Source organism: Leguminivora glycinivorella, chromosome 19 (genome assembly GCF_023078275.1).
Source record: "Leguminivora glycinivorella isolate SPB_JAAS2020 chromosome 19, LegGlyc_1.1, whole genome shotgun sequence".
NCBI classification, from domain to species: domain Eukaryota; kingdom Metazoa; phylum Arthropoda; class Insecta; order Lepidoptera; family Tortricidae; genus Leguminivora; species Leguminivora glycinivorella.
The window spans coordinates 9,861,323-10,141,462 of record NC_062989.1 but is presented as its reverse complement, the minus strand read 5'-3'; the positions used below and the strand labels follow the sequence as shown (position 1 = coordinate 10,141,462).

The 280,140-nt window shown below is 38.2% G+C and overlaps 13 protein-coding genes, 2 long non-coding RNA genes and 1 other non-coding gene across 29 annotated transcripts; 7 read left to right on the top strand and 9 right to left on the bottom strand.

Annotated features, from left to right (window-relative positions):
- Window positions 1–3,727: 3,727 nt before the first annotated feature.
- On the bottom strand, window positions 3,728–16,483 carry LOC125236232 (luciferin 4-monooxygenase-like). Its single transcript, XM_048142923.1, has 11 exons — window positions 16,339–16,483; window positions 14,468–14,674; window positions 13,433–13,625; window positions 11,188–11,325; window positions 10,236–10,386; window positions 9,388–9,522; window positions 8,821–8,952; window positions 7,863–7,943; window positions 7,198–7,341; window positions 6,109–6,274; window positions 3,728–5,183 (listed from the first exon to the last, which is right to left on the bottom strand). Exons 2-11 carry the CDS (start codon window positions 14,493–14,495, stop codon window positions 4,954–4,956), a joined length of 1,398 nt encoding a protein of 465 aa, XP_047998880.1. The 5' UTR covers window positions 14,496–14,674; window positions 16,339–16,483; the 3' UTR covers window positions 3,728–4,953.
- An 18,076-nt stretch (window positions 16,484–34,559) lies between these two features.
- On the bottom strand, window positions 34,560–43,485 carry LOC125236230 (serine/arginine repetitive matrix protein 2-like). 9 transcript variants are annotated; one of them, XM_048142913.1, is made up of 12 exons: window positions 43,262–43,485; window positions 41,456–42,359; window positions 41,312–41,384; window positions 41,146–41,229; window positions 40,101–41,037; window positions 39,697–39,776; window positions 39,365–39,420; window positions 39,065–39,183; window positions 38,656–38,708; window positions 37,727–38,472; window positions 36,852–37,111; window positions 34,560–34,725 (listed from the first exon to the last, which is right to left on the bottom strand). In XM_048142913.1, the coding sequence occupies exons 2-12, from the start codon at window positions 42,015–42,017 to the stop codon at window positions 34,597–34,599; spliced, it is 3,099 nt and encodes a 1,032-aa protein (XP_047998870.1). In that variant the 5' UTR covers window positions 42,018–42,359; window positions 43,262–43,485; the 3' UTR covers window positions 34,560–34,596. The 9 variants fall into 9 exon arrangements, with proteins under 9 accessions (XP_047998870.1, XP_047998869.1, XP_047998871.1 ...); XM_048142912.1 differs by having other exon boundaries at window positions 41,456–42,341; XM_048142914.1 differs by lacking the exons at window positions 34,560–34,725; window positions 37,727–38,472; window positions 38,656–38,708 and having other exon boundaries at window positions 36,913–37,111; window positions 41,456–42,341.
- Window positions 43,486–46,307: 2,822 nt separating this feature from the next.
- On the top strand, window positions 46,308–46,884 carry LOC125236236. Its single transcript, XR_007178188.1, has 3 exons — window positions 46,308–46,567; window positions 46,653–46,720; window positions 46,804–46,884. It is a non-coding gene; the product is annotated as an uncharacterized LOC125236236 (long non-coding RNA).
- A 206-nt stretch (window positions 46,885–47,090) lies between these two features.
- On the bottom strand, window positions 47,091–47,921 carry LOC125236237. The gene is made up of 3 exons (XR_007178189.1): window positions 47,408–47,921; window positions 47,255–47,322; window positions 47,091–47,171 (listed from the first exon to the last, which is right to left on the bottom strand). It is a non-coding gene; the product is annotated as an uncharacterized LOC125236237 (long non-coding RNA).
- A 3,151-nt stretch (window positions 47,922–51,072) lies between these two features.
- LOC125236231 (glucose dehydrogenase [FAD, quinone]-like) lies at window positions 51,073–80,145 on the top strand. Of its 2 annotated transcripts, none has more exons than XM_048142921.1 (12): window positions 51,073–51,187; window positions 63,154–63,204; window positions 67,462–67,704; window positions 72,715–72,886; window positions 73,354–73,553; window positions 74,447–74,574; window positions 75,048–75,225; window positions 75,593–75,850; window positions 76,489–76,637; window positions 77,136–77,301; window positions 78,273–78,459; window positions 79,880–80,145. In XM_048142921.1, the coding sequence occupies exons 2-12, from the start codon at window positions 63,184–63,186 to the stop codon at window positions 80,110–80,112; spliced, it is 1,935 nt and encodes a 644-aa protein (XP_047998878.1). In that variant the 5' UTR covers window positions 51,073–51,187; window positions 63,154–63,183; the 3' UTR covers window positions 80,113–80,145. The 2 variants fall into 2 exon arrangements, with proteins under 2 accessions (XP_047998878.1, XP_047998879.1); XM_048142922.1 differs by lacking the exon at window positions 51,073–51,187 and adding an exon at window positions 56,426–56,469.
- A 2,164-nt stretch (window positions 80,146–82,309) lies between these two features.
- LOC125236613 (myosin regulatory light chain sqh) lies at window positions 82,310–91,685 on the bottom strand. Of its 3 annotated transcripts, none has more exons than XM_048143478.1 (4): window positions 91,537–91,685; window positions 85,434–85,632; window positions 84,867–85,005; window positions 82,310–84,023 (listed from the first exon to the last, which is right to left on the bottom strand). In XM_048143478.1, exons 2-4 carry the CDS (start codon window positions 85,621–85,623, stop codon window positions 83,828–83,830), a joined length of 525 nt encoding a protein of 174 aa, XP_047999435.1. In that variant the 5' UTR covers window positions 85,624–85,632; window positions 91,537–91,685; the 3' UTR covers window positions 82,310–83,827. The 3 variants fall into 3 exon arrangements, with proteins under 3 accessions (XP_047999435.1, XP_047999437.1, XP_047999436.1); XM_048143480.1 differs by lacking the exon at window positions 91,537–91,685 and adding an exon at window positions 91,339–91,475; XM_048143479.1 differs by lacking the exon at window positions 91,537–91,685 and adding an exon at window positions 91,214–91,349.
- A 162-nt stretch (window positions 91,686–91,847) lies between these two features.
- LOC125236474 (dnaJ homolog subfamily C member 30, mitochondrial-like) lies at window positions 91,848–95,058 on the top strand. Of its 2 annotated transcripts, none has more exons than XM_048143289.1 (5): window positions 91,848–91,965; window positions 92,058–92,234; window positions 92,330–92,417; window positions 93,725–93,878; window positions 94,318–95,058. In XM_048143289.1, the coding sequence occupies exons 2-5, from the start codon at window positions 92,058–92,060 to the stop codon at window positions 94,565–94,567; spliced, it is 669 nt and encodes a 222-aa protein (XP_047999246.1). In that variant the 5' UTR covers window positions 91,848–91,965; the 3' UTR covers window positions 94,568–95,058. The 2 variants fall into 2 exon arrangements, with proteins under 2 accessions (XP_047999246.1, XP_047999247.1); XM_048143290.1 differs by having other exon boundaries at window positions 91,890–91,952.
- Trnaa-agc lies at window positions 92,527–92,601 on the bottom strand. Its single transcript has one exon. It is a non-coding gene; the product is annotated as a tRNA-Ala (tRNA).
- A 279-nt stretch (window positions 95,059–95,337) lies between the features above and the next one.
- Window positions 95,338–97,953, bottom strand: LOC125236475 (vacuolar protein sorting-associated protein 37B). Its single transcript, XM_048143292.1, has 3 exons — window positions 97,645–97,953; window positions 96,767–96,938; window positions 95,338–96,393 (listed from the first exon to the last, which is right to left on the bottom strand). The coding sequence occupies exons 1-3, from the start codon at window positions 97,762–97,764 to the stop codon at window positions 96,026–96,028; spliced, it is 660 nt and encodes a 219-aa protein (XP_047999249.1). The 5' UTR covers window positions 97,765–97,953; the 3' UTR covers window positions 95,338–96,025.
- A 316-nt stretch (window positions 97,954–98,269) lies between these two features.
- Window positions 98,270–101,258, top strand: LOC125236473 (N-acetylglucosaminyl-phosphatidylinositol de-N-acetylase). The gene is made up of 4 exons (XM_048143288.1): window positions 98,270–98,780; window positions 99,065–99,355; window positions 99,968–100,061; window positions 100,871–101,258. Exons 1-4 carry the CDS (start codon window positions 98,465–98,467, stop codon window positions 101,043–101,045), a joined length of 876 nt encoding a protein of 291 aa, XP_047999245.1. The 5' UTR covers window positions 98,270–98,464; the 3' UTR covers window positions 101,046–101,258.
- A 9,020-nt stretch (window positions 101,259–110,278) lies between these two features.
- On the bottom strand, window positions 110,279–148,479 carry LOC125236606 (phosphatidylinositol transfer protein alpha isoform). Its single transcript, XM_048143468.1, is given in 9 exon segments — window positions 110,279–110,615; window positions 111,968–112,026; window positions 113,556–113,677; window positions 113,680–113,785; window positions 124,766–124,843; window positions 127,089–127,240; window positions 144,988–145,099; window positions 145,514–145,544; window positions 148,302–148,479. Coding segments are annotated over 9 exon segments (816 nt in total). The 5' UTR covers window positions 148,319–148,479; the 3' UTR covers window positions 110,279–110,476.
- A 268-nt stretch (window positions 148,480–148,747) lies between these two features.
- Window positions 148,748–151,151, top strand: LOC125236669 (protein unc-119 homolog). The gene is made up of 3 exons (XM_048143564.1): window positions 148,748–149,277; window positions 149,597–149,769; window positions 150,896–151,151. Exons 1-3 carry the CDS (start codon window positions 148,925–148,927, stop codon window positions 151,012–151,014), a joined length of 645 nt encoding a protein of 214 aa, XP_047999521.1. The 5' UTR covers window positions 148,748–148,924; the 3' UTR covers window positions 151,015–151,151.
- A 4,072-nt stretch (window positions 151,152–155,223) lies between these two features.
- Window positions 155,224–157,342, top strand: LOC125236446 (ribonuclease H1-like). The gene is made up of 2 exons (XM_048143255.1): window positions 155,224–155,701; window positions 156,320–157,342. The coding sequence occupies exons 1-2, from the start codon at window positions 155,371–155,373 to the stop codon at window positions 156,505–156,507; spliced, it is 519 nt and encodes a 172-aa protein (XP_047999212.1). The 5' UTR covers window positions 155,224–155,370; the 3' UTR covers window positions 156,508–157,342.
- A 2,278-nt stretch (window positions 157,343–159,620) lies between these two features.
- LOC125236690 lies at window positions 159,621–174,403 on the bottom strand. The gene is made up of 7 exons (XM_048143603.1): window positions 174,266–174,403; window positions 167,258–167,401; window positions 162,838–162,909; window positions 162,314–162,401; window positions 161,788–161,929; window positions 160,627–161,082; window positions 159,621–159,734 (listed from the first exon to the last, which is right to left on the bottom strand). The coding sequence occupies exons 1-6, from the start codon at window positions 174,298–174,300 to the stop codon at window positions 160,637–160,639; spliced, it is 927 nt and encodes a 308-aa protein (XP_047999560.1). The 5' UTR covers window positions 174,301–174,403; the 3' UTR covers window positions 159,621–159,734; window positions 160,627–160,636.
- A 5,345-nt stretch (window positions 174,404–179,748) lies between these two features.
- On the top strand, window positions 179,749–195,834 carry LOC125236422 (apyrase-like). Its single transcript, XM_048143217.1, has 11 exons — window positions 179,749–179,972; window positions 180,693–180,915; window positions 184,361–184,558; window positions 185,356–185,486; window positions 188,955–189,102; window positions 190,956–191,082; window positions 191,675–191,832; window positions 192,805–192,886; window positions 194,029–194,187; window positions 195,031–195,173; window positions 195,688–195,834. Exons 1-11 carry the CDS (start codon window positions 179,857–179,859, stop codon window positions 195,811–195,813), a joined length of 1,611 nt encoding a protein of 536 aa, XP_047999174.1. The 5' UTR covers window positions 179,749–179,856; the 3' UTR covers window positions 195,814–195,834.
- Window positions 195,835–196,196: 362 nt separating this feature from the next.
- Window positions 196,197–226,396, bottom strand: LOC125236620 (apyrase-like). 2 transcript variants are annotated; one of them, XM_048143486.1, is made up of 11 exons: window positions 226,244–226,396; window positions 215,234–215,456; window positions 206,651–206,848; window positions 205,648–205,778; window positions 201,172–201,322; window positions 199,840–199,966; window positions 198,951–199,102; window positions 198,593–198,674; window positions 198,154–198,291; window positions 197,501–197,637; window positions 196,197–197,063 (listed from the first exon to the last, which is right to left on the bottom strand). In XM_048143486.1, exons 1-11 carry the CDS (start codon window positions 226,360–226,362, stop codon window positions 196,938–196,940), a joined length of 1,584 nt encoding a protein of 527 aa, XP_047999443.1. In that variant the 5' UTR covers window positions 226,363–226,396; the 3' UTR covers window positions 196,197–196,937. The 2 variants fall into 2 exon arrangements, with proteins under 2 accessions (XP_047999443.1, XP_047999445.1); XM_048143488.1 differs by having other exon boundaries at window positions 196,197–196,393.
- Window positions 226,397–280,140: the final 53,744 nt, after the last annotated feature.

The window sequence follows — 280,140 nt, the reverse complement described above, 5'->3', positions numbered from 1 at the left end:
AGAACATAGGCTACTTTTTATTTCGAAAAAAAGGGATGAAGGGGTTGAAAAAGAGGTTGAAAGTTTGTATGGGATTTCTTAATTTTAAAAGATAAAACCATGAAACTTTATATTTTAGCACTTGATAAGAAATCATTAAACATCTTGATAAGGTCGAACGCGATTAATTAACATTATTTTTACCTTTTTTCTTTTTTTTTTGTGTGTCGTGCGGTGGGAAATAAACATTAACTAAAAGCGGGTAGATTATATTTATTATGCGAAAGTAACTCTGTCTGTCTGTCTGTTACGCTTTCCCGCTTAAACCACGCAACCGATTTTGATGAAATTTGGAACAGACAATCTTTAGACCCTGAGACAGAACATAGGCTACTTTTTATTTCGAAAAAAAGGGATGAAGGGGTTGAAAAAGAGGTTGAAAGTTTGTATGGGATTTCTTAATTTTAAAAGATAAAACCATGAAACTTTATATTTTAGCACTTGATAAGAAATCATTAAACATCTTGATAAGGTCGAACGCGATTAATTAACATTATTTTTACCTTTTTTCTTTTTTTTTTGTGTGTCGTGCGGTGGGAAATAAACATTAACTAAAAGCGGGTAGATTATATTTATTTGTCTACCCCGAACATTTATATATATTAATACTATTATTAATACTATTAATTAATACTATTAATACTATTAATACTATTAATATTAATATTAATTAATACTAATATTATAAATGCGAAAGTAACTCTGTCTGTCTGTCTGTTACGCTTTCCCGCTTAAACCACGCAACCGATTTTGATGAAATTTGGAACAGACAATCTTTAGACCCTGAGACAGAACATAGGCTACTTTTTATTTCGAAAAAAAGGGATGAAGGGGTTGAAAAAGAGGTTGAAAGTTTGTATGGGATTTCTTAATTTTAAAAGATAAAACCATGAAACTTTATATTTTAGCACTTGATAAGAAATCATTAAACATCTTGATAAGGTCGAACGCGATTAATTAACATTATTTTTACCTTTTTTCTTTTTTTTTGTGTGTCGTGCGGTGGGAAATAAACATTAACTAAAAGCGGGTAGATTATATTTATTTGTCTACCCCGAACATTTATATATATTAATATCGGGTAGTTTTGTGTTGTTTACATCTCCGGTGACATTTTACTGGGACGTCAGTCTTCCGCGACCACGGCCAGTGCAACCTGGCCGAAACGTTGGGAAAAAAGGTAAAAATAATGTTAATTAATCGCGTTCAGCCTGTATGTGACTTTAAATATGTGTACAAAGCGCGAGAACTTAAAGTGTTATCTTGATAAGGGTCCCCCCACATATAGCGTCTCGCGAGCGTCGCGTCGGGCCAACTGTATGGAAAAAGTCGTCGCGTCGACGCGACGTCGACGCGGCGTCGGACTTTGCCCATACAGTTGGCCCGACGCGACGCTCGCGAGACGCTAGATGTGGGGGGACCCTAAGGGATAGGGATAGGGATAGGGATAGGCGATAGGGATAGCGATAGCGTTAGCGATAGCGATAGCGATAGGGATACGGATACGGATAATATGGGTATCGTTAGAGGGATACGGATAATCGGTCGGCGGTCTCTTACAATCAATGTGCTCTAAGACGATCGTTGTTTGCTTGCTTGAAGATTACGTTTGCGATTGGTTTGCGATAAGTATAATCAAAATGTAAAAAATTGTAAGGGATAATAGAAAAAAGTACTTTTTACCCACCGATCATAGTGTCGAAATACGGGCTATTACGGATGTTTATAAAGGTTTCCCCAGCGTATATAGAAATACCTACGCTGTGGTCGATGTGTAATATTTCTACAATCATTGCAAGCAAAAGTATTATGTGCAATCGAAATAATCGCAGATAAATATACCTACAGAGAAACCTACGGATCCAAATGAAAATCTTAATGAATACTTTTATTACGCGGGCGAAGCCGCGGGTAAAAGCTAGTAAATAATAATCCCTGAAAAACCAACATACTATGGTCGCGCAAATTAGCGAATTCACCGAGAGATGGCGCTATACACAATAATGCTCATTAGTATCTAGACTTGTCTTCTAGTCAAGTCGTTAGAGTTATGTAAAAACATGAGATTATTTTAACTGGGGAGTTTGAAAGTTTGTACGGAACCCTCGGTGGGCGAGTCCGACTCGCACTTGACCGGTTTTTGTACTATTGGAAAGGGTTATAAAATAGTGCACTTAGCGAGGTATGTCGACTCTGTATCTCGGTAACTAAAAATGATAAAAATATGATTCCAAGACTAGTCGATGGGGAATTCTTTCCTATTTAAGAATATTTATCCAAATGAAAACTGGTAATATGCAGCTTAGAGCGGTTCTAGTGATAGGACGGCAGCATATGCATGCCTTTCAGATTTGAAGAGTTCCCTCGATTTCTCCAAGATCCCATCATCAGAACAAGGTTCTGATAAAAATGGGACCAATTTGTATGTTACATTCAATAAAAAAAAATTCAAAAACATACAGACGAATTGAGAACCACTTTGCTTGAGATTTGGGGCGGCGGTTAAAAATGTGGGTACTCATGTTTTTGGTCTTAGTACTTAAATAACAGATTGGAAACGCAGTTGATTAAACCATTAGAACTCTTACACCGTCATGTAGTCGTCTGAACGTTAGTTTCTCGAATAAATAAATAAATAAATAATACCAAATTTCTTATTCTAAAAAAAACAAGGTATAATTTTAAAAATTCAAGTACGAAGGTAAATTACTATTTTTAGAGGGTACCTAAATAGGTAGGTGAATAAGTATTCAAACAACCATACTATAAAACATTGTATTATTATTTATTCTCTTTATTATTTCTATTTATTGCTCACATACATTAATTTTAGTACCTATAGATTTAACAAACATAAACCACAATTGAGATGACTGACATCTAAAACAATTTGTTGTTCATAATTATTAAGCATTTTTGTAGAAAAAACTTGTATTACTTAACAACTTAATATGATCTTGCATCATAAGTTTCAACGTCTCAACTTGTACTTTGCGTAGAGTCCAGTTCATAATATGTGTACATTATTTCACCTTATTGCAACGAGTTAGGTGAAGAAATGTACACATATTTATGAACTCGACTGTACTTACATGTATCATTCAAAAAATGAAAATCCTTTCTTTCATAACATAACATAATTATAATTCCCTTCCCTCATACAGTTAAATTGTATCTGATAATTCTAGAAATTTTGACTGCCTTATTTTACTATCCGAATTATTATTATTTACAATTTAAATCAGCAACAAAGCCCATATTACATTACTTTATAGCCTAAAATGTACATTTTATAATGAAACACTGTTTAGGTGACAAAAAGTGTCTCCGTCGAATCGTCGTCTCGAACTGAGTACAGTGTAGTAATACTACAATATTTTTTTCCCCTCACTAGCTCGGAAACACGTGTTTTGTCCTTTAATACCAGCGGGTAAAAACGCATTTTATCCACTAGTGGGTAAAGTAATTTGACCTTGAATAAAGTCAAATTAACTACTTTAAAATTGATAAAAGTAGGTGAATCTAGTAATAAAGATGATTTACCACCTGTGGCACTACTGGAAGCAGTGATAAACGCATTTTTTGCGTTGTAGTTTCCTCGCTATAGTGAGGGGAAAAGTTTTGTGTTACACTCGGGTGCAAATGTATTTCACTTCTCGTGTGTTAAAAAACTCGCAAGTTCAGGATTCTAATCTCGAACCACTCGCTTCGCTCGTGGTTCAACTATAGAATCCTTTCACTTGCTCGTTTTTCAATTCCACACTCGGCGTTAAAATACAACTTTACCCCCTTGTATAACAAATAACTATTTCACACCTCATGCTCGACAAAGTCGGATTATATGTCATTAGAACTTCACGGAAAGCATGACATTATATCCCTTGTCAACAACCGTGATATAATGTTGTATGAAAATTCATTATTACTCACGGCGCAATAATGTAATTGCCAAATAATTGCACCTTATTGCTATGACGATAAAGTCTAATTTCGTTAAGCCGTAATGCCCGCGGCGGGCATGACCAACTCGATTTTCAAAAACCGAAGCCGCGACCGACTCGATTTTCATTTGACGCACGATCTTCATTTGTTGAAATGCTGTCAGAAACGAGTTGTGACAAGTTGCGGCGGTATCATTTTATAGCTCCATTTCAAGAATAATAGCGAAAATGTCTAGTGATTGTAATTTGTAATTGTAATTTGGTGTTTTTTCTTGTCTCGCATAAGGTGAGAAAAGTAGAGTATATACCTCGGGAATAAAACTGTTTTTGTCTTGGGCGCTTGAATCCCTCACTGCACTCAGGACAATTCTATAACTAAAACTGGGAGTCCTTCGTTACGTTCAGGATTCAATATCGCGCCCGTGACATAAAACAGTGTTTTATTCCCTTGGTGTATAATCTACTATATTTCACCTGCCATTTAATTTTATTTTTCGCGCATAGTCAAAAAATGCCCAGATATCTTGTGACGCTTATCAGCCTATAATTAACAATTGTATGAGGCAGCAGCTATTGATACTAACGCCACGAACTGATCCTGTACCAATCTAACATTTTAGAATAGGTACGTTAGTTATTATATAGTCTAAATATCTAGGAAACATTTGCAATTTATGGTTCGATAAGTAACCGTTTAGCACACCTCGGACACTGGCGATCAAATATATGAAAGAAGCGCGTTCCTAGCACACATTCTAAGCTCGTGTAGGTGAACGCGTACCATTCTTGTATGAGTGAGATATGACAGGTCGACTGGCGTTTTTGACAGGCAGTAACTGTGAGATAAAGATAATAATCGAGCGGGGAGCGGGAGTGGCCATACTGTACGATAGTACTCTTTATTTAAATACTGTGCCTTTAGAGCACTGTTGGTTTTCTCTTTTGATCTAATTTTCTACCCTTTCTTAATCCATCAGTGTCGCCCTCTCGACAAATATCTGGTGTTGCCCGTAGTGCTAAGCTGCTGGAAAGCGCTGATCAGTTTTCTCGTGTTGCCAGAGCTAGGCCATTCAGAAGATCCAAGTTTCTGGACCTCCAATACGTATTCTAAGACCTTGCCTCTGGCGATTTTGCCGGAGATGGTTCTTGGGAAGTTGTCAACGAAGATGACGCTGCTCACTTGTTTGTAGGAGGACAGTTTACCTGAAAAGTAAATGAATAATTAGGACAATTATGCTGTGGGTAGGTTGATTTTAAGTAGGTACACTTACTCGTAATATGAATTCTTAGTTAAATAGTTGTAAATTATCTTCTTAATTAATCCATTATACACCGTGTTTTTTTTGTTTTCCGTTAAATTCGACACGTTGTTAGGTTCGTTATCAGGAACCACCCTGTATATTACTTTTAGTTAAATTCGCCAAAAAATTTTTTTCATCGTTTTCATACATAATAAATGAATTAATTAGTGTGAGAGACCCTTAACTTATGAATAATATTCAAGTTAGTGTCAAGTGATTGACGGCACACGTCAAAACAAATAACATTAGGAAGTGGTAAAGGCTGTCACACACGTGTTCAGTAATTATTTTTATTTTTTTAATAACTCAGTAACCGTAAGAGTTAAAAGTCGCTAGTTTCTTGGAGAAATTTATTGTATTTGATCTAAAGAACCTTCTCTTAAGTTAACGGAATTCAATAAAAACAGGGTGTAAATCTCGTTTGAATTTTCGAATAGCCACTTAATCACGATATTCTTTAATTAACAAAACATAGGTATGTTATATGTATATTATGATTATGACTGTAATGAATCACATAATCGCAATTATCCAGGTTTTATTTTATGACTGAAGCCAAAATGCCTAACGACCGGATATTGGGATAAATTGTGCTACAATTATCAAGTTTTATAAATGATCGTACTGATCTTTTTTCGAGAAATTAAGAAGGTAATTTGCGTCTAAAATAAAGTTACTAAACTAGGTACTATGAATTAGACTAAACATTATGTCCTTGACGTTGCTTGTTTGTAGTCCTTCGCAAGCCTAGGTGTTAAACTTTCACTAATTTTGGGTCCCAATTTTCGAAAATGGCCATATAGCACTCGAGAAGCTCATATACTAACTTGAAATAAGGTCCTTGATATTCTGTTCTGTGAGAGTGGATCCGGGCCGTCGCATAACGCATCCGATAGCGTGTTTGTTGTCCTCCGGATGCGGCACACCCACCACACACACATCCAGAACATCCGGGTGCTCTTGGATCACATGCTCTAACTCCATGGGGGTGATCTGTGAACAAGTTGTGTGTCAATTGAGTGGATTTGCCAAGTCTTGGGATCAGCTTGGACATAAATGTTGGATGTTATCTTCTACAGGTACATTCTAATCAGATGTTTTGCAAAATTTCGTGAGCAGATTCAATGATCAATTGGAATCGATAATGAATATGTCCAATCTATGGAATTTTATGGCGATTAGTATACCTATTTGGAAATATAACACTTTAAGTTCTCGCGTTTTGTACACATTTCTTAAAGACACACAGGGGTCGAACGCGATCAAATAACATTTTTAGCTTTTATCCAACGTTTCGGCCAGTTAACAATGTTATTTTTCCCCTCACTAGCTCGGAAACACGTGTTTTGTCCTTTAATACCAGCGGGTAAAAACGCATTTTATCCACTAGTGGGTAAAGTAATTTGACCTTGAATAAAGTCAAATTAACTGCTTTAAAATTGATAAAAGTAGGTGAATCTAGTAATAAAGATGATTTTCCACCTGTGGAACTACTGGAAGCAGTGATAAACGCATTTTTTGCGTTGTAGTTTCCTCGCTATAGTGAGGGGAAAAGTTTTGTGTTACACTCGGGTGCAAATGTATTTTACTTCTCGTGTGTTAAAAAACTCGCAAGTTCAGGATTCTATTTTCGAACCACTCGCTTCGCTCGTGGTTCAACTATAGAATCCTTTCACTTGCTCGTTTTTCAATTCCACACTCGGCGTTAAAATACAACTTTGCCCCCTTGTATAACAAATAACTTTATCGCGTTCAACCCGTGTGTGTCTTTAAAAAATATTTGGATATATTATATTCAAAACTATTGAGCCATAGTACTATTAAATGGTCGCAAATTTTAAAGCTGACAAAGACTAGTGTATTTGAAATAACATAAGTAAACTTAAAAACCAAAACGGTAAAAATATTGGACTTACAAAATAGTTCTGATATCTGAATGAGCTGGATATCCTTTCCACGAAGAAGTAGTATCCGTTTTCGTCTCTGTACAGCAGATCGCCAGTCCTCAACCAGCCGTCTGTGAACGCAGCCTCAGTTGCCTCTGGATTCTTGTAATATTCCTACAACACGAGCATGATTTTTTTTTTATACCACGTCGGTGGCAAACAGGTATACGGCCCGCCTGATGGAAAGCGGTCGCCGCAACCTATGGACGCCCGCAACTCAAGGGGTGTCACGTGCGCGTTGCCGACCCATTAGAAACTTGTACACTCCTTTTTTGAATTGATATTAGAATTTAATAGTTTAATCTACTTCTTCATTGTGGTATCCTGGTACTTTGCAGCAGCAGCAGCTCATGAGAGCCGGGAATCCGCTTTGACAACTAATCAAGGATTTGGCATACACTCTAGTTTTACCAAAGCGACTTTGACGTTTCGATCTAACGGGTAAAATATTCTTAGTGGTCCGGTTTTCCTCAAGATGTGTTCCTTAAACAACCTTTGCACCTGATTTGTACCTTGCGAGGACTACTTAACTGACAAACGGGAATCAAACTAAATATCTTTCTTCCCGCCAGATACTCTTAGGTTTTCTAAAATTCCATCATCCTTTATCGAAGTGTAGTAAATATGGTACCTACCGTTAACATTGGGCCCTTTGTCAACAGCTCTCCTACTTTGTTTGGTTCCGTGATATCTTGACCAGTCGTTGTATCTACCAACTGAAAATATAAATACAGATCATTAAGTATTGTGTACACGTTGGCAACTAATTGTAAAATTCGCCCGATGTAAAGTTTCAGTGCATTTACTGCTTTGATTCTGGCCCCGTAGCCGAATGGCATTTCTCCGACGCCAAACGAAAGCATTTACCGCTGCTTAGAGATAGATATCTACTAGATTCTGGTCCATTCGATGGTCAGATAATGTCAATAGATAGGTTCTTTTGGTCCTTAACCCCTGGAACGCCGTTGTCAAAAATTTGCTACTGAATTAATAACTTTCAATCAGTTAATTACAGTTTCAATTGCCTGGGACAGAGCTGGAACAAGGCGCTTGAGGGGTTAAGGGCTGTCTAGTAGAAACAAAAATTAAATAGTATCTATTAATATTTTTAAGATACCCCATAAACTGGAAATTTCTTAATATTATTTTTGATCATTATAAACATGTATTGAACTGTTCAGGAGGCTTACTGAAAGTTTAAGACAGATGTCGAGCCAGTCAAGTAGACCCACTCAGGCGTGCTAAAATGCTGGTTAGCTTCCTCATTAACCTTGAAGGGGTTACGGTTAAGGGGAATACGTACATACATACAAATAATCACGCCTGTATCCCATAAAGGGGTAGGCAGAGCAGATGAATTACTAAGTTTCAGTACCACTCTTAGCAAAAAGGGGTTGAAAGAAATTTAAATTGTGACCACAGCTTGTGACATTGCAGTGACAGGTTGCCAGCCTCTCGCCTACGCCACTATTTAACCCATATCCACAGTCGACTACTACGACACCAACGGGAAGAAAGGGGGTAGTAAAATTCTTAAACCGTCATCACACGGTGGGAGGGAGCTAATGTCAAAATACGTTAAAAATTTCTTACTTTTACAGGTCTGACTGACAGCTGGGTCCCACAAGTGCCTTGAGGTCCGTTCGGAGCCGGGAGCAAGATGGCACCCAAGCACTCTGTCTGTCCCAGCAGGTTCCACACTTGGCCGCCAGGTCGCATTTTTGCCTAAATAAAAAGGACATTATTTACACAGATTGACTAATCGCAACAGTAGGACTAAGCTCAAGAAGACTTGTGTTGCTACTCAGACATACATACATACATATAATCACACCTGCATCCCATAAAAGGGTAGGCAGAGTACATGAACTACTAAGTTTCAGTGCCACTCTTGGCAAAAAGGGGTTGAAAGAAATCCAAATTGTGACATTGCAGTGACAGGTTGCCAGCCTCTCGCCTACGCCACTAGTAAACTGAAGAGAAAACCCGAGGAAAAGATGGATGAACTGTGTGAGATATGATATGAAACGAAACTAAGTAAATGATGAAATGTCTGGAGTTAGAGAGGCATGGAACAGGAAGATAGGCTGGCTGGGATAAGGGCAAGCGAATGATAAACTTAAAATACCTACATTCAAGGACCTTCAGTATTAGACATACCTTCAATTGGTTTAGAACAGTTGGATTAATCGCGAATGCTGTGACGATGAGCGTCTTGAAGCAAGTCAAGTCGCAATATTTCTCGTGTTTCAAGATGCCACTGATCAGTAGCGGGGTTGATATGGCGGCAACGGGCTGGAAAAAAAGAAATTAGAACATTAGTTATTTGTTTTACAAGAGGGCAAAGTCCTTAACCTTAACCGCACGTACCAATATTGATACCCGAGCAAGCGAAAGATTCTAATATTTAACTGCGAGCGTAGCGAGTGGTTCAAAAATTGGAATCTGGTGCGTTGCAAGGGTTTTAAAGGCACGTAGGTTAATCAAACTTTGTTACCTTAATTGTGAAACAAAATGTTTCACCACACCAACACGAACAAAATATTAGGTACCGACTTTAAAAAATCTAATTGATTCAAATCCAGCAATATATTCAATATTTATGATTCCAAATTATTATTTATAGGTTATTCCAGCCAGCTCAAGGCATCAAGTTAAAATTTGTATGAAATTACTTTGCACTCTTGTGGATAAAATGCAATTTTGCTATCCCTTTTCGAATAGCCAAATTGATCTTTACCAGTTGGTGTGCTAAAAAGAACTTTATTACTTTCATATTGGTACACAGGTCTTCTAATATAATAATAATAGGTGGAAGAGAACTTATTTGAGCTCATTTCAGGGAGGAAAACAGCTTTTTCGGAAAATAAATCCTTGCAAATCCCCAAAACCTTGACTACTTCGATAAGTTTGATGGCCAAATGATGATGATTGTAGTTTTATTAAAAATCCGTTAATTTTTCCTCCGTAAATTGTCCCACTTTACTTCTCAATGTCAAACATATTACCTTATATTTGTTAATGATATCGATGATATGATCCACTGTGACGGGCGTCGAAGACTGCAGCTTGATTTGGTTGACACTTATCATGCACAACGTCGCTAAGTATGATGACACCCACTGTACACTTGGCAGGAGCATAAATGGTGCTATTTCTCTGAAAATTACCGACAAAATTTAATGACTAGAAGCAATATAATACAATAAAACGTGTGACTGACTGTTAATCATCATCATCATCATCATCATCATCATCATTTCATGTTCGTGTACGCCACTTATCCCAGTCCTGGGCTAATCCAGAAGTGCCCCGCAGTTTTTCGAATGTCATCCACCCAACGAGCCAACGGATGCCAGGCGCTTCTTATATCCGATAGCGGCCACCATTCGGTCAAATTCCAATTGAGTTTGGAAATGACGTCACCCACGTCCCGCACCTTGGTGCGAAGTCGGATCTGTTAATACCGCTGCCTAACGCCGTGTCTTGCGTGGGCGACGGTCGCGCGACCGTCGCCGTCGCGTCTCATACTTCCATATCGATAAGGTTTGATTTCGTATGCGTCGCATCGCCGTCGCGCGACCATCGCGCGACCGTAGCCCACGCAAACCACGGCGTAAGGCCGGTTATTAAAACATTATGGTGTTTCTGGACCAACATTTTAAATAAATTAATTTGAAAAGGACGATACTACCTACGATGCACTGACTGCACTGAGTACGTAGCCGAATGGCACAAACGCTCACGAAACGAAACGCTCGTAGTTATCTATCTCTATCGCTCTTGCGTATTGGCGCAACAGAGCTAGACTACCGTTCTGCGGCGTTTCGATTTCGTTTCGCGTCGCAGAAATGCCAGTCGGCTACGGCACCTGTACTACACACTTCCAAATTCTTGGAGTTTCAGGGTGTCAAAGAATGACGGTAATCGTTTACCATAAAGCCGTGTCAGGATACCTACTTGTCTTTCATGACCGAGTTGATTTTGACCACGGTGAGGATGTCAGAATGCTTGAAGGCTGCGACCTTAGGGAGTCCCGTGGTGCCGCTGGTTAAGACCAGCCATGCGAATACCTTGCTTGTGTCAAAGGTGGCCGGTCTGAAACATTTCGAAGTGCTACTTAGAGGACGTATGTAAACAATTGTAACTTTGACCTTTAGACATTATTTTGCACAACGTGTCACAGTTCAGGGTACATAGCCAAATGCACAAACGCTTAGGATAACATCGTTATCGTAGTTATCGTTTCCAGACTGCGTTTCGAGCGGCGTCTAGCGTCAACGATAGTAATTTTGGCTAGGCCGGCAGTAGAGGCAGATCAAACTTGATTGCCAAGGATTTTGGTAGCCCTGCCTTTGCATGGATTAAAAAATCGTCATGATTTCATATATATTATTATTTATTTAGACCCTAATGTGTCCCACTGCTGGGCAAAGGCCTCCCCCCTCTTTTTCCACTCATCCCTGTTTGGAGCAACATCTGGCCAATCTTTAAAAAAGGAGTCCAAGTTATCCCGCCATCGCCAACGTGGTCTGCCGGATCCCCGGTTTGACTCGTGGGGCTCCCATTCCATGGTTATCTTAGCCCACAAGTCGAAATGATTTCATAGAAGTTAATAAACTCTAGTGCCATTGAACATTGCGTTAAACATTGGGTGTTGGCCGGAGCAAACCCACTTGTCGAAATCGCCAACGTCTAAAGGTTGACTGGTACAGAATGCCTAGTGGCAGTAAGATCACCTATTGCAATTAAAAATGAAATAAATACACGTCCAATCTAGCCATTTTCAAATTATGTCGCTTTTAATGTGATGCGATAAACAAAATCATGTTGAAAAGGCAAAGTTACTATCATTGTACATAATAATATTATCTAACATTAGATTATAATGTTAGCTGTTACTAGTACTACAAATACAGCAGCAAGTTTTAACATAAAATATATTCATTCAAGTACACATTTTATCGACTTCTAATGTCTCATTTTTAGGGTTCCGTAGTCAACTAGGAACCCTTATAGTTTCGCCATGTCTGTCTGTCCGTCCGTCCGTCCGTCCGTCCGTCCGTCCGTCCGTCCGTCCGTCCGTCCGTCCGTCCGTCCGTCCGTCCGTCCGTCCGTCCGCGGATAATCTCAGTAACCGTTATCACTAGAAAGCTGAAATTTGGTACCAATATGTATATCAATGACGCCAACAAAGTGCAAAAATAAAAAATGGAAAAAAATGTTTTATTAGGGTACCCCCCCTACATGTAAAGTGGGGGCTGATTTTTGTTTTCATTCCAATCCCAACGTGTGATATATCATTGGATAGGTATTTAAAAATGAATAAGGGTTTACTAAGATCGTTTTTTGATAATATTAATATTTTCGGAAATAATCGCTCCTAAAGGAAAAAAAAGTGTGCCCTCTAACTTTTGAACCATATGTTTAAAAAATATGAAAAAAATCACAAAAGTAGAACTTTATAAAGACTTTCTAGGAAAATTGTTTTGAACTTCATAGGTTTAGTAGTTTTTGAGAAAAATACGGAAAACTACGGAACCCTACACTGAGCGTGGCCCGACACGCTCTTGGCCGGTTTTTTAATCAAATAAAATCTTATCATTTTTTTTTTCAGATTATCTGCTTTAATTAATTAACGTAATCAGTAATAATTGTAATTAACAATGTGTTTATACACCTACTTTGGAGCTGTTAACCACGAATAGTAGTCGGTGCTAGCACGAGTATCAGATTTTCTGGTGCCGTAGCCGAATGGCATTTCTGGGACGCGAAACGAAAACGAAACGCCGCGAAAGGTAGGCTGGCTATGTCGCGCCAATACGCTAGAGCGATAAAGATAGATATCTACGAGCGTTTCGTTTCGTGAGCATTTGTGCCATTCGGCTACGCACCCTGGTAAGGCAACGTGGGTACTAAACTTGGTGCACCGACCGCAGGATGAATGTTATTGAACTTATTGAAAAACCAATAGAATCCTAGGCCACTCTAGAATCCTGTCGTATTGACACCGTGCTTTATTTGCTATAGAAGTCAGTTTGACTTTTACTGTGAAAAGTGGCCTAGTATTCAGATTGGTTGACTGTACAGCACAAGTGAGTCCATATCCCGCAGATTTCTACGATACCCACTAGAGAAAACGGGGTTAAACAATTCCTAACCCTTTATCACATATAGCCATTCATTATCAATTTTATCCACCAACCTGAATTCGCTGTCAGGAGTACCATCATCGAACGTCCTTATAAATTTGGCCAAAGATCTGTCGCCATCGCCGAATGTGATAATCCTTGTGTCCAGTCCGAGGTCCTTGATGACCTTCTCATACTCTTCTACGAGTCCCGATTCGAGGAACGCAACTTTTGGTTGCGATATGTCGAAAAGCCTCTTTACTTCATCTGTATGAAATATATGTGAAATTTTAGCATAATGGATATTGATTGTTGTTAATGGATTATTGATCAAATAATACTAATTAACTCGTTCCCGGTTTTCTCATAATATATAAAGCAAGTAAGTATATTCCAGTTAATCCAGCAGTAGCAAAATTTTAAGATAAGTTATATTTACCGATAAGTTATAGCCATGGTCCGTTTTCACATTATCCTATCCGATATCGGAAGTCGGAAGTATTTCAATGGAAAAAATCCAAGATGGCGCCTGTAATGTATAGGTTATCGGTCCTACATCCGATAACGGATCGAATAATGCGAAAACGCACTTACTAGCCTTAGGCTAATGTATGGAAAACAGATAAATTTTGATTTGATTTGGAAGATAATAATCCTTTAATTATAATAATCATTCCTTGTCTGACCATCAAAAATATAAGGTACAGCGGGGCAAATCTCGACTGGGGGATTTGTAACTAATCCATTATTTCCATTATCACACTATGTTGTTGAGTTCTACATGTATCCACTGAACAAACCTACCATATATATAACCGTGGGACACTATTTAATAATCCAATCATTGTAAAACATGGAAAAAATGGACCACTTACATTTGACCCCCAGTCGAGATTTGAACTGCTGTACCTTATCGTCACTACTTTTAAAAAATTTCGTATCTCACGCTGTTCCTCAAAGTTAAAACGCAGTAAGTCTATATGCATTCCATACATACTTACTACAATTTTCTTTTCATTGACAGACGAAGATACAAGTTTTTTTAAAAGTAGTGACGTTATGTATTATAACATAGGTCCTAGATTTTTAAAACTATCTCTAATACTTACCGTATCTATAAGATGGGTCGATTCCCATAATTGGATGTCCATTAAAGTACGAAGCGTAGAAGGGGATGTGAATGTCAAGGTGGTTGATACCCGACACAGCGACCACATCTCCCGGCTTGTAACCGGCATTTTTTAAACATCTCGCCAGTTGTATGGAACGCTTTTCACCGAAGATTTGTTCTCAACTTCGCCAGTGCCTGCGTCGATCTAAAATTAAAACGTGGGCGCTATGACTACATGAACTAAATTTCCTATTTTAGATTACCTATAGGTCTTAAGATGAATATGTCCAATACCAAAGTTATGACGAACATCTCTGGTGATTCGATGCCAACTATAATAGTGGGGAACGAACCACTAGAGATGCACGGGTAGCATGGTCGCGCGATAGACGATAAAATATCCGGCCGTCCCTATCGCACTATTAGTAAGTGCGATAGGGACGGCCAGATGTTTTATCATTTATCGCGCGACCATAATTGCCTGCCTGGTCGACCAATACGTGTATATCTTGGACATGTTCTATCTTTTGACAGAACGCATCAAGAAAAGGATTTCCAGGAGAATCCAGCTCGGTTGGGCGGCATTCAATAAACTTGCAGACATTCTCAAACCCGCTGACATTCCACAATGCCTGAAAACTCGCCTCCTTAATCAATCTGTCCTGCCCACCATGACTTACCATGCCGAGACATGGACGCTCACTAAGAAGGCTGTGCATATGGTACGAGTAGCACAGAGAGCCATGGAGCGCGCCATGCTCGGTATCAAGATGCAAGATCGAGTGAGGAATACCGAGATCCGTCGTCGCACCAAGGTGCAAGACGTGGGTTTCGTTATAACCAAACTAAAGTGGAGTTGGGCGGGACATGTTGCTAGGCAGAGTGATGGCAGGTGGACTAAAATGTTAACGGAGTGGTGGCCGCTTACAAATGTAAGGAATGCCTGGCATCCGTTGGCTCGTTGGGTCGATGACATCCGGAAAATAGCGGGTCACAACTGGATAAGACTAGCCCAGGACCGGGAAAAGTGGCGTACTGTCTAGAAGAGAGGCCTATGCTCAGCAGTGGGCGATAAAAGGATGATATATCATATGATGATTTCCTATTCTACCTCAGAGGCGAAGAACGCATGCGATCAACGAAGGAAAATGACTTAATTACCTACTAAATCAGGGGTAAGCGTTGTATGCTACAAGTACGGAACTACCAGCCTTCCTGCTGCGCACGTGCTGGCAGTCTGTCCAAAATGGTTGCCATTGCCAGCGCGCGTCTTTTGTTTATTTCCACAGATTTTTTCACTTCTGTTTTTGTTTCATTTCAGTTCTGTGTTTATCATTCACATATCGTCACTACTTTAAAAAAACTTGTATCTTCATCTATCAATGAAAATCTCTATAATGTAAAATTTTAAGTTAGTAGTATATAATTATGTATGTAGGGTGGAATATTATACTTAGCCTAAGATCATTTGTAACTTTGAGAAATTGCAATTGAAAAAGAAAATTGTAGATATGAGATGCATATTTTAACTTTCAAAGTAGTGACACTAGTGACGATATGTTGTAAAATATTATTTGTTAATGGCTTGTTGTTTGCATAATTATATTCTTTTCATTTTCCGTATACAAGTTTGTGTGCATACTGTACATCAGCCATTACATATAGAGCCAATTGTATTTTTTCTGCATTCCATTATCGCTTGCGTTCGAAACTGTGTCTATAGCAAAAACCAACCGCGCACTTTAACCCGTAAATACATGACCTTAATAATACATAAGTATGTATATACATCACTATGCATTTAAGGGTTAATCACGGTCTGGCCAAGCAATCTAAAATAACTGATAACTACTGTAAAAGAGCCCTTACCTGCCAAACGAAATCACCTGGTTGGTTGAAGAAATCCAATACCAAATTTCCAAGATGATAGGAGTCAGCTGCCGCTGGTCCATTTGTCGTAGCATTTCCGTATCGTACCGGCATGATTTACCGCTAATCTTAAAACGATAATTTCAATAACTTATAGATAATGCCTTAATTCATTGCATTACACCCGCTTTTATAACATTCCGAAATCAGTGCGAATGCAGTGGTTCGATTTGATAAGATAAAACGGCATAGACAGTATTTTTTTAGGACTTTTTCAATGAATAGATAAATAGATAATTAAAATAATATATATAAATCTCATTGCACGGATTGCAAAGAGACCATCATGATATCTGGCTGGCAATTTTGACAGGTGTAGGTACCAGTGGCGGCTGGTGAAAATTTCTGCTAAGCAACACTGAGCAAAAAGAAGCCTACCTTAACATTAGATACTTTACTAGTAATCAATTTTAGGCAAGCCGGTAGGAATCGTCTTGTATGGACCAGCCGCCGTTGGTAGGTACTTGTGATACCTAATCAATTTATGAAAAATAAGTTTTGGAATGAACCAACCGACAAACAAACGTGACAGGCAATCTTCAAAGCCGACATTAGTTTAACTAATAACATACATATAATTACGCCTGTATCCCATAAAGGGGTAGGCAGAGCACATGAACTACTAAGTTTCAGTGCCACTCTTGGAAAAAAAGGGTTGAAAGAAATCCAAACTGTGACATTGCAGTGACAGGTTGCCAGCCTCTCGCCTACGCCACAATTTAACCCATATCCCACAGTCGACTTCTACGACACCCACGGGAAGAAAGGGGATGGTGAAATTCTTAACTTTAACTAATAAGTAAGTAGTATATTCTTCGTCTGAGTATATTTATATTGTTTTACCCATAATTTATAAAAAATCTAAACTTTCCTCAATATCACCTAACGGACATGTGATTAGATTCATTTTGTTGATGAAAAAAAAATGCTAATCGGTAATACATAGCTTTGGCTAGTCTGCGGTCAAGAGTAAGCCCATTTATAATAATAAAAAAAAAAAAAAAAAAAAAACATACTTTGATCGGTGATTAAGGTATATAATTCGATTTAAGGGCCATTTTTTTAAACTGTCCACCTAACTTTTTTTTAGATTTAGAAATTTTTATATGGTTTCCACTCAGAATCGCGAGCTCTTTCAATTCTAATAGGAGAAAAACAGTGTCCCAAGGTTTTTTTCCCATTCCATTACCATTTTTTCATACATTTTATAGGGCGGTAACGGAATGAAAAAGTTTGAAAAATGTATGGAAATCTTGGGACATTTTTTTCTCCTATCAGGATGGAAAGACCTCGCGATTCTGAGTATAAATCGCGTAAAAAATACCCATGTTACAAAAAAGTGAGGTGGACAGGACAACTTTGAAAAAAAATGGTCCTTAATTAAACATCAGTATTTAGATAAAAATGTGTTATTTGTAGAATTCGAGGACATCGACTGGAAAAATTTGTAGCTTCATTGGATCACTTTGTTTTTTGTCCGTCTGCCAATTCAATATCCGGGATTTTATCTCGGGAACATGTGGTGGCGGTTAGGTGCTTTCAAAAAAACGTGTTTACTTTCGACACTTTCGAGGTAAATAATCTTAATTAATTATTATGTGTATAAAAGGATTACATACATACATACAATCACGCCTGTATCCCATAAAGGGGTAGGCAGAACACAAGAAACTACTAAAGCTTCAGTGCCACTCTTGGCAAATAAGGGGTTGAAAGAAAACGAAACTGTGACATTGCAGTGACAGGTTGCCAGCCTCTCGCCTACGCCACAATTTAACCCATATCCCATAGTCGCCTTCTACGACACCCACGGGAAGAAAGGGGGTGGTGAAATTCTTAACCCGTCACCACACAGGCAAAGGATTAGTATTAAGTTAATACTATTAACTATGAAAGCTAAGTTTATACGGAACCCTCGATGGACGAGTAAGCAAGACTACACCAACATATCAATAATTATAGAAAAGAAAGATATTAACTATCACCAAGAGCTTACAAATAAGATAAGACTATAATAATCAAAAAAATAGAGCGTCCTTCCACGCAGAAGAAGTGAAACTTCGTAATGTGGAATTTATGTTATTTATACCGGGTGCCCGGTAATTTTGGACAACCTTTTAACCACCAAGAGGGCACCTTATACAGGTCCAGAAAGTCGCCTGGTTTTCGAGATTTCCACACTTTTTAAAATTTTAGGTAGTTTTAAAAAGTGTGAAAATTGTGTATATTATGTTGGAATGTTTTCATATGAAGGAGAATTTCAAAATTCGAACTGGCAACACTGCGTTAAACGTACAACGCTGTCCTTGATTGTTAGTTCGACGTCGCATTAGAAGTTTCACTTCAAAAATCGAGATTTTAATTAATACCATTTATTATTTAACTAATGTATCGTATATATTAACGTATCGCCAAGATAAGTTTTCAATTATTTTGATAAGGCCCTGTGCAAGTGTTGAGTAAACATAATTTTCTACGACCATGCACTTAGTTTTTAATAGTTTTCTTGTTTCCTGTATTTTGACGCAAAGGTTTGCACTGTCAGCTCAGCTGCCCAAAGCCTTCCCACGCACGCTCGCAGTATCGTTATAACAATGCATTGCCGTGGTTACAGAGCCAAACAATGCGTTTTCAGTTTTTTCAATACTGCGCGCATGCGCGGAAAGCCGGCGGACGCTGGCTTTGGGGAGTAGACTTTTATGTACGGTTTTAAAGATCTATGCACAACCCTGTAAATGAAGAATAACAGTTCGAGAGTAGAAAAATATAATTTCATCGGAGTTTGACGTTTGACTATATCAGCTAAAATTTTGCTCCGCTAAAATTTATTATTTCTGATGATTAATAAGTCTGAGAGAATTGTGCTCTTATAAAAAGAATATCAGAAGACTTGAACCTACATCATACTAAAATTTTGTGAGATTTAACTGAAACCACTTTTTCCCTATATTTGATGCGGCGTCTTTGTCAAATAATGTGGTATGATAAAAGTACTTTCATCATCCTCCGATTCCAATCATTTAATGAAAAACTATCGGCAACAATACACTCTTTTTTTGGGGCAGTCGTGTTTTACACACGGTGGCTAGCCGAATGGCACAATCGCTCACGAAACGCTCACGAAACGAAGCGCTAGTAGATATCTATCTCTATCGCGCTTGCGTATTGGCGCGACAGAGCCAGCGGCGTATCGCTTTCGTTTGGCGTCGGAGAAATGCCATTCGGCTACGGGGCCTGGACACCAATGTGATTTTATCTAGTAAGTTATCACTGTTATCAGATTTCGATATGATGTATATCATATCATAATGTACAGTATAGACATTACATGTTGTTTTTATACCTTAAGACGATACACGAGGGTTCAATTCTTCATACAAACGCTCTCAACTATTTCCTCCCTGGTTTTTGAAGACAGAGCAATGATTTTTTCTACAGAGATTACTATTATTTTTATCTGTGTCAGACCATTTTGATTTTTTTGATATTCTTATTTTTAAAGCCGCTTCTAAAGACGCTTTGAAATTTCCGGCCTTATTGATTATGGCGCAAAAAAGGTATGGTATTCAAAATTGGTAATAATTAGCCAAAAAAACTAAACGGTTTGACACAGATTACTTCATTGTTATTCAGGTTTTCAAATTTCGTTAAGATTGATTTAGTTTTGAAGGAGGAAACAGTCGAGAGCGGAACCTCGATTTTAAAGATTTTTTCGCAATATCTTTTAACTGAGTTGTTCTGAATGGACATTTTTTTTTCGATAAATATAGTTAAAATAACACTAGTATATTTAACTAAAATTCCCAAATTGAAAGGGGTGCTCTTTTCCAATTTAACATTTTCGCTCCTGTAGCGTCTTTAAACGTCCGCAACATATAGCACGCCTAACGAAGACTGTCCGTCGGCGGAAATAATTCGTGTATAGGCGAATTTTAGCATAGTTGTAGCCTTGTAGGGAATGGTGTTCTAATCCACATACTCAAAGTACTGATGGGTAGGAGAGGAGCTAACGAGTGGAGGAGGGGGGTGTAAAGGTCCCTTTTTTTAGTTTTTCGCAAATAACTCTTAAATTGTGGCACATAGCAAAAAATGTTCTGAAACACAAGTAATCTTCATAAAATTCTCTACAAAAAAGTTTTATACACTTTTTATCTGGGACCAATGGTTCATGAGATATGGAAGGGAAAAGATGGACAATAAAGGAATAAACTCATTTGTTTATGAACAATACGTTTATTCTTATAGAGACGCGGTAGCGTGTCAAGCCAGGTTCAAGTAACAAAAGTAGCAAGCAGCACCGTGTGTAATATTACACGAACCGTTTGGAGCCACATTTGACCCCCTTCTAACTCAAAAACTATTTCACATAAACGTGTTATAATGCAACGTAAAAAGAAACCAACGCGCGTAGTAAAAGTATGAGCTATAAGCGCTCCTCAATAAGCCCGGTACTAGCAGCCCGCCTTAGTGCGTTTTCACATTATCCGATCCGATATCGGATGTCGGAAGGATTTCAAAGGAAAAAATCCAAGACGGCGCCTTAAATGTACGATATATCGGTCCTACTTCCGATATCGGATCGGATAATGTGAAAACGCACTTATCCCCGCGCGCGCGCAGCCCTTTATAAGCCACCGCGCGGCCGGCGCTCGCTCATCCCAGTCGTCCTCAAAACGTCGACGTAAGACTGCCCCACAAGGATGGGGCGTGATCAGATACAGCCCTCACAGCGCCCAGCGCGGAAGGGGCTACTCACACCCCAGCAGGGGTGTTGAACGAAATTACAGCAGCGCTCGCTCAGTTTGTCTCGCGCAGCGATCCGATCACATTGTAGCTGACTTGACGAGCAAAGCATCGCGATCGCCCGGTATTGCTTTGATGGGATAAATAAAATTCCTAACTATCTTCCGTCTCTACTTCGATGGGAGCTCCGTTAGTACATGCTCCCGACCATACACCACAGACACTGGAGTACAGTACAGTACGTTAAATACAAAATATTTGTACGCCTTTTTTTTTTCGGATTCAATAAGTAAAATTTTCCTAAAATAGAGGTAAGTTTAGCACGTGCATTCAATATTCAAGCAGGCGTACAAATATTTTGTATTTAACATACAATTTATTTACCACCTAGTGAATGGGGATGAACTAGAAGAGGCGATGGCATATTAAAGCCAGTGACAACCAACGACCCAGTGACACCTGACTCCTTTCTCAAAACTATATCATGCCAATGCAAGACTAGGTGTGGGGTGCGATGCGGCTGCCGAAAAGCAGGAATTGCCTGCTCCAGTGTCTCTGGTGTATGCTCGGGAGCATGCACTAACGGAGCTCCCATCGAAGTAGAGACGGAAGATAGCAAGGAATTTTATTTATGAATTTATCCCATCAAAGCAATTCCGGGTGGTCGTGATGCTTTGCTCGTCAAGTCAGCTACAATGTGATCGGATCGCTGTGCGAGAAAAACTGAGCGAGCGCTGCTGTAATGTCGTTCAACACCCCTGCTGGGGTGTGAGTAGCCCCTTCCGCGCTGGGCGCTGTGAGGGCTGTATCTGGTCGCGCCCCATCCTTGTGGGGCGGTCTTACGTCGACGTTTTGAGGACGACTGGGATGAGCGAGCGCCGGCCGCGCGGTGGCTTATAAAAGGCTGCGCGCGCGCGGGGGTTAAGTGCGTTTCCCATTATCCTATCCGATCCGATATCGGAATTAGGACCGATATCCCGTACATTTAAGGCGCCGTCTTGGATTTTTGCCTTTGAAATCCTTCCGACATCCGATATCGGATCGGATAATGTGAAAACGCACTAAGGCGGACTGCTAGTACCGGGCTTATTGAGGAGCGCTTATAACTCATACTTTTACTACGCGCGTTGGTTTCTTTTTACGTTGCATTATAACACGTTTATGTGAAATGGTTTTTGAGTTAGAAGGGGGTCAAATGTGGCTCCAAACGGTTCGTGTAATATTCCACACGGTGCTGCTTGCAACTTTTGTTACTTGAACCTGGCTTGACACGCTACCGCGTCTCTATAAGAATAAACGTATTGTTCATAAACAAATGAGTTTATTCCTTTATTGTCCATCTTTTCCCTTCCATATCTCATGAACGATTGGTCCCAGATAAAAAGTGTATAAGACTTTTTTGTAGAGAATTTTATGAAGATTTTTAAGAGTTATTCGCGAAAAACTAAAAAAAGGAACCTTTACACCCCCCTCCACCCGTTAGTTCCTCCCCTACCCATCAGTACTTTGAGTATGTGGATTAGAACACCATTCCCTATAACTATGCCAAAATTCGCCTATACACAAATTATTTCTCCGAAATTTCGACCTGGCATATAATGAACCACTTCTCGCACTAGTGCGTAAAAAAAACACCTGGGTGGCTAGCCGAATGGCACAAACGCTCACGAAACGCTCACGAAACGAAGCGCTAGTAGATATCTATCTCTATCGCGCTTGCGTATTGGCGCGACAGAGCCAGCGGCGTATCGCTTTCGTTTGGCGTCGGAGAAATGCCATTCGGCTACGGGGCCAGATGGTGTTTTTTTTACGCACTAGTGCTACGCGAGAAGTACTGAAAAATCTACGAGACGGGATACACTCCTTTTAACACAGCCGAAAATCAGCATAATGACATAAATATTATAGGAGGATTATTTGATACAAATCGCACTACAATGACGCAAAGTACTGTCTAATTTGGGTATCAGTGCATAGATTATAATCAAGGCTACGTCAATATAATCAGATAGAAAATGGATTCGATTATCATATAAACTGGACTAGTGATGTGCAAGTTGCGGAAACTTTCCAAAAAAATCTTAAATTTCTTGAAAATTTCAGGAAACTTTCACGAAAAATAAAGGGAATTTAAATTTATGAAATTGAAAGTTTCCACCCATACAACTGTCCATACAAAGTATGGAAAGTTTCCGAAGGTTTCCTATGTGAAAATTTCAGAATTTTGGAAACTTTCCGTCGGCACATCAGTAAACTGGACATTTGTAGCTGCAAAAACAAACAGTATTTTAACCCTCCTAAGTTCTTGTGTACAATTTTTAACTCCCGACGCAAAAACGACGGGGTGTTATGTCTATCTGTCTGTTTGTCTGTCTGTCTGGCATCGTAGCTCCCGAACGGAAGAACCGATTTAGATTTTACGCGTCAGTAGAGGGACAGTCATACTTCTGTCCCTTTTCATCTGGCGCGACTGCCCGCCGTCCTTGAAACGGCCAATCACAGCGCGCTTAACACATTCCCCGCCCGCTCCTCGCATCCCAAACACTGGTGACTCGTATCGCGAACAAAATATACAAGACTGCTACTCTATAGGAGGTTCTCTGTGATTATAGTAAACAATATTCCTTGATGTCTGTATTTATCGATGCTTTTTTAATCGTAATTGTATGTGTTGCATTTCATTTTTGAACTACGTTGTATTTATCTTATTATACTATGTACTACGCTGTTTTATAACTACCTACTGTTTTAAGTTAACTTCATATGTATTTTATGAACCTCCAGGTCTGTTTGTATTACTTTCAGTTTTTTGTAGGTACTCTATGTACTACACCTATGTATGATGTATATTACGACTGTTTGTGTTCTAAATAAATAAATAAAAAAAAAAAAAGAGACGGGATACACTCCTTTTAAACACAGCCGAAAATCAGCATAATGACATAAATATTATAGGAGGATTATTTGATAAAAATCGCACTACAATGACGCAAAGTACTGTCTAATTTGGGTATCAGTGCGTAGATTATAATCAAGGCTACGTCAATATAATCAGATAGAAAATGGATTCGATTATCATATAAACTGGCCCCGTAGCCGAATGGCATTTCTCCGGCGCCAAACGAAAACGAAACGTAGTCTGGCTCTGTCGCGCCAATACGCAAGAGCGATAGGGATAGATATCTACTAGCGTTTCGTTTCGTGAGCGTTTCGTGAGCGTTTGTGCCATTCGGCTACGCACCCTGGACATTTGTAGCTGCAAAACAAACAGTATTTTAACCCTCCTAAGTTCTTGTGTACAATTTTTAACTCCCGACGCAAAAACGACGGGGTGTTATGTCTATCTGTCTGTTTGTCTGTCTGTCTGGCATCGTAGCTCCCGAACGGAAGAACCGATTTAGATTTAGTTTATTTTTGCTGAAAGCTGATTTTTTTCCTTATTTTACCACACATCAGTGCGCTGTAGGTATATATGGGTCGATCTCGGATGGTCTACAACGCACAATAGATTCAAGAATCAATAGTTTATTCATGGTAAACACATAATTATCTACATAATTATTACTTCGTATTACATAAATTTTACAATTAATATTAAAAAAATTTATGACGGGTTTACCTCGAAATGATCCCGCCTCAGCATAAATGCAGGGGGCGATTTTTGAATCTCGCATAAGTACGGGATTTTGTCACTAAAATACAGGTTGAAAACGGTGACTTGCTTATTATTTTCAGTGTCAATTTTGTGAATTCGAACGCGTGAGACAAAAATCGGCCCGCAGGGGTCAGCGCTGATCTTCCGGCGAGACCAGATCCTTAAAATGACCACTTTAAGGACCAAAGTTCTGCTTTTACTAATGAAATGCACCCATACGATTGTTTGATCGTGTCACGTGGGCTATTAATTTCGCTCTGCCTGCCATTATGCCGATTTTTCAAATTAAATGTAACCCTACTTATTATTAACCGACTTCAAAAACTGGAGGAGGTTCTCAATTCGACTGAATATTTTTTTTATCAGATGACCGTTCCTTTAACATGCAGACCTTATAATTAAACTACTTAACGATGTTTTTTTGCCAACCAATTCTTAAATGTTGCTAATGAAATTATTATTTCACAGCTCAACTATTTATTTTATTTTTCACCACACCATCTAGTAAAGGCTTTCTTTGCTATTCGAAAACAGATAGCAAAATTGCATTTTATCCACAAGGGGGCAAAGTAATTTCATACATTTTAACTCGATGTCTTAATCTGGCTGCTATTTTACCTATATGATAATCATAAATATTGAATAAATTGATGGATTTGATTTATTTTGATGCTTTATAGTCTATTTTGTTCGTGTTGGTGTGATTTTGATGGGGCAAAGTTTGTTTAACCTTCGTGCCTTGATACCCTCATATCAAGATTCCACTTTTTGAACCACTCGCTACGCTCGCGGTTCAATATTGGAATCGGCTCATGTATCAATATTGGCATGCGGTTAAACAACTCCGTAAAACAAATAACTATTATCTTATACCTTTAAACGAGCAATTCTTGTATATTTATTTATTTATATATATATGTACTAGCTAGAGATGTATTCGTATTCGGCCGAATAATTCGGTTGCTTTGCCGAATATTTACCGAATAAACAAAATAAAAAAATAATGAAGATTTTGGATAATAAGCTCCTATTTTAGTAGCTTTCTAAGGAACTACTAGAAAGAGATAGCCTATGCGTCAAAATACAAATACAAAGTTGGAAAAACCGTAGTTTAAGAGTTGAGAAGAGTTTAGAGTTGTTTTAACTAAGTTTTAGTTAAATTCACTAAATCGTAATAACATATGTAGTTCTAGTAACATATGTAACCATTATCAATCATTTAAAAGTTTTTTCTTAACATCCACTTTCTAAATATGGCGTAACCGAATATTCGGCCGAATGTTCGGTTCGGTAAGAGCTGAACCGAATGTTCGGCCGAATATTCGTATTCGGCAAAGTCCATATTCGGCCCATCTCTAATACTAGCTTTTTCCCGCGGCTTCGCTCGCGTTAGAAAGAGATAAAAAGTAACCTATAATGTCTCTCTCCATCCCTTCAACTATCTCCACTTAAAAAATCTAATAATCGCATCGCATCGTGTCGGTCTAATAATCGCATGCACACAGGTTCAAATCCCGGCCAGAAATAAAGATTGTTTTCTTTTTCAGTTTTTTTTTAGGGTTCCGTACCTCAAAGAGGAAAAACGGAACCCTTATATTTAGGGTTCCGTACCTCAAAGAGGAAAAACGGAACCCTTATAGGATCACTCGCGTGTCTGTCTGTCCCTCTGTCACAGCCGATTTCTCCGAAACTACTGGACCGATTTACTTGAAATTTGGCACACGTATGTAAATCTGTGGCCCAAAGACGGACATGTAATTTAATTAAATGAAATTTAATCCCAGGGGTCACTTTTGGGGGGTAAAATTGAAAATATAAAATCAAAGTTATTAAAACTATATTGTGTTACATATCAAATGAAAGAGCGTTTTATCAGCATCTGAAATATATTTTTTTTATATTTTTTGTTTTGGTAATTTAGAAGTAATTTAAGAAAATAAGCAAAAAATGACCATTCCCCCCCCACTTATCTCCGAAACTACTTAGCGTAAAATTTTCAAAAAAATACACGAGATAGCCCTCTCCCTGTAGATTACAGGAAAACCTATTAGAAATCTACAGTCAAGCGTAAGTCGGACTTAAGAGAAAAAAAACTCAGATTACGAATTTCACTCACTGCCGCTGCAAGTAGTTACTAAACGTCTTAAAATTGTGTAAGAGAGTTGGACAGGTATAAAGAAATTCATTTCTGTCTTTTTCTTTTTAGAACTTGTTCAATTTTTTTTTCATTTGTACAAAATGACTTAAGTTCCTACTAAAAAGGAGGCGCTTAAGACCGTTTATAAATTGACTGATCAAAATTTTATTCAAATCGGTCCAAAAAAGGTGTCTGTTGACGAAAACATAGAATTTGTGCCACCGAAAGCCCAAATCTGAAGTCCATTTTGCTCTATCTCTTATCGTTTCCGAGATATATACGTAAAGTTTTGAAAGTGCGAAACGTTAACTTTGCCATCATAGTCGTTCAGGCGCTCATGAGTTCTTTGTATGGAAAAGTCGAAAACCGACTCGCACTTGACCAATGTTCATAGAACGTTGTGGTTTTTTTTTATTAGCAAAAATGACTTAAGCGCCTTCAGAAGTGCAGGTGCTTAAGGCCGTTTGTAAGTTAAAGTTAGCTGTGATGGCTCAACGAAGAAAGAAGATTTCAATATCCTACTTATACATATTTCATTAATTTAACTATACAGTTTTTATTTATTACTCAAGCCAAGCGTTACGTTAGCTATTGCTATTGAAAGGAAAACTTGTGTATGAACCTTGAAACAAATTATGGGACGCGTCTGACGGACGCGGCTGACGACCGCGACTGATAAGCCGATGGCTTGCGTGGGCGACGGTCGCGCGACGGCGATGCGACGCATACGAAATCAAACCTTATCGATATGGAAGTGGAAGAAGACGATGCGATGAGACGTGACGCAAGACACGGCGTAAGTGTGCACAGTCATGGGGTCTCATCCGGAACATCGTATAATTAATGTCAAATCAAAATCATAGATGGCGCTACGTGCCACGATTAGCCATTATGACCTATTTATTCAATAAATTTAAAGGTCTCAAAGGTATTATTTTAGTCTCATGCATTAAGAATATCATTAATTTAATACACAAATCCACACAAACACGAATTCAATGCAATATTTTTCAAAATTCGAATCTAAAATTTATTACACGACTGAATACAACATCAGCAAACTCGCATTGAACGTTATTGAGTCGTCTAAGTATTATTACCTCTCGTCACTAGATGGAGTGACTGTGCATAACGTACGTGATATAATTAGAATAGCCACTTGAGTGCGGGCTAGTCATACGCTCAAAAAACCAGTGTAAGAGCGCTCTCCGGAACCATGATCTTCTTACGCGTCTGGACGGCACATTTTAGACTGGTTACGTAGCCGTATTCAACTCGTGTGCACTCCGTAACCACATGGTATAGTTAATGAAACTTATGAATGAATGGCGTTGTTGGTAAAACGAAAAGCAATATGTGAAGCCTGGCGTCCACTAAGCGATTCGTCACTAATGCACGCACTTTCATAACAAATTCAGAAGGCGAATTAACCCTTAAGAGGATACGATACCGAAGCATGAATTCAAATTTGAGATTTTTAGGTCTTTATCGCCGTCGCGCTGACGGGGGTGGAACCCACAGAGAGGCCCTGTGTGCGTGCGCGTGGCGCACGCACACAACCGCGTCCGCCGCCGGCGCAAGTAGCTACTCGCGATCGAGCGCTCTCTATATTTCTCTAGTTTCGGACTTCTGCAGGGTTAGCACATGATTGCCGCGAGAGTATGTCGCCGCGAGATAGACTACCCGTCCTTATGTCATTAATACAGTTAGAAGAAGACGCGTCATCTATCTCGCGGCGACATACTCTCGCGGCAATCATGTGCTAGGCCTACTGATGCGACCGAGCGGCACCGCCCCCGACTGCGCGATGGCAATAAACACAAAAATCACAAATTTGAATTCGTGCTTGCCTACCTTATCGTGTTAGTTCTTCATTATTAATAAATCATTTTAATTGTTGAATGTTGATTAGAACTGTTATCTGGGACATTTTTATTTTTGTCAAAGTTGTACGTCCACCCGACTTTTTTTGAATTTGGAAATTTTTATGTGGTTTCCTCTCAGAATCGTGAGCTTTTTCACTCTTAATAGGAAAAAAAAGACTCCCAAGTTTTTTCCCATTCCGTTACCATTTTTAGGGTTCCGTAGTCGACTAGGAACCTTTATAGTTTCGCCATGTCTGTCTGTCCGTCCGTCCGTCCGTCCGTCCGTCCGTCCGTTCGCGGATAATCTCAGTAACCGTAAGCACTAGAAAGCTGAAATTTGGTACTAATATGTATATCAATCACGCCAACAAAGTGCAAAAATAAAAAATGGAAAAAATGTTTTTTGAACCATATGTTTAAATAATAAAAAGTAGAACTTTATAAAGGCTTTCTAGAGCTTGATAGCGGAAAACTCCCTACACTGAGCGTGGCCCGACACGCTCTTGGCCGGTTTTTTTAAATAATAAAATAGAACCGAGCGAAGCTCGGTCGCCCAGGGGCCCATTCCTCAAAACTGAAAGTTACAAGTTACAAGCGGAAGTCTCTTTCCAAGTTGTCATATTAGACATTGACAACCACTTGTAAACTGTAACTTGTAGCTTGGAGAAATGGACCCCTGGGACCCATTTCTCCAAGCTAGCTTTCAGTTTTGAGAAATGGGCCCCTGGGGCCCGTTTCTCGAAAGGTACAAGCCTTGTATTACAAGTGCGCGAACTGTCAAATCGTATGGGTTGTCATGGAAACACACTTGTTAATACAAGTCTTGTACCTTTCGAGAAACGGGCCATTTATTTTATTTTATTTGTGACAATTCACACATGCGCACGAATCGCGTCGTCACGCTACCACATTCGTGTGCCTTTAATTTATCTTCTACCTCACTATAACTCAAAGGAAGAATGCAATTAAAAATTGTCAGGCGATATTTATTACTCACAAGCAAAAAGAGTTCATCTTCGCTCAATTAACCCTTAAATGCATAGATTGATGTAATGCATCATGCATTTTTGACTCTATTGACAGCTTGTCAAAATTCAAATTTGAATAAATCTTTGTCAAGGTCATGCATTTAAGGGTTAAAGCTATCTATGAGGTGCTGCTCATAATTTTGGTAATATTGGTGCACACATCACACAGGGTCAATATTTGTAAGTGTATCAAAGCGCACAGAGTTTCCGTAGACCGTCTTCATGACATGACATATGATCAAAACAAGCAGACTTAAGGCTATTGAGGCGGGGAGTGTGAAATCGCATGCGATTTTAGTTACATTATTGAAGTTTTTTTTTATACCACATGGTGACAAACAAGCATACTGCCCGCCTGATGGTAAGCAGTCGCCGTAACTGTGCCGTAACCCATGGGTGCTTGCCACTCCAGAGTTGTTACTTGCGCGTTGTCGACCCTAACATACAATTCATAACATCACACCAAACAAAACCGCATTGTAATGTAATGAAACTCGCATGCGATTTCTCGCCATGTAAATGGGCCCTTAGAATGAAGATTATGTCTTCGCTATCTTCGCTTCGCCATTGGGTTTAACAATCTTCAGATAGACATCGTAGCACAAGAACCTTGCACCGGGCTCCGCGATCTCCCACAAAATATGGAAGTACCCGTAGCAAAGCGTGTCTTTTAACGCGTGCAGCACTGCGTCAATGTCGATATTTTTAAACGTCGCGTCTGTCTGTAAGAAAAAAGAATGATCAAGAAATTTTATAATTATGTAGTAAGTACCTATTTATGCATTATTTATAAATAAATATGCATTTTCATTATCATTACCGGCAGACGATGACTCGACCCCACAAAAAGCGACATCTAAGATTCAAGGGCAACATCGGTGTGAGAGCTCAAGGGTGTCGAGAGGTGTACCCGCTTTCTAACCAGTGGCTGTCAACTTGTCAAGCCACTGTATCAACTCCCGTCTTAGGCAAATCTTCATTTCTACCCCTGGAGCATATAGCGCTTACGACTTCACTCTGGACTGCCAGCCAAGGCAAGCCAGCGGTAGAGAGTCCGCGGGCAACAGAACTCCCCAGGAGCACTTGGGTACGTGGGGTCGCCACTCCCCAACAGCTACAAAACGCTGTATAGTCGAAGACAAATTAGCAAAGATTTTGACAGCCTTGCCGGTGCAAATGTTACTTTAAACGTCAAACTTATTTCGTGTAGGTAGTCAGCCAAAAAAGTGGTTTACCACTTTTCGACCTTATGAGTTTAAAAAAATAGAGACGAAAAGTGGTAAACCACTTTCTTGGTTGACCGTACTTAAACCCTTGCAGAGGCGGACGGGACTATCAAAAAGTTGCAGCTAATGCCTGACTCTATAGATAGTATGGTTTATGGTCCCTATTAAGAATTAGACACTGTACCAATTCCAAGTACCTACCGGCTTCATAGTGCACTTCTTAGCATTGTACCGTACGCCTAGTGTCCGCAGCACCACCCGCGCGATCATGCTGTGACAGTTCAAGTTCTTTGCTTCGAGACCCTCGACTTTGATCGGCTCCAAGTAGTTGGCTTTGAACCTGAACTGAAAAACAAATAATTGTTAAGAAAAAAAACCGCTTTTGGGAGTTTTGGGGTTCTGGTGAAAGGTATTTGCGAATATTTTGTGACGTAGGTATATGAACATAACGAAGAAAACAAATCTCCTAACATGAGCTATGCGTCGTTGAGGAGTTCCGTTCTGATCACCATCCACTGCACCAAATGTCACTGTTCTAAACGTAAATGCATGCTGTTCTTACATTAATACCAAAGTCACTATAAGTGTGCCGTTTAGATTTGAGTTCTGTTCTGATCATCATCAGCAGTTCCATTGCACCAAATGTTACTGTTCTGAACGTAAATGCATGCTCATGAAATAAAACTAAGGAAACGGATTAAATCGCGTATAATGAATTTACAAATCACCCGACGTTTCGAACACTTAACAGCGTTCGTGATCAACGGGTGACCACGCGGACATGCATGCTGTTCTTATAAAAATACCAAAGTCACTATAAGCGTACCATTCTGATTTTAGGAGTTCTGTTCTGATCATCATCAGTAGTTCCACTGCACCAAATGTCACTGTTCTGAACGTAAATGAATGCTGTTCTTATAAAAACACAGAAATCACCATAATGTATACCTTTAAGATTTGAAGAGTTCTCTCGATTTCTCCAGGATTCCATCATCAGAACTGGGTTCTGGTAAAAAGAAGAAGAAAAACGAAGAAGTACGTACATCCTAGGAAACCAGAGCTTATTTGAAAACCAACCTTAGGATCCCTTATTTCTCTCTTGTTGACGAAGTTGCCTCGTATGAACTTCCTCCCTCGATTGGTGTAGATTGTAATGTTAGCGTAGAACCAAGACTGATCTTCGGCGCAACTAGTCACGTTGTGGATGTGCGCTTCATATGGGCCCTGGACGATGAATAGAATAGAATAGAATAGAGTAGAATAGAATAGAATAGAATAGAATAGAATAGAATAGAATAGAATAGAATAGAATAGAATAGAATAGAATAGAATAGAATAGAATAGAATAGAATAGAATAGAATAGAATAGAATAGAATAGAATAGAATAGAATAGAATAGAATAAAGCATAGTTAACATAGTATTGGCACGCGTTTAGCGACGAATAAAAAAAATATATTTAAAAATTAAAAAAACTGATAATCACATCTTAATTTTAATACGTTGATAACTCTATATTAGAAATTTGGTTGATCTAACTTTTTGCGTTTGTGACAGGACAGGACAGGAGGACAGGACAGGAGGACAGGACAGGACAGGACACAGGACAGGACAGGACAGGACAGGACAGGACAGGACAGGACAGGACAGGACAGGACAGGACAGGACAGGACAGGACAGGACAGGACAGGACAGGACAGGACAGGACAGGACAGGACAGGACAGGACAGATTGCCGCGGGACAGGACAGATTGCTGGACAAATCAGCATTGCAAAATTTATCATTAAACTAAAATATTGTCTCATTGTAAGATAAAATAACACGCCAAACCTATGACAATACAGAATTGTTGTCATAGAAATCAAAACACTATTTTATCAGCATGATCATCGAGAACATCATCATTAGTGTGATAGATTTATAATTGTACCAGTGTACCTATTTGGCTACACATTATATGTAAAAAACGATGTTCACTATTTAACCCTTATCTTGGCATTGTAACACCCGTGATACATTTTTATTCATTATCTATTATTAAAGTGACCCAATTTCACCACCCCCTTCTTCCCGTGAGTGTCGTAGAAGTCGACTGTGGGATATGGGTTAAATTGTGGCGTAGGTGAGAGGCTGGCAACCTGTCACTGCAACGTCACAATTTGGATTTATTTCAACCCCTTTTTGCCAAGAGTGGCACTGAAACTTAGTAGTTCATGTGCTCTGCCTACTCCTTTATGGGATACAGGCGTGATTCTATGTATGTATGTATATATGTATTTTTAAAGTTAAAGGTCCTCATTTCCATTACGTGGCATATACCGGGTGCCCGGTAATTAATGGACAACCTTTTAACCACCAAGAGGGCACCTTATACTGGTCCAGAAAATCGACTTTTAGGTTTAGTAAAAGTCGCCTGGTTTTCGAGATTTTCACACTTTTTAAAATTTTAGGTAGTATTAAAATTTTAAAAATTGTGAAAATCTCGAAAACCAGACGACTTTTACTAAACCTTTTTTTGACCAGTATAAGGTGCCCTCTTGGTAGTTTTAATACTACCTAAAATTTTAAAAAGTGTGAAAATCTCGAAAACCTGGGCGACTTTTCAAGATTTTCACACTTTAAAATTTTAATACTACCTAAAATTTTAAAAAGTGTGAAAATCTCGAAAACCAGGCGACTTTTAGTAAACCTTAGTCGATTTTCTGGACCGGTATAAGGTGCCCTCTTGGTGGTTAAAAGGTTGTCCATTAATTACCGGGCACCCTATATTAATTTTATAATTTAACCAACATAAAACTTTATAGCATGTCTAGTAATAAGAAACACAACAAAACTGCGAAAGCAACGAATGTCATTTAGTACTGAAATGTCTGCATTTATTTCCTAGATACCTAAATAAATATTTGCCCATACTTTATACTTTACTGCAATGATATTTTGCTAGTGCAGAAAGATTTATACAAAACCATAATAGAAAAATCCACACTTTTTACCGAGTTATTGGCATTGTACGAAACTGGAAATCTCTGAGTTTTTTAGCTTTGGTTTTTTTTTTCAAATATTTGAGCTTTGACAATATAAAGGTTAAATACCAAAGGACCTATCACAATAATTTTAGATATCCCTCAGGGGTTTAGATCAATGTTTATATCACGAAACGTGTTATTAATTTCAGAAATTTGAGCCAGTGCCCATCGAAAAGAAAATGTATGCGAAATTCTACAATGGGGACTGTTATGTTTTAACAATATACAGAGTTCACTATTAGTACAAGGTCTTGTGGTAGTGGAAGGGTTACTTGTCAGTTCACCATAATGTATAACTTAGGGTCGGTTGCACTAAACCATCTGTCACCGAGTTTATCGTTCGCATTTTTTTAATATGGGCAGTTCCATAAACTTCTTCTGCCTGACACTGATGTGTCTATTAAGAGTTAACTATGGTTGATGCAACTGGCCCTTAATGATACGACCCGAACAAAATGAGTAACTGTTAGTTTGAAAAAAAGTCATTTATTCATTCTCCGCAAATATTCAGAAGAATTTCAACACTTGCGAGTGAGCAAGCCACGAACAGAGCTGAGGAATCCCCGTTTGATCTTGATACCAGGTACAGTGTGGTCGCTGTAGAACGAAGCACTGGTTCCGTACAATGACGAACTCATCTCTATTGCCTGCAATAGGTATAAGACTTATTAGCGTGTAAGGTGGAGTGTAAAAGCGTTTTCACATTATCCAATCCGATATTGGATCTAGCAAGGATGTCAAAGATATAATTATATTATCGCTTCTATGTCCGACATCTTTCATATCTTGCTTATTAACGGCGCCATCCTTTCTCCCATTCTACCGACGCCTTTTAATTATAAACAAATCAATTATTTTTGGAGTCGGTACCAGCCTGTGTATGGTTGGGTGGGGCAAACAGGCAATAGCAAGGCGACGAACAGGTCTGGTACCGACTACAAAAATAATTGATTTGTTTATAATTTGGATGTTTAGCTTATTGCAATACGATAAGAAATCTGAATTGAAAGGTTTATTATTTTTGGCTTTTTAGTTTCTCCGTGTTTTGTAACGCGCTTTTTTTTGAAGGCGGTTTTATTTTTTGTTAAAAAGTTTATTTTTCATTTTACATTCAATACCGGTCCGGATAATGTGCTAACGCCCTAATAGCCACCTTACAGTAGCGTCTCCCGAGCGCCGGTGTCTAGTCAATTCTGCACTGAGAGAAAAAACAAGTTTACTGTTCGTTCAACAAGTTTCGGTTAAAATAGCGCCGACGTGCTCTTTGCTTCAAACAACAAGTTAGATTTTGTTAAGTGTACAAGTTACTCGGGTATACTCTTAGGTCGACATGTTCGTTTTTCGTCACGTTCCTAAATTGGTCTGATTCTGCTTTCGTCAGCCATTCTTGATTCGTCAATTTAGTCTGCAGTCATTATCGTCTTTGACCATAATGAGTTATTGGCCTTTTTCTTATTTCGACTCAATCGTTTTTCATCTCGTATTTGGTCATATTCTAAGTTGGTACCGACCTAAAACTACGAAAAAACATAGATTTAACAGCGAACATGCCGAAAGAAGATTATGACAAGTAAAGAACGAGGCGAATTAAGATAAAGATGAACTACGACATTGACCGTAGTCGAGAAAGACCATCGACGATCGTGACGAATAAAGAATGGCTGACGAAAGCAGAATCGGACAAATTTAGGAACGTGACGAAAAACGTACGAGACGACCCAAGAGTACTCGTCATTTGAATCAACTATATATTTGAATCAACAAGTCGATTTTATAAAAGTAACATGACACATATTGTTTTAGTTAAACATGTTTGGTAGATTCAATCAAATATCTTTTAACAAGTTTGACTTTGTTGTTCGTACAAATTCGACTTGTACCTACCATCAATATTGTGATTTATTCCGTTTACTAAAATACTTTTGTTTCAAACGCATATTCCCGCAACAAGTCGAACTTGTTAAATTCACAATGCAAATTTCTCTCAGTGTGTGGACGGTACCGAAGTCATCAAATTCTAATTCATCAGCGTTTACTTGATGAACTAGAAAAGGACCACAATCTGCTGTGAAAATTTGTAAAAAGTGTCGATATGTCCGATAATACTACATACTAGTAGTAGGTACTATTATTTATAACGTTTTTGCAGTGATATGAATAGGTAGTGATGATAGGTACGAGACACATTTCCAACTCGACAATGATAGGCGCGTTAATTTAAATTTTGTATTCATCGCCCACTGCTGAGCCTAGGCCTCCCTTCGTTTACGCCACTTATCCCGGTCCTGGGATAATCTCATCCAGAAGTGCCCCGCAATTTTTCGAATGTCGTCCACCCAACGAGCCAACGGATGCCAGCTGAAGCTAAGCCCTTACCCTAAAATCTTATAATTATTTTTTCCCTTTTGAACTATGACACCCACGCTAGCACACTTGTTGGGGACTTCATAATCTTCATATCATAGATCTAATACATTATCATGTAGCTTTTATATTATTCGTGGCTGTACACTGTTTTGGACTAGGTAAATCTTGAAATAGAACATTAAATTTATAGGCAACTCAAATTAGTTTCCATGGTCAGATAAGATTAATCTCACCGATTTTAATTAAAAAAATAGACGAACAGAAGGACTGGCAACAAAAGAGAACAAAAATAAGGATTCCGTTTTTTTCCTTTTGAGGTACGAATACCCTAGTTGATAAGTTTTTAATTTTCTTTACAACTGGTTGATTTCCATTTCTACAGCAAAAAAGCCTATATAATACTCACACCAAGCGAAGTGCTAACATAATATGAGTCAAAAGAACTATCCGGACTCCTGCTAATCTTACTATCAAGCAGAACTCTAGGATGTTTAGTCTGTGACGTCTTAAAGACTAAGCAGGAAATGAGTCTTTTCAGAAACGGTTTCTTTAGAGGCTTGTCTTGCATATCCTCGAACATTTTGAATCTCGAATCGATATTTTTGATACTGTTGCTCAGTGAGCAAATTGAGGGGCCGAGATTTGGCGTTGCTGCTTTTCGATGACCTAGAGGAAGAAAAGAATTGGTAAATAGAAAAGAAATTAAACTTCAATAGGCTGCTGAAAAATAACTGCTCAAATCTATTGTTAACCCTCTATACGATAGACAAGAAAAAAATCGTATAGTCAACCAATTGGAACCCTAGGCCACTCTACAACCATGTCAAAATGACAAGCAGTAAGAGATTTCTTACAATCTGATTTATAACGTCACTATGACTTGCTATGACATAGTTCTACAGTGGCCTGGTTCCAATTGGTAGACTGTACATAACAATCGTAATATGAAAAGAAAAAATATCCGGAATGGCAGATGCTACAAAAGTTACTACATCCATACTAATATTATAAATGGGAAATTGTGTGTGTTTGTTTGTTTGTCCGTCTTTCACGGCAAAACGGAGCGACCAATTGACGTGATTTTTTTAAGTGAAGATAGTTGAAGGGATGGAGAGTGGCATATACTACTTTTTGTCTCTTTCTAACCCCCCACTTCCCTAAAATGGGGGTGGAAGTTTGTATGGAGCATTTCGCAATTTTCGAATTTAACGCGATCGAAGCCGCGGGCAAAAGCTAGTAATAAATACTAGCATATTATTGAAATCGTCACAACTTACTTACATTTAAAAATGGTTTGAATAGAGCATGACCTAATGTTAATGTTGTTTTCCCTCATTTCCTTATCCTTTGAAAGATAATTCTCCGAGTCAGAAGACGAAAATCTAACTCGATGTGTTCTTATCGACATCCTTCTATATTGAATATCTTTCACTGACTCAGTTTTCATAACAGGATTTACTTTAACTCTTTCGTCACTCGGTTTATCATTTTGCTTGGCTATGTAAATTGTCCTCAGAGTATTATGCATGATATGGTAATTGTTGACGTTTATAACTTGCTGGCGGCAATGAAGATTAGTAGAATTTTCAAAATTGGCTGAACTTGAACTATCTGCAGAATTTTTTATGCAAATAGAGCCATCTGCACGGTTTATTTTATTAACTGTATTTACATCCCGAGGCATGGCACATATTGGTTTCTTATGGACATTTTCAGTCTGGGAACCTTTGTCATAATGCTGAGTTTGTTTTTTTGTAGTCGCGTTTGCTATTATATCATTGTAGTAATATTTTGCAAGATACTTATTTTGTTTTGCAATGAGACTGTTATGCGTTCTTCTCTTCAATCGACGTGTTAGAATTATTGAATTTGATCTGCGCAAATTCAAATGATAAATAATTTGAATATTCTTATTCCATGCTACATGGTGCAGGGGTTTCGTTAATATGTCATTATTAATAACATCATATAAAGTGTCTTTGTTCTTATATTTGACGACAGTTTTATTCTTCATATTTCTTCTGTTACTGACAAAAAGTAGGTACATTTAAATTACTAATTCGGCGATAGAGAATAATTTTAAATATGTATCGGTTCTAGGAAAAAGAGATCTTAGAGTGTGGAGAACTCAAGTGGAGGACCATCAATAAAAATATGCTAACAACACAATAAGATTCTTTTTCCTAAAGTATATTACATAAATCAAACACCTATTCATTTCTTTTATTCCGTCTTGACTGTTTTTCGTCGTCAGAGTTGATAGCTAAAAAAAAACAAAAAAATACATATTTTGCTGTAGCATTTATAACAAAACAAAACAACAACTGATATTTTCGATATCGCGATACAAACAACGTATCGCAAACAAAATTGTACAAACGAAACAAAATAATAAACAAGAAAGGTCAAAAGCAGGAATGGGATGAAAAGCAAGAATGGGATTAGAGCAAGCGAAGGATATATCGTCACTACTTTTAAAAAATCTCGTATCTCAAGCTGTTCCTCAAAGTTAAAACGCAGTAAGTCTATATGCATTCCATACATACTTACTACAATTTTCTTTTCATTGACGGACGAAGATACAAGTTTTTTTAAAAGTAGTGACGATATTTAACTTACGTGCGATGGCTTATGTTTTCCGACTCCCTTATCTATTCCGAGAAGTTGTTGAATTTCCCTGTCTCTTGTTATGGGGTTGGGTATTGGGCAGTCGTCTCCTTGGAAGTGTTTTATTTGGGCTAAGACATAAAAACAAATGGGGAACTATTTAGCTTTGTGAAAGAAAAATAATGCTTCTGGAAAATTCAGTGGTAGTACTTGTAAAGAAAATACTAATCGAACATGTATTTACTCTAAAAACGGGCATATAGTGATATTTGAATTGATTGAGCAAGATAAAAAATTAAAAACATTTATTACCTAAATTTTTGGTATCAACTTCGTTGTAATCATCGTTGCTGACTTTGGTTTCACGCCTGAAACGACGTTCGGGGAAATAAACTAAATAAAATAGACTAAAATAACAAGTACAGTCAGCAAAGACCTACGCGAACAAATATCTTACATTATTGAATATTATGATGGAAGATGGGACAAGAATATGTTGAAACTGAAAGCTCGAGAAATCTCAGGACATTAATTTATATGCCATTGTAATTTTACCTAGCCTAAACAGTCATCGGTAACTTTCTAGACACAGAAGGAAAGGTGGATATGCCAGATTTTCTAGTAATATTCTTCCAAGTGCTAACCTGTGAGAGACTTCGATACTGTCCTTTACATTCAATGCATTTCCTTCATCCTCTTCACCGCCTAACGTCAGCTGATCAATCTGTTGAAAGAAAAACTTGCATTTAGAAGTCTACAATTAAACAAGTAAAAATAAAGCGCCTACAAAGAATGATATCGCAAATGTTGATACTAAGTAATCTAATTTAAAATAAACTAGGAAAACCACGACAATATTTTATCTGTATACTCGTAACAAAACGATATCGTTAGAACTTACGATTTTCTAACACACAAAATCATAGATAATCATTTTAGCGGTTGCGATAATAATTAATTTTAGATTCTCACGATTTCCCTTGTTCGGTTTTAGAATAATATATTTGCCTGCTTAAATTATTTATTTTTCCTACCCTTATTTACTTACCCCATCAAACATTAAAGTTTGAGAAAAAGATCGCTTTCTATGCTCGTTTTCTGGCATGTATAAAAAGTTTTCTAACGAAGTTGTATCCGGCTCTCCCAAAGTGGACATAGTGTTATCACCTGCCCGAGGTCCTTGGGACCGGGGCTTGCGGACTGTCAGCTGTGTATTCAGCTTCCCTGAATCTTGCTCCAGCTTGACATTATAATATTCACTATCGCCTTCTATATCAATAGTAATATTAGAAACATTGTGTTTCGTTTGCAGTGGTATTTCTAAATGTGCATTTCTTTTATTAATATGTTCACTGTAAGTTTTGGTAAAATCCTCTATTAAAGCTCTTTTCATTTGTTCAGTTGCATTCAATTCCTCCTGTTTAGGTGGACTATTAGATCGACTACCTCGTGGTGGCGTTTTTTGACCTTTAGGGGACCTGCTCTTGGTTGTTCTGCTCTCGCTCTTAGTTTTAGTACTTGTTCGGACAGTACTTCGACTTTGAGTTTGATTAAGTTTTGACCTGGTTACTTTTCTTGCCGTTTCACGGACAGTTTTTTTAGTGGTTGATGCATTCATGCGACTGTCAGATTTCTTTTCAATTATATTTTTGCTGTTTTTCGCTGGCGAAGGAGATCGACTGCGTCCAGATTTTTTAATTTCTTTTTTATGGTCTTTTGTTTTAATTTGTGCGGGTTTTGTATCACCACTTTTCTCGCTTGGTTCTTCATTTTTAGAATAAACTGATATCACGATAAGAGGGCTATGGTTTTTCTTGAGGGTTGTGCCTGATTCTTCTTTATTGTCATAGATGCTCCTAGTATTATCAATAGTGTTAACACAAGCACATTTCTGCATTACTTTACCACGGCTGGAGTCTTCTCTTCGGCTCGTAGCTGTTGAGTATATCAATTGGAAATCTACTTGCGTCGCTTGGGATTCTTTCCTAAAAATAAAAATGTTTTATTTAAGAATGATGTCTCTTTTTTTAACATATTGTTTAAATAATGAAAAGAATCAATAAATATCAAAATATCACTTTTTTTTTAATTACCCTGTTGCCGAAAGTGCATAAGAACGGGCTCTCATGGGACTTTCTTTTGCTTGTATTTTAACATCACGTTGATTTCTGAGAGACCTGAAATAATAAACTGTGATCAATAAGTATAAATACATAGGTATATTCAATTAATATAAGAATTTTTTTCAACATTTCTTACCTAAATTCTTCATTACAAGCTTCATAACATAGCGGTAGCATGGCACAATTTGCCCCTTGAAATTGCGTAGGAACTAAAACAAAAAACTATTGTAATTTGTGCATAACTTAAATTGGTAATTAAGTTCGATAGCTTTATACTTACTCGGCTTGTCATTAAGCGTAGCATCACACTTTAGGATGCATTTGTCATCTTCCGTGAGTCCTAGACGTCCTGTAATCCTGATTCTACCAGGACGACTGGTATCCACCCCGCTCGTATCATACCTGTCTGGTGATCTTCGCTTTTCCCCAGCAATGACCGATTCGATCGACCGCTTGATGTTTACACTCAATCTATCGGGGGATTTAGCAGTTTCTTTATTTTGAGTCTTATCTGACTGATAAATACTAACCCTTGTCTTTTGATTTGAACGAGTGGGCGATTTTGTTTTCGCTTCATCATTCTTTAAACTATTTCTATCGGGAGATTTTGATATTTGTTTTTGAGACAAGGTTGCTGTTTTATTTATTATTGTTGATTCTGCCTTCGTGCCAGCTATGTAAGTTGATCTAACGGGGGATGTTGTTCCCGATCTATTCGGTGATACATTTTTCGTCTTGTTCATGTTCATATAAGCGCAGCCAGGGCTACATTCTTGGATGGTCTGTAATGGGTTTTCTGTCTCCTTTGTCTTTTCTGATCGCTTTTTCCTGGTTTTATTCATATCTTCAACGTAGCTCTTTAATATGCATTCCGATAATAACTTATTATCGTGTATTTCTTTAAAAATCCCAGCATTTGTAGTATCAACAACAGATACTTTATCCTTTTTCTTTCCGGGTATGACGATATAAAGATTTTTACCAGGAATGGGATGATCAGAATCTGTGGTTTTCTTTTTATGTCGCTTTTGTCTTTCGCGAACGTTTGCGATAGTTTTTGAAGATTTTGGACACACAGTAACTTTAACGAGGGGCCTGTCTGAGGGGTAACTTTTGTATAAGCCACCATACACTGGATAATAGCTTGCTGAGATGTTATTAAACACCTGACAAAAGAGTGTAGACTATTGAGAATATTTGAAGTACGGTGCGATTAAAAAGTATAAAAAGTTAGGTAATCTAATCATTACGATGACATCAGACATAATTATGTTTACAAAGGCAAACGAAAGCATGTCGACTTTCTAATCAAAGCTGATGAAACATTTACCCATTTATTCATAAACGTTCATTAAAGTTATCAAGCCGATAAAGTTCATTTCTCCCTTCCTATCACACCAATACCACACCTCGGACACTGGCGATCAAATATATGAAAGAGACGCGTTCCTAGCACACAGTCTAAGCTCGTGTAGGTGAACGCGTGCTATGCTTGTATGAGTGAAATATGACAGGTCGACCGTTCGCGTTTTTGACATGCGGTAACTGTAAGGTAACCGAGAGGGGGCTGGGCGGCACTTTCAGCGGGGAGCGGGAGTGGCCATACTGTACGATAGTACTCTTTATTATACTGTGCCAATACGTCGGAAAGGGACAAACGAACTTTATCAGCTTTATAACTTTAGTGGACGTTTATGAATAAGGGGGTTAGATTATAAATGAAATACTAAAGAAAACTTGATCAAGTCCACCCGTGTCCAAGCCGGGAATCGAACCAGGGATATTCAGATTACGCAACTAACGTCCTTGATCCATGCGATCAGTTTTTCTTTCGCTTCTAAGTATGACTACATAATAAAATCTGAAAATAAAATGATTTGTTCCTGCCCTACATAATTATATCTGCATTTAGATATTAACCCCCTTATTCAAAAACGTACATTAAAGTTATCAAGCCGATAAAGTTCGTTTGTCCCTTTCCGACGTATTGGTATGATAGAAAGGGACAAAGGAACTTCATCGGCTTAATTAGTTTGTAGTGTAGTTTAGTGACCGTTTATGAATAAAAGGGTAAGTATTTGCTTACCGGTGTATAAGATGTTTCCTTTAAAAAAAGCGTCCCAGAGGATGATATTAGATTAACACTTCGTTTCCTTCGATCTATGTATGAATCCGAAATTGGATAAAGCAAATCCCACGAATCTACAAAATTACAAAATATAAAATAAACATCAACAAAAAACAATTATATCCTATGTAAATCACGGACCTAAAACTCCAGTAGCTTGGTCGAAATTATCCATTTTACATAATTTTATATATTTTCGAGTAAAGTAACATAATAAAAAAAATATAAAAAGTGTTTAGTAAAAAATATATTTAAATTTTGACAACTTTAATGACACCTGTGACATTTGTGACATGTGTTACGGCCTCGATCCATAGACCAACATAGACCAATTCATTAAGGTACAGTAGGCTCAGAAAGACGACCGGTCGGACCACCGATCTGGCCTAGCCGGTAGTGGGTCCTGGGTTCGAATCAGGTAAGGGCATTTGTGTGATGAGCACAGATATTTGTTCCTGAAACATGGATGTTTATGTATATAAGTATATATTTTTCTACATGTTTTCTATGTATACTATCGTTGTATATTATATATTATCGTTGTCTGAGTAGGTACCCACAACACAAGTCTTCTTGAGCTTACCGTGGGACTCAATCAATCTGTGTAAGAATGTCCTATAATATTTATTTATTTATTAAAGCAGTTCTTAGAAAACGCTTCTTAGATTATTATAGATTTTACTTTTCATTTATTATTATTTGCGAACAGAAAATGAAAATTATAAGTGACGTGGACAATATTTATTTGGTTTTCAGCACATTCGCTGTTTAAAGGTCTCAAACGTAGTGATTCAATGCTCTTTGGGTACATTAAATTAAACACTATTTAATACAATCAGGCAAAGGATGTTTCAATCATCCAAGGATTTTTTTGCACAACTAAATTTGACTATTAAGCTATAAAAAAATATTATACGGTAGGTATGAAAAATGCATTTTATTTATGTTTTACAATTATTTCAGTGTGTTTTACATTTATTTTGTAAATTTCACGTAGATAAATCGTTATAATTTGCAATCTGGCAGAAAATCGTGACGGCCATCTCGATTTGCTCTTAACCGCGTTGCCATAGCAACGGGCAGTACAACACCGCCATTCATTAAAGGTTTTGCCTTATGATTTTTTTTCTCTGTGTTTTCCTCTCAAATGTGAAGAAAAATATTGTGTGTAACTCAGGAGAACTCGTGTCTATACTCTCTCCAGCCTGCGGCTGTCGCGAGTTATTACACTCGTTGACAAAATCCCCCTTACCTCCCTTGTTGCACAATATACTATTATAGTCACATTGTGCGACGTGAGATGGAAGTTCAATATTGCGAACGAGAATAACTTAAATCGCGACGGCTGTCGAAGTTATTTAAAGACTCGAGTTTGCAATAGTATTACGACCCGAGTTACACACAGTGTTTTTCATCATACTTTCAACAAAAAAAATGTGTAAAATGATAAAAAAGGTCAAATAATGGTACTAGAAATTTTGTTACTCCCTAGGGAGAACGATTTTTCTATAACTCCCGCTCCGCCTACCGCTGGACATTTACTTTGGGAGTGTGATGAACATTATTAAATAAGAGCGGGTTAATCTAATATTCTTTATGTATGTATGTACCAAGGACCATATAATACCGGGACAGGCAAAGCCCATACAAAAAAAGTAGCCCTGAAATGTATGGAATTTTTAGGCATATAACTAGATGGCGCTACATAAATCATCCTTGGTATGTACTAAGATTAGGAAGAGTTCGGCCAAGTTAAGTCTGCAAATATTTTAATAACCCCGCCACTGCAAGGGTTAAGTAAAAGTCATAATTTCATCAAAGTTTGACGTTTAAAATAACTCTGCACTGCCACTGTGAAAATCGTTGCAAACTTATCGTGGATTAACTATACCTATTAGGGGCAATTTCGACTTGATTTCGATAGGTACTCGTACCACTTTGATTGTCGAAATCTAGTAAATCTAATTACCGTAAAACATGGAAGATGTTTTAGATTACTTGAATCTTGCAGTCATAATTGCATCTCTGAACCTGAAACGAAAACATACATATTAATTAATTCGATTAATATTCCAAGATTAATTTATCAAACAAAATAAATTAATTTAAATAAAATAAATAAATTGTATTTTCCATTTAAAGTCATAGACAATGACGCCTAAAAAAAATTATGCAACCATATGTCATATCAGTGTCATATTATTTCACAACTAAAGTGACAACTATCTCAGAAATTATGAATGATCATTGATAAATTGATAATAGGCGTAATAGGCTTATGATTTCAAATATAAAGTCCCTACTTATTTTGATCTTGTGTTGAAAAATGATGTTTAATAATCAGTAATGCGTACTGTTTTCAAAGCCTATCAAATCTGTTTCCTGTATGCCTACTAAATTATCGTCAACTTGATAATAAAAATAAAAGTCACGCTTCAAAAGCAGTTACCTTTTATGCCTAATTATCAAAAACGATTTACCTAAATTCTAATTCCAAAAAAATCCAGTGATGTCCCCTCCTGTCGCGTCATTCAAAGTAGAGGGTTCAGAGGTCACTGGCATGGTTATCCCAGTATCAAAGAAAACGTATTTCAACACAAATTGGGTGCCAAAACAGGTCCCATTATGCCCTTATGATATGCTGTACCATCCTCCAGATTATAACCCTAAGGCGGCAAGATCTGACCGCCAGGTGTAACGTAGCAGATTTTTTGATAGTCGTAATTAAATATTTTGGATAGATTTAATTTTTGAATGAAACACTTCCTTCTCGTTCATTGCATTATCTGTTGCATTTCAAATGCAAATATTTATGTTTATCTGTTGTAGGGTTGCCATACAACAAGTATTATTCGAAATTGTAGGTATTCTGGCTGTCATTCCAGAAAAACTTTGTATTATTTTGATATAGTTTAGGTATTGATTTTTGGAAAATATAATATTTTAGAAACATGATAACAAATGTTATCGTAGGTTTTATAAGGCTGTTCTGGAATTACATTTGTTGGGTTTTGTTTACTTCAAGGTCTGATACAGAAACTGGAGTAATTTTCATTTAATTAATTAGAGATTTTTATTGTTTATTCGTTTGCCACCCGGCTTTTGTTTTGGGTCCTTTAAATTCGAGATCATTCAGTGCGGCGTTCTTTTTGTAACGAGATCCTCTTGCATAGTGATCGGACGGCCGTATAAGGGCCTGGAGCCCGGCATGCCACGTGCTGCCGTGGCGTTCCATATTTTGTGTGGTGCGTTCTGTCAGTCTGAGTAAGTAGATTTTATTGTGAGCTTTTGATATTTCCATGGCGTGAAACGTGGAGATGTTCTTAACCATAAATTGGTTTATTTCCAGCTGGCAGAAACATGCTAAGGGTGGGAGTGCTCCGTGGAGATCCTCGGTCTGCAGTCTGCAGGTCTTCGGTGAGCTCGCTTACATTTTTTGTTTAGTTTATCACAGTGTGTGAGGGCACTCGACTAATGTGACCAATTTATTTGTTTCATAGGAGTCGGGCAGAATTACAGAAGTAGAATTTAACAAGAACTTTTACAATTTTGATGTGCAAGGAAACTTTCTTTGGCGTTACGTTGGGCGCCAGTGTAACGTGGGTGTATTTACTTTGAACTAGCCGGAGCTTTCCATTCTATTTTATTTACCCCCCATCAAATACACCACCGTTACACTACACCGTTACACCGTTACACCGTTGTATTTGATGGGGGGTAAATAAAATAGAATGGAAAGCTCCGGCTAGTTCAAAGTAAATACACCCACGTTACACTGGCGCCCAACGTAACGCCAAAGAAAGTTTCCTTGCACATCAAAATTGTAAAAGTTCTTGTTAAATTCTACTTCTGTAATTCTGCCCGACTCCTATGAAACAAATAAATTGGTCACATTAGTCGAGTGCCCTCACACACTGTGATAAACTAAACAAAAAATGTAAGCGAGCTCACCGAAGACCTGCAGACTGCAGACCGAGGATCTCCACGGAGCACTCCCACCCTTAGCATGTTTCTGCCAGCTGGAAATAAACCAATTTATGGTTAAGAACATCTCCACGTTTCACGCCATGGAAATATCAAAAGCTCACAATAAAATCTACTTACTCAGACTGACAGAACGCACCACACAAAATATGGAACGCCACGGCAGCACGTGGCATGCCGGGCTCCAGGCCCTTATACGGCCGTCCGATCACTATGCAAGAGGATCTCGTTACAAAAAGAACGCCGCACTGAATGATCTCGAATTTAAAGGACCCAAAACAAAAGCCGGGTGGCAAACGAATAAACAATAAAAATCTCTAATTAATTAAATGAAAATTACTCCAGTTTCTGTATCAGACCTTGAAGTAAACAAAACCCAACAAATGTCATTCCAGAACAGCCTTATAAAACCTACGATAACATTTGTTATCATGTTTCTAAAATATTATATTTTCCAAAAATCAATACCTAAACTATATCAAAATAATACAAAGTTTTTCTGGAATGACAGCCAGAATACCTACAATTTCGAATAATACTTGTTGTATGGCAACCCTACAACAGATAAACATAAATATTTGCATTTGAAATGCAACAGATAATGCAATGAACGAGAAGGAAGTGTTTCATTCAAAAATTAAATCTATCCAAAATATTTAATTACGACTATCAAAAAATCTGCTACGTTACACAGGAACCTAAGATTATAAGGAGGAATATATGGGACCAGGTATGACTTGATTCTTCTAAATTAAATACTCAAGTAGCTTCTGGAAGTAGAGCAGGAAAATGAACCTTAGTCCAAGGTTCTAGATCAGGCAGCCTCAGAAGACCTAAGAAGCGTTGGCTGGACGTCAAAACAGCGGACATTCAAGAGAACAATCTCACTCCTTTACGGCTCAGCCACGACATTGGTCAAAGCGCGACAGCGGTGAGCGGCGGCCATACATTGGAGCGAGACACAGCGATGGGACTTTTCATTTGCACGTATGGCTGCCGCTCACCGCTGTCGCGCTTAGACCAATGTCGTGGCTGGGCTGTTAGGATGCCGAAGACCGGGCAAAGTGGAGAAGAGCGGGAAAGCGGACCCTGGCGCCAGGCCGGGAAAACGCTAGGTTGAAGAAGAAGAAGAGTGGTCAAATGAACAGACGGGTCGCTTGATGGTAAAAGATTACAGCCTTGGACACCTGCAATTCCAAAGAAGTTGAAATTTCTGTGCCTTCATGATGGTAGGAAGTAGGAACGCTCATTTCTTCATGTTATCTGTTCTTCATGTTATACACCACACGACACGACAGTTCATTTTGTGTATTATCTTATTTTTCTTAACCTGCAACTTTAGCAAAGTTTCAAAGAGCGTTGTTCTTAATTTAGCTCTTTTAGATCCTCCTTTTCTACCTGTGCTATGATTTTCTTCCAAAGATTTCGCCGGGTTCAGCCGTCAACTGGGGGCCCTTATAATCGCAATATCTGTCTTTCTTTTCGTCACGGTGACGCCGTGATAGTTACTGCTAGAAATCAAAAGCTAAAATTAATATTTTACTTCTAGGAATTTCACAAGGGCATACCTTCAACAACACATTTTACTCTTGGAAGACCGAAGTGGAAGATTGCCGATGTTCCTACTAAGCAGTATGTTAGATCACAAGGTACGTATTTGGTTTGTTCTGACGCGCTATTGCAAATCTACATTCATACAGGCGGGAATAGTACCTAGTCAACCAATTAGAACCTAGGCCACTCTAGAACCCTGTGGTATTGACACCGTGCTTTATTTGCTATAGAAGTCAGTTTCACTTTTACTGTGAAAGGGTTCTACAGTGGCCTAGGATTCAGATTGGGTGACCGATTGATATTCCGAAAAAAAATACGCCGATTTTCGGTACGCCGACAACGATTCGCCGACACTTTTTTTGGCCGAATAACGATTGGAAGAATCTCATTTCGCATAATATTCGTTGGTAAACGGAGTCAATAAGCAGAAAATTGATACGCCGATTTACTTTTCGTCGAATAATCATTTAGTAATTGTAAAAATTGGCCGACAAAAAATTGGACGAAACACTATAGGTCGAGTGATCATTTGATTTTTTTTTAGGTGAGTTGGCTGAAACTTGCGTACAAACTGTTCTGCGGATTCTAAAATCTACTCGTAGTTGTTAGAACGTTTATTAAGAGTAACTCACATTTATTTCAACTATTTTACTTATATTAATCAACATGTTCTGATTCTAATGATTAATTTTAGTAAATTATGTATTGTTGTTTTCAACTCATCAAATTTTTACACATTTGAAAAGCGTGATAAGCAGTATGTGTAACATTGTAGCCTAATTATTTCCACCTTAAGCGTTGATAGTATTAACTTAACACTTGACTCTCTCACAACGCTCAGGATTTAATTTACGCCCTCGCTGTAAATATGTAATTTTGCTCCGTTTTAACTGTAGCACAATCTACTATATATTTTTTTTGTAGAAACAAATATTTAATATATCTACCTACGAAATATGCCCTTGAACAGAAAAGGCTCACTTTCATCCCTCATAGCAGGGAAGAAAAGTACCCTTTTCGAATGGGTGAGGTGAAAAACTAATTCCTGTCTACATGTTTGAGGACCGTTCTGTCCGATCCGTACTTGATTTTAAATAATATGTGTTAGGTACAGCAGGGCAATTACGACTGGGGGACAATTTTCATCTACTCGATTTATTTACATGTTTCACATTATTTGCCCTATTAAATAGTGCCTGTCCATTATTATAATCACCATAATTATGGAAGTTTTCAGTGGATATATTATGGAGGTCAAGTTAATAGTTTAAAACATGACACTGGGTCAGTTTAAAATTGCCCCCAGTCGCAATTGTCCCGCTGTACCTTACAAAATTAGAGAATTCAAAATGTGATACCGTGGATGAAATTCCTAAAATATTATATTTATTTATTTTTCTACAGTCAACAAAAGTGCACTTTATTCGAAGATATTTTAACGATGTACAAAATGCGAAATGTTATTCGACTAAACGTGGCCTAGACGAAAATATTAATTTGCTAAATGAAAAATGTCCAATAATAGCTCGGCAAATTTGCACAGAAGCGAACTGAACTGTATGCGAACCTTCAGATTGGTTGACTGTACATTACGTTACAAGTGCGAAAAAGATGAAATTCGAAACGAGTAGTTATACATGTAAACACGACCGAAAGGAGCATTACCTATAGAACGACACAAGGTACGAATTCCCTCTACGCACGCAGGTTTTTCAGTACATCCATACTAATGTTATAAATGGGAAAGTGTGTGTGTCTGTTTGTTCGTCCATCTTTTAAGTGGAGATAGTTGAAGGGACGAAGAGTGACATAAGCTACTTTTTGCATCTTTCTAACCCTCCACTTCCCTAAAACGGGGAGGGGAGTGGAAGTTTGTATGGAGCATTCTGGAATTTTCCAATTTAACGCGAGCGAAGCCGCAGGCAAAAGCTAGTAAGTAATAAATGGCCGCGTGAAGTATCGAGTGCGTATCGACCTGACAAGAAATGTAATGTACTAATTTACAAACTAGTGCGGCAAAAAAACTACGTGTGTATTTTTTTTGTATTTTTGTGACTCTAATAAAAAACGGCATACTTCTGTACCAGCGTCGGTTACTTTTACAATATTGTCCACAGAAGTAACAATTTTACAATATCTGTTTGACCTATTTTGTTTATTTCAGTGAAAAATGATAATCCTCACACCCGGATCTACAACGTGCTGGAATGGGCGGTACTACTCAACGAAGGGAAAGCTCTTTGTGAATAAATCTACCAGAATATACATTTATATACCTAATAATAGAATCCTCTGAATACCTGAATACACTGGAATGTCTTGTCAAAAATCAAGCAGCGCCTCTTGGTGAGTTTTAACCACAGATCTCATTTACCTCTATACACACAATCAATCAAACAAAGGCATCTACTTAGCGTGCCTGAATTTAAACAAAGCGTCTGGATAGTCCTTACTTTCTTGCATTATTTTTTATAGCCTAATACAAATGCCTCGTTATATTTAACGTGATATTTAATTGCAACATCACAAAAAATATGACCACTCAAGGGCCAGAAACATATTTCCTAAACGGACAGTCTACGGCAGCAACTCGCCTGTAGGACTTTAATTGTTGAGCCATTTGGAGGCCACCATAATTTTTATAGTTAACTTATTTAACTAACTAACTAATTATTTAACTAATTTAACTTAACTAATTTAACTCGCGGCCGCCGGCGGAGTGAGCCGCCCCTGCGTTGAGTCACATCAGTGCACATCAGTTTAAAAAATCGGTCCGATCCTACATAGCTAAAAATAATAACATAAGTTAGTGATATCTATTTAATTTAATAATATCTAGTTATTGTCTGAAGATTTATTTATATATCTTTGCTGACGTTTTCACTTTTCACCTCGTACCTATTACTCTATTATCTACTATCTATTTTTATTAATTTCTTTCATGCATGTGGTGTTTACGTTTACGCCTAGCGATGATAATTATGTTGTTATATTTATGTTGATCACAGTGTAAACAGTTGTTGGTAAACCAATAAATATAAAATAAAAATAAAATATAGTAATAACTTTGTGACCGACTCAAATATGTCCGCAGTTTTACATTTCGTTGTGAATTTCACGCTTAATAATGGATTTTATACTATTAACTTTATGGTATTTGTTAAAACATCCAAGGCGCGAACTGTTAAACCCAATAAACTGAAACGTTTTTCATTAGAAGTTCAATTTCTTGATAGACATTTTGAGTAACTCCAAAGATCACTCACTGTCGGCAAAGACATATGTAACTCTCCGTACAGACAGATAAAGTCTAACAAAAAAAACGTACCTCAAAACCATAAAGAAAAAGGTACGGTGGCCTAGATGGCGTTACACCTTTGGGGGACGCTCGGCTAGATGGCGCTAATATTAATATTTGACATTTTAACACATATCAAGCTAAGAATATGGGCTAAATTATCAAAACTGAGTGTCAAAAGTTGTTAGCCTGTGTCTAGAGATGGCAGTTTATGCACTGTGGTTACACATTTTACTTTAACAGTAACTCTATAATACTCGATCCTCTTTGCTGTCGGTCAAAAAGTCGAGTCGCCTAAATGAAAAAAACACACAATTTATTATTACCTTGAGTTTGAGAAATAAATTTCCTTGTTATAATTGCTATTTTAACCCCCGATGCAAAAACGACGGGATGTTATGAGTTTGACGCGTCTGACTATCTGTGTATGTGTCTGTCAGTGGCATCGTAGCTTTCAAACGGATCAACCGATTTAGAATTAGTTTTTTTTTGTTTAAAAGCTGAATTAGTCGAGCGTGTTCTTAGTCATGTTTGAGGGCATTTTCAGAAATTGGGACCCAAAATTAGTGACAGTTGTTAACAAACATTAACCCGATGTTAGTTTTGTGACGACAATAAAATTAAGAACAAAATTTGTCTAAAAACCCACTTTTTTCATGTTCTAAATGTAGATTATTGCTTATAGTTTGTAATTATCACAAAATGCAATAATATTTTTATTGAAATTACCTGTTATAATATTTTTATAATATTTTTATTGAAATTACCTGCTTAATTGTCGTCACAAAACTGACATCGGGTTAATTTTTGTTACCTAACAACTTTCATTAATTTGGGGTCCCAATTTTTGAAAATGCCCTTGATGAAAATCGAATCGATCGGTCGGTCGGGGTTTTTTTTAATTTAAATTTTGTATCGTGGTTATATATAGAATATGAGTAAGTTAAGGTTTATTTCTCTACAATTTATTGGTTAATGGCAAATGTCACGCACAGTACAGTAAAGATAGAATACTGAGCAGTAGAAATTGTACCAGTAAGAGTAGAAGTGCTCTCACCAAGCCACTAATTTCAGTGAGTGTGGCAAGTGTTCACCACACTAACTGGTAAGCTCTCTTGATTATTAGAAAACGGATAGCAAAATTGCATTTTATCCACAAGAGTGCAAAGTAATTTCATTTCGGGATCGGACCCCGGCTCGCGCCAATGAGTTTTTCGGAATTTATAGTGCGAAATGTCATTTGATATTTCGAGGGTTTACTGGTGAAACCCGATAAATCGAGATAATTTGTCCTTGAAATAAAAACATTGTGGAATTTACACATAGTTCGAATTTCAAAAACCAGTTTGCTCAACTTATCGGGTATCTGGTGATAAACCATTGATTTGCCAGTCGCTTTTCGGTGAAGGAAAACATCGTGAGGAAACCGGACTAATTCCAATAAGGTCTAGTTTACCCTTCGGGTTGGAAGTTTAGATGGCAGTCGCTTTCGTAAAAACTGGTGCCTACGCCAAATCTTGGGATTAGTTGTCAAAGCGGACCCCAGGCTCCCATGAGCCGTGGCAAATGCAGGAATAACGCAAGGAGGATGATGAGTGCAAAGTAAGTTCATACAAATTTTAACTAGATGTCTTGAGCTGGCTGGCAGAAGTAACGTTTAAATGAAGATTTTGAATCATAAGTATTTAATAAATAGATGGATTTGATTTATTTAGAATTTTTAAAGTTAGTATATTATTTGTGTTGTTGTTGTGAAAAATTTTGTGTTTCACTCGGTGGCAAAGTTTGTTCAACCTCATGCCTTTAAGACGATACGATACAGGTCAATTCTCCATACAAACGCTCTCGACTATTTCCTCCCTGGTTTTTGAAGATAGAGCAATGATTTTTAACACGCTTTTATTTCAACACAGATTACTATTATTTTTATCTGCGTCGGACCGTTTTGATTTTTTTGCTACTTTTATTTTATAAGACGCTATAAAAAATTTCTAATAAACGGCCTTTTTCATCAAAAAAAGGTGTGATACTCAAGATCGGTAACAATTAGCCAAAAAATCTAACGGTCTGACACAGATTATTTCATTGTTATTCAGATTCTCAAATTTCGTTCAACCACAACTTCGCCCCCTTGTAAAACAAATCAGTAACAATCAATAACCAACCGCATTATTCGAGTATTTCTTATTTTTTGCCATTTTTTTTATTTTGATTTTTTTAGGGAATTTTAGGTCAATTGTACTCAGAATCACCAGTACTTTCAATCTCACTGGGAGACAAAAAGTGTCCCAGAATTTCCATACATTTTTGTTACTTTCCTTTTTTGTTGCCCATGTAACATGTACGGAAAATGGTAACAAAATAAGAAAAAATCAATTGGGACAATTTTTTTAACTACTAGTATTGAAAAGCTAGTGATTCTGAGTAGAAATACCATAATTTTATAAATATCACATAAAAGTGGCGAAAAAAAACAGAAACGCTCATGTCCACAGTTTAATGAAAATATTTGTGTACCTAACTTACCACTTAAGTTTTTATTTTATTATAAATAAATTGGATAATAAATTAAATAATAATAAGTGTAGGACACCCTTAAGAATAACATTATTAAAGTTAGTGTCCACGGCACATGTAGGTAATAAAAATAATAAATAAATTAAATAATACAAGGAAGTGATAAAGGTCATTCTACAACTATTAAATAATTATATTTATTTTTAGAAAAAAATTATAACAGTAAGAGTTACGACAGTTATTTCTTAGATAAATTATTTGTAATTGACATAAAGAACCTTCCCTTCAAGTTAACGGAAATTAATAAAAACAGGGTGGCTAGCCGAATGGCACAATCGCTCACGAAACGCTCACGAAACGAAGCGCTAGTAGATATCTATCTCTATCGCGCTTGCGTATTGACGCGACAGAGCCAGCGGCGTATCGCTTTCGTTTGGCGTCGGAGAAATGCCATTCGGCTACGGGGCCAGGGTACGTCAAATGCACAAACGCTCACGATAATAATCTCTTTCGTAGCTATCTCGTTCCTTGCGTGTTGGCGCGACAGAGCCAGGCTGCATTTCTATCGGCGTCTGGCGTCGACGAATGCCATTTGGCTACGCCGGCAGGTTTTATAGTCAAGACGTTATATGCGTGTTATAAGTAGTAACATTAATAATAACTGAATAACATTACAGGTGCTGCAGAGAAAAGGAGACCCCTGCCATACAAATTTGTGGGGGTCTCCTTTTCACTACAGCTGATTGTACCAACTAAAGTTCGATGGAACTCCACCTGCCAATCTGAAATATTGCCTATACGCGCCCTACGTGTGGTCTAGTGGTAAAGACGCTAGCCGCGTAAGCTGAAGATCCGGGTTCGATTCCCAGCTCGGCCACCAGTGGGCCTTGCCGTTTTTTCTTTCGTGTACGATATCTATTTCAATTTATAATTGTATATAGTAGTGTGACTGCTTGAAAAAAGAACAAATCAAAAAATATTCAATAAAATAATTTAATTTGTTCCCTAGTTGTACATTTCTTATATCATAAATGTGTCGATTAACTTCAGAACTGGGTAAATCCATTCTGCTATAAAATTATTTTTCAGATCATATTATATTTTTTCAACCTAAAGCAGAATGGATTTACATTTGAAGTTAAGTCATAAATGTTCCACCTACTCTCACCACCGTTAAGGTATCGCCCGTATTTTCACCATGTTATAGTGTTACCCTATTCCTGTAATATTTTTCCTAAATTACCTTTTATCACAATTTGTACAACAAACATTCTGTAAAACACATGCACATTTACCTGTTACAAAATGTAATCTATTCATTAGACTGCATGTTGATAATACTTAATTTTGTTAAACCTTCCGTCCGCTTTGAACGTCTTCAACGCGTTAAATAATACGTTAATTAAGTTATTTCATTTACTTAAACAAGTAGAGCAAATCTGTATAATTACGCAAACGATAATAAAATTAGAGATATGTGCCCCTCGATTTCGCCTAAGATATCGATAACATTAAACTCATCTAAACTTATTGTTTTATGATTCAAATCATTGTAAAAAGTTCTAAAAAGTACATTTTATTCACAAGTGAAGTGCTCGTTTGAAAAAATCCGAAATCAAAAAAGTAGTGACCTAAATTATTCGTGAAAAAGTGCAAGAAAAGTGCATGTAAGCTGACATGGTGATTTATGAAATATCCAATGTGTGATAAACGTTAAAGAATGAATATCTAGATATGGATATTGTAAAGATTGTATTTTACTTTATGGATTACATCGAGTTTTGACAGTTCGGAAAGAAACAGTATATTCTAGGTATTATTTTTTTGCTGAATCAGTTAGACACACGCTGTTTTTTCCTTACGGCCCAGCCACGACATTGGTCTAAGCGCGACAGCGGTGAGCGACAGCCATACGTGCGAATGAAAAGTCCCATCGCCGTATCTCGCTCCAATGTATGGCCGCCGCTCACCGCTGTCGCGCTTAGACCAATGTCGTGGCTGAGCCGTTAGTGTAAGGCCTGAATGCTCGGAGAGGAGGAGCGTTTGGCGGGGCGGGCGAGCGTGCGTCCCCCCTCTATGCAACGTCGACTCAGGACACCTGTATGAGCTTCAATTGTTTGACAATTGACATGCACGTCGCACGCACCGGCCCGCAGCACGCCCAATATAAACACGCACGCCTTACACTAATGCTTCATTGTCCGTTAGCGCTAGCAGTGAACTGGCGCGAGATTACCTCGTCGCGACATAGTCTACCCGAACTTATCATTGCCTAATACAATTAGAAAAAGACGTGTGTCCATGTGTCGCGGTGACATGCTGTCACGCCAATCATGTGCTAACCTTGCATAAGTCGCTTTTCAGACAACAAGATTAGAATGTCATGCTTAATATAATAAAGATTCCAATTTCCATCTTATCCTTAGCTATTACCACAGAATATAATAATAGAACAAGTACAGAAGGCTCACTCCTGTGATATTCACAAATTGCCGCCATTCTAAACTGTTACCTACATTAACGAACGGACCGCACGCGAACAGCCGATATTGAATTCTACTCCGTGATTCTATCGCCGCGCTACAAGTACATGCCGGGGACCGCGAGTTCGCGGCCCATTCAGTGGTGACGATCTTCGCGCGGGTCAATTATAGAATTCAATGTCGGCTGCTCGCGTGCGGTCCGTAGGTAAGAATTTAGAATGGCGGCATTTTGTGAATATCAAAGTAGTGAGCCTTCTGTACTTGTGCTATTATATATTCTGTGCCCAAATGATCAAACCCTATAAAGTTATTTTGCCCAGTGAGCTCCTAACTTTGAATTGAAAATGCAACCTTTTAATACACTATAAATCGAAAGTCATTTTGGAGAAGTGACCTGGGGTCGATATCCTTAAAACCTGAATTTTGCTTACTCGAACTTCGTTATCAAGCGAACACAGCGCCAAAATAATTGTAAGTAAGTAATTTCTCTTTCCATTCAATTGGTTTGTGTAAATTAAACTGTTTTAGGCCGATAATATATATCCATTTTTTTGCTGCGACTGGATAAAAATAAACGATACTTGTTTTTGACTTGTATTTCTACATTCTTTTTTAAAATCCTGGTTATTTTTATATCTTTGACAACCGTTCTGGCGTGCATGTGAAACATACACCGTGTTTCACTTAACACTAAAAACCTGAAAACCGTTTGTTCAGAATCGAGAGTAGAATCGATTGAGCTATATCTTGATGGGGGTAATATTTTTTGTTTTAATTTGTATTATTAGTTATTTTTTACGTGCCCATTCTACTAATTCGTAATACAACATTGTGCAAATCACATTGCTAGAGGTTGTATACCTTTTTCAGTATTTAGGGGTATTAATAATGGCTGGTTACGTGGACGATTATTTTTTCCGCTACGAATTTGACGTTGTGTGTCAGTTTACTTTTAATGTTTATCATAAGTCATAACAAATTGAACTCCAACCAAATTACAACCTTGTCATTTTGAATGTTAGGTTTAAATTTGCTTACTGCGATTACCTGTCCAATTTGAAGTTTACTGTGACAAAGCTTAAGTGCTTTACTGTGACATAGCTGTCTATTGTTAAACCTTATGTCGTTGCAGTAACGTACACAAATAAATAGTTTGAAGGTTTATGATGGTAGCTAGCAATTATTTTATTGAGTGTAGAGTTAAAAGTCGAGTAGAGCTGTACAGAAAATGAAAAATTCAATTTAAAAAAATAATAATCATCAGATTAAAAGATGAACACTCTAGACACGTTTGAAAAAATAAAAATCAGTTGGGGTGTCTGAGGTTTTGAGTGATACCGGAAACACGGTGTATATGGGTTCGAATCCCACAAGAACATACACGGTGAAATAAGGACCGTTCTTTGCAGTAAATTTTAAGGTCATAATAAACAAGATTATTATTATATTTGTATTTTGTCCTGGATATAATAACATTGTAGTTATCCCGCGACAGCGCTGCTATATACGTGATATTTAGAGGAGACGCTATAAAAAAAAGAGAAGAAATGACATGAACTGTCACCATGACGTTTCATATTTTCGCGCGCGCTCGATGCGGAATGAAGCAAATAAATAGCTTTCGAGTTTGTATTAAGTTTTTCTTAGTTTTAATCAGTACAATTATGTCCAAAATGGTATTTATTAAGTGCAAAAATGCTGAAATCTCAAAAAATAGCCTGTTTCATACATTTCGACTGTCATGATGCCGCTCATTTCTATGGAACAGCCAAAAATTTTTTGCGATTTCAGCATTGGTCCCATAATAAAGGTTGTTCATTATGACCTCAAAAGTCACTATGCAAAGTTTGGCCGGACCTTTTTATTCCACCCTGTATACACCGTGTTTCACTTAACACCAAAGAGGATCGAGTATTAAAGAGCGTTACTGTCAAAGCAAAATGTGTAATCACAGTGCATAGACTGCCATCTCTCCACACAGGCTTAAAACTTTTGAAACTCAGTTTTGACAATTTGGCCCATATTCTGAGCTTGATATGTTTTAAAATGACAAGTTTTAATATTAGCGCCATCTAGCTGAGCCTACCCCAAAGGTGTAACGCCATCTAGGTCACCACTGCTTTATCTATATGGTACTGAGGTACGTTTTTTTCTTAGACTTTATCCGTCTAGATGGAGTTATATAGGTCTTTGCTTAACACTAAAAACCTGAAAACCGTTTGTCCAAAATCGAGAGTAGAATCGATTGAGCTATATCTTGATGGGGGTAATATTTTTATTTAAATTAATATTATTAGTTATTTTTTATGTGCCTATTCTATTGTATTCGTAATACAACATTGTCTATGTCGCATTGCTAGAGGTTTTTTACCTTTTTCAGTATTTGGGGGTATTAATACTGGCTGATTACTTGGACGATTATTTTTTCCGCTACGAGTTTGACGTTGTTTGTCAGTTTAATCTTAATGTTTATCATAAGTCATAACAAATTGAACTCGTACTTAATTACAACCTTGTCATTCTGAATATTGGGTTTAAATTTGCTTACTGCGATTACCTGTCCAATTTGAAGTTTACTGTCACAAAGCTTTAAAGTGTTTTACAGTGACATCTTAGCTGTCTATTGGTAAACCTTATGTCGTTGCAGTAACGTACACAAATAAATAGTTTTATGGTTTATGATGGTAGTTAGCAATTATTTTATTGAGTGTAGATCTAAAATTCAAGTAGAGCTGTACAGAAAATTTAAAATTCAATTTAAAAAAAGTAACCATCAGATTAAAAGATGAATACTCTAGATGAGTTTAAAAAAATAAAAATCAGTTGGGGTGTCTGAGGTTTTGAGTGATACCGGAAACACATTGTATTTGTGTGATGCTGATGAGCAGTGAGTACAGATATTTATTGTTTATTCCTGTCGTTAATGTCTTTATGAACATATTTAATATTTGTTGTATATTATATATAAATGAATATACAGTTCTTTTAAAATATTTATATAGCAAATTAATATAAAAACTACATTTAAAATTTATACATCGGCACTCATCACCTGAGCTGTCAATTTAATAAAAAAAAGGATTCTTATAAAATATAACGGTCGACAAAATATTATACTTATGGGTAAGAAATTAGGTGTTTGGGAGTGCAGGCAACTTCGTCCATACAATTAATTTAACTTTTCATGACGTTTACTCTATCGAATCTAAGGCTGGCCTTAGGCAGTCTTAACATCACTCTGAAAGATTATTTTTTTTTGGCAGGAAAACCTTAATCATAATATGCTTTGGCATAAATCGTTCCGCAGATTTTATAATATCGAATCTTATGCTGGCATAATGTTAAAGAGCAAAATAATCTTCTAGATTAAGAGTACTTCCGTAGATTTTTGATTGCATAATATTTAGGCGGTAAAAAGTTGTCCATTTTCTTACTATTTCTGTTTGGATAGCGAGTCATGTGTGTTGGGGATACAAGATACCTAACACTCCTCCTCGCTTCGCTCGTCGTCGTACCTAACGGTGCCTCTGGGACCGTATTTCATTTCCTTTTGCTATCGTTGTTTTGTTCATACAAAGTACCTGAGGATATGACATAGCAAATTTGGTAGGACTTATATTCTACAAAATAATAACCTAACCCTAACCCACTTTTCTGCTAGCAGAAAATAATTCTGCTCTATACGATTGTCATGGTATTTTTTTTTGAATACCACGTCGGTGGCAAACAAGCATACGATCCACCTGATGGAAAACGGTCAACGTAACCTATGGACGACTGCAACTCAAGGGGTGTCACATGCGCGTTACCGACCCATTAGAAGCTTATACACTTCTTTTTGCTGTGTACTTATTATAAAATGATTTGGTACGCGTTCCCTCGCTTGCAACTCGCTCGAAAATAGGATGTGAAATATTTAAATACTACCCGTGGTTTACGGGTCTCAAATACAATGTTTGAATAGAATAAACATTTATTCGTGAACACAGGCAAGACAAATTACACATATTAATAACACGACAGAAAGGAATGAAGTGCCACGAAATGGTATCACCTCAGCATGTTGCTGGTGACTTCCAGCGCTGATCTTCCGATGAGACCAACGTTTCCATAAAGAAACGATTTTATATGTATTTTTAAATTAAAGGAAAAATGGAAAATTCACACCTCCGGCAGGACTCGAACCTGCGACCTTTGGCCTTGCCGGGGCCGTCGCGCTTACCAACTGCGCAATATGTAATATCGCTCGCAGATGTTTCTGCGTGATAAAAAAACAGATTTTATATGTGTTTAAAAAAAACCTACTTCCCAATATTTTTTTTTAGTGGCCTCCGCCATTTAAATACTACTTTAAACGATGAGCTAAGTATAATTATTTAGGTGCTAACATCTATATGACTACAAATATTAAAAATCTTACGCTTTACAATACTAGGTGCCAATTATTATTTTAGTCGCCAAAGTATTATTTAATGTTCCTCAGCAATATTTTTGTCGCTTGAAATTTGCTGCCGTTTTTTCAATAATAATGGTGCTTAGTATTTGAGGCTCATGTATTTTTTTTGTCGCCACAATATTAAAACACAGCCAAATTATATTATTGTATGCCCGACATAACTTCCCGTTTAATATTTTAGTTGCCCGGTTAATTATATGCCTATATAAATTATGTATATAATTATATAGTTGTCTTTTTCGCTCGCTCCGCGCTTTGTTCGCTCCGCGATTCGCGCACATAGTCTGGTGACAACGGTGATAAGGAGTACTCTTAAGTAAAGATTAAAAACCGGCCAAGAGCGTGTCGGGCCACGCTCAGTGTAGGGTTCCGTAGTTTTCCGTATTTTTCTCAAAAACTACTGAACCTATCAAGTTCAAAACAATTTTCCTAGAAAGTCTTTATAAAGTTCTACTTTTGTGATTTTTTTCATATTTTTTAAACATATGGTTCAAAAGTTAGAGGGGGGGGGACGCACTTTTTTTTCCTTTAGGAGCGATTATTTCCGAAAATATACATATTATCAAAAAACGATCTTAGCAAACCCTTATTCATTTTTAAATACCTATCCAACAATATATCACACGTTAGGGTTGGAATGAAAAAAAAAATCAGCCCCCTCTTTACATGTAGGGGGGGTACCCTAATAAAACATTTTTTTCCATTTTTTGTTTTTGCACTTTGTCGGCGTGATTCATATACATATTGGTACCAAATTTCAGCTTTCTAGTGTTAACGGTTACTGAGATTATCCGCGGACGGACGGACGGACGGACGGACGGACGGATGGACGGACGGACGGACGGACGGACGGACGGACAGACAGACATGGCGAAACTATAAGGGTTCCTAGTTGACTACGGAACCCTAAAAAAATAAGTATGATAAAAAACCGGTTTGTTTCCATGTAATTACGACTTCAGCTTAATCCTCTTCAGTTACTGAGTTAGACAAAATGATAAGATCACAGATTAGAAATAATCGTGTAGAGATTGCTTATACCCTACCCTACCCTGTTTTTATTGAATTCCGTTAACTTTAAGGGAAGGTACTTTAGGTCAAATACAATTAATTTCTCTAAGAAACTAGCGTCCTACTCATACGGTTATCAATTTATTAAAAAAAAAATTAATTACTGAACACGTGTGTGGAATCCCTTACCACTTCCTTATGTTATTTGTTTTGACATTTTCCATCAGACACTTGACACTGACTTTAATGTTATGATTAAGGTCCTTGCACACTAATTATTTCATTTATTATGTATGGAAAGGAAAAAATTTTTTTTTCGAATTTAACGTAAAGCGATATAATACAGGGAGGTTCCTGATGATGAACCTAACTGCGTGTCGAATTTAACGGAAAACAATAAAAACACGGTGTATTCTCTTTACCCGTAGGCCGTAAAGAGCTATCTTATATATTCAAAACTAAGTACTTTATCTCGCCGGAAATCATGTCTTATCTCTGCTATTCATTAATATATAAGGAAATACAAAATATATTTTTCATCCATTAGTTGGCGCGGTTGGCGTATCCAGTCACCAGAATGACGATATTATCACCAGAGGTAAGCAAAAAAATACTTTTTCCCCTCACTAGCTCGGAAACACGTGTTTTGTCCTTTAATACCAGCGGGTACAAACGCATTTTATCCACTAGTGGGTAAAGTAATTTGACCTTGAATAAAGTCAAAATAACTGCTTTAAAATTGATAAAAGAAGGTGAATCTAGTAATAAAGATGATTTACCACCTATGGAACTGCAGGAAGCAGTGATAAACGCATTTTTTGGGTTGTAGTTTCCTCGCTATAGTGAGGGGAAAAGTTTTGTGTTACGCCGTGGCTTGCGTGGGCGACGGTCGCGCGATGGTCGCGCGACGGCGATGCGACACATACGAAATCAAACCTTATCGATATGGAAGTATGTATGAGACGCGACGACGACGGTCGCGCGACGGTCGCGCGACCGTCGCCCACGCAAGACACGGCGTTACACTCGGGTGCAAATGTATTTTACTTCTCGTTTGTTAAAAAACGACTTTGCCCCCTTGTATAACAAATAAATATTTCTACTCCCGAACTCTGTTATTCGTCATTTACAGAGTCGTGCACAGATCATTAAAACCCTACATATAAGTCTATTGCCCAAACCAAAGCCATTCCGCGCCGGCACCCCGCGCAGTTACGAAATAGTATTTTATGCAACTGGTGGTTAAAAGAGGTCAAAAAAGGCGAGTGGCGTGGGTAACAATTTGAGGCGAAGCCGAAAATTGTTAATAAAGACGCCACGAGCATTTTTTGACTCAGTTGCATACAATACTTTTTCTACGACCAAGCACTTACTTTGAAAGAAAATTATAAATTCAACAAATACCTACTTTAAGTCATCTTAGTTATCTAGTGGACCACCTACCATTTCGAATATGCAGTTTGAGTGCAAACATGAAAATAAAACTGTCTATGGTATGGTTCTTTGAAGCCTGGCCACTAAGACGAATCGAGCCGAGTTGAATCGAGTTCTCATACATTTGAATGCGATTCGACGCGTCGCCAATGATCGCAGCAGAAAACGAACGAGTCTCGACTCTGCGAATGCCAGGCTTTATCTGACATTCTAAGGTTGGCAACAATGTACCTATTTCATACAATATTTTAATTTTCCATGATGAAGTGATTGGTTTGTTAAGTTGGTAGCAATGTATTTACTGAACTTTAACAGCTATATCGTGCTACTGCTACTAAATGTTTTCAGGGTATAGACTAGATAGACTTGTCCTGACATCTTTTATGTAGGGTTTTAAAGTTCTATGCACGACCTTGTAAGTCACGAATAACAGTACGGGAGTAGAAAAAAATTTAAAACTCAGTGTTTGGCTCTGTAACCATGGCAACGCATTGTTATAATGTTCGTTACTGCGCGCGTGCGCGGGAAGCCGGCGGGGGATGGCTTTGGGCAGCTGACTCGAACGCTGGCAGTGCAAACCTTTGCGTCAAAATACAGGAAACAGTGTGAATTTCACGAAAATTATTCTAGAAAACTATTAAAAACTAATTGCATGGTCGTAGAAAAAGTATTGTATGAAACGGTGCTCCCACACCGTTAATATAACATTTAAGAACCGATGTGGGAGCACCATTAACCCTTAATTTGTCAAGACTTTGCTATGTCACTTATGCCAAATGAAACATGCATAGACTTTTTTAAGAGAAACAAAATAGCATGCTTTATTTTTGTTGATGAATTAAGTTTAACATTTTTGTATTAAGTAAATATTCGACTTGATGAACATTTTTTTCCGGGAGACCAGTGTAAGACCTAATGTTTCTTAAAGATATTTTATGAAGTGGAATAAAAACGCAGAATTGAAGTAGGTATTTGAATATTTCAGTGTCTATTGCAGGGCTACACAAGTTGAAAAACATTTGTGTTACTACTAAGTAAAACGTCCCACAATGTCGCTTACGATGGAGATGAGATTTGCTTGTGTCTTTATATGAATAAACTGACAAAGCGGCTTTATAGCAATCGACAAAGTGGGCGCCCCCATGTGGTGGCGGGTTAAGAATTTCACCACCCCCTTTCTTCCCGTGGGTGTCGTAGGAGGCGACTGTGGGATATGGGGTAAAATGTGGCGTAGGCAAAAGGCTGGCAACCTGTCACTGGCAATGTCACAGTTTCGTTTTCTTTTAACCCCTTATTTGCCAAGAGTGGCACTGTAACTTTAACAGTTTCATGTGCTCTGCTACCCCTTTATGGGAAACAGTCGTGATTGTATGTTGTGTGTTGACAAAGTGTGACGTTTTACTAAACACACTAACATTTAAACACAATTTTAATTCAAATTTTAAGTAACAGAGTGATTTTGATATGCACTAAGGCTTTGAGGCACTTTCCCTCCAAGTTTGAGGGGATGACTCTGTTTTTTCATACTTACTGTATTTTGAAATTATTTGAGGGATCTACTCCCTGTTTTTATTGAATTCCATTAACTTTAAGGGATGGTTCTTTAGATCAAATACAATTAATTTCTCTAAGAAACTAGCGTCTTAACTCTTACGGGTATCAAGTTATTAAAAAAATTAAAATAATTACTGAACACGTGTGTGACTTTACCACTTCCCAATGTTATTTGTTTTGACATGTGCCGTCAAGCACTTGACACTAACTTGAATATTATTCTTAAGGGTCTCTCACACTAACTTATTCATTTATTATGTATGAAAACGATGACAATTTTTTTTTGCGAATTTAACTAAAAGTGATATACAGGCTGGTTCCTGATAACGAACCTAACAACGTGTAGAATTTAACGGAAAACAAAAAAAAACACGGTGTATAGACATCTTAAAAAGTCAAGAGTATTTTTGTGAATTTGTGGCGTGTGCCACATAATGTCAGCTTCAGACATTCTAATGATGACAACATTACAGACTTCTCGATAAATTTTGCATTGGTAACCCAGTCATCTTACTTTCAAAATGTGTATCAAGCTTTCGAATAAAAGGAAATACCTAAACTGAAAACTCGTATTTCATTATAGCATTCTAAACGTTTTCTAAAAAGTATATCATCATCCTCCTTGCGTTATCCCGGCATTTGCCACGGCTCATGGCAGCCTGGGTCCGCTTTGACAACTAATCCCAAGATTTGGCGTAGGCACTAGGTTTACGAAAGCGACCGCCATTTGACCTTCCAACCCAAAGGGTAACTAGACCTTATTGGAATAAGTCCGGTTTCCTCACGATGTTTTCCTTCACCGAAAAGCGACTGGCAAATATCAAATGACATTTCGCACATAAGTTCCGAAAAACTCATTGGTGCGAGCCGTGGTTCGAACCCGCGACCTCCGGATCGAAATTCACACGCTCTTACCGCTAGGCCACCAGCGCTTTTTCTAAAAAATAAAGTAGGTATGCAATTTTATTATACATAGATCGTGTACACATTGGAAGTTATTCAAGGACTAAAAAATGGGTATCTCGATTTTCAGTTTCTTTAAATCGAAGTTGTTTTCATAATTATAAGTAAGAATTTAAAATGTACATGTCTGAAAATTGGCTTCATAATTTATAATATAAACCACTTGACTATTTTTTGGTTTCATATTAAGCTAAAATTGGGTATATTGTAATCTCGCGCGAATCATGTCAATCATGTGCTAGTTCTGCTGTGATAATAAAAATGCAATCTCATTGAGTTTTGTTTTTTTTTAGCATCGGTTAGACAAGCAATAGATAAAAATGTGAAGAAAAGTACAAGGACAATAAACAGGACAACAGTTTTTTTTTTTCGAATATCGATATTTACCTGGTCTACGATACGATTGACCTTGCCTCAGTCAACCTGATGCGCTCTCTAATCTAAAAACAGATAATCGTAAGTAATAAACATTTGAAAAAATTCTCTAGACTAACTCTAAATAATAAAAATCTGTTGGGGTGTCTAAGGTTTTCAGTGGCTGGTGTAACACGTTGTATATCACTTTTAATTAAATTAGCAAAAAAATCTTTTTCATCATTTTCATACATAAGAAATTAATTTATTAGTGTGAGAGACCCTTAAAAATATCATTCAAGTTAGTGTCAAGTGATTGACGTCACATGTCAAAACAAATAACATTAGGAATTGGTAAAGGCTGTCACACACGTGTTCAACTATCTTATTTTTTTAATAACTCGATAGCCGTAAGAGTTAAGACGCTAGAGAAATTAATTGTATTTGATCTGTAAGGTTCTTCCTTTAAAGTTAACGGAATTCAATGAAAACAGGGTGCTTAGTAATAATTATTTATGTTTTTATAAATACATTTTTTTATTCTAAACAGACCTGCCAATGTCCCCTCGACGACTCGCCGTCAGTGCTAGCCGATGCTCCACTCTACGGCGGCGCCATACTTTTTATGGTGCTTCTAGAGAAGTACATCAAAGGCCGGTGTGCCATCAACGACCCATGTCGAAGAGTACACTCCGTGGACAATATCGCTGCTGACTACGATTTTATAGTCGTTGGGGGCGGCTCGGCCGGCGCTATAGTCGCTGGGCGACTAACGGAGAATACTACTTTCAATGTGAGTCCTTTACAATGTTACATTATTTGTTAGTTTTTCAGAGAAGTGAATCACGGGACGGTGTGTATCAACGACCCTTGCCGAAGAGTATCCGTGGATAAAGTTGCAGCTGACTACGACTTTATAGTCGTGAGAGGTGGCTCAGCCGGCGCTATAGTCTCTGGGCGGCTAATAGAGAATACTTACTATTTTCAATGTGAGTCCCTTAAAATGTTTCATTGTCAGTAAGTCTGTTAGAGTAGTACATCAAAAGACGGTATGCCATCAAAATGAACTTGCCGAAAAGTAGTTATTTTTTGGTGGTGACAATAGCATTATGGGGCATAATTTCATGATCTTTATTGGTAGAGTTATGGTAGGTCCCAATTAAAACCTTCTTTTAACTTCAGAAATATGCGGTTAAAATATTTCTGGTTCCTTTTGTTACACCGTGTATATTTCAGGTGTTCCTCTTAATATTCGTTAATAATAATAATTTCCCCATATTTTTGACTCAATCCTCTAAAAGTAAAAAAAACTATGACTGTCAGCTACAAAATCGCGGATAATAAATAAAACAGAGATAGAACTGAGATAAGAACTGATGAGATAACTGGATTAAAGTATGTATTATTAAATAATAAATACTATAGGCAGATCACTATCACTATCAGTCACTACGCCTTATAAAACAAAGTTCCTGTCTCATCTGTCTGCGTGTCTGTTTTTTTTTGTTTTTATGTTCACATATGGTAAAACTAAAAAAATAGTGAATGAATTTCTATACGGTTTTTACCTATAAATACAGTCACTCCTATGAAAGTTTAGGTAGGTATAAGTACATATAATTTGTGAATTGGTTGAAATATATTGATTCTTGCTAAGTAAACAAGAAAAAATCGCGGTGGCTAAGGCCGGCCTTACAGTATTTTTAGATCAATCTGAAAAATTCATAAATCTGAGAAGTTCAGATCATTCATCGACTTTACCTTAGTACTTTGTCAATTGTGTGTTACCTTTGTTATAGGCTTTAGAGATAAGTTATCGTTTTATTTAATTGTTAAAATATTTAACAATTAAATAATTATAATAGGAAGTTTTTTTTGAAAATTAATGATTTAATTTTTATTGTATGTAACCGAGCGAAGGGATAACTTAGGTAGTTTGCATAATTTCAGCACAAGTAAACGCCCATCTTATCTTTGCAATTCGTCTAATGTTTCCTAGAGATGTATCAAAGATTATTTTTTTATCTCATCTACATAACAAATAAATGACTTAATGTAAGGCCGACGGAGATGCGGTCCGCGGAACGTACTCCGCCATTCCGTGTGACGTCACACCTAGAATCGTTCGGCTGGTCTAGACATAGACAAAGTCACAATAGTTATTTGTTATACAAGGGTGCAAAGTTGTATTTTAACGCCGAGTGTGGAATTGAAAAACGAGCAAGCGAAAACTGGTATTAACGGACAAAACACGTGTTTCCGTGCTAGTGATGGGGAAAAGGTTATACGCTCCTAGTTTGACGCGGTGGGAATTAATGCACTTACGCACGATGTTTGGGACTCGTCGTTTCCCCGTGTCGAAAGGGAAACTTGCACCCACTAAAGCCACTTCGACGTTCCACCTTGTTTGGCATTTTACCCCTCTCTTTTCAGTATTTCACCCTCTTAGCCGTTCTTGAGGGCGCACTAGGATCGAGGTCATTTCAGCAAGGCGCCCTCGTTTGTTTAAGCTCCCTGGCGAAAGTATTCTGATGGTTAGTATATACTTTAGTACTGTTGTTTATTCTGTGCTGGCAATGGCAATGAAACTAAACCTATGGAAATGCCTCAGTTAGTTTCATATCTACAAGGTCGAGAAAGATCAAAATGCAAATATTTTGTTCCGCGTCGTTAAGACACAGTTAATACGGGTTTGGTTTGATTTATACAATACTAGCTTTTGCCCGCGGCTTCGCTCGCGTTAGAAAGAGACAATAACCACAAAATTAAAATTTTGAAAAAACCCCCAACCGCGACATAGTAAACCGATTTTCATGAAACATGGCTTAGAACACTCCCGACTAACACAGCTTTCAGACAAAAAAAAACTAAATGTAAATCGGTTCATCCGTTCGGGAGCTACGATGCCACAGAGAGACACACACACACAGACAGACAGACAGACAGACACGTCAAACTTATAACACCTCGTCGTTTTTGCGTCGGAGGTTAAAAACTTGTGAGGTACATGGTCGAATGCATATGGCGACCCTGCGGCACTCCTCCCAAGGCGGAGACGGAATTCGTTGGTGGTTTTAGACGGTAGTCCTACACCGTCATCGCCCCTGGTTCCCCCGGACCGGGTGGCATGCGTAAATACATCTCTCTCTTACTAATGTGCAAGTAATTATCGGAAACTTTAAAAAAATAAATGTCACGAAAGGTCCACAAGAAATAAAGGATATTTAAGACGATACGGTTAGGGATCAATTCTTCATACAAACGCTCTCGACTATTTCCTCCCTGGTTTTTGAAGATAGAGCAATGATTTTTTCAACACAGATTGTTATTATTTTTATCTGTGTCAGACCGTTTTGATTTTTTTGATATTCTGCTTTTTAAAGACTCTAGAGCCAATCAAAAATTTCCAAAAACGGCCTTTTTCATTGTGGCGCAAAAAAAGGTGTGATACTCAAGATTGGTAACAATTAACAAAAAAAGCTAAACGGTCCGACATAGATTATTTCATTGTTATTCAGATTCTCAAATTTCGTTCCGATTTATTAAGTTTTGAAGGAGGAAAGAGTCGAGAGCGGGACCTCGATTTTAAAGATTTTTTTTAAATATTTTTTGACCGAGTTGTTTTTAATAGACAATTTTTTTTTGATAAATCTAGTTAATAATAATAACACTTGTATATTTAACTAAAATTCCCAAGTTGAAAGGGGGGCTCCTTTCCATTTTAGCATTTTCGCTACCGTATCCTCTTTGGGAGTCCGACGAGTAAAACCGGGGATCTGGCAGACCACGGGCCCATTTCTCAAAACCGAAAGTTACAAGTTACAAGCGGAAGTCTCTTTCCAACTTGTCATATTAGACATTGACTACCACTTGTAAATTGTAACGCCGTGTCTTGCGTGGGCGACGGTCGTCGCATCGTATACTTCCATATCGATAAGGTTTGATTTCGTATGCGTCGCATCGCCGTCGCGCGACCGTCGCCCACGCAAGCCACGGCGTAACTTGTAGCTTCGAGAAATGGGCCCCGCGTCGGCGATGGCGGAATAATTTACGAGTAATTTGGACTCTTTTTTGATAGCCTAGCCAGATTTTCCACTCAGGGATGAGTGGAAAAGAAGGAAAAAGCCTTTGCCCAGCAGTCGGACGCAGAAGTCTCTGAATATGTAGGTAATAATTATTAATCACATCTTTATGATCTATCTGGCGTTTCGTTATTATTTATGTATTACCTACCTATATTCTCTGTTATGTTACACACAGTGTTTTTCAGTAAGTACAGATTTTCATAAATACTTGTATACGGAATACCTACTCCGTACAAGTGTCCGGAATAGACCTATGAAAAGTACCTACCTACCTGATATCAGATGCAGATATTGCAGATTGAACAATTAAAAACGAATTCTGATAAACGGACAAAATAATTAGGTATGATAAGATTGAAATGCACTAAAATAATAGGATTAATAAGATATTGTTATAAAAGATATATCTTATGGGGTAAATCCCCGTGACTTACGTTTATTTATCTTCATAGTCCTATTCGTAGGTATTCGATTTTTTTTATAATTTTAATTTGATAATGTCACAATAGTTGTTTTCCCCTCACTACCTCGGAAACACGTGTTTTGTCCTTTAATACCAGCGGGTAAAAACGCATTTTATCCACTAGTGGGTAAAGTAATTTGACCTTGAATAAAGTCAAATTAACTGCTTTAAAATTGATAAAAGCAGGTGAATCTAGTAATAAAGATGATTTACCATCTGTGGAACTACTGGAAGCAGTGATAAACGCATTTTTTGCGTTGTAGTTTCCTCGCTATAGTGAGGGGAAAAGTTTTGTGTTACACTCGGGTGCAAATGTATTTTACTTCTCGTGTGTTAAAAAACTCGCAACAAATAACTATTGTTATACAAGGGGGCAAAGTTGTATTTTAACGCCGAGTGTGGAATTGAAAAACGAGCACTTGAAAGGATTCTATAGTTGAACCACGAGCGAAGCGAGTGGTTCGAGAATAGAATCCTGAACTTGCGAGTTTTTTAACACACGAGAAGTAAAATACATTTGCACCCGAGTGTAACACAAAACTTTTCCCCTCACTATAGCGAGGAAACAAAAAAATGCAAGGCAAAAAAATTCGTTTATCACTGCTTCCAGTAGTTCCACAGGTGGTAAATCATCTTTTTTAAATAAATTAAGGTAAATTTTAAAGCAGTTAATTTGACTTTATTCAAGATCAAATTACCCACTAGTGGATAAAATGGGTTTTTACCCGCTGGTATTAAAGGACAAAACACGTGTTTCCGAGCTAGTGAGGGGAAAAAGACATTAATGCAAATTATCGAAGTTTCTACAGATAAAAAGTCGAAGTAATGTATCTTCAATAAATTATAAAAATCAGAGAACAGTAGAAAACAACTGAATCACGATACACAACATGGACCTGGTGTTTCATTCCATTGAGATACAACTTAGGATACTGAAGGCAACATATACTTGAAGGTAATTTCCCAATAAAATGGTGATAAGAAGGTGAAAATCAGTATGTCTGTATGACATGGAAAAACAAATATTTCCAACCCGGTAGTTTACATTTATAAACCCGGGCTGTAAATATATAATTTACTAAGATTAAGGCTGCCTTATGACACAAATGAACCTACAGCCTATCAAAAAAAGAGTAGAACAGAATAGGGGCTCCACCGTCTATGTTAACCGCTTTGCATGTGGCAACTATTTTGACACTTTTCTTGCCAAGCTGTACTATATTTCTATTGTATTCTAATTATTCTTAATGCTCAGGTACTACTTCTGGAAGCTGGTGGGGAGGCGCCCATCGCCACACAAGTGCCTTCCTTCTACACGTCATTCTGGGGCGATGCTCGCTATGACTGGAAATACCGCACCGTTCCTGATGGATACTGCCTCGACCAGGATGGGAAGGGCTGCATGTGGCCTATAGGGAAAGTTCTTGGTGAGTTTTATTCTAGATGTTCAATTGTTCAGTTACTTCTTTTGGATACTGGTGGCTAAGCCCCTTTATCTTACACCACCTTTTGGGGGCTCCCTATGACTTCTTCTTCTTCTTGGTGAGTTCTTTTGTTTTGTTTCTAAATACTTACCTACTTCTACTGGAGACTTGTGGTTTGCCTTCATCTTGCACCCTTTTGGGGTGTCGCTCGCTATGACTGGAAATACCGCACCGTTCCTGATGGATACTGCCTCCCCGCCTTGCCCGCCTAAGGGCTTGTGGCCCAGGGGGAAGGTTCTTGGTGAGTTTATTGGGATCAATTCCAATTCCAATTTTAATTACGTGTAAAAATTCAAAGTTCAAATCAGTTTTAAGCAAAATACTTATAGGAAATTATTATAGACTCTTACTTCGAAGAAAACACCTTTATCTTACCCCACATATTTCTCATAACCTTATTTTATTGACAGGCGGCACCAGCGTGCTAAACGGCATGATGTACCACCGGGGCCACGCAGCAGATTACGATGACTGGGTGAAGGCCGGAGCCACTGGCTGGTCCTGGGAGGATAACCTGCCATACTTCAACATGAATGAGGGCAACAAGCAGGTTGGCTCACTTGTGAGCGCCGACCACCATTCTGATAAAGGACCGATGCCTATTCAGCAGGTAAGGAACTTAAAATCTTTTATAGTGAATTTGCTGTTTATCTTAATACCTTAACTGAATAAGAAGAGTATCATATTAAGAATGGAAACAGGACTTCAATCTCCTCTAAAATAACCATGGGGTCCCCATAGTTCTGGAAAAGCCTGGCTGAATGAAGTGACATCAACATCCACTAGCTGAGGGATTTCTTCCAACTTATTCGCCACCTGGGTAACAATTGCTTACGGCCCAGCCACGACATTGGTCTAAGCGCGGCAGCGGCGAGCGGCAGCCATACGTGCGAATGAAAAGTCCCATCGCTGTGTCTCGCTTCAATGTATGGCCGCCGCTCGCCGCTGTCGCGCTTAGACCAATGTCGTGGCTGAGCCGTTACCACAGAACTTAATTTAGATAGAAGAAACAAATTCATATATTTGTATAGGGGCCGAGCGTGTCAAATTTTGTACTGAAGTTGATTCTTGCCTGTAATTTTAAATATGTCTCAGGCTCTTGATTGTTCATAATTTTTGTGTTGTTGCAATTGAATATCACGTAACGAGGCATTTTTTATGTTTTGGTTGACTTCAACTTACAAAAATTGACGCCCGAAAGCTGCAAGCTGCGAGTAAAGACGGACAACTCAGTGGATTTCACTGAGTTCATTTGACACGCTAAGTGGATACGTTTGCTTGATCTATGGTATATATGACATCTGTGGCCGTTACGCTTCATAAGCAATCGAAGCTAGCTCTTCCTATCGCCCTTCTGTATTGGCGCGTGAGAGCCAGAAGGCGTTTTGATCGCCACGTAGCGTTAACGATTGTTACTTCAGCTGGGCTAGCTGGTTCGGCTATCAGACTCTCGCTATTCATCAATAACTCTTGCTCAATCTGACTCTAATTTTTTTTTTACAGTTTAGACACCAGCCCCCGTTCACATACGAACTCCTGTCGGCCATCAGTGAAGCAGGTCTGCCGATCATCGCCGATATGAACGATCCCAACACCCCTGAAGGATTCGTCGTGGCACAGACCTTTAATGAGTAAGCTATACTTCCCATACCAGTCTCCGTTCATATACGAACTGCTGTCGGCCATCAGTGAAGCAGATCTGCCGGTTATCGCCGATATGAACGATCCCAACACCCCTGAAGGATTCGTCGTGGCACAGACCTCTAATGAGTAAGCTATACTTCCCATACCAGACTCCGTTCATATACGAACTGCTGTCGGCCATAAGTAAAGCAGGTCTGCCGGTCATCGCCGATATGAACGATCCTAACACCCCTGAAGGATTCGTCGTGGCACAGACGTTTAATGAATAAGAGACACAGTTACTTTTTACAGTCCCGTTTAAATAACTTTTGTCACCCATCAGCGAGGCTAACCTACTGATCATAGCCAAAATGACCCCTAGACCCCTTTGATGAGTAAACTATATCGGGCATGTTATCATATCGTAACTTTTCCAAAACTCCGAGTTATGTTCTTACCGTCTGCATTTTTTACTCATCAGTAACGGACAGAGAGTGACTCCAGCACGCGCCTACTTGAAACCCAACTCACAGCGCCCGAACCTGAGCGTAAAGCTGAACGTCAGGGTGACTAGAGTGCTGTTCGATGGGAAACAAGCTACTGGCGTCGAATATATAGACGAGAATGGCGCTACACAGACCGTCAGGGTGAAGAAGGAGGTAAGCACTATCAGGCTAAAACTGAGCTTCATCATCAGGGTCACTTAGCTTAGGGCCAGTTACATCAAGTAGACATATCAACCTCACGCAGCAGAAGTCTATGGAATTTCCCATACAAAAAGTCTAGCGACCGCTAAATTCGGTGACAGGCAGTTTGGTGCAACCGACCCTTAATAGTGCGTGCTGTTGGACGGCAAGCAAGCCAACAGTGCTGAAAATATCGACGAGGGATACTGGCGTATAAAAGATTACATGTAGAAGATACGTTTTCTCTGTAGCTTACTGCAGTACGCTTACCTGCATATTATTAGAAATCTTCTATGGTACTTATAGCTAGTATTATCATTAAATCTTTCTTAAATTCCAGGTTATCCTCAGCGCAGGTGCCCTTAACACTCCCCACATCCTACTCCACTCCGGTATCGGTCCTCGGGAAACTCTAGAAAAGTTCGACATCCCAGTATTAGCGGATCTACCTGTAGGTCAGAACCTGCGGAACCACTATGGGCTGACGCTGTACTTCACCCTGACGAGTCTGAACAATACCAGGGGCTTGGACTGGAACGCGCTGACTGAGTACCTGCTGGATCTGAAGGGACCCATGACGGGCACGGGGATTACACAGGTAACTTTGCCTATTGGCACTTATCAATTAGTACTTAGTCTAAAATGACTTACTCTACTTACGTGTCACTCCAGATCCTCTCGAGACGCTTAATTACTTCTAGACATCAATTATCAACCAATTCAAAAGTGACACGCTTCATTCGCGTAGGCATTTCTAAGGTGTTTCTTTTGAAGAAAGACACAACAAAACTAATACCGGTCTGGCTCAGTCGGTAGTGACCCTGCCTGCTAAGCCGCGGTCCTGGGTTCGAATCCCGGTAAGGGCATTTATTTGTGTGATGAGCACTGATATTTGTTCCTGAGTCATGGATGTTTTCTATGTATATATGTATGTATTTATCTATTTAAGTATGTATATCGTCGCTTAGCACCCATAGTACAAGCGTTGCTTAGTTTGGGGCTAAGTTGATCTGTGTAAGGTGTCCCCAATATTTATTTATTTATTAAAAAAACACAACATTGATACCTATTCATGCTTAATTATTAGGTACATCATATCGTTTGGGGGCTATGTATGTTACTGCCCATTGTCAGTCCAAGTCTTGAAACCAATGTCCATCATAGGAAACTACGACAAGTTATAATTACTTAATGATTCCATAAGCCTATTTGACATTTGTTTGCTTCAATTCACAGTTGACGGGGATGGCGTACTCCTCGTTAGCAGACCGTAGCCGCAAGCAGCCAGACCTGCAGTTCTTCTTCAACGGTTTCTACGCGGAGAAATCCCTGACTGGTGTCATCAATGAACCAGTACAGGACTCCCCGCAAGGACGCAATATCTCGTAAGTTACATACCATTATAGCACAGCATACGGATAGATACCTACTACCTACTGTTTATAGACTTGGCGTAGGTACTTATGCTTATTTCTCCCGGTTTTTAAGCAAGGTCAGGAAATGAGAACATTAACCGCCGATCTTTTTGGATTCCTGTGATCACACACCTTACACGGATCAAAATAGCCCCAAACTAAGTAAAGCTTGTACTGGTTATAGGCGATAAACATACTTATACATATACATGGAAAATATCCATGACTCAGGAACAAATATCAGTGTTCATCTCGCAAACCGGGATTCGAACGCAGAACCATCTGCTTTAGCAGGCAGCAGGGTCACTACCGACTTGGCCAGGCCGGTCGTCAATCCATATTTATTATATTATAAGTTTAGTTTAGTTCTACATACGGCATTTTATTTCTTCATATGGTTGTAATCATAACTTCATAGTCTCCCAAGGTTTTTGTAGCATGAGCTTCACGTGTTTTTTTTTCTTCCAGTGCCAACGCGGCTCTCCTGCTACCCTACGCAGTGGGACACATCACTCTGAACTCCTCGGATCCCCTGGACCCGCCGCTATTCTACCCTGGCTACTTCGAGGACCCTAGAGACTTGGTCATGCTCAGGGATGGGGCCAATTACCTACAGAGAATTTTCAACACGACGGTAAGTTTCATTGCGTCACTTTGGTGCTAGAGTTTTCTTTTACTAAGTCACAGGTAATAGGTACCTAGATACAACTGTTACTGACAAAGAATACTTGAGTGTATTGAAAATTAATCCTTGGTGGAGATTAGGCTTATATTGAATATAGACAGTGATTTTTGATTTCTGTCGAGCTCCCGATATTACAATTCAGTTACATGTCATCTTCTGTATTGAACTAAAAGTAGGCAATGAAGCATAAACACTTGGATTTTCTTTTCCGATCCTTATATCGTTTCGAGCTCGCCTTAATGGAGTAAAACTTAACTGTATCTAAACGAGGTATAAGATGCATAATTTCGAATTACAGAAATGCTCTGGTAATTTCGAAGGGGAACCTTGATATGATGGAAATAATGGTGATTTTTATGCAACATTCGAAATTAGATGACTTTCGGAATTATCCTAATACACCTTACCCACTTATTTATAAGTAAGTACACACTCATCCACAACACAAGCCTTCTTGAGCTTACCGTGGCCGTGGGACTCGAGTCAATCTGTGTAAGAATATCCTATTATGATTATTTTTTATTAAGCAGAAACGCGTCTGCTAACGATTCTAATTGGTAAGAGCATTGCACGGATTGCAAAAAGGATGCGGGTTCAAGTCCCGCCGGAAGCGTAAATTTTTCCATTTTTTCCTTTAATATAAAAATATCCTATTATGATATTTATTTATCCCCCGTGTGGTGACGGGTTGAGAATTTCACCACCGCCTTTCTTCCCGTGGGTGTCGTAGAAGTCGACTGTGGGATATGGGTTAAATTGTGGCGTAGGTGAGAGGCTGGCAACCTGTCACTGCCAAGAGTGGCACTGAAACTTAGTAGTTCATGTGCTCTGCCTACCACCTTTATGGGATACAGGCGTGATTATATGTATGTATTATATGTGTATAAATATTTATATTTATTATTATTCATCCTCGACAGGTCCTTAAAGAAAAGTTCGGCGCAATACTGGACAGCCGTTATACCTCCAAGTGTACCTCAGAAACGTGGTCGGCCAAATGGGTAGAATGCATGGCGCGTGTGAACACCGACCCGCAGAACCACCAGATGGGAACAGCCGCCATTGGAACTGTGGTCGATACGCAACTCCGAGTCAAACAAGTCACAGGTATCTCATACTTTAAAATAGAGATCATTTTGTTGTCACAGTATCGTTTTCTTTCAACCCCTTATTTGCCAAGAGTGGCACTGAAACTTGAGTAGTTTCATGTGCTCTGCCTACCCCTTCATGGGATACAGGCGTGATTGTATGTATGTTTTTTTTTTGGCCAGACAGTCCCTATAGCTTCAAGGTGCGGTCGGCCAAATGGTTAGAATGTAGGTACTTATTTCGAGGGTGAACACCGACCCGCAGAACCACCAAATGGGAACCGCAGCCATTGGACCTGTGGTCGATGCGTAGTTCCGAGTCAAACAAAACAAGTCACAGCCGTCACAGGTATCTCATACTTTGAAATAGAGATTATTTTTTAGGCTTGATAGTTCCTATAGCTTCAAGGCGTGGTCGGCCAAATGGTTAGAATGTAGGTACTTATGGCGAGGGTGAACACCGACCCGCAGAACCACCAAATGGGAACCGCAGCCATTGGACCTGTGGTCGATACGTAGTTCCGAGTCAAACAAGTCACAGGTATCTCATACTTTGAAATAGAGATTATCTTTTAGGCTTGATAGATCCTATAGCTTCAAGGCGTGGTCGGCCAAATGGGTGGAATGTATGGCGCGTGTGAACACCGACCCGCAGAACCACCAGATGGGAACCGCAGCCATTGGAACTGTGGTCGATAGGCAACTCCGAGTCAAACAAGTCACAGGTACGAGTATCTCATACTTTTGACTAGAGATCATTTTTTAGGCTTGATAGTTCCTATAGCTTCAAGGCGTGGTCGGCCAAATGGGTGGAATGTATGGTGCGTGTGAACACCGACCCGCAGAACCACCAGATGGGAACCGCAGCCATTGGAACTGTGGTCGATACGCAGCTCCGAGTCAAGCAAGTCGCAGGTAAGTTATCTCATGCTTTAACTAGATATGAGTAAATATGAGATTATAAATTCAACGAGCGAATTCAAAATGCGAGCTGAAAAGACTATGAAATTATAAAGCTGCTAAAAGATTGACCCCAAACTCTAATATTGGATTTGAAACGTAGCTTTGGTTCCTTTTGTTTTCCACTGCTACCAAAAATGAGACAATATTTTTCTCAGCAAGGTCTTCATGAGCTCATAATTCGGAGTTGAAATAATAATGAACAATTCCAAAACCAAACACAAAGTTGGGACTGCAACTTCAAATAGAAATTCCCTGTACCTAATCTGAGACTTAGTATTCACTCCTATTTACATCAAATTTATCACCCAGGTCAAAGACATAATGTAACGCCGTATAGACAGCTAAGTCTAAGAAAAAAACGTACCTTAGGACCATATAGGAAAAGGTACGGAGGCCTAGATGGTGTTACGCTCGGCTAGATGGCGCTAATATTAATATTTGACATTTTAACACATATCTTGATCCTCTTTGCCCAGGTCTACGAGTAATCGACGCATCAGTCATGCCGACCCAAGTGACAGGCAACCCGCAAGGCCCTATAATGATGGTGGCCGAACGGGGAACTGCCTTCATCAAGAAAAACTGGGAGCTGAACCAGTGGAAAGCGAAGCCTATTGTGACCCCGACACACCCCATATTTTTGAACAAGGAACTATTTAAGCCTATTGTCGACCATTTTCAAGCGCTAAGTGATAAAGTTAAATTATAAAGAGAACTGATTATATATATTTTGTAAATAACTGCATAACTTTTTTCCGTCTCTTTACAATCCTCTTCAACTCGCTGCGAAGCCCCACATAGACGCCCAGTACGCTCTAGGTAAGGTAGAACTAAACGATGAATGAGGAACTACCTGTGACCCATTTCTCAAAACTGAAAGTTACAAGTTACAAGCGGAAGTCTCTTTTCAACTTGTCATATTAGACATTGACAACCACTTGTAAATTGTAACTTGCACATACATACATACATATAATCACGCCTGTATTCCATAAAGGGGTAGGCATAGAACATGAACTAAGTTACTAAGTTTCAGTGCCACTCTTGGCACAAAAAGCGGTTGAAGGAAATGTAACTTGAAGCTTCGAGAAATGGGCCCCTGTAGCCCATTTCTAAAAGCTACAAATAACAATATTTAGGGCCAGTTGCATCAACCACATTTGACGGACACATCATCGTCACGCAGCAGACTTCAATGGAACTTCCCATACAATAAAATTTGACGAACGCTTTCTTATTTCATATCGACCAAGTCTTGGTTGTAAACAAATGACGTTCTTCCAGAACAAAATTGGGTTTGTGCGTAAATAATTGACCTCATTAAAACGAGATGATGATGAGGCTAATGAGTAACGGAGAACCAATTTTTATATTGGTAAACATGTGCACAAACATTGGTTTATATTTAGAAATTCGAAGGTCCTTGCGATAGATATATTTAGGCACCTGAAATATTATAAATGGGAAAGTGTGTGTGTTTGTTTGCTTGTCCGTCTTGCACAGCAAAACGGAGCAACGAATTGACGTGATTTTTTTAAGTGGAGGTAGTTGAAGGGATGGGGAGTGATATAGCCTATTTATTTTCTCTTTCTAACTCCCCCACCTTCTCTAAAATGGGGGTGGATGTTTGTATAGCGCATTCCGCAATTTTAGACTATCACGAGTGAAGCCGTGGGTATAAGCTAGTATTAAATATACGTATTGAGTAACTTTTACTATGGGAACACGATTAGAGAGCGTTTTTACATTATCCCATCCGATATCTAATTTAGGGAACATGTAAAAGATGGCAATAGCACCATACATAGGATATCAGTCCTATATCCCATATCCCATATCGGATCGAATAATTGTGTTAACGTTGTTATGTCCAAAGCAAAGAGGATCGAGTATTATAGAGAGTTATTGTCGAAGTAAAATGACTTTCTTAGACTTTATCTATCTATACGGAGTTATATAAATGTCTTTGGTCCAAGAAAAAAACGTACGCCAGTACCATACAGAAAAAGGTACGGTGGCCTAGATGGCGTTACCTTTGGGGTACGCTCAGCTAGATGGCGCTAATATTAATATTTGACATTTTTACACAAATCAAAACTAAGTTCAAAAGTTCTAAGCCTGTGTCAAGAGATGTCAGTCTATGCACTGTGATTACACATTTTACTTTGACAGTAACTCTCTATAATACTCGATCCTCTTTGTTATGTCTAAGCCAAGTTTAAGCTAAATGCTATATTTAGTCTCCCTGCTAAATGCCTTTGCAACATTTCCTCCAATTACAAGTTTAGGCACTGGTCCCACCACTAGCTAGTAAAGCGATGAGCTATCGGCTATTTATGCGACAAAAGATAGTCGTTGCCGTGTAAATAAAAGAAAGAGATGTATTATAGCTGAGCGATGAACTATAAAATAGTCAATAGCTCAGCTATAATACATCTGTCACTTTTATTTACACGGGAGCGACTATCTTTTGTCGCACAAATAGCCGATAGCTCATAGTTTGCTAGCTCGCCGTGGGACCAGTGCCTTATAGCGTTATATTACGACCGGTCTGGCTCAGTCGGTAGTGAGCCTGCCTGCTGAGCCGCGGTCCTGGGTTCGAATCCCGGTAAGGGCATTTATTTGTGTGATGAGCACAGATATTTGTTCCTGAGTCATGGATGTTTTCTATGTATATAAGTATGTATTTATCTATTTAAGTATGTATATCGTCGCTTAGCACCCATAGTACAAGCTTTGCTTAGTTTGGGGCGTTAATCTGTGTAAGATGTCCCCAATATTTATTTATTTATTTATTATAGTTTAGCGCGAGTTTTCATACATATGGCAGTAAATGCGTTTCAATAAAACGGTTTCAATTAGGTACTATAATAATGATGTAATCAAATTGTAATAAAACAAAATAATATGGGATAGAGAGTTTATTATGTTAAGATCAAATAAATACATACATGATTACATAATATTTAGATACACGCTGGTTAGACTAACGTTATATTCTCGGAAAATAATTCATAATTTAAACAAAAGTCGTCTTAACTTAAAATATACTTCATTTTCCAGCCAAATTTAATTCTAGGAATGATTTAATACTTTCAACTAATCACTTTCTACAGAAGTTTTAAACTACTTTAAAATCATATAATTGGAAATGATTTAGATTCGGCCAAACTTATATTAATGGTCCAAAACGGAATTATAATTTCAAAGAAATGCATAACTTATAAAATGCAATGTATATCATAAGTACTATATTTTAGCACCGCAGTACCTTTAGAGATTTTATAATCCATATAAACATCAACTTAAAACTTATAATCTAAAACGGTTACTTGTCTTATAACAATTTTTAGTTTGGCAATATATAAAAATCTAAAAAATATACTCGTTAGATGTAAAGTTTGGATTGACAAGTAAACTTGATGCTTAAAAAAAAATCATATTCATTTTGTGCCTAAACTATAGAAGTGCTGACTAAAATATATCTACGAAGTTTATTAAGCAACTTTATATTTATGACAATACTATATCTTTTGGCAGAGATAATCATGTCAGTTAAAACAATTCAGATGTCAACAGAAATCATTACTTCTGAGTATACGGTGGAAACAATGACTGAAGAAATAAATGTTTCTTCGAGAGAAAAAATATTGTCTTCATTATTCAAGGTAATTTTACTGTACAGCTTTAGATGTCAACATCATACTTAGTTTATAAATATAACACATAGAATCAGTTTCATATAAACTCGGTCTTAGTACAGTACATTAAAATATGTCCTTAGTTTTTAAACTATGGTTACCTGTATTACTTGTAAATCCAACCTGGCTAACCATACTTTATAAAGCTAAAAGTAAATAGTTTACAAGTATTATATCTCGGTCATTGAAGTGCTTTTGTTGTTGATAAAAAGGCACTTATAAGTTAACTAAACCACATATAATGATTTATACTTTTTTTAGGCACAATAAAACTTATCGACGAATAAAATTTAAACTTAAGGAATCTGATTTAAAGTACAAATTAGATTGTACTTTCAGGAAATGTAACTTCTCTTCAAATGAACCCTCAAAGCTATGTTATTTGGAATATATTTGGAATTCGAGTCAATCTTCAGGATTTTAGAGAAAACCCCCTGGAAAAGGGTTAACGGGTTAGTCTCTTCATGTAACATGTTACTAACCCATTCAAAATAATTATAGCATATTTTCTTGGAGACTAATGGATCTATTACAGTTAGGACCAGGGGCGCATTTCTCGAATCTACAAGTTACAATTTACAAGCGGTCAAGTCAATGTCTAATATGACAAGTTGGAAAGAGACTTCGCTTGTAACTTGTAACTTTCAGTTTTGAGAAATGGGCCCCAGATATAACACTTGTAAAAAAGTACCTTACAGCTTTATAAAACCACCTTCGTCTCCCTTACTGCTCATCCTTGTCCTTAGCTCCGTGTTTAAGTATACGTGTGAACTCCACATAGTCGAAGAGCCCGTCGCGGATAGGCGCCTCTCGTAGCATCTCATCGACGTCGTCGTCGGTGAAACGGTCGCCCATTGTGGTGAGGAGCTCGCGGAGACGCTCTTCGTTTATGACTCCGTTGTTTTCTTCGTCGAAGCAGCTGGAGAAAGGGTTTGGGTTAGAATTTGGAACGGGTTTTGGTTGAATGCAAAATAGATGCTGAGAAATACAAGTGTTTATGGATTAGCCGGATCTAGACAGAGCGAGGCACCTCGAGACAAATTGCTCGCGCGGCAAACGTGTAGACATGCCTGGTCCATGAAATGCAATATACGTGCCTAATGAGAGAAAGTGTTATTTTCTATAAAGGCTAAACATTTTTTTAATTATTATTATTATAAATGGGCTTACTCTTGGTCACAGACTAGCCAAAGGAAAAGACGTGGGCTACGATGGAGTGAGCTCGCCCAGAATCTTCTTTCTGGCATCTGCCTGTTCACTCTTCATTTGAAGGTTACGGGGCTCAGAAATATAGCCGCCAGTCCACTCCTTGGCTTACATTTGCAAACATCTTTGGATATCAATTTCGTTCACCATACTAAATTGTATTGTCAATCTTACGTCTTTATAATAAATACTTGCCGTGACCCTTATCAGATAGGCCTATAGTTACTTTACATTATGCTACTTCATATATTTGCTAAGAGTGTTTATAATTATAAGTATTCCTTGGGTCTTGGGAATATATAGCCATCAAATAATATATGTATTTAAGGGGACCCTTCTCGCTTAGCGTCTCGCGAGCGTAGCGTCGGGTCAACTGTATGGAATAAGACGCGGCGTCGACGTCGTGCTGACGCGGCGTCAGGCTTTACCATACAATTGGCCCGTGCTTGACCTTGACGCGTACAGCAAATTCATTGCGAGTGCTAAACTGCTCTCGCCTGGCCACGTTCACAACTAGCCAAATATGATAGTGGCCAAACACAACAAATGAACTTACCCGAAGGCATTCTTAATGACATCCTCTGGATCCGTGCCCTGCAGACGTTCACCGAAGAGAGTTAGGAACATAGTGAAGTTAATGGGGCCCGGGGCCTCGTTCATCATGCCTTCCAAGTAGTCCTCTGTCGGGTTCTTACCTGTAGATAAATAATGTAGTTTTACAGCTGAGTGGCTGCATTTCGACTTACAGAAAAGTTATTTTGTATGCTGATTGCTGAACCAGGGGCCCATTTCTTGAAGTTACAAGTTACAAGAGGAAGTCTCTTTCCAACTTGTCAGATTAGACATTGACAACCACTTGTAAATTGTAACTAGTAGCTTCGAGAAATGGGCCCCAGTTCTTATCAAATATTAAACATATCTGGTGCCTAACAAAGCCCAATATTTTTTTAATTATATATTTTTTTTTTTACAAACATTGTTTAGTAAGTAACTATTAGATAATATACTGATGGTTTAAAATTTTGTTGTAATTTTCTTAAAATTCTTAGCTTAACATAAATAAGGTGGGCCGTATACGGGTCAGGTGGGTACATTACATAAACAATTTTTGTATTTGACGTACCAAGAGAAGCGAGCATGTCATGCAGATCATCCTTATCAACAAATCCGTCTCTGTTCTGATCAATCATGTTGAAGGCCTCCTTGAACTCTGCGATCTGCGCCTGGTCGAACATGGCAAACACATTGGAGGTGGCACGCTGGGCGCGCTTCTTGTTCGTGCCACGACGGCCGGCGGTCTTGCGGGACGACATTTTGATAATCTGGTAAATGAAAAAAAATATATAAGGTCCTAATTTATTAGTTGCAGATATTTTAACACATGATACTTTACATTAAAATAATTAACTTTAAATATAAATTAAGAAATCTTTTCATGTAACTTTTTTGATTTCATTTTCCTAACAAAAAAATTAATTATAATTTCGTCTAAAAAAATCATCATGTGCATTATCACATGTCACAATAACACTGTCTGTCATGTCAACAATTGTTCGTTGTAAATGTCGTAAAGGTTCGGCGGGAAAACTGCACATGTCATTGAAGTGGCCAGTTACAGTTAAGTGGTACGTAAAAGAGGTACTAGAATCTGTTCAATGAGTTTTCATTTAATAATCACATAAACAGGGTGTTTTTACGTAGCAAATTTGTTTTTCCGTTTTCTCCAAAAAAACATCGTAAAAGCTATAATGTTTCACGGTTTAATATACTCCAGAGACCGAGTACTATCAGCTGTAAAAATATCTGCATCTAATAAATTAGGACCTTATATATAATATATATTTATTTTGATAATAAATGTTTACATTTTTAGTTATAGGTTAGTTATAGGTATAGGTTGCGGTGAGCTTACACCTATTTGCCACCAACGTGGTATAAAAAAAATAAAAGAAAATCTTGGTAACTAGCTTTTACTAATTCCTAGTCTTTATTTTTAACACGCTTTTATTAGGTCGTCGTGTATGTAACTATGTATGTAATGGAATCTAAGGAAGCTAATTTAACCATCTTCCAGGAGTCGTAGCGTAATGAAAATTGGCAGCTATATGTAGTTCCGATGACAATACAATAATATGGTACTGTTGAGCTGATCTGATGATGGAGTCGGAAGATATGAACTGGAACTACATGATGGAACATCGTATCATAGCCGTTTTTGGGTTTCTTAGAAAAGTCTTGTAATGAACTTTGACTACAATTAGGTTTCAAGGTCTGATGATGAAGCCGAAAGATATGAACTGGAACTACATGATGGAACATCGTATCATAGCTGTTTTTGGGTTTCTTAGAAAAGTCTTGTAATGAACTTTGACTACGATTAGGTTTCAAGGTCTGATGATGGAGCCGGAAGATATGAACTGGAACTACATGATGGAACATCGTATCATAGCTGTTTTTGGGCTTCTTAGAAAAGTCTTGTAATAAACTTTGACTACGATTAGGTTTCAAGGTCTGATGATGGAGCCGGAAGATATGAACTGGAACTACATGATGGAACATCGTATCATAGCTGTTTTTGGGCTTCTTAGAAAAGTCTTGTAATGAGCTTTGACTACGATTAGGTTTCAAGGTCTGATGATGGAGCCGGAAGATATGAACTGGAACTACATGATGGAACATCGTATCCTAGCTGTTTTTGGGCTTCTTAGAAAAGTCTTGTAATGAACTATGACTACGATTAGGTTTCAAGGCCTGATGATGGTGCCGGAAGATAATAAAAGGGGGGGAGGGGGAGCTCGAGGGGGGAAGCATGAAAGAAAGATCAACGTAGTATTTAAAATAATTTGGGTTAGCGTTTTCTTGTGACCTTTCAGAGCAAACAAAGGGGGCTCGGGGGCGAAGCCCCCGCATAAAAGAAAGATCAACGTTGTATTTAAAATAAGTTGGGTTAAGGTTATCTTGTGATCCTCAAGAGTAAAGAAAAGGGGGCTCGGGGGCGAAGCCCCCGCATGAAAGAAAGATCAACGTAGTATTTAGAATAAGTTGAATTAGCGTTTTCTTGTGACCTTTCAGAGCAAACAAAGGGGGCTCGGGGGCGAAGCCCCCGCATAAAAGAAAGATCAACGTTGTATTTAAAATAAGTTTGGTTAAGGTTTTCTTGTGATCCTTAAGAGTAAAGAAAAGGGGGGCTCGGGGGGCGAAGGCCCCCGCATGAAAGAAAGATCAACGTAGTATTTAGAATAAGTTGGGTTAGCGTTTTCTTGTGACCTTTAGGAGCAAACAAAGGGAGGCTCGGGGGGCGAAGCCCCTCGCATGAAAGAAAGATCAACGTAGTATTTAAGATAAGTTGGGTTAGCGTTTTCTTGTGACCTTTAAGAGCAAACAAAGGGGGGCTCGGGGGGCGAAGCCCCCCGCATAAAAGAAAGATAAACGATGTATTTAAAATAAGGTGGGTTAGGGTTTTCTTGTTACCCTTAAGAGTAACGAAAAGGGGGGCTCGGGGGGCGAAGCTCCCGCATAAAAGAAAGATTAACGTGGTATTTAAAATAAGTTGGGTTAGCGTTTTCTTGTGACCTTTAAGAGCAAACAAAGGGGGGCTCGGGGGCGAAGCCCCCGCATGAAAGAAAGATCAACGTAGTATTTAAGATAAGTTGGGTTAGCGTTTTCTTGTGACCTTTAAGAGCAAACAAAGGGGGCTCGGGGGCGAAGCCCCCGCATAAAAGAAAGATAAACGTTGTATTTAAAATAAGTTGGGTTAAGGTTTTTTTGTGATCCTTAAGAGTAAAGAAAAGGGGGGCTCGGGGAGCGAAGCCCCCCGCATGAAAGAAAGATCAACGTTGTATTTAAAATAAGTTTGGTTAAGGTTTTCTTGTGATCCTTAAGAGTAAAGAAAAGGGGGCTCGGGGGCGAAGCCCCCGCATGAAAGAAAGATCAACGTAGTATTTAGAATAAGTCACAAGAAAACGCTAACCCATTAGCGTTTTCTTGTGACCTTCAAGAGCAAACAAAGGGGGGCTCGGGGGGCGAAGCCCCCCGCATGAAAGAAAGATCAACGTAGTAATTAAGACAAGTTGGGTTAGCGTTTTCTTGTGACCTTTAAGAGCAAACAAAGGGGGCTCGAGGGCGAAGCCCCCTGTAAAAGAAAGATAAACGTTGTATTTAAAATAAGTTGGGTTAGGGTTTTCTTGTTACCCTCAAGAGTAACGAAAAGGGGGGCTCGGTGGGCGAAGCCCCCCGCATAAAAGAAAGATTAACGTAGTATTTAAAATAAGTTGGGTTAGCGTTTTCTTGTGACCTTTAAGAGCAAACAAAGGGGGGCTCGGGGGGCGAAGACCCCCGCATAAAAGAAAGATCAACGTTGTATTTAAAATAAGTTGGGTTAGCGTTTTCTTGTGACCTTTAAGAGCAAAGGGGGGCTCGGGGGGCGAAGCCCCCCGCATGAAAGAAAGATCAACGTTGTATTTAAAATAAGTTGGGTTAAGGTTTTCTTGTGATCCTTAAGCGTAAAGAAAAGGGGGGCTTGGGGGGCGAAGCCCCCCGCATGAAAGAAAGATCAACGTAGTATTTAAGATAAGTTGGGTTAGCGTTTTCTTGTGACCTTTAAGAGCAAACAAAGGGGGGCTCGGGGGGCGAAGCCCCCGCATCAAAGAAAGATTAACGTAGTATTTAAAATAAGTTGGGTTAGCGTTTTCTTGTGACCTTTCAGAGCAAACAAAGGGGGGCTCGGGGGGCGAAGCCCCCTCATAAAAGAAAGATCAACGTTGTATTTAAAATATGTTGGGTTAAGGTTTTCTTGTGATCCTTAAGAGTAAAGAAAAGGGGGGGCTCGGGGGCGAAGCCCCCTATGAAAGAAAGATCAACGTAGTATTTAGAATAAGTTGGGTTAGCGTTTTCTTGTGACCTTTAAGAGCAAACAAAGGGCCCCCCCCCCCAGTATTTAAAATAAGTTGGGTTAGCGTTTTCTTGTGACCTTTAAGAGCAAACAAAGGGGGGCTCGGGGGGCGAAGCCCCCCGCATAAAAGAAAGATCAACGTTGTATTTAAAATAAGTTGGGTAATGGTTTTCCTGTGACCCTTAAGAGCAAATAAAGGGGGGCTCGGCAAAAAAGAAATACTTAAATTTTGTTTGAATTAGTTGAAATGTGACAATATTTTCTAATCGAGTCAAACAAAATCCCACTAGCTGAGAGCTTCAAAACAATGTATGGCGAAAGTATGTCTCTCTAATGTCTTCAAAAAGTCCACGATGGCACATGTCTATATTGTCTATCTTTTACGGATAACTTACTAGGTATAAACATTTTTATGATAATACCGTAATAGGAAGGTAGCCGCTAGTTATTATTAAGTAGCAATTAGCAATAAGTACACGTTAAGCCACAAATGGCATGTAAAATCCGCCTACTTGAAATAAATTTATGTATAAATGTTGAAAGTATTTCATTATTAATGACTAAAAAGTATAAAATAAATTAATAGTTTAAAAAACACTATAAAACACGCTTTTATAAATGCACGTAAAAGCCAAAAATAAATTATGGATCGTTCAAGTTGTCTCTATTTGTGAGCTTAAGTTTAAAAACTATGTGCTTTTAATTATAATATTTGATTGTAAAAGCGTGGGGCGCTGGAACAGGAAAGACTTTCTTGTAAACAAATACTAATCCGAACTTCCTGGCGAATGAAGTTGCATAAAAACATATCGTTTACATATGCCGCCTAAGGGTTACCAAAGAGAACCAAAGATATCTCGTCCACGAACAAGAACTCTGCATCCTGTCACTGTAGACACTTTTCCCTTTTGTACTTTGATTACCGGAAAAAAGCGGCGTTCTAAGTGTCGGTGACTGTCGACTCTCCTCGCTACTAGCGCATATTTTGTCTGAGTTCGACAAACTGGTACCTACTTTGAACACTGACTTTTAATTGATTTGACTGTTTAATGTAGAACCTACTAGTCATGCTGCAACTCCAGTTAGCGCGTCAATCTGTGTAACCTCCTTCCCGTAACATAGCATAATTTGATTTATCAGCAAGTTATACAAAAAGTCTTTCCTGTTCCAGCGCCCCACGCTTTTACAATCAAATATTATAATTAAAAGCACATAGTTTTTAAACTTCAGCTCACAATTAGAGACAACTTGAACGATCCATAATTTATTTTTGGCTTTTACGTGCATTTATAAAAGCGTGTTTTATAGTGTTTTTTAAACTATTAATTTATTTCCCAATAATAAGTAGAGTAATTTTTGTGGTCTTCCTTACTGACATAAGTTTATTCTCAGATAATTATGAGAGATGGTTAACAAATATACTGTACAAGAGATACTTTAAAAGTAATTAGGCTAAAAATATTTGTGTAAATTTGGACTTGACAGCTTTTAATATAGTTGTGTATTAAATCATCCATATACTTATTGCTTTGTGTGCAGAAAAGGGTTAGTTTAAAGTACAAGTGATTTTCTAGATAATCTTAGGAATGTTTACAATAACCAGTGTAATAGTAATGTAATCCTGACAGGAGACTCATAATGCCAACATAATAGACTGTATATAGTGATGTCATAACATAATAAATGCATAATTAAAAAAAGAAACCTAATGCCAAATAAACAGGCATTTATTAGGCATTAGGTTTTTTTAAAGGTCATTTAAGTATGTTATTGGCACTATTATTACTGCTGTTGGTTCCAGGAGAGAACATGTCTTTAATAGAAGAAGTAAAATATCTTAGACTAATTAATTAAACAATTACATTTCCTCCGCACCAGCATTGGGTCCACATTACTTAACAATTACACATTAAAAACATAATATTATAACATTAATTGCAATGCACTGGAATATATATTGAAATTTAATTGAATTTGTATTTCCTAGTAGGTACGAATTAGTGATTAAGTACCTGTAAGATACGTGCGACGTGCGACGCAGGACGGGAGATGAGACAATGAGTGTACTGGACAAATACCGCACAACGGTGACGAGTTTATAAATAAAATTTAATGAAGCCCACACCGTGTCACTCACCTATCGTCACCTCAAGTAACGAGAAAGTGACTCATGTAAAGAATATTGCACATACTTCGCGTTCACACCAAAAATGTAGGCCACACAGTGACAAATACGGCCAAAATCAAGGATGACCATACATGGAGGTGTGTTTCAATAGAGCCCATCTGGTCCAATATGACCTTATAAATAAACCTAAATGATGACAACACTTACATGATATGTTAATTACACTTTAATATGGATAAACAGGCGTTTTTAACGGAAATTAAGCAGGAAAACAAAATTTTGGTGAACCAAGCAAAGTGACTAATCACTAAATGTTGCCTTCGTGAAAAAATTGTCATAATGACATACCAAATGAGTATTTTATTATATTTGTAAAGCTTTTTATACACGACCATCCGCTTCAACGCGGACAACGCGGTGGTCCGGGCGGTTAGATATCGCTTTTCGGACCGCGTGTGTTGGTGCCGTTCAGAAACAGAAATTGAGTTTTTTACTTGCGGAAAAATCCACTTTTACGTAATGAAAAACGATAGTTGTCAAAATTAGACTGATAATCAGCTGCAGGAATAAATAAAATTATGACTTCCTATTCAAAATAAAAACAAGTCCTCATAGTCTCCCAAGTACATCTAAATTGTAACTAGTGTTTTTTCTTTTATGTTGTTATACTTTTAAAACATTTCTTAATATAATTCTAATAATATGTTTATATTATCATGTTTTTACAGATGCTTAGAAAAAATAGTACTAGATTAGTCAAACACGTCTTGAGAACGTTGCACACTTCGTCCGTGGCTTATGCTAACCATTATGAAGTCCTAGGAGTCACACCAAGGTCCACACAGACTGATATAAAATCAGCATATTACAAATTGTCCAAATTATATCACCCAGACAAATCCAGTGTAAGTTGGTGAAGGCCATATCTTATCAATTAGTTGTTTCTTAAACTTAAATTATTGATTTCAGTTAATTCAGATTGAATATATATTAATTCCAGGATGATGCATCAGCTAAGAAATTCCGGGCAATAACAGAGGCATATGAAGTATTAGGAAATGTAAAACTGAAGAAAATGTATGACAAGGGTATGTTTCTAAATGTATACAACAAGGCTAAGAAGTATAGCAGTGTGAAAATACTAATTAATAACCTATATTGTATATTTTTAAATTAAAGGAAAAATGGAAAAATTCACACCTCCGGCAGGACTCGAACCTGCAACCTCTGGCCTTGCTGGGGCCATCGCGCTTCCAACTGCGCCACGGAGGCCTGCTGGATGTGTGCGAATTTATCCATGCCTTCCCTCAATTCTCAACCGCCTTAGGGTGGCTTTAATTTAAAAATATGTAATATCACTCGCAGACATTTCTACATGATTAAAAAAAAAATTAACCTATATTGTTATAACTCATTTGCGCTGTGGATAGTCCACTTACTATCTAGGTAGTTAGTCAATGAAAAAATAATAATTATGTACTGAGTAGCTAACAGCTTGGAAAATAAGAGTAGAAATCAATAAAAAGTGGCTACATAATTAGTGTCAACTTTTTACATACATACGTACATTCACGCCTGTATCCCGTAAAGGGGTAAGCAGATCACATGAAACTGGGCATTTTCGCGAGAACAATCACAATTTTTTTTTTCTAAGGTGGGTAAATTTTATGGGTTTCTTACTCAGAATCACGAGCCCTTTCGATCCAGGATAAAAAACAAGAGACAAAAAAATGGTCCTAAAATTTTCTATTATTTTGCATACTTTCCACTTTGATAGTAACAAAGTGGAAAAAATAAATTTGGGACGCTTTTTTCCGCCTAGTAGGATGGAAAGGGCTCGTGATTCTGAGTAGGAAAAACATAAAATTTACCTATTATTTTAGAAAAAAATGCTTTTGAATCTTTTTTCGCGAAAATGCCCAACTACTATAGTCTCAATGCTACTCTTGGCAATTAAAGGGTTTGCAATATAACACTTTAAGTTCTCGCGCTTTGTACACATATTTAAAGTCACACACAGGTCGAACGCGATTAAGTAACATTATTTTTACCTTTTTTCCCAACGTTTCGGCGAACGTTTTGTGTGTCGTGCGGTGGGAAATAAACAATAACTAAAAGCGGGTAGATTATATTTATTTGTCTACCCCGAACATTTATATAGATTAATATCGGGTAGTTTTGTGTTGTTTACATCTCCGGTGACACTTTGCTGGGACGTCAGTCTTCCGCGACCACGGCCAGTGCAACCTGGCCGAAACGTTGGGAAAAAAAGGTAAAAATAATGTTAATTAATCGCGTTCGACCTGTGTGTGACTTTAAATTAAAGGGTTGAAAGAAAACGAAACTCAACTTTTTTAACTTCTCTTTAGACACTTAGGAAACATCCTCTCCTCAGGTCTACTGACACGAGAGAGTCCTCACAGGCATACAGAGTACCGTCCTGAGCCAGAACCAACAGACCCTACCCTCAAGTTCTACAAGTCTCGCGCTTCAAGGCATGTTACTCCGACCATGGATGGGAAAGTGCCAATTTACGACTTTGATTCTTGGTATGTTATGACTTGAATACTTTTAGTAGGTACAAAGTTTTAACCCTTTCGTTTTAATTATTATAGTATTTCTGGAAAATGGCTAAAACTTAGGTACTTAAAAAGGACACTAACAAAAGATTTTTCGTAAATTATCCTGACTGTTACTTTTATAAAAAATTATCGTATGCCACACAAATTAGAACCGTGATGTCAGAAGACAGTATCGTTGCCAGGTTGTTGCACTTTTAGGACCACAGGGGGATCACGTGTACGGTATAGCAGGGGGGTAACGCCGACGGACGTGGCGCAACTCAGCCCATGTGACATCAGACTGTCGAGAGTCTGATCGAGACAGCAGTAGAATTGTGTGTGCAGCAATAGGCAGCTCAGTATATGGGAATCCTTGTGGAAACAGTTACTCATAGTCATCACTTTTCATTGATTATAATTATTTCAGGTCAAAAAACCATTATGGAGATGTCTTCAAAAAATCACAATACGATAAAGAAATATTAAGAAAGAAACGAGAGAAGCAAATGGATGCAGTGCATTCCAACCGTCAAGAAGCAACTATTTATATTATATTTGCACTCACTGGACTTTTCTTTGCTTTGGTGATGCGTGGAAAGTCAGATTATGACGTGGACAGGACGCGCAAACTAGAAAGTACACCAGTTAGCACTGCAGAGAAATCTGAGTCTTCATAGTAAAATTTATAGGGCAGTTTATACGGGTATTGGCTCATGGCACACAGTATGCGATTCACACGGTCATCAGCATCATTCAGAAATTTGATCATCGCTGTAATTCGCGCAAGGTGTTGTTTCACTCAAACTTTGGAACGATTTGTGAATCGAATCTTATGTGCTATCCTATAAAGTAATATGAAATGAAACATGTTCACTCCTTATCTTACATAGGTTTGTTGTAGAAAGAACTGGGCTTTTTTAAAGAATACCCTATTGCATTTGCAATAGAGCCTACTGCATACAACTTCCTGTAACGATGCGGCTGCTCTCCGCAGAAAAATTAATATAGAAACTCATTTTTGCATTCTTCCAGCAAAACATCCCATTTTTAACCCCCGACGGGGTGTTATAAGTTTGACGTGTCTGTCTGTCTGTCTGTTTGTCTGTGTGTGTGTGTCTGTCTGTGGCATCGTAGCTCCCGAACGGATGAACCGATTTCGATTTAGTTTTTTTCATTTGAAAGCTGTGTTAGTCGGGAGTGTTCTTAGCCATGTTTCATGAAAATCGGTCCACTAGGTCGCGGTCGGGGGTTTTTTCAAAATTTTTATTTTGTGGTTAGGTTATGTCGCTTGCCATAAGGACGTTCAAACTGGTACGTACGATATTTGCTTGTATCTTATACAAGGTAGGTACCTTGTATAAAGATACAAGCAAATATCGTCCTTATTGTAACCGACAAAGTGGGGCGTCCATTAAACTTCTATACAAATACATTTTACCTACTTATGTGTAGCATCATTTCTTCGCAATTCCATTGCGGTCTCATTTATTTCATATTACTGAACTCGGTTAAACAATTTGTTAGTTAAATTTTTAGCAATAATTAATAGTTTTTGATTGTTCTTGTTTCAATTTAATGTTAAAAATCTTTGTATATATTGTACATATCTGCAATAACTTTAGATAACATGTGATATGTCATACCACAACGCGTGTAAAAGTTGGCCCGTTGCCATCAATCATGAGAGGAAATAGTTGTAAATGACTAGAAAATAAAATATTTATTTACAGTTGATGATTACTTTTATTGAAAACTTTTTCTAAAGAAAAGAAGCTATAATTTTAACCAAAAATAACTTTCATAATAGTTTTAATTACATACAATAACCTTGTATGATTTTATTGACAGACAAAATTAAAGCTTTAGGCATCTAAACTTATGAACAAGACCTAATTATTTTTGCTATCATTAATGCATAAGATATTTTGTAAAACTACATTATCTCATAGTATCTAAAAGTTCTATTTTTTGAATAAATCACATATTCACTATGTAAGCACCAACATGTAGTGTACTTAAAAAACAGAGTTTAAAATCTTTGTCATAAATTTTACAGCTGTTTATTATGGTAAAGAATTGCCTCTATATCTAAGGACGATATTTTGAAATAGTATTTCATTCAAATGCTTCCGAAATCAGAAATGGTTTCCATACATGCCTGGCATTGGCATGTTGAGAGGTCCCATGGGATATGGCACACTAGGGGCGCTCTGTCCAGGCCCATAATTAGGATACGGTAAGTATGGCTTTGAGAATCCGTTCCCGCAGGAATTTCTGCTTCCAGTTCTGATTAGTTCGGCCATTTTATCTGCTTTGAACTTTCTGAGATGCATTTGCTTGCGGACAGGTTCGAAGGCCTCTAAGAACTGCTCGTAGTCTCCGTCATATTTTTTTCCTGATAGATAGTCCTGTGCTATTTCCTCGGATTTTTCCTCAGATTCGGCAGCACTTGTCTGAAGCAGTGCTTGTGTTGTGTCAAGTGAGATTCCAGCTGATTTTGATTCTAAAACGTAATAAAATGTATATGTGAAAAAAATTTTATCACATAAAATTAAATTGTATCACAACTTTGTAACTAAATAAACAAACACTCATATGGATCAAGATAGAAATGACATTTGGCATAGGTAATTTTTTACAAATATATTTAACAAATTAGTTTGCCATGAATAAATGATTCTTATGGATGGGAATGAGCTATCACTTTTGAATAGAATGGTTCATTACGATACAATTGACACGAGTTACGAATTTCCTTTTCGCACATGTATCATACGACGTTTTTTCAGTACTGATGGCCCTCAAGTTCAACCTGACAACAGATGACCTACTAAAAGCACCATCTCTACTGAACTGGTAGTTAGGAAAAAACTTACTGTACTCTTCTAGCAGTTCCTGTATACGAGTGCAGAGCGCTTCTCCCTCCTCAGAACGCTCCTGCATGGCTGCCTTTAGCTCCTGCAGCTGCGGTTCCATTTTCAAGTTGAACTCCGCTAGGGACCTGTTGCTAGCTATTATCATCTCCTTCTCTGTTTCCCATTCTTTTACCTGAAATTATTTTATTTTAATAGGTATTATAGTATCAGAAAACTTGCTCTACATGCAAGTAATATTGGCAGTTAATCCTTTTATTATGATGGCCAGAGATCGGACGGATTTGTGACATTCTTAGTGACTTAAGTCATTTTAATGACTTTAGTATGATGACACAAAAATCCGATCTCTGATGATGGCAAGTATTTGCCACTACCGATAAAACTGTTTTATATCGAATGTCTAGAACAAAACGCCAAAATGGTTTAAGGCTTAAGGTAAACATAAGTGGAAGAATGTACTATCAGTTGTAAAAGTGCATGGCAAGTTTATCAATGAATTCATTCATAATTTCTCCATGCAATTTTGCAGCTCACTGTACATAATTATTTTCACTGTTTTTAAATTGAAGGAAACAAATTTCTGTTTCACCTGAAAATGTTTTAGTACATTGCCCTAATTCCACCAGCTTTAATAGGATAATCCACAACCAAATCAAACTGAGTAGTTTGAAACATAATGAAGCTCTAATTAACATTAACTTCTTGTAAGAATTAATGTTTTCAAGTCAGCATAAACAAGAATGGCTGACCTTAATTACGAGTTGTGTTGTGAAAGAGACTATTCTCTGTTACTAAGTACCTGCTAGAAACAAACACTGACTCATCATCAAGGAAGTAGCTGTTTGTGTATATGTAGGTTATTAAAAATCCTCACGTACCTGTTTCACATCTTTTAGCACAGAATCAAATTTAGAGTCGTCGTTTAATATTTCTTTTAACTCATCTGAATTGAGATGAGATAGTAAACCCATTGCCGAAGTGTAATCTGGTTGGATCATTTTTGTTTTTTTTAGCTGATCAACAAATAAATACCTTAATCTACACTGTTGTTGAAATTACTGAAACCTTGAGACTTTGATGGTTTAATGCACATAACTAAATAGATAAATATGGAGCTAAACAACAAATCAAAACTGTAGTCACTGTAGATGAAAACGATCTCGTTCTCGTTCCTCCCTTTGTCACTTGACAAATATTGATGAAGTACAGTACAGCTGTCAAAATTTTGTTATCATTTTCTTTCTGTATGTTGGCTACAATGGAAAAAAACCTGACTAATGTTCATCCATAGTAGGATCCGACCGAATTTTACTAGAACCGCTGCTAAACGTTCGTCTGTGTTGTTTCAAAGGGTCCCCCCACATCTAGCGTCTCGCGAGCGTCGCGTCGGGCCAACTGTATGGAAAAAGACGCCGCGTCGACGGCTTTGCCCATACAGTTGGCCCGACGCGACGCTCGCGAGACGCTAGATGTGGGGGGACCCAAAGTGTTGCCACAATGACATTAGCTTCACTGCATCTGTCAAACTGACGTGTAAATATGCGAAAGTCGCGGAACCAATGTAATTTATCATTTATACAAAAATGTGTCGAAAAGTACCATAATAAATGTTCAAATTAGAGTTATCTCAATGATACTCAGTTACATATAGCATACTGTATTTATTTGGAACAAAGTTTTCCAACATTCTAGTCAGAAATGTTCCTGTTGGGCTCAACTTTAGGGTTTGATAGTTTAGACAATTTTTACGTGCAGTTTTTGGCTGAGACTGTATTGTATCTTAGAAGCTTTGCGTTGTATATAAGTTTGTGGGTTTTGGGGTATCTGCTGGTGTGTTGTGTGGTGTATCGGCGGTACGCACGACGGTTACCGACGAGATCACGAGGCGCGCTACGAGCGAAGCGGGTGTTGATTGTAGTAGCACACCCAGATGACGAGTGCATGTTCTTTGGGCCTACGATATTTAGACTGTGCGAGCAAGGCGCAGACGTGTATCTGCTCTGTCTCTCTAATGGTAATCCTTTTTTTGTTATATTGGGGGACACCTTACACAGATCAACCTAGCCCCATACCCTACTTACAGCCATGAAAATATTAATATCCTTGTAGTAATGTATTAGAAATCTTGGATTCAGGTATAGAATCAAATTTAAGACTGATCTGAAAATAATAATCTTGGTTTTATTTTAAATTTATGTCAGATCTAATGTTTTGTTAAAGGTTTACTCCCATAGTTCCGATCACTGGTTATAATAGACTGGTATCTATTAGTATAACTTTTTTAATGTTTTTTTACAGGTAACAATGAGGGCAAGGGCACTATACGGAGTAAAGAGCTATGGCTTGCATGTTCTGAGCTTGGGGTGCTCGATCGGAACATATGCCTCGTCACAGACACACGTCTCCCAGACAACCCGAAGGCTCAATGGCCAGTTACTATCATCGCTAAGCTGATACAGCATCAATTAGAGGCTCTGGACATAGACACACTAGTGTCCTTTGACAGGGGCGGGGTCTCCTCACACCCGAACCATTCGGCAGTATTTTATGCCATAGCTTATATGTTTGTTGAGAAACTTTTGCCTGCCAGTAAGTTTTGTGTATATATTTACTAGTAACATAAACTAAAAAAAAATATTTGCCAAAAAGAGTTACCTACATGTATTTTTTACCTTTGACCACCAGGCCTGTCTCGTGGAGTCAGTCCTATAACTCATGGAGTCAGAACTATACTCTGAATTAGTTACATAGTTTCTTATGACGACCGGTCTGGCCTAGCGCATAGTGACCCTGCCAAGGGCATTTATTTGTGATGAACGCAGATATTTGTTCCTGAGTCATGGATGTTTTCTATGTATATAAGTATTTGTATATTATATTATATATCGTTGCTGAGTACCTGCAACACAAGCCTTCTTGAGCTTACTGTGGGACTCAGTCAATTTATGTAAGAATGTCCTATAATATTTATTTATTTATTTATTATTATTATAGAACAACTTTTAAAGGATTAGGACACCTTTGTTACAATTTTTGACATTTTAGTAGAGCAAGCAGGTGCTTGTGATTTTCTAGGATAATATTTCAAGGGATTAAATATGAAATGGAACTGCAGAAATGTCTATTAAATTTGAGTACATATGTGATAAATTGATCCTTTTTATAATTGATCCTTTTTATAATTGATCTTTTTCTTTTCAGGATGCACAGTATACACATTAGACACTGTAAATATATTAAGAAAATACTGGGGCTTTTTAGATCTTCCACTAAGCTTTATTTTGTCTTCCAAAAGGTAAGCTAATATACATACATACATGCATACATACAATCACGCCTGTATCCCATAAAGGGGTAGGCAGAACACATGAAACTACTAAAGCTTCAGTGCCACTCTTGGCAAATAAGGGGTTGAAAGAAAACGAAACTGTGACATTGCAGTGACAGGTTGCCAGCCTCTCGCCTACGCCACAATTTAACCCATATCCCACAGAATAGAATTTTCAATATAACAATTGAAAATTCTATCTTTATCTATCTACCTCCTTATTCATAAATGTTCACTAAAGTTATCAAGCCGATAAAGTTTGTTTGTCCCTTTCTATCACACCAGTACGTCAGAAAGGGACAAACAAACTTTATCGGCTTGATAACTTTAGTAAATGTTTATGAATTAGGTCAGAACAGTACCACATATCAAACAAAGTAAATAAAAATGGTTATAAGTGGAAATTAAACTTAAAACCTGCATGATAATTTCTAAATAAGTTGTTTTTTACATTTTCGTTTGTTACAAGAAGGTTGACTGGTAGAGAATGCATTGCTTAATGCATGGCATTAAGTTCACCTTTTGTACATTAAGTTGTTCTTTTGTGCAATAAAGTTTAAATTAATAAAAGAATACCATCACAAAATCCTGATTAACTTTTTAACATACTAAGTCCAAAGATCATAAGAATGTAATGCCAACCTAAGATACACTCTAGCTATAATACATGGCGCAACGCACACTCTTCTGAAGTGTGATTCAGCTTAACTTTGTATACTCTTTGTGTCTCAGACTCAGCGAGTGACTCTATTTATACACTTTTACTCATATTCCAGATACTTCCTCCGTTGGACGGAGTCCCGCCGCGTAGTTCGCGCTATGAAGCAACACCGATCCCAGATGGTCTGGTTCCGACACCTGTATGTCATGTTCTCTCGCTATATGATCATCAACACGCTTCGCCGGATCAGCCTGGCCGATATTGAGCTGGAGTTAGAAGTTGATGATTGAAATTTGATGTGCTAACCCTGCTGGGTATAATTTATATGTATACCGCTCAAGACCAAGCAAAGTGGCGTGCTGTTGTATTGCAGGCCAAACTCATTTTGGGTTATCGCGCCAGCCAAGTGAGTAAGGGTACAATTTATGGAGTGATTTTGTTGTTTGTCCATGCTCTGGGGCGGATATCTGCTTTCCATAAGTTTTTTTATTAATGACCAAAGGCAAGAATAGTTATTTGTTATACAAGGGGGCAAAGTTGTATTTTAACGCCGAGTGTGGAATTGAAAAACGAGCAAGTGAAAGGATTCTGTAGTTGAACCACGAGCGAAGCGAGTGGTTCGAGAATAGAATCCTGAACTTGCGAGTTTTTTAACACACGAGAAGTAAAATACATTTGCACCCGAGTGTAACACAAAACTTTTCCCCTCACTGTAGCGAGGAAACTACAACGCAAAAAATGCGTTTATCACTGCTTCCAGTAGTTCCACAGGTGGTTAATCATCTTTATTACTAGATTCACCTACTTTTATCAATTTTAAAGCAGTTAATTTGACTTTGTGCAAGGTCTAATAGCTAGTGACGAATATCTGGGACTATTATCGTTCGCACTACGTCCGGTCGTAGAACTATTTATATGGTAATTTACCTAGATCCGAAGATGACGGAAAGAAATTGGATGACTGAGATCAGATCTAGTGCGTAAATTACCATTTAGATAGTTCTACGGCTACTACGGATCTTATTTTCACGGATTTGGATCGGATTCGGATCGAACTTAGAGCGAAACCGCTCTTACAGGATATTCAGAACTAGGTGTGTCTCTTAACATTTATACCACGTCATCTAGTTGGTATTTTCTATATGAAAAAGATTACAAACTTAGAATGTTTCTTTTATACACAGTAAAAATACTTGGACCGGCCAACCCATTATTTGTGTTATAGATGGCGCTACCAGTAGTACCAGTTCCGCAAATTGCTTCCTCATATTTCTAGATAGTCTTATCAGCTTTTGAAAACTTTTTACACTTTGCTATGAGAGTGAGTTTTACGGAGTCATTGTAAATAAAACTATTAATAAATACAATCTACAGCTTGTATTGCTAAATACTTTAAGCTTGGTCCACAGTCCACACAGGGCGAGGCACCCCGCAAACCAATGGGCTCGCGCGGCAAACGTTCAGTGTAAACGTGCCTCGGTCGAGGCAGCACATACGTTTTGCTCGGCCGCGGCGCGTTTACGTCACACCTCGGACAGTGGCGATCAAATATATGAAAGAAAACGCGTACCTACGCACACAGCCTAAGCACGTGTAGGCGAACGATGCTTGCATGAGTGAGATATGACAGGTCGACTGGTCGCGTTTTTGACAGGCGAGGCAACGGAGAGCGGGTGGGCGGTACGTTCAGCGGGAAGCGAGGAGTGGCCATACTGTACTATAGTACTCTTTATTATACTGTGTCTACGTTGAGTATTTGCCGCGCGAGTAGATTGCTTCGTGGTGTGCCTCGCCCTGTATAGGCCCAGCTAATACGTCGTTTTAAGGTTTGTGGTCAATTGAAGAACCGCCTGTTGTTACGAAGTAATTATTTCTGTTATAATCGTATTCAAAAAAATATGGATGTGTCATATATTCTGCGTGCGTAGCCGAATGCACAAACGCTCACGATAATATCTCTTTCGTAGCTATCTATCTCTATCGCTCTTGCGTATTGGCGACAGAGCCAGACTACCTTTTGCGGCGTTTCGTTTTCGTTTCGCGTCGCAGAAATGCCATTCGGCTACGGGGCCTGAAATCATTAGCTCCGCTATGGAAATCAAGACTAAGTAGTCTTGTGAAATAAACTGTGTAACACATTGTGTTTTTAAATCCTGGTTAACACCTATATAATAATTGGCTGAATAAATATTTAAGTTGGAGTTGCCATATTAAATTGTGAAATAGATTTATTACTGTTAAGATATGTATATAGATAAATAAATTATTGTGTCTTTAGATTTAAGATGATACCTACTCTTTTAATTTGTATTTTTCAAAGTGAATGCAGAGCCTAAGATGGAGTTCGTTCTGTACTATTTTGACCCAAGAAAACTGGCTTTTTAGTAAGCTATTAAACTCAATAATATAATTTCGGAAACAGCTTCCTAAGAGTTAAGCTTACAAACACGCAATAATTTTGTTAATTTTTATATTAATTTTATGTACAATAATTTTATTGCCTACTGCATTTGAAAATTAAAAGATCAAACAATAATATTTGTTTTATTCAAAAATATATATAAGAGAATAGCATTATGTACAGTCGCGTTTAGTTTCATCGACACAATAAACATACTACATACATATAACAATCATACATACAATCACGCCTGTATCCCATAAAGGGGTAGGCAGAGCACATGAAACTATTCAGGTTTCAGCGCCACTCTTGGCAAACAAGGGGTTGAAAGAAAACGAAATACTGTGTAAGTGACATTGCAGTGACAGGTTGCCAGCCCCCTGCCTACGTCACAATTTAACCCATATCCCACAGTCAACTATACTTGTTTATATACCATTAGGTTTACACTATGAGCATTATAAACATGTTTACGCTTTTGTTCGTATAAGGCTCCGCGCACACGGAGGCAACAGTTGCTCGGCGACTTTCGTATTTGTATGAAAAGTTGCGTCGCCTCGTGTGCGCACCTTCATACTAGCCCATAGACCGAGCGACGGAGACAAAACAGTTTTGTCTCCCGTCTGTGGGGGGCCTAACTGAACGCGACTATACCTACCTTTTACCATACAGAACTAACTGAAATAAGTAAACCTACTGATTTTATAATCTATGCTCTACACTAGGAGGTCCTAACTACAATGGAAACAATCCATAACTGGTTAAATTATTTTATTTTCTTGGCCTCAAAATATACATTTTACAACAAATGTTATAATTAATTACATAATACTTACACTTCAATGCGAGAACTCTTCAAAACTTTTAATTTAGCTAAACATTTAAAAATTGACAATTTAGCGCTCTATTACGTACTGAAGTTCCGAGCACCTACTCACAGATAACTAGAAACACTGATGACTCATCCAATTTATTTTCCGTGCTAACTCTAGAAGACAGTATTATATTAACGGTCACGAGAAGCACCCGTCTCTATCTATCAAACGCTGTCGGAAAGAGATGAATATAATATTGAAAATTACGACACGGCCATCCTTACCACACAATGCGACCCTGGATAACTGGAACCACTTACGATAAGCGTAACTAAATCAAAATTGAACATGCATTTCATTGAATTATGCCTAGCACATCAAAGGATGAATACCACTGTTATTTTATATAATAGGCGTTTAAAAAAATAAAAAGATTGTTTCAAGTGTACTTATTTTATTTGGTAACTGCAACAACTAAGTTATAACAATTTGAAAGCAAAGGCTTGAAAATGGGTTGAAATTTTTGGTATATCTAGAGAAAAGTGCGAAATATTCGCGAGTAGCCCGAGTTGGTCCTAACAGTTTCTACCCTATCAAATATTGTCATGGCTTAATAGGGAAGTAAATTTTGTGTTACACATAAAAATCTTCTCTTATCTTGAAGAACAAAATTGTGCTCAACTCCCTTGTACTCGACACATTAAGTACATATTGAATAAAAAAAAAACATTGAAACACAAAAGCTCTATGCGACGCTATAAGCGGGTTGCGATGTCTACTAATAAAAGACTACTCTCAAATATATATCACGCTGTATTTGATGTAAAACTTATACAACACAAGTAAAAAAACTTAATTAAAATAAAGTGCAGTATCAATAAACAAAAGTACTACTTTGGGCGCCCGATTCGAAGGTCTTAGTATCTTTGCAATTAGATTTGTGTCTTGTTTCTTTCTCATGACTTTAGTGAGACAGAGACAAGATGATTTATCTCCCAAAAAACGTATTCTAACCTCAGTACTCGCGACAGCCCCGTAGTTTCAATAATATATATAAGCACGACCACAAAAATGAACGTAACTGAAAATTATACGTTTAAATACAACTGAGTTCATTACCGAAAATATGAAAAATCAAATAAAAAAACAACATAGATCTTATGAATTCTTAAATACATTATTCTTGGCAAATCATTTTTCTATGCATGCACCTGCATAATTAGAAACAACAAGAGAGCTATTTCAATTTATGGAAATAAAGCAGCAAATGAAACTAAATTTAAGTTTATAAAATGTTACCATTAATAGAATCTGGAATGTCACACAAATATTAAAATACTGATTTGTAAACATAACTTACAAATACAAATATACAAGCCATCACAAAGGTGTTGCATTTACAAAGTTCTGAAATAAAATTAAAGTAACAACAACCTGACTTATAACATGCCCACTGCCGCCCCACCCGAATATAAGTTAGTGCGCCGTATACCTTGCAACACCCCATATTATTTAATATCCCACTAATATTTCACTTGAAAGTCATACACACATTTAATTTTAATTTTCTCCCTCGCAAACCCGCACGCCTGCTCTCAAAAAAAAAACAAGTTACCATAGATATTTTTCACATTTTTTTAATTGATGGATGCTGAGGATTCAAATATTTTGGCCTGTGTACTGCGAAAGAAAAAATAAAATCAAAAAATGTGTACAACTCTTGCGCGCTTGTGTCGTCACATAAATTATTGCACAGATTATTTTCTCGTAACGTTAGTGCTGAGACTAAGTGATGCCGAATGACTCAAATAGTGTACATGACATTAAATATACAACTGTCGAACATTATATTTATACAGAGTTTTATATTTTATCATGAGCTCCCTTTACCATCGTTGGTTAACTTTAGAACATGTTGGATATAATCTCTTGAAGCCCACAATAAACACTTGGCAATACCAATTTTCGTTGCGAAGTCCAAAACATCGTCTAGAATTTTATTTTTAATTATTATTAGGTAACGACAACACTACCTGTTAACCACTGACTACATCGACTTATTAGTTATTCATTTAAATAGTTATCTATAACCACATTTCAATGACATTATTTTTCTAATGGTAATCAAACTAATCAAAATGCCGTCGCGTATACTGAGATTGCGAAATGACTTCTAACGAATACTTTAAAAGTAAACAACATTTATATTTAAGTAGATTTTGGATAAAATGTATACAATCTCAGTGGTTCGCGCGGGCAAGGTGAGCGTTCGAAGGAACTCCGACGGGATGTGACGTCAGAAGCCAACGCTTTAGAAAACTTTATTGAAAAGTCGCTTTATTTTGCTTTGAAATAACTAAAGAAGATTCAATCTGAAGAAATATTAAGTACTTACATAAGTTTTCGATTTTAATACTCATGTCATTCAGTTTGTCACTATATTTTTAAGTATTTCATAATATGGAACCAATAAAAAAAACTTGAAATATAGACAGATAGCTCAAGAGAAGTGTAAAATAAGTTTATGTAGAAACAAAACCAAATACCTATACAAATAATTTCCGCATAAAAAATCTCACAACGCAACAGACTTAAATTTCAAGAAAGTTTTCAATAGCGTCATCTTCCGTCGCCAAATTTATTCCGCCGACGGCGCGCACGCGCTCGCGACACGGCCATGCGTACGCTACGGACGCACACCATGCGTACGCATGCGTACCCACAGGTTTACGCACGTATAGCATGCGTGCGAACGGAGATACTCGTATCGCTTGCGTATAGTCAATCCAAAATAGTGTTATTACGTCGACGAAATTATGACGTTTAATAAACCCTTACAGAGACGGGACTATCAAAACGTCGCCGACTCATCTTGGCATGACTCTACGCACAGAGTTACGCGTTAGGCTGTTTTCACATTATCTGATCCGATATCGGAGGTCGGAAGGATTTCAATGGAAAAAAATCCAAGATGACGCCTGTAATGTATGGGATATCGGTCCTACATCCCATATCGGATCCGATAATGTGAAAGCGCACTTACGCACTCACATCATGTGTACGCACCGTGTTACAGCTTGTCAAAAAAAGAGTAGAAATGGAACAATTTTTTTTTATCATAGCAACACTAACTTTTCTTATACAGAAGTGTCAAAATAGTTGCCACATGCAATACGGTTTACCTACATAAGACGGTGGCGCCCCTGTTCTTTTCTACTCTTTTTTTGCCAGGCTGTACGCACGTATCTCTTGCGCACGCACGGAGCTACGCAAGGAGCTACGCAAGTATCGCACGCGTACGCACGGTCTTTCGCACAAACAGCATGCGTAAGCACGGAGGTACGCACTAACATCATACGTACGCACGGAGCTACGCATGTCACGCTTGCATACGCCAGCAATTCCCGAAAAGTTTGTACATTTGGATCACATCTTTGATTTTGATAAAAATTGCTAGACTGATAGAATCCATGATGCTGATCAAGATACCTACACTAGGTTTCCCAAAATGTCCTAGGTCGTTTGTATGAAACTTTCTATAAAAAAAATAATGTGGATTTTTTACATGATTCTAGTTTAAAACGACGTACTAATGATTTGTTAAAGGCCTACGGATGTCGTAACACTATAACTTTTCCCACTCGCGAGACTGCGGACTGTGCGACGTCCATTGACTGCGGTATAAGCAACATTACGCCCGACATTCTATCTGTTACACCGTTGGTTACAGCCATAAGCGACCATACCGCTCAAAGATTCGAGCACGAGACAAAGTCAAATGAGACGGTTGAGCGCCGCTTATTTAGTGCAAATTCATTTCATTCCTTTTATACTGACATTGATAATTATGATTTTAATTTTATTTATAATATTGACCTTGACATTAACTTTAAATTTAATAATTATTTAATATACTGACATACTATATGAATATTCATTTTCCATTTAAGAAGATTAGGTGTAAAAAACATAGCACTGTGCCATGGTTAAATGATGATATAGCAGAATTAATTCGTAAGCACAATGATCTTCACGAAATAAGACGCCAGTATCCTAACAATCCCATATTAACTGATTGTATAGAACACTACTCTTCCGTAATTAAGACCAGAACAATGCACGCCCGTCGAGCTCACACTGAGGGTAGGTTGGCTTCCAGCAACAATAAAGCCAAGGAAATATGGAAGGTTGTAAATGAGGAGATAGGCACAAAAGTAAGATCGAATCACATCAGTTTACGCGATCCGAACACCAACACGGAAGTAAGGAGTACTGAGTTGCCAGACACTTTCAACACACACTTTTTAGGTATAGGGAGCAATCACGCAATACAAAATAACAGGCAGCAATCTATACACTTTCTTAAGAAGCACTTAGAAAGATATGATCCTCCTTCTTACACGCTGCCAGTTGTTACCCGTGATCTGTTGACTAGGACCTTACATTCGATGTTGAAAAAAGAGAACACTGTCGATGCGTTTGACATTTCGCCGAAAATTATTTTATGTTTGTGGCCAGTTGTTGGCGACATACTTGTCACTCTCATAAATATTATTTTTGAAACTGGCACGTATGCTGATGTGCTGAAAAATACGAGAGTCTGTCCAGTGTTCAAAGGAAAGGGTGACAGGTGTGACGTCAACAACTATAGGCCTATTACAATAGTACCCACAATCTCTAAAATGGTACAATCGGTCCTGTCGTCTCACCTTATGAGTCATATAGAATCGAATAACCTACTTACGGAAAACCAATTTGCATACCGACAAAAAATGTCAACAACCACCGCGACGTATAGGATATTCGATTCTATAATGACAGAGTTAGACGATAAGGATAAGATTGCCGCAATACTGTGCGACTTGTCAAAGGCATTTGACGTCATTAGCCACGAATTACTCCTTGAAAAATTGAAAATGTATGGAATCACAGGCACTGCCCATAAACTGTATACCTCATTCTTGTCAGACCGCAAGCAAGTCGTGAAATTACTCACTGACGGCAAGTCAATCCAATCTGATGTGGGATACATAAATATCGGTATTCCTCAGGGTTCGTCCCTCGGAAATACCTTGTTTTTATTATTTGTGAACGACCTACCATCGAATATTGGAGCTGGCTTGCCTGTATTGTTTGCGGATGATACGAATGTATTAGTTGGTGCAAGTACATATGACCAGTTGGCTTTAAAAATTAATGATGCTTGCCACCAATTGCAGTCATGGTTTTCAGCAAATGGTCTCATACTCAATTATTCTAAGTCAAATATAATGTTATTTTCCGGTCGAAAGGTACAACCACCATCATGCATGACTAATTTTCCGATGCCCATGTGTGAACAGAGTAAGTTTTTAGGGTTCCTGATAGACAACACTCTGAATTGGAAGTGCCATGTTGACAATCTTTGTGATCGATTGGGTGGTGCGTCGTTCGCGTTGAGAAAGCTGAAGCCTCTTATCTCCGCAGAAGCCTTAAAGCAGGTGTACTTTGCGCATTTCCACTCTATCATGGCATACGGATCACTGCTCTGGGGAAACTCATCAGATACAATAAGAGTACTTATAATGCAGAAACGCGCAATACGTATACTTGCTGATGTAAGAGACAGGCACCCATGCAGAGAGCTCTTTATTTCTCAACGTATAATGACGCACTACTCACAATATATGTTTGATATACTGTTATTTGTTAAGCAAAATATATCTCAATTTGCTCGCGTTGCCTGTCCGGGCAAACAGCTTCGAGCTACAGGCCGTCTGAGAACAGTCCCCCGTCGCATGGCACTTTCAAAAAAGAACCCGCGTGTCATCGGCCCTACTTACTTCGAACACTTACCTGCCGATCTTAGGAATGAGCCATGTGACGAAGCATTTAAGCGCAAATTGAGAAACCTTTTGTTAGATAACCCTCTGTACTCTGTAAATGAGTACATGGAATTGAATTTGTGATAGCATGCATTTGATTACACTGACTTCGGATTTTATTTCATTTGTTAATTTTATTGTGTTTTGTGTATTTCATTTCTGATTTTATTTCATTTGTTAATTTTATTGTGCTTTGTGTATTTCTCTTTGTAAATGACGATCCTTATTGGGAGAAACTATTCATTTTATTATTTTCAATTCATAATGTAATTTTTGACGATCATGATGAGAAGATAAACATAACTTTGGCATGTAACATATTTATAGTGTAATTTTTATCATGAAATAAAGAAATCTAATCTTTCCTTTTTTTGTTACCGAAAATGTATAGAAATCTGGTAACAAAAAAGGAAGGTTTCATACAAACTACCTAGGCCATTTTGGGAAACCTAGTGGATCTTGCTCAGCATCATGGACTCTATCAGCCTACCAATTTTTATCAAAATCAAAGACGTGATCCAAATGTACAAACTTTTCGGGAATTGCTCGCCACGGAGCTACGCATGTCACGCTTGCGTACGCACGGACTCGCGCACGCACACACGTATAGCACGCGCACGCACGCATATCACGCGCACAGTTTACTCGTTGTCGGCGCGCATGCCGCGCACCTCGCCCTCGCGCCGCAGCCTCTCGAGCTCCTCCTTGGTGCGGTCCTCGATGGCGCGGATGTCGGCCATCGTCATGCCGTGCCAATCGTCCATGGAGCAGAATACTTGTCTGGAATTTCAACAAGAAAACTGTTTTAAAGAGGAAAACAAGGTCTACAGTCTGTATCTTTAGGCATTTAAACAAGTGTAAACAAAATCTACCCTCAAAAGGCTGCTATGCTAATACCCATTTTTTAGCATTAGAGAGAACGTAAAAGCACGAAACACGAGGTCTTTTATATGAGACATTTTTGCCACAACTGTCATTCATCAACTATCAGAATCTTAAAACAGACATTTTAAATAATAAATAAATAAATATTAACTTACAATAATTATACATTTAATTAAAGTATTTGTTTTAATCTGTATTATTTAAATTTTCCTAATTTCGTTCTGGAAAGGTTCTGGAAAACCTAAAGAAGCAGACATTTGGAACTATCGGTTCCTCTTATGGGCTGTCAAATTTGTCAATGGTATTTATTTATGTATACATATTAGGTACGTTATTTTTTGTATTATCGTATAGAATTTTATGATACGAGCACTTATTTTATTACTTTATTATTAATATTCTATTTTGTGCTGTGTGTTTGGTGGCATTCGACTGTGATTACTGCAATGGATCAGCCAGAGACAGGCCTAAGTGGCTTGCAAAAACACCGTCACGTAGTCCTCTGAATGTTAGTTTTACGAATAAATAAATAATCGCTCCATTTTTGCTTAGCAAATAATCAAATGATGCGGTTGTTATACCTACGAGTGCAATTAAAAAAATACCTAATATTGACCTGTTATGTTCTCGTTCTGGTTAAAATTGTTAACATCTAATACTTGTCCTAAGAAGATAGGTTGACGTCGTCATCAGAATTAGAAAGCAGACGACTGCTTCTTTGTTTACCAAATTTCTAATTCTAAAAAAAACGAGGTACAGTTGAGGGCAAATTAAAACATTACACTCATCCCTACTGACTAAATAAGACCAATGGCAGCACCGTGCGCGCCCGCCTCACCCCGCAAGGAAGTTAAAGACTTGTTTACGTTCTTTCAAATACTTAAGGTGATTTCACATCTTCGAATGTGAGGACGGAGCAGGGATCCTGTAAGTAAGAAACGGCCTCCAGAATAAGATTTTCATCTTTTAAAATCAATCGATTTGCCACTTTGTTAATTTAGCGTTCCAGACTACTTGCTTGTTTTTGTAAATACATTTTATTATTCATTAAAATCACGATTTTTGTGATGAATATATACCATACTTAATTACTTAAACCACAGAGTATAGAGACTTTAAATATGAGTTGATTAATTAATACTTGGTTAAGATTGCGTATAGTTATTTGTTGCTTGAATAAACCTAAGAAAGTTCTGGCAGTCAAATAAATATAAAACCATAATGTATTTCTTATAAAATTTACTCACCTATGGAAAATCGTGAACAACCGCCGTTCTGATTTGTGGATGACATTTTCTACTTTGCTCTGTAAAAAACAAAAATAATTGTTTATTGTCAAGCAAACTCTAAAAATAAGTAGTATAAATTATATCTCCGTATGTCTCATTAAACACCATAATGAAGTAGGGAAATAATTAAGAATAAATGTAATTGCAATTATATTGTATAAAAAAATAAAAACAAGAAACCTTAGTCTTCCGTAATGTTAATGAAATATTTATAACAATAATTCAGTTTTTTAACCATCTGATTAAATGACGTATTAATTATCGCAATAGCATCACTAATATCATTAATTACTTGATCATTTGTACTTGGACGAGGTTACCGGAACAGTCTAACAGGAAATAAGATGTGATTATATAAGTGGTCCTTTTTCAATACAAACGTTCTCGGTTTTTTCCTCTCTAGATGTTCGTCGCAGGAGGCGTCCGTACGTCCGTCCATTCGACTTGAACACGGTTGGGTTTTAGTTTACTAATTCAGACAAACTCACCCGTCACAAGCTTGTAGTCATGACCGGCATGACGTCCGCATTCCAATTGGGCCCTACCAGTGACCCTGATCGAGTCAGACTTAGTCGAGAACCTAACAAAGCTCACCTGCAAGCCGAACCACTTGAACTCGGCCGTCACAAGATTGTAGCAAGTCATGACCGGCATGACGTCCGCATTCCAATTGGGCCCTACCAGTGACCCTGATCGAGTCAGACTTAGTCGAGAACCTAACAAAGCTCACCTGCAAGCCGAACCACTTGAACTCGGCCGTCACAAGCTTGTAGCAGGTCATGACCGGCATGACGTCCGCATTCCAATTGGGCCCTACCAGTGACCCTGATCGAGTCAGACTTAGTCGACAACCTAACAAAGCTCACCTGCAAGCCGAACCACTTGAACTCGGCCGTCACAAGCTTGTAGCAGGTCATGACCGGCATGACGTCCGCATTCCAATTGGGCCCTACCAGTGACCCTGATCGAGTCAGACTTAGTCGAGAACCTAACAAAGCTCACCTGCAAGCCGAACCACTTGAACTCGGCCGTCACAAGCTTGTAGCAGGTCATGACCGGCATGACGTTCGCATTCCAATTGGGCCCTACCAGTGACCCTGATCGAGTCAGACTTAGTCGAGAACCTAACAAAGCTCACCTGCAAGCCGAACCACTTGAACTCGGCCGTCACAAGCTTGTAGCAGGTCATGACCGGCATGACGTTCGCATTCCAATTGGGCCCTACCAGTGACCCTGATCGAGTCAGACTTAGTCGAGAACCTAACAAAGCTCACCTGCAAGCCGAACCACTTGAACTCGGCCGTCACAAGCTTGTAGCAGGTCATGACCGGCATGACGTTCGCATTCCAATTGGGCCCTACCAGTGACCCTGATCGAGTCAGACTTAGTCGAGAACCTAACAAAGCTCACCTGCAAGCCGAACCACTTAAACTCGGCCGTCACAAGCTTGTAGCAGGTCATGACCGGCATGACGTTCGCATTCCAATTGGGCCCTACCAGTGACCCTGATCGAGTCAGACTTAGTCGAGAACCTAACAAAGCTCACCTGCAAGCCGAACCACTTGAACTCGGCCGTCACAAGCTTGTAGCAGGTCATGACCGGCTTAACGTCCGCTTTCCAGTTGGGCCCGACCAGCGGGCCGCGACCGGTCTTAACCGACTTGAATTGGTCGGGTCCGTCTCGGCCTTGTAGTCGGCTGACGACAGAGGGTCATTGGCGATGTCGATGTGGACAACTTCTCGGTTTTTTAACTTCTCTGGGGGTAGTTCGTGAACCTGTAATGAATATGTTTTTATGTCAGATCAAAGAGCATCGAGTATACAGAAACTGATTGCCGAAGTAATATTTAGTCATAATCATAATGCATAGACTGCCATCTCTCGACACAGGATTAAGACATTTGGACCTCATTTTTGAAATTTTCACCCATATACTTGATTTTTATTAAAATTGTATATTAGCGCCATCTAGACAAGAATCAACCGAATGTATGGCGCCGTCTGAATCATAATGTTTCCTTATGGTTTTCTGTGGTACGATTTTTTTCTTAGACTTTATTTGTTTTTTACTGACTTATAAAGGTCTTTGGTAAGAATAATTGAAATAATTGAGTGATGTATGATTACGATTTATGGTAATTCCACGAGTTATGTCAAGTCGTAAATCAACCTGAAGTGACATTTTGCGTTGGCTTCAGTAATGTTAATTGATAAGGACATTACTAATAATGAAATCCTTGAGTTCTACCGACTTTAAACCTCAAGGTTTAAATTTACAATATTACAGTTCAGTATTGCAATAATGTCATCTTACGACTAATAGCACACCAAGTAGGATAGAGGTAAATGGAGAACATGTTGCATATGTCAATGAGTACATTTATTTGGGCCAATTTGTTTCCCTCCACAGGCACGTCAAGAAAAAGAGATCGAAAGACGAATTGAAAACGCCTGGAGGAGCTATTGGTCCATGACTCATGGACATATGCATACTCCCTATTCTGACCTACGGGGCACAGACTTGGTTTTTGACTAAAGCTCAGAAGTCCAAACTCGGGGTTTGCCAACGAGCCATGGAGATCAACCAATTTGACACCTAGTATGCTACGCTCCATGGAGCGTAGCATACTAGGTGTCAAATTGGTTGATCGAGTCCGGAACACCACGCTATACGCTCTAAAACTCAAATCGTCGATGTAGCTCGGAAGGTGGCCAAGTTAGAATAGGACTGGGCTGGTCACGTCTGCCGAATGCCTAATGAGTTGTGGGCCAAACTCACTACAGTGTGGGAGGCCGAAAACTCTGATCGGGGATCCGGCAGACCCCGCCGGCGATGGAGGGATGAACTGGACTCCTTCTTGGAGGAATGGTCAGACATAGCACTGGATAGAGATCAGTGGAAAAATTGGGGGGAGGCCTTTGCCCAGCAGTGGGACACGACGGGCTCCATCTTAGCTTATAAAAGTTATACATAAATCAGTATTTGTTGTGTTGCAAGTTGCGATTCACGAATAGGAAGCTAGTTGAAAGTGTACGCAGTAACCTTGCGTAGTTAACGGATAAACTAGAGCAGTGTGGGTAAGGAAATTCAATGCACTATCTATTATATTCAACACGATTCTCGTGGTATGGCGTCATATACGATTATGTTGGCATTCAATAAGTACCTATATTAATGGTTATCTATAGTTACGTTATGTTACTTATGTATTATTTATGGTAGGTATATATTTATGTTTATACATAATATTGGTACCCTAGAGGTAAAGGACATGCTTTCAATTCAGAAGTCACGTATACCGGGGCTGGGGCATTTAACGGCTTTAAAATTATAAACTGAAATAAATGTCATATACAAAGAAAAAGTGACCAAGGCCTCCAAGTGTTCAAAGCTGGATTCGAACCAGCGTCCTCAATTATCGCGACGGATGCCTACACCACTCGGCCATTCGGACACGGTGGCAAAAAGTCGACATTTTCAAGTATATGACACAATTACCGAAGGCTTATTATGGCGCCCCCCGCCATCTCTGAAGTAGAACCGAACCTAGTTCGACCTCCTAACTGAATCAACTCATGTGATTACGAGTTAGCGAAGAGAGATGGCGCTGCCGTGCTAATTCTTAAAATTAACATTATCCATTATTTACTGAAACTGTTCATGTAACTAGTTAGATCAATAAATATTCTTGTAAAGCTACCATAGAAAATCGCGAATTTCCTTACAGTATGACTTCAAAACTACATTTTGCCACTGCGTTTTAAAGCCACCCCGGTTGACCGTACTGGTTTAAATCTCTAAACAATGAGTTATTCGGACCTGAGAAGTTATTTCATATGCCAGTCACTTTACAATGTATCATCTAGACAGAAAAAGAGAGACATATGTAAACAGAAGTAGTGCCTTTTCCTCAAATAGTCAAGTTCATTGCTTTGCCCGTACTTTGGTCCAAGATCACGGTTACAAAACGCCTTCTATTGTTCTTAAATAGATTTTCTGCATTCTATAATAATGTTAGTCCGACTAAGGACCGGTTCACACGGTGCGAGAACTCTTAAGACGATACGGTAGGGGTCAAATCTCCATACAAACGCTCTCGACTATTTCCTCCCTGGTTTTTGAAGATAGAGCAATGATTTTTTCAACACAGATTGTTATTATTTTTATCTGTGTCGGACCGTTTTGATTTTTTTGATATTCTGCTTTTTAAAGACTAGAGCCAATCAAAAATTTCCAAAAACGGCCTTTTTCATTGTGGCGCAAAAAAAGGTGTGATACTCAAGATTGGTAACAATTAACCAAAAAAGCTAAACGGTCCGACATAAATTATTTCATTGTTATTCAGATTCTCAAATTTCGTTCCGATTAATTAAGTTTTGAAGGAGGAAAGAGTCAAGAGCGGAACCTCGATTTTAAAGATTTTTTTGAAATATCTTTTGACTGAGTTGTTCTTAATGGACAATTTTTTTTCGATAAATCTAGTTAATAACACTTGTATATTTAACTAAAATTCCCAAGTTGAAAGGGGGTTCCTTTCCATTTTAGCATTTTCGCTACCGTATCCTCTTAAGCGGGTGATAGACGTTCGAGCAAGTCCGGTCGCGTAACTTTAAAACCGTCGCCCATAGTCGTCGACGATCCAACTGGTTTGAAATCTTCGTCTAAATAAGTGAAGCTTTAATGTCGTGTATGAAATGTCATACGAAATTGTCAAACGATTAAAAGCGACTAGGTACAGAAATCATCACTCATTTATGCCCGCTCATGAATTTCAGTACAATGTGGCACAGTCCGCTATGTATTTAAAATGGTATGCGATCATGGAAATAGGCCTTAAGACGGTTGTCCAGTAATTATAGTAAAAATTGCGTGTAACGGTGGGTAGGTACTGCTAATAGGCCTGTAATGACAATCAATGTTGTGACAGCAATTACTGACAAGGCAACATAGGCATCAGTTACACCTGCTTATCGCTGTAGGTGCATATTTCTTTAGTCTACTGATAGATTTAATACCTGAGAGGTAGAAAGAGAGATACTTGTAGTTCTGTGAGTAGAAAAGTATGCCTCTGCATAGAAGATTGTATGAAAAGGTGTTACTGTTAAGCCAATAATAATGCTCAGTGTACATTAGTTACTGCATTCCTTTCTTGTATGTAACCTCTCCACAATGTTATTTCCTATTTTGCTTCTCTCTCTGTTTTAGTTCTGTTCCTTTTCTATTCTGTTTTGTTCTTGTTTTACTTTTAAGTTTAGTTTTAGACAGTCTACGCTGAGCGGCATACTATTTGGTAGAACAGCAATGATTCACTTGTTTTATATATATGGTGTCGCATCTTTTCATGACAAGTAAATATTTTTTCTTTCTTTCTTTCTTTCTTTCAACTTAACTAAAATCGCACGCGAGTTCGTCTGCAGTCTAAATGAGTGGACTCTTTTGGTTGTTGTTGCTTCATATGATAAATTATTTGATGAGTTATGTAAAATTAATTAAAAATCGTTTGCGTAGTAGCAGGCTCGTAAATGACGCCACGCTATCTATTATAATTAGGTATAATATAGATGTATTATACTTAAGATATGGAATATCAGCAAGTCGGTAGATTACGGGTAATTTCTTGCCGTTTTTGCGATAAATTCTTTCATTTTATTTATGTCTAGGTAGTTTCGGTGGATAATTATTTATTTATAGTATTGTATTAGTGATAATTTCCTTAAATATGACACGTATTTACATTATAAACGGAAGGAAATATTTATTATATTAGTCCGTAACCGTATTGACATCACATACCCAATGATCTTTGTGGCTCAGATATTTTTTAATATTTCCTAAAACTGAATCAACCAAAAAATTGATTAAGTATATCATCGTGATTATAATAGTAAACCGTCACGTACGATAACTCACATGCGAGTTTCAGTACATTGCGGTACTTTATCAGTGTGCTGTGTGTATAAACCTCAAGAGTCCGCAATGTAACTAAAATCGCATGCGAGTTCGTGCGCTGTCTAAGAGCGGTTTCGCACTAGATCCGATCCGAACCAGTGAACATATGGTCCGTTGTAGCCGCAGAAGTAATTATATGGTAATATACACACGATCCGATCTCTGTCATCCGATTTCGGATTCGGATCGGTGGTATTGTAGTTCCACATTAATAACTTATATTGTCAAATAACGGCACACAAGAGTCACAAGCACAAGTAAAGAAAATAAGAGTACAAAGCACAGCACAGTATAGAAAAAGAGGAAGTCAGAAATAGCACAGAAGATAGGAAAAGTACATAAAGAAAGCACACATTAAAAGCGTAAGCTTAAAGCATTAAGCGGCGCACAAGCAAACCGAATATTATAATATTTATAATGCAAGCGAGTCGGCGCGTAAGCATTAACCGTTAGCTCGGGCGGCGCGAGCGCATGCGTCCAGCCTCGAGAGTGATAAATTGCCGACTGGCTGGGATTTCCGAGCGCACACGAAAGCGCGCTCGCCCGCCGATCTGCGGCGGAGCGGCCCGAGCGATAAGGCAGTACCTCAACGCCGCGCTTGCGTCGCGCGAAGCGTAACAGCATTTTAAAACATATTATTGTTCAAATATTTATTATTTATTACCAATATATTTAATACACCTGTCGCCACATCAGCCCCCCCGAGACCTTACGGTCGACAACCTAAGGTCGATAATAGTCGGGGAAACGTATATGGCGACCAGAGCGAGACACTTTAGGTTCTGAAGGAACGACAACTGAGCTGGGCGGCACGGTCGATGACGTTTTGGTAGGGCCAGACGATTCCGACAAGATGTAGGCAGGTTTTAACCTATCGACGGAAATAGAAACTTCCCTACCGGCGATGTCAACTCTAAAATATTTATCCGACCTATCAACTACCCTGTAGGGGCCAGCATACGGTGGCTGTAGCGACCTACGAACAAAATCTTGTCTCACAAAGACGTGAGTTGCAGTTGCCAAATCCTTATAAATAAAAACTTTGCCAGAACCATGACGAGCGACTTTTGTCGGTTGCAACTTTTTCATGTGTTGGCGCAAACGTGACAAGAAGTCGGTGTAGTCCGTCAGCTGGTCAGGCGTCGATTGCAACAAATCGCTGGGAAGTCTTAGCGGCTCGCCGTAAACTAACTCGGCGGTCGAAGCAGACAAGTCTTCCTTCCATGCACTACGGATACCTAAGAGCACTAGTGGAAGGGTTTCAGTCCAGCATTCATCTGCGTGGCACATTATGGCAGCCTTAAAATGACGGTGGAACCTTTCCACGAGCCCATTCGCTGCTGGATGATACGCAGTAGTCTGCAAGTGACGCGATCCAGTCATGGTTGCTATCTGACGGAACAAATTGGAGTCGAATTGCCTGCCTCGATCCGTAGTAATATTCTGCGGGCAACCAAAACGCGCTACCCACGTCGAAATGAAGGCCTTCGCAACGCTTTCCGCCGTAATGTCGTACAAAGGGACTGCCTCAGGCCAACGAGTAAACCTATCTACAGCCGTGAGACAGTACCTGAACCCATTCGATACAGGCAAAGGGCCAACCAGGTCGACGTGAACGTGCGAGAACCTACCAGTGGGGGGTTTGAAATCATGCACCGGGGCGTGCACGTGGCGTGAAACTTTAGACCGCTGGCATGGAATGCATGCACGCGCCCACATCCTACAATCTTTCTTAATACCAGGCCACACATATCGCTCAGTCACTAATTTGATAGTGTTCCTAGCGCTAGGGTGACTGAGTCCGTGAACAGCGTCGAATACCTGCTTCCGAAACTCAGATGTAATAAAAGGACGTGGAATCGGCCGGGATACATCACAGAACAGCTTGTCAGATCCAAATGATTTTTCCTGTAAATCCAGAGATGAACCGTCACGAAGTAAACTACGAAGCTCAGTATCTGTAGCTTGCGATAAAGCTAAAGCTTTCAAATCTAGCCCGTCTGTGATGGCATCAATCCGAGATAGTGAGTCCGCGACAACATTCTCCTCGCCCGATATATGCCTGATATCTGACGTAAATTGGGATATAAAATCTAGATACCGGAATTGCCGCGGAGAACACGAATCGAGGGACTTTTTAAAAGCAGAGACTATAGGTTTATGATCAGTGAGTATAAAAAACGGCTTCAACTCAATCATATGCCTAAAATACTTCACTGACTCGTAAATGGCTAAAAGTTCGCGATCGTAAGCGCTATACCTCGTCTGAGCAGGTGTCAATTTGCGAGAGAAGAATCCCAACGGTTGCCAATGACCCTCGACCTGCTGCTGTATCACGGAACCAATCGCGAAATCTGAAGCATCTGTTACCACCGCTAAAGGAGCGGAAGGGTCTGGATGAGCCAGGAGAGCGGCATTAGCGATACTTGACTTGCAAGCATCGAAAGCCTCCCCTGCCTCCGGAGTCCAGACAACTGGGCTGTTGCTCTTCACCCCTGGACCACTTAACAGTGCATGGAGAGGAGCCTGTAATTTAGCAGCGCCAGTAATAAACCGCCTGTAGAAATTAAGCGCACCTAGAAAACGCCTCAGATCCTTAATCGTCTTAGGTCTAGGAAAGTCCTGGATAGCCTTAACCCTAGCTCCTATAGGCTTAGTACCCTCCGACGAAACCAAGTAACCTAAAAACTCTACTTCAGGTACCGCAAATACACATTTGTTAGCGTTTAACAAAATACCGTGCTCATTGAAACGCTCAAAAACGGCTCTCAAATGAGCTACATGTTCAGTGTCATCAGCGGAGGCTACTAAAACGTCATCGATGAACGGAAAACAGAAATCAAGACCCCTAAGGACTTCATCCATAAACCGCTGAAATGTTTGCGCTGCGTTGCGCAAACCAAAACTCATAAATGGGAATTCAAAAAGTCCAAAGGGAGTCGTGATCGCCGTCTTTGGAACGTCCTCAGGCGCGACGGGAATCTGATTGTACGCGCGCACTAAATCTAACTTGCTAAAAACCTTGCATTTAAAAAGGTTATGCGAGAAATCAGCGATATGCCGCACTGGGTACCTATCTGGAACAGTCCGTGCGTTAAGAGCGCGATAATCGCCACAAGGACGCCAGCCATTGTCCTTTTTAGGTACCAAGTGCAGCGGGGACGACCAAGGACTCTCCGATCGTCGCGCAATACCCGAGCGTACCATATCCTCAAATTCCCGTTTCGCAATTTTGAGGCGATCCGGTGCCAAACGCCGTGGCCTTGAAAACACAGGCGCACCTGGCGTAGTCTTAATAAAGTGCTGCGTCTGGTGTTTACATTTACGCTCTTGAGGATTACCGGCAGGCCTAATAATGTCCGGGTATTCTTCAAGCAGGGCATGAAATGGCACATTGCCAGTAATGACCTTGATTTGCGCGCACTCGCAAGCTGAAGCATCTACAGCGGCTGATGAGAGCAAAGTTATTCCATCGACTAGACGAGCATAGCGAACATCGACAAGCAAACTGTAAAACGAGAGAAAATCCACCCCGATAATAGGTTTGCTCACATCAGCAATGACAAAGCGCCAACAAAACATACGGCGTAAATTAAAATCAAGCGCTAAGGTTAGCCAGCCATAAGTACTAATAGCAGTGTTATTAGCAGCATACAGTTCATAATCAGTCTTTTGTAAATGACGACGATGCGCACGCAAAAAACTAACCGGGTAAACACATAAATCGGACCCGGTGTCCACCAAAAACTGCACTTTCGACTTTGCGTCGGTAACAAATAAACGCTTCGACACTGGAACACCATCACTGGTCGCTACAAGCGACCGACTAACTAGTTTTTTGAGTACGCACAGGGGGAAAGGCACTTATCTGCTTTATCCGCGTATTTGTAGTGGTACCAGCATAGGCGCTGGCCGTCGCCACTGGGCTTGCCCGCCCGCGAACGGCTCCGGGAACGGTTCCGTGGCTTGCCGCGGGACCTCGACCGGGGCGGACCTTGACGGCCCCGGGAGGTGGACATCGCGTCAAGCCTCGACGTCAACGCGTCGATTTTCTGGTGCAACTGGTCGATTACAGAAACTGGAACGCTAGATGCTGAAGCCGCAGCCACCTGATAACCGGGTCCCGGCGGTGTAACCTCATGCACCTTGTCCGCCATCTGGGCTACCGTATCCAAGGGCAAGTTGTCCTGATAAGCGACAATACTCTGTAGCACCGTCGGTAACCGGCTCATCCACAAGTGCCGGATAAAGTCATCCGGATAATCCGCACCCGCTAAACTCCGGATATGCCGCAGGAACTGGCTCGGCTTCCTGTCGCCGAGCTCCTCTTTTGACATTAATTGCTTCAAACGCTCCTGCTTAGAGCTCGACAACCGAGCTATGAGCTCTCTTCTAAGTGTACCATATTTATCACTCGCCGGCGGGTTGGTAATAATATCCTCCACCTCTACCGCGTACTTGTATTCCAAAACCGATATGGCGTGATAAAACTTGGTACTGTCACTCGTAATCTTGGTCAAATTAAACTGGCCGTCGAGCTGTGCGAACCACATAGTCGGCTTATCCGGATAAAACGGCGGCGGTTTTACGCTAATGTGACTCACTGCTGCTTCACCAGCGCCGGCCCCCACCCCAGGGGCCTGCACCGGCCTCCTAGGTGTCTCAACCTCGGTATCAGACATTTTGATATTTAAAATTGTAAAACGTCTATAAAAACTTAAAACTGTTCTCAATACTAAGTGCTTGTTAAAAGATAAAACGATAAAAATGTCTGTTAAAATTTAAAACTCAAACGTTTGTTATAAATTAAAATTGAAAAATAACCGTTACACGGCAAAATTTAAAAATGTCCGTTATACGGTAAAATCTTAAAACGTCCGTTACACAACCGTCCAATTCAACAGAGGTCACCAAATTATGTGGTGAACTAGCCTAGCGAGATAAGTAAAACAAGCTAGTTCCACATTAATAACTTATATTGTCAAATAACGGCACACAAGAGTCACAAGCACAAGTAAAGAAAATAAGAGTACAAAGCACAGCACAGTATAGAAAAAGAGGAAGTCAGAAATAGCACAGAAGATAGGAAAAGTACATAAAGAAAGCACACATTAAAAGCGTAAGCTTAAAGCATTAAGCGGCGCACAAGCAAACCGAATATTATAATATTTATAATGCAAGCGAGTCGGCGCGTAAGCATTAACCGTTAGCTCGGGCGGCGCGAGCGCATGCGTCCAGCCTCGAGAGTGATAAATTGCCGACTGGCTGGGATTTCCGAGCGCACACGAAAGCGCGCTCGCCCGCCGATCTGCGGCGGAGCGGCCCGAGCGATAAGGCAGTACCTCAACGCCGCGCTTGCGTCGCGCGAAGCGTAACAGCATTTTAAAACATATTATTGTTCAAATATTTATTATTTATTACCAATATATTTAATACACCTGTCGCCACAGTATGGTAGTACGAAACGAAAACGCTCTAGATGGGCCCCCTGACATAATCTAGTGCATGTGCCTTTTATGAATGTTTAAAGAACAACCAAGTCTTTAGATCGCTTTATCTTCCAAACACAGAGAACCTCCTATAGAGTAGCAGTCTTGTATATTTTGTTCGCGATACGAGTCACCAGTGCCAGGGGTGCGAGGAGCGGGCAGGGAATGTGTTAAGCGCGCTGTGATTGGCCGTTTCAAGGACGGCGGGCAGTCGCGCCAGATGAAAGGGACTGTCCCTTTACTGACGCGTAAGTGGCCAATGTAAGTTGACCTATGCCGGCTCTGAATAAATTATAAATATGACTTTTATGTGGAATGTAATGACGTCTGTTTTTAAATTTGAGCTTCTTGTTACCTTTCCACACCATTTCACACTACAGGTGGACATCTTTAAGACATCAAAATACCCTTTTTCAATTTTTTTACTGCGAAAAACACGCGCTGCTTTCGGGTCTGTTACTTGGCCGCTACTGATCGGGCACGGCGAGCGCCCGCGCTTATATCAGTGCAAATACTAGGAAGGCTGGCGACCGCGAGTCGTCTTGTAATGGATGTCTATAGGGGTTGGTCTGTGCTTCCAAATAAATTGTACGAATAATGGAAGTAAATATATGTATAATGGAATAGGTCAAAAACCCCGACTTAATCACTCCAATGATAATGAAATACTTATCGAGCAATTAGATAAACTGGCTGACAGAAAATAAACTGTTAAATAGTGAGATAAAGTTCATTTTAGTCGGTGTATTTATTGCGTTATTGACATTGAGATTTTTCTTTAATTTGATGTAATTGTTTAATGAAAGAGATTAGTAGGTATTTAATCGGTTTATTAATAACTAATTTTCTATTACCGCAGTGTGAGAACATCCGAAATCATTAGAGAAACTAACTGATTAGGAAACCGTCCGAAGACTCCGAAGCGAAACCTCAAATTAGGTAAAATCTTAAAAATTACACGTTTGCATTATATTATAGACAAGTTACGTTTACCGCTTACGTATCATATAGCTTTCAAACTAGCCAAATTATAACCAAATCTAACGTAAGAATAAAATACCAACATGGAAAAGAGCGGCTTATAAATTTTTGGGGGAAATGCTTTTACGCATGCCACCCGGTTCGGGGGAACCAGGGGCGATGACGGACTAACCAATTTAGGAATACCGTCTAAAATCAACAACGAATTCCGTCTCCGTCTTGGCTGCCGCAGGGTCTATTTCAAGTGTCCTATATCGACTAGAAGTCATAGAATACTCCAAAAGCCCGAAACACTATTGTTCCATGATAGAAAAGATTAAAAAATATCAGACTTACATTATTTTGGTCACCACCATCCGGTAAATGTAGGGACTCTATGCAGATGACGAAGTTGTCCTTCATGTAGCCAGGGTTCTGTAAAAACATACAAATATATGGTCAGTTCATTTATGTGTCTTTGCACCTATTAAAACAATATTATTTATTAAAATTCGTGGTAAAATTCCATCACTAATAATATATTTTCAACATTTCACTTTCGTCTTGGTAATACCGAAGTCATTTTTAACCGACTTCAAAAAAGGAGGAGGTTCTCAATTCGACTGAATGTTTTTTTTTTTTTTTTTTTTTTTGTATGTATGTTCCTCGATATCTCCGAGAATTGTGGACCGATTTTCAAAATTTTTTTTTGATCGAACGGGTATAATCCCGAGATGGTCCCATTGGCACCAAGTCAGGGTCTGATGATGGGATCCTGGAGAAATCGAGGGAACTCTTCAAATGTTATAGGCACATGTAATGTTTTCAGTGTATTTTTCAAAGGTAAACCAGTATTTACGCCTGATGGTAATAATTTTATGTGGCTGAGCTGATGATGGAAGGTCAACTCCTCAATGGTTAGGAGTTAAAGGATAATTCTTTCACTAGTGTACATGTATTCGGACTGATACATATAATATCAATAGGAACCACTAAAAATCAACAAATAAATAAACTTTTTTAACAAAAAATAAAACCGCCTTCAAAAATAAGCGCGTTACAAAACACGAAGAAACTAAAAAGCAAAAAATAATAAACCTTTGAATTCAGATTTCTTATCGTATTGCAATAATCTAAACATCCAAATTATAAACAAATCAATTATTTTTGCAGTCGGTTTCGATCAAAAAAAAATTTTGAAAATCGGTCCACAATTCTCGGAGATATCGAGGAACATACATAAAAAAAAAAAAAAAACATTCAGTCGAATTGAGAACCTCCTCCTTTTTTGAAGTCGGTTAAAAAGGTGTCCCATTTGACCAAGTGAGGTCTTTTTCTAAAAGACGTGTTTTTAGTCTGACCTATGTACTTCTAGCTAGGTGAATATGGCCCATAGTTACAAATGATTTGAAGGACCTTACGACCCCATCTACTTTAGCGACGTTCATAGCGTAACATAACAAGTACCAAAGATCACATCATGCCATTGCTCTCAGACTATCGTCACATGTCAAAAATCAGGGTTCATATACTATTGTTTTAACAGTATATATTTTTAGATTTGCTGTAAACAAAATTTCCCAGAATATGTAATAATAATTTGTCTACGTCATTGTTTAGTGACGACAGTAGTCTTAAAGTCGATGAACTTTTTTTATACATTCATGTACTTAGCAGTACCAGTACCTAATTTGCTTCGACTGCTTCAATAGCAAAAACTGAGGCAATCGTCCGTCGGACAACGGAGCAAAATGAAAAAAAGAAATTCACGATGGACTTAGCTTTGATAGTCTATTTTTACCTTCTTGGATCAACGAGCTTCGTCGACAATTTAGACTTTTAAATCTAAGTCGATTTAATAGTCCAGTAGTTATGTAAGTAATGTGCTAGTTTTCAATGCACAACGGCCATCACATGACGCATATTTTTGCGGCCCAAAATTCCTTCCATGAAACGTGTCAGTGGTTTAAGGTCATTGCACACTTACACAGGGCTTTCCTTACTGTAAATTGTGACGTGACGGTCAGTCGCGTCATCATAACTTATGTTGCGTCCACACATATAGCAATTCCGAGAATATTCGTGATGACATCGCTCGTTATCCAAGGGAATTGAGTGGCGGAATCGCGATATGTGTTGACGCGGCATCATATCAGGATGGACTCGAAGTAGGTCCATTACCTTTTGTATAACAGTTCGATTGGCACAGTTTAGACATTGAATAGAAGAGTGTCGCAAATTGCAACTTGTAAGGGCATTCATTAATTCATGGGACAACGTCTTTCACGACTGTACTATCCTATACGGGACCGGGATTTAGGCACGTCCGCATTTGTGACAGTTAAATTTCAGTAACGTCCTCTCTAATAAGCTCGTGCCTTTTTTCGCGTTTGCGGGCTACATCTTCAAATGGGTTGTCATGGATTTAACCTTCCACGATGGTATCCCTCCACTTATCACGATCTTCCCAAGTGTCTCTATCTCTACCGATGTTAAAAACAAGAGTTGTAAAGGCATCACAGTAAAAAAAGTGGCATAATCTAGATATCTTTCACCCACTTACCGTAAAAACAGTCGGTAAGCGTTCCACGCCTCCTCATGGGACCCCTTGGGCGCCAGAAACCTGATGAAAGCCGGCACCTTCGACGCCAAGCGTTATATCTATCCCTCTCTCACTTACCGTAAGAACAGTCCGGCAGTAAGGGTAAGCGTTCCACGCCTCCTCGTGCACCTCGAGGGACCCCTTGGGCGCCAGAAGTCTGATGAAAGCTGGCACCTTGGACGCCAAGTGGTAGATCTTGTATGTGTATTGCCCAGATGAGAACTTGCCGCCTGTACAAGGGAAATAGCATTAGTGTTTTGTTTGATGGAAGAACGAATTTTGAATGTACAATTTTTGAATTTCGTTTTCGTTTCACGGATAAGGCTGTGATGACTAAAACTGTGCGACCAATAGAATCACTGCACGCCGCTGAGCGAGTAACACAAATTAACTGATTCTATTGGTTCAAAAAACCCTCACACAGCTTTATTCGTAAACCAGCCTAAAGGTAAAGGCTAATATCGTTAGCTACAATAGTATCTGCGGGGAATCATTCAAACAATTTCTAGTGGCAACAATTTGTATGATTCGCCTGTCAGATATTTTTGCAGCTGACTATCCAAAATATCGCCATAAGTACCTAAATCAAATTGTTACACGATATACGGTTGACCGTTACGCATGTTTAATAAATTACCAATTAAAAGACAGAAGACATGAAAAAAAGACACCGATAAACCAATGAAAAGTCAATGATGTCTTCTGCTGTCTTTTCGCGAGAAGGAAACTGAGCAAATAAATACTAATAGTATACTTTACACTTGTACAGTGGGCTGTAAAATTGCGTAGAGAACTCATGAATGAATTCATTGATATATTCGCCATGCACTTTTGCAGCTGATAGTACATACAATCTAATCTAACTAAACTAAGTGCTAGGTGAAGGACACAACAATTGGCATAACATTATCTCATTCATATTAAAGTTGGTATTGATTCAAACTTTCACGATTTTTACACATATTTAAAATTGCAAACGGGACTTTAAAACATAGTGTTTAAAACATAGTAAATACGCGATTAAGTCCCGTTTGCAATTTTAAATAAAGTTGGTATTTTTGGTTAATTCTGGCTTCCGAGATTTAAAGCAGACAAATTATTTAAACCTGACACAGTATATCAAGTATATGTGACGTTATGTGAATAAAGGGACCTTAGACCTGATTTAGACGGCGTGCGAACTCACATGCGGTTTTAGTTACATAGCGGGATGTTGAGGGTACATACGATTTTGCACAGCCATCAAATACCGCAATGTAATAAAACTCGTATGCGAGTTCTCGTACCGTCTAAATGGGCCCTTATTGTCGATGGCGTGGCGCTTACGTCCCGCGGTGTCGTATTTGTAATACGAACATCGCTCAGAACGCCTTAAGAGGATACGGTAGCGAAAATGCTAAAATGGAAAGGAGCCCCCCCTTTCAACTTGCGAATTTTAGTTAAATATACAAGTGTTATTCTCAGTCAAAAGATATTTCAAAATAGTTATTTGTTATACAAGGGGGCAAAATTGTATTTTAACGCCGAGTGTGGAATTGAAAAACGAGCAAGTGAAAGGATTCTATAGTTGAACCACGAGCGAAGCGAGTGGTTCGAGAATAGAATCCTGAACTTGCGAGATTTTTAACACACGAGAAGTAAAATACATTTGCACCCGAGTGTAACACAAAACTTTTCCCCTCACTATAGCGAGGAAACTACAGCGCAAAAAATGCATTTATCACGGCTTCCAGAAGTTTCACAGGTGGTAAATCATCTTTATTACTAGATTCACCTACTTTTGTCAATTTTAAAGCAGTTAATTTGATTTTATTCAAGGTCAAATTACTTTACCCACTAGTTGATAAAATGCGTTTTTACCCGCTGTTATTAAAGGACAAAACACGTGTTTCCGAGCTAGTGATGGAAAAAAATCTTTAAAATCGAGGTTCCGCTCTCGACTCTTTCCTCCTTCAAAACTTAATCAATCGGAACGAAATTTGAGAATCTGAATAACAATGAAATAATCTAAGTCGGACCGTTTAGCGTTTTTGGTTAATTGTTACCATTCTTGAGTATCACACCTGTTTTTGCGCCACAATGAAAAAGGCCGTTTTTGGAAAATTTAGATTGGCTCTAGAGTCTTTAAAAAGCAGAATATCAAAAAAATCAAAACGGTCCGACACAAATAAAAATAATAACAATCTGTGTTGGAAAAATCATTGCTCTATCTTCAAAAACCAGGGAGGAAATAGTCGAGAGCGTTTGTATGGAGAATTGACCCCTACCGTATCGTCTTAAGCGCCATCGACAATAAGGTCCCTTTACCCAGATAACGTCACATATGTGGAAACAAACCAAATTTAGAAAATACATAAAAAAGACACTATGAACCACTGCCGTTAAAAACACACGGTGGAAATTTCTCCCTTAGTCATTTCTTAATTAGTTTAATTAGGAAATAAAAAGGCTATTTAAGCAGTATTTTCATTATCACACACTGTTTTATCACCGGGAGTAAAGTTACATACGAATTGGGTTATGTAGGGTTCTACAAACTAACTGGAGCATCGGTTAGATAAACCGATTTTTGATATTGTGACAAGTAAGCACGCATTTTTTTAACTGCTGCAGAGAAATGGCACATCTACCATCATCATCCTTGCGTTCTCCCAGCAATTGCCATGGCCCATGAGAGCCTGGGGTTCGCTTTGACAGCATCCTAAGATTTGCGATTTTTACGAAGGCGACTGCCATCTGACTTTCCAAAAGGTAAAGACCTTAGGCGCGGTTTCTACACGATGCTTTCCTTCACCGAAAAACGATTGGAAAACATTAATGGATATTTCGTAAATAAGTTTCGAAAAACTCAGCCGGGGTTCGAACCTGCGACTTCCGGATTAAAAACAGCTAAGATCTGATTTCGAAGAAGCTGATTTCGTGGCACTTCATTATTTTCTGTCTTGTTGTTATTATGTGTATTTTGTCTTGCCTGTGTTCCCGAATAAATGTTTTCAGTACAGATGGTGTTTTTTTTACGCACTAGTGCGAGAAGTGGTTCATTATATGCCAGGTCGAAACTTCGGAGGCTCATCTGTACTGAAAAATCTCGTACGATACGCGTGCGAAAAGGAAATTCGTAACTCGTGTCGATTTAAAACACTCCCTTCGGTCGTGTTTTAATTTATCGCCACTCGTTTCGAACTTCCTTTTTTACGCACTTGTATCGTAATGTACTATTATTCTATTTTATTCTATTTTAAGCTACCGGCAGCGCTTTTTTATGTTACCATAAAATATCTATTACGTCTAGGTCTAGCATACCTACAATTGACGCTAAAAATCATTTGAGCATCACCATTTTATCAAATGGCGAACATTTTTTTTTTTATGCTATGGCAATCGTCTTAAGACATTTTTGCCAGCTTCAAATTGGCGAACATTATCAACGAAAACTTTACGTCAGTCGATTGAAAGGGAGAACAAGTTTACGTTTCATGACGTAACGATCGTCTCGTAACGTCAATGAAGCTGGTTTTATAACTCTTAAGTTCAATGTTCATGTTAAACTTGTATTTCTAGGTAACATAGCGTTCAAGGCTTCCAAACTTGGCCTTTAGCAGAAATATGTTTTTTTTGTTCAGAACACGTACAGATAAAGATGTATTTTGTTCGTTGGCTTTGGAGTTTTCTAGTCATAAGTTTATATGAACAATATTTCAATAAAAAGTTTTAAATGGAGCTAAGCTGAAAGCAAAGTAAGTATTACATAATTCCCATAACAATGTCAAAGTTGTCTGAGTGTGTGACTAATTCCTTAATTTCCTCTTTGTGATTAGCAATATTTTTCTATTTTTTTTATATATTCGACATTTCAGAGAACGATATAGGAACACTCGCTATGAAATGTCCTCAAATCTATAAAGGAATCTACAAAGAACTTTGATATGTAAATAAGCAAACACTCGCAATGCATGCTGTTACTAGGTCGTCTAGGTCGATTCCATAATATTACCGTCTGCGTTAATGCGTACTTATTATCACAAAGCCAACGCTAAAAATTCGTAAGCTATTGTTAGATCAATAATTAGCAACAAGAACTGAACACATTTGTTCAAAGTAGACTTGCATCGAAATATATGACCTAATTCTGACTCAGATATTTCGAGCCCAGCATACTTGATGAATATACATATTCGTTATTTTAATTTGCAAACATTTTTTACAAGTACGTGTTTATATAAAAATCTAATATAAGCTACTATTTTTTTATAATTACTAATTACATTAAGACGTGTTAATGTATAAAAATAGTGTTTGATTTTTGAATACTTACTGAATGGTAGTTTATTATTTTGTTAAAGATATTTTATGTTTTGTTCTTGTACAAGTCATGAGTTATTCATAATTTAAATGACTTAGTCTATTTCTTAGCGTAAAAAAATATTTTGTTGTATATTTTAGATAAGTAGTTTATTTTTTTTAAAGATGATTATTAGGTTTTTGTAACGATTTTTTGTTGAAAAAGCACAGATAATTTAAATATGTGTCTAGAAATGATCATTACTCTAATAGTTAATTTATAGTATTTTATTCAACAGGCGTTTAAAGGAGGTCAAGAAATATGAGTGGCGTACTTTCCACGAGTATTTTGGAGTCAGTTAAACACCATTGCATACAATACTTTTACAACGACCATGCACTTAGTTTTTAATAGTTTTTTTTTAATAATTCTCGCGAAATTCAGACTGTTTCCTGTATTGCAAAGGTTTGCACTGTCAGCTCAGCTGCCCAAAGCCTTCCCGCGCACGCACGCAGTATCGTTAATGCAATGCGTTGCCATGATTACAGAACCAAACAATGCGTTTTCAGTTTTTTCGATACGCACAATCCTGTAAATGACGAATAACAGTTCGGGAGTAGAAAAATCATTAAAAGGTTTGATTAATAAATAATGTATTGATTTTTACATACCTAATAACATAAGTGACCATGACTGATATGTTACTTAACACTTATAAAGTTAAAAATATGCATAGGTAGAGTATTTTACAACAACAATTTATGTGCTTTAACATGTTTATTTAAGACTCATAGATATTTTTAAACAATTAGCAAAAGTGGGTTAAGTATCATAACACAGTCTTGAAAAAGTTTGACGTCGTCGAACAATTCGCAATAAACTTGTAGGTCAATGTAGGTAATGTACAGTCAGCAGCAGAAGTTCCGTAACGGGCAAGGTGTTCACAACGATCCTAGCACGCTCTTATTGTCTTAAAAATGAGATCGTGTCAAGTTCATTTTGAACACCTTGCCCGTTACGCAACTTCTGCTGCTGACTATAGGTATAGTGTTGCGTGACTTGATGACTTCCCGATTAAGGTACCTATGTATTATAATTATGTTAAAATTATTTACAGGATGCCCAAGATTTTAATGAAACCCTCTGAAAAAGTGTGGCTTATTGTTACTTTCTAAATTTGTTTGCATCTAATATGTATAACAATTTAACATCGTTGAGTATTTTGGCACGATCCCTTGGTCAACAATTCCTGTTTATTATCAAATGAACAGTGGCGTTGTTTACCACCGAGTTGAACAAAAATACTAAACAAGATGGTAACTATTTTAACGTGTAACGAACGTAATACGTTTGTTTACGAACCTATTAATGTTAAAAATAGCGCTGACAGCTGTCAACGTAAACACGTGACGTTTCCATAGCTTTTAATTTTACATTAGAAGGCAACTTTAACTATCCTGCCTGTGCCTGAGGTAATAAAGTATGTAGAGTTGTAGACTTGACGAGTTGACTGGTATTATTATGAATGTCAAGCCTATAACTAGTCAGTCCTCAATTGGAAGTCACTGTTTTGAGAATGTTGACAGTTTTAATGGATGATCTTCTAAATATATTAGTTATTACCTTAATATATAAGGTCCTAATTTATTAGTTGCAGATATTTTAACACATGATACTTTACATTAAAATAATTAACTTTAAATATAAATTAAGAAATATTTTCATGTAACTTTTTTGATTTCATTTTCCTAACAAAAAAATTAATTATAATTTCGTCTAAAAAAAATCATCATGTGCATTATCACATGTCACAATAACACTGTCTGTCATGTCAACAATTGTTTGTTGTAAATGTCGTAAAGGTTCGGCGGAAAAACTGCACATGTCATTGAAGTGGCCAGTTACAGTTAAGTGGTACGTAAAAGAGGTACTAGAATCTGTTCAATGAGTTTTCATTTAATAATCACATAAACAGGGTGTTTTTACGTAGCAAATTTGTTTTTCCGTTTTCTCCAAAAAAACATCGTAAAAGCTATAATGTTTCACGGTTTAATATACTCCAGAGACCGAGTACTATCAGCTGTAAAAATATCTGCATCTAATAAATTAGGACCTTATATAGGTACGTCGATATTTTATCTCCTAAGTAGAGTCGACTACAAAGAGATGTATCCACTTTTTCACCTTATTCACAATGCATTAAGCTGAAAAAGTGGATGCATCACTTTGTGGTCGACTGTATAAATCTGTTCTAATTACACTCGTTGTAAAAAAAGTCTCGTTTTCTTTCGGTCTAGGAGCTTGTTAGCCCGTAAACCTGACCTGAACTATAGTTTGCCTAGACGCCACTAACGAGCACCTAGCAGCTAGTTACCTATTACTGTTAGCTATACAATTTGAGGGCTTCCATTTTGGAACGCCTGGAGGTATATATATCACTAAAAGTTTTAAAACAAAATCTTCCGTCGCGTCCGTCTGTTAGTTTGCTTGCGTTCGCGATATACTCAAAAACTACTGAACGTATGCAGATTTCACCCATTAATAAGCTGATTTTAGAGGAAAGTTTAGGTAACTAATATAATTTGTTAAGATTTTGTGTGAATTGATGGAAATCTGCTAATCAAGTCTCATACTGGCTAAGGCCTGATTTAGACGGCGTGCGAACTCGCATGCGATTTTAGTTACATTGCGGGCCGTTGAGGGTACATACAATTTTGCACAGCCATCAAATACCGTAATGTAATAAAACTCGTATACGAGTTCTCGTACCGTCTAAATAGGCCCTAAGAGACAATAAAAGAGGAAAACATATTACATATACGAGTTTTTTGCTTTACTCCCCGCGCGGCGGGGCGGGGCGTTTGTTATCAGTAAATTAGACATGCAAAAATGTCTGTAGGTGAAATCTTCTGATTACGGAGGTCAAAAGTATACTTTTTGCCTTGTGAACTTGGCTGACACTATGTCTAGATCTAAAACCTTCGTAACAAGTTTCGATGGCCGCGTGCGAGGTCGCAACTTCAATGTCGACGCCAAAAATTGTTTTTCCGACAGCAGAGTCAGGGTAGTAAGAAACTGAAGGACGCAGGGGGAATTGAGACAGCCACTCAGGTCGCTTGGGATGTGAGATCACTTTTGGATGGAACTCAAAACTCGTGAATATGATAATGTTGGTAGGCTGATTTATAAGATATGGCGCTGGAGCGAAGTTTTGTATGATGTTATTATTTGTGATTTATGTTCGGCCAATTACTCACTCAGCGCTCCAGTGAAGGACGTAGAATATACGTAACGTAACGTAACGTAGGTGCTATAAGCTCATCAAAACTTCTCGTGAGACACCTTTAAATAAGATCTTTACACCTGAACTTGCAGTAAGTAATTTTTATTTTTCCAGAAATGTTTGTACCAATTGGGATACTGAGACCATCTGTAGGTATTTTATTTTAAAACAATCAGTCTTCGAGGCGCCTTCATCTCAAGTATACGATTAAAACATCGGATTTCAGAATGGATCTGACCTATAAAAACAATACAGTTTCCTACTCGAGATTCAAAACCGTTTCAGCTGCAAATAATAATAAGCTAAATCTGTCTGCTCAGATTTCTCCATTGAAAAATAGATTGCATTAAGCCATATCACTGAGCCCGTCAATAAGCACGATTACACAACGACACTGTTGAGTGTTGACACTGTTGACCCATCTCTGCAGGCTTATTATGTACACGCTTAAAGCAGCCACTTGCAGAAAGAATTAAGAGATAGTACCCTGTTACTATTTCCGTAAATAGTCATCGTATCACTAAGCTTGTCTGCTCAGTTTTATCCATTGAAAGCTAGATTGTATTAAGCCATATCACCGAGCCAGTCAATAAGCACGGTTACACAACGGCGCTGCTGGTGTTGTTGAGTGTTGACCCATCTCTGCAGGCTTATTATGTACACGCTTGAAGCATCGACTTGCAGAAAGAATTAAGAGATATAGTACCCTATTACTATTTCCGTAAATAGTCATCGTATCACTAAGCTTGTCTGCTCAGTTTTATCCATTGAAAACTAGATTGTATTAAGCCATATCACCGAGCCAGTCAATAAGCACGGTTACACAACGGCGCTGTTGACCCATCTCGCAGGCTGTGGCGCTCGACAGTCTCGACCTATTTATTGTGTTTCTTGCTTTCCGCTAAGACTAGTTCCAATTAATTGGTTTTACCCGCACAAGGGAAATGCATTGTATTTTTATAATTGTTTTCAATATTGTCTGATAAGCAGTCTGGTTTTAAAAGTCAAATAAGCTGATTGACATCTTTATTTAGGTGACTTTTGAAACTTTAGATTACCATTTGCTATATTTTATCGCAGTGGGATTCTATCATGATAGCTACCATGATAGGTACGGTCGGTTAATTATGAATGAAATCTGGGAAAGGCATCAAGGTCAATGTGGAAATACCGACATTGAGAAGACCGTCATAGGGCAAGAACTGTCATCCATACTTCCATACTAATATTATAAATGGGAAAGTGTGTGTGTCTGTTTGTCTGTCTTTCGCGACAAAACGGAGCGACGAATTGTCGTGATTTTTTTAAGTGGAGATAATTGAAGGGATGGAAAGTGACATAGGCTAATTTTTATCTCTTTCTAACGCGAGCGAAGCCACGGGAAAAAGCACACAGCTACTTCGCTCACATCAGTCATATAAAACTCATAAAGAGCTTAGCTCCTGCTATCGAACTCCTGTAAGTAGGGTATGTGAACAAATGTAAGAGTTACAAACGACGAAATAGTTGGTATTGGTAGACACTGTATACATATTAGATACATGGCCAAAGCGGACCCCAGGCTCCTAAAAGCCGTGGCGAATGCCGGGATAACGCAAGGAGGATGATGATGACTGATGACCGTATAGATACATGGAAAGTATGTTTATCCTAGTAAATGTAAGAGTTACAAAGACGAAAGAGTTTGTAAATTTTGTAAACGCTCATACATAGTATGATTTATCCTCCAGCAACATTTCATATGATTCGAGTCTAATGTCCAATAGAGATTGAAACGTAGCGCACGAGCAACATAAAATGACGCATAATACAGAAGTATTTGTTGCATACTCCTTTAATAAACACAAAACTGTAGCAGTTTCGATTAAACGTCACTTTTATTGTGTAAATGGTCCACTCCGTACGATAAGACGACGATAAAATCGAAACAATCGCGCTATTTCGGTTCCGCAAAAAAATGCTTCAAAGCTGATTCAGCCGCTGACACGTTGGAACGATTATTCGAACACATTTTACTAAAACAACTGTGTAAACATATTTGTTTATGACGTCATCTTCAGAAACTAGGCAAATTGTGCCTTCCATATAGAAACTAAGGTTAAAGATGTCTTGAAGTGCGTGATGTCAAAGTGCGAAGATGCATTAACACTAGTGTCTCTAGTGTTAGGATAATGACACAATAGGGCGTAAATTGTATAATGGCATGATTCATTTGCGATAATATAAATCGTCTGCTTACGTTGTCAGGCGACATGCGCGGTGTATAATTATGGTTGTAAAAAAGTATGCATTAAATTTACGATGATACAAGAGGGGTCAATTCTCCATACAAACGCTCTCGACTATTCCCTCCCTGGTTTTTGAAGATAATATATAGCAATGATATTTTCAACTCAGATGCCATGGTTACGGTCCCCTGAGTCACGCTGGTTTAATGCAAAATTATGCATGTACCATGTAGTCCAGCCTGGCAAATTAAGTAAAGGGTTTGTTAACATCAGAAAAATGCATGTTTGCATAGTTTAAGTAGCATAATTTTGCATAAAACCAGCGTGACTCAGGGGACCGTAACCATGGCAATAACAGGCAAGAAAAAGTGGATTCACCCATATACCGCCTAGTTTCTAATGCAAAATTTAATTAAATCAAATGATTTAATTAAAACAAATAAATCTCATACACCTATGACTTTATTACTTTCATTTGGCAGGCGGCAGGGGTCGGCAACGTTTTTAGATGATTTTATCACTCATAAGTATTTTTAATAGTAAAAGCCATGATGTTATATCTTCAAACATACTTGTTTGTGTTTACTTTACCCATAGATACTACTTGTCAGGATAGATAGATTCTCAATATTTTGAGAAATTACAGTATGCTGCAGATATCGTATAATCTAAGAAGCCAGTTATATTTAATTTTTATAGGTAATGTTAGAATCACTTCATCTCGTCATCAGATAGGCAAGCATGGTCGCGCGATAAATGATAAAATAAAACATCAGGACGTCCCTATTTGTAAGTGCGATAGAGACGGCCTGTGTTATCACTTATCGCGCGACCATGCTTATACGCCAGGTCGTCACACATTTTAAGAAACCAGTGCTAGAAATTACTTCTATGAATTACACAAAGTTATACAACACAACTAAAACGTGCAAAAATAAGTTACTAATATTTTAATAGTCGTTTAGGTATGTTCATTACAATTTTAGTTTTTAACTAATGTAATTATTCAGTTAACAAAACTAGTCCAATTCTTACAGTTGTAAATGAAAAATGTAAAAATACTACAACTGTATGCTAAAATACATACGGAAAAGTCGGGAGAGATGGACCTAAACTAATTAAATAAATTAATAAAGTACTTTAGTAAGTAGTACTTTTAGAGCGATACAATTTTGAATTATTCATAATGTTTTCGCAAAAGAGATTGAAAAAGCGGTCCATCTTTCCTTTCCTTGCAAATTATTTTAGTATATTGTAGATATGAGGAATTTTAGCTCACAGCGTCTTCGGTCGGTACTCAGAATCAAATGATTGTTATAGATTAATTAAAAGGATGTGCGAAAATCGTGTAAGTTTAAATTAAATAAAACATAACCATAAATAGGCCATCTCTCTCGACTTTACCCTAGTAAGTTTATTAAAAGTAAAACAAAAGTTATAAAAATTAAAATAATTTATTTTGTACCCGGTTGACATCCAGAGCAGATTGAACATTCGTCGTCTGCTGTTTTTTTACGCCCAGCTTCAATAAACCAAGACGTCGAAAAAACAAAAGTAAGTAAATTAATAGTAAAATCAAAGAGGTATATATTATATGTATAATATCGTCGCGCGATCGATCAGTACAGATGGTTCTCCAGTCGAAATTCTTCAAAAAGGGTCGAAATCGAATTAATCGAATCGAGTGTTGTAATGTAACCTATTAAAACAAAATTTAATCTGTATGTTGGGCTACCACGGTAATTTCATAGTAAAACAATGTTACTAAGGCAGATATTATACTATACCCACCCCACCGTGTTCTAAATTCAAAATGTTACAATCCGATTCAGAGTATCCCATCACATCGTCTCTCTTCCAATCGGTCATGGTAGCATATATGTATTTAATATACCATTACATATAGTACTTTTCATCAATCTTCTTAACATTTATTTAGGCACTGGCACCCAACGCGAGCTAGTAATTAAACTAATTAAGCTATGAGCTATCGGCTATAAAAACGAACAAAAGATAAGCACTCCCGTGCAAATAAGAGACACGGCGATTTTCATAGCTCACCGCTGGGCGAGTAACTATAACATAGCCGTGTCTCTTTTATTTGCACGGGAGTGATTATCTTTTGTTCGTTTTTATAGCCGCTAGATAGCTCATAGTTTACTAGCTCGCGGTGGGACCAGTGCCATATACATTCTTGTTACAGTCCGTGCAAAAACACACATATTTTACACAGACATTACCGAGCCGAAGCATCGTTTTAGGATTAGAAGGAACTCCGCTCACGCTTTACGAGATGTGATAAAATAATGACGTGAAGTCACTTAAATATAATGATTTGGTAATTAGTTACTTAATTATATCGTAAAGTGCTTTATTTAGAACCTCACACATAAGGTAAAACAGATTCATGCTCCACAGAGTGCTCCAAAAAAAAATTGTTCTAGCTGAAAAAAAAACATCTATCCAAGTATCCGGGTTTGACTCTACTTTGCGTGTTTTTTTTAAATGTAAACACATGGGTATACACAAATTCCTTACAAATATCTCTCATAGCCTTTCATTCGCCGACATAAGAGCCGTACGATCCGGATAACGTCGACGTTCGCAGCTTGTTTAGGGAAATCGTGGCCCTAAAAACAAGTTTAGCCGCAGTTATCTCGAAGTTTGAAGCTAGCATGGAAACGATTACCGAGTTACGCAACGAAATCAAATGTTTGCGTTATGCTCCAGCTCGGTCAGCTGTTTCAGACTTAGAGTGCGATCATCGACCTATGGACACTCGTGTCGTGTCGGTTAGTTTGCACGCTGCTGACGCTGTAAAAAGTGCTGCACGTGCCGCCGCCCGCGCGCGCCCCTCCCTCCACGCGCGCGGCCGCCTCCTGTTTCGTCGAAATCACGGTGTCAGCGTGCATACGCTGACGTCACTGCCGGCCGGTCTACTGCAACTAGCCGGGTCAATGCACCAACTACAAAGGGATGTGAAGTACGGGCACCTGCCAAGGAAAATACTTCCCGCACCAATGTGGATGAAGAGGGGTTCACATTGGTGGAAAAGAAGAGCAAGGCGCGCAGAGCCTAATGGAACATATTTTTGAGTACCTTGTGTACGCCCATATTTTTACACTTGACTTTCCATGTATGTACTTTTTAAGTATAATCAAAGACATATACAAGGTGCTCGCGAGGAACCCATATAACTTTAACGGCATATTCTTGGTCACATTTTAAGACTAAAATGTCATATAAACTTTTCTAGATTTCGTCTACTTTCAGAGTTATTGCCAATTAAAAAAAAACATTTAGGTATTGTTACTCAGTAGAAAAGGTCTTCTTAACGGCGCTGATGCGCAATTGTGGAACATAGTCTCACAGTAGTCATTGATAGATGTCAAAATGTGACAAGAAAAACTTCCAAAAAATTTGGTTTTTAGAAAAATTTATTAAGGAACTCATTTTAATTGCCAACTTTATGCATAAAAATTGCTTTTTATGTGAAAATACGTCCAAAAAAGTTGAAAAAAAAAACAAAAAAAAATTTTTTTTTTTGCGAAAAATTTTAAAATTCATATAACATTTTTTCTTTCTTTTGGTCTCAGAAACGCGTGGTTCAAGTTATGCGGGTTCCTCATGAGCACCTTGTATAACTCCATATAGACAGATAAAGTCTAAGAAAGAAACGTACCTCAGTAACATACAGAAAAAGGTACGGTGGCCTAGATGGCATTACACCTTTGGGGTACGCTCAGCTAGATGGCGCTAATATTAATATTTGACAATTTAAAACATATCAAGCTAAGAATATGGGCCAAATTGTCAAAACTGAGGTTCAAAAGTTTTAAGCCTGTGTCAAGAGATGGCAGTCTATGCACTGTGATTACACATTTTACTTTGACAGTAACTCTTTATAATACTCGATCCTCTGTGGTATAATTATTGGATGCAATATAATTTTGAGTTTTATCGGTAGCAGAGATAGTCGAGATGCAACAAGTACTTTGGAGTCGCAAGTAACTCCTCGCAACGCAAACACCTGTGTAAACTTACACGCTTCGCACGTCATATAAGTATATAATATTCGCGAAAAAGAACAAAAATGATAGCCTAAAATATTATGAGGTGACCTAGGTATGTTTGTGCTTACAAAATATCTAAATTGTGCACAAAAAGCTAAGTTTACTAAGTGATTTTATAAAATGCAGCTGTGTAGCTAGTGACTAGTTTTAACACAAAATAAAAATAAAAATTAGATTGTCTATGGTACTGGTACCGTCAACATCTGAAGACTGCTTACTAGGTCCGCCTAGAATAAAAGGCATGCGTAAAAAAAACCATACAAATATAAAATCAGGAAACCAACTAAGTAATGAAATAACAAGCTGATTTGTAGCAAGTCTATTTTAAATAAAATCAATACGGATTAAATATTAGAATACGCGAATTATTTATATTTTTTGTCTAATTGTTAAGAGCACCAAAATCACAGATGATATTACAGTTACTTGATAACAGATACTCGAGCGCTATTTAGCAGCACACAATGCTATATAATTAACAGAACAAATGAATGACGAATACGCAAATTGTCAACACATGTCAGTAGATTGTTTCTTTCTCGCTTTTATCGACAGGCTTTAATATTCGCTCCGCATTGACTTCATCTACTGATAAATTAATGAGTTTGATGTTTTTCAGCCTTGAGTTAAGACTAACAACCATTCTAACTTTCTAGCAACCAGCATACCTACCTACTTTGAACTAAACTAAAGGTAAGCATTACTAAATTTTGAATTGAAGACATGCTATTCATGCCATGCATACTTTTATAAATTTATTACAAGATTTAAAAGTATAGGAATGATAGACACTACATGCGCTTAAGGCACTGGTCCCACCGTGAGCTAGTAAGCTATGAGGTATCGGCTATAAAAACGAACAAAAGATAAGCACTCCCGTGCAAATAAAAGAGACACGGCGATTTTGATAGCTCACCGCTGGGCGAGTAACTATAAACATCGCCGTGTCTCTTTTATTTACACGGGAGTGATTATCCTTTGTTCGTTTTTATAGCCGATAGCTCATAGCTTACTAGCTCACGGTGGGACCAGTCCCTAACCCTTTGAACGGTCATTGCATACACGGTGTAACATGAGAACACCGAATAATTTTATCAGCGTATTTCTGATCACATTTAAAGACTAAAATTTCATATAAACTTTTCTGGATTTCGGCTACACTTACAGTTAATACCAATTTAAATAAATAAACAAGTCATTATTCTTTCTTGGTACAAAATGCTTTTTCTCAAACATGCAATGAAATATTGTCTTTACGTTCCTTAAAATGGGCTGGGAAGTATCGCTTTTTGGGCGCAACAACTCGAGAGGACTGTAAAGGGATTTCATATTATTTTTCAGGCCTAGGCCTGCAAAGTAACTTTTTTTTATAAAATATTGTCCTTTAGAGCATTTTTTTTTATTTCATTGTATGTTTGAGAAAAGCACTATACATGCCTCGGCGTGAAAACGGATTCCCGGCCTCGTATCCCTATCCGGCCTCGCTCGCACGCTCGCTCGGCCGTATATACCCACTTGGCCGGAAATCCTCATTTTCCCGGCCTCTGATGTAATGTACTATTGTGATGGCGATGATGCCATTTTAGGGCATAATGTACCTAACTAATCATCATTGATAGATGTCAAAACGTATCAAGTAACTTTTTGATGAAAATACATTCAAAGAATTTCTTTTTCGCCGATATCTCTGAGGCCGATATTCACTTAAAACGCCATTCTTTTGCCTCAGAAATTCGCGGTTAAAATCTTTCGGGTTACACCTTGTATAACTTAATGGAATATAAGTTCTACATTACACTGTACAGTCAACCAATTGGAACCCTAGGCCACTTTACAACCATGTCAAAATGACAAGCAGAACGAGATTTCTTACAATCTGATTTATAACGTCTCTATGACATAGTTCTACAGTGGCCTAGGGTTCCAATTGGTTGACTGTACATTAGTTGACGTCTTGGGCGCTCAAAGAGTTAAATCTAGAAGCGATTACATACCTCCTTAATTAAGGAGACGCATTCAATTACAAGAAACATTATTATCATCAAGTCAAGAATACATAAATATAACTAATGATGTTTAAAATTATGACATTCTAACGCCGACACGTGAAAGGTCACATTCACATGTATCGCGTGGTTTTATAGTCGCATGAGTCAAGTAGATATCTGCTGGACTTCTCTTTAATTAATGTACAAAAAGTGTACATTTTACTAGTAGCTTTAGATGTATAAGGTATAAGGTCATATAGCTTTAGATGTATAAGTATCACATATTTTTCACATAGCGTGCGATTACAGCTTCCATCTCGACAGAATTTGAGATGACGACCACATCTAAGCTAATTGATTAATACTAGCCTTTCAAAAATCGTCGACTCCACTGATACAATTACAGTACATTATACCACAAAACGCGTTAAAATGTTCTAACGCAACTTATTGTTAGATATTTAATACCGGACACCCAGTATTTTCAATCTGATAGCAATCAGTTCATTTCATCGCATGGGCGAATTCACAATCCAACAATTCTCATCAAACGTAGAACTAGAAACAGATAGGAAATTATTTGCCAATATTTATAGAAAACTCATGGATTCCATCGGGAGTTAGTATTATAAAATTCAAACATTATAAAACTATGTCAAAGAGTGACAACGCAAAAAAGGTTTGAGATCCCTGCTCAATCCCTATAGAATATCAATAGTATGATGGTAATGGATTGACGTGATATACCTACATTAGTGTATATTTTTCAACCGTGGGGCGTATTATGACGTTTTTTACATCGATAAAACGCATCCATCATCAGTTGATTGATGAAAACGCTTAGGAATTTACTGAAATCGTAATAATCGAAATAAGAGTATCGATATGGGCTTCATTGCTTTTTCTTTAGTGTATGGTATCTATTTCAGTTTATAAATGAAATGAAATATTTTATAATAAGGGTATATTTAGAGTGTGGGAAATATAATATGATTTATGACGGATCCAAAGAAAATTAGAAAATAATATTTAGTTCGCTGTTTGAGCAGTTTGAGGCATTATAGTTTTCGGCACCTAGTCCTCATGATTGAGCCCCGAAATGACACTAAATGGCACACCATTTTTATTGAAAATAAATTCATCCAATATATATTATATTGTTAGTAGGATTCGCTATTTTGTGTTTTTATTGTACAATAAGAAGTTGAATATTAGTAACATACACGATCGGTGTGTGTAGTCTCTAATCCGCATCAGGCTCTCGTGGCTGCCCACGGGCCACGTGCAATGGGTCCTAAGACTCGTAAGTATTCAAATATATATTTGTAATGATGATCCAATAGTTGTTTACTTGATACAAAAGTCTAATTTTAAGATTTTTTTTCGATATATAACCGTATGATAGATTTTTTCCGCTATTGTATTGTTGTCGTAGCTCAAAATGCGTCGGTACCTAAGTATATTGATTGTAACACTGTAACAGTCAAGGCAACGATCTTCGACAAGACATTGCGAGAATCCATAGTCTAGACTTTACACCCACTATCCGCCAATTGTATTATTTCTATTAGATTAGCACTCACGGAGCAGCAGGCAGTGTATAATGGTTTACTATTGTAGTGATACTCTGCTCGGTCCCCGGGATATCCCTCCGGGACTTCCCGGTGTCAAAAATAACGTGGATAAAAACTCCACTCTATACTCCCGAAACTCACAACAAAAAAAAAAAAGAAAACTGCTCAAAATATGGTGACTGTACAAAAGCAGAGTGTACACAGTACACTGACTAAAGCAGTGAGTGAGCGAGAAACAAGTGACGGCAATTTTATGCAGTTTCGAACACCTTTTTTTTTTCCTTCGTACATTTGGACAGGCTAAGGCTCTAAGCCATACTGCCTAGTCTTCAGGTTTCGAACACCATTTCGTCAGTTTTTGAATTTCAAACAAAAATTTTGAAATGTTCGAAATTAGATTATCTGGTCCAAGTCCAACTAAAAGAAACTTAACGATTTTGCTAGGGTGACATCCGAAAACATAACTGCGATTTAGTACTGTCATCATTTTTGAGCAGTACTTCTCATTACTCTATCGAGTTGTATTACTACTATTAGATTAGTACTTACCAAGCAACGGGTAGTCTTTAAAAGGTTCATTCTTTATGACTTCTATGCCCTCTCCGCCGCCAGTTTCATTTTTGGAGACCTCCGCCACACAGTATAGTTGGGCAACTTGATACTAAAACAAAATATAAAATGTCTTAAATCTGATAAGGTTTAAAAACGCATTGTTTATCTACGATTATTAATTGCACATAGCTTCATTCAGGCACATGCGTGAACAATTCCGCGCGTCACCATGGAATTCATGAATGACACATTCTGTAGAATGGACAAGGCCATATAATTGAGCCTATATACGTCCCACTACTGGGCACAGCACAGGCCTCTTCTCACGCAGGGCTTGGGCTATAGTCCCTACACTAGCTCAATGCAAGTTGGGGACTTCACATACACCTTTGAATTCTTTCACAAATGTATGCTCCTCACAATGTTTTCTCTCACAGAATAACTAGTGGTAAATTATATTAAATGACAAATCAATTTTTAACAAAAAAAAGTCAATCCATATAACAAGACTTGAATAACTCACCTCTTCGACTGTTAAGGGCAGTGTGACACGGCTGAAAAATAAAAATATTTTGTTAGTTTTTCTAAAATAATTTTACTGCAGAAACTTTAAAAAAATATGCCTTTTAAAACTGATTATCTTTTTTATAATAAGAACCTTAAATGAACGCGTTTATTTTCAATCTTAGATAAATACAAATGATAGATCTTATGTTTTGGTGTCCAAAATAGGCTAGGTATTTCATAAGAAAGAGTCAAATGGATTTATTCAAGAAGTAAGCCTAACCACTCCATCACAGTACTGTGACGAAGCATTTAAGCGCAAATTGAGAAACCTTTTGTTAGATAACCCTCTGTACTCTGTAAATGTGTACATGGAATTGAATTTGTGATAGCATGCATTTGATTAAGTACACTGACTTCGGATTTTATTTCATTTGTTAATTTTATTGTGCTTTGTGTATTTCTGTTTGTAAATGACAATCCTTATTGGGAGAAACTATTCCTTTTATTATTTTCAATTTATAATGTAATTTTTTAACGATCATGAATATTTTATTTTTATTTTATTGATTAGGGAAACAAACAGCATACATAATTTCTTATAGTTTACAACGATATGTTAACACATTAGCCAAAACAGTTTCCACTGAAAGTTAGTACATACAATTTTGCTCTGAGAGACAAACATGCGATTAGGTATCTTTAAGTTTACATTACATAAATGTAACATAAGGATGTAAAAAAAAAAAGTAGAAATGAAATAGTACTAAACAATGAAATTAAACAATGAATTACAAACCAGTATAAGTAGTTTGTGCGCTATAACTGCTAATTCTAGAATAACTTACACTAGTTTGACATTAACCAAATGAAGGATCCTATCTATTTATTGTATACATTTAAAGGAGATGTAATGTAATCATTTAGCTGATGCTTTCATTGCAGTAACAAATTGCCGGAACTTTAAATGAAAGATATCCAGAGATGAATATTTATTGTTATAAATATTGCACGCTCTTATTAGGAATTTATTTTGAACATATCTTTTACGACTAAAAGGAATACAAAACAGCTTAGTAGATCTAGTTCGAGAGCTAGGACAACGAAATGATATTTTTCCTACAAGTTGCTGAGAATCTATTATATTATTTAACAATTTATACAAGAATGTCACATCTCTTTTTTCTCTTCGTGTCATAAGACTTTCAAAGTGATCGCAACTATAGTCTTTAAATTTGTAATTAAGATAACGAATGAATTTTTTTTGTATGCGTTCTAAAGCATTTATATGTATAGAGTAGAACGGATTCCATACGGTGGATACGTACTCGAGATTAGACCTTACAAATGCATTGTACAAGAGTAGCAAAGTGTTTGGGTTTTTAAAATCCTTACTTTGGCGGATAATGAATCCGAGCATCCTGTACGCTTTAGCTGTTATTTTATCAACATGAGTTACTAGCTGTAGCTCGCTGTCAAGATGCACTCCCAGATCCTTTACCTCGCTCACTCGTTTAAGGGTTTGTTGTCCTATTGTGTATTTGTACTGGATAGGTCTAGGTTTTCGCGTAAAGGTAATCACTGAGCACTTATCGATATTTAGGTAAAGGTTATTACTTAAGCAATACGTGTTTAATCTATCAAGATCACTTTGAAGTTTGTGGCAATCATATATCATGATGAGACGATAAACATAACTTTGGCATGTAACAAATTTATAGTGTAATTTTTATCATGAAATAAAGAAATCTAAATCTATACTTTTCACGGCTCTTGACTTTCCGAACAGACTCTACTTTCTAATATCTGCGCTAAATTTGTTTCATTCAGAAATCATGCAAATTGAAAACAAGTGGTGATAAATAAAAACACAACCAAAGGGATTGTTTTGCATCTACACTCGTAGCGAATTATCTCTTTCATGTAAACATAGAAACTACTTTGTGCACTAGTGTGGTAAACTAGCATTATACATACTGTAAAAAATGTTATTTAATGTTACACTGACAAAAAAATTGAATGTATATAAACCTACTTTCGAGAGTTGCAACATTATCAAACATAACCTCATAACTAGATTAGAATAGTTAAAATCCCTGAATAATAATTATTCAAGCTTTTGGGCTTTATCTAATCAGCAGCTTTAGAAATTCAAAAAGACACATCTCTTTCAGAAAACTCACTTAATAAGTATTATTCTCAGCACGGATTTATCTTACAATATTATATTCATAATTTCTCCACACACTTTTGCTGCTGATAGTACATTTTAACAAATGAATTACAAGATGTTTACATAGGCTGATTAGATTAAGGAAGGTAAGATAACTTAGCAGTTATTAAATTTCCAGTTAGTACAGATTGTTTCTTATGCCCATATGTGAGAGAGACGATAAGATGTTCTATGCAGATTTCTAGGCAAAAGTTGAAACATCAGTAGGAAGTTTTAAAGTATCTTTAAGATATTTTGTGTAGAGCAAATTAAACATTAGATTAATAAGCTAGCTAGGCTATAAAATATATATAATTTATGTGGCAGAAGATTTTCGAATTATCCGAAATCTGCTGAAATGGCCATCTGTCAGGTAGACCTTGACCTGAAGGTCTGTCACTGTCAAGCAATTTCATTCCTTGTCGTGACTTGATTAAACGATATTTGCGATAAATAAAGCCTTAAAGACATGCAGACCAAATATCTCAGTGATATCTACTGATAAGAAAGTATACCCTTAAAACCTTTGCCACGAATTGTGTAAAAATCGATTTATTATTCCGAACTAGACTTAACCTTGACAAAATGTACTTACTATTCTTTAATAAGCATCTTGTATATTTATTTTGTTTCACTTAAATGCACATTAGACCAAACAGTCCACACTCACGACAAATTAACTTATCACAGAACCAGACTTGAGCGATGGCCCGATTATTGTAATTTTAATCTATGACCAATCTTCTACGAGCGAATTATGACAGGGCGCATGCTTCGTGACGCAACGGATATTACGTCAACATTTTCGGATGCGTTCAAGATATAAGCAATCTATTTTTTTTATATTGTATTTTACGCATGAACATGTATTTAGTATCTCTCTCTATTAATACAATGATAATATAAATTTACATTTCAATTAATATATTTTATAATTAAGGATTTTGAACATCTGTTTCATTTTATCAAAATATTTAATCTGTGCTGAAATTTGACGTGACGTCAGTGACGTGCGTCGATAGTGACGTACATGTAGTTCTTTGCGGTGGGCAAACAATTTTTCTCACGCAAAAACCTGCATGTTGTGCGATTGCTAATCTAATTCCAAAGAAAATGCACTGATACATTTACATACGTTGGCCTTTTAATTAAATTACTTATTGTGCCTATACCCTTTGAGATAGTTTCAAGTCATTGGAAGACTCGGCGTTTACCAAAATGAGTTTAGTAGGGAAAAAGTGCGAATCAATATCCCTATTGGAATCGAATACAGAAGACGTAATACCAAGTGATATTACTCCTGAAGATGTTTTGAGGCTGGATAGAATCACTGACACATATCTGTGCAGCCCTGAGGCTAACGTTTACGATATAGATTTCACGAGATTCAAGATCCGGGATCTAGAAAGTGGGACAGTGTTGTTCGAGATAGCGAAACCGCCAACAGACTTCGGTGTGGATAGCGAAGGCGCTGAGGACGCTCCTGAGGAGCCTTTGGATCCGAACGCGGGCAGATTTGTACGATATCAGTTCACTCCTCAGTTTTTAAAGTTGAAGACTGTTGGGGCTACGTAAGTTATATTTATTTACTGAATATTTATTCTATAACTAGTAAACACATTGCAACTATCACTATATGCACATAGAAATAACTTAATTTTTTCACACTATATATACCTAACCGGAAAAATAAACCTAAATAGAGTATCTAGTCTAGTAATGAACCATTTCTGTCAGTTTATTCTGGATTTTGTCCACACACAAATTAGCAATTAATTTATTTAAAAATATATGGTTGCTAATGGTCAGATTTGGTTTCTCTTGTAAAACAGGAAATTGTAAATTTACTGAAAATGCCCATTAAAACTAACTATGAAAATATCATTTCAGCGTGGAGTTTACAGTTGGATCTCGTCCTGTTAACCACTTCAGAATGATTGAGAAGCACTTCTTCAGAGACACCCTGCTGAAGACCTTTGACTTTGAGTTTGGCTTCTGCATTCCATTCTCAAGGAACACCTGTGAACACATATATGAGTTTCCTACACTGCCACCAGATCTAGGTAAGTTTTACTCGGCATTTTATGTGTACTTTTAACTACTTGTAATATAACTGTAACACGAAGGACCGTTGGAGGGCCTATTAAAATCTTTTCACAAGTTGGACTTGGCTGGCAAACCGTACTTTGCCCAACACTGTTCAGAAAACATTTGAAAAAATATGTGTCTGATTTTTATTGCATTTGGCTGTGCATTGTCTCAACATCTATACCGTTACTGTATAAAATACTGTGATAATTTTTTTTCTCAAAACGATTTCTCATATTATTTATGATAAGAAATTGAGGAGTGTCTTTTCAAAAGGGCTTATTTCCATTTTTCTCTTGTAAACTTTAAAAAAAAGTCCCCATGTAAAACCAAAAGAATTGTTACTAGCGATTAAATTAAAACTATCAAGATTATTCTTGCCTGTGTTGAAACACGCGTTGCGTTGCCGGTGCTCGCGTACCGAGCGTCAACGCCATCTATCAATGGCTATTTCACGAATTTGATGAGTGCTCAAAGGAATAAGGGCTCTTAAACTATGAATGCAGTTTTTCTTAGCATAGAAAATTACGCGTTGTTTTGAGATAAAAGTTCAAAAAGTCTCACCTTGATCTTTAAAAAAAAGATTAACATCAAAGTTTAGAACACATTTTGAAAAATGTGTAATGATTATTTATGTGGATAAACCAATGTATGTATTACAACAACATTCATATCAACTAACGTTAATACAAAATCCAAAAATAAAATAAAACTATTTTAAAATAATAACATTTACGCTACAAGGCCACAACAAAAGGGCTTAATTCCCAAAAGTTCGCATCAAAAGTGCTTAATTCTCAAAAACATATGGTAATTAAATATTTATTTAGGTACACATGTTACGTTTGATGTAATCATAGCATTAACGTCAACTTACAATATTACAATTTTGCAAATTAAATATTAATTTCAAAATCAATACCGTGGAATTATGTTTTTCTCCGTTTCCCCAAAAATTTACACGTGGAAATAAGCCCCTTTGAAATTGACACTCCTCAATTATAACATGTTGTAGCACACATTCACTGCCCCATTCTAAATTATAAACCTCATGACTTTTTAATTTGGCCTTCTGATTAAAAATAAAATTTTACTTTTCAGTTGAAGAGATGATTGCAGCACCATTTGAGACATGCTCGGACAGCTTCTACTTTGTAGACAACCAGCTTGTCATGCATAACAAGGCTGATTATGCCTACAATGGAGGTATCAATAATTAAAGGTGCACTGTAACAGGCTAATAAATGCCAAACATGTGACCATTTGGCCAGTAATTATGGGTGTCATGCTGTGGCTCAGGGGTTCCATAAAGAAACCTTCCAGTGTGGCTATGGCCATTTGTCAAAATGTCTCACAGAGTATAAATAAATAAATAAAATAAATAAATAAATAAATATATTATAGGACATTCTTACACAGATTGTGGGCTATCAAGAAGCCAGACAACGATATATGTAATATATAAATACTTATAACATAGTCCATGACTCAGGAACAAATATCTGTGCTCATCACACAAATAACTGAGTATACCCTATACTACTACTACTATACTATACTATGTTACTCATATTTTTATTGTCTCCCAAGAGTAACCTAGCCTGCACTTAAGATATAGTGAGACACCCATAGCTACCTAATATGCCTAATTTAGGAGTGCCGGATTAAACACAATTATTGCAAAAACATTCAAATTTTCGTGTTTACACAATATTTTAATGATTGGCACTATGTTTTTAAGCATTGGATTTTGTCCAAGACACATAATTTGCAATTAATATTTTGATATTCCAGTATAGGATACAAGATAATATGTTCTCACATACACTATGTGTAACAATTGATCTCAAAATTTGTATTTATTTGTTTATAATAATAATGCTCTAAGCAATTATTGGTTTCATGTTAAGAACTGAATAAAATATCTAATAATTTCACTATTAATGTGTTCAATACAACAGTTTTAAAATGAGTATACAAAGTTAAAATTTATGAAACTATTATTTCTTGTACTTAATAATCATAGTCATAAAAAATAGATCATTAATAGAAACTGAACATGTATACATAGTTCATATTATTCCGAAATGTATCAAGTGTTTTGAAATTTTACTTTCAAGTACATTTGCGCCTAGCATTTTTAATGAAGTTTTAATAAGTTATCACTAGAGCACCCAATGTTTGATGTTCACTGAATTTTTGTATTTTATTTATATAATGACATAGCTATTGAAGGAGTGACTATATATAGGTCTTTTATTGTTACTAGTGTCCTTATTATAAACAGCGTGATATGTATTGAAAACGATTAGAATTTATGTTAAGAATTCACTGGAAAGAGTGGCAAGAGTACAGTTGCAGTGGTATTCTTCTATTTCTCTAAGTCTAGAGAAAAACAATATTACCACTATACTATTAGAAGTTATAATGTGTGCTTAACCTAAAGTTATATCTAGTCATTACTGTAAGTCTACCAGATTGAATATGGGTAGGTACCGAAAACTGCATTGAGATGAAAAGGTTCAGAATAACCAATATATTAACAACTACAGGGATTGAGAATTCGAAAAAGGGTATTTATGTATAAAAAGAGTATATGTAAATGTATGGCATCAATGGTATCATTGGATACCAAGTGGTTTAAAAAGAAAAATATGTATTTACTTAAAAGCGTACAGTTGTAATGAATAATTTGTTTATTACAACATTAATGCTCATTTCTTATGGAGTTTTTTTTTTTTTCTAAAATATATAAATTATTGTTTATGCCAGTTTCATTTCAGTGCTAGTTGAGTATTGTACAGGTCAATTCACAAGAGCTGGCACGAATGAATGAATGAAAATAGGTATGTGTGACAGATTAACCAATAAAAATAAATGTTGGCTCTTGACAGTTACGACTATACCGATACAGGTGTCATTCAAACAATCAAAGTTTTGTTCATTCTATTTGTGCCAACTTTTGGGAATGGACCTGTATGACAATATCTGTGAAATACATTTATCAAAGTATGATTACCTAACATGTATGTCATATAATAGTACATAGTTCTAAACCCTTTTTAGAATCATAATTATTTGGTGACAGTGACCCTTTTTATAATCATTTTGATCCTAAAATTTTAACCTTTATCACAATTTGACGAAGGGAAGAATATGATAATAATTAAAATTAAGATGAACATCCCAAAATATTGTCTCCTTTTATGCCGTCCAACGTTCACAAGCATCCTTGCTGAATAATAAGTGTAAAACAGTAAAATGTGTTCATGCCACGTAAATTTGTAGTTGGGGTAAAATTAAAATTGGATGTACTTTGGAAGGATCAGTCCATTCTGTTAATAGGTATCCATTAAGTGCTTTCTAAATATTTATCAGAGGTATCAAAGAAACTTAAAATTAACTATGTTAAATGTGCATACATGTACACCCATTGATTAATTTGATTGTATTTGAAAATTAACCAACGAAGGATTATGTTGGAGCAACGATTGACTGCCTGGGTAAGAGATTGAGAATATAGGTAACTAGGTTTTTTTTTTTCAGAAAAGAGATTTAAAAAAAAAAGGATATGCATAGAAATTATGGACGTCCTTTGGCTGATATGATGACGATGATGATGGTTGTACACACAACCTACCTAATATAATGATGATGATGGTTGTACAGTCAATTGCAAAAATATGTATCGCAAAAATCGTCTCATAAATCGAGGGTTTACTGGTGAAACCCGATAAGTTGAGCAAACTGGTTTTTGAAATTCTAACTATGTGCAATTTCCACAATGTTGTTATTAGGACAAATTATCGGGTTTCACCAGTAAGCCCTCGAAATATGGTACTACGCTCTACGCGCTGCAGCTTCTCGCCCGGGTCCACATAAAAAAAATATCCATTGCAAGTAGAATTATTACTAATTTTCTTTTATTGGGTCACGAACTCTCCTAAAAACGCCTTATTATTTGTTTAGAAATACATTTATGTTTTGACTCTTTTAAATGTGTTTGTACTATGTCACTGGTATCACGGTACCTCACTAGTTTTGTCGAAAATAAAACGTTTGAAAACATTTACCTACATGTATAATTTACCTTCCAGCATTATTTATATTCATTTGTATATTTAAAATAAACACCTTGGGCATATAAAATGTAGTTGTGAGTAACACTTAACCAGTTTATTTATTTAACTATTTGTTTATCAATCAGAAATATTTGCAAGCAGGAAAAATGTAATTCACAGTATTTTCACACCATAATAGTTCAATGATTTACTGAACTGAGCCACAGAGGCCTCTGATTTTTCCCGGACAGCTAATAAAGACAGTAGGAGTAGCAGAGAAAGATATATATCGTCACTACTTTTAAAACAACCACAGAATATATAAATAGTACAAGTACAGAATGCTCACTCCTTTGATGTTCACAAAATGCCGCCATTCTAAATTCTTACCTACATTAACAAACGAAACGCACGCGAGCAGCCGACATTGAATTTTATTGCGCCGCGCGAAGGTCGTCTCTACTGAATGGGCCGCGAACTCGCGGCCGCCGACATGTACTTGTAGTGCGGCGATAGAATTGCGGAGTGAGCCGCCCCTGAAACAACTTGTATCTTCGTCTGTCAATGAAAAGAAAATTGTAGTAAGTATGTATGGAATACATATGGACTTACTGCGTTTTAACTTTGAGGAGCAGCGTGAGATACGAGATTTTTTCAAAGTAGTGACGATATAATAAAACGAACATAGTAATTATCGTAAGGTTATTACAATTTAAATTTCTATAATCAAATCTGCGCGCCTTCGATAAAACCACAGACAATAAACAAACAGTGTTTTATACGGGCGCTTGTTCAAGAAGCCTGGGTCCTTACTTGCTCCAACCATCTACTGAAGGTGACGTGTGCAAACACCATTACTTCACGGAAGATTTACTGAGCCTGACCAGAAATATATGACTACGCACCATGTTGCGGAATTTCAGTAGAACTAATTTCTTTATACTAAATTTAACTGTCACCCCATGCATCAAAGTAACAGCGCCCTCCTGACAATAGTCATATATGTATTTCTGGTCAGGCTTTACCTGAATATCTGTCGTGCATAATTCCATCACGTTTTTCATGCTGGTTCACACTAGTTGCCAATGCAATGCAATGTTTGTCACGAAAGCGATGTATGTATGTAATAAAGGGGATTTACCTTGTCAGTATGAGCACTACTAAAAATCGTTTTCGCTGTTTCTCCCTATCATCAAATTTTTAAATTTTGTTTATCATTTAATTATGTATTATTCTAATTAAAAGTCAAAATTATTTTAAGTAACGGTACAGGGTTCTGTTTAGGGGTTCCATAAATTTTTGCATGGCGCGTTCGCTATTGCAGTCTTAAGTTAAAAAAAAAACAACCACACTTCCTTTTGTCTATGCATTTTCTTGGATCGAATGTCGGGTATTTCGAAGAACTCTGACCAAGGACTTGTTTTGATTGTGTTGAAATTCGAAACCGGATTCCGGCGGTCGGATTAGTGAATATTTAATAAGTAACCTCATTCCTTGAGAACTACCTTAATCACAATGTCGCGCTACAATAGAAACTATGGAAATAACTCGAGGGGCAACCATGGTGGATTTGAAAGAGACCATGAAGGTTACACGCACGTTTATACGGATGGGGCGTGCTCATCCAACGGCCAGGCAGGAGCTCGAGCTGGTTATGGAGTCTACTGGGGCGACAACAACCGTTACAACAGGAGCCAGCCTGTGGATGGCAGGGCCACGAACAACACCGCAGAAATACAAGCGGCCACTGAAGCCATGAGGACTGCTCGCGAAAACGGAATGACCAAGCTGGCCATTAACACTGACTCGAAGTTTCTCATGGACTCTGCTACTAAATGGATGCCTGGTATGTTTGTTTCCTTACTTTACTGTTGTTTGAAGGCTGCTGCGCATTATAATGATAAAGTACCTACAACAGCTGCCATATTGTCTTCCAGTCCATATAAAAATAAATAATAAATAACCTTTTATTTCTTGCTTTAAAAAATTTTACAATTTATATAGTTTTTATATCTTGCAAGAACCCTGTCTTCGCAGGTGAAGGCCTCCAGATTTTTCCATTTGTCTCTGTCTTGGGCTATTTGCATCCAATTTTGACCGGCTATACTTTTTATTTCGTCTTCCAATCTAGTAACAGGTTTACCTCTGCCCCGTTTTCCTAGTGGCCCTTTCCATGACGTCACGTTTTTAGCGCTGGTCCGGTATTCGTGAAACGTGTCCCGCCCACTTCCAGCAGTTTTGTATTTACATTCGTGTTTTACTTTACAATTCCTGTGCAATATTTTGGAATAAAGTTGTACATTTGCATAGTCGGTGGCAAACATGCATACGGCCCGCCTCCTGAAAGTAGTCATCATAGCCTATGGACACCTGCACCTTTCCATGCGCATTGCTGACCCTTCAAGTGTCCTAACATTTGTACTGTAATTAAGTTTTATATATTTTTTATTAATTACCCTAATAGGTTGGCAAGAAAATGGATGGAGGACTGCATCAGGAGAGCCGGTGAAGAATCAAGCAGATTTCAAAGAGATGCTCCGGGCGCAGGGAGATCTTGACGTCAAATGGAACCACGTCAAGGCTCACGATGGAAGTCATGGCAATGAAATGGCTGACAGGTTTGCTAAGGCTGGAGCTGCTAAGTACAAGTAACTTATGTTACACACTGTTTTTGCTTTTATCTTTGTTTAGTATTATGTAAAATGTTGATTTAAGTGGAGATTTTATCCTCATAAAAATGTTAATTGTTAAGTGTTGATTGAAGTACATATAAAGAATTTCTTAAAAAGTTGTGGTTTGCACAACCAATATTGATTAATTTCAGTTTTTTTTTATTCTATAGTGCTATTAAATGAGCATTTCTTTCTTTTATATATGGGTACTTTTATATGCCCAGTATTTCTATATGTTCTCTGCCCTGCCCAGTTTGTTTTGTCTTGATTTTTAAATTAATCACTGAGCATAACAAAATTTGTTATATTTTGCTGTATTTCAGACAATAACATTTGAATACCAAAGTAATGAGCCAAAAGTACACCAAAATAAAGGGACCAATGTTAGGGCAGACAGTAAAAAGAAGTATTTTTATCACATTGTGATTTTTGTGTCTTTATTATTACAGGGTACAGGGGCAATCCTGACTGGGGGATGATTTCAACTAATCAAAATTTCTGTGTTATTAATTATTATCAGTTATCACAAATACAATGTGACTAGAGGCAACAGAGATAAACTCTAGCTAATCATTTAAATTAATTTAAAACATGGAAAGTATTTTGATTAGTTGAAATTATCCTGCAGACAACATTGCCTCCTTGTGCCTTATATGATTAGTAATAGTTAAGTTTTGATTCTTTTCTATGTGATTGTTATTATGATTAAAATGTTTAAAAAGGGTAATCATAAAATTCAGTGTAATACAGGTATTACATGTTTTTCTATGTACCTACCCACATCTCTCTTATTTTTATAATAAAAAAAAATTGTAAAATAATGTTGTATCAATCACGTCATCAAAAAACATCGCTATTAACTATTAATAGGGCTTCTCTCTCCCTTTCAAGGCTTAGTTTAAGCACACCTCGGACACTGGCGATCAAATACATATATCAAAGAGGCGCGTTCCTATAGCACACAGTCTAAGCTCGTGTAGGAGAACGCGTACCATGCTTGTATGAGTGAGATATGACAGGTCGACTGTTCACATTTTTGACTAGCGGTAACTGTGAGGTAACCGAGAGCGGGTGGGCGGCACTTTCAGCGGGGAGCGGGAGTGGCTATACTGTACGATAGTACTCTATTATACTGTGGTTTAAGGCATTTACCAACAAGACTCATGCCAAGGTAAGTTGACAAAGATTTTGATAGCCTCACCGTTTCGAATGTTTTTAACTTTACGCAAATGCGGGATCGCTGCGGGATTTTTGGGGATCGCTGGGAGGACAGTGTGGTGGCGGATCTGCGTCGGCTTCAAGTCAGTGACTGGCAAGAGGCTGCGCAGGATCGGGACAGGTGGCGATCTCTCGTTTTGGAGCCCAAGATTCACTTTGGATCACTGAGCCAAAATAGTTAGTTACGCAAATATGACGTTTCTCTTGTACAGTCTGTAGGCCTAGCACATGATGGCCGCGGGAGTATGTCGCCGCGAGATAGATGACACGTCTTTGTCTAATTGTATTAATGACATAAGGATAGGTAGTCTATCTCGCGGCGACATACTCCCGCGGCCATCATGTGCTAGGCCTGCTGGAATTGGACCTGGCGCGTATGTCAAATCACTAATCAGACCAAGCTAATTTAGCGATTTTTATATCTCAGCAGGCCTAGCACATGATGGCCGCGGGAGTATGTCGCCGCGAGATAGACTACCTGTCCTTATGTCATTAATACAATTAGACAAAGACGTGTCATCTATCTCGCGGCGACATACTCCCGCGGCCATCATGTGCTAGGCCTACAGGTGGCATTTCTGCGACGCGAAACGAAAACGATACTGTCGCGCCAACACCCAAGAGCGATAGAGATAGATATCTACGAGTGTTTCGTTTCGTGAGCGTTTGTGCCATTCGGCTACGTAGTACGTACCCTGGCCCTCTAGTCTAACCTATAATCGTTTACGCTCCATGGCGAACTACAAGAGTTCTTTTGAGAGAACAGCGGATGTTCAGCGATTGGACGCTTGGCTATGAGGCCTGGCCCCGTAGCCGAACGACGCAGAGATGTATTCTGGCTCTGTCGTGCCAATACGCGAGACCGATAGAGATAGATAGCTACGGAAGAGATATTATCGTGAGCGTTTGTGCATTCGGCTACGCACACTGGTATACATATAATATGATATAGAAAGGTCGCTCCGATGTTCGAACCGGATATGTGTAGGTACCTATGTTATGTCATAGTATTTATACATAGCGTTGTGTCTGGCTCAACTCAAATATCGGGACGAAGTGCGAATAGTATCGTAAGTAGTTTCTTACTTTATACTTAGGTATTAGGCTTACTTAGTCGTAGGTAGGTGAGTTGTGTAGGTATGTGTTAAAGGAGATCATGCTCGACGATTATCATATATGACATCAAAGTATTCGGTTTGTGAGTGATAAAAAAACCGGTCTGGTCTCGTCTGCAGCCGTAGTTTTCCTTTTTTCGCTACTAAACCTACATTCAAAATAATTTTCTGAACGTCTTTATCGAATCCACACTTGTGTTTTTTTCGGCATCGCGTTCAAAATTAGTGCACCCACGGGCGACTTTTTTTCCTTTAGGAGCGATTATTTCCGAAAATATTAATATTATCACAAAGCGCATTTTAGTAAACCCTTACTTTTTAAATACTATCCCAATAGACTAGTTGTTGGAATGATAAAATCAGGCCCCGAGCATCTTTGTCGGGCGCAGTAGGTACCCTTAGGCACAGTATAAAAAGAGTACTATCGTACAGTATTTTTGCCACTTTGAAAGTGCGCCCACCCCCTGTCGATATACATATTGGTACCAAATTACCGCCTGTCAAAAACGCGAACAATCGACGGACGGTCATACGCTCACTCATACAAGCATGGTACGCGTTCACTATACGAGTTTAGTGTGACTACGGAACGCGCGCCGAGCATCTTTTGATCGCCAGTGTCCGAGATGTGCCTTAGGTATAGGTACCTACCTATAGTTAGGTTAAAACAAACAAAAAAACTGTTATAAAAAAGTTTATTAAATCATACATACCACATAACAGGAATATTTAGCACATTGAATCAAGTCTAAGAGACCATTGTATACTTAGGTACGTACTCGTAGTAACCTTTACGAAAGTAGCATCTCTAACCATAATCTTGCAAACCGTGCGTTCTCTCTCCGGTAAATAGATCAAACAAAAATGTTCGATAATAGTTATTTGTTTTACAAGGGGGCAAAGTTGTTGTTTAACCGCACGGGCCAATATTGATACCCGAGCAAGCGAAAGATTCCAATATTGAACCGCGAGCGTAGCGAGTGGTTCAAAAAGTGGAATCTTGAGCGTTGCGAAGGCACGAAGGTTAAACAAACTTTGCCACCGAGTGAAACACAAAATTTTTCACCACACCAACACTATGAAAATATGAACTGTAAAACATCAAAATAAATAAAGTACTTCAATTTATTTAACATTTATGATTCAAAATCATGATTTCTACGTGAATTCCAACACCCAGCTTTAGACATCAAGTTAAAATTTGTATGAAATTACTTTGCACTCTTGTGGATAAAATGCAATTTTGCTATCAGTTTTCGAATAGCAAAGAACGCCTTTATCAGTTGGTGTGGTGAAATAGTTATTTGTTATACATCCACTAGGGGTAAAGTTGTATTTTAACGCCGAGTGTGGAATTGAAAAACGAGCAAGTGAAAGGATTCTATAGTTGAACCACGAGCGAAGCGAGTGGTTCGAAATAGAATCTTGAACTTGCGAGTTTTTTTCACACGAGCGTAAAATACATTTGCACCCGAGTGTAACACAAAACTTTTCCCCACCACTATGGCGAGGAAACTACAATGCAAAAAATGCGTTTATCACAACTTCCAGTAGTTCCACAGGTGGTAAATCATCTTTATTACTAGATTCACCTACTTTTATCAATTTGAAAGCAGTTAATTTATTTTCATAAATGTTGGTGTGGTGAAAAATTTTGTGTTTCACTTTATTCAAGGTCAAATTACTTTACCCGCTAGTGGATAAAATGCGTTTTTACCCGCTGGTATTAAAGGACAAAACACGTGTTTCCGAGCTAGTGAGGGGAAAAATGTTTTTTTATTTGCTAGTCTCCTTGGCGTTTCCCTTCTGCATTAAGAGATACTTGTATTTCAGTCCACCATTTTTAAACTCCTGCATCAAATTAGGGGTCATACGTACCACCCTACACTTCAGCTTGTCAAAATGATCTTCTATCGACATCCCACTTGAAATACAAGTACCTTGCAGCGTCAAATTGCGACTCTTAGGATCGGTTGGCTGAATAATGACTTTGTAAAACCACTTCGACGCGCAGAACTGTGTGTTGTACAGTTGTACAGCGACTAGGATTCTCTCCATAGCCTCATCTACTTTGATGTGAAGTAGGAACTTGTGTGGCTTGGGGTTCATCATATAGACCAAGTGGATAGTTCGAACGCCGGTCAGGAGTTTCACTTTGTTGACGTGGCCGATGTTCTCCCGGTGATTGTCTTTGAAGTGCGTCAGTATGTTTTTCATTTTGTCTGGAAACATAAAATATAAATTAAATGTTGAACTGTTGGCGGTCAAAGTCTATTTTGGAAAGGGACTTTTTCATAACTGATAGGGTAAAAATGGCACTTTTCATCCCTGCCAGAGGGAATCAAGTGATTATTCGAGCATTTCTTTTTTTTGCCAATAATTTATTTTTATTGTTTTAGAGAATTTTAGGTCAATTGTACTCAGAATCACGAATACTTTCAATCTCACTGGGAGACAAAAAGTGTCCCAGAATTTCCATACATTTTTGTTACTTTCCTCCTTTGTTACCCCATACAACATGTACGGAAAATGGTAACAAAATAAGAAAAAATCGTATGGGACAATTTTTTTAACTACTAGGATTGAAAAGGCTAGTAATTCTGAGTAGAAATAGCATTTTTTTTTTCAAAAATATCACACTTCATAAAACTGGCAAAAAAAAAAGAAATGCTCATTCTATTATAGATTTATAGAACACATAAAAAAAAACTGGTGATGTGAAATGCAGTAGGCACTTACAACATATAGTGTCACATGGTAGCTAAATTATTTTCGCCTTACGCGTACTACACTCTGAATTTTATTTCAGAACCCCTCACTATGCTCGGAATACAATTATATTTCGTATCGTTCAGGTTTCAATAAAGGCTCTCGCCGTAAATATGTATGCTCCCTTATGACACAATTTTTTACAACAATCAATTTACCTTCCCAAGCACATATCCCAATAACTCCGTTAAGAGGACACTGGATATCCATAAAAATGCACTCCTTCAAATGTTGCATCATCTCTTCAGAGTCAAAATGCAATATGCACCCATCTTTCGCGTTTGGGCACGGTTTCTTGTTCTGAAACAATTTAAAGGGTGTATTAATACTGCAATATTCTGCCGCTAGAGTGCAGCAAAGAGGGTAGAAATACTAGTGGAACTAATTTGGGATGGAAAAATGGTTTACAGAGACGGTGGCGCCCTTTTTCTGCTCTTTTTTGCCAGGCTCTAGCTCGTATCGCCCACACCACACGATACCTAGGCTTGGAGAAGAAAGTCGCCAAGCAGACGTACAACGTACAGCGGTTTTTCAAAATACCCAATTGCGAAAGTGAGCTGCGAAATTGCATGAAGAAATTATGAAAGAATTCAATGATAAACTCGCCATGCGCTTTTACAGCTGCCTGTATCTACTTATCTGTGTGCTTCTACTTATTCTGTTCGTTATTATCTGTGTTCTTACCATATACTTTTCCTTCATCTCGCTGTTTTTTTGATTCCGTGCAGGTTCCGATTCTTGTCCCATTTTCAATCCATCTTGCTTCGTTAAACTGTAAAAAATAATATTAGTTCTACATTCAATCCACAAAAGGTAAAGTTTTCAATTTCTTCCGAAAACGAGCTGACAGGTTGTCCGATGTTAAGCGATCACCGCCACCCATCATGGACATCGGAAACACCAGGCCCCGTAGCCGAATGGCATTTCTCCGACGCCAAACGAAAGCGATACGCCGCTGGCTCTGTCGCGCCAATACGCAAGCGCGATAGAGATAGATATCTACTAGCGCTTCGTTTCGTGAGCGTTTCGTGAGCGATTGTGCCATTCGGCTAGCCACCCTGAAAACCTTCTGGAGGCGCGAGTTGCCGGCCTATGACTTAATTAATGTGTCATTACTTTATTAGAGTTCAGATACAGCCGATACAGGTAAGAAAAATATGAAAGAGATTGAGTAGGTACTTATTAAATTATAACGTGATCGTAGGTACCTTTTTCTACCCACAAGTACTTCCTCGTGCCGTACTTCGAGCGGGGCTGAAGGCGCAGGGGCGTTGTAGTAACTGAAAAATAACAAAAAACAATATCGATAAAAAAATTCAAAAGTGGCTCTTCATGCTTAGGGGTTTGTGTTCCGTAGTTACTCAGAACCAAAGACGTATACAGAATGATCCGAAGACTATGGAGCATAATAAAGGGAAAGTAAGTACCTTAAAGTTTATTAATAACCATTAAAACATATAAAGTTAAAAACACTTAAATTAAAATCTTACAAATAAAATAAAACTAAATTATAACTAAATCACTACTTAAAAATAAGCTTATAATAAATAATACTAAAGAAATAATTAGAAAATAATAATAAAAATAAAAGAACCCAATTATAAAAAGAAAAAACCATCTAACAAATCCGCCTGCGGCATGGTGCCCATTATGCTGGCGGCATTTCCTCGCTGTATCGCCAGTGCGATACGTTGCGAGAAATACGCGCCAGCTCTAGGGTCTCCAGTAGAGTTGATAAGCCGAGCCGACAGAGCTCCCACAAAGGCTTTCATGTCGGCCGACCAAGGACCCAGTGTCTCCATAGCAAGCGCCGCAAACTCGTAGTCCTTAAGCAAGGACGAGTATTTGCGGCGCTTGAGAATCTGGGCCTGGTCAGCCGCACCACCGGCCTGAGTGCGGGTCGCCTGGGTATGGGACTGCGCGAAGGTATCTACGCAAGTAGCGTCCCATACCAGGGCTCTGCCTAGTTTCCACGGCACCAAAGTGGCCCCGTCGGGACGCTTGCCATCGTCCCTTACCATACCTGTCCAGTACCTTAAATAATTTAAATATTGTAGATATCGTATTTTGTTGAAAGAAGACTTTATTTATTTTATTTTTATTCTGCATTCAAAGATTTCATAAAAAATATTTGCTTCGCTCGGGAATCGAATCGAACCGATTTTAATGTGAAAATAATTACCTACCCGGTAATCGTCAAAGCGTTAGTCGAGTAACATGAATACCGAATTACTATCAACATTATTCAGAGATGTTAACTGTCTGAAATAAATGTATTTGAAATACAAATACAAAATACCTAGCTTTTTTATTTTCAATAGGTACATCCATTTGAAATAGGTAAAATGTAAACGTATTTGCATTTTTTATTTAAGACGCTACAGGAGCGAAGATGCTAAAACGGAAAGGAGCCCCCCTTTCAATTTGGGAATTCGAGTTTAATATACTTACTAGTGTTATTAACTAGATTTATCGAAAAATAATGTCCGAACAACTCAGTTAAAAGATATTGCAAAAAATCTTTAAAATCGAGGTTCAGCTCTCGACTGTTTCCTCCTTCAAAACTTAATCAATCGGAACGAAATTTGAGAATATGAATAACAATGAAATAATCTGTGTCGGACCGTTTCGTTTTTTTGGCTAATTGTTACCAATTTTGAATATCACACCTTTTTTGCGCCATAACCCAGAATATATAATAGTACAAGTACAAGTACAGAAGGTTCACTCCATTGATGTTCACAAAATGCCGCCATTCTAAATACTTACCTACATTAACAAACGGACCGCACGCGAGCACCCGACATTTAATTCAAATGCGCCGCGCGAAGGTCGCCACCATTGAATGGGCCGCGAACTCCAAAAAACCAGGGAGGAAATAGTCGAGAGCGTTTAAATGGAGAATTGACCCCTCCTGTATCGTCTTAAATAAGCCTACTAAGAACATAATTTCTCGACCTATTTTTGACATCTCTGACATTATTTGTGAGTGTGCACGGGAAAACGTCCCACTTTGTCGATTGCTATAAAGCCGCTTTGTCAGTTTATTCATATAAAGATACAGGTCAATCTCGCCTTAATGGTAACCGACAAAGTGGGACGTTTTACTAAACACACTCACATTGAAGTGTATAATATATATGTGTGTAAACCTTGAGTATTTCAAACACAATACACGGATACATGGCGTATTATGCTAAATCCTGTTATCAACGGTGTATTGGCTCATATATATGTCGACAGGTCGACACGTATGTCACACGCATTATCAAATTCAAATAATCTTCGCTAATAAGTCATACGCATTATCATAAAAACTTGTGACCTGCCCTTAGGCTTAACGAAGTAAAAATATGTCTTTCTAAGAGGTTGAAGTGGGCTGGGAACATATTCGTGGCATCAGGCTTGTTTTTACAACGTCTGAATGCATTCTCCGAATTGCAATTTGTTGGTAATAAATTAGCTTGTGGTTTTTGTACAAGGGAGAGTGTGAAGGCAGTCTGAAGCTGGCGACACTCTGAGATGGAACTCGGATCGAGTTAGACAGTTGCGATAAGGATACTGCATTGCGCCTCGCGTACTACCTATATCGCGTTAACCTTTGCCCTTAGAGATGTACTACCTAAAGTACTTAGTCCATTTAGCCATTCCTGAAAATACCTAAACCCTATTTTACGCTTCGAAATATATATATATATATATATATATATATATATATATATATATATATATATATATATATATATATATATATATATATATATATAGTCTAGTTCGCCTGCAAGAGGCGTCCCCGCTGATTAATATCCTAAATACCTCAAGTTTTATATTGTTTTTGGGAAAGCACATCGCTACGGAGTTTACGTTGGGGTCAGCGCCATCTAGCGAGGGGTTGACTAAACTTTACACGGGGGTTTTCATATTTCGGCAGGATTTTTACGTTTACAAATGCGAAAGAAAAACTAAATTTCGCGTTTTCCGGGATCTAAGGCTATAGTTTTCACCCCGAAAACCCCCACAAAACAAATTTCAGCGAAATCGTTATCAGATGTAAACTGTTTTAGGTATACTATAGTTGTAGATGCTTAAAGAAATCTTAATTCTAATTGACACAATTCAAATTATCTTCCAATAAAACCAAGGACCATAATATAATACGGGACAGACAAAGCCCATACAAAAAAGCGTACCCCTGAAATGTTTTTAGACTTAAAACTAGATGGCGCTGGTCGCAGCCTGGAAGTCGCCAAAATCATGTTTTCCCGAAATATTTTTGCTAATAAAAAAATAGGTGGCGCTTAAAAAATGAGGTACGATTCTTAGTATGGAGACTGTAAATCCTTGAATAAAAATATCTTTTTGTACTAGTGCGCAAAATGGTTCATTTTTTGTCAGGTCGAAAGTTCAGAGGGTCATTTGTACCTACTGAAAAACGTCATACAATAGGTACACGTGCGAAGCGGAAATTGTTCCTCTTTTCCGCACTTGTAATGCAATGTACTATTAGGGCATTTTCAGAACTTGGGACCCCCCAATTAGCGTAAGTTGTTAACAAAAATTAACTCACTGTCAGTTTTATGACAATAATTAAGCATTTTCTATAAAAAATATTGTTTTTGTGTTAATTACATACCTAAACTTAGAGCGATAATCTCTAGACAGACAGATTTTATGCTTAATCTTCGTCACAATTAAAACTAACATCATCATCCTCCTTGCGTTATCCCGGCATTTGCCACGGCTCATGGGAGCCTGGGATCCGCTCTGACAACTAATTCCAAGATTTGGCGTAGGCACTAGTTTTACGAAAGCGACTGCCATCTGACCTCCCAACCCGAAGGGTAACTAGGCCTTATTGGAATTAGTCCGGTTTCCTCATGATGTTTTAATTCCTTCACCGAGAAACAACTGGCAAATATCAAATGACATTTCGCCAGGGGCGGCTCACTCCGCGATTTTATCGCCGCGCTACAAGTATATGCCGGGGGCCGCGAATTCGCGGCCCAGTCAGCGGTGACGACCTTCACGCAGCGCAATAGAATTCATTGTCGGCTGCTCGCGTGCGGCCCTTGTTAATGTAGGTAAGAATTTAGAATGGCGGCATTTTGTGAACATCAAAGGAGCCTTCTGTACTTGTACTATTATATATTCTGTGATTTCGCACATAAGTTTCGAAAAACTCATTGGTAGGAGCCGGGGTTCGAACCCGCGACCTCCGGATCGAAAGTCGCACGCTCTTACCGCTAGGCTACCAGCGCTTCCCAAAACTGACAGAGAGTTAATTTTTGTTAACAACTTACGCGAATTGGGGTGTCCCAAATTCTGAACATGCCCATTAAAGCTAGGAACATACTACGCGGACGTCCGTCGTAAATCGCGACCGCGACCGATCAGTGTGCACGGAACAAAACATCCAGCGAGCCAGATTTCGATCGGACGTCCATGCGCTCAAGGCCACGTCCACGACCGTCGACCGATAGTTTGCACGGTTAAATGTATATTCATTGTCCAGATCCCCGTCCGCGGTCGATCGACGACGGACGTTCGCGTAGTATGTTCCTTGCTTAAACAATTACAGACATACGTCGTACGTGCAAGAATGTCCATTTCTTATCTCTAAAAAGTTACCTCGGGTTCCAAGTGGGTATCGTATTACCAATACAGGCATCTTGTGAGTAAGCAGGTGGTGGTTGAAAATCAGGCGTATAGGGACGGCCGTAGGCTGATTCTTGGATGTTGGGGTATAAGCGTTGAGTAGACGGTGGGTTAGATCTGAAAAAATTGGTAAATACAGCGATTTTGATAACACAGCTACTTTGTGTGTCAGCTTCAGTCCATTATTGGGACTATTGTCTATTTCCCCTGTGTCAAGGTGATACTAATTAGTGATTTTGGTACGGTAAGTACGACAGTGTACCTACGGTGAGTTAGCACTTGTAAATTAATACCTAGATTTTACAAGAGCACGTGGACTACCGGCCGTAGACGACAAAAAAGAGGCTAATCGCGTTTCGAGATTAATTCTTCATCAGCTTCTCACTACAACTTTACTTCACTGCATAATAAGCTATCATATACGCTCAGGCGCCATATTAAATTTTGAAAGATGATAAGATAAAGAAGAAAGTCGTGTAACGTCAGTAGATCGGTCTTAAAATATATTAATTAAATTCAAGTCGAGTTGGAATGACTTGATGAACGTAATTTTGCAAGGAAAAATTTAAATTTTACTTTTGTCACAGAATACATAATAGTACAAGTACAGAAGGCCCACTGCTTTGATGTTCACGAAATGCCGCCTTTTTAAATGCCTACAAAATTCTAACAAAGAAACGAGCCGCACGTGCGCAGCGTCGGATGATAGGGTTGCCTATAGATTAAAACGAATTAATTCTCAGATAAAATGTTATACTATATATTCAAGTCTTGGGTACTTTCTAGTTATATATACAGTATTTATATATTTTTGTTTAAGCCTTCAGCATCACAAGCCTTATTGGATTTTTCCGTGGGACTTAATCAATAAGATCTGTGTAAGATTGTCCTATTTTATTCATGATGTATATTTAACTAAGCATTATTAGCCATTCCACACGTGGACATCGCATATGAACCTTAAAAAAAACTCGCGACGTAATGTAACAATAAAAAGTGCGAAAGTGCGTTCCGTGAGAACGGGCGCCACCCCTGATTAGGCCGCGAACTCGCGGCCGCCAGCATGTGCTTGTAGCGCGGCGATAGAATCGCGGAGTGAGCCGCCCCTGCTTTTGTGTAAACTTCATTCAAGCATTTTATTAACCTGTTATTCTTTTTTATATGTTGATATCAAATACAGGTCTACCAACTGCTGTATTGGATTTCTTCATATATAAGTGATGTTATCGTTACGTTGGCAAATTTGAAGTATCGTACGAAAACAGTATGGCCAACCGTAATTTGGCGCGAGAACAGACATGTTGCATCTGTGGAATCTATCAAAAAAGAAAATTAAACGAAAAGTCACTAACATAACATATTTACTCTTAGCTTTTCAGCCTTTTCAGGGGAGAATAATTGTTATTACTACAAAATTTAAGCAAAAAACTTCGGTGGATTCAGCACGAATATAGAATTGACGGATTAACGCTCGGGTAAGTCGTTGAACTGAAAGGAAATCATGCAATGTTGGGATACGGACATTATCCTAAAACATGGGTTTCGTTCCGAGAAAATAATGACTGTGTCGGATAAGTCGTGACAATATTGTCTTTGCGGGGACTCTCCATTGATCACGCATTGGCATTGTTTGCGAAATGTAAAGTACATTGTCGGCTTATGTGGTATGGATTGTCTTTGCGGGGACTCTGCCGTGACCACTGAGCAACATCTTTGGATGGACCTAGACTTCGTCGGCCAAGTGGTGTTATGGATTGTCTTTGCGGGGACTCTGCCTTGACCACTGAGCAACATCTTTGGATGGATCTAGATTTCGTCGGCCGAGTGGTGTTATGGATTGTCTTTGCGGGGACTTTGCCTTGATCATCCGGCGACGTTAGTCATACAATAAAAATACTGGTTAAGTCGTGACAAGATTGTCCTTGGGGGCTCTGCTATGTTTGCGCTCTGGTATTGTCAGAAACTTATGATTAGACCTCTTAAGTAATTTTACAACTGAAAACAAAATATGTTCATTAGTGCTTAATATTTGTTACTACAAATAGGTAGGCTCAGGAGAATTGAGAGTTAGAAAAGTACTAATTAGTGTAATTTGTTCTTTTAGGCAGTTACAATGGCACGTTCAGGGGCCATGGCACTGACATTGGACAAATTTGAATGTGGAGGAGAACCAACTTCCTTGGGAGCACGTTGGGAGCGTTGGAAGAGGGCACTTCTTATATATATTGATGCAGCAGGCATAGAAAAAAATGAAAAGAAGAGAGCTAGTCTTCTTCATTTTGGGGGACAGGAGTTACAAGAAATATTCTACAACATCCCAGATCCAGAAACTGAAGATGGCGTACCTAGAAAAGATGTGTTTCAAATTGCATTGTCAAAACTGGATTCCTACTTTTCACCTAAACAGAGTAAAGTGTATGAACGTCACTTATTTAGGCAAGTAAAACAAGAAATAAATGAAAAGTTTGAAAAATTTCTCGTAAGGTTACGTCAACAAGCTGATAAATGCCAATTTCATAATAAAGATGAGCACATTATCGACCAGATTATAGAAAAAGGGTCTTCAAGTGAATTGAGGAAAAAGATATTGCGTGCAGGAGATGATATGACATTAGAGAAAATTATCTATGAGGCAAATTCATTAGAAGCAGTTAACAGACAGTTAGAAGATTTTGCAGAAAAATCTACAAATAAGGAAGAAGTTAATAAAATAAGTACAAAGCAAAATAGTAATTATGTGAAAAAATTTAAAGAACCTTGTCAACGATGCGGAAGCCGCTCTCATCTGAAATGCCCGGCAATTGATAAAGAATGTTTTAAGTGTAAGCGCATTGGCCACTTCCAGCAAATGTGTCGGAAAAGAAAGCTTGCTGAGGATAGGAATTCCAGCAATAAGAAATTCAAGAGTAATAGAGAACCTCACCAAGGTGTTAACCAAATGACCTCACAAATAGAAGAAGTGCAGTATGTATTCAACATTGATAGCGATGACACTATTGATTGTGAAGTTGGAGGATTCAATATAAGCATGTTGATTGATTCGGGATCCAAATGGAACTTGATTGGCAAAGAAACTGGACAGAAATGATACGAAATAATGTTGTGATATATGACCAAAATAAGGATTTACACAAGACATTTGTACCTTATGGAAGTACAACTGCGCTATCCCTACAAGGCACTTTTAAAGCAAATATAAAAGTTGGAAGTCAAACTCAAGATGCCACTTTTTATGTCATTACTGAGGGCACAAGAAACCTATTAGGTAGAGATACAGCAAAACAGTTGGGTGTCCTCAAATTAGGTTTAGACATCAACCAGATACAAGAAGAAACATTTCCCAAAATAAAAAATGTATTGATACATATACCCATAGATGAGACTATCCAACCAGTATCACAGCCACTCAGAAGAATTCCAATACCATTAGAAAAGAAAGTGGAAGAGAAGTTACAGGATTTAATTAAAAGGGATATTATAGAAGAAGTATCGGGCTCATCAAAATGGGTATCTCCAATTGTGCCAATTTTAAAGGAAAACGGAGAACTTCGCTTATGTGTAGACATGAGGAGGGCAAATGCAGCCATAATGAGAGAAAATCATCCCTTGCCTACCATGGATAAGTTACTACCACAAGTGCGTGATGCCAAGTACTTCAGCAAGTTAGACATCAGAGATGCTTTTCATCAATTAGAGCTTCACCCAGATTCCAGACATATAACAACATTCATCACCAGTCTAGGCATGTACAGGTACAAACGCTTAATGTTTGGAATTACATGTGCCCCAGAGATTTTTCAAAAAACCATAGAGAAACTATTACTTGGTTGTGAAGGGGTTATAAATTTTATGGACGACATACTAGTTTATGGAAGAGACAAAGAAGAGCATGACACAAGGCTTCAACAAGTTACAAACGTCTTAAAGGAAAACAATGTAGTACTGAAAGAAGAAAAATGCATAATTGGAGTCACTAAAGTTCACTTTCTTGGACATGAATTGTCAGCAGAGGGGGTAAGACCGTTGCAAAAGTATTTATCGGCAATTCAACAATTTAGATCACCCAAAACCGTTGGTGAATTACAAAGCTTCATGGGTTTGGTGAACTATGTAGGCAGGTGGATACCAAACCTTTCAACGTTGACGGAGCCTATGAAATTACTTCTACGGAACAGGCCTGGAAAAAATACAGTTTTGCAAAATGATTGGGGATGTAAACAACAGTCTGCATTTCAAGCACTGAAAGAAGCAATCAGCAACATACCTACATTAGGCTACTATGATGTCAGTAAGAAGACTGTTGTGATTGCCGATGCGAGTCCTGTAGGTCTTGGGGCAGTTCTGGTCCAAATACATGATAATGAACCCCGAATCATTGCCTTTGGCAGTAGAACACTGACTGACTGTGAAAGAAGGTACTGCCAGACTGAGAAGGAGGCACTTGCATTGGTATGGGCGATAGAACATTTCCATATATTTTTATATGGTAAACAGTTCGACTTGATAACAGACCACAAACCATTAGAAGTTATTTTTGGACCTAAGTCAAAACCCTGTGCAAGAATAGAAAGATGGATCCTGCGACTTCAATCTTACAAATTTAAAGTTATATACCGACCAGGAAAAAACAATATTGCTGATCCATTGTCTAGACTGAATGACAACAATCTATCTAGCGGCGAGCCCATAGAACACCACATACAGCAGATAGTGGAGTACATAAGGCCAAGGGCTATTTCGTTAAATGAAGTGGCATACTACTCTGAAAAAGACCCAGAAATACAAAAAGTCAAGGCTGGACTGTACCACAATAACTGGGATGAGGAGGTAAAAATATATAAACTGTTTCAGACTGAGCTATGCTTTTATGAAGAGATTCTCCTGAGAGGAACACGAATAGTTATTCCAAAAGATCTTCGGAAGATAATCCTCACAGCTGCTCATGAAGGTCATCCAGGAATAGTCGCCATGAAGGCCCGGTTGAGAGCGAAAGTTTGGTGGCCTAAGTACGATAGAGAAGCCGAGAAGCTAGTTAAATCTTGTGCAGGATGCACATTAGTATCGGCTCCCAATCCGCCTAATCCGCTAAAGCGACGCGAATTGCCTGATGAAGCATGGAAAGACGTGGCCATAGATTTGCTTGGCCCATTACCCAGCGGAGATCATATCTTTGTGATAATTGATTATTTTAGCAGGTATAAAGAAGTTAAAATCTGCCGGAAAATAGACAGTACGGAAATGACAAAACACCTATTAGAAATTTTCAGTCGCTTGGGTGACCCGGCGACCATCACGGCGGACAATGGGCGTCAATTTATATCGGATCATTTCAAATCTTTCTGCAAAGAAAGAGGGATTACATTACACTCAACGATCCCGTACTGGCCGCAAATGAACGGAGAAGTCGAGAGACAGAATAAAGACATTTTGAAGAGGTTAAGGATAAGCCAAGTAGAAAAAAAAGATTGGAAATTGGCCTTAATCGAATACATAGGAATGTATAACAGTACACCACATTCAGTGACAGGAAAAACACCCGCAGAACTATTCTTTAGACGACAATTTCGAGATAAAATCCCTATGGTAAGCGACCTGAGTCGAAAAGGAGATTTCAATTTAGAAAATAAAGATGTAGATATGGAGGTTAGGGACAAGGACAAGGAATTAAAAGAGAAAGGAAAGGAGTACACCGATGAAAAAAGAAAAGCAAAAGAATGTACATTGGTAGAAGGCGATAAAGTCGTTATGAAGAATATAACTAAGGAGAACAAGTTAAGCACACCTTTCGGAGCTACAACACTTACGGTGGAAAAAGTGAATGGAGGAGATGTGGAAGTCGTAAACGACGAAACAGGTCAGAGGTATAGAAGGAACGTTGTACATCTCAAGAGAGTAGACGGGGAGTGGCAGATTAACCTAGTTGTAGACTATTAAGTTGCTGGGTTTACGTTGTTAGTTATGTTGTAACTGAAGTTGAAGATTTTTAATAAAGTCTTAATGGTACAGTTGTTCTTATTTTTATAATCTTGAAAGAGGTTTCTAAATCTATAAGGAAGGAGGGATGTAGTGTATGTACGGGTTTGGACAGTTAAGTACTGGTCTCAAACATCCCGTAATACGCACACCACAGAGGTCCTATACCTGTCTCGGGCATACATGGCGCGCGGAACGTAGGCTAGTCTGTGGCCAGAGCCGAGGGATGCAGCTCGGAGGAGCGGCAATAAATAAGATAAACGTGTGCGCGGCCGTGTATGTTAGCGAGCCAGGATGTAAGGAACACTCAATAGCATATAATACACTATCGATATTACACTTTAAACAACATTAATGAGCAAAAGACAAAGAATTATTCACGACACGAGACCGCAAAGATGGCGCTCGAACCGGAAGCCCAATTCGCTTATTCACCTTGTGTAATAAGTTTTATGTTAAAGAAAAAAAAATACTGGTTGACGTCCCTAACTGGGTAACTGGTGACCGAAGAGCTGGCGACTTGCTAGCACACCGTATCAGCATTGCGATACAGCGAGGAAATGTCGTCAGCTAAATCGTACAAACTGTGCTATCAAAATCGCTGGAGAGAGAACTGGTTGTGGAATTCCATACCTAAAGAGTCTATCCTACTCTACTGATATTTACATGTGCATACTCGTATTACATAAGCACGCTTTAGGCCGTTTTCACATTATCCGATCCGATATCGGATGTCGAAAGGATTTCAATGGAAAAAATCCAAGTTGGCGCCAGTAATGTATGGGATATCGGTCCGACATTCGATATCGGATCGGATAATGTGAAAACGCACTTAGGGCACTATATGTTTGACGTTCCAGTATACAGTGAGGTAGAAGTGGATCAACAATTAAAGTCCGTGACTGTACCTACATTTAATTCGAGTATCTTGTTGGTGCAACTTGCTGGAATTCTACTCATATAATTTATGGAAAGTTTTCCACATAGACAAAAAATGATAACACTTACCGTTTCTTTTGAGCTTTAGAATGGCTATGACCCATTGTAAAATTCACAAACTTAATTATTTACGTATAAAATTACACACTAAATATTAACTTCACACTACTTATTTTCGAAATTTAAGTCAACAATCAAGCACTGCCCGTACGCATATGACAATCAAAAATCTCTTGACAGTAGGGGCCAATGAAATATGGCCAATAACTTCATTTGTTTTTTCGCTGTCCCTTTCTTTCTTTAAAAGAAACACGCGATAACACATCGTTGTTGTGTCTAAGAGACTGGCCAAGTGTTTCTCCATCCCTTTTTCAAGTATCTGCAGGCGCGTAATGAAAGATATGCTTTGTTAGTTCACAATAAGGCTTTTATTTAAAACATGTGCGACTAGATGTTTTGAGCAGGTACTGCATGGGATTCCCCTAAGTCCATATGGTGCCTATTTAGTTTTCTGCCTGGCTAGAGACATTAATTATATTACTTTATTGTTTTGCGTCGTTGACTTTTTTCTCAGAACCGTAATTTCTCATTTATTACTCCCTCCGAAACGTTACACAAATTGACAGCTATCGGCAAATAACCTAACCACAAAATTAATTTTGAAAAAACCCCCGACCGCGATATAGTAGACCGATTTTCAAGAAACATGGCTAAGAACACTCCCGACTAACTCAGCTTTTATATTAAATCGGTTCACCCGTTCGGGAGCTACGATGCCACAGACAGACACACACACAGACAGACAGACAAACAGGCAGACAGACAGACAGACAGACAGACAGACAGACAGACAGACAGACGGACAGACAGACACGTCAAACTTATAACATGAAACGAAAATACATACAATAGTTAGCTACCTGCATACATAAACTCACGCGAGTACCTACTCCCAAAAGGGGTAGGCACTAGGCAGAGCTGCTCTAGTGTTAGTGCCACTCTCAGCAATAAAGGGGTTGTACTCTACGATATCCACGGGAGGAAGGGGGTGTACGTGATATGTTGTAAATGGTAGCGACATCTGTTGCCGGTAAGATTTTTCAGCATTCTATTCTCCACACCAAGTACACCAAACTCAACAATCAAAGAAAACTCTGCGACTACAAGTCGTTCAAGCTACACAATTACACATTAGTTCACACGATACAACATAGATGGCGCTGTTAACAAATTTTGCTTATCTTTATCAAAACAAAAAACAATCTGCAATCAAGTAAGCACAAGCATAACCATCCTAACTAAAGCAGATTTGGTTGCTATTTATGTTTAGTCACTACCTAATATTGTTTTTTTAATAATAAACGAAGGAAAAGTTACAAATGAGGACCTAAATTTCGCATACCTAATCAAAGATTACCCAGGCTCTTCATCCCTAAACTGATACCAGAATCAAGGATTATTTATATAGGATTTACATACTTCATACTAAGGATCGTACCTCGATTTTTTAGCGCCACTTATTAACCCTTAATTTGGCAAAGTCCGGTGGGACGGACAGGTGATAAAAAAAAATATTTCGCTTTTTAGGTAGAATTTTATTTAATTTAACACATGGAAAGAGACTCTTTTATGATACATGCTTTGTATAAAAATACTATTTGACCACTGTCAATACTCGTTTGACAGTTACTCGTCAAGATGGCACCGCATCAGAAGTCAACTGTTTTTAGCAAAATATTTATGCGTTTTTCTTTTGGTTTTTCAATTTATTTCTCAATTTCTAATACTCATAATCATCATCTAAACAAGTTGTCCGCCACACCGGACAGTGCCAAATATATAATAAATACGATTTGTCCGCCGTGGCGGACTATGCCAATGTTGCGGTGACACGTGTTGTAACAAATTATTATATTGTTTTGTTTATTATTTTGATTTTCTTGTTTTAGTGGCCTGCTTTTATGCTTAGATTTTTTATTTAACTCAACAGCGTGTGGTGCTGGACCAAGCAGTTAAAATTTTGGCACTTTTAGGTATACGTAGTGCGCGGATATTGTGAATGTTACATGTCGCGCGAGGGGCAATAAACATTAAAGAAAACCGGGTAGATCAAAATTTATAATTTCTTTGTCTGCCCCGAACATTGATATAATTAATGTCGGGTAGTTTTGTGTTGTTTACATCTTCGACGACAATTTGCTGGGACGTCACTGTCACATCAGTCTGTCGTGATCACGGCTTGTGCAACCTGGCCAAAAAGTCGGAAAAAAGTTAAAATAATGATATTTGACTATAAATATGTGTCAGTTTGATTTTCATACAAAATTATTATATTTGTTAATTTTTAAAATAAATATATGTTAAGAAATACTTGTTTATTTTAAATGCGCGTATGTTTGGCAGTGTCCGCCTCAGCGGACATATTAATTTATCCCAATATTTGGCAGAGTCCGCTGTGGCGGACATATTTTTTTTCCAAAACTAATAAATCTAGATTTTTTTAAATATTTTTCGGACGCTTTAAAAACACCTGTTATTCAATATATTAAGTAAAATCGGAAAATTTATGTCACCAGAGTCTCTGCCAAATTAAGGGTTAAATACTGTCATAACTACTGGTGATGCCTACATTCTTTTTTTCAAAATATGTATTGACATGATTAATATCATGATTAAAAAAAAATATATCATTTATTCTTAAAAAACATAGAAACACGTAAAAATATTTGGGGTAAGTAAATATGATTTTGGCCACTTCCAGGCTGCGAACAGCGCCATCTAGTTTAAAGTCTAAAAGGTCCATACATTTCAGGGGTACGCTTTTTTGTATGGGCTTTGTCGTGCTTCGAATTTTATCACTTATCCACGAGGATAAGACATCTGTCACTCTCACACTGACATACTTGCCAAAGCGTGACGGATACTTTATCCACATAGATAAGTGATAAAATTGGAAGCATAATACGCCGGCAGTATTAAATCGTTCTTACCAAGTTCTTGCCAGAATGATACCTATTGGAATGACAATGACACCAGTGTGCATTTGAAATTTGAACTGGCCTCTAAGAGACATGCATTAGCAATCGTATTGTTTATTATTGTATCACGACGTAAAACGTAAAGAAAGTAAGCAACCTTGAAACACGTTCTGGCTTATTGAAGTGAATCGCCTACGTAATTAAACGTCAAAAAGAGGTCAACCTTAAGACGCAACAGGAGCCAAAACACTAAAATGGACGGGGGTTTCAATGAGGAGGCACACTGACATTTCATCCCGCCAGGCGGCGCCTGTGCAAGTGTCTAGGCATGTCACTGTCATTCATATGTGAGAGAGAGAGAGAGCAAAACATATCATCTCGCTCAGCAAAACAACTCGCTCTCACGCATGAAATTCTATATCTGTGCAATGCAAGTGCAATGGACTAATAGGGTGGCGCCATCTGTCATAACCTTTGAGTGTGCCTCCTCATTTGGTAATTTTAGTTAAATATACTCGTGTTATTAACTAGATTTATCGAAAAAAATTGTCCATTAAGAACAACTCTCTTAAAAGATATTGCGAAAAAATCTTTAAAATCGTGTTGCCACTCTCGACAGTTTCCTCCTCCAAAACTTAATCAATCGAAACGAAATTTGAGAATCTGAATAGCAATCAAATAATCTGTGTTGGATCGTTTAGTTTTTTGGCTAATTATTACCAATTTTGAATATAATCCCACCTTTTCTGCGCCATAATGAAAAAGGCCGTTTTTGGAAATTTTTGACGGGCTCTAGCGTCTTTAAAAATTAAAATATCAAAAAAATCAAAACGGTCCGACACAGATAAAAATAATATTAATCTGTGTTGAAAAAATCATTGCTCTAGCTTTACAAACCAGGGAGGAAATAGTCGAGAGGGTTTGTATAGGGAATTGACCCCTCCTGTTGCGTCTTAACAGGGTGCGTAGCCGAATGGCAGAAACGCTCACGAAACGAAACGCTCGTAGATATCTATCTCTATCGCTCTTGCGTATTGCGACTACCTTTCGCGGCGTTTCGTTTTCGTTTCGCGTCGTAGAAATGCCATTCGGCTACGGGACCAGGGTACCTAACTAAAGTCACAATCGCTTACGCTCCGTAATCGTTTCGTAGCTAGCTCTCCCTATCGCTCTTCTGTAGTGGCGTGACAGAGACAAACTGCGTTTCAATCGTAGCATCAACGATGGTCACCTCGAATAGGCCGGCACCGGCAGGCAAGAATTCATTTACCCTTTCCGCAATTACGACAAATGCAAGATCTCAGTCTGCAGTGGCGTCATCATCCTTGTACTCAAGAAGTAGAAAAATAAACCATTTATGAACACAATCTTCTTCGTATCTTCACGGCCGGGGGACTTGACGACTGTGAAGTGGTGACCACTCTTCACTCCAATGGAGGGTCTCCATGGAAGACCAGCGTCAGAGTCCTCCAGGGTCCCTTGGCATGAAGCTGAGTGGAGACCTTTTCAGTTACGCTTTAATACAATAATAATGTTTTCCCCTCACTAGCTCGGAAACACGTGTTTTGTCCTTTAATACCAGCGGGTAAAAACGCATTTTATCCACTAGTGGGTAAAGTAATTTGACCTTGAATAAAGTAAAATTAACTGCTTTAAGATTGATAAAAGTAGGTGAATCTAGTAATAAAGATGATTTACCACCTGTGGAACTACTGGAAGCAGTGATAAACGCATTTTTTGCGTTGTAGTTTCCTCGCTATAGTGAGGGGAAAAGTTTTGTGTTACACTCGGGTGCAAATATATTTTACTTCTCGTGTGTTAAAAAACTCGCAAGTTCAGGATTCTATTCTCGAACCACTCGCTTTGCTCGTGGTTCAACTATAGAATCCTTTCACTTGCTCGTTTTTCAATTCCACACTCGGCGTTAAAATACAACTTTGCCCCCTTGTATAACAAATAACTATTATTAGTAGTAGTAGTAGTAATACACTTTATTGTACAAAGATAAGAACACACACAGTAAAGAAAAAAAGAACACACACATCATTTGTACAAATTGTATTGTTTTATTGTATTTATTATGTTAGTGTTGTTAGTTAACTTTAAATTAAGCGTTTTTGAATAAAGTTCTTCTATTCTATTCTATTCAATGGTCTCCACGCTACTCGATAGGTATTACTGGGCCCGATTCATGCAGGCAATGTAATATTGCCCTCTGTCCTCTGTCACAGACCTTACCGATCGGAATCTAGCTAGAGACTATAGGGTCCACTGATAATTAGCATCAGTTAGAAGAAGATTAGAAATAAATAATGACCCCCCCCCCCTCCCAATTACTTGCACAATTCTACTATTTCTAACATCACTGATCAATGCATGCGATTTGAAACTTTCGGCATTGATCTAATTATTTCGTTGCATCCAAATATTTTTCCGGCACTTATGCCATTTGTTTCAAAGCCTGTGACTTCAGTGACGAAAACATAGACTATGAATATGTCCTTACATGCAAGATGAGTCGTTATCATATTATCAGTTCTTGAAAACGTCTTTATTCGTTCAGTCTGTATCCAATCGTCCGCCCGTCTAGACGTTGACCGTGAACAAACGTTTTTGTATAATATTTAACGTAAATTCGTTCCGCGCAAGTGTCGTCTAATTTGTTGAAGTATTATTTTAAAAATGGATGTGAGACATTTTGTTTTTGTGTTTTTCGTGTGTGTGGTTCACGGATTTACTTTGCCTTATGAGGGGTTGTTTAAGCTGGATATCGTGCATTATAATGATTTCCATGCAAGGTATGAAAAACATTTAGCTATGATATAGAACATTACGATACAAGAAGGTTCAATTTAGTACGGCAAAAAAAGTGTGAGCTCAGTCCTTATTGAAGGTCCATGGTGGCTACCGATAAAAGTTTAATAAATTAAAGTTTTAAGGTTACGTACCTACATTACATTTAGCATTTAGCAAGATATCCAAACTTTGAAACAGAATGTGAAAATCGCAACAGCCTATCTCACTAATTTCGTTCAGATTCCAGATACGCTAGAATCGCTAGCTAGATAATACATCATTGGCATCGGCATTGCTTTCAGAAACAATAAGAAGTTTGTAAGATCATCGAATCTTAATTGCAAAGGCCGAAGGCCGAGCTCCGCGGGAGCCAAAGGTCCGGAATAAGAGATCTTCCAAATATCTTACTTGAGAAGACCGACATCTAAAGTACAGCTCAACTCTTGTTATTGTCATATTTTTAAGATAATTGTACCAAAGTGCATGGCGAATTTATCAATGAATTCATTCATAATTTCTCCATGCACTTTTGCAGCTGATAGTACCTCTTGAGCTGCAAAATTGCATGGAGAAATTATGAATGAATTCATTAATAAATTCGCCATGCTCTTTTGCAGCTGATAGTACAACCAAAACCCTGTCCCTCCAATTATATTTCTTAGGTTATCGTATTTTCGCCCAAGTACTTGAACGTCTTGAACATATACAAAAACATATTCCAGATTCGAAGAAACCTCCGTCGACACCCCATCCTGTCGTTTCAACAACAACTCCTGCCTCGGCGGATTCCCTCGCCTGTACCACGAGATCCAGGTCTTGATGAAGGAGAAGCCAGATGCCGTCCTCCTGAACGCTGGGGACAGCTTCCAGGGGACTTACTGGTATACGCTGTTGAAGTGGAATATTACGCAGCAGTTTATGAATCTGCTAAATCATGATGCTCATGTGAGTGAATGTTTTTAATTGTTATTTTTAACCCCCGACGCAAAAACGACGGGGTGTTTGACGTGTCTGTCTGTCTGTCTGTCTGTCTGTCTGTCTGTCTGTCTGTCTATCTGTCTTTCGTTTGTTGTCTGTCTGTGTTTCGTTTTCGTTTCGCGTCGCAGAAATGCCATTCGACTACGGCACCTGGCCCGCGGGAGTATGTCGCCGCGAGATGGACTACCTGTCCTCCATTAATACAATCAGACAAAGACGTGTCAAACCTCGCGGCGACATACTCCCGCGGCCATCATGTGCTAGGCCTACTGGCCCCGTAGCCGAATCTTTCTCCGGCCAAACGAAAGCGATACGCCGCTCTGTCGCGCCAATACGCAAGCGATAGGGATAGATATCTACTAGCGTTTCGTTTCGTGAGCGTTTCGTGAGCGATTGTGCCATTCGGCTAGCACCCAGGTATGCCATGTGATCCAATGTTGTTACCCGGCAAGCGACCGGTTAGAATCGGCCTCTTACTTATGAGAGGTATTTGAGGTATGGCAGGTAAGCGTGGGACCACCGTGTGTTATGCCACGTGTGAGATGTCTATGATATAATAACATGGTAAGGTATATTTTCAACCTCAAAACAATGTATAACTCATTTATCGATGAGTTTCTTGGAACATAACATCCTTTGTCTAAACCAAGTCTAAACATAGGCAAGTTTATGGTAAGAATGTTTAAGAACTACAAGGCATTATCACATTCATAGTCTTTTTATAGGATAAAGGCGTTCACGAATTAAACTGAGAATCGTGTCAACTTGTAGTTTAGTAGCAATTCTTGAAAAGGAGGAAACTGCAAATTATTCTCTTTATAAACTAAGTGGCTAAGTATCGTTGGTTGAGGATAATGAACACTTTCTTGACAGTTAGTTCTATTGAGATGGATTATTTATCTCTTTGTCTCTTACGTAGGTATACATCAACCTTTATGCACGCATATGATACATAAACAGTTTACACGTGCATATAATGTCTTAAATTGTAGTAATAATTAAATATAAACCCCCTTATTATAAACGTACACTAAAGTTATCAAGCCGATAAAGTTCCCTTTCCGTTTGTCCCTTTATCGGCTTGATAACTTTGTACTGTACGTTTATGAATAAGGGGGAAAGTATTTTCACCTGGCTGGATGGCTGAGATACGCGCCATATTCGTGAACGGGTGCTGTTTGTGAAGACCGGTCTGTTTCAGCTAATAGGGGCTATGCTATTCTATTTAATTTTGAATGAGATTACGTTGAGGTCTGTTCGATACTCTTGGAGAAATTAAGTATACATATATATTTTTTTTTCCTTTGCTTAAGACAACAAGAAACTCTAAAGTTATTTTAGTTATTCGGTTTTTTCTTCATGTATAATTTTTTTAGATGTACTTTGACACTTAGAGACTCTAAACTTTGTTAATATTTTTTTTTTATCGTATCTTGTTTTTTTTTTTAATGCATGTTAAATATAAGATGTAATGTTTTGAAAAGAAGTGGCCCGCCGAGTTTCTTGATAGTGGATACCCTCCTCCAACTGAGGGGGACTGAAATCTTCTCGAGGCTGAGGCGTTTAGAGCCGGCGTAGTTTTATTTGACGTTCATAAGCGGTAATATGCCTACTTGGAAAAATAAATATTTCATTTCATTTCATTTCATTTCATTAACATTAATCATTCAGGCAGAAGAAGAGTCTCATAATGGTTCTCTAGTTTTGTTTAAGTAGTTTAAATAGGTTCCAACATGGGTAACAATAATGTATAACCTTTCATTTGCAGTTATTCAGTAGAGCTAAAGATTCAGTTACCTACTAGGTTTACATAAAAATGTTAGTGAATTTCGACACGGCAACACGTATCTATTTTTAGATATACGTGCGTTTAGTATGCTGATGTATATTATATTATATCCTGAATTTCTGTCTGATAGCGTCATATCACCAAATCGCTTGTCTTGATAACAAATAAGAATGTTTTCCCCTCACTAGCTCGGAAACACGTGTTTTGTCCTTTAATACCAGCGGGTAAAAACGCATTTTATCCACTAGTGGGTAAAGTAATTTGACCTTGAATAAAGTCAAATTAACTGCTTTAAAGTTGATAAAAGTAGGTGAATCTAGTAATAAAGATGATTTACCACCTGTGGAACTACTGGAAGCAGTGATAAACGCATTTTTTGCGTTGTAGTTTCCTCGCTATAATGAGGGGAAAAGTTTTGTGTTACACTCGGGTGCAAATGTATTTTACTTCTCGTGTGTTAATCTTGATAACAAATAACTATTTTACATCTATGATGTATCTTATCTATTGTGTTATAATAAGCATTCCCCGTGTGATATATTATATTATAAGAATATTATCTTATATCTTTTAACGAGAAATTATTGTATATTTATTTATATTTATATATATACCGACGATCTCGGAAACCGCTCTAACGATTTCCCTGAAATTTGTTATGTGGGGGTTTTCGGGGGTGAAAAATCGATCTAGCGTAGCCTTAGATCCCGGAAAACGCGAATTTTAGAGTTTTCATGGGATTTTCTTTCGCGTTAGTAAACGCAAAATATGGTCGTTAATTTCGCCGACCGCGCATCGGCTGGGCGTAGCTCAGTCGTAAGAGGTCGGTCTAATGTTCGCAAGCACATCGTAGGTGTCAGGGTTTCGAATCCCGGCCAGAAATAAAGTTTTTGTTTTTTTCTTTGTATTTATGAGTTTTTTTTTATCTAAAGCGTGATATAATAAAATAAAACCCCAGGTCGCCCAAATATTATAATTGATATGAGATACAAGAGTATGGTTTACACATACACCTTGGTATCCATCCATTTAAACTCCCCTGAAGGCTCTGAAAAGCTAAGAAGACGGCTCTAAAGGCTCTGAAAGGCTATTGGCAACCACAAATTTGACGATGGTTTCCTAGACCTCGCCCTCCATTACCTTTGAAGGTCCTGGTTCTCACCGGCCTCACTGTAAAATGGACATTCGTCGCCCCTTTTTTTATAGGTCATCGACAGCAAGCCTCGTCGCACCCGTACTCTCGTTCACACCGCTCTTGAATATTTTTTTCTGATATGTCGTCGTCAACCACGAATTTGACGATAAGCCTTCAGCTCTCTCGTCCTACCTTTTCGCTTTCAAGACCGCAATTCTCACGGATGAACAATGAACATTTACTTAGTTAATTACCTACTAACTCTCTAGGTACTGACAGGCTTCGGCAACCATGAATTTGACAAGTTGACAACGGCCCCTCCGGCCTCGCGCCCTAGCTCCGCTTTGAGGGCCCTTGATCTCGCCACCAATATGATATTTAACCTAGGACACCTTAGGACCTTCTCCTTAGACAGGCCATCGGAAACTACTCGTGCCCTAATCCACCTAACATTCGTCTTAACCTCATTATACCTTACCTTTCCTCAGGCCATCGGCAACCACGAATTTGACGACGGCCCCGCAGGCCTGGCGCCGTATCTCTCCGCTCTGAAGGCCCCAGTCCTCGCCGCTAATATGGACGTCAGCAGGGAACCGTCTCTGCAGGGGCTGTTCAAGCCCAGTATCATCATCAAGAGGAAGGGCAGAAAGATTGGGATCATTGGATTGATTACACAGGATACTAAGGTATGGAATAACAATCAAGATAAATGGGCTTACCCTAAGCCTGCCCTAGCTTGCCTGCCCTAGGCTTGCGTGGCCTAGGATGGAGTGAGGTCGCCCAGAAAACGCCTTATTTAAGAATTCATGCTAGAACTGGAGGGATGTGACATATATGTCATATATATAAGCTGTCTTATTATATACAGAGTAGGGCCTGTAACAAAGGCGAAGAATTGAACTGTAGGCTATTCTCCTTATACTGATCAACATTTGTTCAGTGACTTTTAAAAATTATAAAGTCTTTAAATTTTTAATTTTTCATACAAAATAAATATTAGCTTCAATGTACGCCATTATTGTTGTCATTGACGTTATCTGTCACACTTTAGACTTAATAGAATTCGCAATACATTACCTCTTAGAAAAAACTTTCAAGGGTGATAAAAATCAAAATACAAGTTATTTTTAAAAGTCGCCGAACAAATGTTGATCAGTATAAGGAGAATAGCCTAGAGTTCAATTTTTCGCCTTTGTTACAGGCTCCACTCTGTATAAGCTTACGTGGCCCTTTTTATGTAAGTCGTTCTGTCCCGTTCCGTTCTGGTGTGAGTCATCTTTAATAGGACGAATTGAAAATGAGTGTCCTTGTTGGTTGACCTTAATATTTATGAAATAATTACGAATTCCTTAATAAGCGCAAGCACATTTTATGCCCACTCCGCAAGATATAACAGGTGACTAAATAAACATTGTAGGTACGGTCGGTAATAATGTCACACAAATTTTATCACGTTGATAACTTTACACGCTTATTATTGCAGACTCTTTCGTCAGCTGGCAACGTAGAGTTCACTGACCCCGGTGAGGCCACGAAACGAGAAGCCGAGGCGCTCACTAACCATGGGGTGGATATCATCATACTACTCTCTCATTGCGGGTTGGAAATTGACAAGTAAGTTTAATCTAACGGCTACCCCCTTAAAGGACGACTCATAATAGTCTGTTGTCGGGCCGAGGCGACCGGCACGTCATTTCTATGACGGATGCCTCAACTCAGTCGTCAGCTGGTAATGTAGATTTCACCGAACCTGGCGAGGCCACGAAACGGAGGCTGAAACCCTGACTAACCAGGGTGTGGGTGTGGATATCATTATACTACTCTCTCATTGGGGGTTGGAAATTGATAAGTAGGTTAATTGCATCAAACGGCTGCCCTAGCCTTTTACACGAGAAATGCATTCTACTCGTATTCTTTAGGTGCAGGACTGTGTGCTTAGCCGAATGCCCAAGCGTTTCACGAGTCGTTCACGATTCGTTCACTATTCGTTCACGATTCGCTCACGATTCGTTCACGATTCGCTCACGATTCGTTCACGATTCGCTCACGATTCGTTCACGATTCGCTCACGATTCGTTCACGATTCGCTCACGATTCGTTCACGATTCGTTCAGGATTCGTTCACGATTCGCTCAAGACTACTTGTATAGGCTAGTTTCCTACTAGTCAAATCAGCTTCTTTTTAAGAACTGTCAAAACGATTTGGTACTCACTATGAAATACTGAGGAGTGACGTCACGGTCAATTCATTTACTTTATGTCTTTCTCTTTGACTTATTAAATAGAAATTATGTTTAAATATAACTACTGTCCATATTTTTCTTCTAATTATGTGGTGCTTTATTTCGTGCACTGCATAAAATATAGTCGAGTTCATAAATATGTGTACATTTCTTCACCTTAACTCGTTACAATAAGGTGAAAAAATGTACACATATTTATAAACTCAACGGTACCTATCGTACGTGCCCTAGAATTAGTCGCTTCAGGTAAGGCGTGAACAAGTCAGCAAAGTAGACTTGACAGAGAACTGTCACTTTGGTTCTTCCTAGCAGGGAGCTAATGTGCCACTTTGCTTCCTATTTTCAGGGAAGAAACGGCGTCTTTCCGAAATGGTGATGTGAAAAATATATAGGTGTGTAAATTGACGCACAATATGTCATTTTTACTGCAGACATATAAATTGTGTACAGTTTCCTAATACATCTAAATCTAATCTAGTGATGTTTATTAATAGACAGTTCAAGGTCATTTATTTTTAACCGTTTATCGTTAATACGATAATGATAACCCTATTTAAATGCCTAGGTAGGTTAACATTATTGATGTAAAAGATAGTTAAATAATTAATTTAATAGTTTTACATATGTATCGATAAAGACCACTTGTTCTTATTGATTTTTTTGCTCATGTGCCTTCAACGTGACTTGACGTACATATAAGTGGCTCAAATCTTATGTAATGATTGTAATGAATGAAATTGTATACTACATATTTACTAGGTAACCTAAGTAGGTAGATGTGTTAGATAGTTAAAACCCTAGGATTCCTAACATTTATCTACAATAAGTAAATGTAAACCGGACTAATTACAATAAGGCCTATCACCCTTCGGGTTGAAAGGACAGATGGCAGTCGCTTTCATAAAATTAGTGCCTATGCCAAATCATGGGATTAGTTGTCAAAGCAGACCCCAGGCTCCCATGAGCCGTGGAAAATGCCGGGATAACGCAAGGAGGACAATGATGAAGAAAAGTACACGGTTGCTCCGTCTGTTATACACCGTGTTTCACTTAACACTAAAAACCTGAAAACAGTTTGTTCAGAATCGAGAGTAGAATCGATTGAGCTATATCTTGATGGGGGTAATATTTTTATTTAAATTAGTATTATTAGTTATTTTTTACGTGCCCATTCTATTGTACTCGTAATACAACATTGTGTATATCGCATTGCTAGAGGTTGTTTACCTTTTTCAGTATTTAGGGGTATTAATACTGGCTGGTTACTTGGACGATTATTTTTTCCGCTACTAGTTTGACGTTGTTTGTCAGTTTAATCTTAATGTTTATCATTAAGTCATAACAAATTGAACTCGTACCTAATTACAACCTTGTCATTTTGAATATTGGGTTTAAATTTGCTTACTGCGATGTACTGCGAGTGACATCTTAGCTGTCTATTGGTAAACCTTATGTCGTTGCAGTAACGTACACAAATAAATAGTCTTATGGTTTATGATGGTAGTTAGCAATTATTTTATTGAGTGTAGAGCTAAAAGTCAAGTAGAGCTGTACAGAAAATTAAAAATTCAATTAAAAAAAAGTAACGATCAGATTAAAAGATGAATACTGTAGATGAGTTTAAAAAAATAAAAATCAGTTGGGGTGTCTGAGGTTTTGAGTGATACCGGAAACACGTTGTATAATTTAAGTGCCAATAAAATATTGTATTATTTGCTGGCGTAAGATATACAACCTGCATAAATACCTAAGAAGTTGCATTTTGCATAATTTACCGTGTAAAGAATAGCGTGAAAACAAAAGATGTCTGATGTCAGCACTCAGCACAGTTGCTTCCATAATTCATAAACCACTAACGACGTATCTTTATTTATGGAGTGTCACCAACAATATTAAGTTTAATTACTTTGAATTAAAAATAAGGAGAAACATACTTGAATTTAATATTCAAAGTTATAAATTGTGCGATTCTCCTCTTTAAAAATTATTGTTCTTAAAATGGCAAATTAGTATGTAATATTAAAATGATCTAGCTAGATGACCTGGCCCCGTAGCCGAATGGCATTTCTCCGACGCCAAACGAAAGCGATACGCCGCTGGCTCTGTCGCGCCAATACGCAAGCGCGATAGAGATAGATATCTACTAGCGCTTCGTTTCGTGAGCGTTTCGTGAGCGATTGTGCCATTCGGCTAGCCACCCAGCTCTTTTTAGGCTGACAAGCATAGTAGTTAGTGGTGCCGCTTACACTTTTACCCCCTTATTCATAAACGTATTTTAAAGTTATCAAGCCGATAAAGTTCGTTTGTCCCTTTCCGACGTATTAGTGTGATAGAAAAGGACAAACGAACTTTATCGGCTTGATAACTTTAGAGTACGTTTATGAATAAGGAGGTTAGTATTTTAAGTACGCGAATAAGAATTTCACTACTCCCCGTAGGTGTCGTAGAAGTCGATTGTGGGATACGGGCGAGAGGCTGGCAACCTCTCACTGCAATGTCACAATTTCGTTTTCTTTCAACCCCTTAATTTCAAAGAGTGGCACTTAGCACCGGTTATGTGAATCGTGACCCTTTTACTGACGGATGTCATGGTGCAACGCAAATATGCACTTAACGGTCATCAGAGCCATTTTTAACGATAAAGGGGGCGTCAAAATATGTTGATTTAACCGGCCCGTAGACTTGAGTAGTTTCATATGCTCTGCGGTGCCTGCCCCTATCATGGGATCTGTATCCCAGCCTGATATGATTGTATGTATGTTTAATATTTCACCAACACAGTCACACCGTGTAAATTCTTATGTTAAGAAATAATTTAATTGGTGAAATATATTTCCAGGAAACTCGCCCGCGACTACGGGAAATACATCGACATTATCATCGGAGGGCACACCCATTCTTTACTATGGAACGGGCCGTCGCCCAGTGGCGAGGCAGTCGCCGGCCCCTATCCCGTTTTTGTCGAGAACGTTGCTGACAAGCACAAGGTCAGTATCATAAACACCATTCTATTGATGATGATTTTCTTTCGAGAAAGAACCCTCGAGTCATCGGCCCTACTTACTACGAGAACTTACCTGCCGATCTGAGAAAAGAGCCATGTGACGAAGCATTTAAGCGCAAATTGAGAAACTTTTGTTAGATAACCCCCTGTACCTACTCTGTAAATGAGTACCTACATGGATTTGAATTTTTAATGACCGATGACATTATGATATTTTCTCCGTTATATAATATTTTCTTGCTTTGTGATAATTTTATGATATTGTAACATAATTTATTAATTTTATTTAGCTTGGCGTGGCTTGGCTTTCTTTGCAAATGAGGATCCTTATTGGGAGACATAATTATTTTTATTTCGAATCTATTATGTAATTTTTGACGATCATGATCAGAAAATAAACATAATTTTGACATGTAGCAAATTTATAGTGTAATTTTTATCATGAAATAAAGAAATCTAATGGATGGCCTTGAATTAGTCAGAGTCCACAGTGGCAGTAGAGACTTGTCTGAGTCCCACGATAAGCTCAAGAAGGCTTGTGTTCTGGGTACTCAGACAACGATATACATGCTCGAAATGTGTAAATACTTAGAAAATAATAAATATACATCCATGACCCAGGAACAAATGTCTGTGCTCATCACACAAATAAATGCCCTTACCGGGATTCGAAATCGGGACCGAAGAACCGGAGTTTAGAATAACTTTAACATGTTGTCAAACAACAGAGATTATGGCAGGCGTAACTTTAAAGTTTAAACCAAAGATTTCACATTATCCGATCCGATATCGGATGTCGGAAGGATTTCAATAGAAAAAAATCCAAGATGGCGCATGTAATGTATGGGATATCGGTCCGACATCCGATATCGGATCGGATAATGTGAAAAGGCTCTAAGGGGGTCTACTACTAAAATAAGAATCAGTTTCAGAAACCTACTTCACGATCTTGTAATAAGTAGTAACATTGCATTGTCAAAATGTTGAATAAGATGAGCTACTGACTCTGTTAGGCAGCGTCCACACTTATGAGACGCATGTCTTGCGGCGCTGAACGGACGTCTCCGCCACGCCGCCTGCGGCCCGTGGCGGCGCCGCGATGCCTGGAGGCGCGTCTTACGTCCTTCCTATACAAAATGTACTGAGGAGACGTTTTTTGAATTACATTCAGGCGGCGTGGCGGAGACGTCCGTTCCGCGCCGCAAGACATGCGTCTCATTATAAGTCATAACTTCATAAGTGTGGACGCTGCCTTACACCAATAGGGATAATATTGGTGCAACAGAGTCAGTAGCGTTTCGTTCGCCACAAAGCGTGACCGATTGTCACATCGGATAGGCCGACTGTAAAGATCTTCAGTAACCAGTCACAATTGCTCTAAAATTTTCGATAGACTGTTATCAAGTAAAATAAAGGTGACAGCTGGTAATTAGAGTTGCTAAAAACATTGTTCTTGCCATGGCTGAGTAGGTAAGCAGTTGGGCCATTTTTTTCAAAGTTGTCCACCCCACTTTTTTTTGGATTTGGAAAATTTTATGTGGTTTCCACTCAGAATCGCGAGCTCTTTCAATTCTAATAGGAGAAAAAAAGTGTCCCAAGGTTATTTCCCATTCCGTTACCATTTTTTCATACATTTTGTATGGCGGTCACGGAATGGAAATGTACGAAAAAATGTATGGAATTCTTGGGACATTTTTTTTTCTTCTATCAGGATCGAAAGACCACGCGAGTGGAAACCACATAAAATTTTCCCAGGAAAAAATGACGGCCCAGTTCTTCTAGGTTGGTAATTACCCACAAGAATACTTATGAGAGTACATAAATGTCTGGTTCCAGGTGCTAATAGTGCAAGCATCAGCATTTACCAAATACATGGGCAACATGTCTGTGTACTTCAACTTCCGCGGCCAGTATGTGAAGCATGATGGCGGACCTATATTCCTCGATCGGACAATTGCTGAAGGTGACCCATAACAATGTTTTAATTTAAAGATCTTTTATTTAGTTTCTCTTGCTTTCAGAAGGTACCAAGTCTCATGCTCACTTTAAATATGATGTGGCTATCCAACATCAACGGAGAGTCCACACGAAAATCAATTTTTCCAAGTCGAATAAAACTCTAGAGTGAATCAAATCACTTTACATCAACTTTACGTGCTAACTATGGAAATCATTAGCAACTATCAAGATAATTAAGATACTTAGCTGTAATTACCTATCAACAGTAACTAATTTCAGAACAAAAGATTCTTTGATCACTGTTTTTCATCAAGTTTCAAGTTCATGCTGAACGTTGCTAAATATTCCGAGTGATCTGAATGAGGAATCTTACGTCAATATTCTGCCATCAGAGTGCAAACCATCACACATACTATAGGATAGTGTATCTATTAATCTAACTTAAATAATTCTTTTTTGAAAAGTTTTCATTACTACATCAAAGCGGTTCGCGGTAGGCCCTTGATAATGTGCCAAAAGACACATTCTTTACAATGCTTTGCGTAATAACCCTTATTGATGAAATAAATGTTTGCGATGGTTATGACTTTTTTCAGACGAAGTCATCAAAGCCAAGCTAGCCCCATACGCCAAGCTGGTTCACGAAGCCGAAAGCGTACCTATAGGCGAGACTCAGACCACGCTCAACTATGAAGACTGTGTGTTCGGCGAGTGCGCGCTGGGAGATGTGCTGGTCGATACCTTTAATGATCAAGTACGTTCATTTTTACTTAATAGTAGAAAGTAGTGAAGAGTGAAAGTGAGAACACTATAGGTGGGTTCAGGCATACAGTAAAGAGTGACAGGGATAGCTATGCCAAGCTAGTCCACTCGGCCGAGAGCGTGCCCGCAGCTAGATGAGTAAAACCGGCCAAGAGCGTGTCGGGCCACGCTCAGTGTAGGGTTCCGTAGTTTTTCGTATTTTTCTCAAAAACTACTGAAACTATCAAGTTCAAAACAATTTTCCTAGAAAGTCTTTATAAAGTTCTACTTTTGTGATTTTTTTCATATTTTTTAAACATATGGTTCAAAAGTTAGAGGGGGGGGGGACGCACTTTTTTTTCCTTTAGGAGCGATTATTTCCGAAGATATTAATATTATCAAAAAACGATCTTAGTAAACCCTTATTGATTTTTAAATACCTATCCAACAATATATCACACGTTGGGGTTGAAATGAAAAAAAAAATCAGCCCCCACTTTACATGTAGGGGGGGGGGGGGTACCCTAATAAAACATTTTTTTCCATTTTTTATTTTTGCACTTTGTTGGCGTGATTGATATACATATTGGTACCAAATTTCAGCTTTCTAGTGCTTACGGTTAGTGAGATTATCCGCGGACGGACGGACGGACGGACGGACGGACGGACGGACGGACAGACAGACATGGCGAAACTATAAGGGTTCCTATAGTTGGCTACGGAACCCTAAAAACGATGATTCACACTAGACCGGAACGCGACGGATCGATTCCTCAATTTTCAGAATATTTCATGTGCCCGGAGACCATGTGACATATTTTATAGTATCACATCAGCCCGTTTCGTTCCGTTTTACTGTGAGTCATCCTCTGACTTTCGATGAAGTAGACTGATATTTCCCCTAACAATGATTAAACTCTCATAATCCATTAGTATAAACGGATTTTAAAAACTGAATTTTAATAAACTGAATTTGTGTTTTCAGGCCAAAGCTGTAATAAAGGCGGATAAGGATTACCTATCGTTTATCCAGAGGGGCAATATAAAAGCGTCTATACTCAAAGGAGGTAAGATTAAAATCAAAATACTGCCAACAACCTACACTATAAACATTCGACTCTATTTCGATTATAACCATGTTTAAATGAAATTGCCGTGTGGTGACGGGTTAAGAATTTCACCACTCCCTTTCTTCCCGTGGGTGTCGTAGAAGGCCACTGTGGGATATGGGTTGAATTGTGGCTTAGGCGAGAGGCTGGCAACCTGTCACTGCAATGTTACAGTTTCGTTTTCTTTCAACCCCTTATTTGCCAAGAGTGGCACAGAAACTTGAGTAGTTTCATGTGTTCTGCCTACCCCTTCATGGGATACAGGCGTGATTGTATGTATGTTAAATGAAATGTGATGTGAAGTAGTTATCTAATTACTTGTACAGTAAATTGAACATTTGAAATATTAAAATAGTTTGAAAATTATCAGAAAATTTATGGACTTATTTCTAGGTTGAAGGAAGAAGGTATTGAACCTTAAGAGTTGGTGATTAGAATCTCTGCCTATGGCAGTAAAAATAGTTATTTGTTATACAAGGGGGCAAAGTTGTATTTTAACGCCGAGTGTGGAATTGAAAAACGAGCAAGTGAAAGGATTCTATAGTTGAACCACGAGCGAAGCGAGTGGTTCGAGAATAGAATCCTGAACTTGCGAGTTTTTTAACACACGAGAAGTAAAATACATTTGCACCCGAGTGTAACACAAAACTTTTCCCCTCACTAAAGCGAGGAAACTACAACGCAAAAAATGCGTTTATCACTGCTTCCAGTACACTACTGTACAGTACTGTTTCACAGGTGGTAAATCATCTTTATTACTAGATTCACCTACTTTTATCAGTTTTAAAGCAGTTAATTTGACTTTATTCAAGGTCAAATTACTTTACCCACTAGTGGATAAAATGCGTTTTTACCCGCTGGTATTGAAGGACAAAGCACGTGTTTCCGAGCTAGTGAGGGGAAAATATATTTTTCATTTCTAATAAGAGAATCTACATTTTGGTGTCGAATCTAATAACTCATTCTAAAGACAATATAACTCCATAAAAGACAAATAGAGTGTCTAAGAAACTGAGGTTCCATTAACCCAGCATTCAATTCAGCTTTACTACTCATATTACTTTGACAAAAGGTCTCTATATCCATTCTCTTTTTTCCAGCAATCACCCAAGGCTCAATCTTCGAGCTCCTACCCTACAACGACCGTATAGAAACGTTCGAGCTGCAGGGTAGACACGTCCTGGAGGCTCTGGAGCGAAGTGTGCGTGATGCCTGGGCATACACGCCGTTCAAAGGACCCTGGGTTCTTCAAGTGTCTGGTAAGCAGAAGTATCTTTATAGTAAGGCTGCCTCGCTCTCTGATTGTTAAAAATCGAATCCATATAAGTATGTAAATTCTGTATAAGTATGTAAATATAGATACACAGGCCCGTGGTTTTCTGGAGGCGCTGGAGCGAAGTTTGCGTGATGCCTGGGGGCATAGGTACACGCCGTTCAAAGGACCCTGGGTTCTTCAGGTATCTGGTAAGTAGACAGCTTTTTTAATGAAATGTATATGACCCAAGAAGATGTCTGCCGCATGTCTCCTAGGGGCGGGCTCTCCATCTCAGCGTTTTCCCGGTTGCATCCTCAGCTCGAACGCTTCGGAGTCCGAAGAATCAAGAGAGCCAATGCGATTGGTAGATTCTTACTCGTCTGCCTGGACATACATGCCGTGCAAAGGACCGACCCTTTAGTTCTTCAGGTGACATGAAGTAGAATTCCATTCCAATGAAGCCCATGTCTAGATTCAGGCGATCTTGCCAATGAACTGGCTGTTTTTTATTACCACGTATTGCATGAAAAATTAGCACGTACAGTCGTACACTTACAAAAACCGATTGTAATTGACACAAGAGTACGTATTTACAAATAAAACCATTGTGATACTTTTCTTAATCTTCTTCTTCTTCTTTCTCCTGGCTATATTCCCATATCACTTTTCTTAATACACACGATTTATTAGTACCCCTCTCCCAAAACTCCTCTTTCAAGAGGAATACGGACAGCAACATAACTTCAACGTCGGCAATGTCGGCATGTAAAATCCATATAAGTTGTACTTGATTTGCATTCCGTCTGCGTCGGACCTAAGACTCACAAGATACCCTTCTTTTTCTCAGGTCTACGCGTGGCGTACAACGTGACACTACCCGAAGGTAGTCGGGTCATGTCAGCAACCACGACCAAAGGCAATTTGAAGCCCGACCAGATGTACCAAGTTACTGCTCCGATCTACTTGGCCGATGGTGGAGATGGTTTCACGGTAAGGCTGCCTGATTATTAATTTTTGCCGTGCTGACATATATAGTTCTTCAACGTACCTATCCTCCTCGGTCCTGGTGCCCTCGTACGAGTACCTAAGGTTTGAACTTTTACAAGAATAAAAGAAAGTTCTAAATTCAAAAGCACACAAGTTTGCCAGGGATCCACGAGGCTATACTTCGCAACCTGATTCTCGCACTATGATTGTTAACGATCACACCCATATGTATTTTGCACAGCCATAAGTACCTAATGTGGACTACATTGTTTAGATTGGCAGCCGACCTCGTTATAGCATTTGACCATCTCATAGGTATCCTATTCATCTAAGCGCATCCTCAATAATGTAAGAGGTCTCTTACAAGTCTTACAACTAGTGACAACGATATCAGACGTACATCTAACTTTCTATATATGACGAATATTTTTGGCTCAAGTTTTTTGTACGATTTTGGTTCCATTAACATATTAGATAGTAGTAAATGGTAATAATAATACTCTCTTTTCCTTTACAGATGTTCAAAGATAACAGGGTCAACCGGCAGGTCATAGGTCGCGACCAGAAATTATTCGAAACTTACATAAAGAAACATTCGCCGTTAAACATAACAACAGATGGACGTATTAAAATAAATTATTAAAATAAATAAATATCAAACCTTTGTTTATCTTTACTTGGAAAAGAAAAACAAAAGAGATGTTTTTTTAATTAATGGTAATAATTAAATAAAACATAAAACGGGGTGGTTATAGTTATACTTATAAGGTTGGGCTCATATATTTTTTCTATATGACAAAACAAAAAAACCTATTTCATAAAAAAATTCAAAGTCAAACGCCATTTTGAATTCGGAATGAGCAGGTAAGTAAAAAGAAAAAGTAAAAAGAAATCTAGATTTTTATGATTTCTTTCTATTCTAAAAGCTCAATGTGATATTACACACCTAAAATATTGCAGGCGACAGGTGACTAACCTTCTAGGACCTATTTGTATCAAAGGGGTTAATAAAAAAAAAAAAACAAATTCTGTAAGTATAATCTGCCTCTAAAATGAGACAGTCATTGATTTTATTAACCTTAAAATAAGTATCACATTCAAATTTGAACTATAAGCCTCCTATCACACTTGGGTATCAGAGGCGTTACTTTTTTCACATATTTCGTGAACACTTCGGCTTCTTCGCCCAATTGACTAACATCTTTTGCATTGGTGTTTAAAAGCTGGAAACAACACTCATTTTTAATTGAAGTGTGAAAAGTAAGCTGTTGATGGTTGGTGATTTTTTTACTACGCCATAAGTTGAGAATTTCGTGTTTATTTTATTTGCGCCGAAATATTTTAAAGGCAATTCACATGTTTTTGACTGAAAGTTCTCGATTGATGCGTTTTGGTGGAACTCTGTAATGCGATTAGTTGATGCGAACACATCGCGCGCTCGATTGGTCGCGTAGGTTAACCGCTTGGCAGGGATTGGTGCACAATGCTCGCCACTGTAGGTACTAGCATCATTTTTAGTGCCCGTAGGTTACGTCCTTACGAAGGAATACCACAGACTCTCTAAAAGATTTATGACTCGAAAGTGCCACTTAATGCCATCTACAATCTAGTGAGCGCAACAGAGAGTTTTCAATGGCGGCACCTATTATTGGCATGCTTTTAAGCGGTCGCATTTTAATGTATGACAACGTCGTGTATATGTAGTCTGTGGTAATATATATGTCAACGTTTGCCCCTTATTAAAAAGCTAAATAGTCATAATTAAATTTAGCTTATGATTTGTAGTCGCCCGTCTACCGAGGAATTGACAATGGTGATTTTTTTGACGTAGTTCAACAAAGCCTCCCAATCTTTACCCATGTTTACTACATCTTTGGCGTTGGTGTTTAAATGCTGAAAAGCAAATTAATAAAACACATTTACACGAGACATTCACAAACATACACAAACTATTAATTTTATAAAATTCATAGAGCAAAAGTAGGCAAACCTAAATTTGTAAAGGATGACTCAGACTATAGCCTAGAAAGATTCGGGGCCTGGCCTAGGCTATTGACAATAAAACAAGGCTAAAAGAAAAGGCTATTGACAATGTAACTGTGTAACACCGTTAGCGACATCTAAGATCTAACTGGCGCCATCTATTGGTGCACAGTGTAAACAATAATTACAGCGTAGTTTTATGGAGCGACGGCGAGTTATAAGTGTTATAACATATGTACTACTAACGCCGTCTGTTGTCGTGTAGCGCTAATTAATAGTGTTACAATTATAACTTTTTAGTATTTGGGATATCAAGACAGAGTTTCGATTATTTAAGCGATATTTACCGTAGATTTATCCTTCACAAATTGTGGCGTAACGACCTGGTATTCTTTTTCGTCTTCCATCGGTTTCCATTCATCCCCTTCTTTGGCTAAAATTGAATCTATGACATTGCTCGTTGTATTTATAGTTAGTTTCAAACCTACAAAAAAAAAACAATATCTATAACATACAGTCGCGTAACAAACATATCTAGTATAGTAGGAAAGTCGTTGCGCTTGACACGCGAAGTCGCATTAAACAGGCAGATCGCTTGATGGTAAATTATTACTGCCACCGATGGCTAGCTGTAACACCAAAGAACTGCGTTACTAGCCTTTAAGATGGGAATACCCTTTTTTTATTGACTGTCTGACCTATACGGGCAAAAACAGGTTGGTACGGAAATACAACAGCACAGTATAAGGACCACTCAATAGTTAATCTCCGAGAGCGGTGACGCGGCCCGTACTGTACTGACGCGACCGGCATCCTCCGGTTACGCAAGTACTCACTACACTTCGCTGCGTGCGAGCGCTACTCAAGGGCAAACCGCGCGCCGCAAAATTTGTTAGAAGAATTATTACTGGTTTTATAGTCTGGTGGAGCAAAGCGCAATTTAGGACTGCCAACCGTTATGATACTTAGATCTAACAAGGATGCCAATAGTAATATTTACCTCCCACTTGTGGCAAATTATGTGGATTATTTTTCAAGCATTCTGCTAGCTCCTGTTTTACATATTTTCCTTGTATCGTGTAAGAGAGTATCGCGCTGCCGAAAGGTAGTACGTTCATCAAGTCACCTTGGGTTATATCTGTAAGCATTGAAACATAATGTAATACTACAAACGATTATTTAAAAAACTGAAACTTAAATTTTAATGTGAATAAAGAAGCACATACAATCTTCAAAAATAATCTTTACAGTAGTATTAAGGATGACTTGCATTAGAACTATCCGAGACCGGGACGGGCCGTCCGACAACTCGTTTTCCATAAGTGATCGGTGATCACGTGATGCTTTCTATATAAAACTCCTGTCCGGTTTCGGTCCGGTCTAACTTAAGTCATCCTAAACAGTCGTACAGATGGCTGTTTTAAGTGTGGATTACTCACCTCCTTTGCCAATAAAAGTCCGTATCATTTTATTGAAAATAAATGAGATAGATGTCAAATTTGATGGAGCTTTCTGCCTTGCCTGTAATGATAAACAATGATATGTAGAGCAAGGGCTAAATACCATAACTTTATAATTTCATAGAATTCACTCGTTTCGAATTTCCGATATACTAATGCATAACCCCCATGAGACCCCCCCCTGGATCCGCGCATGGTTGACACAGCCTTATTAATACATTTTGAGACCCGTTTAACTAAAGTGACGTTTTGACATAGGTCGATTGGTAAACCACATAATTATACTTCTTCAAAATCTCAAAATATAGTTTTATCAAAATGAACTAGGAGAACTCACCACATCCAAGAAAGATTCCGCAATGATGTCTCCAAGCGGACACTCTTCCACACCACACATGGTTAACTCGTCAGTGGCGGTTCCAACCACCCCGTTTATGGTCCTGTGTATCTGGTCCATGTAAGGCTTCAAAAGTGCTTTTATGTTGGGATCTAAAAATAAAAGAATAGGTAAAGTGAAAATAATGGGATAAGATAAAGACTTTTTTTTTAATAAGAGTTTTGAATGATTCACGGTTATTTTCATTAGACTTATATTGACCGGGATATAGACCGTGATTACCTTTTTGATTTACAAAAACCAAAAAGGTAATCACGGTCTATATCCCGGTCAATATAAGTCTAATAAATAATAGACTAGAAATAATAGACTTGTAGGAAAGCCTTATCAAATTAAATATATTATTTTTATTGTTGCTTTTACCCCGAGTAAAATAAACAGTCTGACCCTTAGGAACCTACCCCACCCGCCGGCATTAATGAAACTTTTCTCTTAGGCATTGGCCTCCTATTTAATCTAGATACCAATGTTGATGTGAAGAAGACAACAGGCCCCGTAGCCGAATGGCATTTCTGCGATGCGAAACGCCGCAGAAATGTAGTCTGGCTCTGTCGCGCCAGTACACAAGAGCGATAGAGATAGATAGCTACGAAAGAGATATTATCGTGAGCGTTTGTGCATTCGGCTACGTACACTGAAGTACATACTTCTCTTTAGTAAGAATTGAGACGCGGCCTTGGGCGTTTATAGCAGACCATACTTTTAATTTCAGATTTTCCCACAAAGGTGAATTCAGATCAAGTACCCAATAAAAGTCTGAACACAACAGGAATAATTGTAGAAGGCTATCGTAAAATGGTATCAGTATATGTTCTTTAATAGTAAATACCTTCAGGAATACTTCTGTTCAAAAACACTGGCTCGGCGTCATAAGATACTACTTCCCCATTTGAGTCGAAATTGACACCGATATGTCCCAAATATTTGCTGTATGCTGACGCTGTTACAACGAGGACCTGAAAAAGAGTATGAACAAAATTAAACCCGGCTGGGTCCGGGACTCCGGGTCTGAGCTTCCGGCGCTTGGTTTTGTTTTGTATGACAGGAGACCGGTGTGATCAGTACGGGTAGCATGGTCACGCGATAGACGATAAAATATCAGGCCGTCCCTATCGCACTATGGTAAGTGCGATAGGGACGGCCAGATGTTTTATCATTTATCGCGCGACCATAATTGCCTGCCAGGAGATGCTTTCCATAGAAAATGAAAAGCCGACAATAGGGATGACGATTATATAAAAAAAAATGGCATTCTGTTAAGTCCGTCAGTTAGATCGTCCAACAATACTGGACATATATTTTTCGCTTTTTCTAATTAATGAAAAAATACAAAGATATAGAGCGTCAAAGTTCCGGAGTGGGGGCTTGTGACGTCACTTCTAAGCACAGAAAACCGGTGGTCTGTGCTTCTAAGTAAAAATTGTACCTCGGACACTGGCGATCAAATATATGAAAGAGGCGCGTTCCTAGCACACAGTCTAAGCTCGTGTAGGTGAACGCGTACTGTGCTTGTATGAGTGAAATATGACAGGTCGACTGTTCGCGGTTTTGACAGGCGGTAACTGTGAGGTAACCGAGAGGGGGTGGGCGGCACTTTCAGCGGGGTGCGGGAGTGGCCATACTGTACGCGTACTCTTTATTATACTGTGACCTAGGCGTGACGTCACCCGAAACTTCAACGCACTGTACCGTCGTCATTTTTTGTTTACGAGAAAAAAGAAATAATACGTGTCTAAAATTCTTTTATAATCTAACTGACGGACTAATTAGTTTTTTTTAGTCGTCTCGCCTATTTCTGCAGCACGGACCGTGCCCGATCGAACGTAAATCTTCCTTAATATCTGAGTACGACCATACCCACCTATGTACATGAAGCTTAATAATACTTAATGAAATATATTTGTTAAAGTAGTCAACAGATGAAAATCATAATTCCATAAACGGTACCTATCTTATTTAACTTTTGGTAAGTCTCCATATAAGAACCGAAAATTTTCATGTCAAAAAACTAGTGTGGCGTCCTTCCACAGGGGCGGAATTCGACACGGCATTTCGCGCTGATTCTCTATGGATGCGGATAATATTATGACTAATGATTATGATGAATACTTAGGTAGAATCAACTCCTGTCACAGGAGTTTAAGATCTGTGGTATTGGTACCTTATGCCCCGGTCTGTTGTCAGCTTCTTGGAACTCTGGGTAGCTGCCGAGAACAACTTCATGGCTGGGAGCAGGTCCATTCCAGAGAAGACTGTGAGTGTGGCCACCAACTATGATATCCACGTTTTCACCGACTGCTTTCGCCATTGCTCTAGAACAAATTTTCTAATTAAGCAAACGTCGGCGATCGCATTTATTAGCACTAAATAGTTATTCTTAAAGATTGTTTTTGTAATTTATTGTTACCTTGCAGATAGATTAGTCAGAGTATAAATAACATCTTTTCAAAGTAATTACTTTAAACTTTAAAAAACCTATGTAATAGTAAGCTGTCAATTCATTTATTCGTTAATTAGTTCAATATCCCGTTGATTCCCCGTTGAGAATTTGATACATCTTCATTTCAGAATTATTTTGTTTTTCAAGTAGAAATACAAAGTATTTATGTAGGTAGGTATCAATTACAGATTGAATAAAGTAACTAAGACCTTTAGTTGCCACCTGGTTGGAACCGATCTACCACTTTATCTTAGTAAATAGCCTTCATTTCAGTTTATAAGTCTGTTTATGTAATTAATATTTACAATTTTGCTTAAATTTCACCGTGTACGTATACCTAAATGTCTATTATGTTATCCAGTAGGCGGAAAATCGAGCGGGTTAGTGATCGAGCCTTGGTGAATGACCTCAAAAGGTCGCGACCCTCAGTCATGAGGAAATTTTGATAATTATCAACATAAAGGAAGACTACTCTTTACCTTTAGTCTTTACAAGGAAAGCCGGTTTAATGCATATCGCTTTTTATTTGTTTTTAGTTAACTTTGTCACAATTTGTTGAGCAATATCATTGAGCCATGCCGTCGGATTCTGTAAGTGCACTGGTAATATCCTCATTTTGTTGGCTAATTCAGGTTTAACTTTATTAAGTAGTCTCAAAGTACTTAAACTCTGTCAAACAAGTCTGTCAGTAAATAAGAACAAAGAAAACTAATATGCATCCTTTTCTTTAGGGTGGTAGAGAAAAGGATACCTATAGTTTTCTTAGTTTTTATTTACTGACAGACTTGTTTGACAGAGTATAGTTTCAACGGCCGTACCTAGTAATAATTAATGTTGGTCATGCCCACGACATGCTCATAAAATGACAGATGTAATTAGTGCGAAAGACTTTTCCTTTGTATTCTTACGGAAACATGCGAACTTGTCATGCTATTTCAGTCAGTCTCACTACAAGGTCTACAAGACGTAGGTAGTAGGTACTGACACTGTCTGAACTAGCATGACAAATACGATTGCCGGAAAAATACGAAAGATTTTTTTTTGCACTACATATTGACGTGTATTTAAGACAATGAGCGTCACTCTGTCACGCACGTTGCCAATGACAGCCATAGAAGACGGCGCCACTATCCTAGGAAACCAGAGTTTAAGATATGCCGAGTACTATAAGTATACAGCGTGTGGATTCCATACGGGCGAATAATTTATCCAGTTATCTGATCATACGAATCGTATAGGGATAATCATTTTGTTAAAGTGTTATTAATGAAGATATTTTTTTTTTTAATCTGGCCGTGCAGCAATGTACGCCGTCGAACTTAATTTGACATGACATAAACGTCACGTCGGAATGACGTCTATGTAGACTCTAATTGATGTGGACATAATATATTGCGTACTGAATTACTAATGTATGAAAAAATATATCTCAAAACCATGTAGTTAGGCTACTTAGGTCCGATATTACCCCCCACGATCCTAAGATCCTTCAGCTATTCAGGAGCTTTTCGACCATCTCCACGTATCGGATGATGAGGCTCATGGGTAGCTCTCTGAAGTCCTTTGGCACCAGGTAACCTGCTCCAAAGTTCTTCACTCTTTGTCTGGCGAAGGCGTGACATTCACACATTAGATGTCTGACGGTCTCTTCCTCTTCACCACACATACGACAATCAGTGTTGTCAGCGTGTCCCATCTTGGCCAAAATTCCTTTGACCCCGTATACCCTTAGGGCGTATTTACATGGTGGGAGAACTCGCATGCGAGTTTCATTGCATTGAAACTTGATTGGCGTGCTTAATTGTATGTAACCTTAACAATCCGCAACGTAACAAGTTTATAATTATCGCTGCCTGTACTTTCCATTTACGACTGAAATCTTCATCATAATAATTCTAAAAACCCTAAACATGGTTAAGATTCGCTGCATTATCGTGCGTGGTTGTGGATGTGGTGTAAATGGGGATGGTACCTCATAGTCATCGGAATGCCAATCAGGCCAATCGGATCAGATAGTATACCACGTTGTGTTAGTGCGTTTTCACATTATCCGATCCGATATCGGATGTCGGACTGATACATTACAGGCGCCATCTTGGATTTTTCCATTGAAATCCTTCCGACATCCGATATCCAAAGCGGAAAATTGGCAGATCTTAAGACCCTGTTGACGACTGCCGACGAATATCTGAGGACTGACATTTTAAACATTTAAGAATTAGAGAAACAATATACGCCATAAGATAATTAATACTTAAATAAATTACCACAAAGTCCTTATTGTCACCAGTGGCCACATGGCAGGGTCGCCATGCGATGTGGGGACTAAAGGACAAGTCGATTGTATGGAATATAGGTTTATTCTGCTTAGTATTACAGTGTGCGGTTACTTATATAGTATGGTTAGGAGTTGTAGAGTGAGTGTGACACTAGAGGCTGGTAGCAAATAACATTCATTTGTATGGAGAATATGAACAGCGCCTCCGTACTGGTACCAAAAATTACATCCATTTTCAACGACTTTGACGTCAAAAACTAATATGTGACGTTATCTGGGTAAGGGGACCTTATTGCAGATGACGCTTACGTCCCGTGACGTCGTATTTGTACACGAACATCGCTCATAACGTCGTAAGCGCCATCGACAATAAGGTCCCTTTACCCAGATAATGTCACATAATATATTTATATGATAGATGCTTAGATAGATTGGTCGCTTGTTTCTCACGTTCTGCTAATTACTGGATCTATGTTAGTTTACAGTTATGTAAAATGTTAATTTACATAAACATAAGTTACTTCACAATCCCGTTCAAATTTTGATAGAAGACCGAGCTTATCCACGATCGAAGTTTATTTTATATACGACTTAAGGACAATTTAAATGCATAGACAGTAGCCGCGAGCTATAAATCGCAATAAAGATGTCACTCTATAAAGTATAATGCCGAAGACAGGCAATAGCATCCTTGGTAAAGGAGTGAATAGATTTTTAGAATAGGATATAGTTTCTACTTACTCGTAGATTTATTTCCTGGCTTGTGGTGCTTGGCGAATCTTACGAAAATGGCATCTTCGAATTCTATACAGCGTGTGTTGTTAGAATATTAAGAGTAACTCACATTTATTTCAACTATTTTACTTATATTAATCAACATGTTCTGATTCTAATGATTAATTTTAGTAAATTATGTATTGTTGTTTTCAACTCATCAAATTTTTACACATTTGAAAAGCGTGAAAAGCAGTATGTGTAACATTGTAGCCTAATTATTTCCACCTTAAGCGTTGATAGTATTAACTTAACATCGCATGGCGACCCTGCCATGTGGCCACTGGTTCTCTAATTCTTAAATGTTTAAAATGTCAGTCCTCAGATATTCGTCGGCAGTCGTCAACAGGGTCTTAAGATCTGCCAATTTTCCGCTTTGGATATCGGATGTCGGAAGGATTTCAATGGAAAAATCCAAGATGGCGCCTGTAATGTATCAGTCCGACATCCGATATCGGATCGGATAATGTGAAAACGCACTAACACAACGTGGTATACTATCTGATCCGATTGGCCTGATTGGCATTCCGATGACTATGAGGTACCATCCCCATTTACACCACAACCACGCACGATAATGCAGCGAATCTTAACCATGTTTAGGGTTTTTAGAATTATTATGATGAAGATTTCAGTCGTAAATGGAAAGTACAGGCAGCGATAATTATAAACTTGTTACGTTGCGGATTGTTAAGGTTACATACAATTAAGCACGCCAATCAAGTTTCAATGCAATGAAACTCGCATGCGAGTTCTCCCACCATGTAAATACGCCCTAAGGGTAATATACGGGGTCAAAGGAATTTTGGCCAAGATGGGACACGCTGACAACACTGATTGTCGTATGTGTGGTGAAGAGGAAGAGACCGTCAGACATCTAATGTGTGAATGTCACGCCTTCGCCAGACAAAGAGTGAAGAACTTTGGAGCAGGTTACCTGGTGCCAAAGGACTTCAGAGAGCTACCCATGAGCCTCATCATCCGATACGTGGAGATGGTCGAAAAGCTCCTGAATAGCTGAAGGATCTTAGGATCGTGGGGGGTAATTGCACAAAAGATCCCGATGTGTCGAAGTGTATCCGTAAGGGCCCCCTCAGATTTAAGATAAGATAAGATAGGGGTATACTCAGTAGACTGATACTTACTTGTCAACGTAAATTCCACAATGGGATAGCACGATGATAATATCAATTCCTTGTTCAGTCAACAGCTTGGCTTCCCTCTGGACTATAGGGATCGGGTCCAGAAATTTAACGCCTTCCGGGTTTGATAAATCCTGCAAAAAATAAGATCCGAGTTAATTATGGTTCTATTTTTTTTTATTATAAATGGGCTCACTCTTGACCCCAGACTAGCCAAAGGCAAAGCCGTGGCCTACGATGGAGTGAGCTCGCCCAGAAGATGCCTGTTCACCCTTGATTTGAAGGTTGCCGGGTTATATGAGCCCGGAAATATAGCCGCCGGCAAGGAATTCCACTCCATGGCAGTGCGCATAAGAAAAGAAGTAGCTTCGTGCGAATTCGCGCGTTTGGATTTATGTTTATTTATTAATATTTCGAATATTCTTCTTTCTCGCTTGATCCATGCACGGTTGATAAGACCCTGGAATTAATTCCAGGTCTTCTTTTATGAAAGTGACTACCACCTGATCTTCCAACCCAGAGTGCAGACTATGCCCATCTGAGATTAAATAGTCCAGTTTCCTCACTATGTTTTCCTTTTCAAAAAGCGACTGGCAAATATCAAATGACATAAGTTCTGAAAACGACATTGGTAAGAACCAGGGTTTGAACCAGCGACCCTAGATAAAGTCGAATGCTGTTACCGCCAGGCCACCAGGCCATCTGTCACAATCTACTTATGGAAACTATATGGTCAATTTTATGATTACAGCTCAATTTAATGCTGCCATTACAGAAAGCGACCGTAAAAATTAAAGATTTACTATACCGGATACTGAAGTATCCAGTGTAGTAACTCCGATGATGCCGATCTTTCTGCCATTTCTTTCTAGCACCACATGAGGCTGGAACAGGCCCTGCAGAGAAGGTTCCAGAGTGATGTCCGAGTTGATCACCACAACCGGGTCCTTTAGGGCTTTCAGGGTCCTTTAGTGCTTTGTTACAGAAAACAACCCTAAATATTTACTTTAGTATCCGGTGTAGTAACTCCGATGATGCCGATCTTCCTGCCATTTCTTTCCAAAACCACATGAGGCTGGAACAGGCCCTGCAGAGAAGGTTCCAGAGTGACGTCCAAGTTAGCGACCACTACTGGGTCGTTTAGTGCTTTCAGGTAGGGTACTAGGCCTGCTACCCCGTCGTCGAACTCGTGGTTGCCTAGAGTCTGGAATAAATAAAAACAAGTGTTTAGTAGTAGTAGTAGTAGTAGTAGTAGTAATACACTTTATTGTACAAAAATAAGAACACACACAGGAAAGAAAAAAGAGCGTTTATTAAGTGTTTATCTAGTCTAAAAAAATCCTTAGTACAAGGAAGATATTGTATACCGGGAACCCATATAAAACAGTATACCATTGAAATATATGGGCCTTTTAGGGATAAAACTAGATGGATAAGTTTAAAAGTGGAAAATGTCTGCCTTGGGTGAGACTTGAACTCACGGCCTCTGGAGTTCAAGTCTCACCCAAGGCAGACATTTTCCACTTTTAAATTTATTCTAAGCCTAGTGGCATCGATTGCAGACGTTTCTGCTAATCAGAAGTTAAAATTTAGATGGATAAGACTAGATTTTGCAGCCTGAAAGTGGCATATTTTCCTAAAACATTTTTGCGTGTCTTTATTTTTTATGAGAACAAATAACACGCTTTTTTATTTTAATATCATGATATAACATCAAAACATATTAAAAAAACTGTAGGTATCATCAGTGTAGTTAATGTATTAGTTATGATAGTATTCGATAGGTGGCGTTAAAAAAATGAGGTGCGATTCTTATTATGAAGACTGTAAATCCTATATAAATTATTCTTGGTATGGCCTATATTTTTACTCCATAAATAATTGCAAGTCAGCAAATGCACACTGTGTATTGCGGGTTTCAACACCAAAAATTTATGTTCAACTATACAATACTGAAATTAAACGAGAAGTATGGGTAATGTAATAATCATGGTATTATGTTAGCACGTGGATAGTTAAGCAGATATGAATGTACGTACTTATGAAGCTACATTTAAAAATACAATAGACTATTAATTAAGTGATATACCTCTAGGCAGACATTAATTTCTGATTGTTTGACTTGTATAGTTCCATGGCCGTGTATTGCTATAAGTAAACTTTTTTAGATCTTTTTATCTTTGAAAACATTAGCGAATGACTATAATGATAACTTTATTGGTAGTTAAAGTTCATTCGTAGGATTTAGCTAAGTGCGTTTTCACATTATCCGATCCGATATCGGATGTCGGACCGATGTCCCATACATTACAAGCGCCATCTTGGAATTTTTACCATTGAATCCTTCCGACATCCGATATCGGATCGGATAATGTGAAAACGGCCTGAGAGTAGGTGCAATAGATTTACGCTTCGTATATCTTATTTTTTGCAGGATTTATCAAACCCGGAAGGCGTTAAATTTAATTTCTGGACCCAATCCCTATAGTGCAGAGGGAAGCCAAGCTGTTGACTGAACAAGGAATTGATATTATATCATCGTGCTATCCCATTGTGGAATTTACGTTGACAAGTAAGTATCTACTGAGTACCCTATCTTATCTTATCTTAAATCTGAGGGGCCCTTAGATACACTTCGACGCATCGGGATCTTTTGTGCAATTACCCCCCACGATCCTAAGATCCTTCAGCTATTCAGGAGCTTTTCGACCATCTCCACGTATCGGATGATGAGGCTCATGGGTAGCTCTCTGAACAGAGTGAACAGGCATCTTCTGGGCGAGCTCACTCCATCGTAGGCCACGTCTTTGCCTTTGGCTAGTCTGTGGTCAAGAGTAAGCCCATTTATAATAATAAAAAAAAAAAAGAAGTCCTTTGGCACCAGGTAACCTGCTCCAAAGTTCTTCACTCTTTGTTTGGCGAGGTCGTGACATTCACACAAGTGTATCTTAATTATTTCTCTATTGCTTTTATATAGCGGTGCAACAAAGTCAGTTGCATGTCTTTCCGTATGGAGCGTCAAATTGTAGGTACTAGTGTACTCTTGGATACAGGCCCTGCCAGCCCTGCCGGTCTATCCGAAATGAAAATCGTTGACGCTAGACGCCGATCAAAATACAGGCTGGATTCTGTCGCGTCAATACGGAAGACCATTAGATCTCTGGCTAGCTACGATAACGATGTTATTGTAAGTGTTTATGTGCATTTGGCTACTTACCCAGGGCACCTAATTAAATAATTAAATTCTTTGAATTTGTACACATTTCCTTTTTTCGACGCTCCATCGGTTGCACTGTCCGTGGTTCCGGAAGACACGAATGTCGAAAAAATGTAAAATTATGTTTGTTAATCGCGTTTGACCCGAAAGTGACATTAAATGTCGATACTTAACGCATTAAGACGATACAGGAGGGGTCAATTCTTCATACAAACGCTCTCGATTATTTCCTCCCTGGTTTTTGAAGATAGAGCAATGATTTTTTTCAACACAGATTATTATTTTAACTATAAAACTCCCGTGAGACTCATACATATTTAAAAATATTTTAAGCGGGTTACTCACGTATTAAGTCGATATAGCGTTCGACATGTTTCGGTTCAATTTCGAGAACCTTTCTCAAGAGTAGCGACCCCGCCTTTACATGTCGAGAGCGCGACGCATACTGCGGGCGCTTGCTCGGTGCGCGCGGCTGCTGAGGACGGGCGCAGGGGGGCGAGGCGGCGCGGGCGACGTCACCGTACAGAGATCGGAGCTACCTACTATGTTACTTTTGTCAAAAGCAGGATTGCACACAACACTTATTACGTCACTTGTTAAGGGTGCGTTTACACTGGGGACCGACGTAGTGCCTAGAACTGTTTTCCAACTAGGTGGCACCGACCAACCACTGTCACGATTGAAATTGGGATGACGACTAATTTCTATAGCGACTTAATACGTGAGTAACCCGCTTAAAATATTTTTAAATACAGATTATTATTATTTTTATCTGTGTCGGATTTTTTCGCAATATTTTTTAAGTGAGTTGTTCTGAATCGACAATTTTTTTCGATAAATCTAGTTAATAACACTAGTATATTTAACTAAAATTCCCAAATTTAAAGGGGGACTCCTTTCCATTTTAGCATTTTCTCACCTGTAGCGTCTTAAATGAAGTTATAGTCTAGAGCCAATTTGGCCACAAGTCGTCTCCTTCACGATTTTCGTCGACATCTCTTCTAAATACCTAAAACAGGTATGGATGTGTTCCTCGTTCTCTCCAGATTACGAATTGACCTGTTTTAGTTTAAGGAGGGGGGGACGGGTCGAGAAAAAGGGGGGGAAAGATGGCGACCGACCATCATTGATATTTATTCACATCTCGAGTCCTATGGCACCAATATGTTCGTGCGAGGTGTCATTTGAAAGCTTATTAAACCTACTTTAATTGTTTTCAAATAACTATACTCATAAAAGTAACCGTTTACGAAATATTTGAAAATATGTGTTTTTTTATCGCGCATGAATTGCACAAGTACTAGTAAAAAATAGGTCTAACTCAATAAACAATAACTTTACCGCAATTGATGTTATTATAATTTTTTTGCATCTATTCATACTCTTTCTAAAAATATAAGTTTCATTGGTATATGATAATATATAACCATGTAATAAAGAATTTTGTTTGGCAGGGGATATGCTCCAGGTCGCATAAACGGGCGCTGACCGTAGTAAAGTATTCAATATTTTTGATGTCTTATTTTACGGATTCATATGTGAGAGGTATTGTTTGAAAGATAATTAAACCTACTATAATTGTTTATGCATAACTATAGTCATAAAGGTAGCTGTTTACAAAATATTTGAAAATATGTGTTTTTTATCGAGCATGAATCGCACAAGTACTGGTAAAAAATGCTTCTAAGTCAGTAAACAATAACGTTACCGCAATTGATGTTATTATAAAATTTACGCGACTATTCATGAGCTTTCTAAAAATATAAGTTTTATTGGTAAGTGATAATATAACCATGAAATTACGAATTTTGTTTCGTAGTGGTCACTCCGCCGGTCGCATAAATGAGCGCTGACCGTAGTAAATTATTCTATATTTTGAAGTTCCTTTCTTACGGGTCCATATGTAAGAGGTATCATTTGAAAGCAAATTAAGCCTACTATAATTATTTCTGAATAACTATAGTTATAAAGGTAGCTGTTTACAAAATATTTGAAAACATGAGTTTTTTTTTCGAGCATGAGTTGCACATATACAGATAAAAAAATGCTTCTAACTTAATAAACTATAACTTTACCGCAACTAATGTTATTATAAAATTTACGCGAAATTTCATGCACTTTCTAAAAATATAAGTTTTATTGGTGTATGATAATATATGACCAAGTAATTACGAATTTGGTTTAGCAGGGGTCACTGCGCCCTGTCACGATATTGGGTGTTGACTGACCGTCGCCAAATTTTCTACATTACTCAGATCCTATTTTACTGATAAATTTGTGAGAGGTATCATTTGAAAACATATTATGCGTACTATCTTTATTTCTAATACTTCAAGTCGAAACTGTAGAAGTTTACAAAATATTTGATTAGTAATATGTGTATTTTACTGTGCATGAATAGCATTGGCATTGATAAGACACGCTTCTAGCTCAATAAATTATAGTTTTCCGCAATTAATATAATAACAAAATAAACGGAAAATGTATGACTTACACAAAAAATAAGTTTGGTTTGTATGGCATAAACAATTAATTTTAATTTGTTCAGCTCACCTACTGCGCACCATCATATAAATGGATGTCCACCGTCGTTGCCTTTTTTCATGATTTTTCAGACTTTATTTCACTGATCGTATATTCACAATAAATATAATTTATCACGTATCGAATATACTTATATACTTAATTGATCAGTAAAATAAAATCTGTAAAATGATGAAAAAATTAAGGCAACGGCGGTGGACATCCGTTTATATGACGATTGAGCGTGCGCAGTGGGTATGGTGGACAAATTAACATCAATTGTTTAAGCAAAACTAACAAAACTCATTTTTTGTAAAGGCCATACATTTTGCGGTTCATTTCGTTATTATATCAATTGCGGAAAAATATAATTTATTGAGCTAGAAGCATGTTTCACTCGTATCAGTGCGAATGCTATTCATATACATTATACACATACATACATACATACAATCACGCATGTATCCTGTAAAGGGGTAGGCAGAGCACATGAAACTACTAAAGCTTCAGTGCCACTCTTGGCAAGTACCTATTTACGTCACGGGGGTCCAGTGACACCTGCTAAACCAAATTCGTAATTACTTGGTTGTATAATATCATACATCAATAAAACTTATATTTTTAGAAAGCACGTGAAATGTCCTGTAAATCTTATAATAACATTATTTGCGGTAAAGTTATTGTTTATTGGTCATGCACCAAGATACAATCTTAAAAATTATGAAAACGGCAACGAAAATGGTCATCCATGTATATGACGGTGCGCAGTGAGTATGATGGATAAATTATAGGGATGTACCGACTATTGATTTGGCCGACTAGGCCGACTACCGACTAGTCGGCGCTTGGGTGGCCGATTAGTCGGCCGACTAGTCGGCTAGTCGGCCAGAACATAATTTTCGATAAATTCACATTTTGAATGTCATTTTTGGTCCTTCGTTCGCGCTTCTCATGATTTTTTACAGATGTGCAAAGGTTCATGACAATATTTATATACATTTTACATTTTTAACAACCGACTTGGATTAGTGGGTAGTGATCCTGCCTATGAAGTCGATAATCCTAGGTAGGAAATTTATTTCTGTGGTGATAACAGATATTTGTTGTTTTGAGAAAAAAAGGAATTACTAATAGCTACATAATACAACCATAATTTTCAGCTGATAATTTAATTTTGTACTGTTTTTCTATCACTAATGAAGTGCCGACTAATCGGCCCTTTTTGCCGACTAGTCGCCGACTAATCGCCGACTACAAATGTGGCCGGATAGTCGGCTTTCCCGACTAGTCGGCGACTAGTCGGTACATCCCTAATAAATTAACATTAATCGTTTATGCAATACTGACAAAACTTATTATTTGAAAAGGTCATACATTTCGACGTTTATTTTGTTATTATATCAATTGCGGAAAAAATATAATACATTGAGCTAGAAGCATGTTTTACTCACATCGGTTCCAATGCATATTTTCAAATATTTTGTTAGCTACTACAGTTACAACTAAAATTATTGAGAACTAATGATAGTACGCATAATATTCTTTCAAAAGATTCCTGTTAAATAAAATAGGACCTGAAAAATATAGAAAATTTGGCGACGGTCAGCATCCATACGTGGCCGGGCGCTGTGGCCCCTACTTAACCAAATTTGTAATTACTTGGTTATATAATATCATACACCAATAAAACTTGTGTTATTAGAAAGCGCATAAAATTCCGCGTAAATCTTATACTAACATCAATTCAGGAAAAGTTGTTGTTTATTGATTAAGAAGCATTTTTTACCAGTAGATACTTGTGCGACTCATGGTCTATAAAATACATATTTTCAAATACTTTCTAAACAGCTACTTTTATGACTATAGTTATTTATAAAAAAATATAGTAGGTTTAATTAGCTTTGAAACGATACCTCTCGCATATGGATCCGTAAAGTAGGACCTCAAAAATATTGAATACTTTACTACGGTCAGCGCCCATTTCTGCGACCGGGCAGAGTGACTCCTGCTAAACCAAATTCGTAATTACATGGTTATATATTATCATACACCAATGAAACTTATATTTTTAAAAAGAGCATAAATAGACGCAAACATTTTATAATGACATCAATTGCGGTAAAGTTATTGTTTATTGAGTTAGACGCATTTTTTACTAGTACTTGTGCAATTCATGCGCGATAAAAAAACACATATTTTCAAATATTTCATAAACGGTTACTTTTATGAGTATAGTTATTTAAAAACAATTAAAGTAGGTTGAATAAGCTTTCAAATGACACCTCGCACGAACAGATTGGTGCCATAGGACTCGAGATGTGAATAAATATCTATGATGGTCGGCCGCCATCTTTCTCCCCCCTTTTTCTCAACCCGTCCCCCCCTCCTTAAACTAAAACAGGTCAATTCGTAACCTGGAGAGAACGAGGAACACATCCATACCTGTTTTAGGTATTTAGAAGAGATGTCGACGACTTTTTGTAAAAGAGGTCGTTTGGTCCCTGACTATTAAATGTCGATACGTAACACATTAAGTAACATGGAAGAGCCATATTGTTGAGATCGTTCAGATAGTTCGACTATAAAGGCTGTAGATATGTATGATACATATAATACTCGTATTATGTATTAGTATTTATATGTGATCAAATGAATCCATTCAACCGAGCTCCATTCATAGAGCACGTTCATTATGTCACGTGTAGTGTAGATTGGTCCCTCAGTAGTAGGGTAGTATGCAATTACGCAAATGTTGCCGTGACTAATACCGGTCATCAACTGTATTGTTTGGTTATATGCGACGAATACGTTATAATATAATATTTATGATATTTGATTTAGTAGCTATACTATTTTACTCAAACGCAAATGAAAGAAAAACTACGCTAAAACAGTTCGTGTCAAGTCTAAGTTGGATCATGTGATCACAACGAATGTGCTATTGCTGCTTCGATGAAAACATGAGACCTAAATCGCGTCATAAAATAAAATAAATGTCGGTACATCAAAACACAACAAGAACTGTGGCCTGTTTCACTCCAAGGACAATTGTCGCCAGACAGTGTAACTTCGTCGTACACATTGCCTAAATAAGGAAATAATAACGCTGAGTATTACTTATTCACCCAGAACTAGGCACTTGTCAGTGTCAAGTGTTAATGTCATTGTGGTGAGCTAGGCCACTCGTTGGATAATTGCATTCGTCGTGCGCTACCACCTCCTGCAGGCTCGCATTTTGTGTGCGTTTGCTGTGGTAAGAAGTGCTGCGTTGCTATAGAACTCTATTGCTATCATCGGCGATGCAGGACCCCGTAAATCCATAAACGCCGCAACAAATGCACCAGATGGCGCGACGACCCGGCCTATAACAACAAAGACCGCCATTCTTCTCTGTCCAAAGCCGTTCAGACACCGCTGGAGAAACGAAGTGTTAAAAGACCTCGGTGAAATCGTCGCCATCCACAGTATTGAAACAATACCTCCTTAGACTTATATTGTCCGGGATATAGACCGTGATTACCTTTTTGATTTTTGTCAAGTACCCGATATTTCGACGCAGTGAGAGTGTAGTGTGTTTGGACAGACTATCGAGTGTGAATGCGACCAGTGGTAACGCCGAAAGTGAACGCAGCCGACGCGCGTGAAGGAGGGTAGATCGCGCGCTGTCTACGCAACGTTGACATCCACCCACCTTCGTCAGTTTTCCGTGATCATGATGCATGCAACTGCGTCGAAATATCGGGAGCTCGACAAAAATCAAAAAGGTAACCACGGTCTATATCCCGGTCAATATAAGTCTAATGAAAATAACCGTGAATCATTCAAAACTCAATACCTCCTTATACTTACATGAGCATCATTTGGCAGCATATTAATAAAAGTAGACGTCACTTTATCCTTCAGCAGAGTGTACCAGTATGTGCCTTGGAAGTCATCTCCAGCGTTCAAGAGGAGGGAATCAGGTTTCTGGTTGATTATGTGTTTGATCTCGTAGTACAGTCTTGCGAAGCCGCCTAGGCACGCTGTGTCGTTTGTCTTGCATACTGTGTCTTTCACTGAGGTCTCTTCGAATCTGGAAAATGGTAATTTAAGATTTTATTTATCGTCCTCATCACCCGTTGATCGCGAGCTTCAGTCATGAGGTACTTATCGCCTTCAGAAAGGGAGTTAGTAAATTGTGAAAAATAGATTAAATTATATTATTAAAATTCATCTCGACCTTTCGAACACTTTACAGCGTTCGTGGTCAACGGGTGACACGAACGCTGTAAAGTGTTCGAAACGTCGGGATGAATTGTAAATTCATTATACGCGATTTAATCCGTTTCCACAGTTTTATTTCATAGATTAAATTATTGAAATAGAAGCAGCTCAGAGACTTCTGGTGGTCGCAGGTCTTTGTACCGCACCATGAGGACTTAGTGTAAAGCCTGAGTTCGCTGCATGCCCCTTATCCCACTCAGGCCTCACTTACCCAGGCCTTTTTATACTTCTGTTCAACAGCTTTTCAATTACTGTCTAATAGTTTTCAATCCTTATAGAAGCAGCGAGCATAACATAGGTCTGCTCCAAAAAACCCTTTCACGTATGTGAGGACTTGAGGAGGTATGTGCCCAGCAGTGGGTGGGTTAATAATATGTACTATGCAGTTGAAAAATTCTGTCCCGGATGTTCTACAGCATACATCATAAATGTGTTTATAGCTAGCTGTGTTCTAGACGTAGGTTTCTAAAGAAAACTCCAGATTCATAGAACACTGATGTGCTACGTTTAATGCTCGGACACAGACTGACATGGGTTACAACTACCCTCTATATGAAAACATAACAATTCCTCCACCAATAGTAAAGAAAGCTTAAAATTTAAAATTAAAATATGACCTATCTAAGCATACTAATACATTAGAAAGGTTACACACTAACAAACATAGGCAGCAGTAGGTATTTATCTGTACACTGGGTTAGGATTGCGAGTGGCACGGATATTACGACGATCTGCATGCGTCATAGGGTCTAAGGTAGTCTCGGTACCCTCCGCCTCACCGTCTATAAAAACATCATTCTGGGCCACCGATGTGGCAGCAGGCGGGACTATGGAGTCGGGGGGTACACCTTCCCGTGGTATCAGCGACTGGCAAGGCTCATCTAAATTATTTCCACTTTCAACTAAACTTGAGTCAGAGGTTTGGCCTTCAATCGCTGGAGGTGACACTGCATCATGATTTGGAGATAACGACTCGTTGATTGTTATTTCCAGGTCAGATGAAATATCTTGGGTATCACTAGTAGTACCTACGCTATTATTACCTTTATACAACAGTAACTGATCTACATGTTTCTTAACTAATATATTTAAATCTATTATACGAACTAAGTACATTTTATTACCTATAAGTTTTTGTATACAACCTTTTTTCCATACGTGCTTATTTCCGTTACTAAATATATGTTTAACTAACACCTGATCTCCTTCCACAAAACACACCTTGCGCCGCCCTCCATAGTTCTTAGTTTGTGAGATCTGTTTAAAACAAACATTTTGGTTAGCTTCGGATGATAACGACATGTTAGGTGATTGTGAGTGTGATGAGTCATAGTTGTTGTCTAGCGACGCGTTATCGCGATGCAACAGATCGAGACGACAGCGGAGCGAGCGCCCAAGCATCAGCTGTGCGGGCGAAAAACCGGTTGTGCAATGAACGGAGTTTCTTATATTAAATAACAGCTGATGTATTCGCCTGGAGACAGGCTCCGTGTTGCTATTCGCCATTATTATTTTTATACCTCTTTTCAAAAAACCAATACTATTTTCTACTTGGCCGTTCGACTGCGGATGGTAGGGGGGGCTAGTCAAATGTTTTATGCCGTTTGCTACGCAGTAAACTTCCATTTCTTTCGAACAAAAATTCGCTGCGTTATCGGATACTAAAACCTGCATTAATCCAAATCTACTATTTACTTCTACCAACCTATCAATGATCGCTTTTGTTTCCGTTGATTTCATTAGAAAACATTCGACCCATTTAGAGTGTGCATCAATGATTGCCAAAAATTGCGTTCCTTCAACTGAAAACATGTCCATATGCACACGACTCCAAGGTCGTTTAGGGTAAGGCCACACGGCAAGCGGTGCGCGCGGCGGGGTCTTACGCATTGCGTTACAAATACTACAAGAACCTATCTTTTGTTCTATGTGTTTGTCAATATCGGGCCACCACATTCGTGATCGGGCTTCGGTCTTTGTTTTGACGACGCCGAAATGTGAACTAGTCAGGGACCAAACGACCTCTTTTGCAAAAAGTCGTCGACATCTCTTCTAAATACCTAAAACAGGTATGGATGTGTTCCTCGTTCTGTCCAGATTACGAATTGACCTGTTTTAGTTTAAGGAGGGGGGGACGGGTTGAGAAAAAGGGGGAGAAAGATGGCGGACGACCATCATAGATATTTATTCACATCTCGAGTCCTATGGCACCAATCTGTTCGTGCGAGGTGTCATTTGAAAGCTTATTAAACCTACTTTAATTGTTTTTAAATAACTATACTCATAAAAGTAACCGTTTACGAAATATTTTAAAATATGTGTTTTTTTATCGCGCATGAATTGCACACGTACTAGTAAAAAATGCGTCTAACTCAATAAACAATAACTTTACCGCAATTGATGTTATTATAAATTTTTTGCATCTATTCATGCTCTTTCTAAAAATAAAGTTTCATTGGTATATGATAATATATAACCATGTAATTACGAATTTGGTGTAGCAGGAGTCACTCTGCCCGGTCGCAGAAATGGGCGCTGACCGTAGTAAAGTATTCAATATTTTTGAGGTCCTATTTTACGGATCCATATGCAAGTGGTATCGTTTCAAAGCTAATTAAATCTACTATATTTTTTTATAAATAACTACAGTCATTAAGGTAGCTGTTTAGAAAATATTTGAAAATATGTGTTTTATAGACCATGAGTCGCACAAGTACCTACTGGTAAAAAATGCTTCTTAATCCATAAACAACAACTTTTCCGGAATTGATGTTAGTATATAATTTACGTGGAATTTCATGCGCTTTCTAATAACATAAGTATTATTGGTGTATGATATTATATAACCAAGTAATTAAAAATTTGGTTAAGTAGGAGCCACAGCGCCCGGCCACGTATGGATGCTGACCGTCGCCAAATTTTCTATATTTTTCAGATCCTATTTTATTGAACAGGAATCTTTTGAAAGTATATTATGCGTACTATCATTAGTTCTCAATAATTTTAGTTGTAACTGTAGTAGCTAACAAAATATTTGAAAATATGCATTGGAACCGATGTGAGTAAAACATGCTTCTAGCTCAATGAATTTTATTTTTTCCGCAATTGATATACTAACAAAATAAACGCCAAAATGACCTTAAACCTTTTCAAATAATAAGTTTTGTCAGTATTGCATAAACAATAATGTTAATTTATCCATCATTCTCACTGCACACCGTTATATACATGGATGACCATTTTCGTTGCCGTTTTCATAATTTTTAAGATTGTATCTTAGTGCATGAAACAATAACTTTACCGCAAATAATGATATTATAAGATTTACAGGACATTTCATGTGCTTTCTAAAAATATAAGTTTTATTGATGTATGATATTATACAACCAAGTAATAACGAATTTGGTTTAGCAGGTGTCACTGCACCCCCGTGACGTAAATAGGTGCTAACCGTCCCCTAATTTTATGTATTTCTCAGATCCTATGTTAGCGATCAATTTGTGAGAGGTATCATTTGAAAGAATATTTTGCGTACTATCGTTACTTTTTAATAATTTTAGTCGTAATTGTAGAAGTTTACAAAATATTTGACAATAAGTGTATTTTTACTGTATATGAATAGAATTCGCACTGATACGAGTGAAACATGCTTCTAGCTCGATAAATTATATTTTTCCGCAATTGATATAATAACGAAATGAACCGCAAAATATATGGTCTTTACAAAAAATGAGTGTTGTTAGTTTTGCTTAAACAATTATGTTAATTTGTCCACCATACCCACTGCGCACGGTCAATCGTCATTTAAACGGATGTCAACCGCCGTTGCATTAATTTTTTCATCATTTTACAGATTTTATTTTACTGATCAATTAAGTATATAAGTAAATTCGATACGTGATAAATTAGGTATATTTATTGTGAATATAGATCAGTGAAATAAAGTCTGAAAAATCATGAAAAAAGGTAACGACGGTGGACATCCATTTATATGATGGTGCGCAGTAGGTGAGCTGAACAAATTAAAATTAATTGTTTATGCAATACAAACCAAACTTATTTTTTGTGTAAGTAATTTTCCGTTTATTTTGTTATTATATCAATTGCGGAAAACTATAATTTTTGAGCTAGAAGCGTGTCTTATCAATGCCAATGCTATTTTTGCACAGTAAAATACACATATTACTAATCAAATATTTTGTAAACTTCTACAGTTTCGACTTGAAGTATTAGAAATAAAGATAGTACGCATAATATGCTTTCAAATGATACCTCTCACAAATTTATCAGTTAAATAGGATCTGAGTAATGTAGAAAATTTGGCGACGGTCAGTCAGCACCCAATATCGTGACAGGCCGCAGTGACCCCTGCTAAACCAAATTCGTAATTACTTGGTCATATATTATCATACATCAATAAAACTTACATTTTTAGAAAGCGCATGAAATTTCGCGTAAATTTTATAATAACATTAATTGCGGTAAAGTTATGGTTTATTAAGTTAGAAGCATTTTTTATCTGTATATGTGCAACTCATGCTCGAAAAAAAAACTCATGTTTTCAAATATTTTGTAAACAGCTACCTTTATAACTATAGTTATTCAAAAATAATTATAGTAGGTTTAATTTGCTTTCAAATGATACCTCTTACATATGGATCCGTAAAATAGGAACTTAAAAATATTGAATAATTTACTACGGTCAGCGCTCATTTATGCGACCGGCAGAGTGACCACTACGAAACAAAATTCGTAATTTCATGGTTATATTATCACTTACCAATAAAAGTTATATTCTTAGAATGCTCATGAATAGTCGCGTAAATTTTATAATAACATCAATTGCGGTAACGTTATTGTTTAATTACTTAGAAGCATTTTTTACCAGTACTTGTGCGATTCATGCTCGATAAAAAACACATATTTTCAAATATTTTGTAAACAGCTACCTTTATGACTATAGTTATGTGTAAACAATTATAGTAGGTTTAATTATCTTTCAAACGATACCTCTAACATATGGATCCGTAAAATAAGACCTCAAAAATATTGAATACTTTACTACGGTCAGCGCCCGTTTATGCGACCTGGAGGATAACCCCTGCCAAACAAAATTCTTAATTACATGGTTATATATTATCATATACTAATGAAACTTATATTTTTAGAAAGAGCATAAATAGACGCAAAAATTTTATAATAACATCAATTGCGGTAAAGTTATTGTTTATTGAGTTAGACGCATTTTTTACTAGTACTTGTGCAATTCATGCGCGAAAAAAAAACACATATTTTCAAATATTTCGTAAACGGTTACTTTTATGAGTATAGTTATTTGAAAACAATTAAAGTAGGTTTAATAAGCTTTCAAATGACACCTCGCACGAACAGATTGGTGCCATAGGACTCAAGATGTGAATAAATATCTATGATGGTCGGTCGCCATCTTTCCCCCCCTTTTTCTCGACCCGTCCCCCCCTCCTTAAACTAAAACAGGTCAATTCGTAATCTGGAGAGAACGAGGAACATATCCATACCTGTTTTAGGTATTTAGAAGAGATGTCGACGAAAATCGTGAAGGAGACGACTTGTGGCCAAATTGGCTCTAGACTAAACTATGTAACTCGTCTAACATTTTTTCGCGAAGCTCCCGTGGAATTATTAATTTGTGACCCCTTAGAATGCACCCATTTTCGACATGAAGCTCAAACCTACATTTAAAGTACGGTTTCAAAGTTTCATTTTTTATTTTGCGCGGCCACCCATTTATGACGTACCGTTTAACCTCATTGAGATTACTATCAGCTGTGGTCGCCTCTCTTACCTCTAATAACGTAATCGGCCTGAGCATGTTATCCGTAAAGTAATTAACGTATAAGCACGTATCTACGAGCTCACTATCACATTGTTCAACCCTTGATGAATAACTGGATATCGAGCGCGAAAGAAAATCCGCGATGTTTTGTTCGCTTTTTATATACTCAATATTAAAATTGTAACTTGATAAAAACAATGCGTATCGCTGTAAACGATTTGCAGCCATTTCCGGTATGCCCTTTTTATCGCCAAAAATAGTAATAAGTGGTTTATGATCCGTTCGTAAGACAAATGGCACGTCACGGCCATACAAGTAGTGATGGAATTTTTTTACCGCAAACACTAAGCTCGCAGCCTCCTTTTGTATTTGAGCGTAATTACACTCTGCTTTTGAAAGTGACCGTGAAGCGTAAGCCACTACGCGCTCCTCGCCAGAGGGCTGCGTCTGTGATAAGACCGCCCCGAGGCCGGCGGGCCCTGCGTCAGCTGTCACTATCGTCACTAACTCGGGGTTGTAGTGCGCGAGAACCCTTTCGGAACCCATCTCCTCCTTAATACTTTTAAACGCTTTTCCTTGTTCTTCCCCCCACTCCCACTTTACGTCATTTTTTAAAAGTGAATACAAAGGCTTTAAAACGCTGGAAGTGTTAGGCACAAAACATCTGTAATAATTGACTAAGCCCAGGAAAGACTTAAGTTCTGTAACATTCTTTGGAGGCGTACACTTTAAAATGGCTTCAACTTTCTTTGGTGACTTATGCAATCCGTGTTTATCAATGATGAAACCGAGATATTCGACTGATTTTTTAAATAGATCACACTTCTCGCGTTTTAATCGTAACCCGGCATCCTCTAACCTACTTAAAACCTGTTCTAGCCTTTTTATATGAATATCGCGGTTTTCTCCGGTCACCAATATATCGTCAATAAATATACAAACGCCGTCTATGTCACCTAGTACGCTTTCAAGCGTCTGTTGAAAAATATAAGGCGCGTTCGTGAGTCCAAACACTAAACGGTTATAGCGAAATAAACCCTTATGCGTATTTATGCAAGTTAAGTTACGCGACTCGTCCAATTCCAGCTGATTGTACGCCCTAGACAGGTCGAGTTTTGAGAACTCTTCCCCTCCATATAGCTTAGCAAACAAATCCTCAATACGTGGAACCGGATAGTTATCAACATATAACGCCTTATTTAACGTAACCGAATAGTCCCCACAGATCCTAATATTTCCGTCGGCGCGCAACACGGGCACTATCGGCGTAGCGACATCGGCGTGGTCTACTTTCTCAAGGATCCCCAAATCTACTAAACGCTGAATCTCAGCTTCTATTTTACCTTTTAATGGCAATGGCACAGGGCGAGGCTTGAAAAACTTCAATGGCATGTCCGGTTTAACCTTAAGAGTGACTTTATATTTATTAAAACACCCCAGTTCGTCTGTGAATAACTTAGAATATTTAGTCATGATTTTAGAGCCTAAGTCATCTCCTACTATATTGTTAACGTTTTGTCTACAAATTTGTAAACGAAATGCTCTAAAAAAATCGCGCCCCAATAAAGTAGGTCGATCCTCGCTCTCCACACAAACATAGAACATAACCTGGTTAGTTTCCCCATCGTAGGTGACGGGTAAGCTAACGGTACCCTTAAGTGCCAGCTTACTTTTATTATAGCACCTTAATACGAGCTTCGGCGACTTTAACTCATATTCTGAGAAATACCTATCGTAGATGTCGTGGGGCATTAGTGACACTGCGCTCCCACAGTCAATCTCGCAACTAATAGGCTCGCTCGCTATCGTAACGATCTGTACCATCGGTTCACCATAAACTGTAACAATACTGTAAACACTCTCACCTTGAATGATATCGTCATCCTCCTCTGCTACAAAATAATTCCTTCGCACTTTGGTTTTACACATTCGCTTTAAATGTCCTTTTTGTTTACACTTTTGACATGTATAGTTAATAAAACGACACTGATCCTTTGTATGATTTTTATAGCCGCAAACTTCACAACTTTCCAAGTTACTACGAGGGTTACGTTGCGCGCGCGACGTGTTGACGGCAAACACTGGAGTTTCGGGTACCGCGGGTTGTGTTTTTTTGCAACGCTATTCGCGCGCACCGCACACTTTGCGCTAATTCTAATGCCTTGCTAAACGTTAAAGTGTCAACGCTCTCGGCAAATAACTTTTCTTTTTCTTTTACATTTTCCAACCCTAAGACAAACCTGTCGCGTAATACACTGTCCAACTCCGTTTTAAAACCACAGTACTGGGCCAGGCTACGCACTCGTGCGGCCCAATCTGGCAACTCTTCACCCGGTCGCTGTTCAGCCTTATAAAAAGTGTAGCGTTCAGCAAATGTACTCTTCTTTGGCGTAAAATGCGTATCCAGATGTTGTAACAAAACCTTGTATTCTACGCTGTCAACTTCCTTTGGCGCCACTAAGTCTCGAAGAATGCGGTAGGTATCTTCCGATAAGGCCGACAATAACACGGCACGGCGTTTCACTTCTGACTTGTCTGTTGTTTCCGTAATATCATTAACAGTGCAGAATTGAAACAATCTGCTCCTGAAGATACTCCATTCGTGAATCCGATGGTCAAAATTGAGACTGCCGCCGAACATTACATTTGCACTTGATGTAGTCATTTTTTCCAACCAATTAATTGAAAAAAACGTTCTCTGCACACGTAGATATCGATCTCGTCGCCAATTGCTGTGTTCTAGACGTAGGTTTCTAAAGAAAACTCCAGATTCATAGAACACTGATGTGCTACGTTTAATGCTCGGACACAGACTGACATGGGTTACAACTACCCTCTATATGAAAACATAACAAATTAAAACCAGAATAATCACTAGTTACAATTGAAAAATGTTTAGTCAGAGTAACAAAATGATACAATCCTTTCAAGATTAACTTTTTCCAATACGACTATAAGGTTCAAGTTTGTTTGTAAGAACCTTTCACTTCTAAACTGCTTTGCAAAAATACAATGCACATTGTTTAGGCACTTAAATTATATATCTTTCTGTCATTAAAATAGCAACTGTGATTCATTCAAATGAGGTTCAGTTTTCATTCAAGCAGAGTCTAGTCATGTGATTCCGGTTAATGACTTGAATATAATATTAGCGATCAGTACTCAGTATGAATTTTTTCCCCTCACTAGCTCGGAAACACGTGTTTTGTCCTTTAATACCAGCGGGTAAAAACGCATTTTATCCACTAGTGGGTAAAGTAATTTGACCTTGAATAAAGTCAAAATAACTGCTTTAAAATTGATAAAAGTAGGCGAATCTAGTAATAAAGATGATTTACCACCTATGGAACTACTGGAAGCAGTGATAAACGCATTTTTTGCGTTATAGTTTCCTCGCTATAGTGAGGGGAAAAGTTTTGTGTTACACTCGGGTGCAAATGTATTTTACTTCTCGTGTGTTAAAAAACTCGCAAGTTCTGGATTCTATTCTCGAACCACTCGCTTCGCTCGTGGTTCAACTATAGATTCCTTTCACTTGCTCGTTTTTCAATTCCACACTCGGCGTTAAAATACAACTTTGCCCCTTGTATAACAAATAACTATAAAGCTTGAGAAAATACGATTATCAACCTCATGTCTGAAGATATATAGTGTTAGGGCAATTTCGCACTAGATTCGATCCGATTTTGATGGAAACCCGTGAAGTAGTACTTAGTAGCCGTAGAAATATGTATTTAGATATTTTAGATTTACGCACGAGATCCGAAGAATGACGGAAAGAAATCTGATGACGGAGATCGGATGTCTTTTCAGGCGTCCTAGTTACAAGTTACAAGCGGAAGTCTCTTTCCAACTTGTCATATTAGACATTGACTACCGCTTGGGAATTGTAACTAATTAGTAGCTTCAAGAAATGGGCCCCTAAAGCAAATTTTCGCGCGTTTGCTATCACTTTCAATACGTTAATTGCGGCGTCAAGTTAAAAGTATGAAATTACTTTCTTCGCATGTGGATAAAATGCAACTTTCTCATCCGTTTTCGAAGAATCAAAAAGCCTTTACCAGTTGGTGTGGAGGAAATCAAATATTGAATAATATTAGAAATCATAAATTATGTAATTACCTATGGTAAATAATTTTTAAGCTTGGCCTTATATTAGGCCGGCAACAGGCAGTCTTAAAATTAATAATCTTAAAAAAAGACTTGTGTGCAATCTGTAAGATCAATCTGAAAATTCATAATCTTAAAAAACAAGACTGTGTGGACAATCGCGAAATTGTACGGAACTCCGTGCACTCGATCTGATTTTTGTAAGATTATGTTTTTTTCAGATTATGAATTGTTGCAGCTTTATCAATGACAAAATAGATAATTGCATTTATTGTGTTTGAAGTTTGTTTTTTCACTTCCATTTTTATATTTAATTTATTTACAACAATCACGGACATTGACTTCAAATTGTGTCAATCATCATTCATCAAATATAATGTCATAAAATCTGTGCTTTGTAAAACTTTGTAGGGTGGATGACCTATTTTATCTTTCGCTATTAGTTTATTTTGATTTCCGTGGCGATTATCTCCAAGTAATACTTTTTACTAAGTACGTACTTTTTGCGTACCAAACTGGAGAGATTTTATGTCAATAAAAGTAAGATTTCATACATCATTTAAGTGAATTTTCTTTATTTATTTTTTTAGTTTCTTTTCCTCACATTTTCCCTTGAATATTATTCATACTTGAACACAACCTTGCACTGCAATTAAATTATATATCCTTACCTGGCGTGGAAATCATTATAATGCACTATGTCAAGTGTAAAGGTATCATTTCGTAACACTCCTCCGCTCACAGTACCCAAAATTGCACACAAAAACAAAACACTATCAAAAACTTTCATTTTTTCGTCACAAAAAAAAAAAACTAAAAACTAGTATTTAAATAAAGTAAAAGCTAGTATTTAACTAAATTAAATAGACATTTTATAAATATAAATAAATAAATATTTTTATATACACACGTGCGTCTAAGCGGGACGGTTAAGTAATACTAAGCGATAAAAACAACCTACTATCAATTTAAAGTCAATGCAATTTTAGTAAGAATGATAATTACACAATTGCGACATAACGGTCATGCGACTCACAGCTCTATTGTGTTGTATCAAGGTCAAATTTGTAACGGGCCAGGCACGCAGAAACACAAAATTGAACAGGTGGTAATATTAATTTGGTTAGTTGATTTAAAAACGTATTAACTAAGACATTGAACTGGCCAAATTTTAAGCAAGTTATTGTGACGTAAAAGTCTAACTTTCACTTCAAAGTAGTTTTGTAGTGTAAGTAAACTTCAACACACACAATAACAACAAAACAATCACAGACACACACACCCACACACAATCACACATATACAAAACAGATGAACAGGGTGGCTAGCCGAATGGCACAATCGCTCACGAAACGCTCACGAAACGAAGCGCTAGTAGATATCTATCTCTATCGCGCTTGCGTATTGGCGCGACAGAGCCAGCGGCGTATCGCTTTCGTTTGGCGTCGGAGAAATGCCATTCGGCTACGGGGCCAGATCGCACTAGAAAATCAAGAGTGAACAGGCATCTTCTGGGCGAGCTCACTCCATCGTAGGCCACGTCTTTGCCTTTGGCTAGTCTGTAGCCAAGAGTAAGCCCATTTATAATAAAAAAAAAAAAAGAATGGCGTAGCCTAGTGTCGGAAAACAAGAACCACTTTCAAGATTTGCTGAGCCAACTAAGTACATACATAGTAAGGTAGTAAGTAAACTTAACGTCTACTTTCATCCATACTAATATTATAAATGGGAAAGTGTGTCTGTCTGTTTGTTTGTCCGTCTTTCATTGCAAAACGGAGCGAGGAATTGACGTGATTTTTTAAGTGGCGATATTTGAAGGGATGGAGAGTGACATGGGCTATTTTTACTCTCTTTCTAACCCCCCACTTTCCTAAAATGGGGGGTGGAAGTTTGTATGGAGCATTCCGTAATTTTCGAATTTAACGCGAGCGATGCCGCGGGCAAAAGCTAGTATGAATATATTTTGGTTTTTAGGGTTCCGTAGTCAACTAGGAACCCTTATAGTTTCGCCATGTCTGTCTGTCCGTCCGTCCGTCCGTCCGCGGATAATCTCAGTAACCGTAAGCATTAGAAAGCTGAAATTTGGTACCAATATGTATATCAATCACGCCAACAAAGTGCAAAAATAAAAAATGGAAAAAAATGTTTTGTTAGTGTACCCCCCCTACATGTAAAGTGGGGGCTGATATTTTTTTTCATTCCAACCCCAACGTGTGATATATTGTTGGATAGGTATTTAAAAATGAATAAGGGTTTACTAAGATCGTTTTTTGATAATATTAATATTTTCGGAAATAATCGCTCCTAAAGGAAAAAAAAGTGCGTCCCCCCCCCCCTCTAACTTTTGAACCATATGTTTAAAAAATATGAAAAAAATCACAAAAGTAGAACTTTATAAAGACTTTCTAGAAAAATTGTTTTGAACTTGATAAGTTCAGTAGTTTTTGAGAAAAATACGAAAAACTACGGAACCCTACACTGAGCGTGGCCCGACACGCTCTTGGCCGGTTTTTAGATAAGGTAAAGGGATTGTTACCAACGAGATGTTTGTTTCTGTATTATTAGGTCACAAATCTTGAACATTATGACTTGTACCTGTATATAAATAATATAAATATTGAATATAGGAGGCCAACAAGCAAACGGATCGTCTAATAATAAGCAAACACCGCCTCCCATGGACACTTGCTATACCAGAGGAGTTGGCATTGCCTGATCCTATGTGTCTCAATATTCCTTCAAGAAAAGAGCGATAGTGCTCTTTTCTTGAAGGAATATTGAGACACATAGGAAATTAAAATCTACAATAATATATCAGCCACGTTTCTCAATATAGGTACTATTTATTTATATTAAGGAAAAACCATATAACATAGCCTCGTAAGTAGTAAAAAGGCCGTGAGTTGTTAATTTTTTCAGGAAGTATTTAAGAGTTACCTGTTACAGAGAACCGTCACCTTGAATTCGTTTTCTAAATTTAAATCAATACTGACTGACACCGTTCTATAAATACTGGTAGATGCCTAAGTACTATCAGCTGTAAAAGTGCATGGCGAATTTATCAATGAATTCATTCATTGTCCATTCGATTTCGCAGCTCACTGTACATGTGCGTTTATTTCATCTATGTTAAATATATTTTTAATAAGAGGTATACTAGTATAAGTCAGATGCTATATTAGTAGTAGTAGTAGCAGATGATTAGAGATGTGCACGCACATTTACGCTGGCGATATGCCGTCTCTCATAAAGGTCAGTACATTACAACGCGAACGTAAACGTTTAGTACGCATAATCTTTCAATGTGTTCGGACATGTAAGATTGCACACTCATTACTTGGCCTTTTCGGAGGTGCAGTAGGACATTATCAATTATCATTTGTTTTTAATGGAGCTTTACAGACGTTGTTATGATTATCTATGACTTATTTTATCTGCATATTAAATCTATGTATAAATCAAGCGGTCTCAAACTTTTTTTTATAGCAGGTAATTGTCATTTCTTATTTTAAATGTACTTTGCCCGCAATTGATAATTGTGCAGAATTTTTCAATAAAAATCAATTACAACAATATCCGTGTCGTTTAATCCTTTCGACATTCACTTCTTGGCTATGCTAGCCTCTCTCTCTATCCGGATATATGCTTTAGTATAAGGCCTGAGTGCACGCTTACATTGGGCGTGCAGCGGAGCGGGGCGTGCGGCGTGCACCGTGCACGTGAAACAATCGAAGCTCATACATGTGTCCTGCGGGCCGATTTTTGAGTCTCACGCGTTCGAATTCAGAAAATTGTCACTGAAAATAATAGGCAAGTCACCGTTTTCAACCGGTATTTTAGTGACAGTGAGATTCAAAAATCGGACCCCTGGGGACCGATTTTTGAGTCTCACGGCGTTCGAATTCAGAAAATTGTCACTGAAAATAATAGGCAATTCACCGTTTTCAACCGGTATTTTAGTGACAGTGAGACTCAAAAATCGGCCCCCTGGTCGATGCAGCATTACGTTTACTGCAACAAAGTAGTCTGAACCAAACAAAATAGTAACTAATTTGATATAGTTACAGGGTAAATGTAACCCTTTACCAAGCAAAAGGCTTCCCAAATCACACCACATAAATAATTTTAATTACATTCAGTAAGATTAATTTTCGATTAACATTTTCGATTTGTCAACCTGCACAAGGGACAAAAGTATTACGGGACTAATAAAATTAGTGAGTATGAGTATGAATATGAATTAAAGTTTAGTTTTAATATCGACTCCATAGTTTTCTTTCATCTTACCATGCGAAAAATAATCCGAGGCCTGTTCATTACTCAAGAAAATATCACCTGAATTGGGTATTGGAAGGACCTTTCAAATAGTATGTTAGATTTTAATCCGGCAGAAGCATTAGTCATAGGGCTTACGGCGAAATTATGGTCAAAAGCTGCACTTTATGCAGAAAGCAAGCCACTTTGCACAGTGATACTAGGGACCAATACAAATGATTTCATCCGAGGAAACACGATTTTCATCCACTAGAATTCAAGATGGCGGACATTTTCCAAAATGGCGGCCTCATATTTTTAAAAATTTATAGAATCACAACGGCTGCACCGATTTTGATCATTGTGGTGTCTATCAGTTCGTATTGAAGCTTTTATTAATATAAAAAATTAAATATATAAAAAAATTTAAGATGGCGGCCGAATAATAAGAAAAATATGAAATTTTCAAACTTTTTTTTTCATTCTCGTGAAATTTACCAATAAATTTTCTATGATATGGCCACATTTGTATATATATAAATTAAATTTGATAATATTATCTACATAATAAAATAAAAATCATGAAAATCCGTTGAGTAGTTTTTGAACTATACCCCTTTCAAATGGAGCACGCGGATTTGAAAGACGTTTTTGCACCTGATGTAAAAAAATTTGGAATCATAACGGCTGCACCGATTTTAATGGTTGGGGTGGCTATCAGTTTGTATTAAAACATTTATTCATATAAAAATTAAAATCATTTAAAAAATTAAAGATGGCGGCCGAATAATAAGAAAAATATGAAATACAGACCTGTCTGCTCGTTTGCCTCCTATCCCATAAAAAAAAAAAAAAAAATCATTAATTCTCACGAAATTTACAAATAGTTTTTCTACGATATGGTCACCTTTTTATTTATTGAAATAAAATCTGATAATATCATCTGCAAAATAAAACAAAAAACGTTAAAATCCGTTCAGTAGTTTTTGAACTATACGCATTGCAAATGAACCGCGCGGGTTTGAAAGAAGTCTCGTACCGCTACGCTATACACGCAAGACTGATTATTTATTTTGGTCACCACTTACTATATTACTATTCAGAATCAATGTTTTTAGTATTTATATACATTATTAGTTTTTATTCCGAGTTTAGGTATATTTAGATAACCCCCGTAAACGTTGATGGTCATAATTTTTATTTTAATACGTAAAAGAACTTAAATAGGTACACATAACATTTGCATCACTTCTCCTTTTCAAGGCTAGAGATAATCTCCGACAACTTCTGTAGGGGGCTACGGAAACATATATTAATACACACTTATTTTTTGCTTCTCGTCTAGGTTATACTGAAAGATAGAAGAGTGATTCAAAATAATATCAAAATACAAGGAAATAATGAATAAATAATAATTTATAATATCATTTTTGCAAAATACTTTTTATTTTGGCACCTACCTGTGCAAATGTTACATTGCATTATTTGCATTGCGCAGGGTAGACCCACAACACGTACAGAGTATTGTTTTGCAGCCTGTTTCACAACCGCAATTGTCCAAGTATTCCCATTCATACCATATCTCCCTGTTTTCAGACCACTGCAGTACCCAACTATCATTGTACGTCTTCCAACCCCAGGATGATGGCATAGGCACAGAAGTAATATCCAGAATATGGGGCGTTGTTATACGACACGGAGCGCAAGTGCTGCCGATGTTGGTTACTAATTTATTTTTGGTGGTAAACAGTTTCTTGCTCACCAAGTTCAGGTGAACTTTTCAAGCATAGCGATTATTCCTCCAGGAAGACTTTGTAGTTACTGCGATGTTTCTATCAAAGCTGGTATAACTTCAGGGTGTGCAAACAATGTTTTAGAACATGATTTTTTTCTTTTGTATTGAAAAAAGAAGTGGTGTCAGACGTAAAGACGTGATCCACGAAGAGCAGTCGGTCTTCCAGGATCCAAAGTGTTGGCTATTTTATAACTTATACTCTGGCAGGTTATTCTCATTTAAAATATTAAGAAAATATACTAGATAAGACTTGGAAATTTCCCAATATAATTAGCTCCATAGATCCTATGCTTAAATGCCAAATTGGGACCGTTCTTAACACATATTTTAGTGAGCAAGCATGGACTCAGGCCTGTTTTCCGGTATGGTTTGGCGGCTTAGGCACTCGTAAAGTGTCGTTTTGCCGACATTCCTGCCTCTATTTACATCACGTCCGAGCTCGCAAGTAACATCTTGAAAGCCTCCACGGCTACAAACTGCGAGATAAACTCAAACAACAAAGGGCATGGGACACTAGTACCCGTTACCACCCTGAACTCACTCGAGGCCTCTTCATGAACCAAAGACCTTTCGGGCTCTAAGCTAGGTCCAAACCCGAATCTGGCCACTGACTTTGCGTCTATCCTTCACCGGTACTTCAGTACCGTAGTTTTTATTTAAATACCAAGACATTTGTATCGGAAGATTGATGATACGCGTAAGTCCCTGTTCCGCCATATCTTTTGCGCGAGGTACAATGAGGCTATCAGCTTCTTCCGGTTACGTTCCTATGGTTTACCCTGAAATAGCAGAGCAAATGTTCTCTGAGGAAGTAAATTGTTTAGAAAAAAAAATCACCACACTAATAACATCAACAGGCTACAGTTTCTGGAACTAGCCTTGTTGGTTGTCATACTAACATAACAGTGTCTTCCTGGAGGAATGATGGCCAAGCTTGAAAAGTTCACCTGCGGCCTATATATGATCCGCAGACTCCGCATTTATCGGTGAACTTGGTGCGCAAGGAACTGTTTCCAACCAAAATTAATAACCAGCATCCCACCAACATCGTCAGCACTACAAAACATACGCTCCTTGTCGTATAACAAGCAAACCATCTCGAAACGTAGACTAAGTAGACGAGAAGCAGAAAATAAATTATTTTATACATAGATATTTCTGTAACCCCCTACAGAAGTTGTCGAAAATTATCTCTAGAGTCCTCGGAAAGGACAATTGCTATTAATACAAATGTGAATTTAAGTTCTTTTACGTATTAAAATAAAAATTATGACCATCAAAGTTTACGGGGGTTATCTAAATATAACTAAACTCGGAATAAAATACTAATAATGTATATTAAATACTAAAAACATTGATTCTGAATAGTAATATAGTAAGTTGTGACCAAAATAAATAATCAGTCTTGCGTGTATAGCGGTACGAGACTTCTTTCAAACCCGCGCGGTTCATTTGCAATGCGTATAGTTCAAAAACTACTGAACGGATTTTAACGTTTTTTGTTTTATTTTGCAGATGATATTATCAGATTTTATTTTAATAAATAAAAATGTGACCATATCGTAGAAAAACTATATGTAAATTTCGTGAAAATAAAAAAAAAATTGAAAATTTCATATTTTTATTATTATTCGGCCGCCATCTTAATTTTTTTAAATGATTTTAATTTTTATATGAATAAATGTTTTAATACAAACTGATAGCCACCCCAACCATTAAAATCGGTGCAGCCGTTATGATTCCAATTTTTTTTACATCATGTGCGAAAACGTCTTTCAAATCCGCGCGCTCTATTTGAAATGGGTATAGTTCAAAAACTACTCAACGGATTTTCATGATTTTTGTTTTATTGTGTAGATAATATTATCAGGTTTCATTTAAATATATACAAATGTGGCCATATCATAGAAAATTTATTGGTAAATTTCACGAGAATGAAAAAAAAAGTTTTAAAATTCCATATTTTTCTTATCATTCGGCCGCCATCTTATTTTTTTATTATTTTATTTTTTTATATTAATAAGCGCTTCAATACAAACTGATAGACATCCCAACCATCAAAATCGGTGCAGCAGTTATGATTCTATAAATTTTTAAAAATATGCGGCCGCCATTTTGGAAAATGTCCGCCATCTTGAATTCTAGTGGATGAAAATCGTGTTTCCTCGGATGAAATCATTTGTATTGGTCCCTAGTATCACTGTGCAAAGTGGCTTGCTTTCTGCATAAAATGCAGTTTTTTTCCGTTAGCCCTATGACTACATTGCGAACCATACTAAACGAAAGGAACCAAAACATGGCAAAATTTTATACTGGTGTTCCGCAAGGTTCCTTTCTATCTCCAACTCTTTTTTGACATGGCATATTAAATATTGATAGGATGTTGTCTTTCATTATTGTGGACAACAGTTGGTACCTACTTAGGAGACGTGTATCTATATATAAAGCTATGTAAAACTTAAAATAGATATTAACATCGCTGTAGGTGTTTTGGTGTGGGGTGACCGGGATTATTTTAGATTCAAACATAAACACTATTATGACGATATTTTACCAGTATGAACATGGTTTGCAATAAATACTTGTCTTATCTAAAGTAGGTACCTTCTACATCTCATATACTTAATCATATTAAACAACTCCTGTTTGTAGTTATTTATTTTATTACAACGTACGCGACTCTTATTTTTACGGGCAATATTTTTTTATGCAAGTCGTTTTCGATGCGACATCTGAATGAACTTAGCCTTTGATAAATCCTTATAATTATTCAGTAATCATTTATTGCTACCATAGGTACCTATCAGCTGCAAAAGTGCATGGCGAATTTATCAATGAATTCATTCATAATTTCTGCATGCACTTTTACAGGTGATAGTACAACAAGTTGGTACATTTCAGTATAGCACAGCTATGAACCCTGTAAAGGGCACTGCAAATATAATTCTTAATAACTAAAATTCTTGATACCTATAATACCTACATGTTTGCTTATTATATTCTAATCATTCTTCTCGTTATTCTGCATTATCTTGATAATAAAACAAAGATCGTTTATTATATTTAAAATTTTTGTCTTTAAAATTAATTTGCTTTTAAATTTTGCCCACATTTCCTTACCTACGTTAAAAGCATTACGCTCAGTGGTAACCCCATTAGCCTTGGTACAATCTACGTCAATTCACGTATACATATTGCACTTTAACACAATTGAGTAAAGTGAAATATTGTAGGTACTCTACTTATATAAATAGACGTCAAAGTATTATACTTTGACGTCATTTTATAACTTCGGTGATAAATGTTTGAAAAATAACTTTTAATATTATTGCTTCTAACCCCTTATTCTATGACAGATATCGTCACTACTTTTAAAAAAAACTTGTATCTTCGTCTGTCAATGAAAAGAAAATTGTAGTAAGTATGTATGGAATGCATGTAGACTTTCTGCGTTTTAACTTTGAGGAACAGCGTGAGATACGGGATTTTTTTAAAGTAGTGACGATATCATCATTGGTTTGTTTTGAAGCATGCCAGTGACTAGCAAATGGCTTACGAAGCCTGCGTAAATCTGGTTATTAGAGCGACGTTCATGAGCTCTCAAGTGACTGATATAGGTAGGTACCCAATCTTAGCAGTAAATGTGCGACCACGTTCACTGCAGCAGGTCAGCACCCCGTAGGTACATAGTGTACATACGCGCGGTATAGGCACGGTGGGTAGGTGGGCGCTGGTGGCCTAGCGGTAAGAGCGTGCGACTTTCAATCCGGAGGTCGTGGGTTCGAACCCCGGCTCGTACTAATGAGTTTTTTGGAACTTATGAGCGAAATATCATTTGATATTTGCCAGTCGCTTTTCGGTGAAGGAAAACATCGTGAGGAAACCGGACTAATTCCAATAAGGCCAAGTTACCCTTTGGGTTGGAAGGTCGGATGACAGTCGCTTTCGTAAAATTAGTGTCTACTTGGGAATCTTGGGATTAGTTGTCACAGCGGACCCGAGACTGCCATGAGCCACGGCAAATGCCGGGATAACGCAAGGAGGGTGATGAGACTTTTTAAAATTTGTGATATATACAAAAAATCCAGTAATTTAATCTTTCACTTCCAAACTTACAAAGATGACGACTAATAACTTAACGATAAAATTAACATTCTTCTCCGTCTGCATTTCGCTCTGACAAGGTTCCCATTTTCTGCAAGTCTGAATTTATTTTGAGCGAAGTTGAGCATTTAATTTAAATTTTGATTGGCCCGGCGCAGATCTCATTTGAAATATCAACGTCTGGAGAACTTAAGAGGGCAGCGGCATTTTCTTCATACCGACTAGTCACTAGTGGAGATTTTTTTTTTATACTACGGCGGTGACAAACAAGCATACGGCCCGCCTGATGTAAAGCGGTCACCGTAACCTATGGACGCCTGCAACTCAAACAGTATTTTTATGTATGTATGTATGTATACCTATTTGACGTTTGACCACGATCACACCTGATGGTAAGTGACGATGAGATCTAGAAATACCAAATAAGTATTACAAAGGAACTAATTTAGTTACTTCCAACACTTCGTCATATAACCCAACCACGCAATAACAATTTTGAAAAACCCCCGACCGCGACATAGTGGACCGATATTCATGAAACATGGCATGGCTAAGAACACTCCCGACTAATTCAGCTTTTCCGTTTGGGCGCTACGATGCCACAGACAGACACACACATATACAGATATACATTTTCACGCCGGGGGTTAAAAATCATTTTAAACTGTTATTCTTTATAATTTTAATAAGTTCTCGTCTCATGGAAGTTTTAGTAGTAGTAGTAGTAATACACTTTATTGTACAAAAATAAAAACATAAATAACATGAAAAAAAATAACACACATCATTTGTACAGAGGCGAACTTATCCCATTTAGGGATTTCTTCCAGTAAACCTTACAGCAGTTTTATACATACTTTTTATACATACTAATAATTTTTATGAAAAAAAAACCGCCGCCTTTGGGGTTCTGGTGAAATATACTTCCGAATGTTAAATTATGTAGAAATGTGTAGGTATTTTTTAAAACAGCTTTTAATACTTTAATTATTTGATGGCAACACAAATGAATATATGTATACCGTTAACGGCCTAGCCACGACAATGGTCTAAGCGCGACAGCGGTGAGCGGCGGCCATACATTGAAGCGAGACACAGCGATGGGACTTTTCATTCGCACGTATGGCTGCCGCTCACCGCTGTCGCGCTTAGACCAATGTCGTGGCTGAGCCGTAAGGTTTGAGGAGTTTCCTCAATTCCTCATGAATCCGATTATAAGAAATCGAAGCTTGACAAAATTTGACTTGAAAACTCAATATTCTTAACAAACATAACTAAATAAATGTCACTGTTCTGAACCTAAATGCATGCTATTCTTATAAAGATACCAAAGTTACTATAAGTGTGCCGTTTAGATTTGCCTTTTTAAGGAGTTCCGTTCTGATCTTCATCAGCAGTTCCACTGCACCAAATGTCACTGTTCTGGACGTAAGTGCATGCTGTTCTTATAAAAATACCAAAGTCACTATAAGTGTGCCGTTCAGATTTGAGGAGTTCGGTTCTGACCATAATCAGCAGTTTCACTGCACCAAATGTCACTGTTCTGGACGTAAGTGAATGCTGTTCTTATAAAAATACCAAAGTCACTATAAGCGTGCCGTTCAGATTTGAGGAGTTCCGTTCTGACCATCATCAGCAGTTCCACTGCACCAAATGTCACTGTTCTGGACGTAAGTGCATGCTGTTCATACAAAAATACCAAAGTCACTATAAGCGTGCCGTTCAGATTTGAGGAGTTCCGTTCTGACCGTCATCAGCAGTTCCACTGCACCAAATGTCACTGTTCTGTACGTAAATGCATGCTGTTCCGTAAAAACACAAAAATCACCATATGTGTGCCTTTCAGATTTGAGGAGTTCCCTCGATTTCTACAGGATCCCATCACCAGAACTGGGTTCTAAGAAAAATGGGACCAATCTGTATGCATATACATTCAATCAAAAAAAAAAATTAAAATCGGTCCAGTAACAACGGAGATATCGAGGAACAAACATTTAAAAAAAACAGACGAATTGAGAACCACCGTCCTTGGAGATATTTGAGGCGGCGGTTAAAAATGTTTTTGCTTGCCTTTTGACAATACATTATTTCCTGCCGATCATTAGTCGTCCAGACTTGTAAAAATATACTTAATTATTTTTAAAAACGTTCTTCAGTCCTCTTAAGACGATGCAGTTTTATAGCAGAAGGTACGTTACTTAGTAACGGATGTGAAGCCTGAAGAATGATAGAAACCATTTGTTATAAACAGACGACGTACATTTTCTAGCAATTTCGGTGCAACATTGTCGCGCTAAAGGCGTAATATGAATGTCCGAATCTAGCTCGAATAGTTAATTCTACCATTATGCACCGAAATTACCTAAGGTACAACGGGGCAAATCTCGACTGGGGGGCAAATGTAACTGGTCCATTTTTCCATGTTTAACAATGTTTGCATTATATTGTCTTCGGTTACCGCGATAGTTACTCATGAAATAAAACTATGGAAACGGATTAAATCGCGTATAATGAATTTAAAATACGTTAATATTTCTTGTAAGTGGGTAGCTTTTGCACATTTTAATTTTTCCTCAGTCACCCGTTGACCACGAACGCTGTAAAGGAGTTCGAAACGTCGGGATGTATTTTAAATTCATTATACGCGATTTAATCCGTTTCCATAGTTTTATTTCATGAATGTTTGCATTATTAAGGGCCAGTTGCATCAACCACATTTGACAGACACATCATCGTCACTCAGCAGACGTCTATTGGAACTTCCCATACAATAAAATTTAACGAACCGGCCCTAAATAGAGTGTACACCGGTTATATATGATAGGCGTGTTCAGTGGATACATGAAGAACTCAACATCAATTGCCCCCCAGTCGAGATTTGATCCGCTGTACCTTACTAGAAAATTTACGAAGTCGATATGGGGGTCTGATTCGATCATTCCATTTTGTGAATTTCTTTAATTACTATCTTTAGTACTAGCCATTTAAACTCTACTAATAAAATTGAAAACGAGTGGTCATTGCCACTAGAGGTAGATTCCAAAGTACGCGCTCATTTTTTTCAAAAATAGCTTTTCATCGTTTTTCACAAACTTCCGAATGGCGAAACGTGCGTTAGAGATTCAAAAATCGGTCTGATTATAAATAAGTTAAATTCTGAGGATGGTACAAGTTTCCATACTTAATTCACGTATTGCCCAACTGTGTCAAATCTCATAATTATTCACACTTTATCTCTGTTTATGTCCGAAGACGTGACAAAAGTTATGAATTAACATTTTAACGGTTTGATGCGAACATTCATATTCAAATAAAATAAATAAATATTAAAAGACATTCTTATGGTGTCACATTGGCTGTTATACCGGGTGGGCCCAGTAACAAAAGCAAAAAATTAAACTGTAGTACTGACCAACATTTGTTTTGCGACTTAAAAATAGTTATTTGTTATACAAGGGGGCAAAGTTGTATTTTAACGCCGAGTGTGGAATTGAAAAACGAGCAAGTGAAAGGATTCTATAGTTGAACCACGAGCGAAGCGAGTGGTTCGAGAATAGAATCCTGAACTTGCGAGTTTTTTAACACACGAGAAGTAAAATACATTTGCACCCGAGTGTAACACACAACTTTTCCCCTCACTATAGCGAGGAAACTACAACGCAAAAAATGCGCTTATATCACTGCTTCCAGTAGTTCCACAGGTGGTAAATTATCTTTATTATTAGATTCACCTACTTTTATCAATTTTAAAGCAGTTAATTTGACTTTATTCAAGGTCAAATTACTTTACCCACTAGTGGATAAAATGCGTTTTTACCCGCTGGTATTAAAGGACAAAACACGTGTTTCCGAGCTAGTGAGGAGAAAAAAAATTAAATCTTAATTATTTTTCGTACAAAATAAATATTAGCTTCAATCAAAGACACATGTAACTTCGTATAGACAGCTACAATCTAAGAAAAATACGTACCTCAGAACCATATAGAAATAGGTAGGTACGGTGTTACACCTTTGGGGGACGCTCGGCTAGATGGCGCTAATATTCATCAAGCTAAGAATATGGGCCAAATTGTCAAAGCTGAGGTTTAAAAGTTTTGAGCTTGTGTCGAGATTTGGTAGTCTATCTATGCACTATGATTACATATTTTACTTTGACAGTAACTCTCTATAATACTTATTTATTTATTTATTTATTTAACCTTTATTGCACAACATAAAGTACAAATGGCGAACTTAATGCCTTAAGGCATTCTCTACCAGTCAACCATTGGACCAAACAGAAACTTACAATTGGTGCGGAAAATAAAACAGAAATTTAAATAGATATAAGTCACTATCTAAATAATACTTGATTCTCTTTGGCTTCAATGTACTTATTGTTATCATTGACGTTGTCTGTTACGCTTTAGACTTAACAAAATTCGCAATACAAGTTATTTTTAAAAGTCGCTGAACAAATGTTGGTCAATTTAAGGAGCTATATACTGCTACAGTTTAATTTTTTGTCTTTGTTACAGGGCCCACCCGGTATAACATTGTGTGACACGGGCAGCGTAATATCAATGATATCGTGCTGTCCCTGTTACACAATGTTATATAACATTTATAACAACCAATCTGGGACCACCATTATGTTGAATTTTGTATCAAGCCATAATTATTTTTCAAACAAACTAAAAATTCTTATCTTTATAAATCTCTCTAGACAAATTGTCACGCATTATTTACACTTGTTTGTGTTATTTGGCCAAAATAACAAATCAAATGAGGACAAAGGGGTCACCAAGATAAAGAAAATACAAGCGACCTTTAACATAAATGTGACATTATCTGTGTAGGTCCCTTACCTTATTGTAGATGACGCTTACGTCCCGTGACGTCGTATTTGTACACGAACATCGCTCATAACGTCGTAAGCACCATCAACAATAAGGTCCATTTACCCAGATAATGCCACAAATATTTATAGCATCAGCCAGTCTAGGTGTCAATCGAATATACGAATATTTATAACATTTTTTTGGGTCTGAGCCTATACAGCGTGTGGATTCCATACGGGCGAATAATGTATCTAGTTATCTTATACTTTTAAACGAGCAATTCTTGTATATTTATTTATTTATACCGACGATCTCGGAAACCGCTCTAACGATTTCGCTGAAATTTGTTATGTGGGGGTTTTCGGGGGTGAAAAATCGATCTAGCGTAGCCTTAGATCCCGGAAAACGCGAATTTTCGAGTTTTCATGAGTTTTTCTTTCGCGTTAGTAAACGTAAAATATGGTCGTTAATTTCGCCGCGCGCGCATCGATTCCGCTTAGCTCAGTCGTACGAGGTCGGTCTAATGTACGCAGATAGATCGTAGGTGTCAGGGTTTCGAATCCCGGCCAGAAATTAAGTTTTTGTTTTTTGTCTTTTTTTTTTGGTTTTGTATTTATAAGAGTTTTTTTTTATCTAAAGACGTGATATATTAAAATAGAACCGAGCCAAGCTCGGTCGCCCAGATATTAGTATCTGATCATACGAATCGTGTACTATAATCATTTTGTTAAAAAGTGTTTTTAATTAAGAGTAATTATTTTTTTTATCTGACCAAGCAGCAATGTACCCCGTCCAACTTCATACGTTGACATAAACGTCATGTCGTAGTGACGTTTAGGTAGGTACGCTAATTGATGTGGACGTAATACATTGCGTGCTGAATTATTATGTATGAAAAAAATATTTCATCTATTAAAAAAAAAACACAAGTAGTTAGGCTTCTTAGGTCCGATACTAATCGTTACTAAGATATTCGCCCGTATGGAATACACACGCTGTATAATTATGTAAACATTGTAAGCTGCTTGTTAGATATTTTATATATATTGCATGCTTTTTTTGGTGGTACATAATAATGCAGTGTCAAATGTGGAATTAAATGTCGCCTACGGTGTTTCTTGACCGATATGACCTCCAAACCTTCACGAAAAGAGCGTATTCTATCACACTAAAGGCCGGCAACGCACCAACCCTCCTGGTGTTTCGGGTTTCCATAGGCGGTAGTGATCACTTACCATTAGGCGACCTGCCTGCTCGTTTGCATCCTATGAAATCCTATCGCAGAAAAAAGTGCCCTAACAAGGCTTGACAACTACCTGATTTTTAGATAAGATTTATTGTAAACCCACAAAAGTAAGAAATAAATGAATCATTATAAATCGCTTGCGCTAAGATAAAAAACGCTATGTGCATCTCTATTCTGTATCTTCCATATTAGTGTCGGTTGCGATTCTTTCGTTACGAAGCGAGCGATTGACTTGTTGGCTACGCGGTCAGAAACTGTGGTAAGGGTCAAAAGACTTATTGTGGTAAGATAAGTAATTGAGGAAAGTTCAGACAAGACTTAAATGTCAAGGCGGATTAAGATTGTCCTATTTTGAGATATTATTCAATTAATCTTATCTTATCTAAAAGGATTGTAAAAGTATCAGAACTTGAAAAGTACTTTTTAACCCCCGACGTAAAAACGAAGGGGTGTTATAAGTTTGACGTGTCTGTCTGTCTGTCTGTCTGTCTGTCTGTCTGTCTGTCTGTCTGTCTGTCTGTCTGTCTGTCTGTTTGTCTGTGTGTGTGTCTGTCTGTGGCATCGTAGCTCCCGAACGGATGAACCGATTTCGATTTAGTTTTTTTTATTTGAAAGCTGTGTTAGTCGGGAGTGTTCTTAGCCATATTTCATGAAAATCGGTCCACTAGGTCGCGGTCGGGGGTTTTTTCAAAATTTTAATTTTGTGGTTATTATATCATAAGTTTTTTCGCGAATGATGAGACTGACTGTTCTTAAGAATGTAGGACTAGAAGTAGAAACAAAGTAGGTAAGTAATAAATAATGATGTGCCGACGGAAAGTTTCCAAAATTCTGAAATTTTCACATAGGAAAACATCGGAAACTTTCCACACTTTGTATGGACAATTGTATGGATGGAAACTTTCCATTTCATAAATTTAAATTCCCTTTATTTTTCGTGAAAGTTTCGTGAATTTTTCAAGAAATTTAAGATTTTTTTGGAAAGTTTCCGCAACTTGCACATCATTATAATAAATATCATTTCACGAGGCGAATAATTAAGTGTTGTCCGTTTTCACATTATCCGATTCGGTATCGGATGTCGGAAGGATTTTAATGTAAAATTCAAAGATGGCGCCTATAATGTATGAGATATCGGTCATACATCCGATATCGGATCGGATAATGTGAAAACGCGCTTAGGCTCAATATAATGATGTTTAGTGTTCATGGATAAACATTGTTTTATACGACAAAAGATAAAAAAAAATACCGCTTTACGCACACGGCCACAACATGACTGGCAAGTCTGGTAGATTTTGGATCATTACGAATATGAATATTGAGCAAAATCATTAAAAAAAGGAAACAAAAAATGTACCCAAAACAGCTCCGCCTATAACGCTCATACCAAATTCATAGTCTTCTATCAATTTAACCTAGAAAGCGAAATACCTGGCACTTATAAACATCGCTTAGCGAGTTGTGTCACAGAACCAAAATTAGCTTGATCTTTGATTACAACCCGGCAAACATTACACCCAACGAGCATCTACTCCCTGGTGCGAGAGAAAAATGGGTGACCTGGAAGTCCCTAAATAGATTAAGATCGGGAGTTGGCCGATCTAAAGATAACCTCCTAAAATTGGGAATCAACCCGGGACAAAGTGATGAACTATGTGATGTGGAACCTTACAGAAGACCGCAGCCAAATATCACTAGACCCTACTCATAGTGTTGTGTTCCTGCCGGTGAGTAAGGCTGCCAGAGCTCAACGAGGGTGAGGTGTGCTGGTGACGGAAGGATCTACGGAACTAACTTGTTCCGTCTATTGTCCTTTGAGTCGTCGGCAACCCGAACCCTCCTTGAAACTTGTACATTCTTTTTTTGCTGTGTTACACAGCAATAGGGAGTGTACAAGCTTCTAATGGGTTGGCAACGCGCATGTGACACTCCTTGAGTTGCAGGCGTTCATAGGGTACGGTGACCGCTTTCCATCAGGCGGGCCGTATGCTTGTGTGTAGTATAAAAAAAAAAGAATGCCCCTAATATAATTTGTTTATTTTTATTGGGTTTTGATTTTAGTAAGGTTTCAACTATACTGGTTAATATGAAACACAACTTGCGAGAGAGTGATGGAAATATGAGCTCAGCAATAAAAATGTGATATTACTCCATATAATTAAATTTTGGGGGCGAATGCGAAATTTTACGGTGCCTGTTTTACGAGTAGTTATTCTGATTGCGATGAGTCGAATGCTAAGAAAAAATGTATTTTTTCGGTATCTGAAGACTTGAATTGAGATTGAGCAAATAAAAAATAAAAAATAAAAACGAGGGAAGAGAGTGCTCTCTGAGTATGCATAATTGTAAAGCAGGTAATTTTCCATCATGATAAATGCCATCAAATAACTGACACCTAACTGTATTTATTTCTGGTCGTTCATACTAAGTAATATTATAAATGGGAAAGTGTGTGTGTGTCTGTTTGTTTGTCCGTCTTTCACGACAAAAAGGAGGAGACGAGATTTTTTAAGTGGAAATACATAGTTGAAGGGATGGCGAGTGACATAGGCTACTCTTTGTCTCTTTCTAACGCGAGCGAAGCCGCTGGCAAAAGTTAGTTAATATAATATAGCACAGGTCTCAGGTCAGGTATACATATTTTATTTTAAATATTATGTGCTGTATTATTTTTCTGTACAATAAAGTGTTTACTTACTTACTTACTTACATACATACATACATACATACAATCACGCCTGTATACCATAAAGGGGTAGGCAGAGCACATGAACTACTCAAGTTTCAGTGCCACTCTTGGCAAAAAGAGGTTGAAAGAAAACGAAATTGTGACATTATTGTGGACATTATGTGGTATACATATATTATGTAATATTCCGATTAACGGCCCAGCCACGACATTGGTCTAAGCGCGACAGCGGTGAGCGGCAGGCATACGTGCGAATGAAAAGCCCCATCGCGATGTCTCGCTCCAATGTATGGCCGCCGCTCACCGCTGCCGCGCTTAGACCAATGTCGTGGCTGAGCCGTAAGTCTCCTGGGGTTAAGACTTTTTTTGGAAACCATTATGTAAAGAACATTATGCTGACCTAGGTACATATTTTTTGTAATAAGTTATTATTACTAATAACACAGTAGAGATTTTTTAGAGTCGACACTATATTTGGTTAGCCTAAGCGGTCGACTCACCTGTAGGAAAGAAGTAAAGAAAATACCACAACAAAACTTCCTATTTAAATCCTATGAACACCATTACTTGCACGAATGTAGGGTTCGAAACGTTGTCTGTGAGAAAATCGTATATCATAAAATACCCATATATTATAATTATTATAATTATGAAATACTAGCTTTTGGTCGCGGCGTCGCTCGCGTTAGAAAAACACAAAAAGTAGCCTACGTATGTCACTCTCCATCCCTTCAACTATCTCCACTTGAAAAATCACGTCAATTCGTTCGTCCGTCCGTGAAAGACGGCCAAACAAACAGACACACACACTTTCCCATTTATAATATTAGTATGGATTTTCAATTTGTGATACCTGTGATACCAAATGATCATCATCAAGTTATGTATCTATATGATACGTTTTGAATAAGTACTTTAGCTTTCTATACGTATACTTTTTTAAGCCGTGTTTTTTTGAGGATAGCACATTAACAGTTACACAGTTTCTTTTATCAGGCAAGATTTATAAGGCACAAATCACAAATAATTACTTACGTTTATTTTCCCAGTGCCTTTTATAGCACCTGTTTTTATTGTCAGTGATTTTTAAAAGGCATTACATTTCTTGTTTACTGTCTAGTGTCCCACATATCAGTAACGGAAGGCTTATAATTTACAAAGAAAAGGACAGTGAACGCGTAATAAAAACCACCAGTCACGCGTACTGAAAAGTCCTTCAACTTTTAAGGTTCTCTCATAACAAAGAACTCATCCTCTCAAACTTCACCGCGTCTCATCTCGCCCGAAAGCAGGGTAAAGGTGTCAAATATGGATGGCTGCCTGAATTTTCACTCCCATTAGGCGGGTATCTTGCGTGTGCCATTTACCTGATGGTCGCCTTGTTTTGCCTGAATGCAGAATTTCTGTGTCGGTCGAATGTCTTATGAGGAACGTGTGAGGTCGGAGGCTGTTTTTAGGTCGATGTTTTTGGTGAATAATAATGAATGTTGATGAATGTTGGAGTAGAATTTTATAGGAACCTTTTTAGGACTGAAATAAAACTGTGAATGTTTTATTTCTTAGATACAGCTTGGCAAAAAGAGTACATTTTTTCCATTTTCTCACACCGATAAGGCTAATTCAAATTTAGTGATACAAATTGATTGGCCTTTTGAGATAAAACCTCGACACATATAACTGTACCTTGCATAACTGGCATGCCAGCCGCGTACAAAATTACTGGCAAATGGAATGGCATGCAAGTATTTTGTGTGCGGCTGGCATGCCAGTTGTTCAAGAGGCATGTCTATCGCAGGCTTATTTAGTCCGCTTCCATCACTTTCTAACTTTTGTCCTTTTTGTATACCAGCAATAAAGTCGTGGAGATATATTTTTGGCACATTGTCCTTGATATTTTATTTTTTCTTGATTTGGCTTTTAAAATGGATTCCCATTAAAGACTTATTCCTCTTCAATACATTTGATACAAACTGCATTTTATATGACAACGCGAAGAGGACCTCTTCCGAGCAAACTTGTCTGTGCACTATTAGTTCCAGACTTGCTCATTAAATACAGGAGTCACTTATAGAAGTTATAGATGAAGGGACGTATTTGTTCGTATGTTATCTGGCTGTAAAAATAGTGACGCATTGATTGGTACACCTGCAAAGCTTGTTACTCTTTGAACGCCACAAAAACATCTGATATGATCTTATTTGTAGAGCTAAATAACATATAATTGCGCGGCGCTGAACGTTGGTAGTTACTCATTGTTTTTGATCGCCGATGATCGCCTGCGACCAGATGACATGTTTAAGGCATTAATCAAAGAAAAATGGCCTCGTTACGAAATACGCAACTCGGGTCGATTTAATACACTCTCTTTGGTCGTGTTTTAATTTATTGCCACTCTTTACGAACCTCCTCTTTTCTGCACTTGTATAGTTATGTACTAGTAGGTGTAGTAGGTAGTCTGATTTATATGATCAATTGATCAAGTAATTCATTCAGTAAATTATTTCAAGTGACTACATAAACACCCTGCATAAATCTCAATCTTCAAGTTGAATTACTGCACCCTCCGTTGGTCACACTTTGCACTCCGAATGAAACCAAAAAGGTTTTACGAAATGTTTGGTACTCACTCAGACTTACCAAACCCCCAAGTAGCTAATGCCCGTTCACTGGAGCGAATCAAAGTTGTTTTACTTCAAATCCTTTTAACCAACAACCGAATTTGTAACTTAGGGGATGCTGTTAAGGATTGGGTTGTGATGTAGGGAGGTATTCCTTTAGTGACACATTAAAATGGCGCCCGTTTACAAATATCCGTTTGTGCCAGCCCTGGTTCACAATGCGGTTTGGTGTTAAGAACCGTTATTCGTGTTTTTGTCTTCGAAGTATCAAATGTTAAAGGAGTCAATAAATAAGTTTTTCATCACACCCGCACTTTAAATATGCTATTGCACGCAGGCGGAGCGTGAGTTATAGAAAAATCGTTCTCCCAAGGGAATAATGAAATTTCTTGTACCGTACTTAACTTTTTTACATCTATTTACATATTATTTTTTACATTGCGAGTGTGATGAAAAACATTGTGTGTAACTCGGGGAGTATGAATATTACTAACTCGAGTCTTTAAATCGCTGCGGCAGGCCGTCGCGATTTAACTTACTCTCGTTAGTAATAATTTCAATTTCCTCCCCTTGTTGCACAATGAACTATTTTTTTTGTGCACCATGTTATAATCTAAACTATTTTTCATGTCACAATATAATTTCAAAGGGTCCCTGAGTCCGTATACCTAACCCTCTCGGATCAGGGTGGCTAGCCGAATGGCACAATCGCTCACGAAACGCTCACGAAACGAAGCGCTAGTAGATATCTATCTCTATCGCGCTTGCGTATTGGCGCGACAGAGCCAGCGGCGTATCACTTTCGTTTGGCGTCGGAGAAATGCCATTCGGCTACGGGGCCAGGTATCAGGCGTTTTGCCTGCTTGACTACCCAATGGTTTTAAGCCGTAACCCACTGCCTTTCTGTAGGTACATACATACATACAATCACGCCTGTTTCCCATGAAGGGGTAGGCAGAGCACATGAAACTACTAGTTTCAGTGCCACTCTTGGCAAAAAAGGGGTTGAAAGAAAACGAAAACTGTGACATTGCAGTGAATGATTTTAAATATCATGAGGTGTAAAATAAAGCGTCTAGCATTTTTGCTCAGGTTTACTTCACTCAGTCAGTTTTATGGTTTATTGTATTATTTTTAACCCCCGATGCAAAAACGACGGGGTGTTATAAGTTTGACGTTTCTGTCTGTCTGTTTGTCCGTCTGTTTGTCTGTCTGTGGCATCGTAGCTCCCGAACGGATGGACCGATTTAGATTTAGTTTTTTTTTGTTTGAAAGCTGAGTTAGGCGGGACTGGCGGGAGTGTTTTATGAAAATCGGTCCATTATGTCAGGGGTTATTCAAAATTTTAATGTTGTGGTTAGGTTATATTATTCTAGAATAACATCATCATCAGCCTATTTGCTCGCGTTGCCTGTCCGGGCAAACAGCTTCGAGCTACAGGCCGTCTGAGAACAGTCCCCCGTCGCATGGCACTTTCAAGAAAGAACCCGCGTGTCATCGGCCCTACTTACTACGAACACTTACCTGCCGATCTTAGGAATGAGCCATATGGCGAAGCATTTAAGCGCAAATTGAGAAACCTTTTGTTAGATAACCCTCTGTACTCTGTAAATGAGTACATGGAATTGAATTTGTGATAGCATGCATTTGATTACACTGACTTCGGATTTTATTTAATTTCTTAATTTTATTGTGTTTTGTGTATTTCTATTTGTAAATGACGATCCTTATTGGGAGAAAACATTCATTTTATTATTTTCAATTTATAATGTAATTTTCGACGATCATGATGAGAAGATAAACATAACTTTGGCATGTAACAAATTTATAGTGTAATTTTTATCATGAAATAAAGAAATCTAATCTATCTAAATCTATCGCAGTCCACAGCTGGACATAGGCCTCCCCAATTTCACGCCACCGTTTCCGATCTTCGGCTGCTCGCATCCAGCTGCTGCCAGCCATCCTGCGCAAATCGTCGCTCCACCTTGCCTGAGGCCGTCCTACACTACGCTTGCCGAGACGCGGTCTCCACTCAAGAATAACATGTATAATTATTATTTTAAGTACACCAATAAATGAAAACGTATTAAGTAATTTAAAATTCGAAGACAGATCCCGCGTAACGAGTCCTGGACAGCTGACGGAGGGCAGTGAGCGCGTAAATAAATATCTGCCTCCGTAAAAATGGGACTTCGTAATTCGGACCGCTGCCGATTTCTCACACTGGCGTGGGTACGTAGCCGAATGGCTTAAAAGCTCATGAAACGAAACGCTCGTAGATATCTATCTCTATCGCTCTTGCGTATTGGCGCGACAGAGCCAGACTACCTTTCGCGACGTTTCGTTTTCGTTTCGCGTCGCAGAAATGCCATTCGGCTACGGCACCTCATTCGGATCGGAGACGATTCTTGCTTTAATTTGTGAAAAATACTGCGGTTTCCAAAACTAGAACTAAATTAAGCACAGTATAATAAAGAGTACTATCGTATAGTATGGCCACTCCCGCTCCCCGTTGAAAGTGACGTCCACCCCGTCTCGGTTACCTCACAGTTACCGCCTGTCAAAAACGCCAACAGTCGACCTGTCACATCTCACTCACACAAGCATGGTACGCGTTCACCTACACGAGCTTAGAATGTGTGCTATTAGGAACGCTATTCTTTCATATACAGAGTGGGGCCTGTAACAAAGGCGAAGAATTGAACTCTAGGCTATTCTCCTTATACTGATCAACATTTGTTCGGCGACTTTTAAAAATAACTTGTATTTTGATTTTTATCACCCTTGAAAGTTTTTTCTAAGAGGTAATGTATTGCGAATTCTGTTAAGTCTAAAGTGTGACAGACAACGTCAATGACAACAATAATGGCGTACCTACATTGAAGCTAATATTTATTTTGTATGAAAAATTAAAAATTTAAAGACTTCATAATTTTTAAAAGTCACTGAATAAATGTTGATCAGTATAAGGAGAATAGCCTACATTTTTATATTAAAGGAAAAAATGGAAAAATTTACGCTTCCGGCGGGACTTGAACCCGCATCATTTTTGCAATCCGTGCAATGCTCTTACCAATTGAGCTACGGAAGCCACGCCGGACTTCGCAAATCTTTCCATGCCTTTCCTTTTGTACACACGTCTTGGGGTGACGTCTAGCGCCATCTACCGACAGACTATTACATCTTGTAACGGCACTGGAGTCTCAAGTTATATTGAGAATTCACCAGTAACAATGTGCTAACCCATACTAAATTAATTTTTATTAAGCAGAAACGTCTGCTAACGATTCTAAACATTTTTATATTAAAGGAAAAAATGGAAAAATTTACGCTTCCAATTGGTAAGAGCATTGAACGGATTGCAAAAATGATGCGGGTTCAAGTCCCGCCGGAAGCGTAAATTTTTCCATTTTTTCCTTTAATATAAAAATGTTTAGAATCGTTAGCAGACGTTTCTGCTTAATAAAAATTGAATAGCCTACAGTTCAATTCTTCGCCTTTGTTACAGGCCCCACTCTGTATTTGATCGCCAGTGTCCGAGATGTGCTACAGGAGGGCGATTTTTGAATCTCGCATACGGGATTTTGTCACTAAAATACCGGTTGAAAACGATGACTTGCTTATTATTTTCAGTGACAATTTTCTGAATTCGAACGCGTGAGACTCAAAAATCGGCCCGCAGCTACGTTACTTGTCACGCAAAAGAAGCGCAGTAGGCCTAGCACATGATGGCCGCGGGAGTATGTCGCCGCGAGATAGATGACACGTCTTTGTCTAATTGTATTAATGACATCAAGACAGGTAGTCTATCTCGCGGCGACATACTCTCGCGGCCATCATGTGCTAGGCCTGCTGGTGGCCTAGCACTAAGAGCGTGCGACTTTCAATCCGGAGGTCGCCGGTTTGAACCCCCGGCTCGTACCAAGGAGTTTTTCGGAACTTATGTGCGAAATGTCATTTGATATATTGATTTAGACTAACACGATTTGCACTCATAATTTTAGAACAAAACGGGACTTAATCGCGTAAACACTTACATTTATATTTAGCCCGACGTTTCGAACATCACATTATGTTCGTGGTCACGGGTAGACTGGCGAGGAATTCCTCGCCAATCGTTGAAATCGTTGGAATCGTTGTTGCAATTGCATCAACATCTTCTAGCCGCGCGAGTTTCTCGAACTACCCGCACTTGTTCTTGATTATTCACTTTTGCGCTAGGGTTGTCACTTTGCCTACACACAACACTCACGACATCAGCCGGTGTGTCCCTCGTTGTTTTTTCACGCTTACATTTGCTAATCACTGGATTCCACGAAGAACAAACATAAATGTAAGTGTTTACGCGATTAAGTCCCGTTTTGTTCTAAAATTATGTCATTTGATATTTGCCAGTCGCTTTTCGGTGAAGGAAAACATCGTGAGAAAACCGGATCAATAAGGCCTAGTAACCCCTTGGGTTGAAAGGTCAGATGGCAGTCGCTTTCGTAAAAGTGTCTATGCTTGGATTAGTTGTCAAAGCGAACCCCAGGCTCCCATGAGCCGTGGCAAATGCCGGGATAACCAAGGAGGATGATGACTTAGCGCCCCCAAACGGTTATACATACATACATTACCGTGGCTTGCGTGGGCGACGGTCGCGCGATGGTCGCGCGACGGCGATGCCACGCATACGAAATCAAACCTTATCGATATGGAAGTATGAGACGCGACGGCGACGGTCGCGCGACCGTCGCCCACGCAAGACACGGCGTTAGGTATCCGTGATGTTTACTAAGCTCCTTATTCATAAACGTACACTAAAGTTATCAAGCCGATAAAGTTCGTTTGTCCCTTTCTATCACACCAGTACGTCGGAAAGGGACAAACTAACTTTATCGGCTTGATAACTTTAGAGTACGTTTATGAATAAGGAGGTAAATATATTAAGCGTATTCTTAAACATTAGCAACTTATAGAGGCTTTGGTAGTCAATCAATTTGAGTCCTAGGCCATTGAAGAACCTTTTCATAGTAAACTATAAAGTGATTTCGATGGCTAAAGGATTAAGAGTACGCGCGGTGTCAATTAGACGGGGTTCTAGAGTAGCCTAGGATTTCTAATTGGTTGACTATTAACCGTACATAAGTGTGAATATTTGTGAAGCTGCGGTATAGTCTGATAAAAAAGTTTATTAGTAGAATAATGCGCAAAATACATTTTTTTTAATTTGAAGATAACCCGTCACGCCTACTTTTTTTTTGTTCCTTTATTCTACGGACGGAAATGGCTTGGCAGACTATACAAAACTATATTTTCTTTAGATTAGCGATCTATTTTCCCAAGAAATAGGCAGGTGAAACAATAACACAAAAAGTTTGTATAGGTCGGCTCAAAGTACCCTCATCAGGGGAAGCTGAATATGAGTAAATTGATTTATTGAGAGCCCCATGGGCTTTCTTTTGATATAATATATAATAATAATAATTATTCTTTTTATACGCGTTCGTTAAAATAAACAAAAGTTGCGAGTAAATGCGAAATCCCATAACCGTGCCAGTGCCACTACCTACCTCTATGGATTGGGCATTTTCAGAAATTTGGACCCAAAATTAGTGTCAGTTGTTAACAAAAATTAACTCGATGGCAGTTTTGTGACGACAATTTGGAATAAAATTTGTCTAAAAACCAACTTTTTCATGTTATAAATGTAGATTATTGCTTATAGTTTGTCATTAACACAAAAGCAATATTTTTATTGAAATTTCGTGGCTTGATTGTCGTCTCAAAACGGACATCGAGTTAATTTTTGTTAACAACTTTCAATAATTTTGGGTCTCAATTTTTGAAAATGACTCTATATCAAACAATTTCGTATCTACCTTTAAATAATCTTATTTACTGGGCAATTTTAACTTATAGCAACGTTTGTCAGACGTTCTGCTCTGTGTTCCAGCATAGGAAAGCTTTGCTGGTGAATTTCAAAACTCCGGTAACCATTTGAAATGTTTAAAAGTCTTACGGCAGATCTAGACAGAAGGTGTAAATCAGTGATTTCTTTACAAAACTTACTTTTACACGTCAAAATATACATTTATGTACATATCATGTATAATTGTATATAATGATTAATGAATATTAATTAGGTAAATACTTATTCACTGTCTTGGGTGGACTCTTTTCAAGTTCGACCGTGGGGGCCGATTTTTAATTGTTGATCATTCGATTTCATGTATTTCGTTCGATAATATCTCCGTGATATCTCCACTACTAGCGATTTCAATTCTACTAACAGAATCGTGTTCATTATCACTAGATTTACTAGCAGTCTTTTTTCCAAAAAATAGTTCTATCTGTGGAGACTTGTTATTGGCTCATTGTTTTTATGTTATAAGCCGTATTGTAACTTTAGCTGTAAGTTTTTCTAACAAAAAAAAAAAAACATTACGTCGTTTTCCACAGTCTTTCCAACAGTGAATTCGCGCGTTGAACTTCATCATCGGTCATCGGTCAATTAATCTGTCCACTGGACAGTTATTTTATCTTATTTTTCACTTTTAAAGAAAATTCAGCAACTTCCACCTTTTTCCTTCACCGATCGAAACTCCTGAATTATTCAAGCCCACACATTAAAATTTAACAATCACTCGTTTCAGTCACGGTCCTTACGGTTTTATCAAATTATACTCCATCTTTACGGAGCCTTGGGTCCCTTAAGGGGCTCCACACGTCTTGACAAGTTTTGAGTTGAAACTCCTAGCACTACAGTTAGAATTAAGAAATTATAAAATAATCGGCCATCGGTTCTTCAATCTTTTGTCTCTATTTGTAAGAGATATATTTTAAAAAAATTGAACAGTTGTTTTTTATGATTTTTTAACATGGTCTAATGAATGGTCTTAAATTTACTGAAGGGTCTTAGCCTTACATACATGAAATCAACATGTTTCGATTAACCTTTGACTTTCCTAAAAATTAAGGAGAGATATTAATTTTAAACTAATTAAAACAATAGTTATTTGTTATACAAGGGGACAAAGTTGTATTTCAACACACGAGAAGTAAAATACATTTGCATCCGAGTGTAACACAGAACTTTTCCCCTCACTATAGCGAGGAAACTACAACGCAAAAAATGCGTTTATCACTGTTTCCAGTAGTTCCACAGGAGGAAAATCATCTTTATTACTAGATTCACCTACTTTTATCAATTTTGAAGCAGTCAATTTGACTTTATTCAAGGTCAAATTACTTTACCCACTAGTGGATAAAATGCGTTTTTACCCGCTGGTATTAAAGGACAAAACACGTGTTTCCGAGCTAGTGAGGGGAAAAAAATATAAGCAAAAAACTGTTTGTGGGCCTAAAATTGAACTTTGATGCCAAATATCACAGAAACAATGAGCTGTGAAGTAGTTATGAATTACTATTTTGCTTAAAGACGAAGCTGTTAATATGATGGTTAATGACATCGGACAACTGGGCGTCATCGTCATTCTAACATGAGGTTCATTATTCCGAAAACGTCATACAAATTAATGACGCCCAACTGTCCGATCTCTGATCATAATATCAATGGATTGAAATCGAAGGTCATTGGCGCAGGTATGCCCCTTAAATCAAAGGACGTAGTTTGATAATTAATTTTAATGTATGGAAATGAGTTTGGGGTGATTTTCTGTGAAATAATTAGACGCAGTCGTGGGTAGCCATTTTATTCTGTTACTGACGAAATTTGAAAAATTTGCATTTTACACTGATGTCAATTTTCTGGAATCATTTGTCCGATTTTAAGGGTCATAGTCATAAAAGAAGCTTAAAGCTTTCGAGAAAATTATACCAGTTTGACTATTTAACGCTAAGGATTAATCAAAAGAAAAATAAAAAGTAATCAGTACTGCTGTGTTTATTAATTCTACAATTTACCTATAGACCGTCATCCAAGGGAAAACATCGTCAGTCATCGCGTACAACGTATAATGGTTATATAGAGATGGGCCGAATACGGACTTTGCCGACTACGAATATTCGGCCGAACATTCGGTTCAGCTGTTACCGAACCGAACATTCGGCCGAATATTCGGTTCCGCCATATTTTAAATTGGTAATGGGTACATGTATTTTCCTAAGACTCTTAATGTTCCTATAATTTAAGGCATAAGGTGGTTTTTTGTTTTTTAAGCTATGTTATTTTTACTTTTTTACAAATTTATTGTATTTAATTGTATTTATATTTTAACACATCTTTAACTTCCTTCCTTAGAATGCTGAAATACCTACGAGTATGTAGGAAGTCATTATCCAATGAATTGCGAAACAACTTATTCTATTCATTTACGTTGTTTATTCGGTAAATGTTCGGCAATGTAACCGAACAATTCAGCCGAATACGAACATTGAAAAACTTGCCGAATATGCCGAATATTTACCGAATATTCGGCCCATCTCTAGTGGTTAATGACCATGAATACCTACGTTTTAGCTGCCACTTTGTTGGTGGGTTGAGGAATGGGCGAATATGGCAGCCCCCAAAACAGTTTAACAAAATTGTGCTCGAGTCCGTTTCATACATTGTGAAATAATAAAAAAAAACGCCAATTGTTTACTAACGCCGTGTCTTGCGTGGGCGACGGTCGCGCGACCGTCGCCGTCGCGTCTCATACTTCCATATCGATAAGGTTTGATTGCGTATGCGTCGCATCGCCGTCGCGCGACCATCGCGCGACCGTCGCCCACGCAAGCCACGGCGTAACGTAGCCTGAGCCGATGTACCTATGTGTCGTTTAGTTATTTTAGTAATTGTTTGGGGACACTGTTAACTTTCTACATACAATGAATTCAATTGTTCGTGACGATTACGCTACAAAATAAAAGACGTCAAAAATTCACAGTTAAGGCTCTGTATAATTGCCTCTGATTGCCTTCTTACCTTTAAAGAGATGCGGAGAGGAAGAACACATCTTCCAACGCTTCACTTCACTCGTATCGTACCCCAGGTCTGCTGAAGATCTGAACATTGTGATCGTGACACCGGACCTTGTTGCCTGGCTTAGCAACCTCAAGGCCACACTCTGATTGCTTTTAGATATCATTTGCCATACGATTAAATTAGCATTTCTTTTTTTTGCCATATTTTTTATTTTGATTTTTTGTGGGGAATTTTAGGTCAATTGTACTCAGTAATTGTAATCACGAGTACTTTCAATCTCACTGGGAGACAAAAAATGTCCCAGAATTTCCATACACTTTTGTTACTTTCCTCTTTTGTTACCCCACACAACATAGATACGGAAAATGGTAACAAAATAAGAAAAAAATCGTATGGGACAATTTTTTTAACTACTAGAATTGAAAAAGCTAGTGATTTTGAGTAGAAATAGCATAATTTTTTTCAAAAATATTACATTTCATAAAAGTGGCAAAAAAAGAAATGCTCAAATAAGGCTCTGGAGCTCATCTAGTGTTTGTAAGAAAGTTTTTCCCAAACTTTCAACTTCCGTCCGCTGTTTCTCAACCCGTAACGAGTGGATCAGCTTTAAAACCGGGTTTAGTGGTGTTGGTGATTGTAAAATGAAGGAAGCTGTTCATTTTAATCGGCTTAATCTTTTCCCCAAATTGTTTTAGCGTAGGTATGACCAGGCTAACTTTGCACACAATTGGCTGTGAAAAAATAATCTCCATATTTCACGTAGTAATTCGTCACTACTTTTAAAAAATCTCGTATCTCACGCTGTTCCTCAAAGTTAAAACGCAGTAAGTCTATATGCATTCCATACATACTTACTACAATTTTATTTTCATTGACAGACGAAGATACAAGTTTTTTTAAAAGTAGTGACGAATTACATAATACTTGTTTGCAAGATTCTTTATTTAACGTATTGGATAGTAATGATTTTTTTATGGATATACAATGCTTTGAGATATAAATATACATATATAATGATCCAGTTTGTAGGTAGAACAGAAATAGAGCCAATAAATACAAGTGCGTAAAGAAGGAAGTTCGAAACGAGTTACGAATTTCCTTTTCGCACGTGTATCGTACGACGTTCTTCAGTACAGATGACCCTCCGAAGTTTCGAGCTAACAAGAAATGAACCATTCTCGCACTAGTGCGTAAAAAACATCATCTGTACTGAAAAACAGTACATTACGATACAAGTGCGAAAAAGAGGAAGTTCGAAACTAGTAGCGATAAATTAAAACACGACCGAAGGGAGTGTCTTAAATCGACACGAGTTAACTAATAAGAATGTTGCGTAATTTTGAAGTACGGTTTCAGAGCAACGTAAGTATGGAGAATAAGCTCTTAATAACCTAACCACAAAATTAAAATTTTGAAAAAACTCCGACCGCGATATTTAGACCGATTTCATAAACATGGCAACACTTCAAAACTCAGCTTTCAACAAAAATCTTCTGGGCGGTTCATCCGTTCGTAGCTACGATGCCTTCAGACTAGACAGACAGACAAACAGACAGACAGACAAACACACAGACAGACAATAAAAAATAAGCAACCCCTTCGTTTGGCGTCGAGCTTAAAAACTGGACATTTGCACGAAAGGTCAGGCATGACAAGGTATTTTGTCAACGTCCCAGTAGATCCCTAACAAGAAACATAAGTTCCACTATAACTGGTGCACGTACAACTTTGTGAAATCAGATTTGCAAGTTGCGATAGATATTATCCAGCGGCCCGGCGGGACCCATGTAATTACACCGCACCGTGCAGTCAGCAACAAAGCTATGGTTGCAGCCAAAAGTGACAAAAATATATATACAGAACTTTATTACGACCGGTCTGGCTCAGTCGGTAGTGACCCTGCCTGCTGAGTCGCGGTCCTGGGTTCGAATCCCGGTAAGGCCATTTATTTGTGTAATGAGCAATAGATATTTGTTCCTGAGTCATGGATGTTTTCTATGTATATAAGTATGTATTTATCTATTAAAGTATGTATATCGTCGCTTAGCACCCATAGTACAAGCTTTGCTTAGTTTGGGCACACCTCGGACACTGGCGATCAAATATATGAAAGAGGCGCGTTCCTAGCACACAGTCTAAACTCGAGTAGGTGTTAGGTGGCTCGAGTAGGCGTACTCTGCTTGTATGAGTGAAATATGACAGGTCGACTGTTCGCGATTTTGACAGGCGGTAACTGTGTAACCGAGAGGGGGTAGGCGGCACTTTCAAATACTTTTACTTTTATTATACTGTGGTTTGGGGCTAAGTTGATCTTTGTAAGGTGTCCCCACTATTTATTTTATTTATTTATTTTATTGTAACATAGATGTTTTTGGCACGTTCTATTCACAGTTTAGTTGATGACTGTACATTCTGCACGATACGAGTATGTTTGCAGTTTCATTTCCCATAATCTAATTTGTTTAACTCAGTTGTCAAAGTTGCAATTAACCCAACAAGGTGTCCTTACCATCATATATATCGACTAGAGATGCAACGAATAGTTGTTTGGACAGATACCGGATACCGAATATTCGGCCCAACCTTCGGCCGAATGTTCGGTATCCGGCTGCCGAATATTCGGACAGCTGAATTTTACCTACAATACCTACAATTTAAGCACGGAGCGGGCGCGTCGTGCAGGTTTTGACTTGTTTCGTAGTGAACTTCGCGCGGAGTCCGTTTCTGTTTCACACACACACACACACACACACACACACACACACACACACACACACACACACACACACACACACACACACACACACACACACACACACACACACACACACACACACACACACACACACACACACACACACACACACACACACACACACACACACACACACACACACACACACACACACACACACACACACACACACACACACACACACACACACACACACACACACACACACACACACACACACACACACACACACACACACACACACACACACACACACACACACACACACACACACACACACACACACACACACACACACACACACACACACACACACACACACACACACACACACACACACACACACACACACACACACACACACACACACACACACACACACACACACACACACACACACACACACACACACACACACACACACACACACACACACACACACACACACACACACACACACACACACACACACACACACACACACACACACACACACACACACACACACACACACACACACACACACACACACACACACACACACACACACACACACACACACACACACACACACACACACACACACACACACACACACACACACACACACACACACACACACACACACACACACACACACACACACACACACACACACACACACACACACACACACACACACACACACACACACACACACACACACACACACACACACACACACACACACACACACACACACACACACACACACACACACACACACACACACACACACACACACACACACACACACACACACACACACACACACACACACACACACACACACACACACACACACACACACACACACACACACACACAAACGCGAATTCACACCCACAGTTGTCCTGTAATAAATACCTAAATAGTTAGTTTTTAGTTTTAACTTAGAACTTAGATATTATATTTATAAGTCAATCTATTCTCTTTCTGTAGCAATTTGCGCCTGTAATGGTAACTCGGTTGTAATTTGATTTCCTACGGGACAGGCATTGCCTAGTGTAGGAATCACGCCAACTATTGGTAAAAGGTACAAAGGGTTTGCTTTTCAAATTCAAAGTTCTGTAATTAAATTCTGTGTATATTGTATATGAATTTGTAAAGTTGAATAAATATGTTTTATGTTTTATGTTTTATTTTTTTAAATAATAAATCCATGCTTTAATAATTACATTCTAAGGTACAGCGGGGCAAATCTCGACTGGGGGACAATTGCAACTGATCCAATTTTTCCATTATTACACTATGATGTTGAGTTCTACATGTATCCACTGAACACGCCTACCATATATAACCGGTGAACACTCGATTTAATAATGCAAACATTGTAACACAGAAAAAAAATGGACCAGTTACATTTGCTCCCCAGTCGAGATTTGCCCCGCTGTACCTTACCCATTTTAAGTAGGTGCGCTACCATATTAACGTCACAGGTTACATTTTCCATAAAACCACAGAATACATAATAGTACAAGTACAGAAGGCCCACTGCTTTGATGTTCACGAAATGCCGCCTTTTTAAATGCCTACAAAATTCTAACAAAGAAACGAGCCGCACGTGCGCAGCGTCGGATGATAGGGTTGCCTATGGATTAAAACGAATTAATTCTCAGATAAAATGTTATACTACTGTTGGGCCTTCCACCGCTATACCTGCGGCACATACAGCAGGAAGCAAGCTTATCAGCGGTAAGGTTAAATACACTCAACATCTGGTCTAACACAGGAGTTCTTCACACAAAATGCCTGGAAAAAGTATACGACGAATTCCCAATCCTCAGGTCAGGTACGGATCGAATTCAAAAACATGTCATCTTCGATAAAAGGTACAAGATACAATTATACGAGGACGACAACTACGAGGGGCTCAATCCCAAGGAGCTTAGAATCTTCACAGATGGGTCGAAAACGGACAATGGGTCGGGCTCTGGGACCTTCTCAGAAGACCTGAACATGTCGATTACCACTCCGCTAGGAGCTCACAACTCGGTCTTCCAAGCTGAGTGCATGGGCATCATTAACGCGGCAGCTGCTATAACTGCAAGGAAGGTAGTAGGATCCTCCATCCGCATACTCTCTGACAGTAGAGCAGTCCTTATGGCTTTAAGGAGCCATTTAATTACATCCAAACTCATACACGAATGCCATAAACGACTAATGGAGGTAAGTCATAAAAACGAGATCATCCTACAATGGATCAAGGGACACAGCGGATCCCGAGGTAATGATGCTGCAGACGAGCTAGCCAGACAGGGGTCGAGTGCGGGGGCCATTGGCCCAGAACCAATTCTCCCGATACCATTCAGCAAGGTACGCTCAATGCTACTATCATATACAGGGAAACTACACACAGCACACTGGCTAAACCAGACTGGATGCAGGCAAGCGAAAATGGCCATGCCCAGCATCAGTGAAAAACTCACAAGAACGCTCCTTCAACTAGGGAAGGTCCGTCTGAGAATGGTAACCAGTGTCATAACAGGTCATGGACTATTTAACAAACATCTTTTCATAACAGGTGCTACGGACAGTCCCCTGTGCCGAGGGTGCATGGAGACAGAGGAAACAGCTGCTCACGTGGTGCTGGAGTGCAGCGGGGTGGCTCCATACAGGGCAAAATATCTCGGATCTCCGAGAGACCTCCCCGAGGTCCTACTCAACATCAAGGGTCTGGTAGGATTTCTCGAGGAGTTGGGATGGCAGGACTAGCCAACCCCTCCCTCTTATCACGCAAAATAGGCGCTAGACGTCGAGTTGCGGAAAATCGCCCGTTCTACAATACAATACAATACAATGTTATACTATATATTCAAGTCTTGGGTACTTTCTAGTTATATATACAGTATTTATATATTTTTGTTTAAGCCTTCAGCATCACAAGCCTTATTGGATTTTTCCGTGGGACTTAATCAATAAGATCTGTGTAAGATTGTCCTATTTTATTCATGATGTATATTTAACTAAGCATTATTAGCCATTCCACACGTGAACATCGCATATGAACCTTAAAAAAAACTCGCGACGTAATGTAACAATAAAACCGGCCAAGAGCGTGTCGGGCCACGCTCAGTGTAGGGTTCCGTAGTTTTCCGTATTTTTCTCAAAAACTACTGAACCTATCAAGTTCAAAATAATTTTCCTAGAAAGTCTTTATAAAGTTCTACTTTTGTGATTTTTTTCATATTTTTTATACATATGGTTCAAAAGTTAGAGGGGGGGGACGCACTTTTTTTTCCTTTAGGAGCGATTATTTCCGAAAATATTAATATTATCAAAAAATGATCTTAGTAAACCCTTATTCATTTTTAAATACCTATCCAACAATATATCACACGTTGGGGTTGGAATGAAAAAAAATATCAGCCCCCACTTTACATGTAGGGGGGGTACCCTAATAAAACATTTTTTTCAATTTTTTTTTTTGCACTTTGTTGGCGTGATTGATATACATATTGGTACCAAATTTCAGCTTTCTAGTGCTTACGGTTACTGAGATTATCCGCGGACGGACGGACGGACGGACGGACGGACGGACAGACAGACATGGCGAAACTATAAGGGTTCCTAGTTGACTACGGAACCCTAAAAAGTGCGAAAGTGCGTTCCGTGAGAACGGGCGCCACCCCTGATTAGGCCGCGAACTCGCGGCCGCCAGCATGTACTTGTAGCGCGGCGATAGAATCGCGGAGTGAGCCGCCCCTGCCGAATGGCACAAACGCTCACGAAACGCTCACGAAACGAAACGCTCGTAGATATCTATCTTTATCGCTCTCGTATTGGCGCGATAGAGCCAGACTACCTTTCGCGGCGTTTCGTTTGTTTCGCGTCGCAGAAATGCTATTCGGCTACGGCACCTGGAATCTCTAAAATATATAAGCTCCACTATTTCAGATGTATCTAATTCTCTGAACTGAAAATTCAGCCATCCGGAATTCCGGACTTGATCGCACCGTGTGTACATTGAAGTTAAATGACTGTTGGAAGTACACTCGTGCTCTAAAGCGCCAGCACATAGTTATTTTTAGTGCTTCGAATAAAACTACTTTTATCGTTTACAATGAAGTAGAATCACTGTTGGATACGATGTTACTAAAATGGTAATAGTTGTAGTTGATTTTAACTTTTTAATTATTCGTGTCTTCCTTCACGAAGCGGATATAAGATAAATCATGTTTTTAAATAATAATCAAAACTACCAAAAACACCTGTTAACATTTTATGCAATTACATAAATGAAAAAAAAAATGCGAAACTTGAACATGAAGTGTGAATAATAATGTTTACTTTATTTTCTCTCTCTCTCTCTCTTTCTGTCTAAACTCTGTTCTAATTTAACGCGATTTAGTTTAAAACACACTGAATAACTACAGGTACAGGTAGCAGATTACAAACATCTATCATAAGAAACACCATCAAAAGTTCGAGGATTATGTTCTCTATAAATAAATTAATAAATAAAATAAATATTGGGGGACACCTTACACAGATCAACTTAGCCCCAAACTCAAAACTATGTTCGAGGATTATACTTAAATAGATAAATACATACTATCCATGACTCAGGAACAAATATCTGTGCTCATCACACAAATAAATGCCCTTACGATACCTGGGACCGCGGCTCAGCAGGCAAGGTCACTACCGAGTGAGCCAGACCGGTCGTCATATAAAATAGTAAATTACGATACAAGTGCGTAAAAAAGGAAGTTCGAAATGAGTGGCGATAAATTAAAACACGACCGAAATAGTTGAACGAAATTGTACCTTTTGACCATCTTACTGTACACTATTTTATGAAAATAAATTACTTACTTACTTACTTGGAGTATCGACACGAGTTACGAATTTCCTTTTCGCGCGTGTATCGTACGACGTTTTTCAGTACAGATGACCCTCCAAAGTTTCGACCTGACATATTATGTACCACTTCTCGCACTAGTGCGTAAAAAAACACCATCTGTACTAAAAAACCTTTATAATTTTATTTGACCAAGCGGCCAAACCTCTTCGTGACTTTCGTGACTGAAATTATGTCCCCTAATTTGAGAGTAAGTTTTTTATGTACCTACTATATTTAATTTTATGCTTTCGTCGACGACTGTATGCCTCGGTGCCTTGCGGTCCCGCATGTGCTAGGCTCCGTTTAATTTAACTCTGTGTGAAGTGTGGTCTTTTGGACCCTTAACTTTTTGCTACTGAAGTACTTTTGACATTGACTGTACTGTGTGTGTGTGTGCGGTGTTTTGTATCTACATATACACCCTGTTTTTATTGAATTCCGTTAACATTAAGGGAAGGTTCTAAAGATCAAATACAATTAATTTCTCTAAGAAACTAGCGTGTTAACTTTTACGGTTATCGAGTGATTAAAAAAATTAAGCTAATTACTGAACACGTGTGTGACAGCCTTTACCAATTCCTAATGTTATTTGTTTTGACATATGTGCCGTCAATCACTTGACACTAACTTGAATGTAATTCTTAACCCTTAATTGGACAGTGTTCGCTGTGGCGAACATACATTTCAAAAAAATCTACTGGTCACATTTTCATCTTGGTTTATATTTCTTTCGACTCAAATTGTAGCTTTGTATTATTTTAATTGGTAGAAAATTAATTCATTGCTGTCACAATATTCGTATGTCAGCAGTGCACGCAAAATCGCGGCAAGACGGCAACCGCGAAGTATCATCAAGTTATTTATGACATTATATTAGATTTTTATGGTGTCACATTAATAAAAACGACATTTATCGGTTACCAATGAGGTAATTAATCGTACTAAAGAGTTTCTAGTTTAGTGTAAGTCTTAATTTAGTGACAGTGACACTTAAAAAGTCATGTTCGTGGTACCGAACACTGCCATCTTCACAGTGAAATAGTAGGTTTGTTGCATGTTCGGTGTGGCGAACACCGCCAGCTACGCAGTGTTTGAATTCAGGGTTGCATGTTCGGTGTGACGAACATTGCCAACTTATCGGTGGACCTTATACCAAAATATTTATTTCACAAAAGAGCACAAAAGTAAATTAAATTACATTAATATGATGTCTAAATAAAAAAAATTAATAGCTAACTCTAACCTAATTACGCACATCCCGATGCAGAAGTACCTACCACTGTTCTTGCCGCGTTACCGTGTTGAAGCGCGATGGATGTGCATAAGGAAGGTCCTACAGCGAGGATTCAGACCCTTTTTCCTCACGAGTCTTCCCACTTCCCCAAAAATACTTTCTAAGAGTAGATTAATCCATCATCATTCATCCAAGTAAAAAATTTACAATACTCTCATCCGAGGTTCGCTTCACTCAAAGTGTAGTTAGGCATGCACTTTTTGCCCTCGTTGTCAATAAGTCCAATGGGCCTGATGGTATTCCAGCTATTGTGCTGAAAACGTGCGCTGCGGAGCTTACCCCAGTTTTAATTCGCGTTTTTTGGCATTCATACTGCTCAGGTAAATGCTCGTCATCCTGAAAGACTGCTTGAGTCCATCCAACCACAAAGAAGGGTGATCGCACAAACCCTACACACTGTCGGCCCATTGAGGCCCAGGTGAGAGAACCTCTCTTCTCTCCAAGGCAATGAAGTAAGTGGTTAATAACCAGCTCTTGGCGTACCTAAAGAACACCAGATTATAGTGACCGGCAATACGGCTTCCGCCATGGACGTGGCGCTGGTGTTCTTTTGGTATAGGTACTTATAGTTGGGCCACCGCCATTGAGAACAAGGGAGAGGCACTGGCAGTTAGCCTAGATATCGCTACCTAAGGTTTTTGATAGAGTTTATCATTAAGACGCATCTCCCCAAGCTACCCTCGTACGGGCTCCCAGAAAGGCTTTGCACGTGGGTCGCCAGCTTTCTACCTGGGCGAAGCATTTCAGTTTTCATCGACGATCAATACTCAGAAATCCGGCCCATTAACGGAGGTGTACCCCAAGGATCTATGCTATCACCGACCATGTTCATCCTTCATATCAATGATAAGCTAGAAACTAGCAATATCTATTGCCATGCGGATGACAGCACAGATGATAGCCAGTACACAGGTCGTGCAAATGCCTATCGTGAGCAGGTTTTGGAAAGCAGAATGCAACTTGTGTCTCAAATCGATGCCTCTCTTGAGCAGGTATCCGAGTGGAGTAAACATAATCTCGTCTAGTTGAACCCCAGTAAGAAGTTTTGCACATTTTCCGCATATAAAACCCCATTTGACATAACATAGCACCTAAATTCCAGGACATTCACCTTACCGTCTCCAAGAGTACCGGGATATTCGGTGTCAACATTACGAAGGAGGTCTAGTTTCGGGGTCACAAAGTACAAAAAGGGCACACAAAGTGTAGACAATACTTTTATGTTCATTTTCTACGAAAAATTTGTATGTTTCTTAACATTTATGTATTGTATATTTATATACCTATTTATGTATAATATTAGGTCTGTATATATTTAAATGTAGCATATAAGGATATTGTTTGTATCTTAAATTCTTTTCCATTACACGCTAACTATACTAGGACCCTGCACCTACTTAATCTTTCGGTTTAGCCCATGGTTGACTGGTAGAGAATGCCATCTGGCATTAAGTCCGCCATTTGTACTTTTTTATATTGTGCAATAAAGTTTAAATAAATAAATAAATAAATAAATTTATATAGCAAATTATTTCACACTTTTAATTCTTGATTAGCTGGCAGTGTTCGCCAGACCGAACATAATTTTCCTGAAAAACTGAAAGATTATGATTTTTTTCATTATTTTTTCGGGGCTCCTTATGACCCATAAAAATAGTATTCAACAAAAAAAAACGGTATATTTAATGTTTCTATGTCTGCCAAATTAAGGGTTAAGGGTCTCTCACACTAATAAATTCATTTATTATGTATGAAAAAGAGGATTTTTTTTTGCGAATTTAACTGAAAGTGATATACAGGATGGCTTTTTGTATTGTAAATAGAATATAAGAGAATTCTTAGAATATTTTCATATAAAAGTAAGATAATAAAAAGAAAATAGGTAGATTTGGTTTTTATTTATGTCGGCAACTTTTTAAACCAGTGTGTAAAAACCATACGATAAATAACTACGCTTTAGTTTTAGCAAGCACGATTTAATACTGGACTTACAAAGCCCATATAAAAAAGCGTACCCCTGAAATGTAATGGGCCTTCTGGGCTTAAAACTAGATGGCGCTGTTCGCAGCCTGGAAGTGGCCAAAATCATATTTGCCCCAAATATTTTTGCGTGTTTTATTTTTTATAAGAACAAATTACATATTTCTTTATTTTAAAATCATGATATCACGTCAATACACATTTTGAATACACATTTTGGCATCATCAGTGTAGTTATGATAGTATTTAATAGGTGGCGCTAAAATCTAGGTACGATTCTTAATATGAAGTATGTAAATCCTATATAAATAATCCTTGTTTTTAGTCTAAAAATAACATTCAAACCATCCGTCAATACATAAATAATCCAAAGTTTCCCAAGCAATCGATGACGTCCTTAGCAAACGTATCTGGCTGAACATTTACATACTCGAAATAAGTTCGGGCGGATCCCTCGTAAATCAACCGTCGGAAAAGGTGTACCCATCGGAGTCACGACGGCAACATAGCCTGCGAGCTACGAAAGTACTGAAATTAGGATTAGTAAAACTCAAACTAAGCTGAAAAAGTTTTTTTGCAAAAAATTAATGTTTTGGCACAAGCTTTTATCGCCGACTGTTCACTGAGAGAAAATACAACCAGTTTTCATGTTCGTTCAACAAAAAAAAACAAGTTCAACAAGTTTTTTGGTTAAAATAGCGCCTACGTGCTCTTTGGTTCAAACAACAAGCTACTTGTCATTTGAATCGGCAATAATTATATTTGAATCAACAAGTCGATTTTATAAAAACAACCTGACACATATTGTTTTATTTAAACATACGTTTGGCTGATTCAAACGGATAAACCGCAACAAGTCGAACTTGTTAAATTCACAATGCAAATTTCTCTCAGTGTACCTTTCTTTCAACAGTCATCTACTCTACTGCTCTCAGACTTTTCTAAAAACCCCTGACTTGATGGGGATAAGACGTTTCATAACAGAGTTCCTATGACCATCCGTCTGCTCCATCAGATCAGCTCCATGATACCATAATATTGCATTGTCACGTGATTTACATATATGTGCGAAATTTCAGCTCAATCGGAAACCGGGAAGTGGGTCAAATTTAGCTTGTACGTCTTGACGCAAACTAACAGGCAAGTTGATTAAAAGCTTTTTTAAATGGTTAGCAACCAATGACGTCGTTAGCAATGTACAATTGTACATTGATTTAGGTACATCACGTATAATCCATTAACACAAAGTTGTTGCCAACTTAGATTGGTTTGACTCCAGCCACTCCGATGGACCGTCACGTCACTTGCGAGCAAATGTGTTTGGGATTTTTTATTCTTTTGTTTATTTTCGAATAAATTTGATTAGAAAAATTGTGATTCCAAAATAACCACAAAATTAAAATTTTGAAAAAACCCGCGACCGCGACATATTAGACCGATTTTCATGAAACATGGCTAAGAACACTCCCGACGAACTCAGCTTTCAGAAGAAAAAACTAAATCTAAATCGGTTCATCCGTTCGGGAGCTACGATGCCACAGACAGACACACAGACAGACAGACAGACAGCCAAACAGACAAACAGACAGACAGACAAACACACAGACAGACACGTCAAACTTATAACACTCCTTCGTTTTTGCGTCGGGGGTTAATGATGACACAATCGCCTTTACCTTACGTTAAATACTCTGTTGCATTTGATACACTGTACCGTTACCATGGGCTGCCCAAGTGAGAGCCGTATTACTTTACTCAGAAAGTAAGTGAGTTTACTTTTGTTTACAATATATTGTGCCTAACTTCACGCCAAAGAAGCTGCTTCTATCCCTTTCTAAGTTTATCAATAAACGGAGAAAGAACTATAGGCGAATGCTACGCCTCTGGTGTTTACGCGATAGAACTAAAATCATAAGTAAATGTAATTTACCTATCGAAATCTGTCAATATAGGGTCTACTGCAAATTTCGAAACATACGCTGAGGGATTCTTCCTCTTTCACTTTATACTGATAAGAGTAAAAGAGACTCATGTCCACATGTCGATAACTTCGGTATTCGGTAGTAGGCCTCAAACCATAGGCAAAGTCATTCTGACGTGACATTTCTGTCAAGTTATACAAAAATCACACGGAATTTTCACAATTATATTTGCAGTTTTAAATAAAATTATGACTAACATATTGCATTAATTTATAATATTACGTGAAATTCGAGATTAGCTAAAATTTAATAAAAAGATAAACCAGTGAACAAATCAAATAAGGTAATGAGTTATTTTTGGCCATCATATTGTACTATTTACAATTGAGATGATTATAATGCTCAAAGCAGTTTTTAGTTTCAGAAAGATGACGGAAGCTATGATTGAAATCAATATTTCCGAACAAACCCGTATGGTATTCAGTCAACATGGAAGATGGTTCAATTGATATTAATACTGTGGCACTCTGGCAGTTACGCTACTCAAAACCTTAGGGCAGCAGAGGGGAGCAGTACCAATTTATAGGTGTTTTTGTTCCGCGATGCACTTAATGGTATTATTGGCCATGATCATCACAAGTATATGTATAGAAGTGCTCCAATAAAGGAAAAAACCTCAACTCCAAAAAATAATCCTGTTACTAAAATAAAGTATTTCATTAATTGACTTTGTTTATTTGTGATGTTCTTGAGTAGTAAAGAAATAGAAATATTTTTTACAGAAAAAGGGTACATAGCATCTTATATAGAATTAGCTTTTGCCCGCGGTTTCGCTCGCGTACTAAAAGAATTCTTATTCAAACATATACAAATAATAAAATTTTCATTTGGATCCGTAGGTTTCTATGCAGACGTTTGTCTGCGTTTTTTTCAATTACTCATATTACTATTGTTTTTAAAAAAGAAATGCTTACAGTGGTTATACAAATGTTACACAGCAACCACAGCGTAGGTAGTAGGTACGAGTAGGTATGTATTCTATATACACTGAGGAAATTACATATTGTACAACAGAACTCACATAGCTCCGTATCTGGGCACTATTGTCGGTAGTTAAAAAGTACTTTCTCGCATTATTGCTTACAATTACAGATTGCCGACCGATTACCCCTATCCCTATCCCTAACCCTACCCCTATCCCTATTAGGGTTTGTTGGGATTTTCCGCCAAGCAAAGAACCGGGAAATGAACTTGAAGGCTGTAGGCATAAACCCTATAATTTATGAATTTATTATGCACACCACACTATTGGCGCTTTGTAAATAATTTGTAATTGTTCAAAAATACTTCTTTTCATTCATAAAACATTGTATTGTGTAGTTACTAAATACTCTAAATAGTCATAAGTTTAGCATTTCAATATGTGCAATACTACTTTTATGATTAACAAAGTAATTGTTATTCCTGTAATTGTTTCTTCTGCTGTATGTTGTATTAAATTTGTATGTTTGTGCTGATTGCCAAGTTGCCAATGCTCCCAATAAATTTAAAAAAAATTAGCTTTGTCAACTTTGACACTAGGACTTAGCTGAAATGTCAATCGTTGACGCTGAACCATGGACTTTCAATCTATGCGCTAAACGCCGATCGAAATTCAGTCTAGCTCTGTCATGTCAATACGGAAAAGTGATAGAGATAGCTAAGCTACGATAACGATGTTAATCATAATCGTTTGTGCATTTGGCTACGTGCCCTGCCAAAAAATTAGATACAATTTTTACTTGTTTCAAAATGCTTTTTCTACTCACTTTTGTATCAAATTATAATCTTCATATACACCCCATAATGGCTTATCGCCTTCAAAAGTTCTATACCTTACCTTAGACTTTGTCGTTATCTATGTCGATGTCGTTGTAATTGATGTTTGATATGTACAAAAACGCTGAATTTTAGGTTTTTAGTTTTCGTTTCACATCAATTTATTAAATACTTAGCCTGTTACTCAAGAATATTACAAAATAAACAAAGTCACAGAATGAGATACTTTATTTTAGTAATAGGATAATTTTTTTGAAGTTTTTTCCTTTGGTTCACTTCTAATATATACGCACGAGATATGGTGTTATGGTGACTACAGGTACAAGTATTGTGCATTGAGGAACTAACATGCCCATGAATTGGTACTGCCTGCTGCTGTAGGTAATCAGTTGATTCTTAACTGCCTCAATCATTATCAATTTGAACAATCTTCTACGTTGGGTTTGCTGAATACCATACGGCTGGCATGGAAATATTGTTTTCAATAATATCTTCTTTTTCTGAAAGCAACCAATATAATCATCTCAACTGTAGCTAAACAGTACAAAATGATGAATAAATATAACTCATTACCTTTGTAAAAGTATCAAACACTCGTTTCATCACTGGTTTATCTTTTTATCGAACTACTGACTAACTGCTACATTTAAGCTGTTCTTGAATTTCACGTAATATTATAAATTAATACATATTAGTCATAATTGTATTTAAAATTGCAAATATAATCGAGAAAATGTTGCGGGATTGTTATATAATTTGACAGTAATGACACATCACAGTGAATTGGTGGTTTACTTTTACGCTAGTGACTGTCAATGATTACTCACGTAAAGTATTGAGTTTTCACTAGAGACTGTCAAATAGTTCTGGTTCTATTGACTTCATACAATCAGAAAGAGAGCGCCTTAGCTGTAAAGTTAGGAACGTATTGAAAACTCGGAGTAAACACGTTAATAACTTATGGTACCGATGAAAATTTTAGTACGTGAGCGTTTCCGCTTGGAGCGCTGTTCAGTTTTTCCATACATTTTCCGTAACTCTCACTGAAAACGTAACGTATTTTTTAACTCAAAAAAGTCATGGTAAGGCTACTGGTGTCAAGAGTGAAGGATTTGTTTGAAGAATGAATTGACCTGTGAAGGAGATTTAATTACTCTTTTGTGTTTGTCTAAAAGTAAAAAGTTTATTTATTCTTCGAATAAATAGATTCCTTATCGTCTCCAATTTTATAACATCCGCGACGAAGGGCGCTTCAGCGATAAAGTAAACAAGTATGAGCCAACCGCGCCTATAGGAACCCACATGTGTACCTAGAAAAGCTTCAATCGCTTACAATTCGTATAGTATCGTAGTCCCTATCCGTTTCCCTATCTCTCTTTTAGGTACGCACATACGCTCGCGATAATATCGTTTTCGTAGCATATCTATCGCTCTTCCGTATTGGAGCGACAGAACCAGACTGCGTTTGGAGCGGCGTCTAGCGTAAACTATTGTCATTCGACTAGGCCGGCTGTAGTGGCGCCACAGAGGCTGCGTTTGGATCGGCGTCTAGCGTAAACTATTGTCATTCGGCTAGGCTGGCTGTAGTGGCGCCACAGAGGCTGCGTTTGGATCGGCGTCTAGCGTAAACTATTGTCATTCGGCTAGGCCGGCTGTAGTGGCGCTACAGAGGCTGCGTTTGGATCGGCGTCTAGCGTAAACTATTCTCATTCGGCTAGGCCGGCTGTAGTGGCGCCACAGAGGCTGCGTTTGGAGCGGCGTCTAGCGTAAACTATTGTCATTCGGCTAGGCCGGCTGTAGTGGCGCTACAGAGGCTGCGTTTGGATCGGCGTCTAGCGTAAACTATTCTCATTCGGCTAGGCCGGCTGTAGTGGCGCCACAGAGGCTGCGTTTGGATCGGCGTCTAGCGTAAACTATTCTCATTCGGCTAGGCCGGCTATAGTGGAGCGACAGAGGCTTGCGTTTGGATCGGCGTCTAGCGTAAACTATTGTCATTCGGCTAGGCCGGCTGTAGTGGCGCCACAGAAGCTGCGTTTGGAGCGGCGTCTAGCGTAAACTATTGTCATTCGGCTAGGCCGGCTGTAGTGGCGCCACAGAGGCTGCGTTGCGATCGGCGTCTAGCGTAAACTATTGTCATTCGGCTAGGCTGGCTGTAGAGGCGCCACAGAGGCTGCGTTTGGAGCGGCGTCTAGCGTAAACTATTGTCATTCGGCTAGGCCGGCTGTAGTGGCGCCACAGAGGCTGCGTTTGGATCGGCGTCTAGCGTAAACTATTGTCATTCGGCTAGGCCGGCTGTAGTGGCGCCACAGAGGCTGCGTTGCGATCGGCGTCTAGCGTAAACTATTGTCATTCGGCTAGGCTGGCTGTAGAGGCGCCACAGAGGCTGCGTTTGGATCGGCGTCTAGCGTAAACTATTGTCATTCGGCTAGGCCGGCTGTAGTGGCGCGACAGAGGCTGCGTTTGGATCGGCGTCTAGCGTAAACTATTGTCACGTAGCTTCAAAAATTGTCACTTTGGCTAGGCCGGCTGTCCTAACAAGAAACTGAAACCGTGTACACAGTCTCACACAAAGTACCTAAATGTTTCGGAGCTTCAGTCGTACGTAGCAAGGTTGTATTTCATTTGAGACTTAATCGTATCAAACTCTTTTGTGGATACGGTACGGTTGTTTACTTTTAGGGTCCTCGTCGATTTGTTCAAGCCTAAAATTTAGTTTCTTTAGTGTCAGGTGTTATATTATTTATACATAGATTATTATATTAAGAGAAAATTAAATCAGAGTCTGATTTTGTAGGAAAATATTAAAAATATTCTTTTAAGCGACATGTTTCGCGATAACTATGGAGCAAACTAAATGAATAGAAGAATAATGAACGAGAATTTGTGTTGCCCGTGTAACAGCACCTTTATTAGGTACCTACCTACTTAATTTTGACAACGATAAAGACATATATAACTCCGTATAGACAGATAAAGTATATAAGAAAAACACGTACCTCAGTACCATACAGAAAAAGGTACGGTGGCCTAGATGACATTACACCTTTGGGGTACGCTCAGCTAGATGGCGCTAATATTAATATTTGACAATTTAAAACATATCCAGCTAAGAATATGGGCCAAATTGTCAAAACTGAGGTTCAAAAGTTTTAAGCCTGTGTCAAGAGATGGCAGCCTATGCACTGTGCTGTGATTACACATTTTACTTCGACAGTAACTCTCTATAATACTCGATCCTCCTTGACAACGATAAGCAAAGAAAATCATTGAGGCAATTGCAGATTTTTGTGACACCCGCTACCACGAATGAATATATAATTCATCGCAGTATTTTACCAATTTACTTCCAAATAAAATGAAATCACTCTACTCTCTTATCATAATAAAAAAAAATATACCTAGTATAATACCAAGGAATTATCTTAATCGCAATATTTCAACTAAAATCCGTTTTCTTCGTTATCCCTACGAATCTGACATTAAGAATCTTCTGGAAGGTCGTAAATTCTCAACCGGGAGGCTGCTTTTCTTTCATCATTTCAATACAGTTATGATACAAGCTTTTTTGCCCGCGGCTTCGCTCGCGTTAGAAAGAGACAAAAATTAGCCTATCTCACTCTCCATCCCTTCAACTATCTCCAATTAAAAAATCACGTCAATACGGCGCTCCGTTTTGCCGTGAAAGACGGACAAACAAACAGATACACACACTTTCCCATTTATAATATTACTAGCTTTTGCCAGCGGCTTCGCTCGCGATAAATTCGAAAATTGCGGAATGCTCCAAACAAACTTTTACTCCCCATTTGAGTTAAGTGGTTAAAAGAGACAAAAAGTAGCCTATGCCACTCTCCATCCCTTCCACTATCTCCACTTAAAAAATCACGTAATTTCGTCGCTCCGTTTTGACGTGAAAGACGGACAAACAAACAGACACACACACTTTCCCATTTATAATATTAGTATAGATAAGTATAAGTATAAGTATAAGTTTAAATATGGATACAACATCTCTTTAAGTACCTATTCCAAATGCCTAATAAGCGAACATAACGCCTTATAAAACGACCAATGCGGGCTTGCAGCGTGCAGCTGGGCGAGGCGTGCGGCGTGCATTCGAAACAATTGAAAGCTCATACAAGTGTCCTTAGTCGACGCTGCATAGGACGCACGCTCGCCACCTCTCTCTGAGCGAACACTCAGGCCTTACGGCCCAGCCACGACATTGGTCTAAGCGCGGCAGCGGCGAGCGGCAGCCATACGTGCGAATGAAAAATCCCATCGCTGTGTCTCGCTTCAATGTATGGCCGCCGCTCGCCGCTGTCGCGCTTAGACCAATGTCGTGGCTGAGCCGGTACACTAAGTTCAAGTTTTGATCCGTACAAATATACCTAGTTACATACATACATCTGAAGTTAAACACAAGCTTGCAATAAAACCATTGTACATATCAAATAGCTCAGTCAGAATCGGCATCTGTGTCTCTTTCACGCAATTTATATCTTTCTATACCTGTCCACTGTTTATTGCTAGAAGAAAAATAACCATCTTCCACGAGCTTTGATACAGCTAAGGTGCAAATATTTGTGAATCTTGTCATAGAAAAATATAAGGAAAGAGTGGTAATGCCATGCGAAAAAAAACACTACAGCGAAATAAAACGATTGAAATTTTAGAACAAAACGGGACTTAATCGCGTAAACACTTACATCACGTCACGTCACGTCACGTCACGTCACGTCACGTCACGTCACGTCGGGCCTAATATAAATGTAAGTGTTTACGCGATTAAGTCCCGTTTTGTTCTAAAATTATGAGTGCAAATCGTGTTAGTCTAAATCAATATAAAACGATTGAAGATTGATAAACAATCGTATGTACAACAGTTTTTTAATTTTTTATCGAAACGCGAGTTGTTTCGTAATAGGCGATATCTAGCGACTACTAGCGAGATTATCAGTACCAATACTCGACACTAGGTGTCAAGGGTGTTGCGACACTGAGGTGTCAACATCTATCGTCAAGTATCACTACTAGCTGTAAGTGTCATTGCTAGTTGACGATGTTGTATGAAGTTACCACTCTGACAAAAAAATGGTGATATTGGACGTATTACGGATTAGTTTGGATAGCCAGTATTTATACAAGTATCTAGACGTAAAATACGAGAGTAGAATTATTCACACGGTTTTAATGACGTCATTAAACAGGACTTTTTCTATTTACAACTTATTTGCGAACGGTTTTAAAGCTTAATGAGACCCTGATGAGTAAAATTTTAAAAGTGAGGTTACAATTGTAGTTCAGAATATGATCCTCGACGATAAAAAGCGCTGGTAGCCTAGCGGTAAGTACGTGCGACTTTCATTCTGATGGAGGTCGTGTGTTCGAACCCCGGCTCGCACCAATGAGTTTTTCGGAATTTATGTGCGAAATGTCATTTGATATTTGCTAGTCGCTTTTCGGTGAAGAACAACATCGTGAGGAAACCGGACTAATTCAAATAAGGTATATAGTTTAGTATATAGTTTTAGTTTTTAAGGTATATAGTTTACCCTTCGGGTTGGAAGGTCAGATGGCAGTCGCTTTCGTAAAAACTAGTGCCTACGCCAAATCTTGGGATTAGTTGTCAAAGCGGACCCCATGCTCCGCCTGGCAGGATCGCCATATAATGGTCGGCGTAAACGTACAGTAAATGGTATTCATTGTATGGAGAAAATAAAGAGCGCCCCAAATGAATAACGTATTCTTAAATCACGATAAATAAATATAAAATAATACTCTTGTTTCCAGTTAAGTAATCAATATTTATTTGAAGATGGTTAGGCTTATATAGTTGATGCCTACGTGCGTGACATTTAGGCTGACCTTTAAGTATTGTTTTAATATAATATTAATTATGGTTCATTTAGGTCAAGCCTTTACAATGATAAATAAGCTACGTCACGACTACACTACAGATTAATCGCGCGAGTAGGGTAGTGTGTGGCCGGAGAGGGCAACATCGCGGCAGCGCGAGGAGCATAGTGTGGCAGAGGTATTACATGTGCCAATATGTGTAGAAAGCGTCACGTGATAACATTACACATGGCCCGTCCCGTCCGGTTCTAGCGTAGATAATACAATTATTTGCGACAGACTGCCGTACCAGTGGAGACTAAGCGACACTAGTTCGTAGACAGTATAGTCAACCAATTAGAACCCTAGGCCACTGTAGAACTATGTCATAGTGATGTTAGAAATCAGATTGTAAGAAATCTCTGTCATTTTGACACGGTTGTAGAGTGGCCTAGGGTTCCAATTGGTTGAATGTACGTAGCGATCAAAACGCAGATCGACCGTCTTCCTCCACAACGATACGCTTACGAAGAGGTATACCTCTGCCACACCACACTATACCACTCGCGCTGCCCCTCGCGCTGCTCCTCGCGCTGTCGTGATGTTGCCCTCATCGGCCACACACGCCCTACTCGCGCGATTATCGCACTAAGTAATAGGTTGCCGGCCCTTTGACTCGCGACAAAAAACCGACAAAATAGGGAGCGGTGGGCATGACGAGGAGCGAGGCCACACTATGCCTCTGCCTACTTCCCTCGCTACTTCCCACGCCGCTCGTCGAGTGTGGCAGAGGTGGCGAATGTGATCTGCGGAGCACCTAGCCACCAACCATAGGCACCAACTCTTGGGTCAAAAAATGCTGAATGATCTGACTACACGGTAAGACTTACCCAAGGGTGCTCGAATAAACGGCATACCTATCAGTGGCGGGGCGTCGATACAACTCGATTCCCTACGGGTTCCTTAAAATTCTCCAGTATCTGTAAAAATCCATACAAAACAGATCCCGAAAACCCCTCCGGTTTTATCAACGAAAATTTTCACGCCACGCCACTGCTACCTATAAAGATCTAGGGTACGTAGCCGATCGCACAAACGCTCACGAAACACCCACGAAACGAAACGCTCGTAGATATCTATTTCTATCGCTCTTGCGTATTGGCGCCACAGAGCCAGACTACTTTTCGCGGCGTTTCGTTTTCGTTTCACACATACAATCACGCCTGTATTGTAAAGGGGTAAGCAGAGCACACGAAACTACCAAAGCTTCAGTGCCACTCCTGGCAAATAAGGGGTTGAAAGAAAACGAAACTGTGACATTGCAGTAACAGGTTGCCAGCCTCTCGCCTACGCCACAATTTAACCCATATCCCATAGTCGCCTTCTACGACACCCACGGGAAGAAAGGGGGTGGTGAAATTCTTAACCTGTCACCACACAGGTCGTTTTCGTTTCGCGTCGCAGAAATGCCATTCGGCTACGGCACCTGAGCAGTCTTGGATGTCGCCATTTTTTTTCAAAATGCCGGCCTCCCGCGGGGAGAGCAATTTGCATTGTGAATTTAACAAGTTCGACTTGTTGCGGTTTATCCAATTTGAATCAGCCAAACGTATGTTTAAAACAATATGTGTCAGGTTGTTTTTATAAAATCGACTTGTTGATTCAAATATATTGCCGATTAAAATGACAAGTAGCTTGTTGTTTGAACCAAAGAGCACGTAGGCGCTATTTTTAACCAAAAAACTTGTTGAACGAACATGAAAACTGGTTGTATTTTCTCTCAGTTTTTTCATGTTTGTCCCAGAGTTGTTTCAGTTTGCGCTTAAAATTTGGTCATAGAATCTTCAATTACGAACTAACTTTGGCATGTTAACTGCGCCTTATGACCTTGTGACTTATGTAAATGAAAGCTTAATACCCGGCTCACGGGTCCTCGCGATGAACTTACAATGGTAAGCTTTTAATATCACTGTCAAGCGCAAGCTTTCAGTTACGTAATGTTTTATGGCCGGAAGCTCTATTCGGGGAGGAAACTTTGTGAATATTAATATTACAAGGGCTATTACACTAAACATCGGTATTATAGGGTTATGAGTCAAAGATATTTAAGCTAAAACTCAAGAGATATCCAAGTAAGTATATGTCAGGATTTTCTAATTACGGAAATGTACAGTCGACTACAAAGAGATGTATCCATTTTTTCACCTTTTTACAATGCAATAAGTTGAAAAAGTGTATAAATCTCTTTGTAGTCGACTGTACTATGTAATTTTTTATTGTTCAGTTTTTTATACAATTAATCAAAATACTCTGAAAATATCATGTTTTTGACGACCCTCAATTTGTTATACCCAAGCTTAGACCAGTAGTCGGAAACTGTTCTGATCAGACGATTCCGGCTCCGTTCGGAATGCTACGTAGCAATTATTAGGGTTGGTACAACTTACCAAAAAATTTAATATAGAATATTATTATGGGACCCTTATAAAAGTATCGAGGGCTAATAGTCGTTCTAGTTATAGAATTAACGTCATTAAACACTGTAAATTAGAATTAAAAGTCTATACAATAAATTCAATCAAATCAGATAAATTATAGAACAAGCGCTTAAAATGTCAGACGTAAACGAACAATCTCCGCATCTCAGAATAGGTACGCGACCTCAAAGTAGATCTCACTGTTGGTTGCGGTCCCGACCTCTGTAGTGTGCAAATATTTTAATATGGAGCCTGGGGCCGTGCCTAAGTAACGGAGACATATAGACGTTTTGTCCAAATAATATGTCAGATAAATTATAGAACATGGGCTTAAAACGTCAGGCATAATAGACAAATAATATACTCATATCAGAATAGGTACGCGACCTCAAAGCACTGTCGGTTGCGGTCCCGACCTCTGTAGTGTGCGAATATTTTAATATGGAGTCTGGGGCTGTGCCATGCAGGAGCTAAGTAACGGAGACATATAGTCGTTCATAAAGTTATCAACTACTGGAAATTGAATTTTAAAGTCCAAACTAGACACATATTGATGTCAGATAAATTATAGAACAAGGGCTTAAAATGTCAGGCATAAACGAAACGAACAATATCCGCATATTCTCAGAATAGGTACGCGACCTCAAAGAGATCTCACTGTCGGTTGCGGTCCCGACCTCTGTAGTGTGCGAATATTTTAATATGGAGTCTGGGGCCGTGTCTTGCAGGTACTAAGTGCTAACGGAGACATAATAGTCGTTCATTAAGAACGCCATCAACTACTGTAAATTGGAATTTAAATACAACAACAAACAAGATCAAGTAGGTAAATTATCTAACTAGGGCATAAAATGTAAGGCATAATTAAGTACCTACACTACGATAAGAGCGATTTCGAAGAAACCTTTTCGAACATGTATCGTAAAACGGTTTTCAATTTATGACCCTTAAGTTTTCGGCATAGTAATGTACCTATTTAATGTGTAAAATACATAATTATCGCCATAGTGAAAACTATAGCATATTGTGACCATAATAATGTATTGTCAATACAATTTCCAATACCTACTCTGCCTAATCAATGCACTTTCTTTGCAAAAACTACAGGACTATAAACTTTACAAGTACATACTCAAAATATTTTTTTTTCATGGAGGAT

Excerpts from the sequence above, each read along its gene's own strand:
- LOC125236446 (XM_048143255.1), top strand. The coding sequence starts at position 155,371 with ATGTCGCGCTACAATAGAAACTATGGAAATAACTCGAGGGGCAACCAT. Across the intron at positions 155,702-156,319 it reads TGCTACTAAATGGATGCCTG|GTTGGCAAGAAAATGGATGG; the intron begins GTATGTTTGTTT and ends TTACCCTAATAG.
- LOC125236620 (XM_048143486.1), bottom strand. The coding sequence starts at position 226,362 with ATGAAAGTTTTTGATAGTGTTTTGTTTTTGTGTGCAATTTTGGGTACT. Across the intron at positions 199,967-201,171 it reads ACAACAGACCGGGGCATAAG|GTCCTCGTTGTAACAGCGTC; the intron begins GTACCAATACCA and ends ACTCTTTTTCAG. Across the intron at positions 197,064-197,500 it reads TTGTGAAGGATAAATCTACG|CATTTAAACACCAACGCCAA; the intron begins GTAAATATCGCT and ends TTTGCTTTTCAG.
- LOC125236473 (XM_048143288.1), top strand. The coding sequence starts at position 98,465 with ATGTTCCTGTTGGGCTCAACTTTAGGGTTTGATAGTTTAGACAATTTT. Across the intron at positions 99,356-99,967 it reads TGAGAAACTTTTGCCTGCCA|GATGCACAGTATACACATTA; the intron begins GTAAGTTTTGTG and ends TTTTCTTTTCAG. Across the intron at positions 100,062-100,870 it reads TTTATTTTGTCTTCCAAAAG|ATACTTCCTCCGTTGGACGG; the intron begins GTAAGCTAATAT and ends CTCATATTCCAG.
- LOC125236422 (XM_048143217.1), top strand. The coding sequence starts at position 179,857 with ATGGATGTGAGACATTTTGTTTTTGTGTTTTTCGTGTGTGTGGTTCAC. Across the intron at positions 179,973-180,692 it reads TATAATGATTTCCATGCAAG|ATTCGAAGAAACCTCCGTCG; the intron begins GTATGAAAAACA and ends AACATATTCCAG. Across the intron at positions 185,487-188,954 it reads TGCGGGTTGGAAATTGACAA|GAAACTCGCCCGCGACTACG; the intron begins GTAAGTTTAATC and ends ATATATTTCCAG.
- LOC125236232 (XM_048142923.1), bottom strand. The coding sequence starts at position 14,495 with ATGGGAATCGACCCATCTTATAGATACG. Across the intron at positions 13,626-14,467 it reads CGACCCATCTTATAGATACG|ATGAAGTAAAGAGGCTTTTC; the intron begins GTAAGTATTAGA and ends TATTTCATACAG. Across the intron at positions 7,944-8,820 it reads TGTCAGTCAGACCTGTAAAA|TTGGTAGATACAACGACTGG; the intron begins GTAAGAAATTTT and ends TTATATTTTCAG.
- LOC125236475 (XM_048143292.1), bottom strand. The coding sequence starts at position 97,764 with ATGATCCAACCAGATTACACTTCGGCAATGGGTTTACTATCTCATCTC. Across the intron at positions 96,939-97,644 it reads TGCTAAAAGATGTGAAACAG|GTAAAAGAATGGGAAACAGA; the intron begins GTACGTGAGGAT and ends AAATAATTTCAG. Across the intron at positions 96,394-96,766 it reads GGAACTGCTAGAAGAGTACA|AATCAAAATCAGCTGGAATC; the intron begins GTAAGTTTTTTC and ends ATTACGTTTTAG.
- LOC125236690 (XM_048143603.1), bottom strand. The coding sequence starts at position 174,300 with ATGGGTCATAGCCATTCTAAAGCTCAAAAGAAACG. Across the intron at positions 167,402-174,265 it reads TCTAAAGCTCAAAAGAAACG|ATCTAACCCACCGTCTACTC; the intron begins GTAAGTGTTATC and ends CAATTTTTTCAG. Across the intron at positions 162,910-167,257 it reads ATACCCACTTGGAACCCGAG|TTACTACAACGCCCCTGCGC; the intron begins GTAACTTTTTAG and ends GTTATTTTTCAG.
- LOC125236231 (XM_048142921.1), top strand. The coding sequence starts at position 63,184 with ATGACGATATTATCACCAGAG. Across the intron at positions 72,887-73,353 it reads GCCTATAGGGAAAGTTCTTG|GCGGCACCAGCGTGCTAAAC; the intron begins GTGAGTTTTATT and ends TTTTATTGACAG. Across the intron at positions 77,302-78,272 it reads AGAGAATTTTCAACACGACG|GTCCTTAAAGAAAAGTTCGG; the intron begins GTAAGTTTCATT and ends CATCCTCGACAG.
- LOC125236474 (XM_048143289.1), top strand. The coding sequence starts at position 92,058 with ATGCTTAGAAAAAATAGTACTAGATTAGTCAAACACGTCTTGAGAACG. Across the intron at positions 92,235-92,329 it reads ATCACCCAGACAAATCCAGT|GATGATGCATCAGCTAAGAA; the intron begins GTAAGTTGGTGA and ends TATTAATTCCAG. Across the intron at positions 93,879-94,317 it reads ATTTACGACTTTGATTCTTG|GTCAAAAAACCATTATGGAG; the intron begins GTATGTTATGAC and ends TAATTATTTCAG.
- LOC125236613 (XM_048143478.1), bottom strand. The coding sequence starts at position 85,623 with ATGTCGTCCCGCAAGACCGCCGGCCGTCGTGGCACGAACAAGAAGCGC. Across the intron at positions 85,006-85,433 it reads TGACATGCTCGCTTCTCTTG|GTAAGAACCCGACAGAGGAC; the intron begins GTACGTCAAATA and ends ATTTATCTACAG. Across the intron at positions 84,024-84,866 it reads GTCATTAAGAATGCCTTCGG|CTGCTTCGACGAAGAAAACA; the intron begins GTAAGTTCATTT and ends CCCTTTCTCCAG.
- LOC125236669 (XM_048143564.1), top strand. The coding sequence starts at position 148,925 with ATGAGTTTAGTAGGGAAAAAGTGCGAATCAATATCCCTATTGGAATCG. Across the intron at positions 149,278-149,596 it reads TTGAAGACTGTTGGGGCTAC|CGTGGAGTTTACAGTTGGAT; the intron begins GTAAGTTATATT and ends ATATCATTTCAG. Across the intron at positions 149,770-150,895 it reads TACACTGCCACCAGATCTAG|TTGAAGAGATGATTGCAGCA; the intron begins GTAAGTTTTACT and ends TTTACTTTTCAG.
- LOC125236230 (XM_048142913.1), bottom strand. The coding sequence starts at position 42,017 with ATGAATAAAACCAGGAAAAAGCGATCAGAAAAGACAAAGGAGACAGAA. Across the intron at positions 39,184-39,364 it reads AGTTGATACCAAAAATTTAG|CCCAAATAAAACACTTCCAA; the intron begins GTAATAAATGTT and ends TTTATGTCTTAG. Across the intron at positions 38,473-38,655 it reads GGAATAAAAGAAATGAATAG|TAACAGAAGAAATATGAAGA; the intron begins GTGTTTGATTTA and ends ACTTTTTGTCAG.